The 288358-nt window shown below is 41.3% G+C and overlaps 1 protein-coding gene across 4 annotated transcripts; it reads left to right on the top strand.

The window, feature by feature from the left end:
- Window positions 1–50613: 50613 nt before the first annotated feature.
- Window positions 50614–263366, top strand: PTPRU (protein tyrosine phosphatase receptor type U). Of its 4 annotated transcripts, XM_089671889.1 has the most exons (32): window positions 50614–50851; window positions 161402–161521; window positions 167514–167785; window positions 180644–180725; window positions 181162–181277; window positions 188384–188558; window positions 191238–191531; window positions 191888–192181; window positions 192295–192404; window positions 195376–195577; window positions 202267–202369; window positions 205905–206178; window positions 206316–206352; window positions 206740–206878; window positions 207016–207045; window positions 207488–207639; window positions 207849–208039; window positions 208868–208937; window positions 209018–209094; window positions 223471–223488; window positions 224634–224670; window positions 225170–225267; window positions 228574–228690; window positions 232402–232556; window positions 232648–232783; window positions 232890–233039; window positions 237026–237202; window positions 238474–238614; window positions 244006–244131; window positions 257488–257639; window positions 257726–257861; window positions 262108–263366. In XM_089671889.1, the coding sequence occupies exons 1-32, from the start codon at window positions 50779–50781 to the stop codon at window positions 262168–262170; spliced, it is 4317 nt and encodes a 1438-aa protein (XP_089528015.1). In that variant the 5' UTR covers window positions 50614–50778; the 3' UTR covers window positions 262171–263366. The 4 variants fall into 4 exon arrangements, with proteins under 4 accessions (XP_089528015.1, XP_089528017.1, XP_089528016.1 ...); XM_089671891.1 differs by lacking the exon at window positions 207016–207045; XM_089671890.1 differs by lacking the exon at window positions 223471–223488 and having other exon boundaries at window positions 50615–50851.
- The last annotated feature ends 24992 nt before the right edge of the window (window positions 263367–288358 follow it).

Here is a 288358-nt window from a genome sequence, read left to right as displayed (position 1 = left end):
TGTGGAGTTCTATTAGTGAGGTCATTCATTCTTTGAAAAACAGGTGGCAATTTTTGCCCTTATTTAAGGAAGGAAGGCAGCAAATGTTGTACATGCTGGTTACAGTGCATTTCTCTCAGAAATTCTGAGGCCAAATGGGTTGTTCCAGACACTGTTCAGAAGAACAGCGTACCTTGATTAAAAAGTTGATTGGAGAGGGGAAAACATATAAAGAAGTGCAGAAAATGATAGGCTGCTCAGCTAAAATGATCGCAAATGCTTTAAAATGGCAACCAAAACCCAAAAGACGTGGAAGAAAGCGAAAAACTACCATTCAAATGGATAGAAGAATAGCCAAAATGGCAAGGACTCAGCCAACAATCAGCTCCAGGAAGATCAAAGAAGGTCTAAAGTTACCTGTGAGTACTGTTACAATTAGAAGATGCCTATGTGAAGCCAAGCTATCTGCAAGAAGCCCCCGCAAAGTCCCACTGTTGAAAAAAAGACATGTGCTGAAGAGGTTACAATTTGCCAAAGAGCACATTGACTGGCCGAAAGAGAAATGGCGCAACATTTTGTGGACTGATGAAAGTAAGATTGTTCTTTTTGGGTCTAGTGGCCGGAGACAGTTTGTCAGACGACCCCCAAACACTGAATTCAAGCCACAGTACACTGTGAAGACAGTGAAGCATAGTTGCGCAAGCATCATGATATGGGGATGTTTCTCATACTACGGTGTTGGGCCTATTTATCACATACCAGGGATCATGGATCAGTTTGAATACATCAGAATACTTGAAGAGGTCATGCTGCCTTATACTGAAGAAGAAATGCCCTTGAAATGGGTGTTCCAACAAGACAACGACCCCAAACACACCAGTAAACGTGCAACATCTTGGTTCCAGACCAAGATGTTGACGTTATGGAGTGGCCAGCCCAATCCCTGGATCTTAATCCAATAGAAAACTTGTGGGGTGACATCAAAAATGCAGTTTCTGAGGCAAAACCAAGAAATAGAGAAGAACTGGGGAATGTAGTCCAGTCATCCTGGGCTGGAATACTTGTTCACTGGTGCCAGAAGTTGTTTGACTCCATGCAACACAGATGTACAGCAGTTCTCAGAAACAGTGCTTATACAACTAAATATTAATTAAGTGATTCAAAGGAAAGCAAAATCTTCAAACGTTTTTCAGTTTATATAGTGAATGTTTGAGTTTGTAAAGAAGAATACAAACACTGCTATTTTTTTGAACAGTCTAATATTCACTTTTCTGCAATTTTTTTAGAGGAACAACACAAATTTGATATATTTTTCTTCATGTTTTGATTTGGAATAGAATGTGTAGTGTTCCCAATGCATTTGTGTGTATGGAAATAAAAGCTATTAGAAGGATTTTGAGCTTTATTCACATTTTTCAACACACTGCTATTATTTTGAAAACAACTGTATATATGTACATTGTATTTCAATGTATTTAATATGATGTGTAGGTAGCTGTTTGCAAGAAATGTGGGTAATTATATGCATTTGTAAGAGATAAGTATACAAGCTTATTGTAACTTCAGTTTATGTGATATTGTATTGCAGTTTTGCAGACCTATTCACAGAAGCAATTCCATAATTAAACACAGTGCTGATTCTTTCACCTTTGTTAGCTAGCTGTCGGCTAACCTTTAGTAGTAGAGCATACTGAGTTTACTGTAGCTCTAAACCTACATATGGTACACATGTGCTCAGTCTGCAGTCGTTGAAGTCACAACATGCTCCATAATTACTGAGCTGTGAATGAGAGCCATTACATAAACCTTTGACTGATCCTCTGATCAACAGTAAAGAAAAAATCCTGCCACATACAGTTGTGTTCAAAATAATAGCAGTGTGTTGAAAAAAGTGAATAAAGCTCAAAATCCTTCTAATAGCTTTTATTTCCATACACACAAAAGTGAACAGGTATTCTAGCCCAGGATGATTGGACTACCGTATTTGCCGGCGTATAAGACGACTTTTTGACCCTTGAAAATCTTCTCAAAAGTCGGGGGTCGTCTTATACGCCGGTACACTTGTTAGGGGGGCTGCGGCATTAAGTACAGGGGTTTGCAGGGGCTGATGTCTCTTACCTGGATCCAGTCCCACGACGATCCGGTCCAGGAAGTGCGGCGTCTCCTTCAGTTCGGCCACTGGATGTTCGTGCGGCTGCTCGGCTCCGCCTCCTCACCGGTGATTGGCCGCCAGAACTGTAGCTCAGGAAAGGCACACAGGCGGCCAATCACCGGCGAGGGGGCGGAGCCGAGCGGCCCCGCGAAAATTGAGTGCCGGAGCAGCAGGTAAGTGTTCTGTGTAGAGGTGCTGCTGCAACCACATATGCTGGCTGCAGCAGCACCATACGAGAACAGGGTCAGCAAGTCTCAGTGGGAGGAATAGTGCCCCATCATTGGTGTCACTGATACCAATGATGGGGCACTATTCCTCCCACTGATACCAACGATGGGGCACTATTCCTCCCACTGACACCAACGATGGGGCACTATTCCTCCCCCCCCACTGACACCAACGATGGGGCACTATTCCCCCCCCCACTGACACCAACGATGGGGCACTATTCCACCCCCCACTGACACCAATGATGGGGCACTATTCCACCCCTCACTGACACCAATGATGGGACACCATTCCTCCCACTGACATCAATGATGGGGCACTATTCCTCCCACTGACACCAATGATGGGGCACTATTCCTGCCACTGATACCAATGATGGGGCACCATTCCTGCCACTGATACCAATGATGGGGCACCTATTCCCCCCACTGATATCAATGATGGGGCACTATTCCTCCCACTGATACCAATGATGGGGCACTATTCCTGCCACTGATACCAATGATGGGGCACTATTCCTCCCACTGACACCAATGATGGAGCACTATTCCTCCACTGATACTAATGATAGGGCACTATTCCTGCCACTAATGCCAATGATGGGGCACTATTCCTGCCACTAATACCAATGATGGGGCACTATTCCTCCCACTGACATCAATGATGGGGCACTATTCCTCCCACTGATACCAATGATGGGGCACTATTCCTCCCACTGATACCAATGATGGGGCACTATTCCTTCCACTGATACCAATGATGGGGCACTATTCCTCCCACTGACACCAATGATGGGGCACTATTCCTCCCACTGATATCAATGATGGGGCACTATTTCTCCCACTGACACCAATGATGGGGCACTATTCCTCCCACTGGTGTGCATTGGAAAAGGGGTAGTCTTATACGGCGAGTATAGCCCAAACACTACATTTTAGCAGGAAAAGTAGGGGGGTCGTCTTATACGCCCAGTCGTCTTATACGCCGGCAAATACGGTACATTCCACAGTTCTTCTCTATTTCTTGGTTTTGCCTCAGAAACTGCATTTTTGATGTCACCCCACAAGTTTTCTATTGGATTAAGATCCGGGGATTGGGCTGGCCACTCCATAACGTCAATCTTGTTGGTCTGGAACCAAGATGCTGCACGTTTACTGGTGTGTTTGGGGTCGTTGTCTTGTTGGAACACCCATTTCAAGGGCATTTCCTCTTCAGCATAAGGCAGCATGACCTCTTCAAGTATTCTGATGTATTCAAACTGATCCATGATCCCTGGTATGCGACAAATAGGCCAAACACCGTAGTATGAGAAACATCCCCATATCATGATGCTTGCACAACCATGCTTCACTGTCTTCACAGTGTACTGTGGCTTGAATTCAGTGTTTGGGGGTCGTCTGACAAACTGTCTCCGGCCACTAGACCCAAAAAGAACAATCTTACTTTCATCAGTCCACAAAATGTTGCGCCATTTCTCTTTCGGCCAGTCAATGTGCTCTTTGGCAAATTGTAACCTCTTCAGCACGTCTTTTTTTCAACAGTGGGACTTTGCGGGGGCTTCTTACAGATAGCTTGGCTTTACATAGGCGTTTTCTAATTGTAACAGTGCTCACAGGTAACTTTAGACCTTCTTTGATCTTCCTGGAGCTGATTGTTGGCTGAGTCCTTGCCATTTTGGCTATTCTTCTATCCATTCCGATGGTAGTTTTTCGCTTTCTTCCACATCTTTCAGGTTTTGGTTGCCATTTTAAAGCATTTGCGATCATTTTAGCTGAGCAGCCTATCGTTTTCTGCACTTCTTTATATGTTTTCCCCTTTCCAATCAACTTTTTAATCAAGGTACGCTGTTCTTCTGAACAATGTCTGGAACGACCCATTTTCCTCAGAATTTCAGAGAGAAATGCACTGTAACCAGCATGTACAACATTTGCTGCCTTCCTTCCTTAAATAAGGGCAATAATTGCCACCTGTTTTTCAAAGAATGAATGACCTCACTAATAGAACTCCACACTGCTATTATTTTGAACATGCCCCTTTCAATTAGTGATTCAATTACACAGAATCAGCAGCACGCATGTCATGACTGTTGGGTCTGTTGGATTTCTATTACTCTACTACACCTGCTAGTAAATTATTTGCCATGTAGAAATATCATTTCTACCAAAAACAGTGATTGATCAGGTTAGTGATGTCTGACTGCTATTATTTTGAACACAACTGTATGTACACACAGATCAAGACTGACAGGGTACAGTGCATGTCCTGCTATGTGTGTATTGTACAGACTGATCCAGTGTGACAGAGTACAGTGTATGTCCTGCCACATGTATACACACAGATCCAGTCAGGGTCTGAGGAACACTGTTGCTAATAACAAATATTTGATGCAAAGTGTGTAAAGCTGTGCTCCATTCGCTCTTTGCTGTCCCTCTTTTTAGCCCTCTGATCAGGCTTGCAGAGACTGTAGTCCTGTTTCATTAAAAAAATTAATCAGTAGCTGTTCAGCAGTTTAGTAAGTATACTCCATCATTTTTGTTTTCAGTTCTGGAACTGCAGCCAATCAGCAAAAGGCTGCCACTGTCACATGACAGTATCAGAACCCACTGACTGGGTGCAGAAAGAGCCATACAGGGGTACAGTTCCAGTAACTGCCCCTCTGCTGCACCCATCACCCTCCCTGTGCACCATACATACCCCCATGTGCCCCCACACCCTGTAGTGTTGCTGGCTTCCCTGCTCTCTTTCCCTGCTGCAAACACATAATAAAATCCTTCACAGTGGAGAGTGGGAGAAGGGTCTAGTAAATATTTCGCATTTACCAGTCCCTTCCTTTCCTGAAAGAACACAAGGAGTGATTGGCACCTATCACTCACTGTGTTCATTCATAATTGATGCACAGTAAACTGTGTTTTTTTTGGGGGGGTGGAGGGTGTTGTCAGGTTGGCTGTATGGGGATCCGTGATTTGTAACAGCAGCCGTGATTACAATAGTCACATGATTGCTGATCCTTGCTGTCTCCTCTGGCATACAGGGATGCAGGGACTAGGCAGGATGGGGTTTTACAGTAGGAACAGCTAAAGTGCTAGTTTCCTGTTTATATTCTGGTGCAGAAAAGCATATGCATTAGAAAAATATTTTTTTTTTAAAAGTGATCTGTTGTGCTGAGGTTTATGATATTTAAAGTGGTATTAAACCCAAAGTAAAAAATGTAATATATTGCAGCTCCATAATCCAGGCGTTATCTTTATAAATTAAATGTTCAAAGGAGCAGATAACGTACAACATATTAATCATATTAAAAATCACAAAATACATTATGCTATGCAAGTCACTTACAGATATAAAATATATAACGTGTAGAAAATCTAACTTGAAGCATTGTTAAACCCTCAGCATTTTTTTTTTAGTTTATCACATTAAGAACAATAGAGCAAACATTCCCCAGTAAACTTTTTTGTTACAAAGGTTGAAAAAAGTCCACCCGGTTCAACCAAAAGAAAAAAATTTACAAAATAAATAAATGGAAATCTTTGTATACAGAGTCCTATACCCACAATTAATTCAGAAGAAAGCAAAATATTGAAAAAACAAAAAAACACTATGGAGCATGATTCAGTTTGCTCTAGCAGGGGAAGATAAGTGCCTTCCTGATCCCCACAAAGCAACCATTTATACATGGTGATTATATCCCCACTTACGTGCTTCTTCTCAAGAGCGAATAACTTCAGTTCAGGTAATCGTTCCTCATGAGGTCCTATGTTTGGTTTTGTTGCCTTTCTCTGAACGTTCTCCATTTCTCTGACATCCAGGGCTTTTTTTCAGTGGGAATGCGAGCACTGAATGTATATAATGGCAAGGGGTGCTGAGGTGTGCTGGAAGGTCTATTGATGCTGGCTGCTGGGGCATCTGTTGTCGCTGGAGGGGATCTATTTTTGAGTGGGGTCTATTGTTGCTGGGAGGGATCTACTGTTAAAGGAGGGGTCTAATGATGATGGTTGCTGGGAGATCTGTTGTTGCTGCTGGGGGTCTTCTGTTGCTGTGGTGGATCTATTGTTTTTAGGGTGGTATCTTGTTGTGGGGGGTACATTGTTGCTGGAGGGGTCTATTGTTGTAGAATGAATATATTGTTACTGAAATGTCTATTGTTGTGGGGGATCTATTTTTCTTGATGGGTCTATTGTTCCTGGCTGAAGGGGATATATTTCACCACTTTTCTTGTTAACAAATTACTTAGCACCACAAAATGATATTTGGTTTTGTATTCTCTAAAAAGGGTGGTACTGGGAGGTGGGTTAGGGGGTGGAACCAAGGGCCGGTGGGGTAGGGGGCAGAGACAAAGTGATTCAGAAAGGGGGAGTTCCTTCACCTATTTTCTGCGAAAAAAAACCCTGTTGATATCCTTTTTGTGGACTGATGCCCAAAACTGAACTGCCTGTTCCAGATGAAGTCTTAATAATGATTTGTACAGGGGGGAAATTATTTCCTTCTGTCTGGAGTCTGTATCTCTTTTAATGCAAGGAACTATTTTGCTTGATTTAGAAATTACAGCTTTGCATTACGTGCTATTTATATGTCTATGATCTACCAGAACACTCAGCTCCTTCTCCAATCAGCTTCTTCTCCTTGACTCCCCCAGTTTTACTCCCTATAGACTGTATAATGCGTACATGTTTTAGCCCTAAGTGCATAACTTTACACGTATCAACAGTAATCTTCATATGACACATAGATGCCCCATCAAACAATGCATAAAGGTCTGCTTGTAAATTGGAGATATCCTGTAGGGATATTATTCCACTGCATACCTTGATGTCATCTGCAAATTTAGAAATGCTACTTTTAATCCCAAACTTTATACCATTTAAAAATAGGTTAAAATGTAAGAGTCCCAACGCTGAACCTTGGGGTACACCAGTAACAACCTTAGATGATTCAGAGTGTGAATCATTAACCACTACTCTCTGAATTCTGACTTTTAGCCAGTTTTCTATCCATTTACAAACTGAATTTATTAGCCTGTAGACTTTAATTTACACATTATCCATGTGTGGGGATCTGTGTCAAATATTTTTCCAAAAGTCTAGTTATACTATATCAACAGTCACTTCCTAGTTTTTGTTTACTTTATAAAAATAAAGCAGATTTGTTTGACAACTTTGGTCTTTCAAGAATCCATGCTGCCTTTTACATAAAATATTATTTTCTAAAAAAAACTGTTTTATTTGGTATTTTATCAAACTCTCATGTTTATTCCCAACTATCAAAGTTAAACAAACCAATCTTTAGTTACTAAGTAAAGACTTAGATCCCTTTTGACATATAAGCACCACGTTGGCCTTGCACCAATCTATAACTCCTGTATAATAATAATCTAGTGGTACTGAACCTTTCATTAAGTCTATATAATTTAGAAACAATTGCTGTGAAATAACAGAGCTCGACTCTTTAAGGACCTGTGGGTGTAAGCCATCTAGTCTAGGTGTTTTCTTCACCTTTTTTTTGTCTAAATGTTTCTGGACCATGTCAGCTTTGATCCATTGAGATTCTTTTGGGGCTGGGTCATTACAATCCCCATTATGGCCTTAACTCCCTCATTTTCCTTTGTATACACAGAGCTGAAGAAGGAATTTATTGAATTTGCCTTCTCTTTGATTCCAATCACCAACTCTAAATTATCTTATAAAGGGCCTAAATGCTCAGAGCTGACTTTTTTACAATTAATATATTAGTAAAATTGTGGGGGGTTTGTCCTACTCTCTTTTGAGGTGATTGTAGCTGTATTAGTGCATTTGCAACATAAATAATTGAGTACTATCCGTGACACTTTCTTTATTTGCACTAACATACAATTTTTTAGGACAAGCTTTTGGGGCATGTCCCCTTCTTCAATGTCCAAGACATACTGCTTGGGACTTGAAGAAGGGGACATACCCTGAAGGCTTGTCCTGAAAAATTGTGTTAGTGCAAATAAAAAAGTATCAAGGACAGTACTCATTTTTTCCTAATCTCTTCTGAAAACTGTTATTTGTTTTGAATTTTTCTGGCCTTGATTTCCTCTTTATATAATCTGTTATATTCTTTGTAACTTTCAAATTATGATGGTGTTATATTATTTAAATGCCTATTAGATTGTAAGCTCCCAGGAGCAGGGCACTCTGATCCCTCTTGTATTGAATTGTATTGTTACTGTATTGTCTCCCTTATATTGCTGCACAGACTGGCACTATATAAAGACCAGGGGCGGACTGACAACTCATGGGGCGACCGGGCAATAAGAAATCATGGGGCCCCTGTGTCCTCGCCCACACTCAAACCACACCCAAAAAAGCCTATGAAAGGTACCAGGGACATCTCATGGGGCCCACTACTGACTCCGGGCCCTCGGGCAGTGCCCGAGTGCCTAAATGGTCAGTCCACCCCTGGCACAGACGAAACCAATAGAGTCATTAGATGAGTAAAAACTTACAGACCATGTTTTATTTATACAAAATGTTAAAATGAACATGAACACACAAGACATGGCGGTAATACATTACATAGCTTTTGCAATAAATGCATGGGTGAGAAAAACAAAGAACAATTCATGCAAGCACTTGATGCGTTTCGAGACAAAAGATAATCTCTTCTTCAGAAGTGCCTAAACAAGCATGATACCTGTAATGGATATATAATTATAATTGCATCTCCATATATCTCCAATGGGAGTTACAATCACAAGTATATGAATATCACTTCCATAGCCCAACATAGGAGCAGCGAAGATGAGAAAACCGCCAGCTGACTAAAACCAGAGATAACGTAGATGTGGCCAATATTTATAAGATCCTCCTAGACAGGTAAGGAGGGGAAAGAATAAAGAGCACTGCCTCACTTGCCTCCAAGAGAAACCACTTCACAGCCCCACCAGGGCGACAGATAGGAATTGTCAGGAATGGACTTGCCAATAACGGTGGGACTCACCTGCCTTGTGGGCTGCAGTACCAGGGCTGGCCAGCGGGTGCTCTCAGCAATCAGAGACTCACCCCTGCAGTCAGCCAAAACACCTGAAGCTGATTGCAGGGGTTGTATTTAAGGAATGGCCAGACTCACAGTCAGGGCCTTGGTGTGTGTTTTTCCATGGGCCCCTGTATCTTGTAACCTGCATTCCTGTTCCTGTTACTGTTTCTGCCTGACTTGTTGCCGACCCTGCCTGATCCTGACCTCTGCTGACTTCTCCTGTTTGATCCCTGGCTTGTGACCCTGACCATTCTCTCCGCCTGCTCCTCCTGTACCTACCTGCCCGATAGTTATCGACCCGGCCTGCCTGACTACGTTGTGCTCTATATGTGTATGTACCTGTGTATCTATATCAGTTTAGGTTTGGGTTTGTTTCACCTTGTTGTATGTATTTGTGTTAGCTTGGGGTTTGGTGCACTGCGTTTATATTTGTATTGTTAGTCTCAATAAATTATATTATTTACTATATCTGAAGCCTACGTTTCCCTGTGTCAGTCCACACACTTCTGGTCACAGCTGCATCACTGACAGGAATACCCAGTACAAAATGATGATTTCTATCAGGTAATCGGGACCCTGTGATCTTGTGATTACTATGCAATCATATGATCACAATGACAGCAAAGCTGTTATGAATCAATCTGATTCATAACAGCTTTTATTCTGTTCCTTGAGAGCTGTGATTGGCCCACAGCTCTCACATGGTACATGGGGTCAGTCACAGCACCCTGTACTATGTGACCAACGGAGCTAATCACAGATCATTGTATTTTGAATTGCCATTATCCTAACCCCTTCATGACAGTTCAAAGCAAACATTGCATGGCAGGAGCAATAATCTTTTAAAAATGTAAAAACATGCCTGATTCCCCCAAGTGTTGCTATGGTAAAATTGTACTATTCTGATGAAAGTATTAAAAAGAAAAGTAAAAAAAAGAAAAATAATGTTTAAAAAAAGAAAAATATTGAGATTTTTTTTAAGTACTTGCTGCCCACAGCTGCTCTGGGCAAAGTGACGTACCCTTATGTTGCTTTCTATTTCCAGGTGTGCTTGCTTATGCGTGCACTCCCCACTGCCCCCTATGCCATCCAAGGAGGGAAGAGAGAACATGGCACTGAGTGAAAACACTACATGTTAGATTAGCACATTTAACCCTTTGATCGGACTAACTCTTTGATTACCACGTCATCCAGCCAGTGCCATTAGTACAGTGTCAGTATATAGAATTTTTCACTGATCACTGCATTACTGCCACTAGCGACATCAGATAGCATCAGGGTTGGTAAATTCCTCTCCCAGCCAGGGTCAGCTAGTGTTAGATTGAAAGCACACTATCGCTCCCACGCTATAGGTCGCTGATCACCCATTACTAGTATAGTGTTTGTATGGATCAATATATTGATCACAAACAGAACTATACTAGTGCCTCCTTAGTATAGTGTTCCCAGAAATGCAGTGTTAGCATTATCAGCCCCGTTATCTGCCAGCACTAGCTTTTAGCCCCTCTGCTGTTTTTCACAGAAGATTTCTATCAATTGATTGTGGGCCAAAACAATTTATACACACAACATACATGTCCCCCAACCCAAATTCAGCTCTTGCCAGACAATTTGCATGAAAACCTATCAAGGTTTCTGAATGTAAAACTTTTTTGGGCCTAACCCTCAACATGGGCAGTACAATGAATTGAGGTCATATTGATGCACAGACCTGATTCATCATATGCCCATGTTCTCTGCTGTTATATATATATGCCCAACAAGGACCAGCAATGTATTGGTACGTCGAATACATTTTGGCCTAAATTTAAGACTAACATTGAATAACCGAAAGTAGAAAATATAGTTTGTTTTCAAAATGTTCAGTCTTTTTTCGTTTATATCACCAAAAATAAAAAATCCAGTGGTGATCAAATACCACAAAAAGAAAGCTCTTTTTTTGTGGAAAAAAGGACATAAATTTCATTTGGGTACAGCGCTGCATGACCGCGCAATTACCAGTTGAAATAGTGCAGTGCCGAATAGCAAAAAATAGCCTGGTCATTAAATTAGAAGTAAAGTAATTTTTTCATGTTTTGCTTACAGGTAAGCCTTTAGTAAGGCTTACCTGTAGGTACTGTAAATATCTCCTAAACATGCACCACTTAGGTGATGTCGTCAGCATGCTGTCCATTGAGAGAACCATGCTGCGGCCTGAGACTCCCACGAGCATGACGGCTGCAGCCCAGGAACCCAGTCAAACAGTTGCAACCTGGGAACCCGGAAGGAAGGTTGGATGAAGATGGAAACCTCGGGGAGCCGTGACAGTGCTTCATATTCAGATATGTCTTTCATAATGTGCTAGTATACAGTACAATGCATACTAGCACATTATGCTCTTATCTTGTAGGGAGATTTTTTTCGATTTTATTTTTTTGCGGTTTGCTACTGCTTTAAGGAGGTAAATCAAGGGCAAGTGGTTAAAGCCTACATTAAATAAAATCATGTTATGGACAATGCTATCCATTTGTTCTATGAACATTAATAATAAGCTAAGCATGGTTTGAGATTGATAGGTCCAGCAGAGCATCATTTCTAGTCTGGACTTCTATAAACTGTACCATAAAATTGTCATGTGTGGGTTGGTGCAACGTGGTGCAGCGGCAGTAAATACACTGAGTCCAGTTGCAGTTATGAAAGCTTGTATTGAAGAAACAGCTCAAAGACACAAACAGCCCAGTAGGAAGGCACCCCTCTGAGAACACCCACAGTTCTATGCAATGATGTAAAGGACAGAATACGGCCCGACCAGTTTGAGCCCAATGTGGAGGACTCCTAGGAAGGATAACGTGCCCCTACCCTGTCTCTACTTGTCCGGAACCTATCCCTACCCCTGCTAATTTTCCCTGACTGATGGGTGACCTTTCCCTATGCTGCCAATCACAAAATGCATGGCAAGCCCGGGAGCCAGGGTCTTAATAAATTCTGCCTGACCGAAGATGGCTGCCAGAGTCACATACATGGGACAGTGACATCCAACTGGATAGCTTCCCGGTGACCTGGGAAACCATTGATGAACAGGATATTTTTTTCCCTCTGCAATGCTGCTACAGTTGAAGCACCAACTGCACTGGATAAAAGAGACAGCACCTGCCTACAATAGGTCTATACATGTCTGCCCTTTTACTGTTCCAATAGTGCCATTGCTCCAGCCAATTTCAGTGTAGTTAAAATTTTCAGCTATTATCACTGTCCCAGCCCTTGTAGCCTTTCATATCAGTGCAAGAAGCTGAGTCTCCACCGCGTCATTAACACTGGAGGGGTAATGACTTGTAACAAAATCCAATAATTAACTTTGAAGTAAGCAAACCCATATGCAGCTCCACCCATAATGCCACAGTACCATCACATTCTCCAACTCCTGAAGATGTTGCTTAATGATGAAGAAACATGTTGGGCGGTCACTTCCAGTGCTAGCCATCTTGGATGAGGCAAAATATAGTTTTAAAGCTACACATTGCTGAAAGTATCCTAGAGATCTGTACTCAGAAGAAAACAGAGGGGAAAAATATCTGAAGAGAAGCAGAGTAGCACCTACACAGCAGTGGATGTTACAGAACGCTATACTGACTCACCCTATAGCAGAAATACAGATACAAGGCGGCACAGGTGCAGAAAATATACGTCTATATACGTGAGTTCGCATTTCCGGGTAGGGGGCACGTGCGCGCCCTACTCGCGTTGATATTCACGGCCTCGGCTGTCAATCAACGGGTCCCTGCCAGTGATTACTCGCCTGAATCCGGTGATCCCCGAGTATCTCCGACAGGGGAGAGACTTGTATGTAGACAATACAAATCTCTCCCCTGTAAGCTCCTACACACTGCTTTGTATGGCTCTACATAGCAGAGCCATACAAAACAGTGTTCTTACATTGAAGCACACACACAGCCCCTATAGTGAAACAGCACACAGTTAACCCTTTGAAGGGCCCACGTTAACCCCTTCCTGCCCAGTGGCATTAGTACAGTGTCAGTGCTTTTTATTAGCACTGATTATTGTATTGGTGACACTGGGGATGTCAGTGACACCAAGTCAGTTCCCCCCCAGTGGCAGAATGCCCGCCGCAGTCCTGAAGTCCTGCTATAATTCGCTGATTGCCGCCATTACTAGTAAAAAAAATATATATATACCGCCATTTGTGAACGCTATAACTTTCACGTAAACCAATTAATTTGCACATATTGGGTTTTTTTTTTTTAGCAAAGACATGTAGCAGAATACATTTTGGCCTAAATTTATGATGAATTTGATTTTTAATTTTTTTTTTACTGGACATGTTTAATAGCAAAAAGTCAAAAATATAGTTTTTTTCTCAAAATTTAGTCTTTTTTTAATTATAGCGCAAAAAATAAACGCACAGGCGATCAAATACCACCGAAAGAAATCTCCATTTGTGGGAAAAAAATTTAATTTAATTTGGGTGCAGCATTGCATGACTGCGCAATTGTCAGTTAAAGTAACGCACTGCCGCAACGCAAAAAATGGCCTGTTCAGGAAGGGGGGTAAAATTCTTTGCAGGGCAAGTGGTTAATTTGCAATACATTATTTTTCTTTATGTATATTATTGGTAAGCGATGTCCTCCCTAAGGGTTATTCTTTTATATGTTCTGTGGGGTGATTCATCATGTTTAGACAGCAGCTGCTATTGATATATCAATTAATTTTGTTTCAGTTTGGTTTGGATTGCTTACAACCAGTGCAGGTACAATTTGGGTTATAAGGTCTTCTTTTCCATTCATTTTGCGATCACTGCTCACATAGAGACAGACACGGCCACATTTTAGTTTTATCCTGTTTCTCGAAAGAGAGCATAGCAAGGAATATTAATAGCCCAATCATGTGAAGAATGGAGCCAAGGTTCAGTAATACCAATTAAATCATAGTTCTTCTCATGCACCAGCGCATATTTTTTTGTAGTACATATAGTAAGGTAATTTACAGTGGTTGTTTTGAAACATGGGTATCTGACCTATATGCCCCATTATATTCTAATTCTTCCTTCCCGCTCAATCCCAGTTTAAATAGTCCTCCAGCATTCCCATAACCCCCCCCAGCACAGCAGACTCCCCTTCGTATAAAACCATCTTTTGCATAAAGTTTTTAACCTAAGTAAAATGTCAGCCCAGTGCTCTAGAAACCCAAATTCCTTCCATGTATACCATATCTAAAGCCATGCATTCAGTTCTCTAAGCTCCGGCTGCCTTTTCTGTGTTGTGCCTATAAACTTTGAGGTCCATCCCATAAATTTGCAATCTAGTACTTTAAATTGATTTTTGAGGATCCTCCATCTTCCATGTGTTCTATTATTGGTCCCAACATGAACCAAGACAACTGGGCTATGCCCATCCCCTCCCAGTAATTTGTTTACACGGTCCCCCACAGGCCGAACCCTGCCACCAAGGAGACAGCAAACCATTTGGTTGAGGCGCTCCTGCCCACAAATCATTCTATCAGTCCTTCTGTTATCAACAATTGTCTAGGCCTTCCTGAATTACCCAATCCACACCCACTGGTTGGGCTTCTTTCCCTAATGTTAGAGTTAGCAATTACTTTTATAGATGCCACCTTTCAGTTTGCCACCCATACATCTTCAAACACATGACCATCCTTCCTTTTCTGTGAGCCCCTACTACTCCCTCTAACTACATTAACCCATATTCCTACCTGATAATCCTGACTTATCCCTACAACCTCCACATCAACCCTTTTAGGCACCTGCTTAGTTAGCAGGGGACTTCTTTCAAGGTTGTTCATTCCACTTAGTGATGAAGTTTGCTCTTCCAGACCTCTAATGTGAGCTTCGAGACGGGCAACTTGCTCACATCTGTCACAGTGGTATACATTTTGGAGTTTTTACTGCATTACTGTATATCTGTGTGCAATGAGCAAAACCTTCAACCTTGCTGCCACTCATTATCCCAGTTACAAAACCAATATAACCTGAAGGAAGTTTAAAATGGTATGTACTGTACAAGTTGAAGACTTTGTTTTTAACTCTACAAATTAATATAAAATGATAATGTTAAAATGCGTACCCCAACACTTGCAGTTTACAACTTTCAATGCTGCTGCCTGCTGCTTGGTGGCACCATCAAAGATGGTGGCACCCAGCAACAGTCTCATTGCCTTTGGATGTCTACACAATGTAGGCTTTTATGGGTAAATGATGTGCATATATATGTTAAATGCACATATAATCTTAAGGGCAGTTTTTTGTTGAAACTCTTAACTGCTATCATTTCTTTAATTATAATATATCAGGCATTTTATGTTTTGTTTCTTCAGGAAATCATCATTTTAATTTGCCTTAAAAAGAGATACCTAAAATCCTGAACATTACTTAAAGCGGTATTAAACCCAAAACCAAAAATGGTTTTAAAAAATTAAACCCAAAAGGAAACATTGATTGCAGATTACCAATCCTTGGATTTGGTGGCCGCATTTGTTTTCTTTTTTTTTAGGCTTTTTTCCTGTTTTTACCTGCTAATCTGGACAATAGCATGCCTCCTTAGAAAGCCCCCACTCTGGGTGAAGGAGCACATGGGCACAGCTGATAGTAGCATTTTTAATCTAGGGGGAGGGAAATGTTAGATGTATTAGCAGATTTAGATACACTAAGGAATTGAAACCAAACTCCACTTTACACTGCATTTACACAAGCAGTTACAGCAAACTTTTTTTCTTTTGGGATAAAGGTTTTACATGAATAAATAAAAACTGATCATTGTAAGTTGTACACAGCCCTGTCAGTTGTAAATGGTTTGTCTCAACACTCTACATTTGCAGGAGAGCTGTTGAAACAACAGACTTACTGGCCAAATCACCAGGTGGAAATAAATGAGGGAAAGTCTAAAAAAGAAAACTAATGCAGTCATCACATCTAAGAATTGGTAAGCTATCACATAATAGAAAAGCTCCATCCAAAGCCTTCAATTGTCCTTCAAATACATACAGATATCTGCAAATTACTACAATTGACAACTGTGGGATTTTTTACTAAAGTTGGAAAGTGCAAAATCAGACTCACTTCTGTATAGAAACCAATCAGCTTCTAACCTCAGCTTGTTCAATTAAGTTTTGGCAATAAAACCTGGAAGCTGATTGGTTTCTATGTAGAAGTGAGCTTGATTTTGCACTCTCCAGCTTTAGCAAATAAACCCCCTGGTATCCCCTAATTCCAGTGTTTCCTCCTGCTTCCCCCCATCACCACCACCTTTTTACTAGACACCAAGTGCAATATGTGACTTCTCTAGTCAACTTTGTGACCATATTTGATCTTGTTTTTGTTTGAATACTATAACATATTGGAATATGGAAATTCCAGGTTCCTATGGAAGTAACCTTTGGGGGCCTTCAAGTTTTACAACGTGCTTGTTCTAAGGACCTGGGTCACTCTATTAGGTAAAGTGAACCCACAGATTTACTTTAATGTTTTCTTCCTTGAGTCTGTAAAAAGGACATTATAATGATTAAAATAATGAGTTACTGCTTTCCAGCTTGTTTGACAAGGCAGTATAACAGCAGGAGTTTGATCCAAAGACATGTATTGGTTGGGTTTCTACCTAGAGAGACATTCAAAGCAACCACAGAATTCATCTATAAAAATGTACTTTCTACATTTTTTTTTCATTACCATAGTTGTCAGATAAACCAAATCTCACTGTTGTTACAAAGCCTGAAAGCAGCATGCTTGCTCCTGCTACAAATAACGCATCATGCACAACTATATAAAGAAGCATGCATGCATGGATTATCTCTGCATATTCAGCTAATTGGACGGAAGTTCAGTATTCTGCTCTTAGTTAACAGATTACAGTGCTTCAAAGGCAAAGACAAATATGGCCCTTTGGACCCTTGGATAACCTTTCCCTAACAAGCTGAGTATGCAAGATGTTATAGGAAGAAACTCTTCAAAGAACGGATAAATAATTCAAACTGGTAGCAGGCGGTCAGAGATCAGAGTGCGATACCGAGCTACAGAGCTAAGAGATCATTTATATTAATATTCAATATGCATTTTTACCCATCTCCTGTTTGTATATAACTTCAAAAACCTATGAATACAGAAATATAGCTAAATGTCGAAGGCCCACATCTCAAATGTCTATACTGAATGGTTTGTAGGAAAATGTGATAAAGATTTCAATAATTCATATGTCAATTATACGTCTGCCAATCAAACCTCCATCAGTTCAAAATCATTAGTAGTTAGCAATATAAACTGAGCAATGGAATTTGACTATTTACTTCAGCACTGCATCGCCATATTATATATAGAACATGCAGTAAACCCTGTCGATCTATCTTTTTCTACTGTCCTTGATATGTGACATATTAGGATTGAAAAATGGATTGTTTTGTAATTCATTTATGTTGGTAATTCAATTTTATATTTCCATTGAAGGCAAAGCCCAGGAAATAAAGAGATGGTAGCCCCACCCGTAGCCTTTCACATAAAAGGTTTCAGAGAAAAGTACAGGGAAAATTAAAGTGATACTAAAGGCTACATTTTTATTTAAATAAAAAAGAGGGGATACTTACCTTCTCTGTACAATGATATTGTACAGAAAAATAGCTTTTTTCCTTTTCTGGCAAGTCTCCTGCCAGCACTGTCAGCTTCTTCCTCCTCTGGGTGCCTCCTATAGTATGTCGGGTGCTAAGGAGACACCCATGCTATACCAGGTACATGATACTACCTTCAACTTTTTTTTAGTCAGAGATGCAGTTTTTATCAGCCTCTGTCTCATCAAATTCTTGTTAGTATACTACAATATATAGAGATACACCCAGGGGCGGACTGACCATTTGGAAACTCGGGCACTGTCAGTAGGGGGCCCCATAAGATGCCCCTGGTACCTTTTTCATAGGCTTTTTTGAGTTTGGGCAAGGACACAGGGGCCCCATGATCCCCTATTGCCTGGGGGTCCCATGAGTTGTTAGTCCGCCCCTGGATACACCTAAATATGCTTAAAAACTAGTTGTGGCTCTCCATAGTGACAAATATATTCTGTTACAGTTTTTCAGTCAGAGACACTATTTTCAGTAGTCTCTGTTACACCAAATTTTTTCTGGTATACTGTAGAAATTTGAAGTAAAGTTTAATGATGGGCAATTCTTAATATGTGGAAGCATACATACTTGATATGCATGGTTGTCCATTAGAGGACTGCATCAATGAGAGGAGCATCTAAGGTGTTTTGTAGGTTTTCTGGTCACTCAGGTGTGGTTGTCCATAGTAACAGATACACTATATTGTCAAAGGTTTTGGGACTCCTGCCTTTACACGCACATGAGCATCCTACTGTTGGTACGTAGGGTTCATTATTGAGTTGGCCCACCCTTTGCAGCTATAACAGGAACCAATGGACACACATGTTCCATCTTCCTTTTCTCAAGATGATTGTTTCAGGGTGGGGGTGCAGAGCATGCCTCACACCTCGCCAGTCTCCCATGTCTCCCCTTGGACACAAACGCTTGACCCATACTGTCACATTGTGTTAGAAATTATTTTAGCTAATAAAGCTCACACCTCAGGAAGCCAACACCAAGTCCCTAGGTTAACTTTGTGGTCCCAATATGAGTACTGCTCTGCAAGGTGAGGGACATCAAGCGCACCTTTCCTCCCACCAAACAGGGCTACTGTCTCCAGCCACAGTCACCTGCTTCGTCTTCAGACTGGCCACCATCACATGAGATTGTAACCCAACCTTGAAAGTTAAAATGTGTGTTCTGTAAATGTACTCAACCACAGGGGTTACCTGGCACAAATGTTTCCACAGCAACCCAAGGCTGCTTAATCTGTAGGGTAAATAGTTTTAACTTCCAATATAAGGTTCTTCAGATACACCAAGGTTACACTTATCCCATAGTAGACACTCTTGTTAGCCATAGACACTGGCAACTTATTTTTTTTAAATAAATTCCTTTTACTGAGGCTTTTAGGAAGTACAGATAGATTTCTCATCAATCTTCACATACATGTGCAGTCGGTTCACATAATTTGGCTGAGGCAGAATTGGCTCTGCTGCCGTAACATAACATGGTCCCTAGCAATTTTCTCAAAAGATAAGGTGCAGAAGACATAGTGCTCACCCCTCCTTTTTGTCTGTCAGGACCTATCTTAAATTGTTGGTGACGCATATGGTATACTCTGCCAAACTTTGCATTCAAGTATAGTGGGACACACCCTGAGCCCTGTCCAGGGGCGGACTGACCATTTGGAAACTCGGGCACTGCCCGAGGGCCCGGGGTCAGTAGGGGGCCCCATGAGATGCCTCTGGTACCTTTTTCATAGGCTTTTTTGAGTTTGGGCAAGGACACAGGGGCCCCATGATCCCCTATTGCCCAGGGGCCCCATGAGTTGTCAGTCCGCCCCTGGCCCTGTCCATGTCTGAATGGTTCATCTGCTTACATAAAATTGAAAAGATGGAAGAATTAATTCATATTGTACACAACTCTCCATCAACATTTTCAAACACCTGGGCTTGCTGGCTTCACTTCCAAACAACTGCACAATACAAGTACCTGATGGGACTCACTCCTTAATCTCCTATCTCATGCGATCAATGCCTGTGTTTAAATGCCTCTTTGACACAGGGGCCCATATCATCTAGACTCTCCTTTCTCCCAGGGAGGCTGGGCGGAGGGGGTTCACGTAGAGGGAATTCATCAATGTATTTAGAGTGCCATCTTGCTTTTTCTTATCTTGCACTTCCAAATAAAACAGACTATTTGGCCGGCAAGAGAACCTGCCGCCCTAAGCAAAAATAGGGGGCGCTCCTCTCCTTCATTTTTTCCTTACCACCACTCTCATTTCCCTCCATTATCCTCCCCCTACCTTTTTGTTTCTCTTTTTTTATGTTCCCCCTCTAGATTGCAATTACTTTTGTGATAGACCAGCCTTGTTTCCAAGAACCAACCACAATCTAGAGGGTTCCTCCCCCAATTAACTCCATACTACTGGAGACCCCCCAGAATTTCCACATTCTCCTTTTTAAAAGAATGAAGCTGCAGATACCTTACCACCGCACATCCGACTCACACATGAGTTTGGTAGCTATTAATTACAGCATATTTTCCCTTACGGCAGATTGGAACTATCACTTGCATATGACACACTGGGGTTTATTTACTAAAGCTGGAGAGTCCAAAATCAGACTCACTTCTGCATAGAAGCCAATCAGCTTCCAGGTTTCATTGCCAAAGCTTCATTGAGCAAGCTGAGGTTAGAAGCTGATTGGTTTCTATGCAGAAGGGAGTCTGATTTTGGACTCTCCAGCTTTAGTAAATAAACCCCACTGTCTATGCTACTGTTTGTATTAACTTCACGGTTTATAACGTATTGTATTCATAAAGCTGTAAGCTGGATATTTGACTTTCATAAAGTGTTTTTGAAACAAAAAAAAAACATAGTGTGACCGATGCCTGTAATGGATAATGTCCATAGTAATTAAAGCCTAGTAACTGGTGACATGACACCATAAATACAGTAAAATTGGTAAAATTCCCCACAATTAACAGAAATTAGCACCTGCTTACATATACATGCCTATTAGAACATTTTTATGATGCACCTTATCGGCCACGCATATACACCCTTTTTAAGTCCCCTCCTATCCCCCTGTGGAGCTGGATTTGGGCTGTGACCATTCAATAGTCACACACATTTTTTAGAAATAAACAAAACTACCATAGCTCCTGATGAAGCAAATCAATCTGGTATGAGATGTGCGTAGAGTTACCCCCCTACTCCATCTTTGATTCTTGGCTTTGAACACAGGACTCTAAGTTGCAAAGCAAGTGACCCACTGGCACAGATAAAAAAACATTTTAAAGTGGCAAGAGGAAAAGGAAATAACTTTTAATCAATATGACAAACTGTATCAATGACAGAAACAATGGTGTCATTTTGTGAGTAATTGCCATGGGACTACATGCACAGAAGACAGTACTGAGACCAGAAAGCTTGTCATAACAAAAGCTGCAAGAGCCTTCTTCTTAATGCCAAGCTCCAGCAAAAAACCTTTTCTTTAGTTTATAATACAATGGCATAAGTCAGTTGTTCTGTCAAGATTTTATTGTCGTCTGTGTCCTAACTGGGTGAATTTTCCCTTTTTCCTGTCTTGGTTGTCAGGGGTTGCTGGTAAAGAGAGCAATAAAAAAACAGATCTTTGAACTGCTCTCCACTATACTTAATAAATACGCTTTTGTAGCTGTCTATTACCCCATCTGAGAGTTAACTTATTGCTTGCTGTTCTTGTGACATCTTGTCACCAGGAAAGGAAATGGGGGTAAATATCATGCAATGGACAGAAACAGCAATAGAAACCTGGAATCTAGTCTAACCTTTTGCTACCATAAGGGAAAAAAATTTTGGACTCAAGTTGGGGTGTTAAATGAATCAGTAAATTTCCAGTGAATACCACATTTTTATTGTTAATTTAGTGTTTACCTTAAACTGGATTTTGAAGACTTTCACATTTTCAAATGTTTAATGCTGCAGTAGAAATACAGAACAACAAAGTATTATAAAGACAAAAAGATAAATGTAAAACCACTGTCAGTTTTTTTTGCAGTGTCCCAATTGGGGAGATTCACCCTGTATCGCCAATGTCATTGGGTATGGAAGTGAGTGCAAATCCGTTACAGGAATAGTGGAAAAATCTTCTAATGGGGACACTTATTCCTATGACTACTGTCTAAAAGGAGACATCCCTCGCATTGAAAAGATATTGTGTCACTTAATGAGTTTATAGGACAGGAAGGAAGGGAAACCTCCCTAACGAGAACACAGAAGATAAAAAATAAATAAATACAATTGACAATGGTTTTATTTTCCCATAGTTTATTCAAAATTTAAAAAAAAAGTTTAGTCCTTAGTTATACTTTAATATACAGATTTGTAGATTATATAACAACAACTAATATATAATGCAGTGCTTTCAGTCAGACATGATTGAGAATTTATCTGATAAGAATGGAAAGTAAAAACCATGGTGGACCAATACTATCTAGGCAGCAAATTAGAATATAAGAAAATACTACTACCTTACGTCCATATCACTTCAATTATACAAAAAAACAAATAAGCAAAAAAAAAAAAATTACCATGCATTGGTGAGAGTGAGACTGTTTACATTAAAATAAAGCACCCCTCCCCTTACCATTACTGTACACTGAGCAATCTGAATAAAATGAGACCTTCTCTGAAGGTAAATTCTTGCTATGTGCATCCTCTTACCTTCCACAGGATAGAAATTGTCCCCTCATGCACTGAACACTACATTGTGATGCAGTGATGAAATTACTAGAATTCTTAGCAGGGCTCCAGCAACAGTTGGAACAGCCAAAAGTAGGAATTACTTCTATGAATTTCCACCTTTAGTTTGAAATTAGTCTACAATCGCCTGCGCTCCTACCTCACTGAAAACAACCTTTTTGACCCTTTACAGTCTTTCTTTCGCTCACTACACTCCACTGAAACTGCCCTACTAAAACTCACTAATAATTTACTAACTGCTAAAACCAATGGCCACTACTCCATACTCTTACTACTTGACCTCTCTGCGGCTTTTGATACGGTTGACCATCTCCTCCTCCTCAAAAAACTCCACTCTCTTGGCCTCCGAGACTCTACTCTCTTCTGGTTCTCCGCCTAGCTATCTCAGCGCTCCTTCAGTGTTACCTATAACTATGTCTCCTCCTCTTCACTCCCTCTTTCTGTAGGGGTCCCTCAAGGTTCTGTTCTTGGAAACCCTTCTCTTCTCCATCTACACCTCCTCCCTTGGTCACTTGATAATCTCCCATGGCTTTAACCACTTCCATACCAGGCACTTTTACCCCCTTCCTGCCCAGGCCAATTTTCAGGTTTCAGCGCTCTCACACTTTGAATGACATTTGCGCGGTCGTACAACATTGTACCCAAACTAAAATTTTAGCATTTTCTTCACACAACTAGAGCTTTCCTTTGTTGGTATTTAATCAACACTGGGGTTTTAAATTTTTGCTAAATTAACAAAAAAAAAATGAAAATTTTGAACAAAAAACATGTTTTTCTTTGTTTCTGTTATAAAAGCTTGCAAATAAATAATTGTTCTTATTAAATTTAGGCCAACATGTATTCTGCTACATGTCTTTGGTGAAAATAATCCAAATTAGTATTTATTATTTAGTTTTAGGAAAGTTATAGAGTTCACATACTATGGTATACTGTATATCTGAAAATTGATCAATCCTGAAGTACTGATGGCCAATCTAATTTCTTGAATGTCAGAACAGTACAGATATCCCCCAAATGACCCCTTTTTGCAAAGCAGACATTGTATTTCATAAGAGGCATGGCGAGTTTTTTGAAGTTGTAATTTTTTTGTCATCATTTTTCAGAAATGAAGAAATAAAAAAATGATTTTCACTTTTTTTTTTTTACATACTGTCACCAGTGCAGTACAGCGTCATCATATAACTGGCATGGCGGTGATCAGGGACACTGACTGGTGATGGTTTGAAAAAAAAAATAATTTTTTTTTAATTTTAAATTTTTTTTTTATTACCTTTTTTCTCTTTTTTTAAATTTTTTTTTCATATTTCACTATGACCAAAGTAGTATAATGTTACCATAGTAACATTGTACTACTTTGGGGAAGTGATCTATATATATATATATATATATATATATATATATATATATATATATTTTTTTTTTTACACAATTTGCTTATAGCAAAGAATTACTGTGCTATAAGCAAGCATTTACCTGAATTAAATTGATTCATTCAGGATTTTTTTTTTCTTAACTGTGATTTGGCCACAGCTAATCACATGACACAGCTGGGCTGTGATTGGCCCAGCTTGTGCATGTGATCGCTGTGACCATTCACAGCTAGCCACACTTGTATACAATGGATGACATGATAGGAAGCCATCCATTGTTTACAACTGTCATGTGCCCTGCTGTGATTGGTCACAGCAGGTCACATGGTACTGGCAACGGGGCCGGTACACAGATCTGTCATCGACTGTGTCCGAGTTACACGGCCGGTGACAGATCGCGCTGCTGCGCGGCTCTGCTGGCATGCAAACTGCGCATGCCTGAAAGGACGCCATATTGCGTCCACCCGGAGGGACAAGGGTTTTTGCCGGCCGCCATTTGGCGATAGGCCGGACGGGAACTGGTTAAGTACCATCTCTATGCTGATGACACACAAATCTATCTTTCTACTCCTCACCTCACCTCTTCAGTCTCCTCTCGCATTACTAACCTACTAAGTGACATATCGGCATGGATGTCACTCCACTTCCTCAAATTAATCTTTCTACAACTGAGCTCATACTATTCCCCCCAGCCCGTGCCCCCTCCCCTGACTTCTCCATTAAGATCAATAATAAAACCATCAGTCCCTCCCCTAATCCAGGGTACTAGGATTAATCCTAGACTCCCATCTGTCCTTTCAGCTCCAAATCCAATCACTGTCCAAATCTTGCAGATTCACCTCAGCAACATCTCCAAGATACGCCCATTCTTAACCTCTGAAACCACTGAGCAACTTATTGACTCCTTTGTTATCTCTTGCCTTGACTATTGTAACTCCCTCCTTATTGGCCTACGTAATCGCAGGCTATCCCCTCTTCAGTCTATCATGAATGCTGCTGCCAGACACATCAACCTTACTAACCGTTCCGTATCTGCCATCCCTCTCTGCCAATCCCTCCATTGGCTTCCCATTGCCCAACAAATAAAATTCAAAACATTAACAATAACACATAAAGCCATTTATAACTCTGCCCCAAATTACATCACCAATCTTGTCTCCAAATTTCACCCAAACTGTCCTCTCTGCTCCTTCCACCGCCTTCTGCTCTGTAGCTCCCTTGTCTCCCCCTCCCATGCTTATCTCCAGGACTTCTCCAGAGCCTCCCCCATCCTCTGGAACTCTCTACCCCAATCTATCCGACTATCGCCTACTCTGCTCACTTTTAGTCGATCTCTGAAAACCTATCTCTTCCGGGAAGCCTATCCAGCCTTCAGCTAAAAACGAAATCTTCTATTCCTATCAGTTCACCCCCGACAGTTATTACCTTTTGTACCACCAGCCTCTCCCTCTTAGATTGTAAGCTCCAAGGAGCAGGGCCCTCCTGACCCTCTTGTATTGAACTGTATCATTGCTGTATTGTCTACCTTTATATTGTGAAGTGCTGAGCAAACTGTTGGTGCTATATAAATCATGTATAATAATAATAATGCATTGGTATTGGCTGGAGCTAAGGTTTTACAAGCCTGGAGGGTGTTGTGTCTCAGCAGTGCAGAATGTTAACAGGTCAGCATCTTTATTAATCCCCAAAACTTCCTGCTCCAACTTTTGCTTCCATAAATTTTCTTAAAATGACAAAATACGGAACTTAACAAATACACAAGGTCTCTTTCTCCTCGTTACACTTCAAAATATGATAATGTTATAAAGTACATAGTTAGTCAAGTAAATAAATGGTGTGTTCTGAACTCTACTCTCCAGTTAATGAGAACCATTTCATGGGCTTCCAGATGTTTGTGGCTGTGTGGTAGGCTGGATGCATCATACCACGTCAGCCATTTAGGAGTAGTGATCTGCCCAACCAAAGGATCTTGAACAGGTTCTCGCCTGCTCACATACCAAGTTGATCCATCCTCTACCGTATAGGTTACTGGTCCCAGTTAGCTATGGATTCACGCAGGATTAGACTGAGGTTAAACTTTAACTTGGTTATCCTCACTAACTGGCCAGGAATGAGGACAGTTGTCTTGGCATTTCTTTTGCCATCAGTGTAAGTTTTTGCTTTGACCTTGTACTTTAGGCCATTTTTAAATGTCTGGTTAAAACATTCTACACCTCCATGGCATGTGGATGGTGTTGTGGAGTTAGATGTGCTTTATTCCCTTTGATTTAAGTAAAGTGTCAAACTCTTTTGAAGTAAATTGTGGACCATCAGTAATGATTTCCAGTGGTTGTCCACACACTGAGGAACATCCCTCCACGGCAGTGATGAAAACTTTAGTGGTCATGATGACTTCTGTTGTACTCTCATCTGGCCATTTCCAGTACAAATCACAAGCTACCAAACCATATCTTTGATGTTTTGTGCTACTGTAATTTCTGCACTTGCATCAAATTGAATTATCTTCCATAGGCCTTTTGGGAAATGTCTAACTTGCAATGGAGCAGCTTTTTTCCACTGATTTTTGCCACTGAGGAAGCATGATTCACAATTGCCACCTAAAGTTTCTATTTAGTCGTCTACACAAGGCCACCATACATCTTCTCTGTAAATTTGTTTTGTCAGTACTGCACCTATATGACCTTCATGAGCCATTTTTAGAACTGATTGTCTCAGCGCAGCTGGGATTACTGCCCAGTGTCCTCCTTCAGGCTCCATTCACACATACGCAGTTTTGCTTTTTGTGCTTTTCACAGTTCGTTTTGCGTTTTTCTACACGTGCTTTTGATGCATGTTTGATGCATTTTTGACTCATTTTTACTGGGCAAAAGGGGATCATGGGGCCCCTGTGTCCTTGCCCAAACTCACAAAAGCCTATGAAAAAGGTATCAGGGGCATCTCATGGGGCCCCCTACTGACCCTGGGCCCTCGGGCAGTGCCCAAGTTTCCAAATGGTCAGTCCACCCCTGCCCTGGGCGGATAGGGGAAGGACCAATCTGGTGGGAAACCAGATTCACTACCTACTTGGAACTGTCCACTTTTAAAGTAACAGGCACCAGATCCCCTGTTCAGGGATACCTCCAGATTGCTGGGTGAAGAGAAGGAGTTCATCTAGGGTTTGGGGTGGTACCTTAAGGAGACGCTGGCTAGCTCTCTAATAAAAACTGTGTAGCAGAGAAGGCTTGTAAATAGTTCCAGGAACTTGTCCTCAGTTCATCAGTTCCCTTGGGCATCCTGTACACCCCTAACCCTATCCCAGTTCAAATCCCCTAAATAACACAACAAAACCAAAGCTCAAGGACTGATCTCTGACTCTGGATGCAAGTCTGTGAGAAAATGTGTCTTACCTGACTGTGCAGCGCTATAGGGGGACCCAAATCTTCAGCAACTCCCAAGGGGGTGGTGCTACATATGAATAGTAGTAGAGACAGTTCATTCAGAAAAGTGATCCTAATAAAAAACATGAATCTCAAAATGGGATTTTTGTTAGCACACAATTGCTAAAGGTAAACTCATTGAACATTCGTTTTGCTAAGCAACTATTTATTTGGTAAACCAACACCTGTGCTCCCTATAACTAGATTACTGGACAAAGCAATTACTTTTATAAGAAATAGTTGTGAATAGTAGTTAGAATTAGTTGTGTATTTGATAGGTCAATTTAGTTGTCACTCTGTAGTCAGAGTGGCCGTAATTATTTGTTAGGTAAAAGCATAGTTAGCTCAATGTACTTGGTGAACTGTGATCATTTAGTTGGGTCTGCTCTGTGTGTTCAGCTGATTCCAGTCAGCCTAGCTTGCCCATTATCCAACAAACTTGAGAAGTTTCTGGATGATAGGTGTGGAACTATGCAGATGGCACCATGAACATTGATACAGCATCAGCCTCTGGATCTTTCCTGTATAGGATTGTTCCAGCCTTGGAGAGGGCATGTTGCCCTCTCAGGCAACTACTGCTGTATGGCCTCAGGTGGGTGACCGGTGGGTCTGAATGCTGACCCCGATCCCACTATGCTGACTGAGAGGCTATCTACTGAAGATCTGGTCTGGTATCGCGGAGGAAGGCATCCAGTTACTTTTGGGCCTTGTGAGTACAGACATCTCTAAAGGATCTTAGAGACTAAGTGCTATTTAAACCCTCTGGTGCTGGGAAGTCAGCTGCGGGTCTAGTAAAGGGAACATCAGCTGGGGTTCCAAGGAGCTTTGTCCACCTGGCCTAATTTTAAAGGGGAGCTGCTCTGGAGCTCTAAAGAAGTTACTACCACTACTACTACTACCACTGTTACTACTACTACTTTTTACTACTGCCTTGAAGCTGAAGTACACTGTTTGATTCAAGTATAGACTATGAATGGCTTGTCCTGAAGATTAAATAAAGTCCTTAAGTGTACATGGTTCCTATTTTTGGAGTATCCCACTCATCTCCCTCAACCCTATTTAAGTTCTCAAAAAAACCCCCCAAAAAAACCTGAAAAACATGAAAACAACACCCCTAGGCTGGTTATTGGAGAAACATGTAAATGAGCCTTTGTGCCTGGCTATGGGGCAAAATATTTGGGGAAGACCTGGACAGTTTTCCTGGGTATAAACAGTAAATTGTTCTGGCAGGAGATGAGGCATTTTGCCTTGTCTTGCTGTGGGACTGCACCGATATTTATTTATTTCAGGTACTTATATAGCACTGCCAATTTACGCAGCGCTTTACATATGCAGTATATATTGTACATTCACATCAGTCCCTAACCCTCAAGGTACGTACAATCTAAGGTCCTTAATCTACATTCATACATACAGTACATATACTAGGGCCAATTTAGATAGGATCCAATTAACCTACCAGCATGTCTTTGGAGTGTGAGAGGAAACCGGAGTACCCAGAGGAAACCCATGCATACACAGGGAAAACATGCAAACTCCAGGCAGGTGTTGCCGATATAGATGTCCAGCACAGTCTCACAGCATCTGATGTGAACAAGCCCTTAGGGGTATATCTATAAACCAATAAATCACAAATTCACCATTCAATGCAGCTGTATCTCCCTGATGTGTGTTTTAAATGACAGTGATTGACTCACACCCAGTGAATGTTTGGTGAAAGTCAAATTTGCCAACCATTCTAAAGTAGAAGTAGATGTAAACCCAATAACTAAAATTGTATAAAGTTTTCAAAATGTTAAAAATGAACTTCACTCCACAAATGAAGTTTAGGCCCATGCCTCATCACCACCCCCACAATAACAGTTTTTTTCAGGGGGGACTCTTCTGGACTTATTTCTAGTGGCCCCACTTTTTTCCTATCCCCTCCCAATCTGCCATTCTGATCTAGATCCAGAGGTTGGCTCTGAGGAAGAGGTTGTGTCCTCGAAATGCGTTAGCCAGATGGTCATCCAAGGTTCCATTGTATGAACTCAGATGTTGTTTGGATCATACATCTTGTTCAGTTTGACATGCCTGTGTTATTATGTCCACTGTGAGTATGATACCTATTTTTGTTTCTTTAATAAATTGTTTTAAACGATAATGCACTAGGTCGGTGCGCCCTTTTTCTGTTTCTCCATTTGTAGCCATTCTGATCTAGCCCAGGATGACAAGTCCTGTTCTCACAGCCCTCTGGAAACCTCAGAAAACAGCAAAAGTCAATTCACAGAACGGCCAGAAGCAAAGGTGCCGCATGATTGGCAGCCAGGCTGCCTGAGCCCAGAAGAAGAAAGTGAAGAGAGTTAGAAGAGAGTGAAGTTACTCTTTCATGGAATTTCAAAAGCCATTTTCAATTTTTTCTTAAATCTACATCTTTACATCTACAATGATTTTTTCCTTTCCCCCAAGTTTGCTCCTGTTTTGTCACCCTGCTTTCAGTGGAGACTATGAGGAGCATGACATATTCCAGTATTGTCCCCATCAAGAAGCTAGTCCAGAGCAACTGCTGCCAGATGCAAGAATGTAGGAAGGAAGTGGCAGTAAAAGAGAGAGTAAAAGAAAATGTATAAACAGTACTTTCTAAAAGGTAAAAAAAAAGGATGGCAATTGTTTATGACACCCAGTAATTTAGAAAATTAAATGTCATCTACTTTATTTCTCAAATATATTGCTATATTGCTAACAGTTCTTCAGTTTTTTCATTGCTAATGCAAACTGCATACCTTGAATCTTCAGAGCCTGCACCAATGTTTTTGTTAATGGAAGCTCAAAGACTCCAATTTTAACAACATGCAAAATATCTGCAACCTATACACACTGAGCATTTCATTCCCAATATGGTTGTGAGTTAATTGGTGCTGGTGGAGAAATATTATTGCTTAGAAATGTGACCTCGTTTTAAATATGTTATTTTTTTTATATGTGCAAGGGCTGTTTTTTTAATAAGTTGACAAATCAATACATATTTAGTTACATACTTATAGTCATACGTTATTTATTGCATTCCTGTTTCCACTGTGCAATCTCATGATCTGGTTGATTGGTCGATTGATTAGATTCATGGCCAAAGCATCTCAGTGCTGTCAATAGCTGCAAAATAATTGATAATTTACTGCTCCGGTCAATTGACTCAATTTGATCTTTATTGTAAGGAAAGTTACGGCTATTTGATGTACCAATTGAACAAAATTATTAGACGATAAAGTCAAAATGTATGTGGCAACCATAAGAGTGGGCTAGTTTTGTGATCTAATCAGGCTTTAGTGTATTTTACATGTATTGATACTGAACATGCTAACAAGAGAAGAGAACAGAGTGATGACTCACTAGTGTGCTACTGGGTCCACAATGTTCATCCAGCAAATGTGTGTTTTTGACCAAGCTATGCTTCAGGGTTTTGTTACGTTGTATTTGGCGGGGGTACCAGCAGGGGCGGACTGACCAATTGGAAACTCGGGCACTGCACGAGGGCCCAGGGTCAGTAGGGGGCCCCATGAGATGCCCCTGATACCTTTTTCATAGGCTTTTTTGAGTTTGGGCAAGGACACAGGGGCCCCATGATCCCCTATTGCCTGGGGGCCCCGTGAGTTGTCAGTCCGCCCCTGGGTACCAGGATCACACAGCTGACTAAACATTATTACAGATCCTTTGGAAAGTAAACTGTATTTTTATGCTTTTCTGGAATTCAGTGTCCCCCCCTTTTGGGGAAAAGGGGGTATGAGAAATTATAAACAGGATACTGCGCTGAACCTGTTGGTAAATAAGAGAACCAGAGCCTTCACTAAGTGGAAGAGTGAGTTTGATAAATAAAGTTGGTTTGCCTCCAATCAGGACAGGGTCTCTGTAAACAGAGGGGCTTCCTTCTCTGTAATATTAAACCGGTAATCTAATCAAAGAAATTGGAAGCAGAGGAACTACTGCAACCAGCATATAACATCAACCATAATTATATAGATGCATACCAATATGGAAATAATACAGACTTTATATAAGAAAAGATAAATAATTGTACATACATCCAATGTACAGACAGGTATTATCGGCAAAGGGTCCAACAAGAGTCCTGATGGATTTGTGCACATACTGTATACCCCGGTATATATAGTTATTAATACAGATACCTCCAGATGAATGTCACAGCAAAGTTCAGTTGCAGAGGCCCCTAAGGATAATCATGATGTGTTGTCCATCTTTGTGCTGGAGACCTGAAGACAAGATCAACGGTGATGTGTTGCTCCCCAGACTGTTGCCATTGGATGCCTAACCTGGCTCTAGCCTATGCTGGCTATTCAGCCCAAGCTAAAACTAACTATAGAATCCCAGACCAGAAAAGGCAGGGTTAACAAAAAAAACAGGAGCTGCATATAAACTCTATTGCAATAAACAGATTCACCTACTAACATACTGGGGAGGTGACCACTACACACATACAGTAGCACAGACCTAGCTATCTGGCACTGTGCTTGTGAGATAAAAACAATAGGACAGTGACGTCTGTCACAAGGATTCAGAATCATACTCAAGAAGCTATGGACAGCTAAACTATTAGAACATATAAATACTTACCTAATAGTCTTTCCTTCTGGTCTGGGTGAAATACAACAGCAACAGCAGCTCCTGTGTGTGTAGGTCTTGAGGCTCAGTTCTGTATGTCTACTTCCTGGAAACTCCCCTTTATATAACATTACAGTCCTCCAGTTAGGGTTTCTGACCCAACTAGCAGGAACAGGAAGTACCTGTCTGTAACCACCTAACTCCCTGGTAATTATTGATCAAAAGCTATTTACAAATACAGACAGTAGAGGGCTGAATATCCCTACATCAGCTTTACTCAGTCTGCACTTTAACTGCTTGCCCGCCGCCCTATACCAGAAATACTGCTAGAAGGTGGTACAGCTGCGCAAAATCACATATATATACGTGATTTTGCATTTCCACGCTACCATTGGTGCAATTGGTGCAATTAGTGGCCGAGTATCACTGACGGGGGAGAGGTCTGTATATAAACAATACAGATCTCTCCCCTGTCAGCTCCAGCATGCTACCTTATATTGCTCTGCATAGCACAGCAGTACAAAGCAGCGTGCTTACACAATACAACACACACACAGCACACAGTTAACCCTTTGATTGGCCCAAATTATAACCCCTTCCTGTCCAGTGTCATTAGTACAGTTTCAGTGCTTTTTATTAGCATTGATCACTGATGTCAGTGACAGTTAGTCAGTTACCCCAGTGTCAGAATGCCTGCTGCAGTCCCGGTGATCACCGTCATTACTAGTATAAAAAAAATTTCCAGTATATATACCACCATTTGTAGATGCTATAACTTTCATGTAAACAAATTAATTTACACATATTGGGATTTTTTTTTAGCAAAGACGTGTAGCAAAATACATTGTGGCCTAAATTTATGAAGACATTTGATTTTTAAAATTTTTTACTGTTTAATAGCAAAGAGTAAAAAGTATTGTTTTTTTCCTCAAAATTGTAGCTATTTTTTTGATTATACCGCAAAAAATAAAAAAAGTAGAGGCGATCAAATTCCACCAAAAGAAAGCTCCATATGTGGGGAAAAAAGGACAAAAATTTCATTTGGGTGCAGTGTTGCGGAATTATCAGTTAAAGTAAAGCAGCACCGTATCACATGGATGGAGTGTTGATACTTCATAGCAGTAAGTGGTTGAATAAGCACTTTCATGGCAGTATCATCAGGTGTTATTCTAACCGCTGTCACGCCTCCCTATAGCAGAAATACTGCTACAGGGCGGCATGGTGTGCAAAATCACGTATATATATGGTATGGTAGGGGGCGCACGCGAGCCATGCACGCGTCCTACCCGCGCTGCTATTCACGGCTTTGACTGTCAATCACCAGATCCCGGCCGGTGATTACTCGCCGCCACCCGGTGGGCGCTCAGTATCACTGAAGGGGGGAGAGAACTGTACAGTTCTCTCCCCTGTCAGCTCCAGCACACTGCTTTGTATGGCTCTGCATAGCAGAGCCATACAAAGTAGTGTGCTTACAGTTGAAAACATAGACACGGCTTACTGTAAAACAGCACACAGTTAACCCATTGATCAACCCACATGTTAACCCCTTCCTGCCCAGTGCCATTAGTACAGTGTCAGTGCTTTTTATTAGCACTGAACAATGTATTAGTGTCACTGGGGATGTCAGTGACACCAAGTCAGTTCCCCCCAGTGTCAGAATGCCCGCCGCAGTCCTGCTATAAGTCGCTGATTACTAGTAAAAAAATTTATATATATATATTTATATATACCACCAATTGTAGACACTAACTTTCACGTAAACCAATTAATTTACACGTATTGGGATATTTTTAGCAAAGACAAGTAGCAGAATACATTTTGGCCTAAATTTATGCCTAAATTTGATTTTTAAAATTTTTTTACTCGACATGTTTAATAGCAAAAAGTCAACAATATAGTTGTTTTCTCAAAATTGACGGTCTGTTTTAATTTATAGCGCAAAAAATTAAAAACGCACAGGCGATCAAATACCACCAAAAGAAAGCTCTATTCGTGGGAAAAAAGGACATAAATATCATTTGGGTGCAGCGTTGCATGACCGCGCAATTGTCAGTTAAAGTAACGCAAAAAACGGCCTGGTCAGGAAGGGGGGGTAAACCCTTTGGAGTGCAAGTGGTTAATGAAACTGTAGATGTAAACAGATGTAAAGAAATTAAAAACAACACATTTTAAAGGCCAACTACTGACTGCTATAAATTTAACAATGTACTGCCCTACCCCACACCCACCAACCTTCTGCCACTGCATGGGATAAATGACTAGGGATTGGAAATAGTACAAATACTTACCTTATGCCTGGCTCCTGTAGACTTTTTTCATGTTGTATAATCAGCTCCCCAAATCTGCTTCTCTTCGTTGTTGCGTTAGTTGCAGGCTCTCCAACATCATCATGAACAATGCATCATATAAGGTCTTGTGTTATACTGTATGTGTGGTCTGTGAAGGCCCACCCATATCCCAGGGTGTGTTAAAGAGTGGAGAATAGAGTCAGCTGCATTGAAAGACATTTGCAGTGCTTCTCCTTTCTATAATTGATTTCAGGCTTGAAAGAGGAGTTCCTCCGAAATGCACTGCCCAACAACTCCAACTGTACCTTTTCAACTCAAAGAACCTCTTCTTTGCTCCACAAGAACCCGCCAGGATGTTACCACCCTTCTACCTCTGACAGTGTTAACAACACTGCATCTATCAGTCTACGACCTGTTATTATTTGATGTTTGGCAGCACTGAATCATGGCAGATGGTGTGCAGTGGAAGGATCATGTTAAGGGAGTGTAATAGAGATGCTGGGTGCAATAACTAAAAGCAAGACATATACACGCACACAATCAACATATAGTCATGCAGGGGCGGACTGACCATTTGGAAACTCTGGCACTGCCCGAAGGCCCGGGGTCAGTAGGGGGCCCCATGAGATGCCCTTGGTACCTTTTTTCATAGACTTTTTTGAGTTTGGGCAAGGACACAGGGGCCCCATGATCCCCTATTGCCCGGGGGCCCCATGAGTTGTCAGTCCCCCCTGCATGCAGGTACCTTTTAATCAGCATTTAAACCATTACATATACTATGCATGTGAAAGACCATCTACCAAATGAACACTTGCCCTGGCACATCATAGCATTCACCTAGCACTCCAAGAAATAACAGAATCCAACTGCAATATTTTTGCACTGTTAAAACCTCCACTTTTATTATCACACGACACACAGGAGAATATATCTTATAGTCATCACAATCTGCATAATAACACACACCAATAAGAGTGTGAGCATTACAGAATGAAATAGACACATCATTTGACAGCATCATATCATAGAATTAATACATTACCAAAGCTATGTTAGAAGCTGGGAGGAACAAATCCTATCGGAACCAAACTGCCCAGGGGGTCACGGGAAAGCCATAGGCGCGACCAGTCAATGAACCCATATAGCCTTGGCAAAATCCCAGCGTCAGAGCATCCCTGGCCACTAAGGAGGGGGGGGGGCTTTTACTGGTCTCGCCCAGACCTCCGCCTTATAAACCAATTTTCTGGAAGCTGTCCAATAGTGGGCAGCACCACACCCACCATAGGGGGAGCTAGCAGAAGGGTTCCGTGAGGATAACAGAGTCACGTTGAACCACCATATTCGTTATCTGAAAAGTCACACTTTTGCTTCTTATCTACCCCAAAACTTCTTCTCATTTACCCCAAACTTAAGGATTTCTAACTTAGACGTCTTTAAACAGGTTTTTATCTCCTAATGTGAGGTTACTAGATGTCATAAACACGTTTCATTCCATAAACAAGTTTTTATCTTGCTCTCAGCAGAATATCTTTTGACTCTTTTGACCTTTGACCTAGAGAAATGACACATCAGTCACCTCTCATGCCCCTGGCATTTAGGCAACAATGCTTTACTGTAAAAATTACCCAAGAAACAAAGGGTCCAAGGCCAACACATTTCATAGGCATTACAGGGAGTCAATGGACTATAGAACTACACTTCCCAAAGCAAGCTGGTATGAAGAGAGAGGCAGCTGTGTTTTCAGCGGCTGAATACTGAGGGATTTCCTCTTTGCTACAAAGAGTTTAAGGTGTGCACATCACTGCTCCTGTGTGTACATCCACCTGCTACAAGCCTGCAGCTGTGTGCTGAGGACCAGAGTCGCTGGAGGCAGATCCAGAAGTGAGCTGACATCTGAACATCGGGACCCCTGTTGCTGTATAGCTGGAACTGTTGAGAGGTCACTGCTGCCATTAACCTGTTGCTGCTAGCAGAGACTAAACACATAGGGACTGGCAATCTAACTAGCAGCATTATTTACTGCATGCAGACTTTACTGGGACTGTACTCATGTGCGCCGCTGTAAAAACGGGGCCCCGAAGCTAACCAGCTGAAGAGCTAGGGCTAAAGACTGCTGAGATAGCTGAGTCACAAGAACTTTGTCTGTTTTCTATAGTAAGAGGTACCTCTTTAGGTGGTCTAAAACTTCATTGCTGCCATTCATAGAGAGTGTAATCAAAAGTGGATGGAGCCTACTGTTTACAGAGGAGTTATCGCAATGTCAGGGCTCCGGGGTGTGACCAGAGGTATGTGACTGACGCAGGGAAACGCAGACTTCAGATAGGTTATAAACAATATAATTTATTAAAGACTAACAATACAAACATAAACGCAGTGCACCAAACCCCAAGCTAACACAAATACATACAAGGTGAAACAAACCCAAACCTAAACTGATACAGATACACAGGTACATACACATATAGAGCACAACGTGATCAGGCAGGCCGGGTCGATAACTATCGGGCAGGTAGGTACAGGAGGAGCAGGCGGAGAGAATGGTCAGGGTCACAAGCCAGGGATCAGAACAGGAGAAGTCAGCAGCGGTCAGGATCAAGCAGGGTCAGCAACAATACAGGAACAGGAACAGGAATGCAGGTTTACAAGATACAGGGCCCAGGAAAAACACACACACCAAGGCAAAGACTGCAGGTCTGGCCATCACTTAAATACACCTGCATAAGCAGTTTCAGGTGTTTGGCTGGCTGCAGGGTTGAGTCTCTGATTGCTGGGAGCACCCGCTGGCCAGCCCTGGTACTGCAGCCCACAAGACAGGTGAGTCCCACCATTACTGGCCAGTCCATTCCTGACAGTACCCCCCCCTCAAGGAGCGGCCTCAGGACGCTCCAAACAGTCCTAGCTGGGCAAAATGTTCCACCGTCCGGGTCTGGTAACTGGCGAGATATCAAAGACTGGCACATCGGGCAGGACTCCGGGCAGCGGCACATCGGGCAGAGGCACATCGGGCTGGACACCGGATCACCAGGCGGAGCAGCAGGCACCGGGCCCCCAGGCGGGGCGACGGGCATCGGGCCCCCAGGCGGGGCGGCGGGCGCCGGGCTCCCAGGCGGAGCGGCGGGCATCGGGCCCCCAGGCAGAGCGGCAGGTATCGGACCCCCAGGCGGAGCGGCAGGCATCGGGCCCCCAGGCAGAGCGGCAGGCATCGGGCCCCCAGGCGGGGTGACAGGCATCGGGCCCCCAGGCGGGGCGGCAGACGCCGGGCCCCCAGGCGGGGCAACAGGCATCGGGCCCCCAGGCGGGGCGACAGGCATCGGGCCCCCAGGCGGAGTGGCGGGCGCCGGACCCCTAGGCGGAGCGACAGGTCTCGGACCCCCAGACGGAGCGTCAGGTCTCGGGCCCCCAGGCGGAGCGGCGGGCGCCGGGCCCCCAGGCGGAGCGGTGGGCGCCGGGGCGACAGGCATCGGGCCCCCAGGCGGAGCGGTGGGCGCCGGGCCCCCAGGCGGGGCGACAGGCACCGGGCCCCCAGGCGGAGCGGCAGGCACCGGGCCATCAGGCATGACAGCAGGCATCGCGTCACCAGGCATCAGGTCATTTGGCTCGCCAGTGGGCACGGAGTCACCAGGCACGACAGTGGGCTCCGAGTCAACTGGCATGACCGCGGGCACTGGGTCGTCTGGCTGGACAGCGGGCATCGGGTCACCAGGCATCAGGTCATTTGGCTCGACAGCGGGCACCGGGTCACCAGGCATGACAGCGGGCACTGGGTCATCAGGCATTGGATTGTCTGGCTCGACAGCGGGCATCGGGTCACCAGGTAAGACAGTGGGCACTGGGTCACCAGGCATCAGGTCATTTGGCTCGCCAGTGGGCACCGCGTCATCTGGCAAGGCAGTGGGCACCGAGTCACCAGGCATGACCGCGGGCACTGGGTCAGACATTGGATCGTCTGGCTCGACAGCGGGCATCGGGTCACCAGGCATCAGGTAATTTGGCTCGCCAGCGGGCACTGCGTCATCTGGCAAGGCAGTGGGCACCGAGTCACCAGGCACAACAGTGGGCTCTGAGTCAATTGGCACGACAGCGGGCACCGGGTCATCAGGTACCAGATCGTTTGGCTCGACAGCAGGCACCGGGTTATCTGGCGCTGGATCGTCTGGCTCGACAGCGGGCATCGGGTCACCAGGCGTGACAGCGGGCACTGGGTCATCAGGCATTGGATCGTCTGGCTCGACAGCGGGCATCGGGTCATCAGGTACCGGATCATCTGGATCGACAGCGGGCACTGGGTCATCTGGCGTTGGATCGTCTGGCTCGGCAGCGGGCAGCGGGTCACCAGGCATGACAGCAGGCACTGGGTCATCAGGTACCGGATCGTCTGGATCGACAGCGGGCACCGGGTCATCTGGCGCTGGATCGTCTGGCTCGACAGCAGGCATCGGGTCACCAGGCATGACAGCGGGCACTGGGTCATCAGGCATTGGATCATCTGGCTCGACAGCGGGCATCGGGTCACCAGGTATGACAGCGGGCACTGGGTCATCAGGCGTTGGATCGTCTGGCTTGACAGCGGGCATCGGGTCACCAGGCATGACAGCGGGCACCGGGTCATCAGGTACCGGATCGTCTGGCTCGACAGCGGGCAACGGGTCACCAGGTATGACAGCGGGCACCGGGTCATCAGGCCTGATAGGATCATCAGGCTGGATCAGTTCATCAGGCTGGGTACAGACATCAGGCTGGGTACAGACATCAGGCTGAAGTGCGGGTGCCGAGGCACCAGGCTGAACCACGGAAGGCAGGTTCTCAGACGGCAGGCTCACCGGTTTGGATACTGGCAGGATGGTATTGGTTGGAAAGAATTTTCGCTTTTTTCTGGTTTTAACTACTGGAGCACTGCAAGTAAATGCAGGTCTGCAAACGAATGGAGCAGCTGGAGACAGAGAAGAGCTGGAGGATGGAACAGGGGAGGGAACAGTTGCTACAGAGGGCTTCTTTACAGGGTTAAAGGCAGGATAGGTGCAGCGAGTGGGAACAGAGGACTGATATGCGGTAGGTAGCAGGGTATACTGGGCTGTAACTGGAGGTGCTGTTGGGAATGCAGGAATAGAGCTTTGAAGAAATAGATTGGAAGCAGGACTGGGTTTTTGTAAGCTGACTGAGGCTGGGTGCAACAAATCTGTCCATGTCTGCAGTATGGGTTGAACAAAGCTCAGCTTACACAAAGCCTGTCTGGTCAAAGACTGCACTGCGTTTATACAATCCCTTAATACCTGTGGTGAACATGCAGCATAATGCTCCAAGAAGCAATCCACATCATCCTCTAATAACCATACCAGGGACTCTACCTGGTCTGCACTAAATGGTGGCAAAAAGTCATTCCTGCTTTCAGGGGTACCAGATGAAGCCAACTCTACACAAACCTGAATCAAAGGTTGCACCTCAGAGAACTCTGTGCCCTGATCTACTAGGACATGAGCGATCCGTATACATTCTAGCAGTTGATCCCGGGTATACTCCCTCAGAGCCTGATAAGCATATTCTCTGTCATCAAAAACCAGCAGCGACAAATACACAACCTCATCAAGATCCATCCTTCCCAGCAACAAGCCAAGATGGCTTCCCTGTGCAGCCACTTCTGGTCAGGATTGGCCTTGGTGTAATGTCAGGGCTCCGGGGTGTGACCAGAGGTATGTGACTGACGCAGGGAAACGCAGACTTCAGATAGGTTATAAACAATATAATTTATTAAAGACTAACAATACAAACATAAACGCAGTGCACCAAACCCCAAGCTAACACAAATACATACAAGGTGAAACAAACCCAAACCTAAACTGATACAGATACACAGGTACATACACATATAGAGCACAACGTGATCAGGCAGGCCGGGTCGATAACTATCGGGCAGGTAGGTACAGGAGGAGCAGGCGGAGAGAATGGTCAGGGTCACAAGCCAGGGATCAGAACAGGAGAAGTCAGCAGCGGTCAGGATCAAGCAGGGTCAGCAACAAGACAGGAACAGGAACAGGAACAGGAACGCAGGTTTACAAGATACAGGGCCCAGGAAAAACACACACACCAAGGCAAAGACTGCAGGTCTGGCCATCACTTAAATACACCTGCATAAGCAGTTTCAGGTGTTTGGCTGGCTGCAGGGTTGAGTCTCTGATTGCTGGGAGCACCCGCTGGCCAGCCCTGGTACTGCAGCCCACAAGGCAGGTGAGTCCCACCATTACTGGCCAGTCCATTCCTGACACGCAATATTGATGTTTGTTGTTTGTGTTTTTTGATACTGAACCTTAGTTGTGTGCAGGGTATCTATATTTGTGCTCCCAGTACCAGTGCAATATCCATTTGCTTAACCTGGTGTGTCAGTGGGACTGAGGTTGTTCTCAGAGTCGAGGCAGAAAAACAGAGAACCCAATCTCTTGGGGGAGGGGGGGGGAGGTTGTTCTGTCTTGTCTATTGGACCTTTCGAGTCCTTTTGTACATGTGGTTGCTGGACCTGCTGCATACATTTTAATACTATCTACCACTAGACACACAGAACAGGGCTGGCTACCCCACGCACCCTCCTTACTGGCTGTAATTGACAGCAGAGAAAGCCAATGGTTCTTGCTGCTGTCTCTGAGCCAATAAGGAGGCAGAAAGCTGGAACAGCAGCTGCTTGTGTGCATATTGCTGAATCGAGAGGGGGCTCTGGTAAGTATAGGGGGGACTGCAATGGGAGCTGCACCCAACGTTTTTTACCTTCATGCACTACTTTAAACCCTCATATTTTTTTAGCTTAATGTATTGAGCAAAATAAAATAAACATTCCTCAGTAATCTATTTGTTAGAATCCATACCCCAGCACATGCAATTTACAACGTTCAATGTTTCTGGCTCCTGCTCTCTCAGTGCTGCTTCCCTAATCTTCCAGAATTCACAGGAAAGCACTAAACAATAATTTCAGGAACTGAATTTTCTACATAGTTAACGCTGGTCCAGTTTGGACCAATGTAGCTATGCTAATACCATACCTATGGAATTCCTCTAGAAGCTAAAAATCACTGTAGTAGGCACTGCTGCTCCTGTGATCTGCACTACCTCCTGGGTCACGTACTGAGCAGCACCTCTTCTGCATTCTGAACACAGGAAGTCAGCCATTTGGCATGGGTGACATTTAGGGATTGCTTTGCCTTTTCCTAAAGTGTAACTAAAGGCAAAACTTTTTTTTAGGTTTGGATAGAGTGGAAAGGGATTAGAACCCCTTCCAGGTTACTATTGCTGTCTTAGGGAGACTCACCCTCTCTACAGTATTTGTCCTGGTAGCACTGTTGAGCAGTTCCAGTGGCTACCAGCGGGTGTCTCCCAGCAGCCAGCTTATCCGAGTAATTAGGATGCACCCGACGCTGGCTGCTGGGAGGTATTTAAGCCCTGGTTCACACTAGTGCAACTTGTCATGCAACTCGAGAGTTCAAAGTTGCATGACAAGTTGCACTCCATTAGTGGCAATGGAACTGTTCGAATTGGTGCGACTCAAGTCACAGCGAATTTGAAAAAAGTTCCTACACTATTTTTATGAGACTTCATTGCAACTTGCATTGACATCTGTTGCATAAAATTAAAAAAATAAGTTGCACAGAGTGTCAGCAAGCCACAATAAAGTCGCATTGAATAGTCAGCTTTGAAGGTGTGCAATTTCAAAGTCACACTGGTGTGAACCAATCCTGCCTTTAACCGGTGTTCAGTGCTTTAGTGTTTTTTCCATGAGCTGTGTCCTTTCCTGATCCTGTGCCTTGTTCCTGTACTGGATTGTGCGCCTTGTTCCTGTGATCTGCTCCCTGCATCCAGTACTCCATACCCTGCTCTGCTCCCATTGTTTCCTGTCTCAGTCCTGACCTTGCTTTGCTCATGTGTACTCCCTCCATTTGTACATAGTTAGGTTGTCGTGCTATCACGATTATTTTGTCACTTTTGTGACTGGTGTTATGTTAATCTACTTCATTTTACCTTATTCAGCCTGTTTCTTGATTTCTTAAGGTACAGCCCACTGATCTGGTCATCCTTCCTGGATACCTGCATTTGGTTTGACAGGAAATCTTCTAATGACGACACTAGTTCTGGTGACCTGGGGACCCCAAGGGATTCCATAAATTTGCAGGGATTTCCTCTCACTTCCTGTTTTAACTATGGGGCAGGAAGTGAAGGTAAATCTCCTCAATGGGACACAGATCGCAAAAAAAAAAACGGTCAGGTGTTATAATCCTTCCTTACACTGTCCAAAAAAAATTGCCTATAGTTCAACTTTAACAATGTGACTCATAGGATGCTGCAAGAGAAAGGAGTCACTTTAAAGCAGGAAACCTGGGGGGACTGCAGTCATGGCATCAGCCTGAACTGGAACAAAGGTGAGAATTACAAAAATTAGGCAGCCCCTCCCTTTCTCTTTCTCTCTTTTCTATTTCCTTTTTTTAATAAAAATTGGCTTTTATTCAGAAAGAAAAAGCAGAACATATGTTTTTTTTTTTCTACCCTCTCCTCCTCTCATCTTTTACTTTTTCTCTTTGTGCACCTAATAAAATACTGAAAATCTGGTGAACACTGGATTTGCACAAGTGACTGACGAAATATCCTTTTCGAGGGATATGGAATTGGCAACTTATGGTTCTTATACTATAGTGTTATGTATGCCAACTTTCTGTATGTATATTGTATGTATACATGTATGTTTATTTGTTTAACTGGAACTATGTACACCATTCTTTTCTATGATATACAATATTTTGTCAACATGTCAAATCCAGATCTAAGCTTATAAATAAAAAAAGATAAAGCAGCTGAATATTCAATAAGTGATTTAATAGTCTGCTGCTGAAAGTGCTTACAAAAACTGAGGGTTTCAATTCACTTTAAGTATAGTCCCTGAACACCTTAAGGGTTTACGAGAAGCCACCTAGTTCCTTGAAACTGATTTAATTTTTTTTTTCTGGATGTTTTTGATATATACAGTACATTGTAGGATAGATCGTAACTTAACATGGTATTAAACCCAAAAGCAAACATTTATTATATTGCACCTTATGACTTCCCATATAGAAGAAAAATATATTTGAAATATATTTTAAAAATATTCTTCCAAAATATATTGACATATAATTGAAATACTACAATTTTGGCCATATTCAATATATTTCAATATATATATATATATCTATAAAAAATAGTGCAGCGCTATAAATGTGGTGCAAATTAAAAGGCAAAGTGTAATCCAAATGACTAAACGTACAATAAAGCAGTTAATTAGCAAAGGATAGAAAAATATTGAAAAAACAAATGTTCCGTATTTTCCCTAGAGGATACTAAATAGTCTATATAGTGCTCTCCTTATAATCCGTGATGTTGTTCCAAGCAATATAGAGAGATTGTGCACTCACCAGATGCACAATGTAAATGTGCAATGAGTAAAATCCACAGAAGCCTCCTTTTGGATCTGGTCTGGGATAAGGGAAGATGTCTTCTCACTAGATGGTTGGTCTGGCCAGGAACACACGGAGATAATCCTCCCTCCAAGTGGGTAATGGTGGTGGAAACACACAGGATAGTAAATAGAAGATCCAGCTGGCCAGAGGTCACCTTAAGGCAGTGGTTCTTAACCTTTTTGGAGGTACTGAACCCCACCAGTTTCATATGCGCATTCACCGAACCCTTCTTAATTGGAAAAATAAAATATGATTTTTAAAATTCAAAACATAGGTATATATTTATACATAGGTGCACAAAATGAACAAAACCATTAAGAACAAAGAACAAAACCATTAAAACATGATTTTCACACAAAAACAAAATAATGAATATTTACCGCAAATCAGTGTGACTTCTGCTGTTGTCTTTCAGAGGCCAGTTCAGAAATGCGCGGCATTACCTTGGCAAGTGCCACTCTCATGTCATTTTCGCAACAAAGTCTGTTCCTTTTCTTCGTCTTTATGTCCAGCATCCTCGAAAAGGTTTGCTCGCAAAGATATGTTGTAACAAACGGTATGAAAATTCATCCCCCATATAGTAATTCATCCCCCATATAGTAATTCATCCCCCATAGTAATTCATCCCCCATATAGTAATTCATCCCTCATATAGTAATTCATCCCCCATAGTAATTCATCCCTCATAGTAATTCATCCCCCATATAGTAATTCATCCCCCATAGTAATTCATCCCCCATATAGTAATTCATCCCCCCTATAGTAATTCCTTCCCCATATAGTAATTCCTCCCCCATATAGTAATTCATCCCCCATATAGTAATTCATCCCCCATAGTAATACATCCCCCATATAGTAATTCATCCCTCATATAGTAATTCATGCCCCATAGTAATTCATCCCTCATAGTAATTCATCCCCCATATAGTAATTCATCCCCCATAGTAATTCATCCCCCATATAGTAATTCATCCCCCCTATAGTAATTCCTTCCCCATATAGTAATTCCTCCCCCATATAGTAATTCATCCCCCATAGTAATTCATCCCCCATATAGTAATTCATCCCCCATAGTAATACATCCCCCATATAGTAATTCATCCCCCATATAGTAATTCATCCCCCATATAGTAATACATCCCCCATATAGTAATTCATCCCCCATATAATAATTCATCCCCCATATAGTAATTCATCCCCCATAGTAATAATTCCCCCGTATAGTAATTCATCCCCCATATAGTAATACATCCCCCATATAGTAATACATCCCCCATATAGTAATTCATCCCCCATATAATAATTCATCCCCCATATAGTAATTCATCCCCCCTATAGTAATTCATTCCCCATATTAATTCATCCCCCATATTAAGTCCCCAAGTCCCCCCTGTGTCAATTCACTTACCTTTGCTCCGCGCGTTCCTCTCGCTGTATTCCCGCGCTGTTCCGGTCTTCAGGGCGGACTGTGAGAGGAGCCTAGCTCCTCTCATGTTCGTCACGCTGCCCCGCCTACACACATCCTGACAGCCAATCACTGGCTATCAGGATGTGAGTGGCAGCGAGACTGGCCAATCATTGCATTTGAGTCCCTGCCGCCCGAGAGGAGGGAGGGGAGCGGGCGCCCGGCACACAAGAGCCGCGGCTTGCCGACCACTGGGCATGTCATCACAAATCATATGAGTCGGGTGTGGGTCACCTCCGCCGAACCCCCGAGACTGACTCACCGAACCCCTGGGGTTCGATCGAACCCAGGTTAAGAACCACTGCCTTAAGGGATAGGTGGATGCGGGTTGCCTGGGTACAGGATCTCCCTTCACTGGAATCCTTGACGTTGCTTGTAGGATCTCCTGTGCCTGTCCTGGTGTGTGTGGTGTACCCTGGTGTCACAAAGCTTGGTGCTCAGCTAGTTCCTGCCTTGGCTAGCCTGGCTTGCCTGTGTCTCCCTCGCTGGTTGGCTGGGACTGTAGTGATTAGAAGCCGTTGTAGCAATGTCTGTGCTGCCTCTGCATTTCTCCCTAGAAATATATGGATATATGCCTAAATTCTTATATTTTTTCAGAACAATTCCGATCATCATTCCCCATTCCTACTTTCGTAAAGTGGATATTGCACTGAGAAAATATATCTGGAATGGGAGAAAACCTAGAATTCTGTTCTCCTCTCTCATTAAGCACAAATCTAAGGGGGGGGGGGGGTAGGTCTCCCTGTAATAGCCACCTATTACTTTGTGACATTATTGGATCAACTCCAGCATTGCTTGCTTCCCTCAGATAAGTTATAGGTTCAAATAGAGCGGAGTACAATCCCGGCTCAGGACCTCCAGGCATTATTATTTGCAAAAGTTATTTCTCCGGAGTTAATACGTAACTATCTTCCTTCGATCTCAACAACTTTGGATGCCTGGCTAATGGGTCTATCTAAATCTACTCCAGCTTTCCCTAAACTAAGGCGGGAATTATCATTGGCAACCTATGACCATATTATCCCCAATCTTAATACGAAGTCTATGAGAGATGCGGGTTTTCACACTATTTCGGATATCACTACTCTGCAGTCTAAGAGCAGCCTTTATCCATACTTTCAGATCCGAGCTTATCTTGGTGCCACTCCCAACGCATGGGTGGAGGTGGACTCAAAGATGTCGCAACCTCTGACGAATACATTAGGATTGAAGAGGGGCATATCGTGGTTCTACAACTTTTTGCAACATGATTCGGATCACTCTGTGTTAACGTGTGTGGGCAAATGGGAGAGAGATCTGCATAGATCGTTCTCTCCATAGGATTGGCAAGCGGCTTGGACCTGTAATATTAGTCTTTCTAAATGTATTGATCATTGGGACAGTTCCCTAAAAATTCTACATTGTAGCTATTTAACCCCATTTAGACTTTCAAAAATTTATCCCGATACATCTCCTTCATGTTGGAGGAATTGTGGTGGTATTGGCACTTTGCTACATGTGTTGTGGGAGTGCGGGTGTATTCGGAATTTCTGGAAAGATGTGTTTAAATTGATTTCTAGGGTGTCCGGGGTGTACACAACTTCAAAGTCCCATTTGACGCTGTTAAATCTTACGCTGAATGTATTCCCAATCCAGTCCTGAACAGTGGTAACTCACATTTTAATTGCAGCCCGACTAATTCTTACTAAAGCATGGAAATCCACTACATCTCCTCTAGTTTCAGAAGTTATCCATAGAGTACACTTTCAGTACCTGTATGAACAGTCCTATGGAATTTCAAATCATAATTTACAGGTCTTTAATACTGGATGGTTATGCTGGACTGTTGAGTTCCAGCTCTCTGACCTTTGATATTCTATGACAACCATTGATATTATAAATTGCATATAGCATATATGTGTACTCTGTCAGACCCTTTCCCTCTTTCTGTTTTTTTCATTTACTTTATGGACTGCAAGCTTCCTTGCCGCACCGTCCTTTCCTTTTTTTGGTCCAAGTTCCTCTGGATCTTTTCTCACTGTGTAATTTCTACCTTTTGTGTCTCATTTGTTTGTTTTGTTGGGCATTACACCGTGTATTGTTATGCTTCTTACCTGGGTATATTACCAAAATACTATTTTCTAAAGTTTTGTAATAATTGTGAACATGTCATTAATACCATTCACGATTGATTATCTGTATAAGTTGGTTGCCGTGTCCTATCGGCTCAATTTTGATGACTTTGACATGTTTGTACTTATTTCCACTATTGTCACGGTTGCTCACTTTATTGTTATTATTTCTTAAAAATTTTAATAAAAACGAATTGAAAGAAAAAATAATAATATAATAATAATAATAAATTTAATTCAATAATATAATCAAACCAAAAACACTGAAATTTGAAATAGAGCGCCAAGTTCGCACATCACTGAGCAAAGTCGCAAAATTGCTTTCAGTGTCTGATGACGAATTTCCCCACAAATCATTATCACTCAATTCTGTAAGTGGTTTAATTTACTATCGCTGTTGTCTAGCTGATCTAAAACCGCTTTTGACATAAAGGGACGCTTTTTGGACGCCATGGACATTTCTCAGTTTCCAGGCAGAAAGAACAGTAAAAATGCAGGCAGGGCACAGGACAAAGCACTCGGGACAAAATGTATGTGAAATGCTTTGATACAGTAATGTTATACTATGTGATTTTAGTGAATTTAGTGAAAGTCACTTTTAAAATTTTCAAATTTCCCGCCGTTCCGTCCCCGTACGTCCTGACGTCGCAGGGAACGGAACCCGGAAGACAGATGCCGGCATCGGCTGGAGGACATTGCTGGGGACACTGCAGGGGGGACATTGCGGGAGCGCAGGACAAGGTAAGTGCAGAAGAGACAACGGAGCAAGGCTGCAGGTTATTCCCGAGTGTAGCTCGGGGTTACCGCTTTTGGTACTGAAACTTTACCCCGAGCTACACTCGGGAATACCTCCAGGGAGGTTAAAGTGTACTAAACCTAGGACCCTGGATTCACAATATCTGGTCTCACAGAACATGGAAATGTAATTATTTTAGTAAATATAAACTGCTAAATAGTTTTTCTCATCAGCAGTTAGATCAGTCTTATGACTGCTATCAGTGTTCAGTACAGCACTGGTTAAAGAAGGAGGAGTATTCTTTCTGCTCTAGGAGGATGCAGAACCCCTGACCTTTGTCTGGAACAGTGCTAAATGTCCCTGTGCTGATCACATACACCCTCCCAAGAAAAAAACCAAAAACCTCTCTAGCAATACACACCAAACTGAACATGTGCAGTGTCTAAACAAGATATGTCTTATCAATAGCTAAGAGGGGGACATTGGAAGAAAGGGAGGATCAGAGAAGTCAAGATCAAACAGCATTTTTACACAATGCAGAGGATTAACCCCTTAGGTTCCACAGTGAGTATAACAAGCATGTTTTACTGCATATACAGACTGATTTTACTGTTGTGGGTTTAGTAACATTTTAATCAGAAATACTGCTACAGGATGGCATGTGTGCGCAAAATCACGTATATATATGTGATTTTGCATTCCTGGGTAGGGGACACGCGCCTTGTCCTGCGCTCCCACGATGTCCCCCCCTGCAGCGTCCCTGGCCATCTCCTCCGGCCGATGTCGGCATGTGTCTTCCGGGTTCTGTTCCCTGCGAGCATCGGGACGTACGGGGGACGGAACCGGCGGGAAATTCTAAAATTTTAAAATGTGACATTCACTCAATACACTAAAATCTCATAGTAAAACATTACTGTATCAAACCATTTCACATACATTTTGTCCCTAGTGCTTTGTCCTGCGCCCTGCCTGCATTTTTACTGTTCTTTCTGCCTGGAAACTGAGAAATGTCCATGGCATCCAAAAAGCATCCCTTTAGGTCAAAAGCGGTTTTAGACCAGCTAGAAAAGAGCGATAGTAAAATAGAACCACTTGCAGAATTGAGTGATAATGATTTGTGGGGAAATTCGTCATCAGACACTGAAAACGATTTTGCGACTTCGCTCAGTGATGTGCCAACTTGGCGCTATATTTCAAATTTCAGTGTTTTTGGTTTAATTACATTATTGAATTAAATTTATAATTATTATTTATGATTATTTATTATATTGTTATTTATGATTTTGTGTTTCCAATTTTATCATACCCGAGATGTTTACTAGACTCTTGTTCGGACAAATTTCAGTGAGTTATTCCTAAGAATTACAGGCCTACAATAATAAAACTACATATTTCCATGCAAAAAAATGTACCGCTTTGAGCACAGAAATACTGACATAATCACACCGCTAGGGAGGTTAATAGCATAAATACAAAAATATTGTCTTTTTCTCAAAATTGTCACTTTTTTTTTAATAGCACAAAACATAACAAACGCACAGGCGATCAAATATCACCAAAAGAAAGCTCAATTTGTGGGAAAAAATGACGTTAATTTCATTTGGGTGCAGCATTGCATGACCGCGCAATTGTCAAAGTAATGCAGCGCCGTAACGCAAAAAAATGGCCTGGTCGGGAAGGAGGGTAAATCCTCTGGAGGGTAAGTTGCACGAATTTCCTTCCTGTTTGGTTATAGGACAGGAAGTGAAGGGAAATCTCCACAATGGGACATGGATGGCAAATTTCCTTCCTGTTTGGTTATAGGACAGGAAGTGAAGGGAAATCTCCACAATGGGACATGGATGGCGAAAAAAAAAAAATCTGACGGGCTATAATCCTCCCATCCAAAATTAAAAAAAAATAGTTTTGCTTTTAGTTCTACCTAAAAAAAAAGCCAAGCAGTACACATCTCCTGCCTTCATGTATTTGTCCTGTGGGTGGCAGCAAAGAGCAACGTTGCCTGTGTTGTCCAGACGGCGCCCCGGTCAGAAGTAGACGAGTTGTGTCCGCAGAACGAATGAGCCCCTCACACGTGTTCCTACATGGACAAATAATAGCAGGTCGTGTGTCACTGCAATGGTGTCACAACAAAAGCATCAGTAATGGGTGAATTTACTATCGCTGACCCATAAGGAGAACTAAAAGCGGCTCTAATGTAAAATTCGGAGACAATGGTATTCATAACAATACTGTAAGTAAAGACTGAGTTGCTAGGGACGAAAACGAAGAGGCAGGTAACACTTTAAAGTGGGTTTCTACCAATAAAAGACGGAGTGGTGTCACTAGGCACATGCTTGGACCTGTGGTGCCTCTGGAGACGTGCAGGTTGTTCAGCAAACTGCAGTTCATCCCATAGCCCAGCAGATGGCACTATTGTACCGTGTCCCCTGTGTGTCCAGCAGGTGGCACTGGCGCTCATGGAACTGGCAGCACATGACGTCAGCTTCGGTAGACTGAGCTTAGTCTGACACTCTCTGCACTCTGCAACTTTCCCGTGCTGGAGCAGGCTGGAATGAAGAGGGGGAGAGAAGTATGTCGTGATCAAGGGGAGACATGTACCCGCCTGGCTACAGAGGGAAGGAGACCATAGTGATCTAAGGAACTATAGACCGGCAGCATGTACCCCCAACTGCTCCATCTGCTCTTGGTCGCCCCCCTGTGTTTCCCCCTGGAGACTGAGACTCCCACAGGTCAGTCCCTGGTCTTCTTTGTTCCTCCCCCTTCTCCTTCTCCTCACTCCCTCCTGCTCCCATCACTTACTACTCCTCCTCTCCGCTCTCATCACTTGTTAGCTACTTGGACCTCTGCTTTCTCTTCACTTTTCTGGGTTTTGTAGTTTCCTGATGACCTCCTTGTCCCCCAGTTCCCCTCTTGCCTTCTTCATCCTCTTCTTTGAAGACCCTCATCTCTTTCCTGAGCTTCTCATCTCCTCCAAGCTTTGTTGTACCTTCTGGTTTTGTTCTCCTTTCCCATTGACTGCCCCCTCCTGTCACCTTACCCCTCATCTCCTCTTTTGTCTGATAGGAAATGAAATAGGGGACCCCTCTTCACATATGATTGCCCTTGGCTACCTACAAATGATAATTTATTAGGGTCATCTCATTTTTACTATTATGTAGTTAATGGGGTTTTTGTTTTTTGCTGTTGTAGTGGTAACCATGCACATCCCTTGCCTCCAGCACCAGCAAGCCCCTTCCTATGTAGACTTCCCAGTTTAGTCTTTGGATTTCGGCAGTGGATGTGCTCCAGATTTCACACCTGTGCCTCCATTTTTGCACAGCAGATCCCTTCCTTGTGTCATATGCCCACTCAGAATTTTAACCCTTTAATTTACAGCCTCTTATCCCTTTATATAACTTGTATACTTTTTAGATGTTCTCATTGATTCCCTTCTGTTCTAGTTTTGGAGCTTGCTTTGTTATTGCATCCCAAATCCTTGACTGTAGTTTGTCAAATAATCATGGTAATAACATATGGTGAAACGCATCTAGGGGCTGTTGTTCTTAGCCAATCACAAATCACGTAAAAGTGTCAAAACAAAATATGTACAGTAATATGTATTTATTAAATGCACATATTGTTAAAGGTGAAGGCCAGGTATGGATTTTTTTGCATAGTTACATTGGTCCAGTGTGAAGCACTGTGAGTGTGCACATTTCATACCCGTGGGATCCTTGTGGAAGTAGAGAATTACTGTAGGAGTCTCCACTACAATAGTGATCATCAGGGTTTTCCATATCCTTTCCTGAGTGGGGCTGCCCTGCTGCATAGTGTGCATAAGGAATCGCTTGCTCTTCACTGACACCATTCACAGATCTCTTGTATTTTTCTCAGTGGATGTAAGAAAGTCTCTGAATGGATCAGCTGGAGAGGAAGGGCAGTGACATCACAATCTCTACCTCATCCAATCAGAGAATATTTTGTAGTCATTGAGAAAAATGCAAGGTGTTCTGTAAATGGTGACCATGCCAAGTGAGCGACCCCTTGTTGTTACTAGGCAGCAAGGCAACTGCTTAGATTGGGACCTGGAAGACGGCAGCAATCACTGTAATCGTGGTGACAGCAGTCCCACAGGTAAGGCATATGTATACTTGCATTTCTCCAGGCTGGGTCAGTGTAACTATGCAATAAAATCTATACCTGGAATTCAGCTTTATATTTGAACATAAGTGTACAAATTGCAGTATACCCGTCATTGGATGTGTTGTATGTATGTATTAGTTTTCTTTTTTTTCAGACTTTATTTGCCTTTATTATCACCTGGTGATCTTGCCAGTAACACACTTCCTGTCTTAAAGTGAAAACACTCACTGTACTGTATCTATGAAGGGGCAGTGTAGTCACCCTAGGCTGCTTTCCTCATTTGGACTACAAACGCCTCCCCATCTCTTCATCTCCATTACACAGGGGGAGCTGTTTTCTAATTCAAAGACAATAACTGGGAAGGCTGATAACTTTGTTTAAAGTGGAGTTCCACCCAAAAGTGGAAGCTCTGCTTTTCTGTCTCCCCCCCCCCCGCTGCCACATTTGGGGGGGGGGGAGCAAATACCTAGTTTTGACAGGTACCCACTCCCACTTCCGGCTCAGTTCGCTGCAACCGACACCACTGGATTTATGGGCAGCTATGTGCCCTAATACTGAAAGTCAGCAGCTACAGTATTTGTAGCTGCTGACTTTCAATTTTTCATGGGAGGTAGCGTGGGCTGGAACTACACTTTTAAGATTTTAGTTCAGTGCACAGGAGGTTACAAGGACGCAACATTTCTGGCAGGATCAGCAGATTTTTTTCTAAAGTGGCAAAAAATGTACTGGAAAAAACAAAACAAAAACCAAAGTTGGCCATAGACTGAGCGAATGTAATTTTGTGGGTGGCCCTTTTGCCTGACAACCTTAAATTGGAAAATCAGAGGAGCTGGGTGGAAAATTGTTGGCTGGTAGATTACTATAGTGAGCACTTCAGATTCAAGCATGGATGGAGGGATCTGTAAACTGGCTATACACAGTTAGTTTTTTTTTTTTTTCTATTTAAAAAAAAAAAAAAAAAATATATAGCAGATTAATCCATCCACACAAACAGATGGATGAATTCAATGGCTTGGACATTGTGTTTAGACAGTGACATCCTCTGCTGTCAGAATACAATGATCAGCAGCTGCAGCTGATGATCAATGGAAAATCCTCTAACATATCCCTGAAAGAAGTTTTTATTTATTTATTACAGGTACTTATAGAGCCCCTGCAATTTACATAGCATTTTACATGTATTTTTTACATTCACATCAGTCCCTGCCATCAAGGAGCTTACAGTCTAAGGTCCGTACATACACATACTAGGGCCAATTTACCTACCAGCATGTCTTTAGAATGCGGAAGGAAACCTGCATAAGGAGAACATGCAAACTCCAGGCAGGTAGTGCTGTGGTTGGTATTTGCACCGACGACCGTACTGCTGCTAGGCGGAGGTGCTAACCACTTAGTATTGATTAAACAATTGATTTTGGTCGAGTGAAGGAGCCAACACACAGATCGAGCCGGACAAATTTCGATCAGTATATGGCCAGCCTAATGCAACCACCACATTTAAGGACCAGTAGACTACAATAAACAGGATCAGGCGAGGGGTGGGCAGGAGGGGCGGCTGTCCTGGGTACGGTGGGGATTTAAGGGGTTGTGCTGGAAGGGGTGATTTAGAGGGGTGGGACTTATACTAGGAGAGTGGATTTCTGTTAGGAAGGGGAATTTGGGGGGGCGATTTGTGCTAGTAGGGATGATTGGGGGGATTTGTGCTAGGAGGGGGGATTTGTGCTTAGAGGGGAAATTTGGAGGAGAGGATTAGTGCTAGGAGAGGAGATTTGGGGGGTTGTGCTAGGAGGGGAGAATTAGCGTTAGGAGAGGGGATTTGGGGGTTTTGTGCTAGGAGAGGGGATTTGGGGGGATTTGTGCTAGGAGGGGAAATTTAGAGGGGAGGATTAGCGCTAGGGGAGGGGATTTTGGGGGATTTGTGCTAGGAGGGGAAATTTGAAGGGGAGGATTAGTGCTAGGAGAGGGGATTAGGGGGGGATTTATGCTAGGAGGGGAAATTTGGAGAGGAGGATTAGCGCTCAGAAAAGGGATTTGGGGGGATTTGTGCTAGGAGGGGAAATTTGAAGGAAAGGATTAGCGCTAGGAGAGGGGATTTGGGGGATTTGTGCTAGGAGGGGAAATTTGGAGAGGAGGATTAGTGCTAGGAGAGGGGATTTGGGGGGATTTGTGCTAAGAGGGGACATTTGGAGGGGAAGATTAGCGCTAGGAGGGGAAATTTGGAGGGGAGGATTAGCGCTAGGAGAGCGGATTTGGGGGGATTTGTGCTAGGAGGGGAAATTTGGAGGGGAGAATTTGCGCTAGGAGAGAGGATTTGGGGGGATTTGTGCTAGGAGGGGAAATTTGGAGGGGAGGATTAGCGCTAGGAGAGGGGATTTGGGGGGATTTGTGCTGGGAGAGGGGGATTTGGAGGGTGGAGAGGATTTATGCCCAAAGGGGAAATTTGAGGGGTAGAGTATTAGAGCGAGGAGGGAAGATTTGGGGAGGGAGAGGATTTGAGCTGGGAAGGGGGATTTGTACTGGGAGGAGAATTGTTGCTTGCAAAGGGGATTTATGCTGAGGGGGTAATTGTGAAGATAAATGCTCAAAATGTTTTTTCTTTTTTTGGGGGGGGGAGATTTTTGCTGACACATAATGTTCACACTTTTTTTTTGGTGGTGGGGGGTGCTGTTTGGCATTTTTGACCTGGGTACTAAATTACATATTTGAGATGTTTATATTCAGTAAATAGTGCAAAGAGCAAAGCACTTGGTGAAAAGTGCAGTAACCCATAGCAACCAGTAACCATTTGCTTTAATGAAGACACGATGGATTTGGTTTGAACTGTGCATGCTTGCTATTAAATCAGCTTCCTTGATGGATACAAGTACATTATTGGTATTTGCTTTGTTAGTAAACAAACTCCAGGATGTGGTTAGTAAATTTCTATTATGAAAACAACCCCAGCCAATTGTATCATCATTTCTTCTCTACTTCTTCTTCTTTGTAGTAGTTGTTATTGTGTCCGAAGATCCTTTATCTCTTTCCACCCATTTCCTCCCCACATCGCTTTTCTCTTTCACCACCTATGTTGCAGCCAACAACTTCCCATGATCCCTTTCACTTCACTTGTCTCATTCTCTTCCTTTTTTTTTGCTTTCCAAAACACCTTCCCCTCCTCCACACCTTTATTTCCATAATCTCTTTCCTCCTTGCTATTTACGGTTTAAAATACCTCTCTTTGATGTTTTCCTCTTTTTTTCTAAGTGGATACGGGAGGGGTATGTGTGGTGTATGTATACTAGGAGGCTTTTCCAGACGACCTGTAAAGTTTGAGTTAATGAGCGTTCCCAGTTAAAGGCTTGTGTTGTGTTTAAAAATGAGTTTGAATTCATTAATTATCTGCTGACTTATTAATAATTGATAGAACTTAGACTTGCTGACACAGGAATAAACACTAAAAACAGAGATCTGTGGAGACCGATGAAGGAGATTTTTCAAGGGATACAAGTATACCGCGTTATAGAGAGAGAGATGGGAGGAGTCACAGGGGACGCATATATGGAAAGGTAGAAGAGGTACTGTATATGGAGAGATAGAAGGACTTGCAAGGACCAGTTGTATGCAGAGATAGCTGGAATTATACCAGGGAAGGGTTATTTGTAGAGATGAGAGTTCTAAGGATGTGTTTATATGCAGAGGTAGCAGGAGGGATCATATGAAGAGGAAAGGATTTACAGGCTGTGAGTATAGGAAGAGATAGCAGGAGATATAGAATACAGTTATATGCAGAGATAGGAGGACTTATAGAGGACGATATATTAAAGGGAAAGGTACGGTTATAAGGAGAAGTAATATGATGGGAAAGGAGGCTTCGAGGTGTTATTAAACCCAGGATTCACTATAGCTAGTCTCCCACAGTATCAGGGGCGGACTGACCATTTGGAAACTCGGGCACTGCCCGAGGGCCCGGGGTCAGTAGGGGGCCCCATGAGATGCCCCTGGTACCTTTTTCATAGGCTTTTTTGAGTTTGGGCAAGGACACAGGGGCCCCATGATCCCCTATTGCCCAGGGGCCCCATAAGTTGTCAGTCCGCCCCTGCACAGTATACAGAACATGGAAATGAAACTATTTTAGTAAATATAAACTGCTAAATACTTTTTTTCATCAGTAGTTAGAGCAGTCTTGTGACTTCTATTAGTGTCCAGCCGAGCACATGTTAAAGCTTGTAGGATGAGTTTTCATTCTGCCCTAGGAGGATTCAGAACCCCTCACCCTCTGTTTGGACAGTGCTGATTGGCCCTGTGCTGATCACATGCTCTCTCCCAAGAAAAAAAAAAAAAAAAAAAAAACCTCTCTAGCAATACACACCAAACTGAGCATGTGCAGAGTGTCTCCACACGATATGTCTTATCAGGAGATAAGACGGGGACACTGGAAGAAGGGGAGGATCAGAGAAGTCAGGATCAAACAGCCCCTTTACACAATGCAGAGGATTAACCCCTTAGGTTCCACATTGCGTAATATAAGCACGCTTTACGGCACATACAGACTGATTTTACTGTTGTGGGTTTAGTAAGACTTTAAAGAGTAACTCCACTTTTGTTGAGCTAAAACATTTCCCTCTGGGTGGCATTGCAAGGATTTTTAACAAACTTTGTTGCAGATTCCTACCTTTTGTTATTCTAAAGAAATAGAGGTTTGTTTGTCTGTGTCCATGTGCAGAGTGAATCTGAATGGGAGTGGCTTTATAATTATTAATAAGCTGCTGCACTTGCAGGAAAGTGGCAAGGTCTGCATCCCTTTAGACATTATTTCCCTTTGGGAGTATCTCACCAAAAATGAAATTTTTGTTGCAGGGGATGTCTAAAATCTGACTTGTTTCTTGTGCAGATTTCTAAGAAAAATCAGTAAGCCAATCACTCAAGCAGGAACTGACATTTTCACGGTGCGTTCTGTGAACCATCCGTGTACAGAACACCTTCAATTAGCCATATTGCATTGCATTTTACAGAAAAAATCAGCGCTGCAGATTGAAAAGGAAATGTCATTTTTAATAAAATTCAATTACAATTTGACTTGAGTCGCAATTGTGTATGCAATATTATTTTTTTTATTTCCTTTTTTTTTCCTCATGAAAGTGGGGTTACCCTTTAAGTGTCAGTTAGAGGCTGAGATAAAAAGTAATAGGCATCAGTTATATAGAGGGATAGGGGCAGCTATATAGATAGGAGTAGTAATAAGGTTCTGTAATATGCAGAAATAGGAGGAGGTATAGGGATCTGTTGTATGTGAAGATCAGATGAGTTGTAGAAATAAGAAATATGCAGTGATAGGAGGAGTTATAACTGATCAACTCTTCTGATGTCTTCATAGAACTGATCCCTATATGCAGGGATGGGGCTAGAGGCATGAGTTGTAGGGATCAGAAATATGCAAAGATAGGAGAAGTTCTAGGGATCAATTTTATGTAGAGATTAGGTGAGTTATAGTGATTGGTTTTATGTAAAGATCAGATGAGTTATAGGATTTAGAAATTTGCAGAAGTTATAACTGATCAACTCATCCAGTCTCTACATAGAACTGATCCCTATAACTCGTCTTATCTCTGCACATTTCTGAGCCCTATAACTCCTCCTATCTCTGCCTATAGCAGCTGCCTCTAGCCTCTATCTCTGCATATATCCTTAGGCCACTTTATTAGGTACACCTGTTCAATTGCTTGGTAACACAAATTGCTAATCAGCCAATCATATGGCAGCAACTCAATGCATTTAGGCATGTATACGTGGTGGAGACGACTTGCTGAACTTTAAACCCAGCATTAGAATGGGGAAGAAAGGGGATTTAAGTGACTTTGAATGTGGCATGGTTGTTGGTGCCAGACAAGCTGGTCTGAGTATTTCAAAAACTGCTGATCTACTGGGATTTTGACGCACAACCATCTCTAGGGTTTACAGAGAATGGTCAGTAAAAGAGAAAATATCCAGTTGTGTGGACGAAAATGCCTTGATGTCAGAGGAGAATGGGCAGACTGGTTGCTGTGACATTCAGATGGTAGGGTTAGAATTTGGAGTAAACAACATGAAAGCATGGATCCATCCTGCCTTGTATCAATGGTTCAGGCTGGTTGTGGTTGTGTAATGGTGTGGGGGATATTTTCTTGGCACTGGCAAGGTGTACCTAATAAAGTAGACGGTGAGTGTATATCATATATGAGGAGTTTTAGAAATCAGTCATGTGAAGGTACAAGAGAAGTTATACAAATCTGTTATATGGAGAGGTAGGAGGTGTTTTAGGATCAAGTATCTGGAGAGATATAACTCAGTTATATGAAGATATAGAAGGAATTATATAGATCCGTTATACAGAAAGGTAGGAAGTGTTATGAGAATTAGTTTTATGGAGATATTTATATGAATCAGATATATGTTAAGATAGGAGTAGTATAGAAGAGATGATATATGTAATATGATGTATAGAAAGGTAGGAGGCGTTATGAGAATTAGTTATATGGAGATATGGAGAGATTTATATGAATCAGATATATGTTAAGATAGGAGTAGTATAGAAGAGATGATATATGTAATATGATGTGTAGAAAGGTAGGAGGCGTTATGAGAATTAGTTATATGGAGAGATTTATATGAATCAGATATATGTTAAGATAGGAGAAGTAGTATAGAAGAGATGATATATGTAATATGATGTGTAGAAAGGTAGGAGGCGTTATGAGAATTAGGTATATGGAGAGATTTATATGAATCAGATATATGTTAAGATAGAAGTAGTATAGAAGAGATGATATATGTAATATGATGTATAGAAAGGTAGGAGGCGTTATGAGAATTAGTTATATGGAGAGATTTATATGAATCAGATATATGTTAAGATAGAAGTAGTATAGAAGAGATGATATATGTAATATGATGTGTAGAAAGGTAGGAGGCGTTATGAGAATTAGTTAAATGGAGAGATTTATATGAATCAGATATATGTTAAGATAGGTCAAGTAGTATAGAAGAGATGATATATGTAATATGATGTGTAGAAAGGTAGGAGGCGTTATGAGAATTAAATGGAGAGATTTATATGAATCAGATATATGTTAAGATAGGAGAAGTAGTATAGAAGAGATGATATATGTAATATGATGTGTAGAAAGGTAGGTTAAGTTCTAGGCATCATTTTTATGGTGATTAGTAGTGATATTGAACTATAATATATAAGAAGCAGGAAAAATCACATTATTTTATTGGCAATGAATGTGTTTTGCTTGAACCTTGCATTTAGTCAGTATTTTCCTTATCGGTCAGTAATGATAACAAGAAACTAAAATTCACCTTTATGGATGGGGTTAATTTGATCAGAATGTGAAGTGAAGAGGTTAAATTTGACTTTATGGTCCTAACACCCCAGACTCATTATTTCTGGTAATTAACCTTCCTTTCCAAAGAGATCAAAGTCCTTTCTTTCTTTAGTGGAACCGTCCTTATGACTGCCTGATCTCCTCTCATCAGTGTTCTCATTATGTCTGGGCTAGAAGGTCTGTGACCTAAAGATTGCAATGTGTGAAATGCTTTAGTTGTGTAAGAGAGTGACTATGAGTTTTTGTATGACATATTTTTATCTCCATGCTGGTGATCACACCAGCGCAGTATTGAAGACGTGTAGATGGCAATACTGGTCATTGATCCTAACACACTGCCTGTTTCCACCTGTGTAGTTAAGTAGAAGCGCACTGAAAAGCCACTATGCATTGAAGATAGAATGGGCTGCACTGTTCTCGCTGTGTTAGAGGAGTTAATGGTACACTATCAATAACGTTTTATTGCAGTGACCTGTACGTAGCCTCACTGTATGTAAATTGAATACATTAGGTGAACAGCAGCTGAATTCTGTTGGTTAATAATTCTACCTGTTTCCATTGATTGGGATTCGTACTTGTAAGTTTTTGTTGTTATGGTAAGCCAGGGAATGTTTTACGTCCCTATTTAAAGGGACAATGCAGGCAAAGTATGCATTTCAAGAGTTCCTTGCACGCCTCTGAATCACCTCCTCTGAATCACCTCTGTGTTAATATAACCTTTTCATCACATCCTACTACTTCTGGTGCTAGTGCTAGGAGCAAAACGGTGTTGCGGATGCATAAGGGAGGCATAGAGGGTTACTTATAGACATTTCCGTGCAGAGAATTATGATGTAATGATGTTGATTGATGTAACGGTCAGCCAACTGAATGTGATTAGGAGGGCAGTGCACTAGTACCTGGTTATCTGCTGCCTGATCATTCTACATTCTGGTTTTCTATGACTTTATATACTGTATTAGCATTTTATAGCTTTAAAAAAAACATTTATTTTTTTATACCTCATGTATATACAATATTGACTTTTATATTGTTAATGCAGCAGTATGCACTAGATGAAAAAGCTGCTGTGTGTGTGTGTGTGTGTATTTTTTGTACGACTTGCCTGTGTTGATGTATTACAGTTAAATAATTATTTCTTATGAACAAATCAGCTTACCTCCACTGGGAACGGTATCTTAGTGGAGAGACATTCCCATTTTATTTAGTACTTCTGTACATATATAACATTGACTGATCATGGTATTAATAAAGCAAGCATAGGAGGAGCAAATTGTGCCACTTCTATACCCTCCTGAATCATCTAAGATTGGGCTGAATAAAAAGAAATGTATCCAATCTAAAATGTGTTTTATAAGCATTACATTTCCTTTCTTTCTGCCAGAATTCAGAATAGAATGGAATAGAAGGAAGCAGGAATGTGCATCCATTCTTTTTCCATATTGTTGGCATTCGGTGGCCTCTAGTGGGTCACAGACACCCTTTATGAGGAGCAGCCCAGTAGTAAAAGTTGCATTTTTAGAGAATTTCTGTAATCAGATACTGGTTAACTATGTCAGAACTATTTTAATGATGGCCTTTTACGAACAGAAGAATGTACAGTCATGGAAATGTGACAGTTCTGTGTTTTCATTAGTCTACCTATGATAGAGCATGTAGACTTTGATTATTTGCTGCCTTTTGGTCTGTTAAATATAACAAATGTGTTTTCATGATAGCAAAATTAGGGAGCCTACACCACATAGATCAACCACATCCGCTGGTAAGCTTACAGAGGCTTTAGCTACAGTCCCCAAATCTTGGCCTTGCCCCTGTAACGTGTTTCACCCTGATTTGGCTTAGTTGTAGAGGAAAAAATATGTTTTGTTATATCTGTTTGAGGAGTGCAAAAAATTCTTGTTGGGCCTACTAGAAATCTTGTAACTGGAAACTTAGGGGTATATGTATAAAAAGTTTGCTGAATGAATGTGGAAAACATTTACACAGCTCCAAGCAAACTTGCTGTATTCTGTATAATATAATTATGGCCTATGGGGTCTTCAAACTATTGCCCTCCAGGAACCGCAAGCCCCATGAGGCCATGCAAGACTCTGACAGCCACAGGCAAGACTCCCAGAGGCTGAGGCATGATGGGACTTGTAGTACTTCAACAGCTGGAGGGCCATAGTTTGGAGACCCCTATAATTTGTTAAAGAATTACTGCATTATGCTACTAGGTGGAGCTTACAATCAGAGGACATAAGTATATTTTACAGCATATGGCAAGTTTCATGGGAACTATACAGATGTCACAATTTGTTCAGCAAACTTTCTATACATAGACACTTAACTTAGGCCCCTTTCACAATATCAGTCCACGTTTTTCAGACAGAACCAGTCAAACCCTCCATTCTCCTCTATGGAGCGGCTCTATTCTACTAGTGGGGAGGGGGGAGGGGATCGGCAGACAGATCTTGATCAGCAAAGTGGAGTCTGCCCCTGTGAATGGGGCCTTATTGTGCATTCTGCCTCTGCTGCACTGACATCTTAATTAGCGTCATCAGCTCTGTCTTGTTCATGCTGTGAACTACAGTATGACTCCCTCCATGTTAGTGAGGGAGAAAGTGTTCTGTAACCCAAAGCAGCAGCAAACACTCAAAATTCAAGGGTTTAGCAGCGGTGCATATAGTGCAATAATAATTATTGGTACTCCTACCCCAGTATTTCATAGAACATACTCTTGAGGCAATAGCTGTAATTAAGAAGTTTCTGTAGCTCTGAATAAGGCCTCTGCACTTCTCAGTGGGCACTTTGTTGCACTCTTCCAAATCAAACTGCTTCCTTTATCTTAGGTATGATGGGTTCACTTACTGTCAGGGACTGCGGGTCTCGCCGCGGCGCACAGGTCTGTGCATGCGCAGATTGCCTAGGCGCACTAATGTGCAGGCACTGGGACCTGGGCAATTGCGGCCACTCATGTGCACTCGCGCACGCGGGCGTGCGTCTGGCACCAATGACGGTGCAGGGTGCACTATTTAAACTGGCCAGGCGGTGATCAGGTTGCCGCAAGGTCTAGTTTCTGTTCCTGTGTTTCTGAAGTACGTTCCTGTTGCCAGTCCTGCTTGTCCTGAATTGCGTTGACCTTCTCCTGCTCTGACCCCCGGCTCGTCATTGACTACTCTTCTGCCTGTTGCTATATTATTACTGGACCTCCCATTGCTAAACCTTGGCTCGTGACCCGGCTACACTCTGTCTTCTGCTTGGTACCTACCTGCCTCCACTGTTATCGACCTGGCTAGTCTGACTACGCTCAATCCTGACTGTCATCCATCCATCCCGCTCGGGACCTGGACTTGTCAGCCTCTTCACTTCAGGCTCACCCCTGGCACATACCCTCAGCAGGGACCCCTCTACCACAGTTGGGTGCACTCAGGGGTCGCGACCTGGTTTCAGTCTTGCACCAAGTCCATCCCCACCATCAGGGGCTCTGGTGAAAAGGCAGACTGGGACTTAGACTCCGCGTCCTGGGGAATCCCGTTCTGTGGAGCACTAGAGATCCCGCTCGGCGGTGTCTGACACTTACTGTGATTTTTTAAATTTTTTCATAAATGTTCTTTTGAATTCAGATTAGGACTTATAGCAGATCGCTTCAGAACAGTCCAATGTTTGCCTTTTAACCATTCTTGGATATGTGATTTTGGTCATTATCTTGCTGGAGGACCCATCATAACCAGCAAATGGTATAGGGTTTTCTAAAGCTGGCCACACACTAAGATTTCTGTTGATTCCCCTATCAACGTAAACAGCATGGATGGAGGAATACTTAAACGGTGCCTGTATCTGATTTGGCAACCAATACATTTCTGTCCAGTTCTCCCAATTTTTAGGATGGAGGATGTCCAGTGGGAAGGTGCTGATGCATCAAATTTCATCCAGTTCTTTAGGAACCATCCGAAAATCACTCCATGTATGGTCATCTTAACAGTGGACATTATGTTGCACTCCAGAATGCTTTGACAATCTTCAGATTTCATAATGTCCTGCATAAATGAGGCATCTGATGCTAGAGATAGCAAGGAAAACCCATGACATGATGGAGTCTCTTCCATGTTTTACAGTAGGGATAGTATTTTTTTAAAATAATTTTTTTCTGTAAGTTGCTATTACTTACCATAAGGGTCTAATTTTGTTTCATAGGTCCAAAAGGACATTTTACCAGATGGGCTGTGGCTTGTCAACATGAATTTTAGCAGACCCAAGTCTAGCCGCTTTCAGTCCACTTTGATATGACAGCGACAGATGTTGCTATTTGAAATTGTTGTACCTTGCTCTTGAAGGTCAGCAGGATCTGTTTTGAAGTTTTCCTTGTGTTCCTTTTAATTTTGTATACGTTTTCCTTTTTGTGGCAACATCCAGGGAGGTTGGCTATGGGGTCCCTTGGACCTTAAACATCTGGATAATATTTGCGACCATAGTTACAGGAGCATAAAAATCTTGGAGGTGGTTTTGGAGCCTTTACCTTTACCATGCTTGTTCTTTTTCCTTTTGATACCTCTGATTCTAATGGTTTGCTTGGAAAATCAATAAGATCCAATAATGCCTTTTAACTTCCAAGCAGGGAACTCATCCTCCCTCCACAGCCAGTCCGACAGTGCAGTTTGCAAGGAGATGGCTGCTTTGACAATTGGTACTTTGTTTCATCTTCATAGCTCTTGCCCATGCTGAGGATTTATGCATGTTCATGGATACCATTGTTTTCTTTTATCTGGGGCATTGCAGAGACCTTGAGCATCTTTGCACAGGCATGCAATAGCTCTCTGCTAGGTCTTTGGGAGATGGCAGAGGACACTGTAATATTTGTGCACATGTAGATCCCATGGCATGCATGTGATCCCATGGCACTGCCTCCTTGGAGTAACATGTCAATCCCAGGAGGCAGTGGGATGTCCTGACATAATTCAAGCCTAGGTGAAAAACCAGAAGTTCTGCAGTGCAATACAAAAAAAAAATTAAAATGAAATGAATAAATCAAAAAGATTTAAATATATTCCAATTCTGTAAGTAGGAGAGGAGAGGAACCAGAAAAGGAGAAGTCCTAGTAAAGGGTGAAGATCTACTTTAAGCCTGAATTGTTGTTGTACAGTTTTGTTTTTGACTTTCTTAGTGATATCTAAAATATTAAATGGAGCCTTAAGCAAGCCATACACATGTAGATTTTCGGATGAGAATATTCGTAAGAAAAGTTGTATGAAAATTCTTTGCACATTCGATGAATTGGCTTTTGCTTTTAACATTCGATTTTAAAATGAATGTAATTTCTGAACGATAAACACATACACTGTCCTAAAATTCATTTGATCAAGAAAAGCTTCCCTCCTGCCTCTTCGAATTTTCCCATCACTGCTGTCAAAAACCCACTAATGATTAGAAAATCAAATGAATATTCTTGAACAAAAATTCTCAAATTAAAATTTAGACGTGTATGGTCAGCTTTAGGCCTCATTCTCACTGCTGCTCCTGTGTTTAGCTTTTCTAAATGTATCAGAAGTTATCTGTCAAATATAAACAACTTTCAGGCTACGTTCAGATGTGGAAATTTGTGATGAATTACAGCAATTTTGCCCGTGATCCCAATGCGCTCTTCAAAAATGTCAAATGGTACCATGCGAGTTTGGGTGCCCTTATTTTTCAATGGCACCAAAACCTGGTGTGGTTTATCCGCGATTGTCGCATAAAATCCCGCTGCAATCGCTGCAAACTGTATTGTGCAAAGCTTGTCGCCCAAAAGAAGCTCCTACTCCTTTTGCGCGATGTGGTTTGTCACAATTGCAGAAAACAACTACAAAACTGATCCACGATTTGGTGCCATTCAAAATGAATGGCATCCGAACATGCGTGGTACGATTTGTCATTTTTGCAGAGTGCTGTGGGATCGCGAGCAGAATCTCTGCGATTCTGCCCAAGATCGCAAATGCCCAGATGTGAACAGGACCTTCGGCTTCCTGCAGTTGTCTCTGTAGGGTACAAAGCCTGCATAATCACTTGTCCAGGACTCAATGATACTGCATTTAGATGAGTTAGATGTGGCTGTATGCAGTTATGTGCCAGGGGTTGTGCAAAGCACCTGCACATGCACAGATGTGTGTTTTACTGTAAATGAATACTATATATGTTCAGAGCATATGTCTATGGGGTTGTTTTACGTGCCCCCTGTGCAAAACTGCGTATAGCCGCACCTTATAATTCATCTCAATGGGCAGCTGTATATGGTTGCCGAGCCCTGGGTGAGTGAATACACAGGCTCCGCACACTGTACAACCCCTTTAATTCCATGTTAATGAAGTCTTATGCTTCCCACAACATTTTTTATTGCGTTTAACAGCACCCTGCTATAGAGAATTTTTAGATGCGCTTAGGGAAAGCAGAATTCTGTGCATCCAGGATCTGATTACATGCATTTAGCCATAAGTTTCAAATCAGACACAATCATCAAATATGATTAAACAACCAAATGGACTGCACCTAAACACAGGTAAACACACAAAGTGAGTGGCACAATTGAAAAAATGCGTCAAACGTGTTTATATGCGTTTAGTTCTATCCTCTGATTTCAGGCACGCTCAGGATTGACAGTAGCAGTGTGAATGAGGCTTCAGAGAAGTTAGGTCCCATTCACAACATAACACACTGTACTTTAATGCATGCAGTGGGCTATGCATTCCTAACGCCAAAAACGTAGGTCTTCTAATATTTAAAGTGAAAAACAGAGTACTTTCATCTGTGCGTTGGGGTGCAATTAACAAAGATGGCAAGGCACCACAACATATATAGTGCTTTGCTGTGCGTTACCATAACACGTTATTATATATGCCCAACGCATTAAATTCAAAATACTAACACTGACATACAAAGCCATTCATAACGCTGCCTCAAACTACCTCACCGACCTGATACCCAAATACCACCCAACCCGTACTCTTCGCTCCTCACAAGACCTCCTACTTTCTAGCCCCCTGGTCTCCTTCTCCCACGCCCAACTGCAGGACTTCTCCAGGACTTCCCCCATCCTCTGGAACGCACTACCCCAATCCATCAGACTGTCACCTACCCTCCTCGCCTTTAGGCGCACCCTGAAAACCCATCTCTTCAGGGAAGCCTACCCCACCCTCACTTAACAGCCGATCTCCTCCACTCCTCCTACCACTCCATCCCCCACAGCCACTTCCTCCTGTACCACTACCCCCTCCCTCCTAGATTGTAAGCTCGAAAGAGCAGGGCCCTCGAACCCCTCGTGTATTGTATTGTTACTGTATTGTCTCATGTACTGTCTCCCACTATAATGTACAGTGCTGAGCAAACCTTTTGGCGCTATATAAATACTGTATAATAATAATAATATATATTATGATGTGCATTAAAAGATGTGTTGTGGTGTGAATAAGTTCTTAAAGGGTTTGTAAAACCAAAATTTCAAATTCCTGACATGTGCCATGTACTTGTATGAAAAAGTATCATGTTCTTTTTGTATCGCATCCTCTGTGTTTAATGCCTGATCACACAAGGCATAAGAGCACAGCATGGTCACTTTTATGGCTACGCTGAGAACTCAGATTGCTCTCCTCCAATGATCACACTTGTGCTGACACCCCTCCCCCTGCACAGCCATTAATTGGGAACACCAGTGCCCTGCTGTTTCTCCTCCCCCAGCTCTCTATGCGGTTGAGAACAGAGGGTATGGGAACTCTTTACAAAAAAAGAGGAAACTGGTATTTATAATATTTTTATATGTATAACCAACAGTTTTGCTTTTCATTTCTATTACAAACTAAATTTAGGTGAGGTTTGCATATACTTTAAATTATAGTTTGTATGTGTGTGTGTGTATAACTGATAACTAATATTTACATGTTCTCCTATATATTTGGCCCTATATGTACTTATTAATGGATCATATATTTGTTGACTTACTGAATTACTAATTTAAATGATTTTCGTCACCAATGGATCCAGGCTGTGCATCTAAACCGTTTAAAGCCATCATTTCTAAGGGGCATAACACTAATTGTCATGAGATTACAGTGAGAGATTACAGGGAATTCCACTCGTCCTCAGCACACAGCACGCTATTGTGGAGAATCTGTTAATAGCAAGCCTTTGCATCCTACAACTTGTTTAAACAGGCTTGGAGAGGCAGACAAAAGGAGGCTACAGTTTGCTGAGAAGGAAGCAGAAGTGCAGGGTGTAGTGGAAAATGAGACCACCAAGCAGAGTGTTAATAGAGGAACAATATGTCTGAAGTGAGGACAGCTGGGTAGAGCTCCAGGAAAAACAAGCTAGTTAAAGTAAATGATAGCATACAGTGGGATGAAATCCTGTTTTGGGTAGGGTTTCTGTGGGCCTGATTTCAATGAATAGAAAAGCTGGCCATACATAATTAGATATTCAAATGAATGTTTGTACCAAAGTTTGTACGAACATTCAGCTGAAAAATTTCAGTTCTTCAGATGACTTGATGATTTTCATTTAAAAGTACTTTAAAATGTCAGTTTCTTTTAATATTCAACTTTGGAACAAATGGACTCTCTCGAAGGAAGACCACATTCACTGTTAGAAATTGTTTAATTTGAGAAAACTTTTTCATCCTGCTTCTTCAAATTATCTCGTCCCTGTGGTAGAAAATGAACGTTGGTTTGACCCTGCTAACAATTTCAGTTCTTCAGATGACTTGATGATTTTCATTTAAAAGTACTTCAAAATGTCAGTTGCTTTTAATATTTGACTTTGGAACAAATGGACTCTCTCGAAGGAAGACCACATTCACTGTTAGAAATTGCTTAATTTGAGAAAACTTTTTCATCCTGCTTCTTCAAATTATCTCGTCCCTGTGGTAGAAAATGAACGTTGGTTTGACCCTGCTAACAATTAGAAACATTCTTAAAATGAAAATTTGGAACAAAATTTTACACAAGTATGGGCAGCTTAAAGGTTAAATTCACTTTTTAGACAAAAGTAACAAATGCACATTTTTTGCAGGAAAAAAAAATGTGCATTTATTATTTTTGTCTACAGTAGCCTGGAAAGCATTGCACCAGTGATCAGTAGATTTCTGATGCCATGCAGGTCTCCTGCTGTACGGGATGGAACATGTAACATGTTCCCAAAGGTGAACTTATCCTTTAAGGTATTTAGTAGAGGAAAATAAAAGGGGAATACAAGTGAGAGTCTAAGGCCCTGGTACCCAACCTGCAACCCAATGGGCCCTTTGGTATAAGATTTGTGGACTTTGGACCTCAGCATTCTGTAGTTTCAACATTCATAAGGGTAATGGCATTGATCTCTACTAACCTCATATAACATTTTCCCAGTTTCATATTGTCTTCTGCAGGAGATCCTTAGCCAAATATGCATCCTGTCCACACTCTCTGACCATCATTTCCTCTAATAATTCTGCAGTTTCTGACAGTCCTCTGAAGCATTACATATATTGAACATTATATGCTGCCCTTTGGTGATGTCACGGGCAACATTGGAGGCCCTCTTTAGCTCATAAGTTGACAACCATTGGTCTAAGGCCTCAGGCACACTGTAGTTTAAAAACTCTTGTACTAGCATTTGCGTTTTTATGCCTCTGTTTCTAAGCTCCCCTCCATGCTAGCCTATATGTCCAAGCACACATAGGCATTTAGAAACAGGGGTGTTTAGAGGCAAGAAAAGAACCTGTGTGTTCAGAGGAACATTTGAGCAGAAAAAACATGAATAATTGCACATAAAATCTCACGTTTATGTGCATTCGTGCGTGAATGTATTCTAATGGCCACAATAAATTAATATTCTGGCCAATAGAATGCATTAATGCAAAATGCGCAAGCCTGCATGAAAGCTTGTGATCAACACAGCTTTTATTGCGTTTTTAAGCTGCTTTTCTCCTGTAAGGAGAAAAGGCTTCCAAAGGAGTGCAGTGTACATGATGCCTAAAGGTGATGGTTTTTGGGTGTTCTATCTGAACAGTTTTAACTTTTGACCAAAGAGATGCTTTAATGCATTTTAACAGTGGAAAGATGCAGCAGTAACAAACATTTTGGGAGAAGCAAATTTTTGTTTTATATTAAACAATTGGAAACTGAGGGTTAAGTGAAACTGAGGATCATGTGTTATAGGTGCAGCAGAGCAGAGAGTTTTGTTTAATAAGAGGAGGCTTAGAAAATGTAGCAGAAAGAGAGCAGTACTAGATTTTTGCAGAATTCTTTCTCTGCCTTTAATTGATTAGTTAAGCTTTACCATACCATCACAGGTTATTTGGCTCCTACAATAACTGTCAACCAATGAATTCTTCGTCTACATCAGAGAGAAAGCATATGAAAGAAAGAGTGCGCTGTTTTTGTCATTAGAGGAAATAGAAGGGAAGAGGTTAACGTTCTCCGCTATCAGCGATCCCGCTGACTCTACAGCTAGATGGACCAGACGCTTCGGGAAACAATAGGGACTTGCCTAATCCCACAGACAGCATCCTAGTGAAATCCCCCCTATTGTGAGATCTGGGACACTGTCTGTGCTGTAGGTTGAGGGGGAAGGGGAAGATAGTTAAGTTGCTTAATTAGAAATATGCAAAAAAAAAAGTGTTTATCAATCACCGGAAATAATCTCTTGTAACTATTTGGCATCCTTGTTTTTATTTTCATACTGGGGGGAGAATAATAACAATTGAAATTGTTGAGTTGTTTTCAGTGGTCTATTCACAGTCTCCTGTGAAAAAAATAAAAGTGAGTAGCTACAAAAACTGTAGCTGGTGAATTTTAAAAAACAGCCACTCACCTGTCCCTTGATCCAGCGATGTGCTCACTGTAGCCGGCTGTCCTCTCTCCCCGGCACCGGCATCTTAAGTGTGGGCACCGGGCTGTGAGCTTGTGGGTTCACAGCTGGGTGCCTACTGCGATTGTGCAAGCAGCGCTGCACATTGTAAATGATCTACTGGGACCTGTCACATATCCCAGAAGACTGCAGGGGGAGGAGAAATTCTACTTCCGATCTCATAGGTGGTGGGAGTGGGTACTTTGTGGACTTGGCTAACTGACAAGGCAGTCTGATTTGTGACTAAAACCAGCCAAAGATTGAAATTCAGCCAGTTCTGCAGGGACTGGACAAATTTCAACCTATGTATGGGCAAGCTGGTTGTACTGAAGTCAATCCGTTAATTGACTTCAGTACAACCAGCCTGTCAGGTGATCATTGCATTCTAACAGCCTGAAAACCGCCCACTGTCAGAATATTAAAGCTCCATGGGAGGGATTCCCCCATCAACACTGAATTGTTGATGGGGGAATCAAGCAATTTTCTTTCCTGAAACACGTGATTCCTGGGGAGACTCTTTTTTTTTTTTACAGAGGCATACATTCTCATACTCTAATTCATTGTCGCAGTCCATTTTCCATGTCTGATGACTCTCGTCATTTTTCCCGATCTTTACTTGAAGGCTGCTAATTTTCTTTTCCTTCAGAAAAAAATGGAGCATTACTGTTCAATTGGTTGGATCACTAACTCTCTACTCCATACATTGTTAGACATGTATTACTTGTTCACGCCATTTTTCCTTTTCTGATTTTAAATGTTGCTGTCAGGTTCCTTCATCGGTTGTCCCATACTTAAAGTGGTTGTAGACCTCCACCTTGTAAAACAACCCATTCAGTTTAAAATAGAAATGAAAGGCAAAACATTTGTGTATAGATATCAAAAACATAAATACATTTTTTTACAAATTTTTTTTTTTTAACCACTAGCCTACAGGGCACTTATACCCCCTTCCTGCAAAGGCCAATTTCCAGCTCTCAGCGCTGTCACACTTTGATTGAATGAATATGACAATTGTGCGGTCATGCAACAGTGTACCCATATGAAATTTTTAGCATTTTTTTGAGACAGAGCTTTCTTTTCTTAATCACCTCTGGGATTTTTATTTTTTCTTAAACAAACCAAAAACCACAGAAAATTTTGAAAAAAAAGTTTTTTCTTAGTTTTTGTTATACAATTTTGTAAATAAGTGATTTTTCTCCTTCACTGATGTGCGCTAATGAGGCTGCAGTGATGGGCACTGATAGGCTGCACTGATACATGACACTGATACATGAGACTGATATATGGCACTGATAGGCGGCACTGACTGGCACTGATAGGCGGCACTGACTGGCACTGATAGGCGGCACTGACTGGCACTGATAGGCGGCACGGACTGGCACTGATGCGCACTGATAGGCGACACTGACTGGCACTGATAGGTGGCACTGATTGGCAGCACTGATAGGTAGCACTGATTGGCATTGATAGGTGGCACTGACTGGCACTGATGGGTGACATTGAAAGGCAGCTCAGATGGGCACTGATATGTGGCATTGATGTGCACTGGTATGCACTGATATGTGGCATTGATGTGGCACTGATGGGCAGTGGCACTGATGAGCACTGACAGGTGGCACTTCTGGGGCCACACTGATCATCAGGGCACACTGATCATCAGTGCCCTGATGATCAGTGTACATGTCCCCTCCGCGGAAAGCCGATTACCGGCTCTCCTCTCGAGCTGTCAGCGTGACAGCTCGAGAGGAGAGAAATGCCGATAACCGGCATTTCCGTGTTTACATGTGATCAGCTGTGATTGGACACAGCTGATCACATGACCGAGCCAACATCTTCGGCTCTTTCCGCGATCCGCTGTGTCCGAGGGACACAGCGCACCGGCGATTGCTGCGCTGCGCGCTCCCTGAGCCGCGCATGCGCAGTTAGAATGGTAGGACGTCATATGACGTCCTATCAGAACGAGAGAACCACCTTGCGCCTGTCATTGTACTATAGGGCGGGCGGAAGGTGGTTAAATAAGTGATCACATTTCCTCAGTTCACAGCTGCATAAAAGCTGGGGGAGGATAAACAGCAGTACACTGAACTTCCCAGTGAAAGGCTGTGCAGGAGGGGGTGTTAAGGCCAGGTTGATCAATAGAGGAGAGCACACTGAGTTCTCAGCACATCTAGTGGACTGACCACACTGTGTTATCTTCCTTAGAGGGCCTGGCTGGAATGGCACTGGCTGAGGCCATCCACATATTCATGCACTAGGTGGGTGGGTGAGTGGTGCTTCTTCCTTTCTCTGATCCTGCTTCTATACCCCTGAATGGTGCATAGGCGCCTGTTTCCTTTGCTGCAAACAGCAGAAAGAACCTCTCAGCTTAGAGCGCCACAGCAAGTTATACCTAAATCCTGCTTAGTGTGGTCAGTTTTTATTAGGAAAGCAGAGGAACTGGTAGGAACACCAGGGATTTCACACAAAGGAAGCAATACAGAGAGAACAGGATACTTTTTCATAAAAGTACTTGGTAAAGTAGGCAACATATCGGAATATGAAATGTTGAGTTTACATATTCTTTAATGCAGTGAAGGCAGTACACTCAAAATGTTTCTCTGTCTTTCTCACAAGGAAATATCCATCTTTTATTGGTCCTGTACTTACTGTTTGGTCTGCAGACAGGATTTCATGTTACCTGACTACAGAGTTTCCCTCTGTAGCATAGCAAAAGTCTGGAAATCTTTGAGGGACCTAATCCCTTTCATACTACCCCTCTATCAAAGCTAATTGTCTCAGGTAGCAGCACATTGATTTCCTCCTTGGGAAAAAATCCTTGAGCCCATTTTGCTCTTTCTCATGATTTCAACCCCCTTACATGCTCTTTCTCTCCTCTGATGCAGTAGTTCTGAGCTCAGGGTTTGAGAGCTTGTTCCTGTGATGGTGGAGGTGAACAGTAACAGCTGGGAATGTCTTAGCAATGTTCAAGCAACAAGGGCGTATGGGATGATGCGATCCCTGGGTGTAAGAAAAAGGCCTATACCTATAGCGAGGGCATTATTCAACTTTGTTCAAAGCTGCACAGTTTGTTTTTATCTAAAAGTGCCCCGTACCTGCATAGGCAATTTTGTTGGTGAAGGTATGTTTTTGGTAAACTATTAATCCTTTGGCTGTTTACTGGTTAATCTGTGTGTTTGGACATACATTGTCTATCAAGCAAAGCTAAAGGGAGTCGAGAGGGGCACCAAGGAACCGTATAGTGTAATAGGTTAGTTTTAGAATACAATAAAAACAATAATATTGCACTCACAAGTACATAGAAGATCTAGGCTCGTTACTGGGAAGCTGGTTCCTGGTAAGGGATGAATGGGGGCTCGACCGTAAAGGCAGGACCACTGGACCAGGAGGCAGCAACCACCGCAGAAGCCACTGGGAGCCTAGAGCTGAAATTTTATTGTTTTGACCATAAGATCTTTTAAAGCACACAGGCTTCTGGGATACACGTTTTATGAGCTAACATGCCCCCTTCCTCAGAGACTGAGGAAGGGGCATCTCAGCTCCTGAAACACATATCATAGAAGCTTGTGCATGTTAGCAGATCTTATGGTCAAAACAATAATAATGCACTCACAAGCACATAGAAGATCTAGGCTTGTCACAGGGAAGCTGGTTCCTGGTAAGGGATGGATGGGGGTTCAACCGTAAAGGCAGGACCACTGGACCAGGAGGCAGCAACCACCGCAGAAGCCACTGGGAGCCTACTGCTGAAACCACTGCTGTGATAACACCAGGACTCTGGCATACGATCTTTCAAAGCACACAGGCTTCTGGGATACACGTTTCAGGAGCTGACATGTCCCCTGCCTAAGATACTGAAGAAAGGGGTGTGCATATCCCAGAAGCCTGTATGCTTTCACAGATCTTATGGCTAATTCGTGGTGTTATCACAGCGGTGGTTTTAGCAGCTTCCTCTTCAGTTCCAGTGGTAGGCTCCAACTTTTACTGCAATGGTGGTTGCTGCCTCCTGGTCCATTGGTTTTCGCAGTGCTGGTTGCTTCCTCCTGGTCCAGCGGTCCTGCCCTTGCGATTGAGTCCCCAAGAACCAACCTCCCAGTGACAAGCCTAAATCTTCTATGTGCTTGTGAGTGCAATATTATTGTTTTTATGTTATTCTAATAAAAGGAACCTACTACACTATACGGCTGCTTGGAGCCCCTCTCCACTGTCTTTTGTTTTGCAGTTACCAGGTTCCCAGCCTGTATAGAGGAGGTAGCCTACCTTTAGCCAAATTAGTTTCTTTATGTCTACAGTAGAGTCAGCTATACCTCCGTGTTTTGTGCAAATATAATAATAAATTAAAGGTGCTTTCTCATTGCTCCGTTGCAAAAATGCATATGTGTTTTCACCACAAGGCTTTGTGTTTTAGATGCATTTTGATATTTTGATACAGGTTCTATTCATTTCAAAGGGCAAGTGCCTTTTTGGTGCGTTTTTTTTAAACTGAACAAACATGCCTCAAAAGTACAGCAAACAGGGTTTTTAAAAACGCAACTCAACCGCAACTGATCAGTGTGAAGAGTTTTAAAGGATTTAAAGGGATGAATTTTTCTTCCACTTATTTTAACTGAACAAAAACTGATCAGTGTGAAAGCAGCTTAATTTATTTATGTAATTATTTGGTGAACAAATTAATAATTCATCTATTTTTATTTATTCCAGTTTTTACCAGTTCAGATAAGGACTTATATAATTTAAGAGCTGAGGAATTGTTAACCTGCCATGTAGTGTTATTGAAACTTTAGACATAGCTCTTCTCTGTTGAGCCATATTATTGGCATACTGGGTTTTAGGAGTTTCTGAACAGGTTGAGCTCCACAGGCATTTCGTCTTTGGCTTTTCTTGGTACCTTATCAAGCTGTTCTACGTTTCTTTCCCTGGATATACCTTGTTTATCCAGCTGTCCTTTTCTTTCCCTGTGGTTAAGGGTATATCTGGCCATATATGTAAAGATTTCTCTCATTCAGCTCAGCAGACTGAAGGGTAGAAATGCATATACTCCCCCATTCATGCTAAACAGCATGAATGGATAAATCTGTCACTATTTTCTGACAGCCGACACCCATAGCTGAACAGTCACTGCAGCTGATTTGGTGACTTTTTTTCCAGTCAACTCCTTTGATTTCTTCATCGAAGATTGTCAAGACAATGGTGTAAACAAGGCCCCCTCCTCTTAGATTGTAAGCTCCAAGGAGCAGGGCCCTCCTAACACTCTTGTATTGAACTGTATCGTTGCTGTATTGTCTCCCTTTATTTTCTAAAGCACTGAGCAAACTTTTGGCGCTATATAAATCCTGTATAATAATAATAATACAGCTCAGATTTTGGATGATTCACAGGAATCAAATGAAAGTTGAAGCTGTGAATTGCCAGCCTAATGTATCCCAGGTTTTGGGATGCTTTCTTGTTGTTGACCTCTTTGTTGGCGTTCAATTTGTTCTCTTGTTTCTTGTTCAAGTATTTTATTGATAACTGAAGTGGACAAAGCTCACAGACTGTAAACTATATAACGTCAAATAGCAATCATCTCCTTGCAGGCAGCAATATCATGCATTGGGTAGATAAACGTACTAATAAACACATGAATTAACATACAAAAATTGTAATCCCAATGTGTGTTTCATGAGAAATGGTATAGCAAAGTACAGTGTCTTGAAAAAGTATTCATACCTCTCAAAATGTTTCACATTTTCTCATGTTACATACAAAATGTAAATGTATTTTATTGGGATTTTATGTAATAGACCAACACAAAGTGGCACATAATTGTGAAGTGGAAGGAAAATGATAAATGGTTATCAAAATTTTTTACAAATAAATATCTGAAAAGTGTGGCATGCATATGTATTTAGCCCACTTTTCTTTGATACCCCTAATTAAAATCTAGTGGGACCAATTGCCTTCAGAAGTCACCTAATTAGTAAATAGAGTCCACTTGTGTGTAATTTAATCTCAGTGTATATATACAGCTGTTCTGTGAAGGTTTGTTAGAGAACATTAGTGAACAAACATTATCATGAAGGCCAAGGAACACACCAGACAGGTCAGGGATAAAGTTGTGGATACGTTTAAAGCAGGGTTAGGTTATTTAAAATATCTCAAGCTTTGAACATCTCATAGAACAATGTTCAGTCTATCATCTGAAAATGGAAAGAGTATGGCACAACTGCAAACCTACCAAGACATGGCCGTCCACCTAAACTGACAGGCCGGGCAAGGAGAGAAATAATCAGAGAAACAGCCAAGAGGCTCATGGTAACTTTGGAGGAGCTGCAGAGATCTACAGCTCAGATAGGAGAATCTGTCCACAGGACAACCATTAGTCATGCACTCCACAAATCTGGCCTTTTATGGAAGAGTGGCAAGGAGAAAGCCAATGTTGAAAAAGCCATAAGGAGTCCCGTTAGCAGTTTGTGAGAAGTCATGAGGGGGACACAGCAAACATGTGGAAGGTGCTCTGGTCAGATGAGACCAAAATTGAACTTTTTGGCCTAAAAGTAAAATGCTATGTGTGGCGGAAAACTAACACTGCACATCACCCTGGACACCCCATCCACACTGTGAAACCTGGTGGTGGCAGCATCATGTTGTGGGGATGCTTTTCTTCAGGAGGAACAGGGAAGCTGGTCAGAGTTGATGAGAAGATGGATGCAGCCAAATACAGGGCAATCTTAGAAGAAAACATGTTAGTCTGCAAAAGACTTGAGACTGGGGCGGAGGTTCACCTTCCAGCAGGACAACGACCCTAAACATACATCCAGAGCTACAATGGAATAGTTTAGATCAAAGCATATTCATGTGTTAGAATGGCCAAGTCAAAGTCCAGACCTCAATCCAATTGAGAATCTGAGGCAAGATTTGAAAATTGCTGTTCACAGACTCTCCTCATCCAATCTGACAGAGCTGGAGCTATTTTGCAAAGAAGAATGGGCAAATTTCACTCTCTAGATGTGCAAAGCTGGTAAAGACATTCCCAAAAAGACTTGCAGTTGTAATTGCAGCGAAAGGAGGTTCTACAAAGTATTGACTCAGGGGGGCTGAATACAAATGCACGCCACAGTTTTCAGATATTTATTTGTAAAAAATTTTGAAAACCATTTATCATTTTCCTTCAACTTCACAATTCTGTGCCACTTTGTGTTGGTCTATCACATAAAATCCCAATAAAATACATTTACATTTTTGTTGTAACAGGACAAAATGTGGAAAATTTCAAGGGGTATGAATACTTTTTCAAGGCACTACCACATGAAGGTCAAATATTTAAACCAAAGAAATATTTATTATCATAAAGGAGGGTGCCAGTTGTCCTTTCCCAGCCATAGCTCAGGATGAATTTGTTCTCTTGTTTAACTGCTTGCTGCCCGCCCACCCTCAATGTACTGCGGGTGGCAGCTACAAGCAAAGCGACAAACGGGTACGTCGCTCTGGCTACACTAACACAGGGGTTTTTTTTTAACCACTTGTCAACCGCCTGCCCTCACTGTGCGGGTGAGCAGCAGCTCTGGGCAAAGTGACATAACCTTGTGTCACTTTCTATTTCGGATTGAATGCTCCTGCGCTCCCCGCTACCCCCCTGTTGGTCCAGGGACAGAAGAGAGAACACCGCACCGTGAGTAATAGCACTAGATTTTTCACGTGCAAGTTACATAGCACATTTAACCCTTTGATCACACCGTCACTCAGCCAGTGCCATTAGTACAGTGTCGGTATATAGAATTTTTCACTGATCACTGTATTACTGCCACTAGCGACATCAGATAACATCAAGCTCTGTAAGCTCCCCTTCCAGTTAGGGTCAGTTAGCATTAGATTGCCTGCACACTATCGCACTCACGCTACAGGTCGATGATCACCGCAATTTACTAGTATAGTATTTGTACGAATCAATATATTGATGATGAACAGAACTATACTAGTGCCTCCTTTGTATAGTGTCCCCAAAAACGTTAGTGTTAGCAGGATCAGCCCCGTTCGCTGCCAGCACTAGCGTTTAACCCCTCCACACAACAATACATCACCGCCCACCCAAATTCAGCTCTTGCCAGACAATTCACATGGAAACCTATCACGGTTTTTAAATTCAAAACTTTTTTGGGTCTAACCTTCAGCATGGGCATTACAAAAAAGAATGAATTTCGGTCATATTGATCCACAGACCCGATTCATCATATGCCCATGTTCTCTGCGGTTACATATATGCCCTACAAGAACCAGCAACATACTGGTAAGTCGCTGGACTTTGAGTAGTTATATCGGGATGATGCCTGTAGCTACAGGCATCATCCTAGTATAATTTTTTTCAGCTGGTGGTTGGCTTTTATGTAAAAGCAATCCTAGCGAATAATTAGCTGCTGGATCATTTTTACAAGCATCGGGAAGGGACGTCCACCCCTCCCTCCGCCTTCACGGCTTTCTTGGGCTCTTCCGTCTCACGGGGGAATCCAAGGCAGTTCCGCCGGCTGACCATAAAGCTGATTGGAGATCAAAATGGCTCCGACCATCTCTATGGTCTAAGAAACCGGAAGCTACTAGCATTTCATCATTTCTGTTTTGCCGGATATTAACAGAGCCATTTTTAAATTGGGAAAGCATCTGATCACACCGATCTTGGTGTGATCAGATGCTTTTAAGGGCAGAGGAGAGATCTAGAGTCTAATAGACCCCAGATTTCTCAGAAAAGAATACCTGTCATTGCCTATTGCTATCACAGGTGATATTTAGTCATCCAAAAAAAAAAGAAAAGAAAGTGACAGTGTAAAAATTTCTTTTAAAATTTGAATATTAAAAAAATAAATAAATCACCCTTGCCCTGCCCCCCTTCACATGCTCATGTGCAAAGGCGAATGCAAGCGTCGGTCACGTGTCTGTATGTACACAGAGATTGCATCATGCTTCTGAGGTTTCACTCAAGGGCAGTAATTCTGACCTGATGTGTAAATATAAAGTGGTGACCTGTAAAGGCTTTTAAAGTGTCGCCTATGGATATTAAAAATGTATGTAGTTTGTCGCTGTTGCACAGCAATTTTAAAGCATGTCATGTTTGGTATCTATTTATTCAGCGTAACATCATCTTTTATAGTTTATCAGACAATTGGGCAATATACTGTGTTTTATTGCATTAGCATTCAAAAACATGTATTTTTTCAAAAAAATTAGCATTTGAAAAATTGCTGCGCAAATACTGTGTGACATAAAAAAAAAGAAAAATGAAGAAAAAAAAACAAAAATGTATTTTTTCTTTTTCAAAACCCTGTGACAAAAATTATATCTGTAAATTACTCACCATTCCTCTTATCAAATTCCTTGGATTGTCTACTTTTCAAAAAGGAGTCATTTGGGGGAAGGGGGGGGGGTGTTTGTACTATCCTGGCATTTAACGGCCTCCGAAACTGTGATAGGTAGTGAGAAAGTCACATGAGGAAGCATGCCCTTTGAAAGCCTGAAAGTGATCATTGGATTTTGGGGGCCTGTATGTAGATAGGCTGCGAAAAAGTCTCTCAGATGTGGTATCCCCATACTCGAAGGAAGTAACATCTAGGGGCGATCAAAGAATTAACTGTGTGCCTAACAAGTGTAAAGTGTTTACTGTGTGCTGATTTTACTAAGGGATGTGCTGGTTTTTATCCCCTGAAACGAAAATCGGCACATCAATGTTTTCAGGACAGAGCTCTGCCTTGTATACAATCACAAAGCTCCCAGCTATAATCTGCTCCGCTGATCGGCGGGTCCTGGCCATAAATCATTGGCTGGGACTCACTGATCGTCTTGTGCTGTAGCAAATCATAGCACAACCGGGGTGGCGGGCATGTTCGCCTCCTATCTGGAAGAGCTGGATCATGTATCGGATATGTGGTCTAGTGCAGAGCAGGTCCCCTGCAGCAGTATATCTGAGTGGGGGTCCGCAACTAGTTAAATGACTGTTGCCCACCCCTCAATTGGACTGCTGCTGGGTGTCCCAAAAGTTAAACAATTAATATCCCGCAATGGAAAATAAAGAATATAAGATTTTTGTACTACTGTAAAATCATTTTCTTGTAGTTTTGAATAACACAGGTCCCACCCTCTTTGTCATGGCTGAATGTAGTGCTTATTCACAAAACATGTCATGAGGCAAGTCTTTAAAAGGAAACACCAGGCAAAAAAAATTTTTTGTATAATTAGCATTTTCTCTATTTCTGCTTTTGGATGGACTCTTTTTCAGTCTGAAACACTTAGAACACACACATTAAAATAACTTGCTTGTATGAGTTGTAGATACAGCTAACCATTACATAAGGTGAAATTGATTTATGAAAACTGGAGCAAAAAAATCAGTGTCCAATTGATTCTTTGTTTTATTTTCCCAGGGCATGTAAAAAAAACGGTGACGGTAGTGTTTGCTCCAGTTTGCAAAAATCAATCCCATGTAGGCTTATTTAATAAGGCAGCACTAAGGTCAAACTTGATATACAGATGGTGGTAACCTAAATCATCCAGTCAGTTTTCAGTTTAATCAAACTAGTTGAAGTGCAATTCCAGGCGGATAAAAAAGACACTTCAGTTTGTACTCATAAATAAGTAAGCAAATGTATTGTATGTACCTGAATTTGACTTGGTATCAGCCTATAGCTGTCCCTGTACAGCAGAGCTCAGAGTGGGTGAAGAATAAGCAGCACAAGGAGCCAATTATATCAGGTGCTGATAAGGGATTATACTGATAGAAGGAGAGATGATCTACCCACTGCTACTTCTCCTTAAATGTTTAGTCACGGTCAGGGGCAGGGTGGATGCTCATGAGAGCCTGAGCCCAGGGGAAGTGGGTTGAATGATTCTGGCTGCCATTAAACTTGGAAGACTGAAGACACCTAATAGCCAAAAAAAGACTGTGGGGACAGCTTCACGTTGAAGGTGATTTTTGCAGCAAATGATTTTTTTTTCCATTTTAACTTTAAAAGAGGCTTTTTTTTTTTTAGACAAAATATTGCTTTAAAATTTAGTCAAAAGTATGCCTTGAAATACATAGAGGATGGGAAACCTGCCTAGTCCTGCCTTAAATTGGTAAATGTGTGATTTTTAATGTTTCTGAAGTGTTTCCTCAGTTTGGTGAAAAGGTAGTACATTACATTTCGGGACAATTTGAAAAACAGTAGTGCTACCGCAAATTGTACTGTTCAATTACTAATATCCCAAGCTATAAAGATTTCTGATTGGTAGCTATGGAATATTTCATTTTACAAATTGTAATTGCATTTTCCATGACCATACTGAATAATCCCAAAAGAGCCTCATTTACAGTATATTAGAAAAAACTCCTGAAAAATAGCAAAGAACAAGGATTAATTATGTTGGAGAGATACAATACTGTGTAACATTTGGTGAGAATCCCCCAAACATCTGTAGCAAGATCTCTAAGCAACTCCAGTAAATATACAGTGCGCAGCTTAAATGAGTACACCTTTTTTGAAAAGTAAGATTTTAATCAATATCTCAATGAAAACAACAATTTAAAATTTTTTGACAAAACTGAGTTTTAGAGAACATTTGTTTAGCTCATTACATGAAAGTAAGGTTAATAATATAACTTGGATTACAAAATCTTCAGATTTGCTGAAATTAGTTGATGCAAAAATGAATACACCCCACAACAAAAACTACTACAGCTAGTATTTTGTATGACCTTCATGATTTGTAAGAACAGCACCAAGTCTTCTAGGTATGGAATGAACAATTTTGCAACATATTGCAACATCTATCTTTTTCCTTTCTTCAAAAATGACCTCTTTTAGAGCCTGGATGCTGGATGGGGAGTGATGCTCAACTTGTCTCTTCAGAATTCCCCATAGGTGTTTCATTGGGGCCAGATCAGGTGACATACTTGGCCACTGAATCACTTTCACCCTGTTCTTCTTCAGAGATGCAACAGTGGCCTTAGATGTGTGTTTTGGATCATTGTCATGTTGGAGAAGTGCACAGCGACTAAGGGCACGGAGTGACGTAGCATCTTCTCTTTCAATATAGTACATCTGTGAATTCATGGTACCATCAATGAAATGCAGCTCCCCGACACCATCAGCCCAACAGAAGAGCATTGGCACCATCATGTTTCACTGTAGGCACCATGCATTTTTCTTTGTACTCCTTACCTTTTGCAACACCATACAGTTTTTAAGCCTTCAGATCCAAAAACATTTATCTTGGTCTCATCACTTCAGAGTACAGAGTCCCAGTAGTCTTCTTTTTCAGCATGGGCCCTGGCAAATTCTAGGCGGGCTTTTTTGTGCATGGGCTTTAGTTGAGGCTTCCTTTGTGGACGTCACCCATGCATGCCAGTCATCTGCAGTGTACACTGTATTGTGTCCGGGAAACAGTCACTCCAGTTTGACTATCTACTTCTTTAGCAAACTGCAGCGAACTTGCAATGTGATTTTCTTCAACCTTTTTAATCAGAAGATGCTCATGTCGAGGTGTTAACTTCCGCGGACAGCATGGACATCTCTGTGAGATGGTCGTAGTTCCATCTTTGTTAAACTTTTGTATCACTTTTGCTATAGTATTCTGACTGATAAGTAAAGCTTTGTTGACATTCTTATAGCCTTCATCTTTTTTGTGTAAAGAAATTATTTTCTTTCTCAGGCCTTGTGACATTTCTCTTCTTTGTTAAGTAAAACCTTTCTATAATAAACTGTCTGCTGGATATCTGTTTTAATGAATAATTAGATTCACCTGTAGTTGGATTCTTGTTAATTAGGATTTTGTTGTCTAAAATTTAGCTTTGCTCCTAAGACTTTCATTGGGGTGTATTCATTTTTGCAACATAGTCTTGAATGAATTTCTTAGAAAAAATACTTTTTTGTGTGTGTTTGCAATAATGGCACACATATGTGGGAGTATTTTGTAGTATAGTGTCCCATAGAAAATGTTAATTCTGAAAGGAAAGTAAAGATTTTCTGACAAAACTGTTGGGGTGTACTCATTTATGCTAAGCACTGTATATTGTGATAGTGCAAGGCTCTGCCACTATGTAAATTTAAGTAGAAATGGCGCAGGATTCGCATTGAGGCTTAATGCGAAACTCCAGGGTGTTTGTTATAAGTGGAGAAAGCTGTGCTTTTTCTTCAGGTTTTGTAATCCCAGATCGGGGCCTGGAGCTTGAAGGTTTCAAAAAGTCTTGGGGTGGACGGAACCTTCAGTCCTGTGTCTGGGCTTTGCTGGGTGCCTACAACCTGTGTGAGTGCACAGGTGTGCAGGATTGTTATAAGCCAAATCTGAGCATAGCTCAGGGCAGTTATTGCCATTTGGAGATAGACCCCTGTCAGGAGACCTGGTTGTTGCTCCTATCAGAGACTGCATCCCTTCCGAGGGGGACTTCATGCCCAAAGGAGTGGACAATTCGGGACAGGTATGCAGGCCTGGGAGGCCAATAAAGCTGAGGTGGCTAGTGGGCCACAAGGTTTGGAGGAAGTCTGGAAGTCTCTAAGAAAGTGAGCAAATCCAGGGGGCTGGAGAACCCTGTTCAGAGGCCAGGAGTGAGATACTGCAACCAAGGTTGAGTGAGTCTTAAGAGCCAGGTGGCTTGGTATTTTTTCTGTTATTTGTGTTTGCTTGAGAAGAACCAGACCAGATGGCCAGGTAATGAACTTTCCTTTTTTCCTTTTTAAGGGCTACCAAGCCCTTAAAGTGGTTGTAAAGGCTTAAGGTTTTTTACCTTCATGGATTCTATGCATGAAGGTAAAAAACCTTCCCTGTGCAGCAGTCCCTCTAGCCCGCTAGTTCTCACTTAAGCCCCACCGTGATCTAGCTATGTGCACTGGAGTCTCATCTATCCCAGGACGTACTCTCTTCATTGGCTAAGATAGCAGTGGGAGCAATTGGCTTTCGCTGCTGTCAATCACAGCCAGTGAGAAGGGAGAGTGGGTGGGGCTGAGCTTCGGCTCAATCTGTGAATGGGCACCCGGAGCAGCGGCTGGGGAGTGTGCATCCTAGGGTGCCCCCATAGCAAGCTGCTTGCTGTGGGGGCACCCGATAGGAGGGAAGGGCCAGGAGCACCAGCGGGGGACCCGAGAAGAGGAGGATCGGTGGTTTTGCACAGAGCAGGTAAGTATAGACATGTTCGTAATTAAGAAAAAAAACTAAACTTGTAGAATCACTTTAAACACATTGACTTTACTAAGCAACGCATCTACCACTAAGCTATACATCCCCCAGATCACTATATATATGTATGTATGTATATATATATATACTCTTCCGGCCATTTTATTAGGCACATCTTGCTAGCATCAGGTTGGACCCCCTTTTGCCTTCAGAACTGCCTTAATTCTTCATGGCATAGATTCAACAAGGTGTTGGAAACATTCCCTAGAGATTTTGGTCCATATCAACATAATACTATCATGCAGTTGCTGCAGATTTGTCGCAGTTGCTGCAGATCCATGATGCGAATCTCCCGTTCTACCACATCCCAAAGGTGCTCTATTGGATTGAGATCTGGTGACTGGCAATGTTTTTCCAATCTTCTATTGTCCAATTTTAGTGAGCCTGTGTGAATTGTAGCCTCCATTTCCTGTTCTTAGCTGACAGGAGTGGTACTTGGTGTGGTCTTCTGCTGCTGTAACCCATCTGCTTCAAGGTTCCACGTGTTGTGTGTTCTGAGATGCTATTCTGCATACCTTGGTTGTAACTAGTGATTATTTGAGTTATTGTTGCCTTTCTATGATCTCAAACTAGTCTGCCTATTCTCCTCTGACCTATGACATCAAGAGGGCATTTTTGTCCACACAACTGCCGCTTACTGAATATTTTCTCTTTTTCGGACTATTTTCTGTAAACTATAGAGATGGTTGTGCATGCAAATCCCAGTAGATCAGCAGTTTTTTAAATACTCAGACCAGCCCATGTGGCAAAAACCATGCCATTTCTTGTATATCTTCATTAAACTAATTCCTAAAACTAGTTGTATCTCTCCATATAACAGATTTGTACAACTCCTTCTCTACCTTCATATTACTGATTTCTGAAACTCCTCATAGATGATATACACTCACCAACCACTTGATTAGGTACACCTTGCCAGTGCCAAGAAAATATCCCCCACACCATTACACCGCCACCACCACCACCAGCCTGAACCGTTGATACAAGGCTGGATGGATCCATGCTTTCATGTTTTTAACTCCAAATTCTGACACTACCATCTGAATGTTGCAGCAACCAGTCTGCCCATTCTCCTCTGACCTCTGACAAGGCATTTTCGTCCACACAACTGCCGTTCACTGGATATTTTCTCCTTTTCAGGACCATTCTCTGTAAATCCTAGAGATGATTGTGCGTGAAAATCCCAGTAGATCGGCAGTTTTTTAAATACTCAAACCAACCTGTCTGGCACCAACAACCATGCCACGTTCAAAGTCAATCCCCTGTCTTCTCCATTCTTGAACTTCAGCAAGTCATCTTCACCTCGTCTAGATGCCTAAATACATTAAGTTGCTGCCATGTGACTGGAATTAGCAATTTGTGTTACCAAGCAATTGAATAGGTGTACCTAATAAAGTGCCCTGGTGAGTGTGTATATATATATATATATATATATATATATATATACAAACACAAGCAGTATATACACTGCTCAAAAAAATTAAAGGAACACTTTTTAATTAGAGTATAGCATCAAGTCAGTTAAACTCCTGGGATATTGATCTGGCCAATTAGGTAGCAGAAGGGGTTGTTAATCAGTTTCAGCTGCTTTTGTGTTAATGAAATTAACAACAGGTGCACTAGACTGGCAACAATGAGACGATCCCCAAAACAGGAATGGTTTTACAGGTGGAGGCCACTGACATATTTTTACCTACTCATCTTTTCTGACTGTTTTTCACTAATTTTGCATTTGGCTAGGGTCAGTGTTACTGGTAGCATGAGGCAATACTTGGACCATACAGAGGTTTAACAGGCAGTCCAACTCCTACAGGATGGCACATCAATATGTGCCATTGCCAGAAGGTTTGCTGTGTCTCCAAGCAGAGTCTCAAGAGCATGGAGGAGATTCCAAGCAGTTACTCTAGGAGAGCTGGACAGGGCCGTAGAAGGTCCTTAACCCATCAGCAGCACCGGTATCTGCTCCTTTGTGCATGGAGGAACAGAATCAGCACTGCCAGCGCCCTACAATATGACATCCAGCAGGCCACTGGTGTGAATGTCTTTGACCAAACAATCAGAAACAGACTTCATGAGGGTGGCCTGAGGGCCCAACATCCTCTAGTGGGCCCTGTGCTCACTGCCCGGCAACATAGAGCTCGATTGGCTTTTGCCATTGAACACCAGAATTGGCATGTCCACCCTGTGCTTTTCACAGATGAGAGCAGGTTCACCTAAGCACATGTGACAGATGTGAAAAGGTCTGGAGAAGCTGTGGCGAACGTTATGTTGCCTGTAACTTGGTTCAGCATGACAATTTTGGCGGTGGGTCAGTGATGGTCTGGGGAGGCATATCCATGGAGGGACGCACAGCTGACTACAGGCTAGACAATGGCACCCTGACTGCCATTAGGTATCAGGATGAAACCCTTGGACCCATTGTCAGACCCTACACTGGTGCAGTGGGTCCTGGGTTCCTCCTGGTGGTGCATGACAAAGCCCGGCCTCATGTGGCGAGAGTATGGAGTAAGTTCCTGGAGGATAAAGGAATTGATACCATTGAATGGCTCCCATGCTTGCCTGACCTAAATCCAATAGAACACCTCTGGGGTATCATGTTTTGGTCCATCCGACACTGCCAGGCATCAGCTCTGGACTAGATCCATGAGGAAATACCCCAGGACACCATCCGTCATCTCTTTAGGAGCATGGCCTGATGTTGTCAGGCATGCATACAAGCACATTGGGGCCATACAAACTACTGAGTACCATTTTGAGTTGCTGCAATGAAATTTCAGCAAAGTGGACTAGCCTGCTGCATCATTCTTTCACTTTGATTTTTGGGGTGTCTTTGAATTCAGTCCTCTGTAGGTTGATAATTGTCATTTCCATCAAACTATGGGGCATCCTTATGTTCCTAGCACATTACCCAGTCCATATCAGTATAGATATCCAGCATGATATTTTTCCCCATTGAGATCTGATGTATTTTCAAAGTGGTCCTTTAATTTTTTTTGAGCAGTGTATATTGCCAACATTACTCAAATTTAGGTTTCTACATTTTTTTTTTGCCATTAGATTTATGGCAATCTATTTTTGGAAATCCATTTTAAATCTTTGTTTCTGTTAGATAAATGTAGAATACAAGCTCACCAAAAATATGTGAAAAGACTGATCCACCCAGCAGCAGTTCTGCATATGAGTTTCCAGTTCTCCACCTACTGCAGCCATGATAAGAGGGTTTCACTTTTTCCTCTGGATTTTCCATTCGTGCATCTACTGTAACAGGAAAAGCAGCCAAGACCTTTGGCAGATCTCTCTAATGGAATTTATTCAAAAAATAGTATAAGAAGCCATGAGTGGTTTAACTCATCAGTTCTATACCTAAAACTAAAATACCATTTTTGGTAATCTTTTTTAATTTAAAGGTTTTTTTCTTTATTTTGAAGAGAAATGCTGACAAATTAGATACATGACTTTTGTGTGAACCAAAAATGTACATACACTTAAAGTGGTTCTAAGCCCTGGTTCTCAATGTCACGACTTGTCATGCGATTTGATAGTGTAAAATCGCATGACAAGGCGCAACCTACCATCGGCAATGGAACTGGTCTAATCGGTGCAACTCCAGCGAAGTAAAAGTCACACTGATTAGACCAGTTCCATTGCCGATTGTAGGTTGCGCCTTGTCATGCGATTTTACACTATCAAATCGCATGACAAGTTCCTGCACTACTTTTGTCGATTTTTGGTATGACTTGCATTGACATCTGTGCATGACGTTGCACAGATGTCTGCCAAGTAACTGACATGCAACTTTGAAATTGTGTGACTTCATGTGAGATCCGGTGTGAATCCTAGCTAAAGGCTGTCGGTTTCTTACCTTCATTCATTTTATGCATGAAGGTAAAAAACCTTCAGTGTTCAACTCTCCCCCTCAGCCCCCCTTATATTTACCTGAGCGTGATCTTGATACAGCAATGTGCTCGAGAGCAGCGGCTCTCCCGGGTCTCTTTCTCTCATTGGCTGAGACACAGCAGTGGGAGCCAATTACAGCCAGTGAGGAGGGAGTGGGGGGACAGAGCCGAGACATGCTCTGTGTGCCTTTATAGATACACAGAGATGGCTTGGAAGTGAGCATGCACAAGTGCCCCCAGAGGAAGCTGCTTGCTCTGTGGGCACTTAACGGGGGAAGATCAAGAAGCGCTGGCAGGGGACCCAAGAAGAGGAGGATCAGATCTGTTGTGTGCAAAACTATTGCACAGAGCAGGTAAGTATGACATTTTTGTCATTTAAAAAGGAAAAAACATCGGATCCCTTAGTGTCACTTTATTAAGTGCAACTGCTGGGTGACAAAAACAAACACACAAACAAACAAACAAACAAACAAGCAAACAAGGAATTAAGTGGTTGCATCCCAGTACATAAAGCATGCAGATAGGGTTGGGAAGTTCAGTTTTTAACCAAACACTAGAATATGGAAGATGTATGATTTACTAGATTTTATCATGAAATGATTGTTGATGCCAGTGTGGCAAAAATTGCATCTCAGAAACAGTTGACTTTGTGAGATTTTCACATTCTACAATCGGAACAGATACAATGGTGTGACAAACAATATCCATTGACCCTTCCCCAGTGATGCAATTTCCATGTTCCTTCTCATTGCTTTCATCCTCATTGTCTTCTGGGTTTGGAATCTTCAGCGGTTGACATAACTTCCACACATGTGCACAGTATTCATCTTGCCCTGGCACCTTTGGCATGCCAAGATTGTATGCCGAGATATGCATACATGGCTCAATGTACTGTTTGAGAAAAAATGTTAGCAGGCAGGGAAGAAGCATGGTAGAGTTTCTTTGCTGTACAAAGCTACCTGTTAACATTTTTTAAAAACAATGTGACAAATAAATGTCACATAGCTGATGTTAAATTGAGCCAGTGGCCAGGCTATGGACTTTAAATTATTTACATGTTTATAACTTTCAATGGGCACACAACTCTTTGCCTTGTTTAGTGATCCACCTAACTGCTTCTGTTGAGAGCCTTTATCAAGCTAACTACCCCTCCCCCCTTTTAAAAAACTTAAAGATGATCTTTGCTGTTGGGCTGATTAATCCTGGTTTGGCAGAATCAACTTGATTGAAATTAAGTTTTTACCCGTTTGCTAAATTATTTTAGAACCTTACCGATACCAATTCCGAGACTAGAGTTGCAGCATTTACAAGCTGAGGTTCTCTGCTGAACCAGAAGACATTATATGCCTCAAAACCGAGAGGCGGGATTGGCCTTCCTAATCTTCAAGCATATTTCCAAGCTGTTCAAATGGCCCATCTGGCCTACACCACTGCTAAGGGACTTATTCCCTCTGGGTTTCTATTGAAGCTCTCTCCTGCTGTCCCTTAGCTGCTGGTTCTTTACTTTCGCTTCCTAATAGATCACGCCCTCCTATACTATGCCTCACTCTATCCCAGACTGTCAAAGAATAAGACAGAGTGTGCCATCGCAAATTGTCATAGCAAACTTCTCCACACCCACTCTTGGTGCCTGTTTTTTGTAACCCTGAATTTGTACCTGGTTTAGTACCTGCCCCATTTCAATGGTGGATTAATAAAGGATTACTGCAGATAGGAGACCACCTTAAGGGTGATCGAACTCACTCTTTGCAATACTTTAAAGATAAATTGCAAATGCCCTCTACCAAAATCTTTAGATACAATCAAATTGTCTCTTTTATCTGCTTGAAGCTCACTTTATTGGATGAACAACCCATACTTATCAATTTTGAACTTTCCTGCCAGAATAGGGATTTTGTCTCCACAGTGTATGCTGTCCGCACTGATCTGATTGGCAAGATATTGCCCTGGCATTATGTAAAGTTTCTATCAACACTATTCTAATTGAAGCAAACTACAAAATGTTACTACGTTGGTACTTGGTCCCTACTCAGACTGTGAGGATGCATCCATCTGCCTCACCGATGTGCTTCTGGCATTGCGGCCAGATGGGCTCTATGTATCACACTTGGTGGCAATGTCCAGTCGCAACCAAATTTTGGATCTGCATGTTTAATTTCATCTATACGATGATGGGGTGAATATTCGCAGATCCCCAGAGACAGCCCTCTTTCATAAATTCCCGGAGACCGGTCCCAGTAAATCCCTTAATCTGATAACCTATATGCTGTTGGCAGCGAGAATTACTATTGCTAGACATTGGAAGCAATTGGTCATCCTGATTGACTATGTTAAGAATAAACTGAATTGGATTATGATTAATGACAGACTCACCTGTATTATACACAACAATACTAGAAAATTTGATAAAACATGGGACTGGTGGATTCGATATGTTTCCGTGCCTTCATGTCTCCCGACCTGACCCTCTCTTTCTCTTTTTCTATTCCATTTTCTTTGTTCCTTATTATTCCCTTTTTCTGTCCTCTGGGGTTGGTTATGCTTAATCCCTATATGTTCTACAACATTTGTCAAGCCTCAAACAACACTTACTCTGTGTGTATTCCCAGGTCTACGAACAATGGCTCTTTCCCCTTTTCCTATGTTCCCTGACGCTCCCTTTCCGGCTTCCCTCCCTCCTCCCTTCTCCCATCACTGTTTCCGTCACCTATATATTGGGGATGCACCGACATTTTGGTGGCCAAAACATTTCGGCCGTTGACCGAAATGAAAAAAAAGCAGCTTTACAGGTGCTGAAAACCCCCTGTCCCTTGCCGCCCCTCGCCGCCAGCTGCTACCACCACCAGCCGCCGCTCGGTAGTTCTCAGCCTTACCTGAGAAACCATCGATCCCGGCGCTGGGCATAGAGATGAGTGAAGGAAATATGGGCGTTACTCTCTATGCTCTTGGAGGATTGCAGCGATATCACTTCCCGTTCCGGCCATTTTTTTTTTTAAAAACACTAGATCAATGCTTTTTTATTGAACCAATGCTTTACATTGCAGAGGAGAGATGTGGAGTATTATTGACCCCATATTTTTCCAAAAAGAGGACCTGTCACTAATTATTTCATGAATATATATTGCATGCATTCCTTGTGATAAGAATAAAAGTGATTACAATTGTTTTTTAAAGGAACAGTGCAAAAAAAAAATAAATAAAAAGTTTACACATGTGAGGCATCGCCACGAACGTCAGAACAAGAGCAATAATTCTAGCACTAGACCTCCTCTGTAACTTTACACTGCTAACCTGTAGAACTTTTTAATTCATCACCCATGGGGATTTTTAAGTACCTCAGTTTCACGCCATTCCACAAGCCTGCGCAATTTTAAAGCGTGACATGTTGGGTATCTATTTACTCGCCATCACATCCTCTTTCATATTTTACAAAAAAACTGGGGTATATATTGTTTTTCTTTTTGTTTTTTTTAATCGTATTTTTTCTCCAAAAAATATATATTCATTTTTAAACACTGCACATTTCGGTTTTGGTTTTCGGCCAAGTGCATTTTGAATTTTCAGTTTTGGCACCAGAATTTTCATTTCGGTGCACCACTGCTATATATGGTTGGATACATGATGTGGACTTTCTATTTGGATTATCCAATAGCTACTCTACAGAGTTTCTTGTTTCCTAGTGTTGTGACAAGCCTATTGTTTACTTGTTCTATTTGTTATTTGAAAATTATTCAATAAAAACTATTGGAATATCAAATATTTACATGTTCTTAACAAGTAGAAAAATAGCTTTAAAATTAGCCTTCTCTGATCTTGGTGGCTGTAGGCACTGTGAACACTCAGCTGGAGCATCTAGCGGGGAAAGAGAAATAGAATCTGTGCTAATAATAATAAAAAAAATAGGAATGTCTGTGCTGTGAATTTAAAAAATACATTTCTCTATAACGCCAATAGATACATAGATGAATGAAGGCCTGTTTGCAAGTGGCTTTTCTGCTTGTTCAGAATATGTAAATACTTTGGTGTGAATGATAAGGGCAGGACTTTACAGTAAAATGCACACACACATGTGCCTACATATGTGTTAAAACCACTCATAGACCCATGTGAAAATGCACACAGTAACACGCTCCATGAATGCATGCTATTCAATGTGCACAGGAATGAAGTATCTTTTATAGTGAAATCGTTGAAGGATGTCACTTTTAAGTCACCAATGGCATCTCCTATATTTTGCCATGACAGGTAGCTTTTAGTCTTGGAGAAGAAAGAAAAGAGTTTTCATTCCTTTATGCATGTATAAGGAAGTGTTAAAAAGAATAATCTAGCTCAGCATTCATCTCCAAAGACCTGTTCTCTGTGTATCTAAAAATTATACTTGCTGTTACCATTCTGTTATTATTATATTTTTTGCCTTTTATGGCACTGACTTGTACTGAATCTCTGTTCTGTTCAAGTGATAAGATAAGGGTGAAGATGAAAAAAGTTCCAGTTGGCTTATTTGGGAAATTTGTCTGGCTTCTGCTCTAGGGAAGCAATGTGTTGAGGCAGCGGAAGGCAACACTGGCAGGAGATCAGGGAATAGAGCAGGAGAGGTTAGTAATGTTTTCAGGGGTCAGTTATTCCCTCATACATCACCAGACACTGCATTTTTATTTTTTATTTGTCAGCTATTAAATTGGTATGAACACTCCACGAGCAAGATATAAAAAATAGAAGTAGTTTGGCAGTATTTGTACATAGCAGATAATAAAGCCCATACAAATGAAAGCATAACACTGAATATCTCTGTTGTAGCTTAGTAGTTGGAAATGCTTTATTTTTATGTGTCCAGCAATTTTTAAAGACTGTTTCCCAAATCCAAACTGTTGCAGGAAGCAGCCAATCAAATACCTTGTTTAATTTTTAAAATTGAAACTCGTTTGCATAGTAAGCAAAGCAGCTGAACTTTGGTACACTTTTCACAAACTAGACCAGGGATCACCAATTTTTCTAAACAAAGGACCAGTTTACTGTCCTGGGGCCAGAGTGGCCAGTGGGAGTAGAAAATGCCCCAGCGTCAGTGGGAGTAAAAAAATTGCATGGTGCCTGTAGTCAGTAGAAGCAGGAATAGTGCACTATGATTAGTATTAGTGGAAGCAATGGTGCCCCATGATTGGTAGTAGTGGGAAGAATAGTGCCCCTTCATGGGTATCAGTGGATGGAATTGTGCCCCATCATTGGTATCAGTGGGGGGAATAGTGCCTAATTTTTTATATCAGTGGGAAGAATTATGCCCCAGTTCTGGTGTCAGTGGGAGGAATAGTGCCCCATCACTGGTGTCAGTGGAAGTAAAATGCCCCATTGTTGGTGTCAGTGAGAGGAATGGTTCCCCACTGTTTGTGTCAGTGGTAGGAATGGTGCCTCCTTGTCAGTGTCAGTGGGAGGAAAAGTGCCCCAAGAACCAGATAAAGGCAAGCAAAGGGCTGCATTCAGCCAATGGGCCACAATTTGGAGACCACTGAACTAGACCATATGTTCTTTGTCTAAATATTAAATCTAAATATTGTCATACACTTGAAAATGTAAGACAGCTACTAGTCAATGATCTCACTATCAAATACACAGGGTTGCTACCCTAACTAACCCCCCCCCCCCCGAGTATAACGAAGCTAATTAAATTCACTAAATTGAAGATCTTATAATATCTGCAAAAAATAGATGAAAAATCTAGATTTACATGGTATCCTTGCTTGACCTTCCAAATCATGACATGACATTTAGGTAAACCCATTATTCTTCTCCAGTCATTCAGAGCCACGTGTTATTTTATTTATTTATTTCAGGTGCTTATATAGTGCCATCAATTTACGCATATATTGTGCATTCACATCAGTCCCTAACCCTCAAGGGGTGTACAGTCTAACTTACATTCATACATGCACATACTAGGGCCAATTTAGACAGGATCCAATTAACCTAGTAGCATGTCTTTGAAGTGTGGGAGGAAACTGGAGTACCCGGAGGAAACCCACGCAGGCACAGGGAGAACATGCAAACTCAAGGCAGGTAGTGCCGTGGCTGAGATTTGAACCAACAACCATAGCACTGCCAAGTATAAGTGCTAACCATTTAGCCACTGTGCTTGCCCACCTTAGTTATGGCACGACAAGAGATATTTGGGTCAGGGTGTTTCTGAGCTTTGGGTTTTCCTACCTGCTGAAGAGGACCTACCAATAATTCTCACCTTCTAACATGTCTTTCAGTTCCATAGGTCAGTGGCCCACCCCTCCCTCTTAGATTGTAAGCTCCAAGGAGCAGGGCCCTCCTGTATTGAACTGTATTGTCTCCTGTTATATTGTAAAGCGCTGAGCAAACTGTTGGCGCTATAAGAATCCTGTATAATAATAATAATAATAATAATTTGACATGAGTTATTCATGTTCTTTTTGAGGATTGACAGCACTAAATAGGAATGCATAAGGGCACATGCATACAGCCGTAAGGGGTCTGTACAGTACCCTAAGTCTTCATAAAAAAATTTTCTAGTACCCAATGCTGCTGTACACAGGTATGTGCAAGGGGTTGCACAAAGCATTCACATGCACAAGGATGTATGCTCTGAACACAGTTAGACTCTCATACTTTATTCAACCCAAAGCACATAATTGCATACAGCCTCATTTTCTAATTGTTGTTTATGGGCAGCAGTTTACAGCAGCTGTGGGTTCCAGGAAAGTGTTTTTGGAGGCTCTGGATACTGTATGGCCCCTTACAGCCATGTTCATTGACCCTAAAAGTTGATCACTTTTTGTTATAGATACAAAGTTACTTGTTCAGTTGTGCAATATTATGTATTGAAAACTACAGTACATCTTCTTTTCATGTTTGTAGAACAACAAATTACCTTCACCATTCAAATAAAAGGATTACATATTAATGAAAAAAATATTACACTGTACAGTATGTATATACAGTATTGGAATTAATACTGGTTATAAGGTTTCTCCCAGGGAAAAATAACACCTTTTAGTGTGTATTGGACATAAACTGTAGCCTACGTACTCGTGTACAGTAACAAAACATTCACTTACATATTGCAGAGTATCTCCTCTGAGTGTGGAGCCCAGATTGGTAAAATGAATCGGCCACTTTTATATCTATTATGCCAACAGTTTAGTGATAGATCTTCTACTATACCTGTGCTGGAGATATATATATATATATATATATATATATATATACACACACACACTATATTGCCAAACGTATTGGGGCACCCCTCCAAATATTTGGATTCAGGTGTTCCAATCACCTCCATGGCCACAGGTGTATAAAATCAAGCACCTAGGCATGCAGACTGCTTCTACAAACATTTGTGAAAGAATGTGTCGCTCTCAGGAGCTCAGTGAATTCAAGCGTGGTACCGTGATAGGTTGTCATCTGTGCAATAAATCCATCTGTGAAATTTCCTTGCTACTAAATATGCCACAGTCAACTGTTAGTGGTATTATACCGAAGTGGAAGCAATTGGGAACAACTGCAACTCAGCCACGAAGTGGTGGGCCACGTAAAATGACAGAGCAGGGTCAGCGCACAGTGCGCAGAAGTCGCCAACTGTCTGCAGAGTCAACAACTAAAGATCTCCAAACTTGGTGTGGCCTTCAGATTAGTACAACAACAGTGCATAGAGAGCTTCATGCAATGAGTTTCCATGGCCAAGCAGCATCATCCAAACTTTACATCACCAAGTGTAATGCAAAGTGTCAGATGCAGTGGTGTAAAGCATGCCGCCACTGGACTCTAGAGCAGTGGAGACGTGTGCTATGGAGTGACGAATCAGCTTCCCTGTCTGGCAATCCGATAGATGTGTCTAGGCTTGGCAGGATGCCTAGAGAACATAACTAGCCTGACTGCATTGTGCCAAGTGTAAAGTTTAGTGGAGGGGGGATTATGGTGTGGAGTTGTTTTTCAGGGGTTGGACTTCGCCCTTAAGTTCCAGTAAAGGGAACTCTTAAGGCATCAGCATACCAAGACATTTTGAACAATTTCATGCTCCCAACTTTGTGGGAAAAGTTTGGAGATGGCCCCTTCCTGTTCCAACATGACTGCGCACCAGTGCACAAAGTTCCATAAAGACATGGATGAGCGAGTTTGGGGTGGAGGAACTTGACTGGCCTGCATAGAGTCCTGACCTCAATCCAATAGAACACCTTTGGGATGAATTAGAGCGGAGACTGCAAACCAGGCCTTCTGTCCGACATCAGTGCCTGACCTCACAAATGCAGTTCTGGAAGAATGGTCAAACATTCCCATATACACACTCCTAAACGTTGCGGACAGCCTTCCCAGGAGAGTTAAAGGTGCAAAGGGTGGGTCAGATCAATATTGAACACAATGGACTAAAGCCCCTTTCACACGCGTGTTTACGGATGAAAAACGGACACCCATGTATTTATATGGATTAACAAATGTAAACGGATGATCATCTGTTTACATCCGTTAATGTCCGCATCCGTTAACATCGTTTTTTTTAATGGAAGAAAACCCTATTTTTCTTACATTAACAGCATTCCCGCCACCCTATAGCAGATATACTGTTACAGGGCGGCAGGGGTGCGCAAAATCGCATATATATGCGTGACTTTGCATTTACGGGTAGGGGCGTGTGTGTGCGCCCTACCCGCGCCGCCATTCGTGGCTGCTGCTGCCAATCACCGGGTTCCGGCCTGGGCTTACTCACAGGCACCCAGTGATTGCCGAACATCTCCGACTGGGGGGAGAACTGTTTGTAAACAAAACAGTTCTCCTCCCTGTCAGCTCGTGAAGCACAAACACACAGCCCCTAGTAAAACAGCACACAGTTAACCCTTTGATCGCCCCACGTTAACCCCTTCCTGCCCAATGTCATTATTACAGTGTCAGTGCTTTTTATTAGCACTGATCACTGTATTGGTGTCACTGGGGATGCCAGTGACACCAAGTCAGTTCCCCCCAGTGTCAGAATGCAGTCCCGAAGTCACTGATCGCTGCCATTACTAGTTAAAAAAAAAAAAATCCCAGTATATATACCGCCATTTGTAAACGCTATAACTTTCATGTTAACCAATTAATTTACACGTATTGGGATTTTTTTTTAGCAAAGACATGTAGCAGAATACATTTGGCCTAAATTTATGACAAAATTTGATTTGTAAATTTTTTTACTGAACATGTTTAATAGCAAAAAGTCCAAAATATTGCTTTTTTTTTCAAAATTGTTGGCCTTTTTTTTTTATAGCGCAAAAAATAAAGAATGCACAGGCGATCAAATACCACCAAAAGAAAGCTCTGTTTGTAGGAAAAAAAAGGATGTAAATTTCATTTGGGTGCAACGTTGCATGTCTGCGCAATTGTCAGTTAAAATAATACAGCGCCATAAGGCAAAAAATGGCCTGGTCAGGAAGGGGAGTAAATCCCCAGGAGGGCAAGTGGTTACAAAAAACGTAATTAACAAAAAAGGATGTAAACAGACAAAAACGGATGTAAACGTACAAAAACAGGCGAAAAATGGATGAAAAAACGGATGTGAACAGATGAAAAACTGATGTAAACTGATGAAAAACTGATGTGAACTGATCCGTTTTTTTCTTGGAAAAAATGTGACTGAACTGATGAAAAAAACAGAACGCCCATGTGAAAGGGGCCCAAGACTGGGATGCCATTAAAGTTCATGTGCGTGGCAGGCAAAGGCAGGCATCCCAATACTTTCTTCAATATAACGTGTGTGTGTGTGCGTATACAGTTGTCATATTTTCTCATTGCACTTGCCAGCTGTGATTTTTTTTTTAAACATTAATATGTACTTGTCATGAGACTGTACATGTACTGTGTCATCTTTGTAAAACCCATGCTTTCAATTACAACACTGTCCTCCTCCTTAACTACAGTTCAAACAAATAGTTAATTTAAACTGCAATAAGCATAAATAGTATACAGTATATTTAGACCTGTGAGATGATAATCGAGCAGCTGAATTCCCTGCTATATCTGCACCTAGAGAGGAGGGTAGAGTGATCTGCGCACATCATTTTCAAGGGTTTCACTCAACTACATGTCCCAAGACTCAGTGGGACACCAGTGACATTCATAGATGGTTCTGTAGGTGGCGATCAGGAGGTTTCTGTGTTTTTTCACCGCTGAGTGAAAAGAAACATAAGGTTGGATATAGATGATACTGGGCCAAGATGTAAAAAGCTGAGTGAATAGAGACATGGAAGAATAGGTTTACAGTTGTGTTCAAAATAATAGAAGTGTGTTGAAAAAAGTGAATAAAGCTCAAAATCCTTCTAATAGCTTTTATTTCCATAAACATAAATGCATTGGGAACACTACACATTCTATTCCAAATCAAAACATGAAGAAAAATATCAAATTTGTGTTGTTCCTCTAAAAAATTGAAGAAAAGTGAATATTAGACTGTTCAAAAAAATAGCAGTGTTTGTATTCTTCTTTACAAACTCAAACATTCACTATATAAACTGAAAAATGTTTGAAGATTTTGCTTTCCTTTGAATCACTTCATTAATATTTAGTTGTAGTCGCACTGTTTCTGAGAACTGCTGTACATCTGTGTTGCATGGAGTCAACCAACTTCTGGCACCTGTGAACAGGTATTCCAGCCCAGGATGATTGGACTACATTCCACAGTTCTTCTCTATTTCTTGGTTTTGCCTCAGAAACTGCATTTTTGATGTCACCTCACAAGTTTTCTATTGGATTAAGATCCGGGGATTGGGCTGGCCACTCCATAACGTCAATCTTGTTGGTCTGGAACCAAGATGTTGCACGTTTACTGGTGTGTTTGGGGTTGTTGTCTTGTTGGAACACCCATTTCAAGGGCATTTCTTCTTCAGCATAAGGCAGCATGACCTCTTCAAGTATTCTGATGTATTCAAACTGATCCATGATCCCTGGTATGCGATAAATAGGCCCAACACCATAGTATGAGAAACATCCCCATATCATGATGCTTGCACAACCATGCTTCACTGTCTTCACAGTGTACTGTGGCTTAAATTCAGTGTTTGGGGATCGTCTGACAAACTGTCTCTGGCCACTAGACCCAAAAAGAACTTTCATCAGTCCACAAAATGTTGCGCCATTTCTCTTTAGGCCAGTCAATGTGCTCTTTGGCAAATTGTAACCTCTTCAGCACGTCTTTTTTTCAACAGTGGGACTTTGCGGGGGCTTCTTGCAGATAGCTTGGCTTCACATAGGCGTCTTCTAATTGTAACAGTACTCACAGGTAACTTTAGACCTATTTTGATCTTCCTGGAGCTGATTGTTGGCTGAGTCCTTGCTATTTTGACTATTCTTCTATCCATTCGAATGATAGTTTTTTGCTTTTTTCCACGTCTTTCAGGTTTTGGTTACCATTTTAAAGCATTTGCGATCATTTTAGCTGAGCAGCCTATCATTTTCTGCACTTCTTTATATGTTTTCCCCTCTCCAATCAACTTTTTAATCAAGGTACGCTGTTCTTCTGAGCAATGTCTGGAACGACCCATTTTCCTCAGAATTTCTGAGAGAAATGCACTGTAACCAGCATGTACAACATTTGCTGCCTTCCTTCCTTAAATAAGGGCAATAATTGCCACCTGTTTTTCAAAGAATGAATGACCTCACTAATAGAACTCCACACTGCTATTATTTTGAACATGCCCCTTTCAATTAGTGATTCAATTACACAGAATCAGCAGCATGCATGTCATGACTGTTGGGTCTGTTGGATTTCTATTACTCTACTACACCTGCTAGTAAACTATTTGCCATGTAGAAATATCATTTCTACCAAAAACAGTGATTGATCAGGTTAGTGATGTCTGACTGCTATTATTTTGAACACAACTGTATATACTGGCACCACTTGGATGATTGCACAGAAAGCTGCTCGGAGCATTGAGGGGACCAATCCATGTGCTGTAAATAAAGCTAGAATAGGTGTCCGGTCCCCCAGACAGGGAATGCCGCCTAGATAGCCTGCCAGGAGTGACTTTGGAATATGATTACACTGCAGTGCTGATAAATATCTATCACGCAAGGACAAAAAAATAAAGGTACACCATTGTCAACATTCCTTGTAGAAATTCAGTTTTCTCTGGAGATGAACTTTAAGTACTCTGGGTCACATGTTTCTAAGCAAACCATTCCAATCTCAAGGCTGAATCAAAGGAATAAAAATATAGGGCTTTGCATAACATCTGCACAGAATTTTAATGGTAAAAAAGCATTTACACTCCTAATTTAAAAAAAACAAACAAAAATGAAATCCTTGTCTTGCATTGCATTCTGTGTAGGGGGAGTAGGCAGTAAATATTTCAATTAGCTAGACTTTAGCTTTAAAAACTATAGTTTCCCTTTAAATGAAATAAAAATCATGCTGCTAGCTTCCCTCCTTCCCTAGAAAATCTAAACCACAAGAATTTAACCCTTCCATCACTGTTCAGTTACTTTACGGGAGCAGTGCTGGATTAGAGCAGATGGCTACCATCCAAGATTGTTCTCTGTGGTCATTTGATCTGTGATGTGTAACATTAATGATGGAAGTTTAAAAGCACAGAATACATATTTTCTATATCAGGAAGATCTAAGGATTAAACTAAAGTTCAATAATTTGTGAATAATGCCTTAAAAACGTAATGTCATAATGATTTACATTCCAAATCCTTTAATTGTTACTTTTGCTATGTAAATTAAAGTGCATATTTATGGTCGAATTAAGCAGTGCTGTTAGAGTATTAAATGTCAAACAAATGACTTAGTGGGAGGTCTGAAAAACTTTGTTTTAATGATATTATTTTTAAGCTGTCAGGTTGCCAGCATCTCTGTGTGCTGGGCTTAAGTGATAGGAAAGGGCTTGGTAAAGGAGGGATGGAAACGAGCAGATTCATTCGGAGTAAATAGGGTTGGGCAATACTTACAATTCCTGTTTTGCTTAATTTTGACTGTGTTTCCTGACTTCTTAGCCTCGCTAAATTTTGATTTTAGATTTTCTCATGCAGCCATCCCTTTTTCCAGGGTAATGTTGGACAGGTTCCAAGGGCATTATACTTTTTTTGTAATTGGTAAATTCCCTGTGCTTAATCTTTTCTAAGAAGAGGTGGCGGAGAACGTGTTTTATATGTTGTTGAAATGTAGTAGTTATTTGCAGAAAATAAGTGTTCTTAACTTTTTGTAAAAAATAATCATATATGACTATTAAAGAGGATCTGTCACTTGTGAAATATTTTATTCAATGATACATTTGATGACTGTTTCTCATATACATTATTTACTAAATATGTCTATTTAGAAAGTTATAGTTTCCTTGAAAATAGCCTATTTTGTCTGGTTAAGACACCCATCATATCAGGCATAACCATCTCTCCTACTTGTTTATAAGCTTTAAAAAAAAAAAGAAAGGAAAACTTCTTAAGCTGGATTTACTCACTTAACTCTGCCACTATGTCCTTCACTGGTTCTATTTCAACTTAATGTGGGGATTAGTTATCCAGTGCTGTAGTTTGTGCCCACACCGACTTCACCATCTTGATGAGTCTGTGAGTACACCATAACTGGACAGCTAATAGAAGGTGTCTACTTCACCCAGGCAGTAAGATGAACACCCAAAGAACAACCCTCCCTCTCTGCTGTTGGAAGAGGAGAAAACTCTGGACCTGGCGTGTCCTGTGCACACAGATTCATATTGGTATTTTGGTCTTTTAGCTAGTATTTTTTTCTTTTTAAGCCATTTAGAAGGTCGCAAGGATCTGCCTTGAGAACAACTTTAAAGTTGATCGGTGGCTCAGTTATGTACATTTTAAGTATTTATATATTCTTAACATAAGGCCAATGTCCTGAAAAGAAAATCAATGAAATGTTATTTTTCCCTTCTGTGCTGTGCAGCTTATGTTGGGCACGTTCCTCTAAAGCAGCGGTTCTCAACCTGGGGGTCGCGACCCCTTTGGGGGTCGAACGACCATTTCCCAGGGGTCGCCTAAGACCATCGGAAAACACATATTTCCGATGGTCTTAGGAACCGAGACACCGCTGCTGTCTCCGGCGATGTGTGGGCGGGATGATACGCTGCTCCTGTCACCTGGCCACACCTCCGGGATCGCTCAGCAGCTCCGCCTCCTCGCCGCTGATTGGCCACCGGAACTGTAGCTCAGGAGAGGCACACAGGCGGCCAATCACCGGCGAGGAGGTGGAGCTTGGAGAGGAGGAGCCGAGCGGCAGCGCGCAAACATCAAAGAAGACCGAGGGAGCTGCCGGAGCGAGTGAAGAGGAGAGCGGCCAGAGAAGGAAGACAGCTGACAGGTAAGTGAGAGAGCGAGCCCAGGCTGGAGCAGGGGTCAGCAAAGTAAGTATCATTGGTGTCAGTGGGAGGAATAGTGCCTCATCATTTGTGTCACTAATACCAACGATGGGGCACTATTCCTCCCCCCACTGACACCAACGATGGGGCACTATTCCTCCCCCCACTGACACCAACAATGGGGCACTATTCCTCCCCCCACTGACACCAACGATGGGGCACTATTCCTCCCCCAACTGACACCAACGATGGGGCACTATTCCTCCCCCCACTGACACCAACGATGTGGCACTATTCCTCCCCCCACTGACACCAACGATGTGGCACTATTCCTCCCCCCACTGACACCAACGATGTGGCACTATTCCTCCCCCCACTGACACCAACGATGTGGCACTATTCCTCCCCCCACTGACACCAACGATGGGGCACTATTCCTCCCCCCACTGACACCAACGATGGGGCACTATTCCTCCCCCCACTGACACCAACGATGGGGCACTATTCCTCCCCCCACTGACACCAACGATGGGGCACTATTCCTCCCCCCACTGACACCAACGATGGGGCACTATTCCTCCCCCCACTGACACCAACGATGGGGCACTATTCCTCCCCCCACTGACACCAACGATGGGGCAGTATTCCTCCCCCCACTGACACCAACGATGGGGCAGTATTCCTCCCCCCACTGACACCAACGATGGGGCACTATTCCCCCCCCCCCTGACCCCAATGATGGGGCACTATTCTCCCCTCCACCACACTGACATCAATGATGGGGCACTATTCCTCCCACTGACACCAATGATGGGGCACTATTCCTCCCCCCACTGACACCAACGATGGGACACTATTTCCCCCCCCCCTGACCCCAATGATGGGGCACTATTCTCCCCTCCACCACACTGACATCAATGATGGGGCACTATTCCTCCCACTGACACCAATGATGGGGCACTATTCCTCCCACTGACACCAATGATGTGGCACTATTCCTCCCACTGACACCAGTGATGGGGCACTACTCCCACTGACACCAGTGATGGGGCACTACTCCCCCCACTGACACCAGTGATGGGGCACTATTCCTCCCACTGACACCAATGATGGGGCACTACTCCCCCCACTGACACCAATGATGGGGCACTACTCCCCCCACTGACACCAATGATGGGGCACTATTCCTCCCACTGACACCAATGATGTGGCACTATTCCTCCCACTGACACCAGTGATGGAGCACTACTCCTCCCACTGACACCAGTGATGGGGCACTACTCCCCCCACTGACACCAGTGATGGAGCACTACTCCCCCCACTGACACCAATGATGGGGCACTACTCCCCCCACTGACACCAATGATGGGGCACTACTCCCCCCACTGACACCAATGATGGGGCACTACTCCTCCCACTGACACCAATGATGGGGCACTACTCCTCCCACTGACACCAATGATGGGGCACTACTCCTCCCACTGACACCAATGATGGGGCACTATTCCTCCTACTGACACCAATGATGTGGCACTATTCCTCCCACTGACACCAGTGATGGAGCACTACTCCTCCCACTGACACCAGTGATGGGGCACTACTCCCCCCACTGACACCAGTGATGGAGCACTACTCCCCCCACTGACACCAATGATGGGGCACTACTCCCCCCACTGACACCAATGATGGGGCACTACTCCTCCCACTGACACCAATGATGGGGCACTATTCCTCCCACTGACACCAATGATGGGGCACTATTCCTCCCACTGACTCCAACGATGGGGCACTATTCCTCCCACTGACACCAACGATGGGGAGCTATTCCTCCCACTGATACCAACGATGGGGCGCTATTCCTCCCACTGATACCAACGATGGGGCACTATTCCTCCCACTGACACCAACGATGGGGCACTATTCCTCCCACTGACACCAACGATGGGGCACTATTCCTCCCACTGACACCAACGATGGGGCACTATTCCTCCCACTGACACCAACGATGGGGCACTATTCCTCCCACTGACACCAACGATGGGGCACTATTCCTCCCACTGACACCAACGATGGGGCACTATTCCTCCCACTGACACCAACGATGGGGCACTATTCCTCCCACTGACACCAACGATGGGGCACTATTCCTCCCACTGACACCAACGATGGGGCACTATTCCTCCCACTGACACCAACGATGGGGCACTATTCCTCCCACTGACACCAACGATGGGGCACTATTCCTCCCACTGACACCAACGATGGTGCACTATTCCTCCCACTGACACCAGTGATGGGGCACTATTCCTCCCACTGACACCAGTGATGGGGCACTATTCATCCCACTGACACCAGTGATGGGGCACTATTCATCCCACTGACATCAGTGATGGGGCACTATTCCTCCCACTGATACCAACGATGGGGCACTATGCATCCCACTGACATCAGTGATGGGGCACTATTCCTCCCACTGACACCAGTGATGGGGCACTATTCCTCCCACTGACACCAGTGATGGGGCACTATTCATCCCACTGACATCAGTGATGGGGCACTATTCCTCCCACTGATACCAACGATGGGGCACTATTCCTCCCACTGATACCAATGATGGGGCACTATTCATCCCACTGACATCAGTGATGGGGCACTATTCCTCCCACTGATACCAACAATGGGGCACTATTCATCCCACTGACATCAGTGATGGGGCACTATTCCTCCCACTGATACCAACAATGGGGCACTATTCATCCCACTGACATCAGTGATGGGGCACTACTCCTTCCACTGACACCAATGACATGGCACTACTCCTCCCACTGCAAAATTACAGTTATGAAGTAGCAATGAAAATAATTTTATGGTTGGGGGTCACCACAACATGAGGAACTGTATTAAGGGGTCGCGGCATTAGAAAGGTTGAGAACCACTGCTCTAAAGGGTTAACAACTTCCTTAGCATTCCAAGGTAAAAGGTATTGCAGCTCTTGTCAGTTCTTTCTGTTTTGGAGACAAAACAAAAAGAAGAAAGAGAGCTCAGTGATCATGCGCAATAAAAAAAAGGGCCAGGGCCAGCGCTATGCATCCAAGGCTCAGTTAGAAAAGTAAGCATTCTTTTACATAACTAGTGTGCTGCATGTTATTGTACTGAGGACGCTATAATGCTTGGGAATGATTATGACAAAAGTCAGAAAAGGTGTAGTAACCCTTTAATGTTCTTTGACCATGATTGTCAATGTTATCAAAAGTGTTAGCACCCATGGGAATGTAGTGAACTTCCTTTGATGTTGTTACAAGAGGGAAAATAGACCCCTGATTAAACAGAAGGATAATTTGAATGGTGAGGAAAGCACCAAGGTCAAATTCAAAACAGATCCTGATTGATCTCCAAGAACATTGATCAGTATGAATTCGCAATATCCATCTCTGCCTAAATGAAGGTGGCCAAGAATACTTGAGTTTGCTAAAATGTGTGTTGATAAGCAACAGTCCATGGAGAATGTAACTTCTAATACAAAATTCGAACTAGAAAAAAACAATGCTTAGGCCCCTTTCGCATAAGTAGCCCGGTCGGGTCCGCTTGTCCGTTTTTCAGGCAGACCCAATTGGACCCTCCATTCTCCTCTAAGGGCAGTTGGATGTAAATTGACTTGTGTCCATTTATACCTGGCTACCTCCAATCCGGCAGAAACAAACGTATGGGGAACCGTTCCCCTCCATCTGAATGGATAGGAGTGCAGTTGGGTGAAAACGGGCAGCCGGTCCGTTTACATTCAACTGCCCATAAACAGAGAAGACTGTGTCCGTGTCAGCTCTGCATAAATAGAGCAGGACACAGACCTGTGAACCCACCGTTTTGCTCAGCTCAGCTGGGGATCAGTGGACTGATCCTCTGTTAAACAAAATGGATCCTGTCCATGTGAAAGGGACCCTAAAGAAAAGAGCATCATTTTGACTGTGAAATGCTAAGGAAGCTTCATAATATTATTGGGTTGCTTGGGTGCCTTTGGCGCCAGACACCTTGAATTTGTACCTAAGTCATTAGAAAAATGTGAAGGCATTCTAGAGCAAAATATAATGCCAAGTGATAGAAAGCTGTGTCTTAGTTGTAGTTCATGAATCCTCCAGCAGGGCAAGGACCCCAAACAAACTGTATATCTAAAAGAAATCAAGAAGGGTTGAAAAACAATCATAGACTATTCTAAAGTGGTCTGCTATGACTGCTGTCTTGAGCTGAATCTAAAAACATTTTAGAGAAAGTTTAGTTGGGAAGGAGGCCATCAATCCTGAGACAACTGCAATGGTTTGCTCAAGAATAGTGGACAAAATACTATTTGAGAAGTGTAGAAAATTTATTCAGAGCTGCTGATTGATTGCAGTTATTGCCTTAAAAGTATGTGCTATAAAATATTAGATGAGGAATACCAATAATTTTGCTCATGCCATTTCATTTTTATTATTTGCAGGAATATGCAAAAGCAGGGACTATGGAATCAAATATGGTCGATGTCAACTTTTTTTGCCTTCAACATTTTTATTAAGGAAAGGGTTAGATAACTACCTACATCAGGCACTAGGACTGGTCATGCTGTATAAGAATTTATAGTATTTGATGCAAAAATATTGAACATTTTAGAAATGAGCCATATAGTGTACAATTTACAGCAGATTATTAAGCAGCAGTCAAGAACAAAAAATGCCACATTTAAATTTCAACTTTTTTCATGGTAAAAAGTAGAGAGGTATCAATACTTTTAGCCCTAACTAAGGCTAGGTTCACATCTCCGCATTCCTGCTCGCCGCGTTTTGCGGCCCGCAAATGGACTCCCGTATTCCAGGACACGCAGGGAAGAAGTCCCTGCACTTCTTCGGAAAATGCAGCCTGCACGGGAACCTCGGTTCCCAGTATGGTTGCGATTTCCAGTTCGGGCGGCGTGCCATTAGAATTAATGGCACCCAATCGCTTGCAGGTCTGCATTCCTATGTGCGGGTGGTGCGGCTGCACGGATTTTTGTGCAGATCTGCAGAGGCACCACCCGCACTGATGTGAACCAGGGGTGAATGTAACACGAGTGAACACAAATGTGTTTGATTACAGGGAAAACACCCACTTGAACAAGCTCTTCATTATGTATTTTACCTGCAATGTTCTTGTAATCTGCCTGTGTTTTTTGTTTTGTTTGTTTTTTTTATGTGCTGACCATATGCTACCCAGTTTTTTTCTACATGTGCTTGAATATTTGGGTTGTGCGCAGGTTTAAAAATGAAAGAGATACTAAAGGCTCCCTTTTTTAAAAATACCAAACATGTTACACTTCCCAGCTCTGTGCAGTGGTGTTGTACAGAGCAGCTCCCATCCTGTTCTTCTCGGGTCCCCCCTGTTGGCACTTCTGGCTCCTCCCCCTTTAAGTACCCCCCCCCAGCAAGCCACTTGCCGGGGAGGTACTTGTGCAGGCTCGCTCCTGAGCCCTGCTGGCTGCTTGCATAGACACAGACAGCAGGGCTTGGCCCGCCCCCCGATTCCACCTCCCTAGCTGTGATTGACAGCAGCAGGAGCCAATGGCTCCCATTGCTGTCCCCAAGCCATTGAGGAGCTGGGACAGCAGTTGCTCTCGTGCACATTGCTGGATTGCGATGTACTGCCTTGGAGCATGGCTGGTGAGTATCGAGAATCATAGCCTCTTCTGTTTTATGATTGGAATTAATTAGGCAAATGCTTTCTGGAGGGTACATAGAAACTTTTCTTATAGGGATATTGGGAGTGCCTACATCAAAACTAGTATATATGTTCATTTTGATTGGTCAATTTCGCATAACCTTTGGCTGTGTAATCTATCGTTTGAAGTCGGTAACATGTTAGTTATGTGAGTAGGGATTCTAATAAGGAAGTGTGGTATGAATTTCCAGATATTTACACTGCGTTTGGCTCACTAAAATGAAAAGGAGTGTCATTAAATGTGGGAGATTTATTGTAGTTAATTTTGAGGTTTGAAAGGTAGCCATCAATATTATATTTTCAAAGAAAGTTTAAAATAGAAACTAAAGTGACCCTGTCACCACAGGGTCACTTTTACAAAAAAAAGTCTACCCTCAGAAGAAGTGATAACTTACCATTCAAGCATCCTGTGCAAGGAAAGTCAACCACTTTTGTTTCCCAGCCACTAAAAGCATTTATTCATCTGGTGAGTTCAATGATTGCTCCCCCTGCTGGCCATTGTGGTTTTTCCAACTGGCATAGGAGTCTGCATTAAAAATTTGTTGACGCATCACTATTACAGCAACAGCATACCTTTTCAGAAAAAGCTCCACATTTTATCCATAAAAATCCATTCTTGATCTTCAGTGACTTTGCTTAACTTGCCATGATGTCAGCAGTCTGCTCCAGGCAGGACTATTTTCTTCAGACTTTCTCCCCAAGGTCCTCCCCTTTCCCCCTAGTGATCAGACAGCAATGTTATACGTTATAACGTTACTTTGTAACAAGGCACAAGTTGAGAGGCTGCAGCAGAGGCTGATTTGTGTCAGACAGTTGTGAACACATCCAAGAACTGTGCAGGTAGCGATATACAGGAGTATGTCATCTCAGTCCAAGAATTAAAAGCTGACCCTGGATGATGCTTGAACAGAGATGACACTATCCCTCTGGAGAGAAAAGCATATGAAGCGTTGGTAGGAGGAGTACTGTGATCTCAGGGAAGAGGTAATAAATACGTCTAGGTTTTACATATAACTTGGCATGTAAGCACTTAACCAGTATAATAAATATGATGCAAGGTCCACTTTAAAGTCTACTGTAGTATTGGGATACCCTTAACAAAAATGTAATGTTTAGTTACAATTTGTCAATATATGGAAGCTTAAAGAATATGTAAACCCAACATTTCATATTCCTGATATGTGCCTGCTGTACCGTGTACTTGTATGAAAAAGTATCCTGCTCTCTTTGTATTGCTTCCTTTGTGTGAAATCCCTGGTGTTCCTGCAAGTCTCCCTGCTTTCCTATTAAACCTTGACCACACTAGGCAGAAGAGCACAGCATGGTCAGTTTTCTGGTTGTGCCAGAGCTCTGCCTGCTCTCCCCCAATGATCAGGATTGTGCTGACACCCCCCTGCCCCTGCACAGCCATTCACTAGGAAGACCAGCATGCTGCTGTTTCTCTCACTTCTCTGTACAACTGAGAACAGAGGGAATATGATCACTTATAAAAAAGGGAAAAGGGGTATTTATAATATACAGTGGGGCAAAAAAGTATTTAGTCAGCCACCAATTGTGCAAGTTCTCCCACTTAAAAGATGAGAGAGGCCTGTAATTGGCATCATAGGTAGACCTCAACTATGAGAGACAAAGTGAGAAAAAAAATCCAGACAATCACATTGGCTGATTTGGAAAGAATTTATTTGCAAATTATGGTGGAAAATAAGTATTTGGTCAATATCAAAAGTTAATCTCAATACTTTGTTATATATCCTTTGTTGGCAATGACAGAGGTCAAACGTTTCCTGTAAGTCTTCACAAGGTTGGCACACACTGTTGCTGGTATGTTGGCCCATTCCTCCATGCAGATCTCCTCTAGAGCAGTGATATTTTGGGGCTGTCGCTGGGCAACACGGACTTTCAACTCCCTCCAAAGGTTTTCTATGGGGTTGAGATCTGGAGACTGGCTAGGCCACTCTAGCACATTGAAATGCTTCTAACAAAGCCACTCCTTCGTTGCCTGGGCAGTATGTTTGGGATCATTGTCATGTTGGAAGACCCAGCCACGTTTCATCTTCAATGCCCTTGCTGATGGAAGGAGGTTTGCACTCAAAATCTCACGATACATGGCCCCATTCATTCTGTCCTGTACATGGATCAGTCATCCTGGTCCCTTTTCAGAGAAACAGCCCCAAAGCATGATGTTGCCACCCCCATGCTTCACAGTAGGTATGGTGTTCTTTGGATGCAACTCAGCATTCTCTCTCCTCCAAGCACGACGAGTTGTGTTTCTACCAAACAGTTCTATTTTGGTTTCATCTGACCATATGACATTCTCCCAATCCTCTTCTGATCATCCAAATGCTCTCTAGCAAACTTCAGATGGGCCCGGACATGTACTGGCTTAAGCAGGGGGACACGTCTGGCACTGCAGGATCTGAGTCCCTGGTGGTGTAGTGTGTTACTGATGGTAGCCTTTGTTACGTTGTTCCCAGCTCTCTGCAGGTCATTCACTAGGTCCCCCCGTGTGGTCCTGGGATTTTTGCTCACCGTTCTTGTGATCATTTTGACCCCACGGGGTGAGATCTTGCGTGGAGCCCCAGATCGAGGGAGATTATCAGTGGTCTTGTATGTCTTCCATTTTCTAATTATTGCTCCCACAGTTGATTTGTTCACACCAAGCTGCTTGCCTATTGCAGATTCAGTCTTTCCAGCCTGGTGCAGGTCTACAATTTTGTTTCTGGTGTCCTTCGACAGCTCTTTGGTCTTCACCATAGTGGAGTTTGGAGTGTGACTGTTTGAGGTTGTGGACAGGTGTCCTTTATACTGATAACAAGTTCAAACAGGTGCCATTGATACAGATAATGAGTGCAGGACAGAGGAGCCTCTTAAAGAAGAAGGTACAGGTCTGTGAGAGCCAGAAATCTTGCTTGTTTGTAGGTGACCAAATACTTATTTTCCACCATAATTTGCAAATAAATTCTTTCCAAATCAGCCAATGTGATTGTCTGGATTTTTTTTCTCATTTTGTCTCTCATAGTTGAGGTCTACCTATGATGCCAATTACAGGCCTCTCTCATCTTTTTAAGTGGGAGAACTTGCACAATTGGTGGCTGACTAAATACTTTTTTTGCCCCACTGTATGTTTTATGTATACACAAATGTTTTGCCTTTTATTTCTATTTAATGGGTTGTTTTTCAATATGAAGGTTTACATGTGCTTTTACGTAAAAAAGCCCTGCGTACCATCAGTACCTTCACAACAACTGCTTCTTTGTGAAAGTGAATAATTGCAGATTGGTACTAAATTGTTTTTCACAATGCTACAAATCTGTGTAATCAACCCTGCCATCAGAATCTCTTATGGAAATTTTATGTTGGTAAAAAACCAGTTAAGGTCAGCCATTCACAGCTCAGATTTCAACATGAATGGTCCAAAATAAGAAATTTTTGGTGGCCTTTTTGGGACCACTTAATTTGACAAACTTCAATTGAAAAATCAGGGAAGTTAGGTGGGAAGACTGTCCTCTGAATGGTGATTGAATCTATTTAGATGCAGTCACTGGGTATTCTGACAGCCATGGGTGTTATCTGTTGACAGAATACTAAAGCTGGCAGGGGAGATTTCTCCATCCACACTTTTGAAGAATCTATTGATGTCTCTCTTTCAAGCTGTGGGCTGAACGGGAGAAATTAAAGCCTGTATGGCTAGCCTAATAGTGTAGGCTAATAAATATGTGAATGTTATGTGTTTGGGAGTTTTATTCTCCCGAGCAAACAGCTATTACATTTTCAGATAAATAATTTTGTTTGCAGTTGTTTATTGCCAGGTCAGATAGCATGATCAAGGTAAACACAACTTCACAAAGAAAGCAGCATTAGCAATTTATTCACAAAGGCAACAGAGGGAATACTGTATCACTGAATGGAGCTAATAGGACTGATTATGGCATTTTTATCACAAAAATAAATTCAACAAATTATTTGTCCAGCATATCACACAGTAAGCTTTGCACAGGTCTCTCTAATACAAATGATTTACAGATCCAGTCTGTTACTGGTGTTAAGGAAAACCTCTTGTTGAAGGGAGAAGTGAGTAGTGTGGTCCTTATCCTCTGCTTTGTAGTTTTCAATTCCAAAGGTTCAGTTTAAGGACTTATGGTCAGCCTTTGACTCTCTGGATATCAATGACATCCAAATAAATGTATTTATAAATGATGTTATATGTATGTATGTATAAATGTTTAAACACAGCTTTCAACAAAGAGTGGCAACATTTTATAACTGAATTCCAAAATGTGTGAACCCTGAGTGAAAGTAGTGTGAATTTTGTATGAAATTATATAGATTGTAAGCTCCAAGGAGCAGGTCCCTCCATTCCCTCTTGTATTGAACGGTATCATTGCTGTATTGTCTCCCATTATATTGTAAAGCGCTGAGCAAGCTGTTGGCGCTATATAAATCCTGTATAATAATTATATATATATATGTGTGTGTGTGTATGTATGTATGTGTGTGTGTGTGTGTGTGTATGTATATATGTATGTGTGTATGTGTGTATATATGTGTATATATATATATATATATATGTGTGTGTGTGTATGTATATGTGTGTGTATATATATATATATATATATATATATATATATATAAAATGTATATATATATATATATGTAAGTGTATACCCCCCATTAGTATGGGTTGCAGCAAAGTTACCAAAATCTTTAGATCTTTCCAAAAAACGTTTAGTTCTAGTCAGTTTTTTTTTTCCAGATATTATTCAGTTTGCTAATCATTTACTTCTCTCCTCAGCAGTCAAAGTAATACAGCTTGGACAAGACTGTGATTTGATAGAGAAGCAACAGCAACTGACTGCTGAGGACAACTTTGTGCTATCTCCCCCAATTTCCAAAGCTCGCCATACATGAATCAAAATTTAGCTTGTTCAACAGTAACCAGACGAATTTCAGTCCAAGTATTCCTATTCATTTGAAGTTGATCTATTGGTCAACTTTTCATGAAGGGACATATTGATATATTTTCTCTCAATCAGTGCATGCAGCTAGTTGACTGCAAGGTCGATCAGTGTATTCTGACAGCAGGGGAGTCCCGATGTCAGAATAAAATGGCACAGCGGAGAGGATTTTCCCATCCACCTTGAATGGGTGGATGGGGAAATCAGTTCAGATTTTTTTTGTTCAGCCAGCTGGCTAAACTAAAAAAACTGAGCAGTGTATGGCCAGCTGAAGTTACATTTGTTAGCTTCCCAGCATGGTGCGATACTATAAAACCCAGTTGAGTAACCGCACTGCCCCTTCCTTTCCATGTGTGGATGCGGCGTTACATAGATGCATAGGTTGAGAAAAAACACAAGTCTTTTAGTTCAACCATTACTAAAAAGGTAAACAGAATAAATACATAGAAAACCTTCATATGCATAATCATATGCCCCCCCCCAGTTTATTTAGAGGAAGATAAAAAATGTAAATGTAAAGCATTATCTAATTTGCTCCAACAGGTGAAAGATACATTCCTTCCTGATTCCCCAGAAGGGAATCAGATATTCCCTGGATCAACAATTCCTGCTGTCATTAACTAGTATTTAATATTCAGTTATATTTTGTGCATTGATCCAGCACTTTTTTTAAAAACAATCTAAGGAGGTGGCCAGAACTAGCTCCTGAGAGCATCTATTCAACGTTTTCACAGCTCTTACTGTGAAGAAGCCTTTTCATGTGTGGAGGTTAAATCTCTTTTCCTCCAGACATAAAGACTTGTTCTTTCTTCTCCGTAATGACCTGAATGTGAATAACTCTACACCAAGTTCACTATATGGACCACTTATGCATTTATACATGATGCACATAACCTCCCCTAATCTCCTTTTCTCAAGAGAGAATAAATTCAGTTCCTCTAATCTTTCCTCATAGCTGATCTCCTCCATGCCTCTTATCAGTTTGGTTGCCCTTCTCTGTACTTTCTCCAGTTCCCCAATATTCTTTTTATGAACTGGTGCCCAAAACTGAACTGCATATTCAAGATGAGGTCTTACTAATGATTTGTACAGGGGCAAAATTATGTCTACCACTGGAATCTACAGCTCTTTTAATAAAAGAAAGTATTTTGCTTGGTTTAGAAACTGCAGCTTAGCGTTGCATGCTTTTAATACAGTAGATATAAAAAGTCTACACACCCCTGTTAAAATATCAGGTTTCTGTGATGTAAAAAAAGAGACAAAGATAAATAATTTCAGAACTTTTTCTACCTTTAATGTAACCTATAAACTGTACAACTCAGTTGAACAACAAACTGAAATCATTTAGGAGGAGGGAAGTAGAAATACAAAACTAAAATAATATGGTTGCATAAGTGTGCACACCCTTAAACTAATACTTTGTTGAAGCACCTTTTGATTCTATTATAGCACTCAGTTTTTTTTGGGTATGAGTCTATCAGCATGGTCCATCTTGACTTGGCAATAATTGCCCACTTTTCCTTGCAAAAACACTCCAAATTTGTCAGATTGTGAGGGTATCTCCTGTGCACAGTCCTTTTTAGATAACCCCACAGATTTTTGATCGGATTCAGGTCTGGACTCTGGCTGGTCCATTCCAAAACTTTAATCTTCTTTTGGTCAAGCCATTCCTTTGTTGATTTGGATGTAGGGTTTGGGCCATTGTCATGCTGAATGATGAAGCAGAAGCCTGAAGGTTTTGTGCCAATATTGACTGGTATTTGGAACTGTTCATAATTCTCTCTACCTTGACTAAGGCCCCAGTATCAGCTGAAGAAAAACAGTCCCAAAGCATGATGCTGCCACCACCATTCTTCACTGTGGGTATAGTGTTCTTTTGGTGATGTGCAGTGTTGTTTTTGCACCAAACATATCTTTTGGAATTATGGCCAAAAAGTTCAACCTTGGTTTTACCAGACCATAACACATTTTCTCACATGCTTTTGGGAGACTTCATATGTGTTTTTGCAAAATTTAGGCGGGCTTGGATGTTTTTCTTTGTAAGAAAAGGCTTCCATCTTGCCACTCTACCCCAAAGCCCAGACATATGAAGAATACAGGAGATTGTTGTTACATGTACCACACAGTCAGTACTTGCCAAATATTCCTGCAGCTCCTTTAATGTTGATCCCTCTGATGCTTTGAAAGCTCTCTGCGGACCATGGCTTTTGCTGTAGGATGCGACTAAGAAAAGACCTACTGGAACAGCTGAACTTTATTTGGGGTTCATCAGAGGCACTTTAAATGATGGCAGGTGTGTACTGACTCCTATTTAACATTATTTTGAATGTGATTGCTTAATTCTGAACACAGTTCCATTCCCAGTTATAAGAGGATGTGCACACTTATGCAACCACAAACCAGATTACTTTAGTTTTTTATGTTTACTTCCCTCCCCCCTGCAGAAACCTGACATTTTAACAGGGGTATGTAGACTTTTTTTTATCCACTGTATGTCTGTGATCTACCAGAACACCCAGATCCTTCTTCATCATTGACTCTTACATTGTACTCCTAGACTGTAAGATGAATGCATGTTTTTTGTCCCCAAGTGCATAGCTTTACATTTATCAACAATAAATCTCATTTTCCACATAGTCACCCAATCATACAGTGCACTGAGGTTGGCTTGTAAAATGGAGACATCCTTTAAGAACGTTTTTCCACTTAATAGCTTGTTGTTATCTACAAGCACAGAAATTGTACTTTTAATCCCAAACTCTGTATCAATATATATGTTAAAAAGCAAGGGTCTCAACATTGAACCTTGAGATACATCACTAATACCCTTAGACCATTCAGAATATGGATTATTATTCACTCCTCTCTGAATACAGTCTTTTAGTAAGTTTTCTACCCATTTCTGAACTGAAAACTATGCGTATGCACACATAGTTTTTTTTGTTCAGCCGGCAGGCAAGCGAGGTGATTGGAGGAATCTTCTGACAGCAGGAATCCTCCCTTGTCAGAATACACTGATCAGTGCTGCAGAGGCTGTTTCAATGAAAGTTTTCCAGCAGTCCTATTTGATGGAAGCCGATCTACTTTTCGACTTTTGTCAGACAGAGAGGGCCACACAGAGTTTGAATTTCGTTCGGTCCTGCTGAACCGGTGGAATTTCGATTTGTGTGTACCCAACTATACACATTGGCTATGTGTGGGGAACTGTGTGAAACGTGTTATAACTTATTAAATCCACTTATTTCCTCCTAAAAATAAAGCAGATTTGTTTGACAACTTTGGTCTTGTATAAATCTATGGTGTCTATTTCTTAAAGTATTTTTTTTCTAACAAAAACACTTCTATGTGCTATTTTATCAAACTCTCAAGTATCTTCCCAACTGTAGAAGGTAAACTAACTGGTCTGTAGTTCCTGGGTAAATACTTTGATCCCTTTTTAAATATAGGCAACACATTGGCCTTGCACCAATTTAGCCATATCAAGTCAGTAGAGATCCTAAAATTAGAAACAAATGGCGGAATTATCTAAGCTTCCTGCATCAGAAAACTGGTGCAGGACTTTGTCTGGAGTGTTGTGTGCCACATTAACTAGTGGGGTTCTTTTGCTGCTGTGTCAATACTAATTTTATTATGGACTCGAGCCCCCCATTTTCCTTTGTATACACTTAGCTGAAGAAGGTATTTAATTGCCTTCTCTTTGTCCCCAGTCACCAACTCTTAATTATCCTGTAAAGGGCTTACATTCTCAGACCTGAATTTTATTTACTATTAATATATTTAAAGAATACTTTAGGGTTTGTCCTACTCTCTTTTGTCCATTTTAAATTGTTTTGGCTGTTTTACAGTTGTGGCCAAAATTATTCAACCCCCACTGAAATTGAGTGTTTTGGCCAGTTTGACATTGCTTTTGATCATTCAGTCATCTTGCTTACATTTACATTAAAGAGGCACTTGTAGGTCAGACAAATATAACATAACAGTTATAATGAAATAACCACAAATGTCTTTTCTGTGCTCACAGCATTATCAGTTTTATTCAACCCCCAAGTGACATTCAATCTTAGTACTTAGTACAGCATCCTTTTACAGTTATAACAGCTTTTAAACGTGAAGCATAGCTTGACACAAGTGTCTTGCAGCGATCTACGGGTATCTTCGCCCATTCTTCATGGGCAAAGGCCTCCAGTTCAGTCACATTCTTAGGCTTGCGCACTGCAACTGCTTTCTTTAAGTCCCACCAGAGGTTCTCAATCGGATTTAAGTCTGGTGACTGCGATGGCCACTCCAAAATGTTCCAGCCTTTCCTCTGCAACCATGCTCTAGTGGACTTGGAGGTATGCTTGGGATCATTGTCCTGTTGAAAGGTCCAACGTCTCCCAAGCCTCAGGTGTGTGACGGACTGCATCACGTTTCCATCCAATATCTCCTGGTACTGAAGAGAATTCATGGTACCTTGCACACGCTGAAGCTTCCCTGTACCTGCAGAAGCAAAACAGCCCCAAAGCATGATTGACCCTCCACCATGCTTCACAGTAGGCAAGGTGTTCTTTTCATCATAGGCCTTGTTCTTCCTCCTCCAAACATAGCGTTGATCCATGGGCCCAAACAGTTCTAATTTTGTTTCATCAGTCCACAGAACACTATCCCACAACTTTTGTGGTTTGTCCACATGGCTTTTGGCATACTGCAGTCGACTCTTCTTATTCTTTGGAGACAGCAAGGGGGTACGCCTGGGAGTTCTGGCACGGAGGCCTTCATTACGCAGTGTGCGTCTTATTGTCTGGGCTGAAACTTCTGTACCCACATCTGACAAATCTTTTCTCAGTTCCTCAGCAGTCACACGGGGACTTCTCTCCACTCTACGCTTCAGGTAGCGCACAGCAGTCGAAGTCAGCATCTTCTTTCTGCCACGACCAGGTAGCGTTTCAACAGTGCCCTTTGCCTTGAATTTGCGAATGATGCTTCCTAAGGTGTCTCTTGGTATGTTTAACATCTTTGCAATCTTCTTATAGCCATTGCCCTTCCTGTGAAGAGAAATCACCTCTTCTCTTGTCTTCCTGGACCATTCTCTTGCCTTCACCATGTTTGTAACCACACCAGTAAATGTCTAGAAGGAGCTGAGTATCACAGTCATTTTAAAGCTGCCTAATTGGTGCTTATTATGCTTGATTGCTGCTCGGTGACATCCACAGGTGTTTTCAATACCTGATGGAAAGCACCTGTATGAACCTCTGTTCTTCAGAGTGGTAGTCTTTAAGGGGTTGAATAATTGTGGCAATGAAGAAACCACATAAGAACCATTTACTACTGTATTACATAAACAATTGATGTCATTTTAGTTGCATTTGGGTAGTTACAACGTCCTTGTAGGATTTGATTCTGAATACAATTCCAAATGTACACTATAGTCCCTAAACCCCTTTACAGCATTGGGGGTTGAATAATTTTGGCCACAACTGTACATATTCTGTTAAGTTGTTAGTTTAGGAAGGCTGGGACTTCAATGTTAGTTTAGGTAAATGTGCATCTGTGCTTTTAGGCAGGGATAATAAATATGATGAAGTCAAAATACAGAGCTTCCACTATTGCTTGATCTACAAATATCTATATTTCATATGACAAGAAAAGTATTGTAGAGCATGATTGTAAAAATGCAAAAGTGACATCCATTAAGAATTGGTGGAGGCGTTAGCTGGATTCAAAGTTTTGACTACTTTTATTTTGTGGTTGCAAGGCATCTGTTACTCAGTTACAGTACTGTATACTGTAATACTGTGTTCATAGACCAGATACTATAAAAATACTAAATAAAATGTAACAATAACAAATGATATGGGACTATCACCTAGTAATGCTGCACTTCATGTTAGAAAACCTGCAAGCATGAGATAATGTACTAATTATCACACAGAACCAAACTTAGTTTTACTTTTAGCTTATCACATTATTGTTCTTTATTATGGCACTATTTGATGTTTCATTTGACGAACTGTCGTTCAGCAAATCTACTCATAAGATTAGCATAGAATGAAAGAAATACCGGTATACCAAATAAAATACTATGTGAAATAAACTGTTCTCAATGCCTCTCTACTCCTCTTTTCTTCTGTGCATGCTTAGCTCCACAAGCGCCATTTTTTTGCCATTGTTCATTACAACTTTGTTGTTTCATTACAAGCTACCTTGTCCCTCCTGTGACTTTTTTGTTTTTGTTTTTTACAACATATTGGTCTGATGCCTCAGACATTAAAGTATCATCAAGCATGCTATCCTGGTTTGTTTTCAGTGCTTTACGCATATACTTTATTGCCAAAAGTATTGGGATGCCTGCCTTTACATGCATATGAACTTTAATGACATCCCAGTGTTAGTCCATAGGGTTCAGTATTGAGTTAGCCCACCCTTTGCAGCTATAACAGCTTCAACTCTTCTGGGAAGGCTGTCCACAAGGTTTAGGAGTGTGTCTATCGGAATGTTTGACCATTCTTCTAGAAGCGCATTTGTGAGGTCAGGTACTGATGTTGGACGAAAAGGCTTGGCTCTCAGTCTCCACTCTAATTCATCCCAAAGGTGTTTTGTTGGGTTGAGGTCAGGATTCTGTGCAGGCCAGTCAAGTTCCTCCACCCCAAACTTGTTCATTCATGTCTTTATGGATCTTGCTTTGTGCACTGGTGGAACAGGAAGGGGCCATCCCCAAACTGTTTCCACAAAGTTGGGAGCATGAAATTGTCCAAAATGTCTTGGTGCTGACACCTTAAGAGTTCCCTTCACTGGAACTAAGGGGCCAAGCCCAACCCCTGAAAAACAACCCCACAACATAATCCCCCCTCCACCAAACTTTACACTTGGCACAATGCAATCAGACTAGTACTGTTCTTCTGGCAACTGCAAACCCCAGACACGTCTATCGGATTGCCAGAGAAGCGTGATTCATCACTCCAGAGAACACGTCTCCACTGCTCTAGAGTCCAGTGGTGGTGTGCTTTACACCACTGCGTTCGACACTTTGCATTGCACTTGGTGATGTAAGGCTTGGATGCAGCTGTTCAGCCATGGAACCCCATTCCATGAAACTTTCTGTGCACTCTTGGTGTACTAATCTTAAGGCCACATGAAATTTGGAAGTCTTTAGCTATTGGCTCTGCAGACAGTTGGCGACTTCTGCGCACTGTGCGCTTCAGCATGCGCTAATCCCGCTCTATCATTTTACGTGGCCTGCCAACTTCTGTTGTTCCCAGTTGCTTCCACTTTGTTATAATACCATTAACAGTTGACCATGGAATGTTTAGTAGCAAGGTTGGACTTATTGCACAGGTGGCAACCTATCACAGTACCACACTTGAATTCACCGATTTCCTGAGAGCGACCCATTCTTTCACAAATGTTTGTAGAAGCAGTCTGCATGCATAATTGTATATACCTGTGACCATGGAGGTGATTGGAACACCTGAATCCAGTGCTTTGGAGGGGTGTACCAATACTTTTGGCAATATAGTGTATTTTGCTGGTTTTATAGCTGATGACCTCTAACTTCTTTTATATTGTAATGGTTATCTAGGCACTGAGATGTCATCACTTGGGATGGTACTGGAGGAGGGGGTGTGGGGATTGGATGTTGGTTTAATTTTTTAGCTTTCCCTGAATATTTGTGTCTTGGTAAGGATGAGCTGCATCTCGACGATAAACAAAATAAGTAATTGTTTTGGGTCTTGAAGGTCTAAATTGTGTGTAATTGTAAGTGTACACATTCCCTTATTTGTTAAAATAGTTGTAGCCAACCTGTTTAGGGGGATTGGTGTCCTACCTTCTTCATTTTTTTCTGGTAGCTTGACTGCATTATGTGCCTAAAGCTGGCCATAGAGGATTCTTTTTTTTTTTTTTGTGAGTTTAATTAAAACAACAAACAGATTCCTCCATCCACACAAACGAGGTGCACCCCAACACCTACACTGGGATGCCTGTCTTCATTAGCATCACAAAAATTTTGTTTGCTTGTTCTTTTACCTACAAACTTTGTGCAAATAATCACAGTAAGCTTATGGCAGAAAAAATACCAAGCTTTTCATCAAGTCTGCCCTTTTTCCCTTTTTTACATTTTTGTCTGAGGATGTTTTATACAAAACATGTTTAATTCACTTACTGCTGATTAACCCACTACCTCTGCTGGATGTCTGTCCAATAATCTACTACTATTTCAGTAAAATAATACATTCCAAGGTTTATGTTGTTCTTACCTCCTGCTAGTTTAAGGCCCCTTTCACATTGACAGTTCAATCAGGTCTGCCTGTCAGTTTTTCAGTAGGACCCAAGCGAGCCATTCATAGCTCTCTATAGAGCAGCAGGTGTCAGCAGACATGTTTCCGCTGACACCCGCCTGCATCTGATCCAATCCTGTGCGCTAAAAACAGACGTTCCCCATTTGTCTGGTACATCGGATTGGATGACAGTTGGATAGAAACGAACAGGTGGTCTGTTTCCATCCGAATGCCCCATAGAAAACAGCGGACTGTGTCTGCTCTGCATCAGCAAAGTGGACACAGACCTGTCATTTGCTCCAATGTCCCTAATACATCAAATACAAAGTTACTTTATGGCCAGTTGGGTGGAAGTGGATTATTTTACCAGGATGGTGGGAGGATTCTGGAGCACCCGGAGGAAACACTCACAACTTTGTAAAAAATATACTCCATACAGGGCATCCAAGACAAAAGAACATCCTGGGAAAACTGGCTGGATTGTTTTTATATACACTAGTTTATTGTTCAGTACAAACTATTGGACTTTGTAAAAAAAAGATAAATACACTTATGGATATAACCAATCAGTTTGACATTTCAGGTAAAGCAACGAGGCATCTAGGGCTTGGCAGATAGATAAGCTGATAGCAGGGAAAAAAACTGAAAATTACTGCAAATGCCTTAGCTATATCATCTGAAAATTAATGAAGTACATTGGGAAACAGTTTTAAACACTGCAGACATTCCACAATTGCTACACTTAAATTGAACAGATGCAAGTCTTTACTTTGTTATCCCAAAGTGTGAAATTTCAGGTTGCCTATACAATTATCTTCATTAAATTGCACTGCAACAACATTTTGCTGCAGTAAAGGTATGCTTTTTCATTACATACAGATAAAACAAATTCATCCATCTGTTGTAAATTTTAATAGTAACTGTAATATTAAATGCCAGTTTTAGTTTATTTAATCTGTGCACATTCTGATCCCATTTAAAGATAAGCAGCATTTTATTAAATGTGTAAGCGGTTTATTAGTCACTTACGATGCTCCATTGTCCATTATCTTTGGAAAACGGTTCGGCATTTTATGAAAGTGGCATGTACTGACTGTAAGATGTGCTATTAGTCACTTAAATAGCATTTTATGGTGGGTGCAAATTTAACACATCAACTGCATTAAAACTATTCCATAGGGATGAGCACAAAATAGAGCAATGCAACTAATCGGAAACTACATTTTTAGAACTTTTATTTAAAAGGTAGTGAATTTTTTTATTTTTTTTACCAATGTGAAAAAAAATGTAAACTGTATATACTTGAACTCCATTTTGTATGCGTTGCTTATATTTTGCACACAGCGCTAAAAATTTTTTGCCCACGCCCAACCTATTCTATCACATACTCCTGAGACTCTGAAAAGACCCTGGCCTGCCTATGTACTACTTAATTTACTTCACCTTACCTTATGTATTTATTCACACATGTGTGGGTGCAAATTGAAGCTCCGTTTTCACAGATAATTGACAAAGTAGTTGTTCAGTGTTTCAGCTCAGGTTTAGATCTGGATCAGGTCAGGTTTACATCAGGATCAGGTCAGGATTTTATCCTGTTCACAAATAAATGACATTTGCGTTCCCATAGAAGTCAATAGGCCTGAATTCGCACCTGAGCCAGACTGCACTGCTCAGAAAACTGACAGAACTCTTTTCCAATTCACACTGAATCCGCACTCCCACTGAACCGGAGATATGTGAACAGGCACAATAGGAAAGCAATATTCTTTCACATGTGATGCGAATTGGATGCGGTTCAAAATGCATCCAATTCGCATATGTGTGAACCAGCTCTAAGGACCCATTCACATCATTTGCAGTTGGATGAATTTTTGACTGCATTCCAACTGCATAGACAGTCCAAAATGCAGGTTATCCTATGGGCACAGTTTACACCATTATAATGCAGTGAAAAAAATTACAGAAAGCTGCATTTGTCTGCACTGCAAACACATATAAACTAGCACAAATGCACCGTAACGCATCACAGTGCACACAAAATTCCAAAGAAAGAAGAAGGAATTGACCTCACAGGACAAACGCGGATGGTAAAATGTGTGTCAACTGCATGCAAATATGCATGAAATACACACAGCAGATGAACAGTTTCGGGTGTGAGTGAGCTCTAAAACCACAATTGAAAAATTAATGTGATACCTATGTAAGAAGTAACCCGTATTTTAATGTTTATGTAAACCTTTATAATGAATTCTCTTAACTGCCCCTTTTGGTTTTTTGAATACACCAAAAAATTTTTCTTATATCTGTGAATAATTAAATTCCTCTTGATCATACCAGAAATTATACGTGTTGATTGTTTTCCGTGCTATTTGCCCGTTATGCACTTTTATTGGTTAGCATTATTTCCATCATTTTGGACTACAGAACTCCTCCCCTGTACTATTGTGGAAGGGGGAATTTCTGTAGTCCTGTGCTAACATAACTATGATAAGTAGGTTATGAGAGCGTTGTCACATTAAGAGAGGAAGTGTGTTACTTGCAGGATCACCTAGTGAAAATAAAGAAGAAAAAAGCCTAAAAAGAAAAAAACAATGCAGCCACCACATTTACACATTGGTAAGCTGCAATATGTTACATATTTGTTCTTGGATTTGGATGCGATTCAACTATAGTATTTCCCATTGGCTCTTTAACCTCCTTCCAAAGAGCAATCCCTCTAGTAAGAAAAACTGTTCTAAAACTGAGATAAGAAATATAATCATTCATGTTTACGCAACATACTGTATGTGTAAAAAAGAATACAAAAGTGTGTGTGTGTATGTACAGTCAGGTCCATAAATATTGGGACATGGACACAATTTTAACATTTTTGGCTCTATATACCACCACAATGAATTTGAAATGAAACAAACAAGATGTGCTTTAACTGCAGACTGTCAGCTTTAATTTGAGGGTATTTACATCCAAATCAGGTGAACGGTGTAGGAATTACAACAGTTTGCATATGTGCCTCCCACTTATTAAGGAACCAAAAGTAATGGGACAGAATAATGATCATAAATCAAACTTTCACTTTTTAATACTTGGTTGCAAATCCTTTGCAGTCAATTACAGCCTGAAGTGTGGAACGCATAGACATCACCAGACGCTGGGTTTCATCCCTGGTGATGCTCTGCCAGGCCTCTACTGCAACTGTCTTCAGTTCCTGCTTGTTCTTGGGGCATTTTTCCTTCAGTTTTGTCTTCAGCAAGTGAAATGCATGCTCAATCGGATTCAGGTCAGGTGATTGACTTGGCCATTGCATAACATTCCACTTTTTTCCCTTAAAAAACTCTTTGGTTGCTTTTGCAGTATGCTTTGGGTCATTGTCCATCTGCACTGTGAAGCGGCGTCCAATGAGTTGTGAAGCATTTGGCTGAATATGAGCAGATAATATTGCCCGAAACACTTCAGAATTCATCCTACTGCTTTTGTCAGCAGTCACATCATCAATAAATACAAGAGAACCAGTTCCATTGGCAGCCATACATGCCAACGCCATGACACTACCACCACCATGCTTCACTGATGAGGTGGTATGCTTAGGATCATGAGCAGTTCCTTTCCTTCTCCATACTCTCTCTTCCCATCACTCTGGTACAAGTTGATCTCGGTCTCATCTGTCCATAGGATGTTGTTCCAGAACTGTGAAGGCTTTTTTACATGTCGTTTGGCAAACTCTAATCTGGCCTTCCTGTTTTTGAGGCTCACCAATGGTTTACATCTTGTGGTGAACCCTCTGTATTCACTCTGGTGAAGTCTTCTCTTGATTATTGACTTTGACACACATACACCTACCTCCTGGAGAGTGTTCTTGATCTGGCCAACTGTTGTGAAGGGTGTTTTCTTCACCAGGGAAAGAATTCTTTGGTCATCCACCACAGTTGTTTTCCGTGGTCTTCCGGGTCTTTTGGTGTTGCTGAGCTCACCGGTGCGTTCCTTCTTTTTAAGAATGTTCCAAACAGTTGTTTTGGCCACACCTAATGTTTTTGCTATCTCTCTGATGGGTTTGTTTTGTTTTTTCAGCCTAATGATGGCTTGCTTCACTGATAGTGACAGCTCTTTGGATCTCATCTTGAGAGTTGACAGCAACAGATTCCAAATGCAAATAGCACACTTGAAATGAACTCTGGACCTTTTATCTGCTCATTGTAATTGGGATAATGAGGAAATAACACACACCTGGCCATGGAACGGCTGAGAAGCCAATTGTCCCATTACTTTTGGTCCCTTAACAAGTGGGAGGCACATATGCAAACTGTTGTAATTCCTACACCGTTCACCTGATTTGGATGTAAATACCCTCAAATTAAAACTGACAGTCTCCAGTTAAAGCACATCTTGTTCGTTTCATTTCAAATCCATTGTGGTGGTGTATAGAGCCAAAAATGTTAGAATTGTGTCGATGTCCCAATATTTATGGATCTGACTGTATATATATATATACATATATACACACTGCTCAAAAAAATTAAAGGAACACTTTGAAAACACATCAGATCTCAATGGGGAAAAATATCATGCTGGATTTCTATACTGATATGGACTGGGTAATGTGATAGGAACGTAAGGATGCCCCATCATTTGGTGGAAATGAAAATTATCAACTTACAGAGGACTGAATTCAGAGACACCCTGAAAATCAAAGTGAAAAAATGAGTCAACGGGATTCCATTTTGTTGAAATTTCATTGCAGTAACTCAAAATGGTACTCAGTAGTTTGTTTGGCCACCCTTGTATGCATGCCTGAGAACATTGGGGCATGCTCCTAATGAGATGATGGATGGTGTCCTGGGGTGGTTTTTCCTCCCAGATCCAGACCAGGACATCACTGAGCTTCTGAACAGTCTGAGGTGCAACCTAGCGGCGCTGGATGGACTGAAACATGATATCCCGGAGGTGTTCTATTGGATTTAGGTCAGGCAAGCGTGGGGGCCATTCAATGGTATCAATTCCTTCATCCTCCAGGAATTGCCTGCATACACTCATCACATGAGGCCAGGCATTGTTGTGCACCATGAGGAACCCAGGACCCACTGCACCAGTGTAGGGTCTGACAATGGGTCCAAGGATTTCATCTCGATACCTAATGGCAGTCAGGGTGCCATTGTCTAGACTTTAGAGGTCTGTGCGTCCCTCCATGGATATGCCTCCCCACATCATCACTGACCCACCACCAAACGGTCATGCTGAACGATGTTACAGACAGCATAACGTTCTCCACGGCTTCTCCAGACCCTTTCGCGTGTGTCACATGTGCTCAGGGTGAACCTGCTCTCATCTGTAAAAAGCACAGGGCGCCAGTGGCGGACCTGCCAGTTTTGGTGTTCCATGGCAAATGCCAATCAAGCTCTGTGCTGCCAGGCAGTGAGCACAGGGCCCACTAGAGGATGTTGGGCCCTCAGGCCACCCTCATGAAGTCTGTAAATGATTGTTTGGTCAGACACATTCACACCAGTGACCAGCTAGCGGTCATTTTGTAGGACTCTGGCAGTGCTCATCTTGTACCTCCTTGCACAAAGGAGCAGATACCAGTCCTGCTGATGGGTTAGGGACCTTCTATGGCCCTGTTCAGCTCTCCTAGAGTAACTGCCTCTCTCCTGGAACCTCCTCCATGCGCTTGAGACTGTGCTGGGAGACACCGCAAAGATTCTGGCAATGGCACGTATTGATGTGCCATCCTGGAGGAGTTGCACTGCCTGTGCAACTTCTGTAGGATCCACCTCTGTAGGGTCCAGGTATTGCCTCATGCTACCAGTAGTGACACTGACCCTAACCAAATGCAAAACTAGTGAACAACAGTCACAAAAGATGAGTAGGGAAAAAAATTTCAGTGGCCTCCAACTGTAAAACCATTCCTGTTTTGGGAGTCGTCTCATTGTGGCCCATCTAGTGCACCTGTTAATTTCAGTAACACCAAAGCAGCTGAAACTGGTTAACAAGCCCCTCTGCTACTTAACTGACCAGATCCATATCCCATTTCATTGATTTGATGCTATACTCTGAAAAGTGTTCCTTTAATTTTTTTAAAGAGTGTGTGTGTATATTTTATTTATATATATATATATATATATATATATATATATATATATATATATATATATATATATATATATATTTATTTATCACGTTTTTGAACCTATTTATTTATTTAAGAGTTTCACTAAACAAGAAAAAGCAGTCAGTCATGTAACATACAGAAAGAATCAGAACAGACCAGATTCACAGCAGTACGTGAAAAGGTAAAAAGCAGCTATTATAGTTACATAGTCACAACTAAGTGGTATGTAAAATGGAAAGAAACAGCTGCATACTTTAACATGTGGTGTTTGGTGAAACCACTCACATTTGTTTCTTTTTTTAAAATATATAACTGGGGAAAACCCCATGGGCAAAAAATAAGAAAATAGGAATTAGGGTAAATAAAAAGAGGAGTAGCACCAACCTGAGGAATCATGAGAAACCAACGATGAAAAGACAAAGGCTTTAGAAAAGAGTAAAAGCAAGAACGGAACAGGCACAAAAAAGTGGAGAAACAAAAAGCCAAATCTGACGCATTCCACACATTCCAAAAAACAGTATTTTTTACTTTTTGCTATAAAACATATCCAGTAAAAAAAATTAAAAAATCTAATTTCATAAATTTAGGCCAAAATGTATTCAGCTACATGTGTTTGCTAAAAAAAATCCAGTACGTGAAAGTTATAGCGTCTACAAATGGAACTGTATATATATTGGAATTTTTTTTTTTTTTTTTTTTAAATACACTAGTAATGGAAGCGATCAGCAACTTATAGCTGGACTGCGGCAGGCATTCTGACACTGTGACTAACTGCCACTGACATCCCCAATGACACTAGTACAGTGATCAGTGCTAATAAAAAGCCCCCTACCCGCAAATGCAAAATCACGTATATATACAGTCAGGTCCATAAATATTGGGACATCGACACAATTCTAACATTTGCAAATCCAAATGCAAATAGCACACTTGAAATGAACTCTGGACCTTTTATCTGCTCATTGTAATTGGGATAATGAGGGAATAACACACACCTGGCCATGGAACAGCTGAGAAGCCAATTGTCCCATTACTTTTGGTCCCTCAACAATAGGTAGGCACATATGCAAACTTTTGTAATTCCTACATCGTTCACCTGATTTGGATGTAAATACCCTCAAATTAAAACTGACAGTCTGCAGTTAAAGCACATCTTGTTTGTTTCATTTCAAATCCATTGTGGTGGTGTATAGAGGCAAAAATGTTAGAATTGTGTCGATGTCCCAATTTTTATGGACCTGACTGTACGTGATTTTTCTCAGCCCTGCCGCCCTGTAGCAGTAGTTCTGCTATAGGGTTGTAGGGAAGCGGTTAAAGTGGAACTTTACACATAACGACCAGATAAAAAGTTATGTTCTTTTGCAAAGAACATATATTCCACATTAATAATTATGCTACCAAAATACATGTGTACTGTAAATTGCCTCCAGTATTGTTCCTGTTTTTTCTTGACAGGGAGTTGGCATTTTGCTGAAGCCCAGATCCTATGAACAGCAGTAAATATTTAGGCTGTCAGAAGATTAGTCTTTACATTTTTAGCACAGTGTCAAAAAGAGTAACTGAGCATGTGCAGAACAGGATGAGACAGTTTATTACTGTATTTTAAACAGTATAGCCACTTATTTTTTATGTTTTACATATCTATACCTGCAAAAGGAGCCATCCTGAAGTTTTAAAGGACTTAGTGTTACTAAACCAAGGACCCTGCATTCACTATATCTGGTCTCCCACAGTACACATAACATGGAAATGCAATTACCGTATTTTTCGCTCCATAAGACGCACCTGACCATAAGACGCACCTAGATTTTAGAGGAGGAAAACAAGAAAAAAATATTCTCAACCAATGGAGTGCAGACATAGTACAGGAAATGGACAGAGACTGCGGACATAGTACAGGAGATGGCCAGAGACTGCGGACATAGTACAAGAAGTGACCAGAGACTGCAGACATAGTACAGGAGATGGCCAGAGACTGCGGACATAGTACAAGAAGTGACCAGAGACTGCGGACATACTACAGGAGATGGCCAGAGACTGCGGACATAGAAAGGAGATGACCAGAGACTGCGGACATAGTACAGGAGATGACCATAGACTGCGGACATAGTACAGGAGATGACCAGAGACTGCGGACATAGTACAGGGGATGGCCAGAGACCGCGGACATAGTACAGGAGATGACCAGAGACTGCGGATATAGTACATGGGATAAAAACAATAATCAGTGCAGGTCACCACCTCAATAAGATTATACATAAAGTAATTGTGACAAAAAGTAATTGTGACCACCTCAATAAAATTATACATAAAGTAATTGTGACAAAAAAAAATATATTTTTTTTAAATCAATATGTGAATATTCTAAAACCATTAAATAATTATTGTGTTGCCCATAATAAAGTGTCCAAAAATATATGTAAAGTCCAAATAAAAAATATATGAAATCTTTACTCCCCAGTACCAGAGAAAATACTTCCACCATCCACCAGTGAAAAACTAACATCTACCGCACTCACCAGATGTTGGTGAGTGTTGCGCCTTTTAGGATTATTTTGGGCTCCTAGACCCCCTTTAAGACCTCCAGGATTCCTTTCCACCACAAAGTATAAGATATTCCTCCACTCGCTCCTGCCTTTTCCTCTCCCCAGCTCCACAGCAGTACAGGGAAAAGAAATAGCTAACATCATCAACTAATCTACTTAATTCTATGTAATAATCTTCCTTATTTAATACCACCTTACCTCCCCCCTTATCTGCTGGTCTTATTACAATGTTTTTATTTTCTTCTAATTTTTTAAGTCCCTTTATTAAATCCTGTTTCTTCCTCATCCATGGGATAGACAAGCTTTCCAAATCATGTTCCACCATCTTTTTAAATGTTTCAACACAACAATTATTTCCTATCTTGGGGTTAAATACTGATTTGTTCCTCAATTGGGTATGCAAGAAATTACCATTTTCTCCTTCTATCTCACCACTATTAATCGGATATCTTCCTCAAATTATCATGACCCACATATTCAATGTTTTTGCCACTTTTGTGACTCCAATATTTCTTTAAATGTACTTTCCTAATAAACTTATGCAAGTCAATATAAGTCTCTAGTTTGTTAAGCTTTTCATCCGATGCAAACTTCAACCTAATGATAAAACTTTCATTTCATCATCATTTAAAACACACTCAGATTGAAAATCCCTTGGCTTACATCGACCTTTTTCTTTTTCCTTTTCCCCCCTCTACATCCCCTCCTTCTACCTCTCGCCAATAGGGGTCTTGGTGAACCACAGGTGGTCTCCACCCTCCCCTCCCTCTCCTGAGGGGGTAATGGGATCCTCCTCTCCCCCTCATCTGAAATGATCCTCTTGTTCCTCCCCCTCTCCACGGGGGTCCTCCATACCCTCCTCTCGGAAAAACCTCACCGTCTGTGCGATAACCATGATCCCGGGGTGTAGGGGTACCCCAATTGTTAAGGGGTTCAAACCTATTAAATGTAGGTACCTTGTAGCTTGATGTAGCATGTCCCTTATAATCCCTATCTTTAGGGGATTTGTTGTTCCTATTTTGGAAAGAATTATTAGGTTTTGATTTGTTAATGGCTGAAGGTGATCTTTCCATTTCCCATCATTTCCTCTTTCTGGTGAAGAACGTCTGGTATCCCTAGTATCATCCTCTTGCCACTTGTAAACATTGTTAGATTTATAATCCCTGCAATACTTCTTAATTTTCTTTTTTTGTGTGTACTCATCTACCTTCTTTATATAATCTTAAATGTGCTTAACCTTTTCTTTGAATTCACTAGACTCACTGAAAGGTGCCATTTTATCTCTCAAACTGTGTATCTTACCTTCTAATAACTTTAATTTCCTTTTCCTCCTCTGAACAATCGATTCCATTAGTTTCTTTTCCACATGATTGAAGAAGGAAAACCATTCTTCATCCAATTCTTTACTTATTAAACCATCACTAGGACCCAGGTCCCACCTTAACCTCCTAGGTGTAATCCCCTGCTTTATATACTTCTCAAGTGTTAAAACATCCCACCACGCCCTAACTTGTTTGTCCAATGAATTTTTCAAGTGTTTAAAATCTTTTGTGAAATCTGTCTGTTCATGGTTTTGTGAGAAAATATCCTCTACATTAACCCTTTTCTGGGACACAAAATTGAATATGTCCATGGCAGCTAGGTCAAACGGTAATTATACCTCAAAATCAATATAAATCAATATAAAAACCCCAGCGCACAGGATCACCCCTTACAAAACAATAATAAACCAAGGTTGTGAATTGCTGCTGCACACAGGTCAGACAAACCAAAACAGAAAAAAAACAATAATCAGCGCAGATCACCACCTCAATAAGATTATACATAAAGTAATTGTGACAAAAAGTAATTGTGACCACCTCAATAAAATTATACATAAATTAATTGGGACAAAATTTATTTTTTTTTTAAATCAATATGTGAATATTCCAAAACAATTAAAAATTATTGTCTTGCCCATAATAAAGTGTTCAAAAATATATGTAAAGCCCAAATAAAAAATATATAAAATCTTTACTCCCCAGTGCCAGGAAAAATATTTCCACCATCCACCAGTGAAAAACCAACATCTACCGCACTCAGCAGATGTTGGTGATTGTTGCGCGTTTTAGGATTATTTTGGGCTCCTAGACCCCCTTTAAGACTTCCAGGATTCCTTTCCACCACAAAGTATAAGATATTCCTCCACTCGCTCCTGCCTTTTCCTCTCCCTAGCTCCACAGCAGTGCAGGGAAAAGAAATACCAATAGTGTAATACTGCTAATAAACTGTGTTATACCAAAAACCGTTTACCAGACCACTCACATTTCTCATGATCATAAACAGCGTTTATTGCTTTTGAGCTCCCACAGAATCACAGGTCCCACATTTGTTTAAAGCTGAAACCTCACAGCCTGATCCAACAGCAGGATGACAGGATACACCATTCAACAATGAACCAAGATGGCCTCTTGGAACACACCGCTCAGCGTGCGTTCCACTCACCGGAAATGACGCGGGATGTACGGATAGCCAACCGGAAGTGCATCAACGCGTTTCGCCCCACCCACAGGGCGTTCTCAAGACACACACTTCCTGTCATAGGCCGCTTAAATAACAATGGGAAGTCCCTCCCCTTCATCCCCATGGGAATTAGCCTCATTAGGCAAAATATGTACCTGTCATCCCTTGTAACCACCCCGTGAGGTCCCTTCACATAAGATACATGTAAATTACTCAACTCTCCATAGAAATAGCGGTAAATACCCTCAGCTCACCATAAAAACCAGTAAGTACCCCAAAAAAGGGGCTTACAATCCAAACATAGTACAGGAGATGACCAGAGACTGCAGACATAGTACAGGAGATGACCAGAGACTGCAAACATAGTACAGGAGATGAACAGAGACTGCGGACACAGTACAGGAGATGACCAGAGACTGCAAACATAGTACAGGAGATGTCCAGAGACTGCAGACATAGTAAAGGAGATGACCAGAGACTGCAGACATAGTACAGGAGATGACCAGAGACTGCAGACATAGTACAGAAGATGAACAGAGACTGCAGACCTTTGGGGAGCTGGGGGGGGTACCCAAATTTGACAGGTACCCAATCCCACTTCTGCGGAGTTGTCCGCCCCCCACCCTTTCTCCCTGTAGTCTTGTGGGACATGTGACAGGTCCCAGAAGACTACAGGTGGCCATTCACAAAGCGCAGCGCTTCTCATGCATGGACAGTGGGCACCCGGCTGTGAAGCTGCAAGCTGTCACAACCGATTGCCCACATTGAAGATACCGGCACCTGGAAGAGAAGATGGTCGGTGAAAGCAGGACACCGCTGGACCGAGGAATAGTTAGGACCGTGGACCAGGTTCTTCTGCACAGTATAGCTGAGTGGTCGGTCCGGTAGTCTAACATGGCGGCTGCGGGAATACCGGGCCGACCGCTCCATATTCGTTCCATAAGAGGCATAGACATTTTCTCCTATTTTTTTGGGGGAAAAAAGTGCGTCTTATGGAGCGAAAAATATGGTATATAAGTAAATATAAACTGCTAATTACCTTTTCCCATCAGCAGTTAGGGCAGTATTGTGACTATAGTATCCAGCTGAGCACTGGTTCATCTTACAGGAGGTGTTTTCATTCCCCTCTCACTGTCCTATGAGACTGCAGGACCCCTGACCCTTTGTCTGCACAGTGCTGATTGGCCCTGTGCTGATCACATGCGCTCTCCCAAGAAAAAAAAATCTCTAGCAATACACACCAAACTTAGCATGTGCAGCTTGCCTCCAAAGCTTTCTTCTATTAGGAGATGGATTAGGGACATTGGAAGAAGGGGAGGATCAGAGAAGTCAGCATTAAACATCCTTTTTACACAATGTAGAGAATTAACCAGTGAGTATAGCAAGCATAAACAAATGCAAAACGTGTTGCGCTCCACTAATAACCATGAAATATACTCAACAAACTTATTAGAAAACAATATAAATTTCAAAAAACCTTTTTCAAAAAATTTTTTTTTGGAAAAATTATATATATAACATATGTGAGTCCAATTTTAGTGTGCAGTCCTTCAAACACTGCGTGCTTATTTTAAGACACAATCCGTGCTCTTTTTACATGTTTTCCTCTAGTGAAACATAAAAAAAATCCACAAAAACTTTAACTTATGTGCTCCTTCACCAGTGTGCGCTCACCTGATTTATATGACTAAACCGTTAAGTGAGGTTATAAACAGCTTGTGTCCCTTTAATTGGACTTGGAAATATATGGATTTAAGTATCCCTATCCCAGATGGATGGATGGAGTATTTCCTTTTTCCAACAGGGGGTTTCGCTGTTTCCTATGAATCTTTCCTCCTGGAGTTGGATGTATGGATGGAGTTATCCCTCTCTCCTCTAGGGGGTCTCTTCACTTCTTTTTGGCTTGTTGCTCCATGAATGTAGATGTCATGCAATCAAAGAATATAATATAGTGCCTTATCTCCTTTAAAATATATTTATTTAAACGTATTATAGTGCACTCACATGTCAAACATGATAAAACAGCTTTTTGGTACAATTTTAACTGATCCTCTGTGTGTTATCCACACTGCTTATACTTGCTGTATCTTTTCCTTTAAGCGTCGAGACGTCAGAGCCCCTCCCCTGCGCGTTACGCCACCAGGTCCCATGGCTTCATCAGGGTGTATTGAATTAGTATGTGTATGGTGTAGGCGACCCACTTCAATTATTTAGTATATATATATATTTTTTTATGTTTGAAAACTTAATAGCACGCTATTTAAAGTGGTGTTTTTATTTGAAATATTAATTTTTCACACCAAAAAATACACCATAGTAGCTCACAAGAGCTTTATATGAGTATAGCAAGCATGCTTTACTGCATATACAGACTGATTTTACTGTTGGGGGTTTAGTAACACTTTAATTTTCTGACTAAATTCTACTTTGATGTTTCTATATCTCCTCCTGTCTCTGATATTTGACTCTACATGTGCATCCTGAGCACAGCACTGGTGATTGCAGGAACCTGTCCAGTTTCCAGAATGCAATAATAGCATGAATGTGTTATCACTCAGTATAATGAAGGGTGGGAATTTGAGCAAAGTTATAAAAGAGATAATTTAGGGCACAGAGTGTGTAGACTGGCTTTAGGCTTATGCTAATGGTACCAGTTTGACATTAGTTTGATACGCTTCTGAGATCATTCAGAATTAGCTGAAAAGGGCATTTGACCCACTGTTGATGACTTTCTGACTTGCATTTGGCCTGCTTAAAGCAGGGTTTATATTCCCATAGACGTTGATGGAATTGAAGTATACAAAAGCCCACTCTTCCCCTTCCTCTGTCGCTTATCATTTAAATTGTTTTTGCAAAGAAAATATTGTAACTTAGTATTTATTATTGGTTAATTATGCAGGGAAGTGCACATCACCTGTCACACATTGGCTCAACACGTATATAGATGTTGCTGGATACTTAAAGTTGTTGTAAAGCCTAAGGCTAGGTTCACACCTATGCAGGTTGCGTTTGACCCACTGCGTTTTTTGCACCTGCATTTTTGCTGCGTTTTTTATTCGTTTTGCATTTTTTTTTCATTTTTTAAAAATTTTTGTTGTTGCTAGGCAGATTTAAAACACATCAAAAATACGGCAAAAACGCACTACATGCCTTTCTGCAGCATTTCCATTGAAGTCTATAGAATCAAAAACATAACTTTTTGCGTTCAAAAAAGTGCCTGACCTTTTCCAAAAAATGCACCGGGTGAAAACACGGATATGTGAACATGTCCCATAGGAAATCATGTTAAATGGACTGTACTGCGTTTCTGCAAAATGCTTAGGTGTGAACCTAGGGTAAGTGGTTGTAAAGGCTGAAGATTTTTTACCTTCATCTATTCTATGCAGGAAGGTAAAAAACCTTCAATGTGCAGCAGCCCCCCCCTAATACTTACCTGAGCCTGATTTCGATACAGCGATGTGCATGAGAGCAGTGGCTCTCCCACCACAGTGGCAGAGGCTATTGGCTCTCACTGCTGTCAATAAAAGCCATTGAACCAATGAGGAGAGGAGGGATGTAGCCGGGCCTCGGCTCTATGTGTCTTATGGACACATAGAGTAGGGTTCAGGAGCAAGCACGCCTCAGTGCCCCACAGCAAGTGGCTTGCTATTGGGGGCACTGGTCAAGGGGGAGGAGCCAAGAGCTCTGGCGAGGGGACCTGAGAAGAAGAGGATTGGGGCTGCTCTGTGCAAAACTATTGCACAAAGCAGGTAAGTATGACATATTTGTTCTTAACAAATTGGAACGAGCGGAACTTGATATGACAACTTAATACTTGCCAGACGAAAATTAGTAGAAAAGCTGCTAGCATAAAAGGTATACCACGGCACCTCAGTAATGAAAATAAAAGTCTTAGTAATACAGCGCTTGAAATTAATGTTGTGGCAATAACCATATAGAACAAAACTTAAGATATGTTCATAAAGAGTGTTCATATGTGGTACACATAAGTCCGCACAACAGAAGGTATTCCAATACGGTAGAAATCACATGGTGCAAAAAAGTCCTGGATGCTCCGTGAAGAGATAGTACAATGATGCACTTACCAGAAGTACATACAAGCTGAGCGTTGTATGCAAATAATCCGTGAGGTCATCAAGGTCTGGTCACTGGTATGGCGTCATCTAGGGCTGTAGTGGATTCCCAGGAATGGTGTCACTCACGCTTGGGGGCCACATCAAACTCACCAGAGGGTCCAACGCCGTCCAGACTCCTGCAACTGCTCCACCTTAGATGGCTCGAAATATAACGAGCCCGGGAGGCAAAATAGTGCTAATAGTGTAGTAACGTTTATTAAGGATCCAAAAGACATCAATACACTGCAGGACACTCACATGTAACACAGCATTGGCTTAAGGTATATCCCCATGGAAAGCAATAGATCAGAAAAATGGCATCAAATTGAGGGATTCCCCTGACATGTTTCGTGCGAATTGCACGTTATCAAAGGGGTAACAAAGGGATGACATATTTGTTATACCTTATAACTTTAGAATCACTTGAATGCATTCCCTGCACTTTGATAAAAAATGTTTCTGTATATGTTTTGCCAGCTTCACCCCTCCCTTACTTGATTCAGTGTTGTACCCATCTGCAGCTGCTCTCTCCTCTTCTCCCCGGTCTCACAGACTTTGCTGTGATTTGATGTCAATCAAATCTTGTGCCGTCAGAGCTGGAGGCAGAGCTGAGCCCCACTACCTGTGTCTATAGACACAGGCAGCACAGCACGGAAGTGAGCCCGCAGATCTACCATTGTAGGAAGCATCTTCCTAACAGTAAATGTGGTTTTCTTCCATGAAAGTCCATTCATTTCATTAAATGTTAAAAACCAAATTTTTATGTACTTTTCAACCACTACCAAATGCACTGAGAATTTTCATACAAATGTTTTTTTTAATATCTGCTAGTCTATGGCTTGCTTTAATACACTATCAGAATGGAGTACGAGAAGTCTCCCTGCTCCATAATTCATGGGAAGGGGGGGAGGGATTCATAGTTTCAGTTGTAATATTCTTACATAGTTTTCTCATTGTCCAAACTCTTGGTGAGTTTCTTCTTGTGCTGCTGTTTAGAACTAGCAAGTGGTCTTAAAGGCAATTTTACTAGTTTACATATTGGGGAACACAATTATATTAGATTTAAAAGAATAATAGAAAACAGCCCAGGAATAATTAAAAAATTGTCAGCATGACTGTAGTGAAGCAGTAGGGAATCTCGGGGACCCTAATGCTATTTTGCATTTCCACTTTACTGCTTTGCATTCTTCCATTGAAAATAATTAACTTTGCCAGCATTAAAGTGGCAAAGTTAATTTTGCAGTGTTAGTATGAAAACAGGATTTGCAGCTTTGTAAATAAAATAGCATCATAAAACTGCTAGGCTCGGTGTTAAACGTGCAATGATTATTTTTGTGGTGTTATAAATGGGCACCATAATTTTTGAGAATGCCTTGCACTGCAGGTCATTTCAACTGCTCTTTCATCACAAGCAAAATGCTTAAAATGTGGATTCATTATATTCAGTGGTTTTAACATCCCCGAGAAGTACGGTACCCTGCTTTTCAACTGAAAAAAGGTGCTTTTTATGAGATATAAGGGATCCCAGTATTTAGGTATTGGCGAATGTTATTTTAACCACTTCCTGTCCGGACACTTTTACCCCCTTCCTGACCAGGGCAATTTTCAGCTTTCAGTGCTATCACACTTTGAATGACAATTGCGCGGTCATGCAATACTATACCCATATGAATTTTTTACCATTTTTTGAGACAGATAAAGCTTTTTTTTGGTGGCATTTATTCACCGCTGGGATTTTTATTTTTTTGCTATGTAAATGAAAACGTCCAAAAAATTTAAAAAAAAGTGTTTTTTATAAAATTTTGCAAATAAATAATATTTCATCATAAATCTTGGCCAAAATTTATTCCATTTTTTTTTTAGTAAAAAAAAAATCCAAATTAGATTATAACCAAAAATTAAACATTTTTTTTTACATTTTTATTTTATTTTTTTATATTATTATTATTATTTTTTTTTTTTTACATACTGTCACCCTAGCAGTACAGTGTCACCATGGTGACACTGTACTACTTGTGGGGGGTGATGAAGATTTTTTTTTTTTCTTTTACACTGATTGCTTTTACACCCATATAGGATATAAAAGCAATCATTTATCTTTCTCTCTGTCTGCATTCTTGCAGTCATTGAGAAGTACTGAGTGAGCTGTGATTGGTCACAGCTTGTCACATGGTACAAGGCTGTTGTGAATAGCCTTGTACCATGTGACCTCTGTGATCATTCACAGATTTCGCACGTAGTAAGCAATGCTGTCACAAGTGACATCTTGCTTACTACTTTGCATGTGATCACTGATTGGCCAGTCAGTGATCACATGATCGGCCAATCAGTGATCACATGATTGGGACCTCATACAGAGGTCCTGTCTGACGATCGGTGTTTCACTGTGTCCGTAGGACACAGCGGGCACCGGATCGCGGTGCTGCGTGCTCCCAGGGAGCGCGCACAGCTAGAAAAGGCGGGTGCCGTTTATGAACGGCAACCCGCCCCTGCACTGCCACCCCACTGCCGTTTATAAACAGCAGGCGGACAGCAAGTGGTTAAAGAAGAACTCCATAATAGACAAAAAAATCACCCATTAGTACACCCCCATACAAAAAACACTAAACAGTTATTACATTTGTGAAATTCCTTACCATTGAAGAGAAAAGTCTAATAAAAATCATCAGCCTATTTCAGAGCAAGTACTTAGTTAACAAGATGATGGATGACATATTTAGTGAGGGTAGGAGTTCAGCAACAAAGACATGCTAAAATGTTTTGCATGGAGTTCTGCTTTAAACATTTTAGATCTGGACATCTTGATTTAAACATTAATTATATAACATTTAGCTTGCTTTTTCAAGGCGGTTTTCCTGATAGTTATGACAGTGGAGCATGTCTATACAATGGGTGTTGAAAATGGCCAATTGTAGTTTCCATTGGAAGCCCATTAGGCAGGGTATCAATGCAGGAAAACAGTTGGGAGACAAACAGACGATTGTCACCCAACATGACAAGGACCTTCATGGCAGAATCCCCAGCCTTCCTCTAATTACAACTGCATATTTAAAAGAAGTGAAAATTACAATTGAAATTACAGTAGCAAGTTAAAGCTTATATGAGCTTTTTGTGACTGGGTTTACGTGTAGTTTAATGAAGCTAGGTTATAACAAATATAGGGCACCAAACAATAAAATGTATAAAAAGTATAACTACAGACACAACTTTAATTTCAGATCTGGATAGAGTGGTGATGGGATAAAACCACTGTCAGTTATTTCATTGCTGTCTGTGTCCCCATTAGGGAGATTCACTCTCTCTAATTGTCTTGATCATCATTGTCTTCAGGAATGAAAGTGAGGGTAAATCCAAAAATATGAGTGGCCACAAGAACAGGAAAAAAAGGGAAATCTTCCAATGGAGATACCGGTTCCTATGACCACTGTCTAAGAGGGGATTTCCTTCACATTGTAAAAATATTGTCTCACTTCCCATTGAGCTTACAGAACAAGAAGGGAAGGGAAATGTCCCTAATCACACATCTATGCCAAAATAAAGAAATAAATAAAAAGTAAAAATGTTATAATAAATTATTATTGCCTTTTGGTTACAGCATATTTAATTTTGCATCCTGTAGTTGCAGGCTACTTACTAGTTATGAGTAAAGACTGTTCTTCCATTTTAGGCTGCATTCAGATATTTGCGGTGTGTTATTGCGTACATGTTATCGTTTGTTATCGCACATTAACATGTGTTGTGGTAAGGCAGCTTATTTTATTTTGAATGGGTTGCTGATGTACCACAACGGATCTGCACCCAGGGGCGGACTGACCATTGGGAAACTCGGGCACTGCCCGAGGGCTCGGGGTCAGTAGGGGGCCCCATGAGATGTCCCTGGTTTGAGTGTAGGCGAGTACACAGGGGCCCCATGATCCCCTATTGCCCGGGGGCTCCATGAGTTGTCAGTCCGCCCCTGTCTGTGCCCTTTTTTTTTTTTTTTCAGCACACCACAATGCACAGATGTAAAACTCTGATCTGTAAGCTCTAATGAGCAGAGCCCTCTGATTCCTACTGTATTAACTTGTATTGTTTGCTCTTATTTTGTAAAGAGCTGCATAAACTGTTGGCACTATATAAATCCTGTATAATAATATTATTAATTTTGGTTCACTAAAATGCAGGTCCATTGGGGTGCCATTAGCACATTACCGTTGTTTACACACATTATTGCGGCATAAATATGTGAATCTGGCTTCACATAACGCCTAAATATGTCGGACCAAGTATCTGATACTCAGCCAGTTTGACAAATTTAGCTTTGTAAGTACAAGAGTGAAATAGAAAACCCTGTTGATGGAATTTGCTCTCTTTTGTTCCTTAATGCCAATGTAAACTAGTGACGTAACCCAAGTCCACTAAGTTTGCACCAGGAAGTACACCTAAAAGCTACAATTTATACAGAACATATGTCATGTTTGCAATAATGATTTACAAGGTGCGGTCCCAAAATGATAAAAAATGCTTCTTTTAGAGTTAACGTTTTAGCTCTACTTCACAGTATCAGCTTTGCTAGATGATCACAGTTGTTTACAATATTCTGCAATGGCAGTTGTGAACACATTAGCCTAAAAACATAGATCTCAACACTGTTTTTGGAGTGACAGTTCTTCTTTTGAACTTAAACCACATATATTGTTTTCCTCAATTGCCTTAGGTCACACGTACTGTTTAGTTCTGCATAGTACTACCTTGCTACAAAAATCTTTATATTTCTCTTGAAATTAATCTATAGTATTAGGTATGTGCCTCAACTAGGCAGCCGCCTAAGGCGCACTACTACCTAAGGGTGCTTGGGTGCAGCACAGGCTGGCACTCTCTGTGTGGGATGCCTCCACGTCATGAATGATCCTTCATTTGAGGGGAGGGGTGGCAGAGGGGGAGGAAGAAAGGACAATGGAAGATGCCGCGTGTCTGGGGCCAGTGTAGCAGCTGAGCTGCTGCTCCTTCCAGTGTTCCTCTCAGACTCCATCCCTTACTGCCATCCGGCTGGCGGCTGCTGATCACTGTGGAGTTCTACCCCTTCTCTTCCCATTCATCAGCGAAAGCGGAGCTGTGCCTTCGGAAGAAGGTATTGTCTGACTCTGATGTCTCCTGTCTCTATGAGTGTGACCAAGCTGGCCATCCATCACAATGTGTCAGTGAGTGATGACATCAAGATCCCACAGACTGTTCTTCTAGTGCCTTCTTATCTGTGTCAGTGTTGGTGGTAGTGTGTCGTGTCGGATCTGTCACTGTGTGGGATTGCTCAGTTTAGGTGTTTTCTGTGTGTATGTGTGTGTGTGTGTGTGTGTGTGGACTGGGCTACCTGCTGTCACAGCATTTCATCTCCCCCCATTGCCTGGGGAATTCCAGCCTGGGATCTGTCAGAGTGTGGATCCATCATCTTCCACTCACTGTAACTGTCACCCTGCTACTGCCAGACACAGATACAGTCTGTCGGTGACACTGATTATGTCTTTAATATTGGTGCTGGTGGCATCCTATGGCAATTATGTTTGCAAATTAAAGGAAATAAAAAAATTTAGCATTTCTATATTTTGCTGATTTAATATCTTCTACTGTTTTTAAAAAGTTTTTTTCGTGGGGGGCACAAGCAGCGGGTCTTGCCTAGAGTGCAAAATAGTCTAGCAATGGCCCTGGGTATGTATTATTTAATATATATTTGGTACTAAACATGTTTACTACTTGCAGCTAATGCTTGGTGCGCCTAAGGAAATAGGTACTAAACTAAAAATAAAGTTGTGCTAACTGAGTTAGGAAATGTTCTAAAGTAGAACTCCAGCTCCAGGCATGTGAGCATCACTCACATCAATCATTGGAATCTTGTGAGCCCAGGCTACGCGATGAGTTTCATGACACCATGGGATCACAGGAAGTGAGTCAAATGGGGCTGGCTGGGGTTCAGCCAATAATGAGATGGCATCTAAAGGCAGAGGAGGAATATTGCAGAGTTTAAAATAGAAGTAAAGGCTGACTATAAGACTTTGTTCACACAAGCCAAACTTGAAGCTCACACTATATAATCAGTTAAAGCAAACCGTTTGTTTCCTTTTGGGATAAATGTTTTACATGAAAAAATAAAAACTGATCATTTTAATCACCCCTGTTGGTGTTAAATGGTTTGTCTCATCCATGTAAACTGATACATTCTACTGGAAAGCTTGTGCTTTTGAAAAATAAACAGATTTGCTGGCTGGATCATCAAATGAATATAGAAGAAAGAATGCCTAAAAAAGGAAACTTAAAGCGGAGGTCCAGTCAAAATTAAAAAACAAAAAAATAAAAGTCAGCAGCTACGAAAACGGTAACTGCTGACCTTTACAAAACAAACACTCACCTGTCCTTTGATCCCATGGGTGTGCTCACACCAGCTGGTTTCACCAGCTGTCCTCTTTCCCCATCTCTGGCTTTTGCAGTGTAGGCACTTGGCTGTGAGAGCTTGTGACTTCACAGCCGGGTGCCCACTGCGCATGCGTGACTAACGCTGCACTTTGTGAATGGTCCCGTAGTCTTCTGGAACATGTCCCAGAACACTACAGGGAGGAGGAGAGGACAACTTCAGCTTCCGATCGCCTATGCCAGTGGTCTTTAAACTGTGGCCCCGGGCGGCCCTTTGTTTGCTTTTATATGGCCCTTGGGTCATTATTCCCCTCACTGTCAGTGGGGTATTGTTTCTGCCACTGACACCAATGATGGGGCACTATTCCTCCCTCTGACACCAATGATGATACATTATTCCTTCCACTGATTCCAATAATGGGACACTATTCCTCCCTCTGACACCAGCGATGGGACACTGTTTACTCCCACTTACACAAATACATTTTCTACTCCCACTGGTCACAGTCCAGCTTTCCTTGAAAGTTTGAAGGACAGTAAACTGGCCCTTTGTTTGGAAAGTTTGGAGACCCCTGGCCTGTGCGATCGCAGCAGAAGTCGGAGCAGGTATCTATCAAATTTGGGTACTTCCTATCCCCACTCCCCAAAGTTACCAATCCTTGGGGAGCGAGGGACAAAGCCTTAAAGCGGAACTTCCCTTTTTCGGGTGGAGCTCCACTTAAATGGAGCCATCACATCTAAGAATTAGCAAGCTGCAATGTAATAAATGTTTGCTTTTGGGTTTAATACTGCTTTAAGGTGGGTATTGTAGCAAAAGGTGTGTTTTTTATTCAAACAGAATCAGTACAAAGCATGTAAGCTCTGTATGTCATGGATAACATCCTATTCTGAATATATATTTAAAAACAATAAGAATAAACCTGTAATCATTGGAATTTGGTAATAGAATTGTCCAAAACCCATCATCCTTTTTCTAAATTGTTTCAGTTTTTCCTGCAGACACGCATAAGTAAAGGTGACAATATTGCTTGTATCTAATTGCCACAACGTTGTGTTGTGTCTTGGATTTACCATGATACATGATTTTTTTTTTTTTTATTTGGCCAGTGAAAAAAATGTTTTTAACCAATCATAATCACTACTAGTTTATTTAGTTGATTTGTGTTATTAGTATCTCTCTTTTCTGCTCCTGTGGATTGATTGTCTGCAGATACATGCAGAAACATGTCTTTTGTAAGTATTGATGCTCAGTATGTTTTTTCATGAAATGATGGAGCATATGACGAAGATGTGAAAATATGCACCTTTTATCTAAAAGGGTTGGCTTCTTTCCAAACACGCAGGATCTTTTAGATATTTGTCCATAGCTTTTCATTTAGTGATGGCCTAGCACAACTCCACTATCAGATTAAACAGGGTTTCCCATTCCTGGTGCATTGTAAGCGGAAAGACCAATTCATAGCTTTTGTTGCAAGTTGATGAATACTCCCTCATTTTGCTATCAGGGCCATGGATAGCAGTGCTGAACACTGTAATCAAAAATCGACTTTTCTTTGAAAGTCTTCAGAGCACTTGTGCTACTGTAACCTTAGCTCCCCATGGTCGTATGATTTGTAGCTCCTTCTGATTTCAACCTCTCACATGGCCGATCTGAAATTAATTCTAGAAATGACATATGTTCTGGGTACTGGGGAGAATGAGGGAATGACAGGTGACTTCCTCTGTCCCATATGCCGGGAATCATGGCAGCAACATAGACAACCAGGACACAATGGAGAGAGAACTGCATGCTTCCCAGGGGACCATTGAGTTGCTTTTACATAGCCATATGCATCTGTGGCTGAATTTTGTGTAGCTTGGGGGTTGGGAAGTATTGTTTTACAGTGTATCAATAGTCAAAACTTAAATTTTCTGCTAGATGAGTTCAGAGGGGTTAGAACCCCTGCCAGGTTGTGATTGCTGGCTGTGTCTTCAGTGGGGTGAAGCATCCTCTTTGACTTGACAACCATTTTCTGTAATATAGAGATAAAAAAAATTTTGTGGTTGTCATTTTAACAGGGGATAAAGAGAAATCTTCAAATGAGAGCATCTGTATTGACACGTGTCTAAGGCCTCGTTTACATTTGCATTGTGGTGGATTGCTCTTCAGAAGGCATTTGACAAACATTTTAACACTTAAAACCTGCAGCACTGCACTGCAATTGTGTGAAATGCACACAGCCATACTAACTTAAATGCGTTACGTTTGGCGGGTGGTACAGCCTGCTGAACACGATAGGGGGAATCATTTTTACTTTGCATTGTGATCATGGCATGTGTACATTTTCATCTGACTTCCCTTGCAACTTAGGGGAGGTTGGTTGGGGGGATGTAATACACAGCTCAACTGTCTGTTTTTACCACCCCCAACCAGAAGTGTAATAAAGGCCTAAAAGAAGGTTTCCCCTCGCTTTAGAAATATTTTCTCTCGCTTCTGGTTGTGTTTGCAGAACAGAACATAGACAGCAGACAAAAACTAACAGGGCTTTTAATCCAACCTATTCTATTAAAAAATGGCTTTGGATATTCCTAAACCACTTCAGTAAAAACCTATAATATCCCTTCATTACCAGGGTATTTTTCAGTTTTCATTCAACACTGTACCCAAATGAGTTTTATATCATTTTTTGTGACGGTTGGAGATATTTTTGAGTGATATTTTATAATCACTGGGTTTTTATTTTTATATTTATAAAAAAAGAGCAATATTTTTACAAAAAGACTGTTTCCCTTGGTAGAACAATAGGAACACTTCCGAAATGACCCCTTTTCAAAAAGTAGACACCCCAAGATATTGAGGTGATTAAAGAATAAGTTCACCTTTTTGACAAAAATAATATAACATTTTTTTGCAGGTAAAAAAATATACATTTATTATTTTTGTCTGCAGGAGCCTGGAAAGCATTGCACCAGTGATTAGTAGATCGCAGATGCCATGCAGGTCTCCTGCAGACCTGTCATTATATCTGCTTGCCATACCAGATGTACGGTCAAGCAGATATTCTGACTGGAAGCTACCACAGTGCTCTAAATTGGCATGGTAGTTCATTGAAAACTACAAGCTGACTTCCGCTAAGTCTGTGGGCTTGTAGGCACTCATTCACAGAACTCTATGAATGAATGACACGGCCATGTAGGCAGAGCTTCTCACGGCCATGCTGTTTTCAAATCTGACAGATAGCACGGGGAGAAGTTTCCCCATACTATCTGTCAGAGGGAGGGAGGGAGGGGGCGGCAGGCGTGGCTGCAGCTATGGGAACATGTTACATGTTCCACTCTAAAAATGAGTGGAACATGTAACATGGTCACAAAGCTGAACTTATCCTTTAAACACTGAACTTGGCAATGTTGCACTAGATACATTAAAGAACCTCAGACATGAAATATGGACAAAACATATCCCTCTATAGTATGTACTTGTCTCAATCCTTGGCTGGCCATACACGTGTAGATTTTCAGATGAGAATATTTGTAAGAAAAGTTGTATGAAAATTCGATGAATGGACGAATGCCATTTGAAAATTGTCTTTTGCTTTTAACATTTGACTGTAAAATGAATATAATTTATGAATGATAACCACATACACTGGCCGAAAATTAATTTGCTTGTGAAAAGTTTTCTTTCCTGCCCATTCAAATTTTCCCGTCACTGCTGTCGAAAATGAACATTAATTGGACCCCATTAATGATTAGAAAATCAAACGAATATTCTTGAAACGAAAATGTATACGTGTATTGCCAGCTTAACTGGTTGCCGACCAGCCACAGTACCTACACTGCGGCAGGGCGGCACCGCTGTGCAAAATCATGTATATATACGTGATTTTGCATTTCTGGGTAGGGGGCGTGCAACCGCTCTACCCGCATCGCCGATCGCAGCCGTGGGTGTCAATCACTGGGTCTTGGTCGGTAATTACCTGCTGGAGCCCGGTGATTACCGGCAAACACCGACAGGGAGGAGGGCTGCATTGTTTATAATGCAGCTCTCCTCCCTGTCAGTTTGGGCACACTGATCGGGATGGCTGAGCACAGCCATCCCGATCAGTGTGCTTACAGTGAAGCACACACCCCCCGCCCCCTAGTAAAACACTCCCATTACAGAGTTAACCCTTTGATTGCCTCCATATGTTAACCCCTTCCCCCCCAGTGCCATTAGTACAGTGTCAGTGCTTTTTTTTTTTGCATTGATCACTGTATTGGTGTCACTGGGGATGTCAGTGACCCCAATTCAGTTCTCCCCCAGTGTCAGAATGTCCGCAGCAGTCCCGCCATAAGTCGCTGATCGCTGCCATAAGTTGCTGATCGCCGCCATTATTCGTATGAAAAAAAAAATTTCAAGAATCTATACCACCATTTGTAGACACTATAACATTCACGTAAATTGGCTAAGATCAAGTGTAGTATCTGTTCTTATCAGTGTCCAGTGGGGGTGCTACCGACCATTCTAGTTTACGGGGATGGTTGTTGTACAGTACCCTCACTGGTATGATGGGGGTCCGGAAGGCTAGTACCGGAGGGACAGAAACCAGGGAGCGCCATGATTCGTTCTGGGGCCTTGGGAGTAATTCCTCTGGGGAGACCGGAAAGACCCAGTACCTCCTGATCTGAACGTGCTACCTTGGTCTGGCCTGGGGCTGGGGACGCAAAAAGTCCGCAAACTCAGTGCCCCCTGGGGAAGACGCTCTCAGGGGTGTCACTAGTAACACTTGGGTGTGGGACCCCACGGTGTGAAGATGACACATGGCCACTGTTTTTCACTTCTTTTTGCACAGCGCCCTAAGGACCAGGTCTTTTGGCTAAGTCCAGGGCAATTTTTGCTACAGGCCTCAGGGCCTGTTCTGTGCACTATTAGGCACGGTACCACTTTTTTATTTTATTCTATTTATTTAAACCACTCCCACGTTTTGTCACTTTTTCTGTTCTTATGTGTGTGTTTTTCACGGATGGAGGGTGTGGGTCCTCGGGCCTTACCTGAAGTCTAGGGGGAGGATGTGTGGCCATACGGTTCCTTCCTCCCCTGATCCCTAGGGGGTTTTCTCTTCGGGAGAACCCCCTTGCCTAGTACTGGATGTCCGGCTTCGGCTGGGCATAAGGAACGGTGGTCCACCAGGCCTTTTGGCCAGGAGGACCAAATGGGAACCTTGTCCCTGTCAGGAGCTTCGTGCCCCGGGGGATCGGGTGAACGGTCCAACCCTTTCGGGGGTAGGACAAACACACCCCTAAGTGCACGTTTTTCGTGTGTGTGTTCTTGCACTTGCACTTTTTTGCGGACACTTACGGGTTTTTACGTTATAGTTGCACGTTTGCGGACTTAAAAAAAAAAAAAAAAAAAAAAAAACATTCACGTAAATTAATTAATTTACATGTATTGCGATTTTTGTTTTAGCAAAGACATGTCGCAGAATACATTTTGGCCAAAATTTATGACGAAATTTGATTTTTACATTTTTTTACTGGATATATTTTATAGCAAAAAGTCCAAAATATTGTTTTTTTCTCAAAATTGTCGGTCCTTTTTTTTTATAGCGCACAGGCAATCAAATATCACCGAAAGAAAGCTCAATTCATGGGAAAAAAGGATGTAAATTTCATTATGGTTTCCAAATTAAATTTTTTTGGGGGCCTAACCCTCAACATGGGCATTACTAAAAAAAAATTAATTGCGGTTGCATTGGTCCACAGACACGATTCATCATATGCCTGTGTTCTCTGCTGCCATGGAAAGGCATAGATATGAGAGTATAATGTGTTTTATGCATTTCAACGACAACACACTCTGTCATCCTTGGGGTGACCCTGAATTTGACCGTCTCCACAAAATTCGGCTCCTCGTAAATCACCTTAACCAAAAATTTGCAGATGTATATACTCCCCAGCAAGGCGTTGATGTGTCCCTCATGAATTTTTGTTGCCGTCTTGCATTCAAGCAATTTCTCCCCAGCAAGCGTGCCAGATATGGGGTCAAGATGTATAAGACCTGTGAGAGGGCAACAGGCTATACATGTAAGTTTCGGATTTTCGAGGGAAAAGATAGTCACGTGGAGCCCCCCGGATGCCCAGACTACATGGGGAGCAGTGGCAAGATAGTTTGGGAGTTGGTGTCATCCTTTTTCCATATGGGGTGCCACTTATACGTGGACAATTTTTATTCAAGTGTGCCGCAATTTAGACATTTGTACAATCTTGTCTTGGAACTTGAAATCATGTGGCACCGTGCGACCTAATGTGGCCCACCATTAGAAGTGGGTGGATACAGGGTGGTATATCCTAATGGTGGGCATACCACACACGTTTTCTGGCAGAGATTTTTCTCTTTTTTTCATTCAGCCCGCAGGCTGTATACAAAAAAATAGAACATAACATATATACCCAACAAGGACCAGCGATGTACTGGTACATCACTGGACTTTGGTTATACCAGGATGATGCCTACAGCTGCATTTCATCTCTTCAGTTTCGCAGGATATAAACAGCGCCATTTGTAAATTGGGAAAGCATCTGATCACACCAATCTTGGTTTGATTAGATAACGTAAGGGCAGAAGTGAGATCTAGAGTCTGATAGACCCCAGATTTCTCAAAAAAGAATATATGACAATGCCCCTTGAAGTTATAAGGGATATTTGCATTCCGTGTGATAGCATTAAAAGTGATTAAAAAAAAATGAAAGGGAGAGTGTAAAAATAATTTTAAAAAAATCAAAATAACATTAAAAAAAAAACCTCGCCCCCCCCCCCACACGAGTGCACAAGTGCTGACCCTGTGTAATTAAAAAAAATCAAAATAAGTTTGATCATAAAAAAAAAAAGCACCCTCGCCCCCCTACGAGTGTTGACCCTGTTCCGGTATGTAAACAGCGGTTGCACCATGCATGTGAAGTATCGCCGCGAACATCAGATCAAGGGCAGTAATTCTAACACTAGAACTCCTCTGTAAATTTGAAATGGTATCTTGTAAAGGCTTGTAAAGGCTTTTAAAGCGTTGCCTATGGATATTAAAAATGTATGCAGGTTGTCGCCATTGCATGGGGAATGCGCAGTTTTAAAGCATGTCATGTTTGGTATCCATTTACTTGGGATACCATCATCTTTTATATGATACCAAATAATTGGCCAATATATTGTATTTTTGTGCATTAAAAGTAAAAAAAGTGTATTTTTTGCAAAAAATCTGCGTTTCAAAATGTGACATAAAAAATTGCAGCACCCACCATTTTATTCACTATGGTGTCTGCTTTAAAAAATTAATAATGTGTGGGGGTTCAAAGTAATTTCCTAGCAAAAAATGACTTTTTTCATGAAAACAAAAAGTGTCAGAAAAGGCTTGGTCTTCAGGTGGATAGAAGAGGGAATGAGGTGTGGCATAAACTTCATAAAATGCCCCCACCGCCCATAACGACCCTTTTTTGGAAAGTAGACACCCCAAACTATTTGCTGAGAGGCATGTTGAGTCAATAGAAGAATTTATTTTTTTACCACAAGATTTTGGAAAATGACTCACACATGCCATGGGTATATGTGGAATTACTCCCCAAAATACATTCTGCTACTTCTCCCAAGTATGGGGGTATCGCATGTGAGAGACGTTTTGGCAGTCTAGCCAAGTACAGGACCCCAAAATCCAATAAGCACCTTCAGACTTTTAAAGGGCTTTATTTCCTCATTACACTTCCTGACTACCTATCACAGTTTCGGAGGCCCTGAAATGCCAAGCACCAAACCCCCCAAATGACCCCTTTTTGGAAAGTAGACACCACAAGGAAATTGAGAAGAAGCATGGTGCGTATTTTGCAGATCCTGTTTGTTGCCACAACTTTTTGGAAAATGAAGAAAGAAAACAAAAACATATTTTTCTTTTTTTTTATATTTCAAAACCTTGTGAGAAAAAATTAGATCTGCAAAATCCTCTCCATGTCTCTTTAAATTCCTTGGGGTGTCTACTTTCCAAAAAGGGGTCATTTGTGGGGGTTTGGTGCTATCCTGGCATTTCAGGGCCTCCGAAACTGTGATGGATAGTGAGGAAGTAAAATGAGGAAGTTACACACCTTCCGGGTTTCAAAGTGGTCATTGGATTTCAGGCTCCTGTATGTGGCTAGGCTCCCAAAAAGTCTCACACATGTGGTATCCCCATACTCGGTAGAAGTAGCAGAATGTATTTTGGGGTGTAATTCCACATATACCCATGGCTTGTGTGAGAAATATATCATTTACAGTTGCAAGAAAAAGTATGTGAACCCCTTGGGATTACGTGGAGTTTTGCATGAATTGGGCATAAAATGTGCTCTGAACGTCATCTAAGTCACAACAATAGAAGAACACAGTCTGCTGAACATAATACTACACAAACATTAGATGTTGCCATGGTTTAATTGCACATAACATGTAAACATTCACAGTGCAGGGAGGAAAAAGTATGTGAACCTTTGGACTTAATAACTGGTTGACCCTCCTATGGCAGCAATAACCTCAACCAAACGTTTCCTGTAGTTGCAGATCAGACCTGCACAATGATCTGGAGTCATTTTGGACCACTCCTCTTCACAAAACTGTTTCAGTATAGCAATATTCTTGGGATGTCTGGTGTGAATCGCTCTCTTAAGGTCATGCCACAGCATTTCAATCGGGTTGATGTCAGGACTCTGACTGGGCCACTCCAGAAGGCGTATTCTGTGCTGTTGCAGCCATTGTTTTGTTGAATTACTTGTATGCTTTGGGTCATTGTCCTGTTGCATCACCCATCCTCTGCGGAGCTTCAGTTGGCGGACAGATGGTTGTACGTTTTCCTGCAAAATGCCTTGACAAACTCTGGAATTCATTTTCCCATCAATGACAACAATCCGTCCAGGCCCTGAGGCAGCAAAGCAGCCCCAAACCATGATGCTCCCTCCGCCATGTTTTACAGTGGGGATGAGGTTTTGATGTTGGTGTGCTGTGCCTTTTTTTCTCCACACATAGTGTTGTGTGTTCTTCCCAAACAACTCAATCTTGGTTTCATCTGTCCACAGTATATTTTGCCAGTAGTACTGTGGAACATCCATGTGCTCTTTTGCAAACTTCAAACGTGCTGCAATATTCTTTTTGGACAGCAATGGCTTCCTCCGTGGTGTCCTCCATTCTTGTTTAATGTTTTCCTTATTGTAGATGTGTCAACAAAAATGTTAGCATGTGCCAGAGATTTCTGTAGGTCTTTAGCTGACACTCTGGGATTCTTCTTTACCTCATGCAGCATTCTGCGCTGTGCTCTTGCAGTCATTTTTACAGGACGACCACGCCTAGGGAGAGTAGCAACAGTGTTAAACTTTCTCCATTTGTAGACAGTCTGTCTTACTGTGGACACATGAACATCAAGGCTTTTGGAGATACTTTTGTAACCTTTTCCAGCTTCATGCAAGTCAACAATTCTTGATCGTAGGTCTTCTGAGAGCTCTTTTCTGCGAGGCATGGTTCACATCAGACAGTGCTTCTCGAAACCAGTAAACCCAAAACAGGTGTGTGTTTTTTAAGGGCAGGACAGCTGTCAGCAACACATCCAATATCATCACACTGATTGGAGTCAAGGTTGGCTCACTCCTGGCTCCAATTAGCTCTGGGAGAAGTCATTAAGCTAGGGCCTCACATACTTCTTCCTCCCTGCACTGTGAATATTTACATGTTATGTGCAATTAAACCATGGCAACATCTAATGGTTGTGTAGTATTATGTTCAGCAGACTGTGTTCTTCTATTGTTGTGACTTAGATGACGTTCAGAGCACATTTTATGCCGAATTCATGCAAAACTCCATGTAATCCCAAGGGGTTCACATACTTTTTCTTGCAACTCTAAATTACAACTTTGTGTAAAAAAAAAAATGTTTTTGTCATTTTCCAAAACCTTGTGGAAAAAAAATTCATCTTCCATGGACTCAATATGCCTCTCAGCAGATAGCTTAGGGTGTCTACTTTCCGAAAAGGGGTCATTTGGGGGTGTTTGTACTGTCCTGGTATTTTAGCACCTCAAGAAATGTGATAAGCAGTCAGAAAGTAAAAGCTGTGTAAATTCCATTATCTATACCATAGTCTGTAGACGCTATAACTTTCTCACAAAGCAATCAATATACACTTATTGGGATTTTTAACCAAAAACATGTAGCAGAATACATTTTGACCAAAATATATGACGAAATTTGAGTTTTTTTGATATTTGTTATGACAGAAATGAGAAAATAGTTTAAAAAAAATTACCATATTGCATGACCGCAAAATTCTTAGTTAAACTAATGCAGCGCTGTATAAAAAAAATGGCGTAAATTGCAGAATCTATACCATAGTTTGTAGACACTATAACTTTCACACAAAGCAATCAATATACACTTGTTGGGATTTTTTTTTTCCAAAAACATGCAGCAGAATACATTTTGGCCTAAAGTTATGAATAACTTTCAGTTTACTATATATTTTTTATAGCTGAAATTAAAAAATATAATTTTCTTCAAAATTTTCTGTCTTTTTTTGTTTATAGTGCGAAAAATAAAAAGCGCACAGGTGATCAAATACCACCGAAAGAAAACTCTTATTTGTGTAAAAAAAAGGATGTAAATTTTGTTTGGGTACAGCATTGCATGACCGCGCAATTATTAGTTGAAATACTGCAGTGCCGAATAGCAAAAAGAGGCCTGGTCATTAAGGGGGGTAAATCCTCTGGAGGGCAAGTGTTTAAGTGTCATTTCTGTTTGCTGCCTTGTTCCTCTGCTATCAGCATAAGTCACCTCTGTCAAGTTTTCCTGACACTAAGAGAAATAATGGGGAAAGGGGAGGGCACAGCCTGTGATTGACAGCCTCAGCTCTGTTCCTGTCACCTCCCTCCTAAGAATGAAAGCCACCTCCCTCCAATCAGCTCTCAGAGCTCTTTTCAGTGAGTGTATATTCAGCTCCCCACCCCCTGCTTTTCAGAGCTTAAAGATCCTGTATAAATTCTGCACTTTTGAATGGATGTAGGGGAAAGATGGCTGTAGATAAACATGTAAAACTTATGTAGGCTGATTTGTTTCATCTCTGTGTATCACCGGAGGCCAGTCACTTCACTGGGTATACAACCGCTTTAAATGTGCAGGTCATACACAGAGGAGGAGGTGGACAGGTTACATACATGTACAGATCACATACAGTGGAAGGATGGAGGTGAGGGGGCAATTTACAGGCCACATAGACAGGATGGAGATGGAACGAATGAGGGGAGGTAAAAAGGTGAAAGAACGATCCTACAACCACAACTTCACTACCCTAAAATTGCTGCTTTTGCCTGTGAACTAGAGCTAACAAATGATTGTTCCCTCATTAGTCCATCCTTCCTCTGTTGTGAGAGGAAGGGGTGGACTCTCAAATGCAAACAATTGTACTGTTTACATTTGGGATCACTGTGAGTGGTCATCGCATTGATCACAAGGTACAGAGATGCTTGGATCCATTCTGCATGCTCTGCCTGCGATGTGAGCCATCAGGTGACAACTCAGATCACAGCAATTAATAGGTTTACTGGCCACCCAAAATGTATTTATGCAATGCACTGCATGAATAAACACCCATCACAATGCCTGTTCTACCTCGCAGCTCCTTGCTCCTCTACTGCCGGTACTTGGGTCAGTTGTGTTGATGACCCCGAGGAGTAGTGAAGTCACTTCACCTGTCATGTGAAAGTGCTTGGACCTAGTAATTGGCTTCTAGGCTTGGGCACAATCAAAAGGACTTGGGTCACATACTCCTCCATATCTGTAAGTGCTGGGTAATGATGCCAATTGTGAAAGAGCTAGAAGCTGTGAGCAAGCTCAGATGTGTGTATATGGAGGTCAATAGGACCCTTTCCAGACAAGTTGTTGTTTTATCCTGCATGGGCATGGTGACTGTGACTTTTTAAAAGTTCTTATGGGTTCTTATGAAAAATTGCAACTGTTGCGCAGATTACTGAGTCAGGAAATGAAAGATTGCAATTGTTTGTTTAACAGCATTTTTTACATCAGTGACCTGCTTCAAAAGAAACCCCTACCGTCTCTGCGTTTACTAAGTATTCAGTGTAATTGTAGGCTGATGTCATAAAGTACGTTGAATTTAATTTAATTGTAGTAACCTTTGAATAAACCAGAGATACTCCTGGGAACACTTGTACCACAGTTTGAGAAACCTCGGCTCAAAGCATGCATTATAATCCTTTGATACAGTGCAGCAAATACGTGAATGGATGTTTTTATTTGTAAACCCAGTGTGTGCCAAATACTTTGTAGAAGTGTTTTTAAATGTATTTAAGATTCTAGTGGGCATTGGAGCATTTTCCTGTAATCTTTTAATCCTTTCCAGAAATGTAAGCTACAGACATGTTCACCTAGTAGAAAGATGAAAAATAATTTCAACTGATGAACAAAAAGACCCATGGGAGAGGCTCTTCTAATGGCCAATATTGGCCACTTAAAGCTCTGGTTTATTTAGTTAGCTTAAACATTTGGACGTGTTTATAATTGCCAGATGACCCTGGAGAATACAGAGACACGGTTTCCAACTACAGGAAACTGTCTACTCCCATCCTTCCTTTTTCTTTCTCATTACTTTTTCTTTTTTTTGATCGGTGCACAAGCTGTTCTGTCCGGCAGCCCCCTCTGGTGTTATTGTTCTGAGCTCAGAGTCGACAAGTATGTTATTACATTGGGAGAGCTATATGCTTCCTGTTAATATAAGTAGGAAACCGTTACACCTTTTCATTTCTCAGATCATCTTTATTGTTACTACTTTGGATTGAAGTCACTTTGGATTGCAGTCACATAACACTATGGGGTTTATTTACTAAAGCTGGAGAGTGCAAAATCTTGTGTACTTCTGCATAGAAACCAATAAGCTTCCAGGTTTTATTGCCAAAGCTTACTTGAACAAGCTGAGGTTAGAAGCTGATTGGCTACCATACACAGGTGCAGCAGATTCTGAGTGAACCAGCTTTAGTAAACCTCCCCCTATGGCTTAATGCCTTTATTGTAGCAGACTTTATAATCTTAAAGCCCAATTACAGTTCAAACAGTCTGGGTATTGGCTAATATAGGGTTCCTCAAACTATTTAAACCGAAGGACAGTTCACTTGCATCAGACTGTTTGAGGGCCAGACTTTGGTCAGTAGCAGTCACAAAATCAATGGTAAGTAAGAGTAATAAACTGTGTTAGTATTTGCAATGAAAGCTTCCCCCAACCCCCATTGCTGTTGGTGGAAACCATAAAAGTCCCCTCAGCAATTGTGTCACTCGTAGTAAAAAAAATGTCCTTCACTGCTTTCCCAATGTGACGTCATAGCCAGGTCTATACAAGCACCATCGGGCAGGTGACCAATCCACCCAGCAGAGTCTGTGAAAGATTGCCAGGTACTAGAAAACACAGCCCCATGTCCTTCGCTGCTCTCCCAATGTGACGTCATAGCCAGGTCTATGCAAGCACCATCGAGCAGGTGACTGTTCCACCGAACAGTGTCTATGAAGGATTGCTGGGCTCTAGAAAGCTTGTTTCCTTTTGCACAACAATTTCATTAGGGGGGGGCAAAATGGATGGGATGGTGTCCTGCTGTTTTAAAGAGACACAAGCTATATATATGACCTCACTTAATGGTTTGGTCATATACTTGAGGTGAGAGCACATCTGGTGGTTGAGAACAATATAAAGAGTTATATTTTTTCATACAAGAAATCTATTTAGGAGCATGGGATATTATAAGTTTTTTAAGAAGCATATATATATGGATTTTGTTTCAATTCATCCTTGACATGTGTATGGACATTATTTTGGCACTGATTTTTTTGTATTCAAATATATCATATGCATATTGGTTTTGAAAATTGATATTGGTTTAAATATTTATTCTTTGTCACTTGGAATACACAGCAGCACCTGGTTGCACCTGTTGTTGTACATGCTGGTTACAGTGCATTTCTCTCTGAAATTCTGAGGAAAATGGGTCATTTCAGACATTGTTCAGAAGAACAGCGTACCTTGATTAAAAAGTTGATTGGAGAGGGGAAAACATATAAAGAAGTGCAGAAAATGATAGGCTGCTCAGCTAAAATGATCGCAAATGCTTTAAAATGACAACCAAAACCTGGAAGACGTGGAAGAAAGCAAAAAACTACCATTGGAATGGATAGAAGTATAGCCAAAATGGCAAGGACTCAGCCAACAATCAGCTCCAGGAAGATCAAAGAAGGTCTAAAGTTACCTGTGAGTACTGTTACAATTAGAAGATGCCTATGTGAAGCCAAGCTATCTGCAAGAAGTCCCCGCAAAGTCCCACTGTTGAAAAAAAGACGTGCTGAAGAGGTTACAATTTGCCAAAGAGCACATTGACTGGCCTAAAGAGAAATGGTGCAACATTTTGTGGACTGATGAAAGTAAGATTGTTCTTTTTGGGTCTAGTGGCCGGAGACAGATTTTCAGGTGACCCCCAAACACTGAATTCAAGCCACAGTACACTGTGAAGACAGTGAAGCATGGTTGCGCAAGCATCATGATATGGGGATGTTTCTCATACTACGGTGTTGGGCCTATTTATCGCATACCAGGGATCATGGATCAGTTTGAATACATCAGAATACTCGAAGAGGTTATGCTGCTTTATGCTGAAGAGGAAATGGCCTTGAAATGGGTGTTCCAACAAGACAACGACCCCAAACACACCAGTAAACGTGCAACATCTTGGTTCCAGACCAACAAGATTGACGTTATGGAGTGGCCAGCCCAATCCACGGATCTTTATCCAATAGAAAACTTGTGGGGTGACATCAAAAATGCAGTTTCTGAGGCAAAACTAAGAAATAGAGAAGAACTGTGGAATGTAGTCCAATCATCCTGGGCTGGAATACCTGTTCACAGGTGCCAGAAGTTGGTTGACTCCATGCAACACAGATGTACAGCAGTTCTCAGAAACAGTGCTTATACAACTAAATATTAATTAAGTGATTCAAAGGAAAGCAAAATCTTCAAACATTTTTCAGTTTATATAGTGAATGTTTGAGTTTGTAAAGAAGAATACAAACACTGCTATTTTTTTGAACAGTCTAATATTCACTTTTCTTCAATTTTTTTAGAGGAACAACACAAATGTGATATATTTTTCTTCATGTTTTGATTTGGAATAGAATGTGTAGTGTTCCCAATACATTTGTGTGTATGGAAATAAAATCTATTAGAAGGATTTTGAGCTTTATTCACTTTTTTCAACACACTGCTATTATTTTGAACACAACTGTATATATATATATATTTTTTTAGCAATTTTTAGTGAAGCGCGGCACATTTCAGTTAAATAGCAGTGGATGGCACACTAGTATGAGTATGTGTTAGGTGCAGGCGATTCACAATTAACAATTAAAATCAATTATCACTTTACGTAGCAGCTCACAAGCTTTCACTTTTTCAGTGACCTACAAACTACCTTTGTTCTAGGGAATGAGTTATTTAAAAAAAGCTGGTTCAAATGTGGCAAACTTAGTAATTTTGGTTAAGGTCAGAAGGTCAGAATTCATTCAAAACAAAATTTATAGCAGCACAGGTTCCTGGGCTGGATCACAAATTTAGTATCCTCACACAATCTTACTTGTCAATTCTATCAATTCTGAGCAGAGAGAACTTAACCACCCTACTGATTTTTATTAGAAGGTTGCAAAGTTACAGTCGAGGACCCTCAAACAAAAAACCATTAGAGCCTGGGTCAATGCACTTTTTGTTCATGTCCATAATACTACTTTTGTTCCCTGTACAGCGAGTTGGAATGCAAAAGCAGCTTAAAAAAGAATTCCAGGTATAGATATTTTTACATTTTTATATTGGTCCAGGTTGGAACAATGGAACTATGTAGATACCATACAGTGTTCTCCACCAGCTTCCGGATCCTTTGATCTCCATTTTTCACTGAATGTGAAGTATTCTCTGATTGGAGAAGGTGGAGAGGTGGGGCGGTGATGCTCTCCACTTCATCTAATCAAATAATGCTTTGACCTCCTGTGTTCATAATGCAGAAGGGCAGCCGTTCGGCACAGGACCCGAAGGCTGCTGGAGATCACTGTAGTAGTGGTGCCTACTACAGTAATTTCCAGCTTCCAGGGGGATTCCACAGGTATGGTATATGCATAGCTACATTTGTGCAAGTTAGACCAATGTAACTATATAAAAATATAATTATCGGTACCTGGAATTCTTCTTTAAAGTAGGTTGATGCAGCTTAAGCTCACTGTACAAACATTACCAAAACTATGCAATATTGGGACCTACTTAATAGCCAATCAGTCTGTATTCAATCTGTCAGTCTTGTTGGATCTAAACGAGATTGTATAGTCAAAACTGGAACCTGTAAAGGCTGACCAAGATCTCCTCTCTCCACTCTCCACTATGGTGACCAGAATGTGGCCATATTGCATCATTAAAATATATATGGTCTAGCTGTGGAAAATTTATAGCATTTTAGGATGAGGTCTTTCAGTTCATAGTCTCAATGAAATCCTTTGCCTCCACCCTCAGATCCTGTCCTTGCTCCTCTGGGAGTTGGGATTGGCCACTGGCCACATGAAACCTGAACCTTTCTCACCCATACATTGATTGCGGCCAGATTATCAATAGCAAGGCTATGGAGACAAAGTAAGCCCCACTTTAAACACAGTGATACTGATTCTTAATACTCATGCCCACTATGTATGGGTATTTGCTAATGCATAATGTAAAAGACCTGTTTTCCAGGAACACTGGTCCAGTTGGCTAACAGATAACAGATTTACAGTATCAACCTAGTTAATGACTTTTGACATCATATGATTATGGGTAAGCAAAGCAAGTTAGTAGTGGTTATGTGAAGGAACCATGAAGAGAGAATAGAAGCTGATTGGTTGCCAGGCACAGTTGCTTCATTGCTCCTGTTTTGAGAAATCCACTCTATGTTTCTGCATCCTCCTGTATTGGGTCCATAATTTAATTATGATTTTGTTTCAGATATCAGATGTGAGAGAAAAAGGTTGGGGGAAACCCCCAAAAAGGGCTAGGAGTAAGGAAAAGAGAGGTAAGGGATAACTTAACGTGAACCTCATTGGTCATGGCAACCTACGGTATGTCTGAGGTCTGGTACATGTACTTCAGAATGTAGCTAATTCACCATGTGATTATGGGTAAACAGAACAAGGTAGTAGAGCTTATGTAAAGGAACCATATAGATCTGTGTCTTCCATACAGGGTAATGTCCCTGTATTGTATGAAATGACACCAAGGCAAGCAAACACAGCAGACTGCTCAGACTAAGTGTAGTGGATATAATACAATTAAAATAAAAACAACGCTCCACTGCAAGGGTTGATTTTTTAAAATTTTTTTGGAGTTGCGGCTGAAATCAAATTTTGTTGAGCTAGGTGGTGCTTGCAGCATCTACAGCTCATATTTTAGCCAATGCACCAGGAATTTTCTAAAATTTGAGCCATTTATACCCAGTCTGTATTTCTGTAGTCCAGCAGGGGACAACTCAGGCAAGGCTGACAACACTGAGGGTTTTAGTGCAGCAGAGGCAGCATTGTCAACTAAGCTGGAAGATAGAAGCTTACTGTATTGCTAGCAGGATCATTACGTATATTTTTTCACATTAGTCTGTGAAATATTTTAGTCTAAATGTAATGTTTTAATTTTGAATAAGATGTTATCTAGTGGTGTGCACTCAAACAGATTTAAAAACATGACCTTACCTTATGCTGTATGTTGTAAAAGTGTCAGCAGGTTATTTATTTGTGTTGTTTGAATTCTACATTCATTTTGGCCACCTCAGGTTGTTGTATTTATTTAACAGGTCCCCTAACTTCTCTGTCTACCCCTATTATTAGTATGTTCTTTTGGTTTGTTCTGGCTCTATAAATAGAGTTGATTTTCCTGATGTCTAACACACTCGAAAGTATACCTTTATATCTGTATTTATGTTAATATATATATATATTTAATTTTTTTTTGCTTCCTTCTACAGCTGGCTGTACCTTTGAAACGCATAGCGACATTGGTCCCTGTGAGGTGACACAAGGCAAAGAGGATGATTTTGATTGGCACAGAGTGCAGGATCCTCATGGGAACCCTGATTTACCCCAAGGTGAGCAATCAAGTAGCCAATGCATATGTCTGCAAGTCCATTCTGTGTGTACCAAAAAATGAGCAACTGCCATTTTCAGCATGCCATTACCATTACAAGTACTGGATGAAGTCCTTTTATAATACTATGTGAGCAACCATATTATGTTGATCCATTGATTCAGTATCCTCCTGACAGTTTTTAAGAAACCGTTCCTTCCTTCTGATTGGTGTTTATGCATATTGGTTAAACTGTGTACCTGAAAAGATTCAGGTTAAGCAAGATGCTAGCTCTAGGTTGTTATGCACATCTAGCATGTAGGTAGGTGCAGACTGCTTTCTTCACTGTAGTTGGCACCCGACCGGAGCAGTTTCACAGGCTGAACTGGAAGTCAGGAGAAACTCTGTTTCCTGGTTACTGGAGGCATCGTTTCAGTTGGCTACGCTGTATCCAGGTGACCTCTTGGGTCAGCAGAGTCTTTATAGGTCTCTGCCCCAGCTTTTGGTGCGCATTTTGCGAAGTGGTTAGGATAGGGAAAGAGCACCCACTTGTCAGGGAAAGTGATAGCAGCAGGGTAAAGTTCCAGGCGAGTAGGGACAGGCTAGGGACTCGCAATCCTGTACTGTAGCCTCCCTTTTGAGACCGTACCAGCAAGGCTGCATTCCGCCCTTTGAAGACATGTTGTCAGTGCATCTTTACCCACTGTCTCTTTACAAAGAACTGAACAGTGACTGTTACCCTTAGCAGCATTCTTGTAGTTGACATTTTCTGCAATACAAGTTCTAGTTTATCCACAATTGGTCTCTGTGTCGTTACTACCACCGCATCCACCCACAAGCGCACATCAGAACTGCAGTACACTTCAAAAATGTCTAGAATATACTACTTTTCAGTTTGTATGCATTTTAGCATACAGTGGATATAAAAAGTCTACACACTCCTGTTAAAATGTCAGATTTCTGTGATGTAAAAAAATTAGACAAAGATAAATCATTTCAGAACTTTTTCCGCCTTTAATGTAACCTATAAACTGTATCACTCAGTTGAACAACAAATTGAAATCTTTTAGGTGGAGGGAAATAAAAAAACTAAAATAATATGGTTGCATAATTGTGCACACCCTTAAACTAATATTTTTTTTGGGTATGAGTCTATCAGGCACATCTTGACTTGGCAATGTTTGCCCACTCTTCCTTGCAAAAACACTCCAAATCTGTCAGATTGTGAGGGCATCTCCTGATCTTCAGATCACCCCACAGATTTTCGATCGGATTCAGGACTGGGCTCTGGCTGGGCCATTCCAAAACTTTAATCTTCTTCTGCTGAAGCCATTCCTTTGTTGATTTGGATGTATGTACTTCAAAAACAAGATTGACACAATTCGTAGGGACATCGACACTACACAGACATCCAGCCCACTTAGCATTCCTCATACTAAACCTCCCTCAACACTTTCCTCTTTTGACATCGCTACTACCGAAGAGGTCATCAAGGTTTTCTCAGAAGCCCGCCTCACCACTTGCCCCCTGGACCCTGTCCCCTCACAACTCCTTCGGTCACCCTCCTCTTCCATCCTATGCTCCCTCACTCACATCTTCAATCTTTCCCTCTCTACAGGTGCCTTCCCCTCCCCTCTAAAGCACACGCACATCACTCCCATACTTAAAAAATCCTCCCTGGACCCCACCGACCTGAACAACCTTAGACCCATCTCCCTGCTGCCATTTACCTCTAAACTCCTAGAACACTTAGTCTACAATCGCCTGAGCTCCCACCTCACCGACAACAATCTTCTCAACCCTTTACAGTCTTGCTTTCGCCCTCTACACTCCACTGAAACTGCCCTACTAAAACTCTTTAATGATCTACTAACTGCTAAAACCAACAGCCACTATTCAGTACTCCTACTACTCGACCTCTCCGCGGCTTTTGATACAGTTGACCATCCCCTTCTCCTCAAAAAAACTACACTCTCTTGGCCTCAGAGACTCCGCTCTCTCCTGGTTCTCCTCCTATCTATCGTAGCGCTCCTTCAGTGTTACCTATAATGCTGCCACCTCCTCTTCACTGCCTTTCTCTGTAGGGGTCCCTCAAGGTTATGTCTTTGGACCCCTTCTCTTCTCCATCTACACCTCCTCCCTTGGTCACTTGATAAACTCCCACGGCTTCAATCACCATCTCTATGCTGATGACACGCAAATCTATCTGTCTACCCCTCACCTCACCCCTTCAGTCTCCACTCGCATCACTAGCCTACTAAGTGACATATCGGCTTGGATGTCAGTCCACTTCCTCAAACTCAATCTTTCCAAAACTGAGCTCTTAGTATTCCCCCCAGCCTGTGCCACCTCCACTGACTTCACCATAAATATCGACAACACAATCATCAGTCAATCCCCTCATGCCAAGGTACTAGGTGTAATCCTAGACTCCCATCTGTCCTTCCAGCCCCAGATTCAATCGCTGACAAAATCATGTAGACTTCACCTCCGCAACATCTCCAAGATACGCCCGTTCTTAACCTCGGAAACTACTAAGCAACTTATTCACTCCCTTGTCATATCACGCCTCGACTATTGTAACTCCCTCTTCATTGGCCTACCTCATCACAGGCTATCCCCACTCCAGTCTATCATGAATGCTGCTGCCAGACTCATCCACCTTCTGTATCTGCCAATCCCTCCACTGGCTCCCAGTTGCCCAATGGATAAAATTCAAAACACTAACAATGACATAAAGCCATCCACAACACTGCCCCAAATTACATAACCGATCTTGTCTCTATATATCACCCAAACTGTACTCTCTGCTCCTCGCAAGACCTCCTACTTCCTAGCTCCCTTATCTCCTCCTCCCATGCTCATCTCCAGGACTTCTCCAGGGCATCCCCCATCCTCTGGAACTCCCTACCCCAATTTATCAGACTATCGCCTACTCTACTTACTTTTAGGCAATCACTGAAAACCTATCTCTTCAGGGAAGCCTATCCCGCTCTCTGCTAATACTGAAATCCTCTACTCTTCCAACCACTCCATCCCCCACAGTTATTACCCATTGTACCATTAACCCCTCCCTCCTAGACTGTAAGCTCCAAGGAGCAGGGCCCTCAAATCCCTACTGTATTGAACTGTATTGTTACTGTATTGTCTCCCACTATAATGTAAAGCGCTGAGCAAACCATTGGCGCTATATAAATCCTGTATAATAATAATAATGTATGCTTTGGGTCGTTGTCATGCTGAAAGATTAAGTTCCTCTTCATGTTTAGCTTTCTAGCAGAAGCCAGAAGGTTTTGTGCCAATATTGACTGGTATTAGGAACTGTTCATAATTCCCTCTACCTTGACTAAGGCCCCAGTTCCAGCTGAAGAAAGCAGCCCCAAAGCATGATGCTGCCACCACCATGCTTCAATGTGGGTATGGTGTTCTTTTGGTGATGTGCAGTGTTGTTTTTGTGCCAAATATATCTTTTGGAATTCTGGCCAAAAAGTTCAACCTTGGTTTCATCAGACCATAACACATTTTCCTACATGCTTTTGGGAGACTTCAGATGTGTTTTTGATGAAAAAAAATTTAGCTGGGCTTGGATGTTTTTCTTCTTAACCCCTTGACGCCGACGTAACACAAATATGCGGCCTCACGGACCTGGGCTTTTTTCCGTGGGGCCGCATATTTGCGTACCTGTCTTTGTGCTGGGAGCGCGCCGCTCGGCGCGCTCCCAGCACCAAGACCGTGGTGTCACTGAGAGCCCCGGGTCCCGTTCTAACGATCGGGACCCGGGACTCCCGATTCCGGGTCACGTGATCGCTGTGATAGCCTCTGATTGGCTATCACAGTGATCAATCACTGTGCAGCCCGGCCCCCTTGTTTTCTCTCTCTCTAAGAATGGAGAAGAGAGATACATTGTATCTCTCGAACTCCTGACATAGAGAGAGAAAAAAAAAGTTTGTAAAAAAAAAAAAAAAAAGATAAATAAATATTAAAAAATAAAGAAAAATACCTAGATCAAGGTTTGATCTAGTTCAGTACCAGGGTTAGTGTTTGGGTCAAGGTCAGGGTCAAGGGCAAAGGTCAGGGTCAAAGGTCAGGATTTAAAAAAAAAATTGGTATCAGTGTCAGTTAGTGTTAATGTCAATGTCAGTGACAGTGTGTTTTATGTAAAAAATAAAAAATAAAAAAAAAAGACAAAAACAAAATGCGCACTGTTGTTTCTGGGCTGTACTACGGGTACAAACAACAAATAACATACACATATATGGTATCGCTGCGATCGTCAAGAACTGGAGAATGTATTTTGGGTTGTTCTTTGGTGGTAGGTTATGGTTGTAACAAGAAACACACAGTTAAATATAAAAAAATGATTTTTTTTACTATTTTGGCCCAGTTTTCCTTTAATAATAAAAAAAAATTAGGAGCTATCCATGACCATTTACCACCAAATGAAAGCCCAATTTGTCCTGAAAAAAACAAGGTATAATCCACCTGGATGTACAAAGTAGTTGTGACGATATGTACGGTTTTACTAACATGTCAACGTTGCAGAATTGTGCTTAGGCATTTAGATTTGTTTTACCCTTAGGCGTGAAGGGGTTAAGAAAAGGCTTCTGTTGCCACTCTACCACATAGCCCAGACATATGAAGAATATGGAAGATTTTTGTCACATGTACCACACAGTCAGTACTTGCCAGATATTCCTGCAGCTCCTTTAATGTTGCTGTAGGCCTCTTGGCAGCCTCCCAGACCAGTTTTCTTCCCGTCTTTTCATTAATTTTGGAGGGACGTCCAGTTCTTGGTAATGTCACTGTTGCGCCATATTTTCTTCATTTGATAATGACTGTCTTCACTGTGTTCCATGGTATATCTAATGCCTTGGAAACTCTTGTGTACCCTTCTCCTGACTGATACCTTTTAACAATGAGATCCCTCTGATGCTTTGGAAGCTCTCTGCGGACCATGGCTTTTGCTGCAGGATGCGACTGAGAAAATGTCAGGAAAGACCTTCTAGAACAGCTGAACTTTATTTGGGGTTAATCAGAGGCACTTTAAATAATGGCATGTGTGTACTGACTCCTATTTAACATGATTGTGAATGTAATTGCTTAATTCTGAATACAGCTACATCCCCAGTTATAAGAGGATGTGCACACTTATGCAATCACATTATTTTAGTTTTATATGTTTACTTCCCCCCCCCTAAAAAAATTAAGTTTGTTATTCAATTGAGTTGTACAGTTTATAGGTCACATTAAAGGTGTACAAAGTTCTGAAATGATTTATCTTTGTCTCATTTTTTTACATCACAGAAACCTGACATTTTAACAGGGGTGTGTAGACGTTATATATATATACTGTATATATCAGGCCAGTGTTTTTATTCTTGGTTTGTTTTTGATTTTAGATTTTCTTAGAATCTCTGTCATGTTTCATTGCTGTCTGTGTTCCCACTAGAAGAGATTCTACCCATTTGTCTTGATGACCATTGTCACCTAAACATAAATGATGGTAAATCCAACATGTTATGGTTGTCATTAGAACAGTAATGGGGGAAACATATTCTAGTCATTTGTTCTGATGACAACCAGGAAGATATTTTTCTCACTATGGAGGAGATATTTCCCATCACATCCTGTTGTGTCTTTAGATCAGTAGGTGAAGGGTAATCACCCACACAAGAGACAGGCAGATACATAAAGCATGACGGGTATTTCAATATTCACTTCTCTTTAAAAAAAATAATTTGGGCTTTGCATACAGTTTTGTATATGTTCCCTCATGTTTGTATGTTTTTTGCAGTTTCGTGCTTTGTGTGCTTTTATTGTTGGTGTACTGCTTTGTTTAGTTTTGCGCTAGCTTGAAATTCCCAGCAAAAATGGCTTTCTATTCTCATTAGTATACTTGATGTCATGATTCTTAACAAGTCATCCCAATACTTCATGTCATTATACTGACCGTGTAATCTCTGTGCTTTGAATTGTAATTATTCTTTTCTCATTGATGTGGTTTCCCTATACAGGTTCTTACCTCCTGGCTAACTCGTCTGAACATGCTGCCGGGAAGCGGGCTCAGCTCCTCTTTCAACCTCTAAGTGAAAATGACACCCACTGCCTGCAGTTCAGCTATATTCTTCACAGCAGAGATGCCAGGGGTCCTGGCTCATTGCGAGCCTATGTGCGAGTGAATGGAGGTCCCCTAGGCACAGTTGTTTGGGAAGTTTCAGGACCACGTGGAAAACAGTGGCAACAATCAGAGCTTGCCGTAAGCACTTTCTGGCCTAGCGAATACCAGGTAACTATGCTGTACTTCTATAACAGATTAAACGATGCAGTTTTTGAAGGCATAAGCTGTATGATTATTATGTGACAGGATTGATTAGAAGCTACTCAATCACAGCTAATTATCTTAGAGTATCATTCTCTTATGTTACAGTAAGAATTTTGCCTTTAGTATGTTATAGTAGTATAGTCAGAGGCAAGAATTGTATCCTGCCCTCAGCGCTAAACAAAACCTACCATCTTTTCATTGTCATTTGAAAAGCTGGGTAGTATCTGTGTTTACTGCAAGGAGACCAGTGGGGTGTGTGGTCAGGTCTCCTATCAGGGGAAGAAAAGTAAGGGCCATAGAGGGACGAATACACCTAAATAAAAAAAGTTACTTCTATAAAAGGTTTCTGTATCGCTATAGAACCTTGGCACTCAGTTCCAAAAAATACTGTACAAACCCTTATCTGTAAAAATCAGAATTGAGAACGATTTAGCACAAGTATTCTAGTATGGTTTTGTACAGACTAAAGACCTAATTCGCAAAGCTAACATGCATGTTGAGCCCAGTGAGGTCTGACAATCACATGGCTAAAATAAAGATACTTTTCCATGTGTTACAGATTGATGAAATTAGCATTAATTATAGCAAGTATTAGAAGGTATTGACATTTAAATCCTGTCCTTAGGCTGCATTCACACGTTTTCTCTGTGGTAGCATGCAGCAACACATGTTTTGTGCGTTGCAGTGCAGTTCATGCTTAACCCCTTCACGCCTAAGGGTAAAACAAATCCAAATGCTTAAGCACAATTTTGCAATGTTGACATGTGTTAGTAAAACTGTAAATATCATCACAATTACTTTGTACATCCAGGTGAATTATACTGAGTTTTGTTTCAGGACAAATTGGGCTTTCATTTGGTGGTAAACGGTAATGGTTATCTCCTGAAGGAAAACTGGCCCAAATTAGATTAAAAAAAAATGTTTTTATTTAGCTGTGTGCTTCTTGTTACTACCATAACCTACCACAAAAAAACAACCCAAAATAAATTCTCTAGCTCTTGACGATCGCAGCGATACCATGTATGTGTATGTTTTTTGTTGTTTGTACCCGTAGTACAGCCCAGAAACAATAGTGCGCATTTTGTTTTTGTCTTTTTTTTACCTAAAACACACTGACACTGATACCATTTTTTTAAAAATCCTGACCTTTGACCCTGACCTTGACCCCAAACAATAACCCTGGCACTGAACTAGATCAAACCTTGATCTAGGTATTTTTTCTTTATTTTTTCTTTTTTAATATTTATTTACCTTTTTTTTTTTTTTTCTCTATTCAAACATTTATTTTTTCTCTCTATGCCAGGAGTTAGAGATACAATATATCTCTCTTCTCCATTCATAGAGAGAGAAAAAACAAGGGGGCTGGGCTGCACAGTGACTGATCACTGTGATAGCCAATCAGAGGCTATCACAGCGATCATGTGACCCGGAATTGGGACTCCTGGGTCCTGATCGTTAAAACGAGACCGGGGCTCTCAGTGACACCGCGGTCTTTGTGCTGGGAGCATGCAGTGTGGCGCGCTCCCAGCACAAAGACAGGTACGCAAATATGCGGCCACACGGAAAAAAAAACACATATTTGTGTGATGTCGACGTCAAGGGGTTAATGGCACCTTTTTGCAATTTGGCTATGGAAGCATGTTGCAGGGCCCCACAGGGCACAGTCCACAGTTTTCCATGCATAACTGCTCCAGATACTGGATGCTCCAGGTTTGGTAAATTCCTCACAGTGAAGATAAATTTTGGAATAGGCTGCTGGCATAATTAGAGATCCAGTGAGCGCCATGTACCCCACTTCCACAAAATACACATCTTTCCATTGGTGATGCAAGCCCGATGACAGTTTTTTTTCCCCACATCAAATTGATTTACTTAGTTTAGTTCATTCATCTGTCTATTTAATATACTGTATATATATATATATATATATATATATATGTGAATTGCAACTCCGGATAGGGGGCGCGCGTGCTCACGTGTGGCCGTACCCGCACCTCTATTGTCGGCTAGAGATGTCAATTACTGGGTTCCGGCCTGCACTCTGCGATCGTCAGGGAAAGCTGACAGGGGAGAGACCTGTGTTTAAACAACACAGGTCTCTCTCCTGTCAACATGGACATTCTGTTTTGTATCTCTCTGCACAGCTGAGAGATTCAGAACAGCATGCCTCCCTAGTAAAACACACACGACACACAGTTAACTCTTTGATCGCCCCAGATGGTAACCCCTTCCTGCCCAGTGTCATTAGTACAGTGTCAGTGTTTTTTATTAGCCCTCATTCAGGGGCGTATTTAACACAAGGCAAACAAGGCATTTACCTAGGGCGGCATTTTTCAAGGGGGCAGCTTGGGGAGCAGGTGGGATCTGAGAGAGGCTGCTGGCTGCTTGACCCGGGGGATGTCCAGAGCTGTGAATGTGAGTGTCTTTCTCTATTTCGCTGGGAGGGGAGTGGCCGGTGTATGGGGGAGATGGTAGTGGAAGGCTCTCTTGGGTGGGGGGGCAGGGGTGTTGTTGGTCAATGTCAGGCTCTCTCTGGGGACGGGGGGGGGGGGCAATTTTGTGTTTCCTACGGCAGCACAAAACCTAAATACACCACTGCACTGATCACTGTATTAGTGTCACTGGGGATCGCCGTGATTACTAGTATAAATAAAAATTCCAGTATATATACCGCCATTTGTAGACGCTATAACTTTCATGTAAACCAATTAATATACACTTATTGGGATTTGTTAGCAAAGACATGTAGCAGAATACATTTTGGCCTAAATTTATGAAGAAATTTGATTTTTTAAATATTTTTATTGGATGTGTTATATAGCAAAAAGTCAAAAATATTTTTTTTTTTTTTTTTAGAAATTGTCGGTCTTTTTTTGTTTATAGCGCAAAAAAGAAAAACCGCACAGGTGATCAAATACCACCAAAAGAAAGCTCTATTTGTGGGGGAAAAATTGCCTGGTCAGGAAGGGGGGTAAATCCTCTGGAGGGCAAGTGGTTAGGTTCCAGGAGAACTCTGGTCCTCTCACATGCAGTTCCTGGATGTGCTATGTTGTATCATCAAGGCTGATATATTGTTTAATGAATGAAGGGGACATTTTCACATTGTGTCTTCACAGATGTGATTCAGCTTTTATAGTGCTTATTTTACTAACCGTTAAAGTACTTTGTTCGCTTGCTGCCTCTTGTTCTGCTGAAAACAGAAATATTAACTGTCATTAATCAGCTACATAGTTAACAATCTGCTTGTAGTATTATGGCACTTTTATTGTAATATGCCAGGTTTTGGCTTTTAATGTTGTTATCTTACCAGACCTATTCTGAATATACTTGTAACACTCTGACTGTTAAATGTAGCTATCATTTCAATGAAAATCAAACCTTTGGAAGTCGATCGCATCAAATGATCATTTTGACTAATAAATTACTTTTAAAATTGAAAAAAAGATTAATTGATGCTGGTGGAAAAATCCAGTTGAATTTCAGCAAATTTATCTTTTCATTGAACAAATTTTTTTTTACCATGTATCTCAGCATTAGGCAACCTAGACACTGAAGAGAGCACATTGAAGATTCGTCCATTTTGATAGTTCATTGTTTAAAGATGACCATATGCAGTGCCTTGAAAAAATTTTCATGTTTCACATTTTGTCATGTTACAACCAAAAAACATAAATGTATTTTATTGGGATTTTTTGTGATAGACCAACACAAAGTGGAACATAATTGTGAAATGGAAGGAAAATGATAAATGATTTTCAAAATGTTTTTACAAATAAATATCTGAAAAGTGTGAAGTCCACCTGTGTATAATGTAATCTCAGTATAAATACAGCTGTTCTGTGAAGCCTTCAGAGGTTTGTTAAGAGAGCATCAGTGAACAAACAGTATCATAAAGGCCAAAGAACACACCAGACAAGTCAGGGATAAAATTGTGGAGAAGTTTAAACAGGGTTAGGTTATAAGAAAATATCCCAAGCTTTGAACATCTCACAGAGCACTGTTCAATCTATCATCTGAAAATGGAAAGAGTATGGCAAACCTACCAAGACATGGCCATCCACCTAAACTGACAGGCTGGGCAAGGAGAGCATTAATCAGAGAAGCAGCCAAGAGGCCTATGGTAACTCTTGAGGAGCTGCAGAAATCCACAGCTCAGGTGGCAGAATCTGTCCACAAGACAACTGTTAGTTGTGCACTCTACAAATCTGGCCTTTATGGAAGAGTGGCAAGAAGAAAGCCATTGTTGAAAAAAAGCCATAAGAAGTCCCATTTGCAGTTTGCGAGAAGCCATGTGGGGGACACAGCAAACATGGAAGAAGGTGCTCTGGTCAGATGAGACCAAAATTGAGCTTTTTGGCCTAAAAGCAAAACTCTATGTGTGACGCACACCACTGCACATCACCCTGAATTCACCATCCCCACCGTGAAACATGGTGGTGGCAGCATAATGTTGTGGGGATGCTTTACTTCAGCAGTGACAGGGAAGCTGGTCAGAGTTGATGGGAAGATGGATAGAGCCAAATACAGGGCAATCTTAGAAGAAAACCTGTTAGAGTCTGCAAAAGACTTGAGACTGTGGCGGAAGGTTCACCTTCCAGCAGGACAACGACCCTAAACATACAGCCAGAGCTACAATGGAATGGTCTAGATAGCAGCATATTCATGTGTTAGAATGGCCCAGTCAAAGTCCAGACCTCAATCCAATTGAGAATCTGTGGCAAGACTTGAAAATTGCTGTCAAACACACTCTCAATCCAATCTGACAGAGCTTGAGCTATTTTTCAAAGAAGAATGGGCAAAAATTTCACTCTCTAGATGTGCAAAGCTGGTAGAGATATCCCCAAAAAGACTTGCTGCTGTAATTGGAGTAAAAGGTGGTTCTACAAAGTATTGACTCAGGGGGGCTGAATACAAATGCACGCCACACTTTTCACATATTTATTTGTAAAAAATTTGAAAACCATTTACCATTTTCCTTCCACTTCACAATTATGTGTCACTTTGTGTTGGTCTATCACATAAAATTCCAATAAAATAGATTTACGTTTTTGGTTGTAACATGACAAAATGTGGAACATTTCCAGGGGTATGAATATTTTTTCAAGGCACTGTAAGTTACAATTAGCTTGTGCAATCTTCATTTAACAACAGCTATTTATTGCCGGGGCCTGCCTGATTGGATATAAATTAAATGGGTTGTTGAAGTAGGTCTTAAAGTGTTACTAAACCCAGAGCAGTAAAATCAGTCTGTATTTGCAGTAAAGCATGCTTGTTATACTCACTTTGGAACCTAAGGGGTTAATCCTCCACATTGTGTAAAAAGGCTGTTTGATCCTGTCTTCTCTTATCCTCCCTTTCTTCTACTGTCCCCAATCCATCTGCTGATAGTACAGAGCTCTAGGAGTCACTCTGCGCATGCATTGTGCATTGCTAGAGAGTTTTTTTTCCTTTGGGAGAGTGCATGTGATCAGCACATGGCCAATAGCACTGTTCAGACAGAGGGTCAGGGGTCATGCAGCCTCATAGAACAGTCAGAGGAGAATGAAAACTCCTCCTACAAGATTAACCAGTGCTCAGCTGGACACTGATAGAAGTCACAAGAATTGCTATATACTGCTGACGAGAAAAGGTATTTAGCAGTTTATGTTTACTACAATAATTGCACTTCCATGTAGTGTGTAGTTTGGGAGACCAGATATAGTGATTGCAGGGTTATTGATTTAGCAACAGTTTAATTGTTGAACACTAAAGAAGGTTCCATAAAAAGTGTATAGTCAGACTGTCAGCAGAATATTTAAAGTAGGATTTTTGGCCATATTCTTTTTGACAAATAATGTTTATGCATCTCGGTGTTTCCTTTTAAAGCTAAGAGATACTGTATAATGAACAGAATATGCATGTGCAGGGCCAGGAAACGAGGTAGGGGGCAGTTTTCCATCTTTGCCTTGGGCACTGTGCATGTGAATTCTCTGTACCTGGAGGCATCATCTCTACATGTAACCATCAAAGCAAATAAAATTGTTACTATTAATGGAAAGTTTGTTTGAAGGACCTTTTATTGAGTTTAGCAAGCGATGTCTCATGACTTTAACATGTTGTTACAATATATACAATTTTTTTTACAAATAAATATTTGATAGAGGGTTCCAGGAGTACTGTGGGTTATATAAAGAGACAACACAGTAGAGCAGCTTGCTTTGCAGATACAGACTGTCTGATGGAAACCTCCAAATCAGCCTTCAAATAAAAGATGAGGCACTGCTCTGATGGCTCATTGCAATTCTGTAAACAAGGGGCTTCATTAACAAAGCTGAAATGTGATCATGCTAATGATGTGAAGGGAGACCTGGAGTGCTATCTTCTGGATGCATAGAAGACTACACAAAAATGATATGCAATTTTTCAGTTACCTGACAAAAAAACATTTTTTAGTGCTGACAATAGGTAAGAAAGCAAATGTGTAAAAATACATACTTTTTAATGAGCAGTAGAGAAGGTACTGTAACCAATGACAGCCATAACAAATCGCATTTAGTTTGATGCAGCCATATCAGATGAGGGATGGTTGGTATGGGTTACTGTTCTATCTAGATTACAGTAACTCTTTTCACTGCCTATTACTCATCATGGTCCGTTTTATGATTTACTTAAGCTTTTATATCTCATTCCTTCCCTAGTTCAGTGACTAAATGATAGAAAACAGGTCAAGATCAGTCAAAAGCCCTGTTTTTTTTTTTTTTTTTTGCTTTTTTACTGTAAGTGAATATACATGTATATAAAACTTGAATCTTTAACGTGGAACTGCACTGCATCTGAGTACCACAAACCAAAAATGCTATATAATTCATTGTTAATATTCAAAATGAACCCCCTCCACCCATCCATGTTTCCATGCTTTAAATACGGTGTTACGCTATGAAAGTTTTCCTTTGAGAGTCATCTATGCAGTATACCTGTCCCGGTTAAAAGGAAAAGGCAGTATTTGACCTATGCAATTTGGGTCATAAAAGGAGGTGAGAGTATATACAATTGTGTTCAAAATAATAGCAGTCAGACATCACTAACCTGATCAATCACTGTTTTTGGTAGAAATGATATTTCTACATGGCAAATTATTTACTAGCAGGTGTAGTAGAGTAATAGAAATCCAACAGACCCAACAGTCATGACATGCATGCTGCTGATTCTGTGTAATTGAATCACTAATTGGAAGGGGCATGTTCAAAATAATAGCAGTGTGGAGTTCTATTAGTGAGGTCATTCATTCTTTGAAAAACAGGTGGCAATTATTGCCCTTATTTAAGGAAGGAAGGCAGCAAATGTTGTACATGCTGGTTACAGTGCATTTCTCTCAGAAATTCTGAGGAAAATGGGTCGTTCCAGACATTGTTCAGAAGAACAGCGTACCTTGATTAAAAAGTTGATTGGAGAGGGGAAAACATATAAAGAAGTGCAGAAAATGATAGGCTGCTCAGCTAAAATGATCGCAAATGCTTTAAAATGGCAACCAAAACCTGAAAGACGTGGAAGAAAGCGAAAAACTACCATTCGAATTGATAGAAGAATAGCCAAAATGGCAAGGACTCAGCCAACAATCAGCTCCAGGAAGATCAAAGAAGGTCTAAAGTTACCTGTGAGTACTGTTACAATTAGAAGACGCCTATGTGAAGCCAAGCTATCTGCAAGAAGCCCCCGCAAAGTCCCACTGTTGAAAAAAAGACGTGCTGAAGAGGTTACAATTTGCCAAAGAGCACATTGCCTGGCCTAAAGAGAAATGGCGTAACATTTTGTGGACTGATGAAAGTAAGATTGTTCTTTTTGGGTCTAGTGGCCGGAGACAGTTTGTCAGACGACCCCCAAACACTGAATTCAAGCCACAGTACACTGTGAAGACAGTGAAGCATGGTTGCACAAGCATCATGATATGGGGATGTTTCTCATACTACGGTGTTGGGCCTATTTATCGCATACCAGGGATCATGGATCAGTTTGAATACATCAGAATACTCGAAGAGGTCATGCTGCTTTATGCTGAAGAGGAAATGCCCTTGGAATGGGTGTTCCAACAAGACAACGATCCCAAACACACCAGTAAATGTGCAACATCTTGGTTCTAGACCAACAAGATTGATGTTATGGAGTGGCCAGCCCAATCCCCGGATCTTAATCCAACAGAAAACTTGTGGGGTGACATCAAAAAGTTTCTGAGGCAAAACCAAGAAATAGAGAAGAACTGTGGAATGTAGTCCAATCATCCTGGGCTGGAATACCTGTTCACAGGTGCCAGAAGTTGGTTGACTCCATGCAACACAGATGTACAGCAGTTCTCAGAAACAGTGCTTATACAACTAAATATTAAGTGATTCAAAGGAAAGCAAAATCTTCAAACATTTTTCAGTTTATATAGTGAATGTTTGAGTTTGTAAAGAAGAATACAAACACTGCTATTTTTTTGAACAGTCTAATATTCACTTTTCTTCAATTTTTTTAGAGGAACAACACAAATGTGATATATTTTTCTTCATGTTTTGATTTGGAATAGAATGTGTAGTGTTCCCAATGTATTTGTGTGTATGGAAATAAAAGCTATTAGAAGGATTTTGAGCTTTATTCACTTTTTTCAACACACCGCTATTATTTTGAACACAACTATATGTATGTCTCTGGGGGAGGAGCACCTATAGGAATATATGTGGATATAAGCTATAAAGAGCACCTATTTTGTGAAAAAATTATAAAGGCACAGATCAAGCACACATTAAGTTGTATTCAATGTATTCACTTTTGTTGCATAATCACATGGTTTGGATGTTTTAATTCATATATGAGGATATAGAGATATATGCATGGCACTATTTTATGACACACAGTTTATGGCATTGTATATGTGCTATTTTTAGCACTATTGTTGTTTAAGCACCTTGTATTTACTTATTGGTTTATTTAGGATTTAGTCACTGGGGAAGAGGCATATAATTGCCAGCCCACGGGGCATTATAGCACATGCGCATTTGCGGGGATTCTTTGTGTAGTAGGGAGTTCATTCATTTGTTTATTCATTATTTAAAGTAGTTTTTGGGAGAGGGCAGCGCAACACTTTTTATGTTTGCTGAGAAATCATTTTGAAAAACACCTGGCAGTTTTGGCAGTTGTCATCTTGAGTAAGGGCAGATGATTCATGTAGCAGTTACTTCCTGAAATCCATCTGTCCTTAGCTCAGGCATTGGCTGAGCTGAGAATCCTCCCTCCCCTCCTAAAGACTCCTGGGATGTATGACATCATTTACCTAGGGATGAAAACCAGGAGGTAAATGAAGGAATGCTAAAAAAGTTTAACACAATTAAATATATACTTTCCTATCTATTTATTAATGCTAGCAGCATAAGGGTTAGAATTAGCCCATATTGATTGAGAGTGAAGTTCTGCTTTAACTCAGCACTGGCTTAAAGTAATTGTGAAGTTAAAGTGGAAATTCAGCTAAAACCTATTGAATCAAAAGCTAAACCTACTTCCAGCCCCATTCTAAGCCTAATCTATCTAACCCTGTAAAGAAAAGATCGCTATACTTACCTATTCTGAAGCTGCTCTGGTCCTGTCTCCAGCGAAGGCTTCTGCATAGAGAGAAAAATTCGACAATGGCTGGGGAGTGAATAGGAGATTACATCACCCATAGACTTACTATGGGGCATCTGTTGTCAGCTGCCTCTGCTCTACACAGAAGCCGCCGCTGACAGTTCAGCCTGGAGCGGCTTCAGATTAGGTAAGTATAGCGTTGTTTCCTTCACAGGGTTTGATAGATTAGGTTTAGAATTGGGCTGTAATTTAATTTATTGGAGTTAACCAATCATTAGATGTGCTGCATTAGTTTTCTTATTTCAGGCGTTTTTCCTCTGTTTTCACTGAAGTGACCATGAGCTTATAGCAGAGGAGGAATGTAGGTCTGTAAGGCATACAGACCTGGCCTTCTGGATACAGTGGTGGCAGTGAAAGGGTTAAACTGAGAAATTATATGATTTTAAGAAAAAAAATAAGGTAATTCCGAAACTGAGGGCAGCAGCCATCTCAAAAAAGTTGGGACAAGGCCAGGGGCGGACTGACAACAACAATGGGGCCCCTGTGTCCTTGCCCAAACTCAAAAAAGCCTATGAAAAAGGTACCAGGGGCATCTCATGGGGCCCCCTACTGACCCCGGGCCCTCAGCCCTCTGCTGATCATGGAGACAATGCTCTACAGGCTTCTTAGCAAAAAAATAATAAGTGCACATTTTTTTAACCTGCTATAAAATGTGCATTTATTATTATTTTCAAAAGGTAAACTTAGCCTTTAACAACACTCTGTAAGGTGAGGAATCAGCCCAGAACTACAAGGGAGGAGCTGGTCAATAACATGAAGAGAGCTGGGACCACAGTTTCAAAGGTCACTGTTGGTAGAACACTACGCCGTCATGGTTTCAAATCATGCATTGCACGGAAGGTTCCCCTGCTCAAGTCATCACATGTCCAGGCCCGTCTGAAGTTTTCCAATGACCATCTGGATGATCCAGAGGAGGCATGGGAGAAAGTCATGTGGTCAGATGAGACCAAAGTAGAACTTTTTGGTCTAAACTTCACTTGTCGTGTTTGGAGGAAAAAGAAGGATGAGTTGCATCCCAAGAACACCATCCCTACTGTGAAGCATGGGGGTGGTAACATCATGCTTTTGGGGTGCTTTTCTGCGAAGGGGACAGGACAACTGCACTGTATTAAGGAGAGGATGAATGGGGCCATTTATTGTGAGATTTTGAGCAACAACCTCCTTCCCTCAGTCAGAGCATTGAAGATGGGTCTTCCAACATGACAACGACCCCAAGCACACAGCCAGGATAACCAAGGAGTGGCTCCGTAAGAAGCATATCAAGGTTCTGGAGTGGCCTAGCCAGTCTCCAGACCTAAATCCAATAGAACATCTTTGGAGTGAGCTGAAACTCCGTGTTGCTCAGCGACAGCCCTGGAACCTGACAGATCTAGAGGAGATCTGTGTGGAGGAGTGGGCCAAAATCCCTGTTGCAGTGTGTGCAAACCTGGTCAAGAACTACAGGAAATGATTGACCTCTGTAATTGCAAACAAAGGCTTCTGTACCAAATATTAACACTGATTTTCTCAGGTGTTCAAATACTTATGTTCAGCAGTGCAAGACAAATAAATTCTTTAAAAATCATACAATGTAATTTCCTGAATTTTTTTTTTAAATTCTGTCTCTCAGAGTGGGAATGTACCTACAATGTGAATTTCAGACCCCTCTATGATTTCTAAGTGGGAGAACTTGCAAAATCGTAGGGTGTTCAAATACTTCTGTTCCTCACTCTAGGTACAGTGTTGCATGACCGTGCAATTGTCATTCAAAGTGCAACAGCGCTGATAGCTGAAAATTGACCTGGGCAGGAAGGAGGTGAAAGTGCCCGGTAGGCAAGTGGTTAAAAGAAGAGGGAATGCTACACCATGGTAATCATGACCCTGTCCCAACTTTTTTGAGATGTGTTGCTGCCATCAATTTCAAAACTACCTTATTTCTTTCTTAAAATGGTACAGGTTCTCAGTTTAAACATTTGATATGTTTTCTATTTTCTATCGTGAATAAAATATGGGGTTTTGAGATTTGGAAATCATTGCATTCTATTTTTTTTATGTAGGTTTTACAAAGCATCCCAACTTTTTTGGAATTGGAGTTGTATTAGAGAAAGGGGAACAGATAGGATCAACTAGGTAATCAAGAAAGAAAAGCAGGCACTAATATAATAGTAATATTAAAAAATACATAAAAATAAAAAAGCATTGTTCTGTCTCTTTAATATATTTCTAAGGTTACAAACACTTTAAAGAGACCCTGTCACATAATAAAAACCTTTTCGCCAAGCAAATACCTTTAAAAAAAGAAATTGAAAACACACCTCTTCTGCCACTCACAGTGTGCAATGCTGGTCTGTTGCAGAGAACTGGTCCCCTGAAGTTTGCAGGGAAACCAATACTGCCAGGTGCCAGTCTTCATGGTCCTCTGCTGCTCTTACTAGTTCCTTCTACTTACCTCAATGTCAAGTCAGGAACAGGAACCAGTGAGAGCTGTTGGACTATGGAGATTTACACTCCATGAAGTATTGGTAAGTAATCAGTCTCTAATTTACAGAAATGTGCTTTGCTTATTATATGACACATCTCTTCAATGTAAGCATTTGGATTCAGTTGTATCTTTTAGATTGTAAGCTCTAACGAGCAGAACCCTCTGATTCCTCCTGTATTCATTTGTATTGTAACCAGGGGCGGACTGACCATTTGGAAACTCGGGCACTGCCCGAGGGCCCGGGGTCAATAGGGGGCCCCATGAGATGCCCCTGATACCTTTTTCATAGGCTTTTTTGAGTTTGGGCAAGGACACAGGAGCCCCATGATCCCCTATTGCCCGGGGGCCCCATGAGTTGTCAGTCCGCCCCTGGCCTTGTCCCAACTTTTTTGAGATGGCTGTTGCCCTCAGTTTCGGAATTACCTTTTTTTTTTTTCTTAAAATCATATCATTTCTCAGTTTAACCCTTTCACTGCCACCACTGCATCCAGAAGGCCAGGTCTGTATGCCTTATTGCCTGGGGGCCCCATGATTTGTCAGTCCACCCCTGATTGTAACCGTACTGTTTGCCCTCACATTGTAAAGCGCTTTGCAAACTGTTGGTGCTATATAAATCCTGTATATTAATAAATTAATTATTATAGCCATCTGATTAATGGCATAACTTCTAGCCATTCTATACAGTGTTTTTTTCCTGTCATATTCATGTCATTTTTTCTTTATCTTAGGTATTGTTTGAAGCAGAGGTGTCTGGAACTCCCCAAGGATTCATTGCATTGGATGATATTCTACTGCTAAGTTACCCCTGTGGTGAGTATATATTACCCGACAAGCATTTCAGACTTATTCAGCGAAGCATTGCCAATGGAAAAGATAAGGAGCAGTGTGCAATAACCCTTGGAAGCCAATCCGTTTTCAGCTTTCTGTAGCATGCAGGAAGAGAAAAGAAATGTATTGTGAAATTGACACCTTTCAGAGAACAACTAAAAATAAAAATAAAAAAATACAAGCTTTAAAATACTAGGCTCTATTTTGTGGAATAAAAGCCAAAATGTCGAATAGAAAAATGGATTTTACCTATATACAATGGCTTTTTTTTTTCCTCTGTTTTCTATATTCAGGTCTGATTACTTGGTATGGTTATGGCACTTTTCACATGGACACTGCCCTTTGTAATACTTATTGAACAGGCAGCTGTTGTAGCAATTTCCATGCTTTTGATCTTCTACCCTCCCTTTGTTTGCAGCCCAGGCCCCACACTTCTCCCGTCTGGGTGAGGTGGAAGTGAACGCTGGGCAGAATGCCACATTCCAGTGTCCTGCTGCTGGCAGGGCGAATGAAGGAGAGACCTTCTTATTGCAGGTATTTTCTGTCTTGTGAAGTCAGGGATGAATATAGTATGGAAAGGACAGGTATCTGAATTGGGCTGTATGGAGCCAGCTAGAGAGTGCTATGGTCAGACTGGCATATGCTTAGGGGTTGGCCTGAGTTATTGTATCAGTGACACAATTTCTCAGCATGACTACTTTATTGTGCTTATTCACTTGCAAGTTAGACTTTTCTGTGTGATGTAGATGAACACAAAGTACTGGAGATAAAGGTGGTATAGGGTTTCTATGACAACAATGTGAACAAATGATAGTGCGCACTGATAGTGTAACTTGGTGTAATTAGTGACTTGAATTCTCCCAGGAGATGAGCTGACTCTGTGTAGAAGCGTTCAGCACTTATTTAATTCATAAACCAAATATTCCTATTCATTCAAAAGTAATGTAATTATAACATTGTTGCAGTATGTACACGGTTGAATTAGTCTAATTCAGTCACAAATATGAAATATTTTAAGTAAACTACACTTCTATTGAAATTGATGGAACATATAATTGCTACACAAGCCATTGTGTAATTTAATGCTATTAAAAATGACTTTCCTATTTCAATCTGCAGACAGATATAATTTCTTTAAACTGGCAAGAAATAGAAATGTATCTATGTGTTTCAGTACTTAGTTTGTAGATGGAAATTTTGTCATGTTACAACCAAAAATGTAAATGTATGTTATTGGGATTTTATGTGATAGACCAAAACAAAGTGGCACATAATTGTGAAGTGGAAGGAAAATTATAATTTTTTTTACAAATAAATATGTGAAACGTGTGCCGTGCATTTGTAGTCACCCCCCCCCCCGTGTCAATACTTTGTAGAACCACCTTTCGCTGCAATTACAGCTGCAAGTCTTTCTGGGGATGTCTCTACCAGCTTTGCACATCTTGAGAGTGAAAGTTTTGCCCATTCTTCTTTGCAAAATAGCTCAAGCTCTGCCAGATTGGATTGAGGGCTTCTGTGAACAACAATTTTCAAGTCTTGCCACAGATTCCTAATTCGATTTAGGTCTGGACTTTGACTGGGTTATTCTAACACATGAATATGCTTTGATCTAAACCATTCCATTGTATCTCTAGTTGTATGTTTAGGGTCGTTGTCCTTCTGGAAGGTGAACCTCAGCCCTAGTCTCAAGTCTTTTGCAGGCTCTTAACAGGTTTTCTTCTAAGATTGCCCTGTATTTGGCTCCATCCATCTTCCCATGAGCTCTGACCAGCTTCCCTGTCTTTGCAGACAGACAGAAAAGCATCCCCACAACATGATGCTGCCACCACAATGTTTCATGGTGGGGATGGTGTGTTCAGGGTGATGTGCAGTGTTAGCTTTCCGCCACACATAGCGTTTCCCTTTTTGGCCAAATGGTTAAATTTTGGTCTCATCTGACCAGAGCACCTTCTTCCACTGGTTTGCTGTGTCCCCCACATGGCTTCTCACAAACTGCAAACGGGACTTCTTATGGCTTTCTTTCAGCAATGGCTTCCTTCTTGCTACTCTTCCATAAAGGCCAGATTTGTGGAGTGCACGACTAACAGTTGTCCTATGGACAGATTCTCCCACTTGAGTTGTGGATCTCTGCAGCTCCTCCAGAATTACCATGGGCTTGGCTGCTTCTCTGATTAATGCTTTCCTTGCCCGGCCTGTCAGTTTAGATGGACGGCCATGTCTTGGTAGGTTTGCAGTTGTGCCATACTCTTTCCATTTATGCATGAGAACAGTGCTCTGTGAGATGTTCAAAGCTTGGGATATTTTTTTATAACCTAAACCTGCTTTAAACTTCCCCACAACTTTATCCCTGACCTGTCTGGTGTGTTCCTTGGACTTCATGATGCAGTTTGTTCACTAATGATCTCTAACAAACCTCTGAGGGCTTCACAGAACAGCTGTATTTATACTGAGATTACATTATACACAGGTGGACTCTGTTTACTAATTAGGTGACTTCTGAAGGCCATTGGTTCCACTAGTTTTTACTTAGGGGTATCAGAGTAAAGGGGGCTGAAAACAAATGCACTCCACACTTTTCAGATATTTATTTGTAAAAACATTTTGAAAATCATTTATCATTTTCCTTCCACTTCACAATTATGTGCCACTTTATGTTGGTTTATCACATAAAATCCTAATAAAATACATTTACATTTTTGGTTGTAACATGACAAAATGTGGAAAATTTCAAGGGGTATGAATACTTTTTCAAGGCACTGTAATTGTCGGAAGACTTCTAGAAGTCTGCACATGGTTTAAGTAGAGATATTACCAGCAATGCCCCATGGTAAAATGAATCTGTTGAAGTGCAGGCAACTTGTGGTCCCCCTTGTGCCCCTTGAGTTCTAGGTTAGGTTTACTGTTAGGTCTGTTTCACATGTACTTCAAGTTGTTTAAGGGCAGTGTGAACAGCAAGCTTTGACAAAGCATTTGCAGAGCTTTCAGTAAGCTTTGTTGAAGCTTTTAAAGTACCATTCAGCTCCAGATTGTAAATATTAAACACAGATCCAAATGGGAGTGTTGATTGCTACTTTAAACAAGCTGCTAGCAGGCTTCAGCATGTCTTAAGCTCGTTTCACACTACCGCGACTTGGGATCCGATTTGTGAGACCCCAAGTGGCATGACATGTGAAATCCCAGGTTGGTCACTGAGAGCTGTCTTAACCAATTACTGTTTGGCACTGTGCTATTTCAGCTAGTAATTGTGCGGTAGTGCAGTGCTACACCCAAACAAAAGTTATGTCCTTTTTTCACACAAATAGAGCTTTCTTTTGGTGGTATTTGATCACCTCTGCGTTTTTTACTTTTTGCACTCTAAACAAAAAAAGACTGAAAATTTTGAAAACAAAATTATATTTCTCACTTTTGGTTATAAAAAATATCCAAATAAACTCAAAGTTAGTCATAAATTCAGGCCAAAATGTATTCTGCTACATGTCTTTGGTAGAAAAAAAACCCCAACACATGCATATTAATTGGTTTATGTGAAAGTTATAGCGTCTACAAACTAAGGCATATATATTGGAATTTCCACAGATTTTGTTTTCTGACTGCCTATCACAGTTCTTGAGGTGCTAAAATGCTAGGGCAGCACAACCCCCCCCCCAAATGACCCCTTTTTGGAAAGTAGACACCCCAACAATTTGCAGAGAGGCATGTTGAGTCTATGGAATATTTTATTTTTTACTACAAACTTTTTGAAAATGATACATTTTTTTTCTTCTTACACAAAGTTGTCAATTAAATGATATATTGCTCATGCATGCCATGGGTATATGTGGAATAACACCCCAAAACACATTCCCCTACTTCTCCTGAGTATGGGGATACCACATGTGAGAGGCTTTTTGGCAGCCTAGCTACATACAGGCCCCCAAAATCCAATGACCACCTCCAGGTTTTCAAATGGCATATTTCCTCATATCACTTCCCCACTACCTATCACAGTTCCAGAGGCCCTAAAATGCCAGGATAGGACAAACCCCCCCCCCCCCCCCCCAAATGACCCCTTTTTGGAAAGTAACACCCCAAGGAATTTGATAAGAGGCATGATGAGTATTTTACAGATAGTATTTTTGTCACATGGTTTTGAAAAAGAAAAGAAAAAATGCATTTTTGTTTTCTTACTTCGTTTTCCAAAAACACGTGGCAACGGTGGGTGTTGAAAGACTTTGAATGCACAAAAACACAATATATTGCCCAATTGTTTGATGAATTATAGAAGATGATGTTATGCTGAATAAATATATACCAAACATGACATGCTTTAAAATTGCACATGCCTGTGCAGTGGCGACAAAGTTCATACATTTTTAATATTGATAGGCGATGTTTTAAAAGCCTTTACAGGTCACCAATTTATATTTACACAGGAGGTCTAGTGCTAGAATTACTGCCCTCGAGCTGACGTTTGCGGCGATACCTCACATGCATGGTGCAACCGTTATTTACATACTAGCATGGGGTCAACGCTTGTGTACGCAGGTGCGTGCGCGCAGAGGGGCCAGGGTGCTTTTAAAAAAAAATTATTTAGATTTTTAAAATAATTTTTACACTGTCCCTTTCATTTTTTTTATCACTTTTATCGCTATCACAGGGAATGTAAATATCCTCTGTGACTGCAATAGGCATCGACAGGTATTCTTTTTTTGAGAAAGCTTGGGTCTATTAGACTCTAGATATCTCCTCTGCCCTTACATCATCTGATCTCACCAAGATCGGTGTGATCAGATGGTTTCCCAATTTACAAATGGCACCGTTAAAGTCTGGCAAAACAGAAATGTTCCCTTCCCGCTGCTTGCAAAAACGATTCAGCAGCCAATTGGCCACTAGGATTGGATTTACATGAAAGCCGACTGCCAACTGAAAAAAACGATACCAGGATGATGCCTGTAGCTGCAGGCATCATCCCAGTACAACCACTCAAAGTCCAGTGACGTACCAGTACATTGCTGATCCATGATGGGCATATATGCAACAGCAGAGAGCATGGGCATATCATGAATCAGGTCTGTGGAACAATTCATTCTTTTTTTTAATGACCATGTTGCGGGATAGGCCCCAAAAAGTTTTAAATTCAGAAACCTTTATAGGTTTCCATGTGAATTGTCTGACAGAGCTGAATTTGGGTTGGCGGCAATGTATTGTTCATCTTTTTAAATTGCCTTGGCCCACAATCAGTTGGTACAAATCTTTCGTGAAAAACAGCGGAGGGGCTGTACGCTAGTGCTGGCAGTGAACGGGGCTGATCCTGCTAACACTGCCTTTCTGGGGACACTATACAAAGCAGCACTAGTATAGTTCTGTTCTTGATCCGTACAAAGCTATACTAGTAATGGTGGTGATCAGTGACCTATAGCGTGAGTGCAATAGTGTGCGGGTAATCTAACACTAGCTGACCCTGTCTGGGAGGGGCGCTAACTGACCCTGACGCTATCTGATGTCGCTAGTGGCAGTAATACAGTGATCAGTGAAAAATTCTATATACTGACACTGTACTAATGGCACTGGCTGGGTGACGAGGTGATCAAAGTGTGAATAGGGGCGATCAAAGGGTTAAATGTGCTATCTAACGTGTTCATGTAAAACGTAGTGCTTTTACTCGGTGCCGTGTTCTCTCGTGTCTCCCTGGACCAAGCAAAATAGGAAGCGGTGTAAGACTACGTTGCTTTGCCCAGAGCTGCTGCTCACCCACAAAATACCCGCGGGTAAGTAATCGGCAAGTAAATTATTATTTTTTTTAATTCTCAGTTCTCAATATAGTATTTTTTAGTTTATTTTTTTAAAACATTTTTTTAATTTTAAAATACTTTTATCAGAATAGTACAACCTTACCATAGTAACATTGTACTACTAAGTCATTCATGAACTGTCATGAATGAGTTAGGTTTTTGACAGCTCAAGATAGTGATCTGGGATTGGATGGAGCTGGTCACATGGTACAGGCTGCTGTGATTGGCCCCATGTATCATGTGACAGCTGTTGGCCAATCACAGCTCACTAGGAAGAGAAGCAGAGCTGATATGATTGAGATTGATTCATAACAGCTTTGCTTACATTGTGATCACATGATCATCAGGTCCCGTTCACCGGTATTTTCATTCCGCTGTGTCCGCCAGACACAGCAGTTACCCCCCTGTGTTAGTATAGCCAGAGCGATGTACGGGTACGTTGCTTTGCCAGTATGTGCTGCCTGCCTGCAGTACATTGTGGACAGGTGGTCGGGAAGCGGTTAATTAACACTACTGAAGTCACTCCGATTTTAGAAAGGTCCCTGTACAACTTCACGGTGACGTCTATCTGACTTGGGCCCATAGACTTTAATGGAAGTCTCTTCCAAGTCGGATCCTCATTTATATTGATGTGATTTAGATCCGACATTACAGGAAGATTACCCAGGCATTCCCTGAAAGTTGCTTCAGTGTAGTACTCAAGTTGCCTTACAAAGTTACACTGTAAGTCGTGCAATTTTCAGGTCATAGTAGTGTGAACCGAGACTTAAAGCTTGCTGAAAACCTGCTAGCAGCTGGCTAAAAGTGGCAATCAACACCCCCACTAGGATCTGTTTTCAACATTTACAAAATGAAGTTGAATGGTACTTTAAAAGCTTCAACAAAGCTTGCAGAAAGCTCTGCAAATGCTTTGTCAAAGCTTGCTGTGCACACTGCTCTCATACAAGCTGAAGCCCGTGTAAAACAGGCCTAATAGTTTAAAGCTAAACTCCAGGCAGATATAAAAGACTTTTTTTAGTTACAGGAAAAGGAGAAGCAGCACAAAGAGACACTCAGTTGTGCTGCCATGCTCATGTGCTAACAAGACGAGGAGGGATCATAGTGACAGTGAGCTCATCAGTTTGCCACTTCTCCTTTCTCTGTCCAGTCACAGGCTGGGGAGCAATACCTGTAAAGCAGAACTCCACTCTCTCAGTCATCATTGACTATTTTTAATCCTAATGCTGTTATCATTAGTAAATAGATAGGAAAGTATATAATAAGTACTTGTTTTAAACTTTTTTTTTTTTTTACATTTCTTCAGTTATTTTCTGGTTTCCAGGCCTAGACAAATTATATCATACATCCCAGGATTCTTCAGACGGGGCTAGGCATAACCTCCGGCCTGCATGCTGGAGCTAAGGGCAGCTGGATTCCAGGAAGTAAATGCTACATGAATCGTCTGCCCTTGCTGGATGGGTGGTTGATCTTCCTTTGAATATTCAAAATTAATTAAAAAGTATTTTTGGCTTTACCGCTTTAAGTGCAGCAGAGAAAAATCTGGTCTTCTGCTTTTCCAGGCTGTGCTGTATGTCACAGCTGTGTAAATCTCAGAACAGGATGGATAGAAATGTAAACTCATTATGACACCGAGGCTGAATATTTGATTATAGTTGACAGACTTTTCTACTTAGGACTCACATTTATCAAATACACTGGAATTACATATCTCTAAAATAAAAGGTTGAGATGAGCAGGAATCTGCGCTAAACTTTTGAATGAGTACAGAATTTACCTGTGGGGATTTGTTTTTTTGTGTTTTTTCCAGAAAAATTTGGAGTTCACTTTAAACCTGTTTTTAAGTGGCTGCATTTATTGTTTGATTTATAGAGGCAAAATGGAGGCATTATCTCAGCAGGGATAATTCAGCACACCAGCCACTGGCGACTGCTGGCTTCCTTCCAGCTCTTTGAAGCTGGGCGTGAGGATCAGGACCTGTACCGCTGTGTGAGCCGCTCCATTTATGGGGCTGGAGTGTCCAACTTTGCTGAGCTCGTAGTTAAAGGTGAGAATTGTTGGGATCAGATTTGCATGTATGCTGCTTTGTACCTAACATACAGTCACTTTAAATGTAGTACACACAAGAATGGGCTTCATGTATCAAACTGCCTCTGCATGGAAACTGAGCAATTAAATGTGAGTAGATGCCTGTGAAAAATACGTATATGCTTGCCTCAGTTTTCCTTTTTTAAATGCTTCAATTAAAGTGTATATTAAGCCAAACATCTATTATTCGGTTTTGGATAGAGTGAGAAGCCCTCTTCATTTTTTCTTGCTGTCTGTTACATGAACTCACTGTCTCAATATGTCCTGGTGATCTTTGTCATTGAGCCTTAGGCAAGCCGTAGATGATGCAGTTTTCTTTTCTGCAACCATGGGGGAGGGAATGCCTCCCGCAGTGCTATTGTTTTCTCAGCGGGGAGCCTTCCCTGCAGGCAGAACACAATGATCACTGCTAACGGCTATGGCCGCCGGCAGTATTCACTTGCAAAAAATCCAATAGGCTTATTGTACTGTAGTTAATCAGTGGATCTACTTTAATAAAACCAGCCTGCCCATAGATGGATCTAATCTCGGCTAGTCCCTGCTGAACTGGCCAAAATTTCAATCCATCTGTGGCTGGCTATCTAATGTTTTAAGTTGTCACAGTACAGGAATATAAGGTTCTCCTTTAATGGGGGGTGGGCTTGTTGCAGTAACAGCTGTCTAAGAGAGGAATTGTCACTTTGCTGAGATTTCATCTCACTCGTATCTACAGAAAAGGAAATTGTGGGAAATTTCCCCAATGGGACACAGATGGCATTTCCTACTATATTCAAAATGAAAAAAAGATTTGGCCCAAAATACACTTTAGGATTTGTTTTCATTACTTGTATCAACCAACTACGGTTATTTTTTCAGTGAAGTAACTTCTTTCAATGTCAAAGGTATGTCAGCCAAAAGCCTCATATGTGTAATACAGAAATTAATAAACATAATTTTAAAAGTGACTAGAGCATAATGAGTGTTTCTGTGCTGAAGTATATACCATTTTCATTAATTTGGTTGTCATGTGGACCAAAAAGGTACCAGCAGACTCTACTGAATGTCTGCTTCTCTCTTAAGGCTAGTGTCAGAACAATTACACCATTTTGTATGATACCAACTATCTCGTTCTGTACAATCAGGGACCTCAATTGCATACAGTGCTTCCTGTAAGATATGGAAAATTTGGTGGGCCATTACAGTACAGCAAAGGTTAATAATGATAAAAATTAAAGGGAACATGTACTTTGCACATTTAGAGCAAAGTAACAGATTTGGTAGATAACCAACCCCCTCCATCCTGGATACTTACTTTTACTGCTCTCCCCCGCCACCTAGCCCTGTGAGAAATATGTACTTTAACATATGGGCAAAAACACCCTTCATTGCACAATACAGAGCTGTGTACCTGAATTCTAAATGCCAGTCCTGAGTGCTGACGTGAGTATGGGTTAGTGCTGTGTAAGCTCCAATCCAGACTAACTAGGAACTTACACAGGAATTCTAAAAGTAGCTCTGACCGGTAAATGGGCCGTCAGAGGTTTAAATGGTAAGTATCTGCAGCAGAGAAGACGCCTATCCATCTGCTATTTTGTCTTTAATTGGCAAATTAAGTTTCAAGAAAAGGAGTGTGCTGCAAATATGTTACATACAGAAAACATTCTAATGATAAACTTGATCTTTTTTTTGGGGAAGGATGAAGCTGGCAGTAGATGAAGTGATTTTTTTCCGCTTGATTTTACCATCAGCACAGTCAGTGTTGATGGGGGAATTCTTCCACAGAGCCATTGTGTTCTCCCATTGGGGTGGGTGCGGGGTAAACGGGGAGAGCCATCCTTGCCAGGAGAATAATAGCCGCTGGCAATAATCACATGTAAAATCTGACAGGCTGGTTGTACCCAAGTTGATCGATCAATCAAATTGGGCACATTCAGCTGGTCCATACATGGTTCAAATCTTGGCCAATCCCTACTGAACGAGCCGAGATTCGAACTGTTTATGGCCAGCTTTAGAATCTCTCCTAGTGGAGTCACAGACAATACAAAATGGAAGAGTTTCTAATCTTTCCACAATCTATTTAAAACAAAATATGTCTTGGCTGGAGTTAAGTTAAAAACACGTTCTTAAGCTGGCCATACTCTGGTCGGTTCAGCAGGGACTGGCTGGATTCCGATCATTGCGTGGTGGTCCCTGCTTGACAGAAATTAATCCTTGCATCAGTTTCTATCAAAGGGACATACTGGAAAACTTTGCTCGATCAGCAGCTGCATCTCCAGCGGTATATTCTAAAAGGAGCAGGTGCGGTTGTCAGATAACAATGTCCCGGTAGTGGGGATTACTCCTTCTACACAAGTAAGGTCTGTGTGGATGAAAGAATATACTAGTCTTTCATTTAGCCCGCCGGCTGAACAAAACAGCTAACAGTGTATGGCTAGGATTAGTTACCAACAAAGGCTTTATTGATACATGAGCTGTATAACTTTGTCTTCTCACTGTAGACACTAACAACTAATAAAAATGCATGTTATATGTATGAATAAATCATTATCCAAAGATTCACATGCACAGCAATGCATGCTGTTACCTCTTTGTGAACATTTGCATAATATGGAAGTACCTATTTCCACATGCTGATATATTGCTGCTGTATATTACACAGAGCCTCCCACTCCTATTGCTCCACCGCAACTTTTAAGAGCTGGTCCCACCTATCTGGTTGTACAGCTTAACACTCGTTCCATCACTGGTGATGGGCCCATTGTGCGCAGGGAGATTGAGTACCGAGTGAGTGGCGGAAGCTGGCGGGAAAGGCATGCTGTCACTGCACACACATACAAGCTGTGGCACTTGGACCCTGACTCACAGTATCACATTACTGTGCTACTTACTCGACCTGGGGAAGGAGGCACTGGGAGACCTGGACCAGCCCTCATCAGCCGGACAAAATGTGCAGGTAGGAATCTAGAACTATCATAAGTTATTGATATTTTAGGATGTGAATATTAATGAACTGGTCATTCTGTAACGCTATGGAAAGGTTATGAGCTATTTTAAAGGAATTACAAAGCATTCACTACACAGGGATGAGTGAGATGTGCAGAACTTCAGGGAGTTAAAAAAAAAATAAAAAAAGAACATCAGCGATCTTTTATGCTGTAAAGATGCTCCATGTCATAGCTGTTGGGTATTGTATCCCTGGGAAGCAGAATGGCACATATGAACAGCTGTAAACCACTGTTTATTTAACCAGTTAGGACACAAGCTCATGGCATTGCTTTCTCCTGACTGCATCTCTTGTTATCTTTTCAGAGCCCATGCGAGCACCTAAAGGCCTTTCATGCACAGCTGAGCAGCCACGCCAGCTGACTCTGCATTGGGAAGCAGTTGGTTTCAACATCACCCGTTGTCACACCTACTCTGTAACACTTTGCTACCACTATGAATCAAGCACACTGCAAGACTGTGTGACAATTGAGGGGGGATCTAGTCATTATACACTGCGAAGCCTACCACCTTATAGTGCCATTCATTGCCGCCTTGTGGTTTCCAACCCTGAGGGCCGGAAAGAGGGCAAAGAGGTCACCTGCTTTACACAGGAAGATGGTGTGTGAGACACCCCAGTTTAATGTTGTTATAGTTCTATGATGCAGATTTACTATTTCCATGCATGTAATTAGGACCATACTGAAACGTAGAACCCTTTTTTTGGTTTTCAGTTCCAGGGGCCATTGCCTCAGAGTCTCTTGCCCTCACCCCTGTAGATGATGCCCTTTTGCTGTCTTGGGATGAGCCTACTGAACCTAATGGAATCCTTACACAATATGAGGTGAATAGATTTATAGTGAATACTCTTATTGATCTTTATTGTTGTAGAAAATAATGGTTTTAAAACACATTGATATATGATGGACCTTTTTAAGTTATTGTTTATGCACATGCACATACAGTATTTGTAGTACTAATTATTGCAGTATAAATCAACTGCCTTTGTAAGAGTAATGAAAGGTAAGCTATTTAGAGGGTAATATCTTTGTACCAACAGATCATTTTGATTACGATTCTGCTTGTTAGATTTTTATACGCATACAACAAATATTAGTCAAGGTAACAGCTATTTCTGTTGACAGTGTGTAATTTTTTACATGCAAGGCCAGATTTTTGCCCAACATATACAGGGGCTGGACAAAAATATGGAAACACTACATGACAGTGACCACATGTTTCGTGTGGAAAGCAGAAGTGATGTAACATTTTTTGCTTCCGCTGTGTGATGCAACACCTAGCTAACAGGTGTGAAGCTTCACTTTTGTCATTCACTGCATGCACTGCTAGTAATACGGAGTCATGTCAGAGCTTACTGAGCTTTAAAGAAGGTAAATTGTTGGTGCCCGCTTAGCTGGTGTCGCTATGACTGAAGTTGCCAATTTATGTGCTGTGTCGTGAGGTACAGTATTAAAGGTTATGACGGCATATACAGTTTCCAGGAAAACGTCATCTGACAAGCATAAGTGCAATTGACATGGTCAACTGACCAAAAGAGACAAAAAGGACATTTCATAGGATTGTGACCAGGAATAAGAAAACAACTGCTGCAAAAGTGACTGCAGAGCTCAATCTCAGTCTTCCAAAGCACGTGTCCACAAAAAATATGCGGAGGGAGCTCCTTACGCAAAACATTTACAGGTGAGCTGCAATTGCCAAACCACTAGTGACCAATTATTAATGCTCAGAAGAGGAGGGAGTGGTGCAACGCCCATAAATCGTGGACTATCATTCAATGGAAGACTGTAATATGGTCCGATGAATCGAGCTTCACATTGTTCCCAACCACCTGATGTGTTTACATGTAGCGAACACCATCCCAAGCTTACAACCAGGACTGTCTTGTGCCAATGGTATAGCATGGTGGAACACAGTCATGGTTTGGGGAGCCATATTTTGGTATTCTGCAGGCCACATCATCACCTTGAAACCTTGAAAGGTAGAGTCACAGCCAGCACATGTGTACAAATTTTGGCCAACCATATGCACCCCATGGTGCAGACATTGTTTTCGAAGACAGCGCCATTTACCAAGATAATGCTCTGATTAACACTAGTTAATTAGTGTTGTCAAATTGTGGTTTGCGAGCATGCAGAGGAAGTCTCGCACCTTCCCTGGGTGCCTCAGTCTCTCAGACCTCAATATCGTAGAACAAATATGGTCAATTTTGGAGAACAAGGTTCAGGCTCGTTTTCTGCCTCTGGCATCTCTGTGAGAACTGAAGAAAGAGTGGTATCAGATTTCATTATCCACCATCCAAGAATTATACAATATATTGCCAAAAGTATTGGGACACCCCTCCAAATCATTGGATTCAGGTTTTCCAATCACCTCCATGGACACAGGTGCATAAAATCAAGCAACTAGGCATGCCACTTCTACAAACAATTTGTCAAAGAAAGGGTTGCTCTCAGGAGCTCAGTGAATTCACGCTCGGTACTGTGAAAGGTTGCCACTGGTGCAAAAAGTCTGTCCAAGAAATTTCCTTGCTACTAAATATTCCATGGTCAAATGTTAGTGGTATTATAACAAACTGGAAGCAACTGGTAACAACAGCAAGTCAACCATGAAGTGGTAGGCTACGTAAAATGACAGAGCAGGGTCAGCGCTGCTGAAGTGCACAGTGCGCAGAAGTTGCCAACTGTCTGCAGAGTCAATAGCTAAAGACCTCCAAACTTTGTTTGGTCTTCAGACTAGCACAACAACAGTGTGTAGAGAGCTTCATGGAATGGGTTTTCATGGCCGAGCAGCTGCATCCAAGCCTTACTTCACCAAGTGCAATGCGTAGCATCAGATGCAGTGGTGTAAAGCACGCCACCACTGGACTCTAGAGCAGTGGAGACGTGTTTTCTGGAGTGATGAATGACGCTTCTCTGTCTGGCTATCCGATGGACATATCTGGGTTTGGCGATTTACCAGGAGAACAGTACTTGCCTGACTACATTGTGCATTCCCATAGTTACTCTCCTAAACCATGTGGACAGCCTTCCCAGAAGAGTTGAAGCTGTTATAGCTGCAAAGGGTGGGCCAACTCAATATTGAACCCTATGGACTGGGATGCCAATTAAAGGTCATGTGCGTGTAAAGGCAGGCGTCCCAATACTTTTGGCAGTATAGTGTATTTGTCAATTCCCAGGAGAATTCAGGTCGTCTTGGATACCAAAGGCAGTCCAACCCTTGTATGGTGGCTTAGGGTGGCAGGGCAATGGCAAACAGCTACACACAGATTGTGTTCTTGACAGTAACACATTCCCATTTTTGTTAATAGTTTCTAGACTGTAGCCCTGCTTGCCAATGCAACCTGGATAGGTTGTCTCTATTTCTCTCCCTGCATAGTTTGTGTGTTTTAGTTGGTGGAATAATGTATGCAAGTGTCTTCTACTTTGGATCTGTACACTTAGAACCGAATAGCTAACAAAATAAGACAACAATTTGTGCCACTTTTCTAGTCAGTTCTAGCTGTAGTAAGGCATATTTAGCCTGTTTGATTTAGTCTCTCTGCTTCGAGCCTTAGCATGCCTTGCCTGTTAATGGGAAGCCATTTTTACTGTGATACCAAGACTAGGCAGATGACTTGCCTGGGGGGTGGGTGGGACACAACAGTTAGTTTAGTAGGGCAGGTTGCACCTGTGCCCATGGCTCTAGATTAGGGCCTGCATTTTTATTTTACTTGAGTCTAGGTCCAGTGTACAAGCACATCTTATTGCTGAAATGAGCCAACTATAGTCATCAAAATTTTCTTTCCCTTTCTGCAGCTCAGCTATCAAATTATTGAATCCTCAGATCCTGCTGTAACTGTGCCAGGACCACGCTCCACCATCTGCAAACCTCCCAATGAAACATCCCATCTTCTTACGAACTTACATCCAGGAACTACCTACCTACTTAGTGTACGAGCACGCAATAGCAAAGGCTATGGCCAAAGCGCTCTTACTGAGCTAACCACCAATATTTCAGGTACCTATTCTCCATCAGTCTGAAATGTTCTCATATACATGTATCAATTTCTTGAATATTCCTCAGATGTGTTTTTCAAAGAAATGTAACATATTGAATGCAGTTTTGTTTGCAATCTATGTACCATTTCGTGATTTCAGGCCACATAACAGGAGCTGCATACATTTACTAGATTATGTTTTTTTTAATATAGGTGGTATTGAAAAAAATATTGCTGTTACAATTATATCATTACACATTGAAACTACTCATTTCACAGCATCTCTGAATCTGTAGTTGGGACATTATCCTTAGAAGCTTTTTGTTAGAAGTTAAAGTGTATATCTAGCCTTTTTAATTCTGGATAGATAGAGTAGAGAATGGATGAAACCCTTATTGGGCTTGTATTGCTGTTTGTGTCCCATTGGAGGAGATTTCCACTCACCCAGTGCCTAAAATCCAATAGGACTTGCAAGGAAATCTTCCAAACTAAGGGGAATACACTCTTAGACAGTTGTCGCCAGAACAGGCTCCCTAAGCAACCACATCATTTTTTATTTCCAATCACTTTTCATCCTGGTGAAAATGTCACTAGAATAAATAGAGAAGATAAATCTCCCTTCTCTATCCAATAACTAAAAAAATATTTTTGCTATAGATATCTTTTAATACTAGTATATTTCTGTATACGGTACTTATAGTTTTTATAGATGTGTATGATTGGCTCTGCGTTGGCAAAAATTACTGTTTAAAAAAAATTAGCAAGAAGAATCTTTGTGTGTCTTTGCAATTAAGGCAGCTAATTATTGGTGTTCATAGTTATCAGCATCCATTTTTAACCTGATTAACATCTCTGGTTATACTTGGCTAGCACATATCCTATAATTATATCTCTACATTTACATTTTTACTTACACAGGAATGTAAATACTAAAAGGAACTAAGCTACCATATAAATATTAAAAGCAAATTGTTTTTCCTGTTGATGATATGTTTAAGATAAGTGTTTATAGTATGCTGGCAGCAAGGAATTCTAGTAACCATAGAAGAGAAGAGGTATTTAAAAGCATGTCAGAGCTTGCGATAACTTCTATAGGTGTTGGTTATATCTAGCTTTCTTCATTAAACATACAGTATATGCAGTGTTACCACTCATTCCAGACTTGAGAATGCAGGGGGCGTTAACAGGAGTTGTTAATTACATGATAAAAGCTCAGCATTCAATAAAACAAAATAAGCAATAGCTGTTGTCTTGAAGGTAGCCCATTATCAGTAGAGCTGCCAATATATATTCAGTTTCGTTTCCTAGAGACAACTCCTTGTTGCAGGTGGCCTGGTCTTATAGCAGTTTTGGCCATCTGCAGTTAAATAACAACCCATAGCTACCAATCAGGATTTATCCTTCTGATTGCAGTAAATTGAAATGACACCAGAGGAGAGACTAAACTGTACGTAGGTAAAGACATCTCTGTTTTCTAAGGAAAGCAAACATGAATGAACTATATTGATAGTTTGTCAGGTAGGCATTTTGGAAATAGTAATTTGCAGATGAGCAGATTTAGAGATGGTTATTTTTCCGAGGGCTATAAATGCCATTCATGCAAATTTTTACTTTAGTTTGTAATTGCTGTCCAACGGGTTGCACGCAATAGTGGAAGCTGGATATGTACTGTATTTATTGCTGCTTTTTTAAGGTATGATTATTCATTTTATTATTCATTTTATTATTTTTATACTGTTTATAGTACAGTGTCTTGAAAAGTATTCATACCCCTTGAAAGTTTCCACATTTTGTCATGTTACAACCAAAAAACGTAAATGTATTTTACTGGGATTTTGTGTGATAGACCAACACAAAGTAGCACATAATTGTGAAATGGAAGGAAAATGATAAATTATTTTTTTTACAAATAAATATCTGAAAAGTGTGGCATGCATTTGTATTCAGCCCCCTTTACTCTGATATCCCTAACTAAAATCAAGTGGAACCAATTGTCTTCAGAAGTCACCTAATTAGTAAATAGGGTCCACCTGTGTGTAATTTGTTCTCAGTATAAATACAGCTGTTCTGTGAAGGCCTCAGAGGTTTGTTAGAGAACATTAGTGAACAAACAGCATCATGAAGGCCAAGGAACACACCAGACAGGTCAGGGATAAAGTTGTGGAGAAGGTTAAAGCAGGGTTAGGTTATAAAAAAAAATCCCAAGCTTTGAACATCTCACAGAGCACTGTTAAATCTATCATCCTAAAATGGAAAGAGTATGTCACAACTGCAAACCTACTAAGACATGGCCATCCACCTAAACTGACAGGCCGGGCAAGAAGAGCAGTATCAGAAGCAGCCAAGAGGCCCATGGTAACTCTGGAGGAGCTGCAGAGATCCACAGCTCAGGTGGGAGAATCTGTCCACAGGACAACTATTAGTTGTGCACTCCACAAATCTGGCCTTTATGGAAGAGTGGCAAGAAGAAAGCCATTGTTGAAAGAAGGCCATAAGAAGTCCGTTTTACAGTTTGCGAGAAGCCATGTGAAGGACACAGCAAACATGTGGAAAAAGGTGTTCTGGTAGGATGAGACCAAAATTTTACTTTTTGGCCTAAAAGCAAAACGCTATGTGTTGCGGAAAACTAATACTTCACATCACCCTGAATACACCATCCCCACCATGAAACATGGAAACTACGAAATGCTTCAGCAAGTGATGTCAGACGTACACAGGAAGTTGCGTAGCGGCCATCTTGGATGAGGTCCAGAGAGAACAAACGCTGTGTGTGGATGAGGAGTATATGCTGATGTGCACTGCTTTGTTTGTAAGCCTTTTTTATTGGAATAAATCGTTGTTTTTAAAAACGTAATGCACTATGTATGCTTATCTATTTTGACCTGCATACCATTGAAAAGCTGTGAATACTGTTGATCAGGAAGAGCTGATTCTACTCTATGCTTTTTGGCTGACAAGTAAGGTGCATGGTGGAGTGATATATCACTTGTCACTGGTGGTCACAATTGATTAAAGAGTGGAGCACGAGAGGACACTTTATTGAGTTATTAATGGTATTACACTATATTATATAACATTCCCGGAGGGTATATCTCCTATGAAAGGGGAGGACGGAAAAAGGAAGCTGTGAAGTGAAAGAGTTCTGTCTGTGGAACCTGTTATAAGGCGTTTTTTTAACAAATAGAGGGTAAGAGTAAGAATTATAGACATATAGGAGTGAACACATAGTGGAGTGGATAAACACGGATTTTCTATACATTTTGTGAGTGTGATTCTTTCAAGATAGCTGTGAGCATATTGAGGATAATGCACTATGTGTGTCTATATATTTTTTGGGAGGGTATCAAGTTGAATAGGAAATAAGAATTAGGCATGGAAGGATATTGAATAAGAAGGAGGATAATTTTTCACATTATTATAGGGGTATTTCACCGTACGGACGGTGTGAGAGACTTTTTTATTTTGAATTTTCTGGGGAGAAAGTAATATCCTAGCGTCTAGGGATTGAACACATATTTAATTTTGTAGGGTTAGAGGCTCCAGGTTAAGAAATTTCAAGACTTGAAACTTGCTGTTCAGAGACGCTCTCCATCCAATCTGACAGAGCTTCATCTATTTTGCAAAGAAGAATGGGCAAAAATTTCACTCTCTAGATGTGCAAAGCTGGTAGAGACATCCCCAAAAAGACTTGCAGCTGTAATTGCAGCAAAATGAGGTTCTACAAACTATTGAGTTGGGGGGGCTGAATACAAATGTACACCACACTTTTCAGATATTTATTTGTAAAAGAGTTTGAAAACCATTTATTGTTTTTTTTCCACTTCAGTTATGTGCCACTTAGTGTTGGTCTATCACATAAAATCCCAATAAAACACATTTACATTTTTGGTTGTAACATGGCAAAATGTGGAAAATTTCAAGGAATATGAATACTTTTTCCAAGGCACTGTATGCATGTGTAATGCATTCTTCTCTCTGTGAGAGTGGCATGAAAAGTTTGTGGTATGCTTTTGTACAATGAAAAATAAAGTTCTTTATTAATAGCAACATTCAAAACCCTGAATTCAGATACTAGCTAGAGCCGTGAAAACTCAGTGCAATGTCACATGCATTGTGATGGTGCCAGGTCATAAACAATCCAGAGTAATAATAATGGAAATACCATGATAAGGGCAGAGCTTACACCTTAAAGTGTATGTAAGGTTCAAATAGAAAAAAAAACTCCTCATGACAATGGGCATTTTTCATTTGAACATTCACTATTTTGCCACTGGAATATGCCTTTTGATGTGCGGTTTGGGAGTTGTACACAACCACTGATATAGAATGCAAAAGAATCTGAGTCACACTCCACAACATACACTACCGTGTTTCCCCGAAAATAAGACACTGTCTTATATTCTTTTTGGCTCAAGAAAACACAGTAGGTCTTATTTTTGGAGTAGGTCTTATTTTTTAAATATCCAGGTGTGGACAGGGGGTGCAGAGGTGAGCTGCAGGCAGTTGTGGATGAGAGTTACTCTGGAGAGGGCCGGTTGATGACAGTTGTGAGCTGCAGTCAGGTGTTGCAGGGGTGACTTGACAGGTGAGTTTCAGACATGTAATGTAGAGGTGATCAGTGGCCAGTTGGTGCAGAGCTGAGCTGTGGCCAGGGGGGTGCAGAGCTGAGCTGTGGCCAGGGGGGTGCAGAGCTGAGCTGTGGCCAGGGGGTGCAGAGCTGAGCTGTGGCCCGGGGGGTGCAGAGCTGAGTTGTGGCTGGGGGGTGCAAAGGTGGGTTGCAACTCAGCTCACCTCTGCACCCCCCCCCCCCCCCCCAGCTGCAGCTCACCTATGCACACTGTCTGCAACTCGCCAAACTCAATTTACCTCTGCGACACCTGACTGCAGCTCACCTTTGCACATCCCCCCTCCCCCTCCACTGCCCTCATATGGTTAGTTAGCTTTGCAAAACACAGCTGTCAGCAGCCGGCCCCTCTCTATAGTAACTCCCGTTTTGGGTCCTATCTTCCCAAACAGTGCACCAAGTGCACTTACTCACCACTCCGCCTCTTCCCCACTGGCCAGTGATCACCCCTGGGGTATCGGCACCCTGCATTAGGCTGCCGGAGGAGATGCCCCACCCCTAAACACACTGCACCCGCAGATATCTTTTCCTTCCCTGTCCCACAGTGAGTACAGAGGTAGGGAGGTTCTGTGGGAGCGGATGATGCTTTCACTTCAGCAGCGCTTCTGTGTTTATAAGAGGCAGTAGATATGGGTGTGCGCAAGGCCAGCGCCGGAGGTGGCGGAATGGCGTTCCGCCATGTTCCGCCTGAAAAAAAGCCCTGATCACAACTAGGTCTTATTTTCGGGGTAGGTCTTATTTTAGGGGAAACGGTATATTGCCAAAAGTATTGGGACGCCTGCCTTTACATGCACATGAACTTTAATGCCATCCCAGTCTTAGTCCGTAGGGTTCAATATTGAATTGTCTCATGCCTTTTCAGCTATAACCGCTTCAGCTCATCTGGGAAGGCTATCCACAAGGTCTAAGAGTGTGTCTTTGGGAATGTTTGACCATTCTTCCAGAAGTGCATTTGTGAGGTCAGGCACTGATGTCAGAAGAGAAGGCCTGGTTTGCAGTCTCCACTCTAATTTATCCCAAAGGTTTCCGTGGGGTTGAGGTCAGGACTGTGTGCAGGCCAGTCAAGTTCCTCCACCCCAAACTCGCTCATCCATGTCTTTATGGACCTTGCTTTGTGCACTGGTGCGTAGTCATATTGGAACAGGAAGGGGCCAACCCCGAACTCTTCCCAAACAATTGGGAGCATTAAATAGTCCAAAATGTCTTGTTATGCTGATGCCTTTTGAGTTTCCTTCACTGGAACTAAGGGGCCAAGCCCAACCCTTGAAAAACAAACCCACACCATAGTCCCCCCCTCCACCAAACTTTACACTTGGCACACTGCAGTCAGGCAAGTACCGTTCTTCTGGTAACCGCCAAACCCAGACACGTCCATCGGATTGCCAGACAGAGAAACGTGATTTGTCACTCCAGAGAACACGTCTCCACTGCTCTAAAGTCCAGTGGCGGCGTGCTTTACAAAACTGCATCCGATGCTTTGCATTGCACTTGGTGAAGTAAGGCTTGGATGCAGCTGCTCGGCCATGGAAACCCATTCCATACACACTGTTGTGCTAATCTAAAATCCACATGAAGTTTGAAGGTCTCTAGCTATTGACTCTGCAGACAGTTGGCAACTTCTGCTCAGTGTGCATTTCAGCATGCACTGACCCCGCTCTGTCATGCTACATGGCCTACCACTTCATGGTTGAGTTGCTGTTGTTCCCCGTTGCTTCCACTTTGTTGTAATACCACTAACAGTTGACCGTGGAATATTTAGTAGCAAGGAAATTTCATGGATGAACTTGAATTCACTGAGCTCCTGACAGTGACCCATTCTTTCATTAATGTTTGTAGAAGCAGTCTGCATGCCTAGGTGCTTGATTTTATACACCCGTGGCCGTGGAGGTGATTGGAACACCTGAAGCCAATGATTTGGAGGGGTGTCCCAATTCTTTTGGCAATATAGTGTAGTTATTTAGATAGTGTTCTAAAGGCAATATTTTGCTGTACTTTACACATAGGTTAAATGCATTTGCATTCTACAAAATTCCAGTTATAGTCAGCAATAACTTTTATAACAGATAAGTTGTTCTCTCCCTCTAGCACCTACGTTTGATTACCGAGACCTACCTGCACCAATTGCTGAAACTGATCAAACCATTACGGTTCTTTTAAGGCCTGCACAAGGAAGAGGATCTCCTGTCAGGTAAATTTACCTGCCTTGGTTGGATATGTCTTTTCAACTGTTGGTACTATTTATTCCACAGCACTAACATATTCTTCTATATTTTACCTAGAACATAGAATCAATCACATCCCTCCTTATCTGGTTTCATTTTTAAAATATTCATAAAAAGGGTAAATTTTAAAAGTCATACTAGGCACACAATCAAGTCCTTTTTCTGTGGATGCAGCAAGGCTGTGGGTGCAGCAGACATGCAGTGGAGATCTTGGGTGCAGTGAGCACTAAGGCTGTAAAGATGAATATTGGCTTTGGCTAATTCTGAATACTAATATTGGCTTCAGTAGCTTAGAAGAGCATTCTGACTCATTGCTTGAGTGGAGACTGTATGACCTGCTTGAGCTTAAATGGTAGAGGTCTACATAATGCAGCCAAACACTCTGGGTAAAACCCGGAATTGCACACAGCTGTGCAGTATGGAGGAAGTGCTTGCATTGTATTATGGCTGGTAAATAACTGTGATGTTACCCCTTTCCCCTTTATGGGGTCTCCTTACTTGTTGAAGGCCTGATTTAAGATAGAAGAGGCAATGAAATTTCCGTACAAGGTCTGGAGCAAAAACATTTGATGCCGCGGTCCAGAAGTGTTCTTGCAGGCCAAAGGCTTTGCAGTCCAACAGGTAATACAGCTTGCCTCTGTAGATCTTGAATTCTAAGATTTGCTGAACTTCATATTCTTGGAGAAGTTATTTGAGGTGAAACAACTGGAATAAGTGAGAATGTGGTGATAACCAGTGGAAGAGAGGCAAGAAAGGAGTTGATGTGGAAAACAGTTTGAAAGACATGTGATTGATGTTGACCAAGATTTCAAAAGATTAAGTTTTCTCTAGAGCAAACCTAGCATTATATAATGCATTATGTCCACTGGTTTTCCATCACTGAATGGGATATACCTTGTCTCTATGAGGCGGTGTACACGGTTTTGAAACGCTGCAGGGTCGCTCTGCATGTATGAGGGAACATCATATCCATGGTCTCTGCAAAACTGAATGGGATAACTGATACAACTGGATATACCTATCCTTGAAGTCTTACACAATACCTATTGCGTAAATATGAGGAGGGTGTGTGACAAGATCTGGATATTTAGACATTCATTGCTATTAATTGCAGTGCCCTGGGGTGTGCCCTTGTGATTCTTGCCAGGGGGGTTCCACTATCTGGGTTCAGCTGGTTTTCCAGCCACATGAGGCGGTATTTTGAAGCACCATGTCTTTTAATGGAGTTTAGTAATTCAGCTATTTTTTCTGCATCTTCATATATTATGATGTCACCCATATGCAGAGTTCTTCTTTTTTCCCTGAGGAAGGAGTAAAGTCACTCCGAAACGCGTTGGATCATTTAGAATATTATCTCTGTAATCATGTATACAAACGTTGATATTACAATATATTTTCATGGCCAGTCAAATAGTCATACTGGGTAACTTTATCATGTAATTCATATTCTGATGTTGATGCTGTACTATGACTTTGGATGATGTATTGTATCATATGCCTATGTGCTAAAACAATTCTTTGACAAAATAAAACATTTGTACTTTTTTATAAAAAACTCTTTTGGTATATATTCAAGCCTTTAAAGTCCCAAGCCTTATAGGGGGTCCCTTTTTTCACCAAAGTTGGAAGACAGGGACTTTTCTGAATAGGTAGTCAGCAAATTTCATGTGTTGGGAGATGGAATTGAGAAGGCACCTTTTGTATCTGTGAACCAATTGTGTTGAAAGATGTTTGCATGGAGGCTAGGAGGCTAGGGCAGGTACATCAGCAACTATAGGGATAAGGGCTGGTGCCTGAGAGTGCTTACCATAGACTACAAAGAATGGTGGTTTTCTGGAGCTGGAACAAATTAGGTTATTTTGGGCATACTCTGCCCAAAGCAGAAGAAAGACCCATTCATCATGGTAGCAAAATATAAAAGAATAGAGGTAGTGCTCCAGTTTTGTTCTCTCTTTTTGCCCATTTGTTTAAGGGTGGTAAACAAACAAGAATTGCAGAGACCCTGCTGGGGATTTGCAAAGTTCTCTTCAAAATCTAGTTATGAACTGGACAGGGGCGGATGACCTTTCGAGCACTCGGGCACTGTGGGGTCAGTAGGGGCCCCATGAAATGCCCCTGGTACCTATTTTTATAGGCTTTTTTGAGTGTGGGCAAGGACACAGGGGCCCCATGATCCCCTATTGCCCGGGGGCCCCATGAGTTGTCAGTCCACCCCTGGAACTGGATTCCCTTGTCTGAAATGATATGAGAAGGCATGCCCTGCAGTGAAAATGTTTCTAGCTTGGGCTGCAGCACATGGAAGAGTGGGGAAAGGAATTAATTGTGCCATTTTAGAGAACCTGTTGACCACAACCCACCCAAATCACTGTATAACTGCCATTGATCCCAGTGTTATAGCTCTTTTTTGCTGGTGCAGTTTTTTAAAAAGGGAGGCACAGAGGAGCTTTTGGCTCAGATTGTCTGCAGAAGTACAGCACTGATGCCGCCTGTCCAAACATTGATTTCCAGATGGAATGACATATAAATATCTGGTCAGTGTAAAGCTGGTCCAGTTAAGAAAGTTGATTTCAGAGCATCAATAGCTTCAAAGGTTTCCGGAGGCTAGTTCTTAGGTTCAGTGACTTTACTAGTTAGGGCAATGATAGGTACTACTAGAAAGGATTAGTAACTGATAATAGTTTGTCAATTCTAGAAATCATTGGGTTGCATTCAGGCTGGCAGGGCATGGCCAATTTGTGACAGCTGACACCTTGTTGAGGTCCATTCAGAGGAAAAGCATTTCTTGCTGCTCAAAAAGGCACTTCTATGCCTTTGAGTAAAGCCCATTATTCTACAAGCGTTGTAAATTCCCCTGCATGTGTTGGCAATATTTGTGGTGGTTGGAGGAATAGACAAGAATATTGACAAGATATACCGCCAAACATCCATAGTGGAGGTCCGGAAATATTTCATTAACTAGGTTTTGGGAGACCGTGGGGGCATTACTAACTAAAACTGCATTATGAGATATTTGTGTTGAACTTCTGTTCACCTTCCTCCTTTATTTAGACCAAAGTATATGCCCCCCCTCAGGTCAAGTTTGGATAATCTGCACTCCATGAAGCAATTGAAACACTCAGAGAAAAGGGACAGCATATACAGTGGTGGCAGTGACAGCATTTTGTCCTGGTAGTGTATACAAAGTCTCCGGGTTCCATCTTTCCAGCCACTGGTGTAGATTTCCAGGTTAAGCCTTTTTTATAAACTTTTCTGATATACTGTATATTTACATATGACATGTATGTTGGGAATTGGCAGTGGCTAGGTTCTTCCTAACCCCCTAGACTAAATGAATTTAAAGTCCTACTACCTGGTTTGGCTGTCTAGAGTTCAGCTTTAAAGCAAACAGACAGTTGCTCTTTCTTGTTTATTAATTGACTAACTAGCCAAGATCTGAGATTTGTTTTTTTTTAACGACAGAAGAATGTTTTACTTTTCAACATAAATATTTGTTGTTTTCAGCTTTTATCAGGTGCTGGTTGAGGGTGAAAGCTCCGGGCGATCACGGCGTGAGCTTGCTGTTCCGGGCTGTTTTCCAGCGGCAGGTGGATATGAAGAAGCAGACATAGAAGGAGCCACTAGTTATGTAGGAGCAGAACTTCCACCCAGTGATTTGCCTCGGGACACTCCATTTATAGTTGGTGACAATCGCAGCTATGGAGGCTATTGGAACCCACCACTTGATCCTCGGAAAGGTTATCTCATCTACTTGCAGGCTGCCAGCCATCATCGTGGGGTAAGCCTTTCAGATAAATATGAGCTAAATAAAATTATTGTGATCCAGAAAGAAGGTCTCCTAATGCATAGGTACTTAGAATATCTCAAATAAATAGTCTTTTACGATTATCTACATGTTGCCTTTTTTCTTTATAGGAAACACGTCTAAACTGTGTTAGGATTGCCAGGAAAGGTGACAACCAAATTTATTGTTACAAATTGTTATGCATTTTTCCTTTACATCTCTTTTATTCCATTTATTCCACTATTGATTACTACACCACCTCCTGCAGTTTCACTTATTTACATATCCCTTCTGCTCTCTGTGATACTGTCATGCATTCTTTTGCCTTTCAAACCTTCTATTGATGTCTTGCTCAATTAAAATATCCTTTTCTTGTGCTATGTTTTATAGCCTCGCTCTCTTTTTTTAATTCTTTCTGTATTGACATTCTGCTTTTTGATCTCTTTTTATCTGCCTGATATCTTGCTTCATTGTCCTAATTCAATCTTTGTATTTCATTTTAGATATCTTCTGGTAGTACTTTCATATCTTATATGTTATTTTACTCTCTGGTAGCTCCCTGCAAGGACAGCCACCGCTTCTCTATGGCCCCACAGCATTCAGAAGAGATGGGACTTGTGCTTGGTATCTGTGCTGGTGGGTTGGTTGTATTCATCGTCCTGCTTGGTGCTGGCATTGTCATTGTACGGAAGGGGTACGTACTTTACTTTTCTTAACTGTATGTTGAGTGCCTCAGTATATTGTACAGTTATTGTTTTGTCAGTATGTAAAATAAAATTAGTACATTGCATTAAGTTCTCAAACTTTTCTTTTTATCTCTAATGCTACCAGAAGAACTCAGTTTTCTTATGCTTACTATCCGTAAGTATGACTGCAGAAGTCTGACAAAAACATATGAAAATTAGGGCTTGCCAAGTCAGAAAAAAGCTTGGGATTTACATAGTAAACTTTGTGAAAAGTCCTGAACAAGGTCTACCTGGGGATACCTAAGAATAGCAATATGGATAACTTACCTACTCTCCTGCTAATTTTGTTTACATCTAATAATTTTTGGCAGCTTTTGCACCCTTGCTAAAAAAACGTAATATCTGGCAACCTAAAGTCTCCTGGCCTACTTGGCTTTTCATTGGTAGATGGAGGGATATGGTTTAACTATCCAGTGTTGTTTTCCCAGTCATATTTATTTCAGGTAATATTAAAAATCCAGCACATTTTGTTGAGCCTAATTTATACTTGGTGACAGCAGTGATGAGAGAAATACAGCATGTTAATTAATTACTAAACTATTTCTTAATTTTGGCAGGAAGCCGTTGGGTTTGACAAAGTCTGCCTTGCCAGTGCGGCATGAGAATTCCTGTGCTGCAGCTCCTAGGGAACATGCCAAGATCACAGATCAGCCAAAGCTATTGCAGGAAGAGGCAGCGCTGACGTTTCTACATAACTATGGCTCTCGAGGTAAGTCCGCTTAGACAAATACAGTAGCAGTTGCAGATTTTACAGCTGTTTTTGATGCTGCATTAAGAGGTTAATTTTTGGTGCAGCTTTTACAGCTTATAAGAACCATGCATTATAAACCATTATTTTTTTCTTTTATATTGTGCTGTCTTGTGTTCACTGTGAGCACTGAAAAAAGCAGAAATGTATTTGCATTTTCATCTTTTCAGGGGAGCAACGTGTTGGCTCTGTGACAGAGTCAAGCAGCCTTCTAGGAGGGTCACCTCGGAGGAATGGAGGCAGGAAAGGCTCTCCATATCACACTGGGCAATTACACCCTGCTGTGCGTGTCGCAGATCTTCTCCAACACATAAACCAGATGAAAGTTGCAGAGGGTTATGGATTTAAACAAGAATATGAGGTATAGTCTCCAGAATAATCTCATCAACACTACAAAATGCCATTGATAGGTTACATCTGTCTTGTTAAAACATCTTTTACCCTGGCTGTTTCTGAAAAAGCTCATTCTCTAATGTGACTTCTATGCCCTGCAGACCACATTATAGTTTAGACAAAACAGGTTCTCTTTATGATCTTTTACATCAGGCAGAACATGCCCTCCAGTCCACTTTTTAGTACAGGAGAACATGCTTTCCAAAGCACTTTCTAATACATGCCCTCTAGAACATATTCTGATATAGTCAGAGCATGCCCTGCAGACTTTCTTTTAATACAGGCAGAAAATAGGTGTCACACCCCTGCCCTTTTGTTTCTATATGTAAATGGATACATTCTAAAATGGGCTTTGATCACTGCATTTTCCTAAAATGAAAATACCAATTCCGGTGTGAGGCTTTAGTTGGAGTAGGCTAGAAATAATTGAAAACCAGTGTGGAAAATAATAAAATGATTTGACCATAGATACACTTTTATTTGTGAAGCCAGAGTTCCTTTGCATCTGTAAAATGTACCCCATGGAGTTATATGTACAATATGTTAGTATGTTACACACTCCATCTAATATACAGCTTCTCAGTGTTGAAACAGCTTATTCAGGTTAGGAAAATGATGCCTTGTACTTTGAGTAATGAAATGTTAATTTTTAAAATTGTTGTTTCAGGGTGGAATTGCTCTTAATGTCTATTTATACTATGCTAATAAAACCAACTTTGTCAGCTCCTTTGCATGTCCTAAAGCTATCCTAATTATTTCACGCCTACTGGTCTAATCAATGTTCATTGTATTTCAGAGCTTTTTTGATTGGGATGTGACCAAGAAGAAGGATAAAGGGAAAGGAAGACAAGAACCTCCACCAAACTGTATGTGGTAAAGTCTGGGTATCTACTGTTTCTCTGCTGGTCTTAGAGTTGTTATTACAACTGGCAAGTTTTATTTTCAGATGAGAGACATCGTGTCCGGCTTCACCCTCTTCAGGCAGAATGCAGTTCAGAAGAGATAAATGCCAACTACATTGATGTAAGTATAATAAGTATGTAATATGTACAAGTTGTGTGAAGCACCATCTAGAAAACGTTTCTGTGTAGTACGATGTAACACACAGTGAGAATGAAAAGTAAAAGTGCTACTTCCAGCAAAAATTAGCTGTAGAAATTGGTTGCAATATGAGCATGTTTGGTAATTCAAAAGGTGGTGAATATTTCACTTAGATCACAAAAAATGTATTTAGGGGAGCAAGACAAATAACTGAGTGAGAATAATTTGAAAATATGAAAGTGCTGATGGGTTGGACAAATGTTAAAGGGTTTTTCTTGCACATAAAATGAGATCAGTAAATGGATTGGTGATGCGCTGTAAATAACACTATTCAACATAGACTGGCCAACTCTCATGATAGGTGCAGAGATGAGCAAATAGTCCAATTTTAGCCTGCCAGCTTTTTTCTCAGTCTGTAATATTGGTTACAGTACTTGTTAAAAGGGATTCAGTCAACTGAAAGAACTGATAACCAGCTGTAGCAAAGCAATACCCCAGAATTCAATACCCTAGCACAGGGGTCTCCAAACTCTCCAAGCAAAGGGCCAGTTTACTGTCCTTCAAGTTTTGGATGGGCCAGACTATGGTCAGTGGAAGCAAGCAATGCCCCATCATTGGTTTTAATGGGAGGAATCGTGCCCCTTGTTGGTATAAGTAGTATAGAATAGTTCCCCATTGGTGCTGTCAGTGTGTGGAATGGAGTCCCATCTTTGGTGTCAGCTGGAGGAGTAGTGCCCCAAGAGCCAGATAAAGGCAAGTAAAGGGCCACATCCGGCCCCTGGGCTGCAGTTTGGAGACCACTGTCCTAGCAAATGAACTGACATATTTGTATTCAGGTGCTAGATAATCATACATATTTTTTGTATAATAAAACTGACTGGTTTTAAAAGAAACCTTTACCATAAGAGATGTGTAGGTTTTAACTGTGGAACATTTTCTGAAAATACTAGTTGTAGTTGAGTCTTTGACCCAGAAATGAAGGTTCAGGAAGTAAAGAAAGACCACTTGCTGTGCATATTCTTTAGCAGTTTTCCAAAGACTTTAGATCTCCATCTGTGAAAGGTTTAGCAGGAAAGTGCTGAGGCATTGGCCCATGGACATTGGTACAAAAGTACCTCTTAAAACTTTGCATATCAGTTAAAGGGGGGTTTAGTGCAGTGCCTCAACAAAATCTACTGCACAAGTTCACTCCTTATCCATTATCACTGCTCATATTCCTAGCATGGAGATCTCTATAACCTGCTGTATACCTATGACATCCAGGCCCAGCTTTTTCAGCCAAGATACAGAATCCTAAATCATTTCCTCATACAGTCCTAGGGGGAATGCAACAGGGAACGCAAGGCACAGAAATAGTGTACCATTTGTTGTCAGTATTTCATAGGAATATTTAGATTACTCATTCAAAGGGAATTCATAATTTTTATAATAATTGTTTTAATTTTGTAGATTAGTAACACTTGTTTTTGTAAACTTGAAATATTAAATATGAATCTTTAATATTTATTATGTGCAGATGGGAGATAGCAGCTATTAACAAAAGCAGTAGCTTTCTGCAGCTCAATTTACAACTACGAACACACATGAATAGCAGGGAGATCAACTTAGATGCAGTGGTTAAAGAGTTAAAGTGGTTGTAAAGTCTAAAGGTTCTTTTGCCTTAACGCTTTCTCTGTTTTAAAGTGAAAAAGGTAACAAAAAACGTTTATGTTTTGCCCCCCCCAAATACCTGAGACCGATCTTGATCCAGCTGTGCCTGTGACCAGCAGAGCTGCTGTCTCTCTCTTATTTCAGTGGCTCAGAGACAGCAGTGGGAGCCATTAGCTCCTGCTTCTAATAACCGCTTCCCCTCCGCCCGATAGTAGAACTACTGCTACATGGCGGCAGGGCTACACACAATCACGTATATATACATGATTTGCATTTCCGAATAGGAAGCGCACAAGCTGCCCTACCTGCGCCACCATTGGCGGCTAGGCATGTCAATCACCGGGTCCGGGCTGGAGATTTTCCACCGGCACCCGACAATGGCCATGCAAAGCTGACAGGGGAGAGACCTGTGTGTAAACAACACAGGTCTCTCTCCTGCCAGCAAGGACATTGATGTTTTATATAGAGAAATACAAAACAGCATATTTCCAAGGTAAAACAGCACACAGCACACTTGGTAAACCACACACAGCACACAGTTAACCCTTGATCGCCCAAAAGTTAACCCCTTCCTGCCCATTGTCATTAGTACAGTGTCAGTTCTTTTTATTAGCACTGATTGTTGTATTTGTGTCACTGGGGATGTCAGTGACAGTTAGTCAGTTCACACCCAGTGTCAGAATGCCCGCCGCAGTCCCACTATATGTTGCTGATCGCCGCCATTACTAATATAAAAAAAATAAAAATTCCAGTATATATACCTCCATTTGTAGACGCTATAACTTTCACGTAGACCAATTGATATACACGTATTGGGATTTTTTTTTAGCACAGACATCTAGCAGAATACATTTTGGCTAAAAATTTATGAAGAAATTTAATTTTTTTAATTTTTTTATTGGACATGTTTAATAGCAAAAAGTCAAACAGATTGTTTTTTTTTTTTTCAAAATTGTCAGTCTTTTTTTGTTTATAGCGCAAAAAATAAAAACCGCAGAGTTGATCAAATACCACCTACAGAAAGCTCTATTTGTGAGAAAAAAACCTCATAAATTTCATTTCTGTACAGAGTTGTATGACTGCACAATCGTCAGTTAAAGTAAAGTGCTGTATCGCAAAAAATGGCCTTGTCAGGAAGGGGGGGGGGGGGTAAATCCTCTGGAGGGCAAATGGTTAATTGTAGCCTGTGAAGAGAGAGCAGGGGGCAGGGCCAAGCCTCTGTGTCTATAGACAGAGGCTGCAAGACAAGATTAAGGGCTCATGCACACTGCAGCTGATAAACGCACGTTTAGGTGAGGTTCAGCGTTTTTTTCAGCAGCCCCTGAACTCACCCTAATGTTTTCCTATGTGTCCTTGTACACATCTTCGTTTACAATCATTTACTGGCATTTGATTTTACAGTTGTTTTTTTGAATGCAGAAAACTTGCGTTCAGCAGTCGATTTTATCAGCGTTTCAAACACATAACGCTTGTAAACGCTGCTAAATGCGTCAAATCGTGTTTATAAGCATTTGCATTTGAAAAATGTTTTCAACTCTTTCCGTTCTGGATGCTGTCCAGAGCCTTTTTTCATGATGAAAAATGCATGCAAAGCGTTTTCAAGATACTCATATGGACAAAACACTGAACACAGGATGTTCCTACCAAGCTTTTCACACATTGTAATGACCCATTCACACCTCAGACCTCTCCCACCCTTGGAAACAAAAGATATGATAATGACCATTCACACCTCAAATTCTTCATGAAGACCCCCTGCCAGGTGGCCTTAATGACTCACTCCACCAGACACCTTCCCACCCTTGGAAACAAAAGATATGTTAATGACCATTCACACCTCAAATTCCTCATGAAGACCCCCTGCCAAGTGGCCTTAATGACTCACTCCACCAGACACCTTTCCCACCCTTGGAAACAAAAGAAATGTTAATGACCATTCACACCTCAATTTCCTCATGAAGACCCCCTGCCAGGTGGCCTTGATGACTCACTCCACCAGACACCTTTCCCACCCTTGGAAATGTTAATGAGCAACTCACACCTAAGCTAATCTCAACACATACTGCTGTATCTGCTCCACTCTCTGTATTTCTCTGAAATAGTTACTAATTTACCACTTTTCAGTGCATTCTGGGCATTTGGGAGGTTCTCCTGTGCTTATCCTTAAAAAACGCTTCTGAACGCAAACGCGCATAAACGCGTTATGCAAACGCAGCTAAACAGATGTTTTTTAACCTACTTTTTCCAGCAGTCAGTTTTCATTAATCAGAAGTGTCCCGTGTACATGGGGCCTAAGCCTGCAGGTGTGCCACAAAAGGAAGTAACTTCCTATGGTGGCACATCAAGAAGAGGAGGAGCTAAGAGCACTGGCAAGGGACCCGTAAAGAGGAGGATCAGGGTTTCTCTGTGCATACCCATTGCACAGAGCAGGTAAGTATAGACCTGTTTGTCATTATTTATAAAAACTAGCCTTCTCAATCACTTTAAGCATGCAGTGAAGATGTACCCCTCCCGCTCTTGCAACCATGATCAGATTATCAGGCTTAGTCAGGTATACTCAGCTTGCATCAAAACACACAGGGAGCATATGGCTTTTTTGTTAGAATATACCGTGTACTAAATATTTATTTTTTATAGACAAATAAAAATCACAGAAAAATTCTGTTCATACATATGTAGAAGTAAACAAATTGACCCAAAATGTGTTATTTTTTTCTTTTGATGACTTAAGTGGTTGACTAGAAAAGCCATGATCAGCCTGTACTGTGCTAGGGTTGAAGGAAATCAGACCCTGCCTCACTTTGCTAACAAAAGAAAATATTTCCTGTGGCATTTCACTTTCATGGCATCCCAGTTTTGTGCTTTACACTTCTGGCAGCTATATGACTCTGCACCATGGGTGAAGTAATTTAGAATAAAATAGGTTAGCTGCCACTCACTGGTAAAATGAAAATATAGACAATATTGTGTCTTTTTTTTCTGGGCCTCCTGAAGTATTTGGTGGTAACAAAAATGTGTTATATTTATGTTAATTATCAACAGAACAACCTATTCATAAAAATAAGCGTGTAGAGCTAAGGATAGGTAACTATGCACTGAGGATGCTGTGTACATACACTGAGAGTACAGCTGTGTTTTTCACTATTCTTTCTATCTGCACACCTTGATTGTATGGCACAATGGGCTTTTATGACACTCTTCCATCACAATTAACATGCTTGTTTGCCAAAGTACAATAGGTTGCAGCTGCTTTGTCCATACAGTGTGCCAGCACATTTAAGTTTATGTTCTATGTAACACTTTGGAATGCTGAACGTTGAGCACAAATGTAATGACTATTGTACTTAAATTGCCTGCATTTGAGCCAAACTGTTATCATCTATAATATCCACTAAAATACACTGGATGTGTCATGTACCATTTGGAATGAACACTGTTTTTGCATAGTAACTTCAATTTTCATTTAAAATGTGTTGTGAATTTTTTTTAGATAAAAGGCTGGCTCCTTGGTTAAGTACTGTGTGTGTGTGTTAAATGATAAAGCAGAGGCCCTTATCATGATTTGAAGTCTAGTGTCAGTTTATTATCATAGAAAATAAATCTCTTCTAAGCCTATAGCCAAAGCTTCAGATGCGAGCTTGTGGGGTACCTTAATGCTTATAGCATCCTGTTGGTACTAGACTGAAAGAATGAGACCGGAATAATGGGAAAACATTTTATAACAGTAAAAAATGGTGGCTGTTTGTATTGTTTATGGTGCTTATGTACTAGATTTATGATAACCAATATAAAAATCCTCCTCCTTTTATTTTAGTGTCATGTGATTTTTATTGCAAAAATAAACTTAGTAATGATTAAGATAAGCAACGTAAATATAGTCAACCAAAGGTTACCTCTGTGTATTTTACAGTCCACTTTTTAAATAAAGATAGTTCTGCTGTCTTCCTTGGCTGTAGTTGAGCATTTGATTTCTCTGACAGCAATAAGATAGAGGAAAACTAAACTGTCCTTCTTTCCAGGCTTTACCCATAACAACTCAATAAAAAATAATGTTCTTTAGCAAGAAACATACAGTACATTGCACATTAATAATTATGCCTCCAAAATTAGTGTGGTTTGTAAATTGCCTCCAGTATTGTTCCTGTTTCTTCTTGTTGGTGGCTGCCATTTTGTTGAAGCCCAAAGCCCCTGAGCAGCTGTAAATCTTTAGGCTATCAGCATTGGTCTCTAGTGGCTCTGATTTTTGGCACAATGCCAAAAACGGAAAGCAACTGAGCATGTGCAGAGCAAGGTGAGATGGTATATTACTGGATGATGAAAGAATGAAAGATGAACACCTAACACCTGCCCAGAGAGCTATATGCAGTGTGGTCCTGGGAATGGGGAGGGTGTAGGTTGTTTACTTTTCCATGTTTTCTGGAATGGTGAACTTACACTTTAAATGCATGTTTTGAAAATGAGCAGAAACTTCCATGCACGTCACAACTCCTTGATCTCAAAATGATATAAACTGCTTAGTGAATTTTCAATTTATGGCACTTGGCGTTACTTGTATTTTACCACCAAAACATTCTACTATTTGTCTACCTCAAAACTAGCTCTTTCATAGGTAATATCTTTATGAGAGAAAATCTTCTTTCTTAAAGTTGTTCTAAGGCCGAAACATTTTTTACCCTAATGCACTCCCTGCATTAAGGTAAAAAATGTTTACGTAGTAGTATCGTCCCCTCAACCCCCCCCCCTCGATCCAGCTCGATCCAACTCGATCCAGAGCTGTGCTAAAAAGCAGAAGCTCTCTCCGCTCTCTTCCCCCCCACAGGATAGAGAGGAAATAATGAGAGCCAGTGGCTCCTGCTGCTGTCAGTCAAATCCTGTGACAAGATAGCAGGGGGCTGGGCCGTGCCTTGTTGTTTATGGACATAGGCAGCACGGCTCAGGATCGAGCCCACAGGTGTGCCCCCATACAAATGGGTTGCTGTGGGGGCACACAAAAAAAGAGGAGGGGCCAGGAGCATCAGCGGGGGTCTCGAGAAGAGGAGGTTCCATGGCACAGAGCAAGTAAGTATAACATGTTTATTATTTGAAAAAAAAGGGAAGATGACTTTACAATCACTTTAAGCTGCTCATACATTCATTGAATGGTTCCTGATCAACCTGCCAAAATTTGCTTTGTGGATGGCCCTGTAGGCACCCTCTAGCTCAACATCCTTCTATTGAAAAATCAATGTAGCCGGGCAGAAAATTGGGGGATAAACAGCATGAGCATCCAATTACGTGCAGCTACTGTTACAGTATTTTAACAGCCACCAGCACTGGCTGAAAAAATACCATAGCTGCATTAGGAGATTTGTCTATCTAATCCATGTAGCCTGCATGGAGGAATCTGTTAGCCAACCTTAGTCGTACAGTAAATGACACAGGATTTTTAGCCCTTAACCATGGGTTATACGCAGCTACATTGAGGTGTTAGGACACTGGCAAAAAAAAGATGTGGGGACATCCCCTAAAATAGCATGATCTATTCCCATCTTGGCACAAATTGCTGCTCTTCTTTGTGGGTCATGAACATATACTCTCAACTGAGAAAAGCTTACCTCTTTTTTTGTGGAAGATTTTTCTAACAAGATTCCTAGATGCATAGCCACTGCAGCTCCTTTCTGTAGCTTCTGGATTGGTTGAAACCATTTTCCCCAAAGACAAGGAAACATGAATCCTGAGTGCCCTCTGGATGCAGGAGACATGGTCATTAGAGGAAGCCCTTCCCATCAACTTTTTGGAACTCAATTTCTTGGTCCCTTCTACACTGGACCCCTCAGTTGTGAGGTCACCCAACAAAAATCCAGTTGGACAATGGCATGACCCTGGCTTACATCAACTCTCAAAGAAGCAGCAGAAGTTGTGTAACTCAAAGGGAAGCAGACTGTATTCTCTCTTGGTAAGAACATACACAATCCTGCCCTGTCCACATCTCAGGCTTGGAAAATTGGCGGGCAGATTTTCTCAATTATCAGCATTTGAATCCAGGGGAATAGTCTTTTCATCCTCAGGTATTTCAAGCCCTTTGACGCAGGACGGGGATGCCATATACTGTATAGATTTTTTTGTCAAGATTAAACAATAAACTGGACAGGTGTGTCACCCAAGTCCAGGGATCCTCTGGCCTTAGCAGTGGAGACTTTGGTGACTCTGTGGGATTAGTTCCAACTCATCTATGCCTTTTAGCATCTCTAGCTTCTCCCTTGCCTGCTCCACATTTCAGTGATTTTCATTGTAGTTAACTAGCCCTGGCCAACATGGGGCTCAGGCATATTTACAGTCCTGGCAGGCTCTTCATGGGCCCTTCTAGATCATCCCAAGAGCCTGTTTTCTATTTTGCTTCTCTGACTGTGGTTTATTGGCATGGCCATTGAAGTCCAGGTCCTAAGAAACAGGGGTTTATTGGATTTAGTCTTCCCTACTTTTTTGAAGTCTAGGTTAACTTCTTGCAAAGTCTAATTATCATACCTGAAGAGCCTACTTTGCATGGTGCAGGGCCAGAAAATTTCATCCCTAGGAAATACTCCTTAGAACCAGTTTTGTCTTTCCTCCAGTCTGCTCTAGATCAGGCCTTGAGTACCATCAAGGGGAAAGTCTTGGCCTTGGTCATTCTGATTCGGAGACCATTGGCTTCTCATTCTTTAGACCTTTGTGCAGGGTGTTGCACACATTTATCCCCCTGTTCATATTCCCTTGTGACTCCATGGAAAATTAACCTAGTGCTTTCAGCCCCTCAGGGCCATTCAAACCTATTAGAGATATTGGCTTATCTGACCTTGCTTGCAAAGTGGCCTTTTTCATTGCTATTGTCTTTGCTCCTGTAAAGAGCCTTTCCTAATTGTACACAAGGACAAGGTATTTCCTCCCTAAGGTGGGTTCCTCCTTCAACACCAACCAGGATATTGTACTTCTCTCCTTATATCCTGCTCCAAAACATCCCAAGGAAAGTTCTTGCCAGTCTTGAAGTCTTGAAATGGTATGCTCTGTGAGCATCTACCTCTCGACTGCAAACTGTTTTCATCAATCAGATTGGACTACGTTAATTCATTCTTCATCCTTCCTAGGCCTGTTAGCATATGTTTTCTCTGTTGTCTATCGCTCAGTTGGATTAAATTTGGATGGTCCATGGTTAAAGACTTAAAGTGGAAGGCAAGTCAAAACCTAACTAAGTTTAAATCTACTCCCACCCCCATTCTAGACCTATTCTATCAACCCTGTAAGAGGAAATCTTATCTATTCTCAGGGCTATCTGGTCTGGTCACATGATTGGGTTCCAGCGCTGGCTTCAGTGTAAACTAGAGACAGCTGCCAGTGGATACCCCATAGTAAGCCTGTGGGTGAAATCATCACACAGGCACTGCAGTTGTTGTGGCGATCTCTCCTCTACACTGAAGCCAGCATTGGACTAGAGCAACTTCAGAATAAGTAAGTATTGACATCTTTCCTTTTACAGAGTAGATAGAATAGGCTCAGAATCGGGGTGGGAGTAGATTTAAGGTTAGCTAGGTTTTGACTTGCCTTCCACTTTAAGATCATGTATCCTGTACTCTGTGACTTACCAGTAAATTTGTTCTTGGATTTTAGGACATATGTCTCTACCCTGTGTTCTTTATGATCTCCCTATTGCTCGTTACAAAACTGTGGCTAGACGGGAGTGGAAAGGGTTATATAGGGGATGTCTGTGCAGAGCATTCTTTTTTGCCAATGTTCAGTCACCTAAAGGTAGCTGCATATAACTCATGGCTAAAAACTAAAGATCCTGTGTCCTGGATTCACATTGTTGCAGTGTATAATTATAGGCATTGCATTAAGGTAGCCCAGTTGTTTTGAAGGGGCTGTTAGTGCACCGCAGTGAAGGTTCTAACGTACCTTCTTATTAACGAAGCACAGATTATGTGTACATCTGTTCATTGCGTTGCACTAAAAAAAAAGTGCATTGTGGTGCACTCTTCCTTTTTTGGGGGGTTTCATTTAAAATGAATGACATTGCAGTGCAACAAGCAACCGGTGCATTGACATACTACCAAGTTTTCTACAGCCACAATTCCCAAAAAGTTGGGACACTGTGTAAAATCTACGTAAAATACAATGAATACAACAGAATACAATGATTTGCAAATCTAATAAACCCATATTTTATTCACAATAGAAAATAGAAAACATGTCTAATGTTTAAAATGAGAAAATGTACCATTTTAGGAAAAAAATAAGGTAATTTTGAAATTGATGGCAGCATCACATTGGTGTAGCATCCCTTCTTCATTTAACACTTTGTATATGTCTTGGAACTGAGGAGACCAGTTGCTGGAGTTTTCGGAGTGGAATGTTGTCCCATTCTTGCCTGATATAGGATTCTAACTGCTCAACAGTCTTGGGCCCTCTTTGTCGTATTTTTCACTTCACGATGTGCCAAATATTTTAAATTGGTGAAAGGTCTGGACTGCAGGCAGGCCAGTTAAGCACCTGGACTCTTCTACTATGAAGCCATGCTGTTGTCATAGATGCAGTATGCGGTTTAGCATTGCCCTGCTGAAATATGCAAGCCCTTCCCTGAAAAAGATGTCATCTAAATAGGAGCATGCACTGCTCTAATTTTTGGATATATCTTTCAGCATTGATGGTGCCTTTCCAGATGGGCAAGCTGCCCATTCCATATGCCCTAATACACCCCCATACCACTATTGATACAGACTTTTAAACTGAGCACTGATAACAGGTCGGAAGGTCCCTCTCCTCTTTAGTCTGGAGGATGCGGCACCCATGGTTGTCCAAAAAAAGAATGTAAAATTTTGATTCACGTGACCACAGAACAGATTTCCACTTTGCAACAGACCATTTTAAAGGAGCTTTGGCCCAGAGATGACATGTTCATATATGGCTTCTTATTTGTATGATATAGCTTTAACTTGCATATTTGGATGGTATCGTGAACTGCGTTCACAGACAGTGATTCTTGGAAGCATTCCTAAATCCATGCAGTAATGTCCATCCCAGAATTATGCCTGCTTTTAATGCAGTGTCCTCTGAGGGCCCGAAGACCACTTGTGCACAAAGATTTTTGCAGATTCTTGAAATCTTTGGATGATATTATGTACTGTAAATGATATATCTAAAGTCTTTGCAGTTTTATGTTGAGGAACATTATTCTGAAATTGAAGAAAGGAAGATTGCTGGCATCACTGACAAGTGCAACAAGACAACAACTTTAGTAAGCCATCGGTGTACACAGCACAAACAGTTGTTTGACTGTGTTGTGTACACTGATCTCTTAATAAAGCTGATGTCTTGCTGCACTTGACCGTGATGCTGGCAATCTTCCTTTTTTCAGTTCTTCAGCTGACCACAGTCTGTGCCTGAGCACCAGTCATCCAGCCGTGGGCATTTAACTAAGGAGGTAGAAGCGCTGCTTTCTGTTTTCAATATTCTGAAATTGTTTGACAATTTTTAGACGCAGCTTTTTTATCGATTGTGAACCTCTGCCCATCTTTATTTCTGAGACACTGTGACTCTCTAAGATGCTCTTTTTATACACAATCATGTTACTAACCTGTTGCCAATTAATCTAACTAGTTGCAAAATGTTCTTCCAGTTCTTCCTTGTTAGTACCACTTACTGTGCAAGCTTTTTGTTGCCCTGTCCCAATTTTTTTTTTAACCACTTGCCCTCCTGAGGATTTACCCCCCTTAATGACCAGGCCTCTTTTTGCTACTCTGCGCTGCACTAATTCAACTGATAATTGCGCGGTCATGCAATGCTGCAACCAAACGAAATTTACGTCCTTTTTTTCACACAAATAGAGCTTTCTTTTGGTGGTATTTGATCACCTGTGCGCTTTTTATTTTTTACGCTATAAACAAAAAAAGACCAAAAATTTTGAAGAAAAACAATATTTTTTACTTTCAGCTATAAAAAATATATAGTAAACTCAAAGTTAGTTATAAATTTAGGCCAAAATGTATTCTACTACATGTTTTTGGTAAAAAAAATCCCAATAAGTGTATATTGATTGCTTTGTGTGAAAGTTATAACGTCTACAAACTATGGTATGGATACTGCAATTTACGCCATTTTTTTGCTATACAGCGCTGCGCTAGTTTAACGGACAATTGCGCGGCCATGCAATACTGTACATAAATGACATTTATATCCTTTTTCCCACAAATTGAGCTTTCTTTCGGTGGTATTTGATTGCCTGTGCGGTTTTTATTTTTTGCGCTATAAAAAAAAAGGCTGACAATTTTGAGGAAAAAAACCAATATTTTGGACTTTTTGCTATAAAACATGTCCAGTAAAAAAAAAATGTAAAAATCAAATTTAGTCATAAATTTCTGCCAAAATGCATTCTGCAACGTCTTTAATAAAAAAAAAAACAATACGTGTAAATTAATTGGTTTACGTGAAAGTTATAGCATTTACAAATGGCGGAAAGGTACTGGGTTTTTTAATTATTTTTTATACTAATAATGGCGGTGACTGAGGAACTGCAGCGGACATTCTGCCACTGGGGGGGAACTGACTTGGGGTCACTGACATCCCCAGTGACACCAATACAGTGATCAGTGCAAAAAAAAAACCACTGACACTGTACTAATGGCACTGGGGAGGAAGGGGTTAACTTTATTATTAAGTGAAAGGGTTAACTGTGTGAGGGGAGTGTTTTACTAGGGGGTGGGGGTGTGTACTGCATGGGGGGGGGACAAGCTGATCCGGAGAGATAAACTCTTCTCTCCGGCTCAGCATGTCAGGAGCTGTCAGGGAACTGACAGAAAGCACAGCTACTACAGCTGTGCTCTCTGTCAGTGATTGCCGCTAATCGCCGGGACACAGCTGGTAACGACCGGTTGTGACCCGGCGACTGACATCCGCGGCCGTGATCGGTGGGACAGGTAGGGCGGTGGTGCGCCTCACGCACACCCCCTACCTGTTTTGAAAACACACGTTTTAAAACGTGGTTTTGCCCAGCCGTGCCGCCCTGCCGCCGTATTTCTACAGTGGCTGGGCGGCATGTGGTTAAATGTGTTGCTTCCATCAATTTCAAAATGATCTTATTTTTTTCCTAAAAGGGTACACTTTCATAATTTAAACATTTAATATGTTTTTCATTGTCTGTTGTGACTAATATACAGGTTTATTAGACTTGCAAATCATTGCATTCTGTTTTTATGTACATTTTACAGTGTTCCAACTTGTTTGGAATTAGGGTTGTATTTTATAATGTCCTGTGTCCTTTAAAGCACACAGTTGTCTTCTTGAATAGGAGGCAGAGTGTGAAGTTCAGGATACATATCTACATGAGTCTACTAAAGCTCATCATTCATCAGGAAGAATAGTTTTCTTAAAGTAGTGAACCCCTGAATATGTGGAAATATACGTCAAATTACTGGGGCGTCTTTCCAGAGGAGACCTGATCCCTTCTGTAGTGATTTAAATCTCATGAGGCGAACACTCTAAATCAATTTTAAACAGTGCCAAGATTTCTATCAAGCTATTTATACCACTATACTTAGGCTGCTAAGCAAACTGTACACTAGATATATCCCTTAATGGTCCTTTCTCTTACACAAAGGTCAAATAAATGCTTTAAAAGCCTTTCTGTTCCACATACAAAATGTAAGAACCCACTTCTTTTCAAAACTCCTGGGACTGATAGGCTACCCATCACATTTATTAATTACAGTGTAAGATATATTTACGTTTAAAGTGGTTTTAAAGTCTAAGAATTTTTTACTTTAATGTGTTTTCTGCTTAAAGGTAAAAAATGGTTCCACCACCTGTTCCTTAGCCCCCCCCCCCCCAAAATACTTACCTGAGTCCTCTCCCGATCCAGCACTGTGCACATCTACAGCAGCGCTGGTCTCTGTTACTCTTTCCACAGGACAGGCATCCAATCAGATGTATGTGTTGTTCGGGTATTTTGACAGCTGTTCGAGCAACAATTTTCCACTCGTCTCCTTTAACAAAAGTTAATTGAAAAATCAGTTTTTGATGAGTAGGGTGGTGCCCACAAGGCCCCCACTCCTCAAATTTCCTTCTACATCATCTGGAATTTGAGAAGTATATGACCAGCTCAAGGAATTGTTCCTTAGATGTGTGTTGTGAAAACTTGTGTGTTACCCTATGTATTTGTAAAATACTTCCCCCTATTTTACCTAAAACATGGTACAGGTATTCTTGTTTAATTATGTGCAGTAATGGCTGCACAAACTTACAGATCACATTTCACCAATTTTATTTCACTTGTATGCTTGTTCTTCCTAGTTTTTATCTGCTATGTTGTAAAGTGACTGGTGCCTTTAACTTCTTATACTGCCCCTTTCTTTTATTTCTGCTAATGCATCTTTATCCTTTCTTTTCTCTGCTGCCCTTCTGTCTGTCTTCTACATTTTGTATCCTTATCCTCGCCACTGTCTCCCATCTATTTGACATAACTGGTCTTATTATAATGACCGGTTATATAAATGTCTCTAACTTTCTCCATCTATCCTCTTCTCTCTCCACCATTTCTCCGCTGCCCTCATTATTTCTTTTCATTTCAATGTTGATGTTTATTTCTGCCCTCATTTTCTGTCTTCTTTCATCTGTCTTCCATTTTTCTTATTGCCCCTTTTCTCTGCTTTCCTTGACATCTATGGCCCTGCCATTCTGTTATTCTGTCTATGGGATCACCGGTAGATCCGGATTAACAGAGAAGTGAGTATCAAGCTTGTGATCCTGTTTCCCACCTTCCAAATCCAGGTGCATTAGTGCCTGGGATAATTGCTGGAGTTGTGCCATTTTATTATACTAAGACAACTAGTACCCTTTGATTAAAATACATAAATTCTAATTTATCAATAACTTCCAGCTTCTTCCCCCAAAACCCTGGTACTTCTGTCCTTATTTTCTTCTACATTCGCCCCTTTTTATTCTCTCTTTTTCCTTTCCTAAACCCCTCTGTACATGATCTATTTCATACTTTCTCTATTTACCTAATATTTCTCAGGAATCTCTACTCCTCACTTTCTTCCTCTAATAATGCTCCCTATTTCATCCATCCTCATTTTCCATACAAATACATCATTCAGTCAAAGGTTAGTAATCTGGTCCAGATTACAATTTCATAACCATGTTATAAATTCAAACTTGGTATGTCATATAGCTATGTTTTGCTTTTGATTTCAGCTTGAGCTTTTAGTTTGTCACTAACCATTACCTAAAACAATTTATTTTTGAAGGCATCTCTTAAGAATGGCTTCCTCTCCACTTGTCATTTCACCATTAAGCTTTCATTTTTATTCTCTTTTGTCTTTATTTTACGAGTAGAGTCACATGGCACTGTGTGGTCTCACTAATTAAAACTTAGAGTAAAGAAAAGTGTCTACATTGCCTGTAACAAGCAGTTAAGTGCTGTGTTAATTCTTTCTGCTGTAACACAGAAATATCTGAATACTGACTGGTTGCTACAAGCAACACACACTTTTTGTTGTCCATCCTTTTCACAAATCTTTCTGCCTGTAAACAGGATTAGCACTGATTATGTTTGGAATCTATGTGCTCTATGAACATTAAGTACATTGGACATGCTAATAAAACTCTAAGCACTAATTGCAGTATGCATCCATGTGACACTACCCCGAATCTTGTTTTTTTTTAGAATATGTTTGAGTCCTGTAAAGATTGTGGTGTAAGTGTTATTTGATGAGCACACACCATTTGTCTGTCCACCCCTGAGCCTATTACTCTACCTGTCTATTTGTGGGATCACAGTGCTTGCTGAAATGCATGGTGGGATTTTTGGACAGACTGGAAGATAGCACTGTAATGTTCATATTTACTTTTTTTTCTTTCATTTGTAGGGTTATCACAGATCAAATCACTTTATTGCTACACAAGGTAAGTGGTAATGGTAAAATCAGCACTACTCTTTCAATGGAAATAATGCTGGTAACAAAAATCCTGATTTCAAACTTTTTTGAGATACCTGGTGATGTATACAAAATAGCATAAATGATTATATAAAAAAACTGAATCCAATGAATATCATTTAATTGCTCTATTAATGTATTTTTTAACGTGAGCAGGTGTAACTATTCTCTGATGCTAATGTATGCATATGGAACCCCGTGGGCAAGCACAAAGCATGATTCAAGTTCCTGTTCAACTCTGAATTATCACATATTTTGTGCTTCTGTCTGTAGCAGCCCATAGTATATGGAGAATGTGGCATAGCTAATACAATTTGAAGGGAATATCAACTTTGCCCAGAGTTCAACCATAATCTGAGATTAATCAATGATGATAAACCAGTTTTTACATGTAATCATTTAAAAAAAATAATACATGTAATTATTTAAAACGGCATAATTACTGACTGATTACGGATCCACTGCAGGTCCCAAGCAAGACATGATCTATGATTTTTGGAGAATGGTTTGGCAAGAACACTGCTCAAGTATAGTGATGATCACCAAGCTGGTGGAAGTTGGAAGGGTATGTATTATTCTGATTACAATGTATGTTGTATGTTTGAAGAAAGTATATGATGAAAGTTATAATGATACATCTTTAGAGAGGCTAGCTGTTTGGGTTATATTAGCATGAATAGCTAAAGGTAATTTTTCTAGATAGTTTGTGCTCAAGAGAGCTCAAGATGCAATGTAAATATGACAGCCCATTTGTTGAACCTCTTCTATATTACTGGTAAAAATAAAGATGGGGCTTTACCCTATAAAGGGAAAGGCTTTCCTTATGTGCTACTTATTGCTATGTCTTTGAAGGTTCTCATTTATCTAGGTTACTGTATAGCTAGTACTAATTAGTCCCATTCAACTGGACTTGTTCTGTAATGTTGAAGACAGTTTGTAGCTTCTCTAATGCAGGCCATAGGCGGGTCGTTTATCGGCCGAATTTTTGTCTGCACGAAAAATCGGCCGATATTCACGCCGTTAGTGGGGCAATGCCGTCGGCCGTTTTTCGTGGATCTTCTCATTTCTTTTTATTGGTCATGCTGGAAAATCCACGAAAAACTGCCATTTTCTGTGGACATTGGTGGTAGCATTGGCAACGGCAACGGCCGATTTTTTTGTTTACCGGCCAACAGTTGGCCGATAAACGGCTCGTCTATGGCCTGCATTAGACACTTTACCTGTTCTACTGAGTGTCATGAAGATTCTCCGCATAGTCCCCCTGTCAGAACACAGTAGCTCAGCAGTGAGATCACTGTACTAACATTGGATAGTTAGTACAGTGAGCTCCGCCTGAGTCCTCTGGGTTGAACAAAAGAAAATAAGTGTGTGCTCAGCATAACCAGGGACAAGTTAGGAAGCTCAGAGAAAAGTCTTGCACTTGTTCCATATCAGTAACTCAAAGTATTGAAAGCAGAGATAGCATGACAGCCATGCAGCTAGCTTTTTCAGAAAGAGGGATCAGCAATGTTGCTGTCAATACGGGTTCACTGAAAAGTAGTGTTGTGAGCTTGAATTGCTGCTTTCCTGTTTTTACAGATATTAAAAGTTTGCCTGTGGCTAAGAAATAACTCAGCAGACTGACAGTTAACTCCTTTGATAGAGAAATCCACAGATCCATGTTTAATCTTTCCCAGCTGAGGGAGACTAGCAGTACATTGATTAAGCCTATTTCTTGAATGCATAATGTGTTGGCTCTGCAGCTATGGGAAGAAATGTGACATAAAGGTAGATTATGAATGGGATAATCATATATGGACAAAAAGGAGGAAAAACAGAACCAAGCAGATGTTTGATATTTCTCACAAATTTATATTCATAAGAATATGGCCTTTGTCACGTAGACATGAAGTTGTAAAGGAGAAATAGCAGTTGTTGCTGTGAACTTGGTGCTTCTTTGCATGGCTAATATGATTAGTATTGTCGCTGTGTTGCTCTGACGGGTAATTAAGAACAATGTTCTTTACATCAGATCATTTTTTAAATTGTGTTTTCTCGTAAATCTCCATTAACTGTAATGATTTTGTTTGGTCTCTGCTGGTCTAATTTTCCTTTCTCATTAGCAGTCTTCCTTCAGCGCCCTCCCAAACATTGCTGACGTGAAAGCGATGTAATTAGTTTACTCTCTTTATCACTGTGTGTCTTGTATTGCATCCATCACACAGTCGTAGGCTTAACACACTTCATGAACCATACTTCCCCTTCTGCTCGCCTGGATGGACTCCATGTGCCATCTAAGCATTTTTCTTATGCCTTTTTATCATCTTCCTGGAGAAAAATATGCTCCATTCAAAGTACATTATTTTTGTTGTTAGCGCTCTGAGAAGAGGCAATAAATTCATGTTAGCCTGCAGGGGGGTACAGACATTTTGTCCCTTCCTTCTATCTGTCTTTGTCATTGGGTCTTGCCTTGTTCTTCAGTTCTTCAGGCTCTGCATGTCTCACTGGTTCATAGTGTGGGCAGATTTTGTATCTATCCTAGTAAATTAAGTTCTCACACACTGAAAATGCAAATCAGGGCCTAGGCTTTTCAAGTTGCATTGTATTTACTATTCTTGGCTAACTTAAATTTTGCATATCAGATTGTAGCTCAATCACATCATGTTCACATGTACTTTTTAAAAGTGGATGCAGCATTGTTCTGGTGCTGCATCTGTTCCCCGCAGCCTCTAAGACTGAGAACTTAGCGATCAAAAGATAGCTCATCTCTAAGTCTTCAGCCTGCAGAGAGCCAGTGAATGCCAGTAGCTGGCTCTCTGTTCTGCCCCTCCAGCGCTCACTGGAGCTCAGGACTGGGGTCAGGGGAAGCGGTTGGCTCAGGCTATCAGTGGCATGCTGAGAGGCTGAGCCAGCTGTCAGTAAGGAATCTGGGTGGATCCTGACATTTAAAGTTGGGATCCATCCAGAGTCTAGAGCGGATGAGTGATGTCAGCTGACAGCGGACTTTAGCCTGCTGCCAGCTGAATTTGGATCATCGAAGTGCAGAACGAAGTGCACGCCTGTCACCTACAGTAGAAGTAGGGCCAAAAGAGCTTTGGACCTACTTCTCCTTTAATATATTAGGTGCACATTTTTTTGCCGCAGCAGTAAAGCTCTGTTCTTTGTCAATCAAATGGTGTCTTTAAAATGAACAAAGTTTCTCTGGTCTGGCATTAAAAAAAACTTAAGTGTAAAAGGAAACTATAATAAATTTCAGTCAATTTTATTTTATAAACTTTTTTTTTTCAGTCATTTATAAAATATTTTTATTTTTCAGAGAAACATTTAATACACATGCAGTAATGACACTGTATTCACAGAGCATTATGGGTTTCCTAAAGAGAGAGTACAGTAAAAGTTGCATGCTTTAGTGGATCGCTTTTCAGAGAGCATTTGACTGGAGGCTGTGAGTTGATATACCTCCTCACCGCCTGTTTGAACCTTGAAAAGTCTGCACCACTGTCCTGCAACAAAAGTTTGCATTACACACAGTTGCAGGGCTGTTGTGGCATAGTCTCTTATCCGGACAGGGGTTTAATTTGTGTCGTTGGTGTGGGGCTTGGAAATCCACCAGCTGGCTAGAAAGATTAAATATGTAAAATGCATATGCAATATTCCATATATACTTGACTCAAACAATGAAAAAATTTGTTTTAAACATTCTAAATAAAAAAGTTAATTATAAAACAGTATACATTTTAATAATCATTATAAGTATTCCACTTTCTTTGGTGGTTTTATATTTAGTTATGTATCAAGATTAGACCACAAACAAGGGCACTCAGACAAAGGATATTTGAATGAAAAACTAATTTTTTTGTCCACAAACCTTTACATTTTACATCCCATTCAGGTAAAGTGCAGCAAGTATTGGCCAGATACCACTGAAACATATGGAGATATTCGCATAACTTTGATTAACACAGAAACCTTGGCAGAATATACTGTGAGGACACTTGCTCTGGAACGGGTAAGAGACTAAATCAGAAGTCATCATTAGCTTTCTCTTTGCTTGTGTATTGAATTTATATCAAACGTTCACTTCGAGACTTGGAAATTACTCCAAATGTTAGCCAGCAAATTGGACCCTACAGTTATCAGCTTTAACTTCCAGTATATTTCCAGGTCGAAGATTATACCTTATATTCAGTGCAATTGATAAAATACCTGTGTTGCTCTGTTGTTAGCGTTAAGAATATGTCTTTATTGTAATACCGTGTTGAATTATTATATTGAATTTGCTGAATATGTAATGAAAAGATAGAGAGTATGGCACTTTTAGAAGCTTTCTCAGGCTTTTATTGTTGTCTGTTTTCCCACTAGGAAGATTTACCCTCTGTATTAGCCCTGGTGACCATTGCCAGTGGAACTAAAAGTGAGGGAAATAATTTTAATTTGTAACAAAGTGAAAGCTGTCTAAGAAGACATTTATCTTACTTTGGATAGATTTCCTGTTGTGTCTAAAGAATAGGAAGAAAAAGGGAAATCTCCTGAAATAGAACACAGATGGCTATAATATGAGAAAATGGTTTGGCTCCAATAAGAAAAACTGAGATTTTTTATTTTTTTTTATTTTGGATTTTTCATGTGTAGCTTTTAAACATCATGGGGTTGAAAGTATATTGTTGGACTGCATGTCCTTATTAGCGCTACACACGTATTTTGTTTTGAAGCAGTGTCTTCGAGCAACGGCGGCTCATAATGCATAAAACCTGAGAGCTGTATGTCACTCCCACCTTTACGATTCAGCCCTGTGGGAGAGGGAATACGTCAGAGGTGCGTGGCCTAAGAGAGGATAGGCTGAAGCTGCTTCTTTACTCATTAACTGGGTGTTTACGGTGTGCGGAGTCCTACCCTTGTCATCATATATCTCTTAAGAAATGTGTGGTTGTAAAGATTCAATGTATGTATTACTTCTAGGGATTACAGTTCTCCCCTGACAATACATTTACCTTTTTCTCTTCATCCGTACAGTAATATGTTGGTACTACTTTAACACTGATCCGTGGCAAAAACGCATATGCGTTTTTACCGCATTTTTTATGTGGTGCGTTTTTTTACAGGACATGTGACTCAATAACTACACCAAAACCGCAAAGCAGGTGCATTTTTGCTGCATTTTCCATTTATATAAATGGGAAGATGCATTTTTATTGCACTTTTTTTACCGCACCAAAATTGCACCAAAAATGCAGCAAACAGGACTTTGAAAAACACAGCTGAAATAATCAAAATAACTTTGGGAGCAAGCTAGCACTCTAAAGCTACTAGACCACTGATCCGTGGCAAAAACGCATATGCGTTTTTTCCACATTTTTTTGTGGTGTGTTTTGTTAAAGGACATGTGACTCAATAACTGCACCAAAACAGCAGCGCAGGTGCATTTTTGATGCGTGTTCCATTGATTTGAATGGGAAGATGCATTTTTGATGCTTTTTTTTTACCACACCAAAAATGCAGCAAGCAGGACTTTTAAAAACACACTGGGCCCGCAACAGATCAGTGTAGAGTTCCAAAGGAATACATGGTCACACATTTTTCTTTCGCTTTTTATAACGCAAAACATTTTATAACGCAAAAAGTGTGAAAGCAGCTTCACATCATGAACGCTGCTGCCAGACTCATAGATCTCACTAACTGTTCGGTATCTGCCTCCCCTCTCTGCCAATCCCTCCACTGGCTCCCAGTTGCCCAACGGATAAAATTCAAAACTCTAACAATGACATATAAAGCCATCCACAAAACTGCTCCAACTTACATAACCAATCTTATCTCTAAATATCACCCAAACCGTACTCTCCGCTCTTCGCAAGACCTCTTACTCTCTAGCTCCCTCATCTCATCCCATGCTCATCTCAAAGACTTCTCCAGGGCGTCACCCATCCTCTGGAACTCCCTACCCCAATCTATCAGATTATCACCTACTCTACTTGCCTTTCGGCGATCTCTGAAAACCTATCTCTTCAGGGAAGCCTATCCCGCCCTCTGCTAATTCTGGAATCCTTTACTCTTCCAACCACTCCATCCCCCACAGTGACTACCTACTGTACCATTCACCCCGCCCTCCTAGATTGTAAGCTCCAAGGAGCAGGGCCCTCAATCCCTCTTGTATCGAACTGTATTGTTACTGTATTGTCTCCCACATTAATGTAAAGCGCTCAGCAAACTGATGGCGCTATATAAATCCTGTATAATAATAATAATATAACCACAAATCATTTTAAACCAAAATGGAGGAATTGGGCAGTGCTCTCCTATCTTGCTAAATGAACAAACTTTCAAAAAATGTGTGAATAGACTTATTCCAAATGCACTTGAAGTGTTATTACCTATCATCAAAATGTTATAAACTCTTAAGTAAATCATAGTGTTCTACATTAAACATAATATCATTCCAGCCACAACAAAGATATCAAACGTGTTCTTGTACTAGTAACCAAATGATTAGTGTCCATATATTTGTCTTCATACTATAAAGCACCTCCACCACTTGCCTGAAATAGCCTCAACCTCTTGCTGAAATCACCGCATGAATAAATTATTATGCGCTCACCCTCAGTTGTTGACCTCTAGAGTACATGAGGTCTAACATGCCTGTGTAATGATGCTTTCTTCACCAGCCAACATTCATGTATCTCCAGCTTAGACCACTATCATCATATTCAAGGAAATTTATTACATGTATGTTCCTCAATATAAACAAACATGGATATCTAGTGCTGTCCGTTGCAGTAAATATTTATTATTATGCCATTAAAAATACACTCACTTTTTTTTTATCTTATGATAAAAACAGCACTTTGAATCACATCCAGTCTTCATGTAACATAGCGTTCCTTCAAAAATTACAATCCTACTGTCCTCCTGACGGGATCCCTGGCATTCCACCCACTAGTGTGATACAGAACTTACTGGACACGTTGCTTCCTCTACGAACTTCTTCAGAAGCTACATGCCAATCATTGCCATCACACTCTATAGGGACACTCTATAGGGACACTCCCCCCACTGGTGCTAAGATACTGATCGACATTCTCCCATGCATTTTCACATTGTTGGGTGTGTGCACTAAAGATATTTTATAGAGGTTTGTTGTTGGAGGTTTATATAGGAAGTGGCATGAAAGTTTTAATTCTCACAATTTTTTTTTAGGTGTGTGCACTAAAGGTATTATATAGAGGTATTTTGTTAGAGGTTTATATAGGAAGTTGCATGAAGGTCTGTTCACATTTGCACATTTAAGAAAATAGGAGAGTGCTGCACAATTTCTCCCTTTTTGTTTTAAAAAAGAATTGTAAAATTACTAATGGATTCTGTTGATGCTTTCTTAATGATATCTTGCTTCTTAGGCATCCCTATAGTAGATTTGAATGTTTTCATACATTGGATTGTGTCTCAAATGAGTCATTTTGGTAAAAAGGCAGCCTGAATATAATAGGTTTTTAGCTACAGGATAGGACTCTCACCTCTGCATTATATACCCACTCATAAATATGAGTGTAAAGTACTTGATTTGATATTGTGGAGAGAGAAAATAATCACACTGCATAATTGTTTTGTAGGCAGCTCCATTCTCACTTTAGTTATTGCTAATTTTGTCTGCAAATTAGATGTTCTATGTCAGGTACTAATTTTCCTGATAAATGTTGGAGACCAACACACCTGTTTTTCTTTTCTTTAGCGTGGTTATACTGCCAGACATGAAGTAAAGCAGTTCCACTTTCTCTCATGGCCAGAACATGGTGTACCATTTCATGCCACAGGGTTGCTTGCCTTCATCCGAAGAGTCAAGTCCTCCACACCCCCAGATGCTGGACCTGTTGTAGTACATTGCAGGTCAGTAATAGTGTGAGTGTGCACTGTTTGTCCAATGCATTTCATGTTTTTTCAATGTGTGGCTTCAACTTCTATCTGTTTTTACCTACAGTGCGGGAGCTGGAAGGACAGGCTGCTACATTGTCCTAGATGTAATGCTGGACATGGCAGAATGTGAAGGGGTTGTGGATATTTACAATTGTGTGAAAACACTATGCTCTCGACGAATAAACATGGTTCAAACACAGGTAATAATGCTTGTTAGGGGTCCATGTGTTAAGGGGATAAAGCGGATAGTGGAGAAAATTTACTGCAAGCAAAATGTTTGCCAATTGTCCATTTTGTTTGATCCAGGAGCAATACGTTTTTATCCATGATGCAATCCTGGAGGCATGCCTGTGTGGTGATACAGCGATACCAATTTGTGACTTTAAACAAACTTACAAGGAGATGCTACAAATAGATACACAGAGCAATTCAACACATCTGAGGGATGAATTCCAGGTACTGTACCATTCCCAACCAATGACAATTTTTCTTGCTATGATTGTACTTCCTTGCATTAAACAGCTCATTTTTCTGTATAATGGACAAGTGGTTGCCAATATTGGTATTCAAATGTTCAAATTTCAAAACCCTAAATCTTGCTTAATCCTGCAGTAAAGTGGAAATTTTCCACATAAGTAGAAAAATTACACCTATGTAGATATTATCTAGCCCTGCCCAAAAAATTCAGGTCAGGGTAGGGCAGATATAAATAAAGTTGCAAAGCATCATACATTCTGAAGAGATCAGCCATGTTTTCTGTTTCCTTCAGACCTAAGTAAGTCCATGCTAGCCTAAAGTAATAGGTTCGCTTTGCAAAAGGCACTGTATGCTGTCAGAGCTTACCTGTCACCGCCGCTACAATTTATTCCAGAGCTTTGCCTTACTAAAATCCTTATTCAGTGCCTGAGCATCTAGTTGGCAGGCTGTCATGTAGGAGTCAGGGGGGTGTGCACAGACTTGGTCATGTTTTACTTTCTCAGAAATTCCCAACTTACATAAATCTTTGGGTGCCCTGGTGGTTGATTTAAAGTGGTTGTAAACCCTTGCCGATACCCAGTGAATTGAATAGCCTCAGGTGATACACAAAGATGAAACAAATTCTCTTACATGAGTTTTTGGCCCCATGTACACGGGACACTTCTGAACAATGGAAACTAGAACAATGGAGTGCTGGAAAACGTAGGTTAAAAAAGTCTGTTTAGTCGCGATTGCATAGCACATTTATGTGTGTTTGCGTTTAGAAGCATTTTTTAAAGATAAGCACAGGAGAACCTCCCACATGCCCCGAATGCACTAAAAAGTGGTAATTTATTAACTATTTCAGACTGTTTCAGAGAAATACACAGAGTAGAAGCAGAGACAGCAGTATGTGTTGAGATAATTAGGTGTGAGTTGCTCATTAACATTTCTTTTGTTTCCAAGGGTGGGATAGATGTCTGGTGGAGTGAGTCATTAAGGTCACCTGGCAGGGGGTCTGCATGAGGAATCTGAGGTGTGAATGGGCATTAACATATCTTTTGTTTCCAAGGGTGGGAGAGGTCTGAGGTGTGAATTGGTCATTACAATGTGTGACTAGCTTGGTAGGAACATCCTGTGTTTTGTCCATCTGAGTACCTTGAAAACGCTTTGCATGCATTTTTCATGATGAAAAAAGGCTCTGGACAGCATTTGGAACTGGAAGAGTTGAAAAAAAGACGCGTTTACAAGCGGTTTGCGTTTGAAACGCTGATAAAATCGACTTCTGAACGCAAGTTTTCTGCGTTCAAAAAAAACGACTGTAAACTCAAATGCTTGTAAATGAGGATTTGTACATGGACACATAGGAAAACATTAGGGTGAGTTCATGGGCTGCTGAAAAAAACGCTGAACAGCTCCTAAACGTGTGTTTATCAGCTGCAGTGTACATGAGCCCTTACTTGTCTATCTGCAGTCTTTTTTTGTAAATCCTTTCAAAAGTGCTGATTTTAGATAAAACCCTTCTGCATGTGTCAGCATCACAGAGAAGGGGACAGAGAGCTGCAGTTAGAGCTCTGTGAGAGGTGATTGGAGGAAAGGGATGCATCCACCCCACACAGCATACAGAGGAGCTACAGTCAGGTCCATAAATATTGGGACATCGACACGATTCTAACATTTTTGGCTCTATACATCACCACAATGGATTTAAAATGAAATTAACAAGATGTGCTTCAACTGCAGACTGTCAGCTTTAATTTGAGGGTATTTACATCCAAATCAGGTGAACGTTGTAGGAATTACAACAGTTTGCATATGTGCCTCCCACTTGTTAAGGGGCCAAAAGTAATGGGACATTTGGCTTCTCAGCTGTTCCATGGCCAGGTGTGTGTTTTTTCCCTCATTATCCCAATTACAATGAGCAGATAAAAGGTCCAGAGTTCATTTCAAGTGTGCTATTTGCATTTGGAATCTGTTGCTGTCAACTCTTAAGATGAGATCCAAAGAGCTGTCACTATCAGTGAAGCAAGCCATCATTAGGCTGAAAAAAGAAACCCATCAGAGAGATAGCAAAAACATTAGGCGTGGCCAAAACAACTGTTTGGAACATTCTTAAAAAGAAGGAACACACCGGTGAGCTCAGCAACACCAAAAGACCCGGAAGACCACTGAAAACAACTGTGGTGGATGACCGAAGAATTCTTTCCCTGGTGAAGAAAACGCCCTTCACAACAGTTGGCCAGATGAAGAACACTCTCCAGGAGGTAGGTGTATGTGTGGCAAAGTCAACAATCAAGAGAAGACTTCACCAGAGTGAATACAGAGGGTTCACCACAAGATGTAAACCATTGGTGAGCCTCAAAAACAGGAAGGCCAGAGTTTGCCAAACGACATCTAAAAAAGCCTTCACAGTTCTGGAACAACATCCTATGGACAGATGAGACCAAGTTCAACTTGTACCAGAGTGATGGGAAGAGAAGAGTATGGAGAAGGAAAGGAACTGCTCATGATCCTAAGCATACCACCTCATCAGTGAAGCATGGTGGTGGTAGTGTCATGGCGTGGGCATGTATGGCTGCCAATGGAACTGGTTCTCTTGTATTTATTGATGATGTGACTGCTGACAAAAGCAGCAGGATGCATTCTGAAGTGTTTCGGGCAATATTATCTGCTCATATTCAGCCAAATGCTTCAGAACTCATTGGACGCCGCTTCACAGTGCAGATGGACAATGACCCAAAGCATACTGCAAAAGCAACCAAAGAGTTTTTTAAGGGAAAGAAGTGGAATGTTATGCAATGGCCAAGTCAATCACCTGACCTGAATCCGATTGAGCATGCATTTCACTTGCTGAAGACAAAACTGAAGGGAAAATACCCCAAGAACAAGCAGGAACTGAAGACAGTTGCAGTAGAGGCCTGGCAGAGCATCACCAGGGATGAAAGCCAGCGTCTGGTGATGTCTATGCGTTCCAGACTTCAGGCTGTAATTGACTGGAAAGGATTTGCAACCAAGTATTAAAAAGTGAAAGTTTGATTTCTGATTATTATTCTTTCCCATTACTTTTGGTCCCATAACAAGTGGGAGGCACATATGCAAACTGTTGTAATTCCTACACCGTTCACCTGATTTGGATGTAAATACCCTCAAATTAAAGCTGACAGTCTGCAGTTAAAACACATCTTGTTCGTTTCATTTCAAATCCATTGTGGTGGTGTATAGAGCCAAAAATGTTAGAATTGTGTCGATGTCCTAATATTTATGGACCTGACTGTATTCTGTGAATAGACAAGCTGTCTGCTGAGCTCCCCCTCTTTCCAAAACAAATGTATCTCATGTGTCCGAAAACTTGTCAGAAGTGAGTCATGCTGATAACAGGGGAATGAGCACCAGAGAGAAACCAAGAGCTTTGCAGAGAGACAAGTAAACACTACGGATATCTATGCTTTGTTCAGGTTCCATGATTGAGGTTTACAACCGCTTTAAGGAGGTGCGGGATGATAAACCACTTGCAATGCCTCCAGTAAATCAAATCTTAAAATGGGTTTTTGTTAACCTTAGTCCACATTTTTTAAAACTGATAAATTCTTGTAACAACCTATGTTCTATGCTATTATGCAACATACCAATACCTTTCTACAAAATGGTGGTCATCTCCATACAGACATTGACTCCCTGTTGCATAAATGTAATGAGATGGGCAAAAGATGGCTTCAGCCCCTGTTCTCCACCTGTAGAGTTCTGTACAGGTGGAGAACAGGAGTTGAAGCCATCTTTTACCCATCTCATTACTTTCATGCAACAGGTAGTCGTGTCAGTGCGCATATGGCCACCATTTTGTAGCCTACTGGAGCCTGACCGGCCCATTCTGTCTTGCACCAGTCTTTTCACATGCCAGTCCAACTGACATGTGTTTGGAAGGGTATTCGAATGATATTATTTTTTATTGTTTTGAGCTACATACCAATACCTGTCTTTTATTGTAGACCCTTAATTCAGTGACCGCACAACTTGGTGTTGAAGAATGTAGTGTTGCTTTGTTACCGCACAACAGAGATAAGAACCGCAGCATGGATGTGTTGCCACCAGATCGGTCTCTTCCCTTACTCTTGTCTGCTCATGGAGAGGACACCAGCAATTATATTAATGCTGCCCTTACTGATGTACGTATCTAACACTGGAGTACAAATTGGACAGAAATGTTCTGGCTCCATTTGGAGTCCTTTATTGTATTTTCTTCTCTACATCTAGTCTTTAAAAGGAGACTAGTGTGTTTTCAGCAAGCACACATTTTATATCATTATTGAAAAGCTTACCTGAAAGCAATTTTGGATGCGATTTTCACATTTTTTATTTCCTCACTAAGCTATATTTTCATGATGGCATTTTATATAGAGAAGTTGTAGATTCTCGCTCTTGCAGCAATCTGTAGGTCAGACAGTGCAAGTCAGCAACATTTCTGAACAACTGCTGTGAGAAAAAAAAATTCCATACAGAATAAGACACCTAGAGTGTATATTGTTTTCTCTGAATCATTTGGAGTCTAGACTGACTGAGAAACTGGACACAGAGAATGGTAGCACAGACTGCACTGCAGTACTATGCAGGGGGAACTTTGGACTACATCTCTAAGTCTAATTACATTAAAGCCACTACATTTACGTGTCTGCATAAAAACAAAATCACATGCCCTTTAAAGGGATCCATTTAGATGTATGCATTGCCACAACCTGTTTCAGCACATATGCCCTAGTGTGCTGCCATGCCATTCATTATTACTAAGCAGCAACAGTCTATTCAGACTCATGGAAATACATAATGAAAGTATGTTGCCAAAACAAGATGATGTGCATCTTTAGCTCATGCATGTTAATGCCACACAACAAGCCACTGGGCACAAAGGGTAGTCTTTTTAATGCTTTTAAAAATACATGGGAAAGAGAACTGCTTTATAATAGACATAATCGTAACCTATTAATGTACAGAAAACCTTCTTTCTGTGTAAATGTATTTATATATGTACATTGATTGAGCAATACTGGCTTATTATATATGTAAATGCCACCTCTGGCATAGTAGTGTTGCAAAGGTATACCTTGCTGATCATCTTATCTCTCTGAAAGTCTACCAGATAGTGTCTGCAGACTAGTACCATGATAAATAACCACAATGCTCCTTGTAACCATAGACTGTGTGATCTAGGTTTAGCAGGACTTAGGTCAAATAAACATAAGAGCAGCAAGAAAATACCTTTTTCCCTTTTTTTTTTTTTTATAACATGCCCTATTTATTTATTTGAATTGTGACTTTTAATAAACTGACTGTTATGTCCGTCTTCTTTGCTTTTTTGTGTTACATCCCTTTGTCTGGTTTTATAATATTCTTAATGTTTTATGCATAATTCTCTCACCATATATGCTTTGTTGTTTTCCAGAGTTACAAGAAAAGTTCACATGTCATTGTTACTGTGCATCCTCTGCAAAACACAATCACAGACTTCTGGAGGCTAGTCTATGACTATGGCTGTAGCAGCATTGTCATGTTAAACCAACTTAATCAATCTAACTCTGCATGGGTAAGTGGATGACTTACCTGATCATGCTATATTGCTACATTTAATCTAAATATTTTAAAGGGGAACCCTTGTTAGCTGATTTTATTGCAAATGAGGGGGAAACGTTTTGCCTGACAGGTTTTTAGTAATGGTCCCACAGAAGGGAACTATGGCAGGCCTTCATTTGCCTCCTGTTAGTATTGATGCTGTCACAAGCCTGTGAGTCTTACTATATTGAATAAACCCCACAGTATTGAACATTACTGGACCATGGAATATTTTGTTCTTTTCTTTGAGTGGCACATGAATGGCAGTGTAAATAGCCTTTGGAGCCATTGTGAGATCCATCTGGTTGGGGACCAGGTTGTGACAGCCATGGAGTTTGGTGATTACCTCTGTGACCGCGGAAAGTCTCTCTTCTCATACTACTTTTAACCTCTGATGGTCTGGAGGTTATTTACTTTTGGTAAGAAGCAAGCACTGGTGATGGCACTGGTGATGGTAGAGTCGCACTTGCAAGGTGTTTTGTGGCAATTGAAGTGGCGGTGACATATATATTGGAGCAAAGGATTAATCATTACTTCCACAGTTCATTGACTTTATGAACTTTTATGAACTGGTGTATTCATTATTTTTATTTGAATAGTTGGCACAGTGATTCTTTTAGGCATGAGAGCATTTTAGTCATTTATTATGTGATCCATATTTTTAATGTGATTATGTATATCAATTGTTTATTTTTTAATATTTATTTTTTATGTATTTTTGGATGTGCATTTATGAGATTGAATTAGTACAGTAATACCTCGGTTTACAAATTTTATTCATTCTGCAGGACCTTTCGTATAGCGAAAAATTTGTAAACCGAAAGGCTGTTTCCCATAAGAATGCATTGAAAACCAATGAATCCATACCGAAGGTCAGAAAAAAGCAAACACTACTAAAATACTGTACCGCATGAGTTATTTTATCAAGTCATGTGGTATTTTAGTAGTGACAGCCATGTGTTAATGTTTCAGCTGTCAGTGGGGTTCCCCACTGACAGCTGAATGTAAAAGAATTGCCGGCAAATAAAAAAATTATTTAAAAAAATGACATGGGGTCTCCCTTCCCATCTATACCAAGCCCTTTGGGTCTGGTATGGATTTTGAGGGGAACTCCCACGCCAAAATTTAAAAAAAAAATGGCGTGGGGGTCCCCCCAAAATCCATACCAGACCCTTATCCGATCTTGCAGCCCGGCAGATCGGATAGCCCCCCCCCCTCCTGAACCATACCAGGCCACATGCCCTCAACATGGGGGGGGGTGCTTTGGGGCAGGGGGGGCTCCCCCCCAAAGCACCTTGTCCCCATGTTGATGGGGACAAGGGCCTCTTCCCCACAACCCTGGCCGGTGGTTGTGGGGGTCTGCGGGCGGGGGGCTTATTGGAATCTAGAAGCTCTTTTAACAAGGGGGCCCCCAGATCCCGCCCCCCATCCTATGTGAATGAGTATGGGATACATGGTACACCTGCTCATTCACAAAAAACAAAAAGTGTAGTGTGAAAAAAGACAGGACACAGTCTTTGATAAGTCCTTTATTAAAAGAAAAAACTAAAAGAATGTCCCCCTGCAGTAGATCCAATGTCAATCACGATGCTCGCTGTCACTGCCTACCCAAAAAAAGAATTAAAAAAAAGTCTCCGCTTCCGACGATGGCTGCCAGCCCTTTGGCTCTGAGCTGGCTTGACAGTTCTTAAATATGTAAGGGGTGGGGCCACCCAGGGACATCATCTGAGTGACCCCGCCCCATGTGACATCATTGGTGTCACATGGGGTGGGGTCACATGCGTGATGTCCCCGGGTGGCCCTGCACCTTACATATTTAACCCCTTGACACCGACATCACACAAATATGCGACCTCACGGAACTGGGCTTTTTTCCGTGGGGCCGCATATTTGCGTACCTGTTTTTGTGTTGGGAGCGCGCCACACTGCATGCTCCCAGTACAAAGACCGTGGTGTCACTGAGTGCCCTGGGTCCCGTTCTAACGATAGGGAACTGGGACTCCCGATTCCAGGTCACATGATCGCTGTGATAGCCTCTGATTGGCTATCACAGTGATCAATCACTGTGCAGCCCGGGCCCCTTGTTTTTCTCTCTCTAACTCCTGGCATAGAGAGAAAAAAAATGTTTGTAAAAAAAAAAATAAATAAAGAAATATTAAAAAATAAAGAAAAAATACCTAGATCAAGGTCTGATCTTGTTCAGTACCAGAGTTATTGTTTGGGTCAAGGTCAGGGTCAAAGGTCAGGATTTAAAAAAAATAGATTGGAGTCAGTGTCAGTGTGTTTTAGGGGAAAAAAAAAAGACAAAAACAAAATGCGCACTATTGTTTCTGGGCTGTACTACGGGTACAAACAACGAATAACATACACATATATGGTATCCCTGCGATCGTCAAGAGCTGGAAAATTTATTTTGGGTTGTCCTTTGGTAGTAGGTTATGGTAGTAACAAGAAACACACAGCTAAATAAAAACAATTTTTGTTTTCTATTTTGGGCCAGTTTTCCTTTGATAATAAAAAAAAATCAGGAGATGTCCATTACCATTTACCACCAAATGAAAGCCTAATTTGTTCTGAAAAATACGCTGTATAATTCACCTGGATGTACAAAGTAATTGTTATGATACGTACGGTTTTACTAATACATGTCAATGTTGCAAAATTGTGCTTAGGCATGTAGATTTGTTTTACCCTAAGGCGTGAAGGGGTTAAGAACTGTCAAACCACCGGAGCAGGCAGACGGCTGGAAGCCATTGTCCTGAGTGGAACCTTTTTTTGGGTCGGCGGTGATGGCAGGCATCGTGTCAAAGACCGTGTCCTGTCTTTTTTCACACTACACTTTTTGTTTTTTGTGAATGAGTAGGGGTACCATGTACCCCATACTCATTCACATGGGGGGCCAGGATCTGGGGGCCCACTTATTAAAGGGGGCTTCCAGATTCTGATAAGCCCCCTGCCCAATAAGCCCCCTGCCCACAGACCCCCACAACCACCGGCCAGGGTTGTGGGGGGGACCCCCACGCCATTTTTTGTTTTAATTTTGGCGGAGTTCCCCAAAGGGCTTGGTATGGATGGGAGGGGGGACTCCACGCCGTTTTTTTATTTATTATGGTGCCTGTCTTTAAATGTAATTACCGGCTTTTTTTTTTTTCTTCACTATAGCTCAAAAATTCAGCTGTCACTTTCCCCCCAGCTAAAAGAAAGAAAGTTTTCTTTTAGTTTAGTTTATTTCCCCTAGTTAAGAGAAACAATGTTTCCTTATATTTTCTTAAAAGAAACAAAGTTTCAGTTAACTCTGGGAAAAGTGACAGCTAATTCTGTGAGCTATAGTGAAGAAAAAAAAAGCTGGCAATGGCATTTAAAAATCGGCACTGATATACACTTCATATTGCGAAAAAAATTCGTAAACCGAGGCATTATTTTCAATGTATTTTCATTCGTAAACCGAAAATCACGTTAACCAAGGCGTTTGTAAACCAAGGTGTTACTGTATTTTTATTTAATTGAGTTCTGATGCACTTTTTGAATTGCTAGTTAAAGAGACAGCGCACTTTTTTTGGGGGAAGACTCCTGTTAGTATTGACTCAATGACGATGAGGTTTATGGAGAGAAAGGCAATGAGCTGCTGTAAAATCAGAGGGCTAGTTTACATGGGAAACGTTTCTATGCATTTTGCAGAAAAGGCAAGCATGCTGCAAATGGCATGCTGCATTTTCCTACATCACTTGACATAGTCTCATTCAGGCTTCATTATAGAAAGAGATACTTGAACCCCAGGCATCTTAGTGTATGTCAAACAGCATGGCAAGATATATTTTATAGTGTGAATGGGCCCTGCGGTACAGTATAGTGGAAAAGTGAGTTATAAACTGTTTCCACCAGGATTTCTATGTATTGCCTTGACCCTGTCTTGCAATAAAAAGACCCTTATTTTCAGATACAATATTGTTGCTATATGTAGATAAACAATAGTGGTTTATATTCTTTAGTATTATATAGCTTAATTCTTACAAAAATAAAAAAATGTGTATGACTGTTTACAGTGCCTTGAAAAAGTATTCATACCCCTGAAAATTTTCCACATTTTGTCATGTTACAATCAAAAACGTAAATGTATTTTATTGGGATTTTATGTGATAGACCAACACAAAGTTGTCAAGTGGAAGGAAAATCATAAATGGTTTTCAAAATTGTTTACAAATAAATAACTGAAAAGTGTGGTGTGCTTTTGTATTCAGCCCCCTTTACTCTGATACTCCTAACTAAAATCTAGTGGTACCAATTGCCTTCAGAAGTCACCTAATTAGTAAATAGACTCCACCTTTGTGTTATTTAATCTCAGTATAAATACAGCTGTTCTGTGAAGCCCTCAGAGGTTTGTTAGAGAACATTAGTGAGCAAGCACATCATGAAGGCCAAGGAACACACCAGACAGGTCAGGGATAAACTTGTGGAGACGTTTATAGCAGGGTTAGGTTATAAAAAAAAATCCCATGCTTTGAACATCTCATGGAACACTGTTCAATCCATCATCCAAAAATTGAAAGAGTATGGCACAACTGCAAACCTACCCAGACTGGGGCGGAGGTTCACCTTCCAGCAGGACAACAACCCTAAACTTACAGCCAGAGCTACAATGGAATGGTTTAGGCCAAAGCATATTCATGAGTTAGAATGGCCCAGTCAAAGTCCAGATCTCAATCCAATTGAGAATATGTGGCAAGACTTAAAAATTGCTGTTCACAAATGCTCTGCTTCCAATTTGACAGAGCTTGAGCTATTTTGCAAAGAAGAATGGGCACAAATATCACTCTGGATGTGCAAAACTGGTAGAGACATACCCAAAAAGACTTGCAGCTGTAATTGCAGTGAAAGGTGGTTCCACAAAGTATTGACTGGGGGCTGAATACAAAATGCACGCCACACTTTTCACATATTTATTTGTAAAAACATTTTAAAACCATTTATCATTTTCCTTCCACTTCACAGTTATGTGCCACTTTGTGTTGGTCTATCACATAAAATCCCAATAAAATACATTTACGTTTTTGTTGTAACATGACAAAATGTGGAAAATTTCAAAGCTTATGACTACTTTTTCAAGGCACTGTATAGTGGTAGTTTTACTGTCTTCACGTTATTAGAATAAGTGAGGCATTCATCGCAAAATATATTTATTGTAGTGTTTTTATATTTATTTTTCCCAAAACAAAAATATTATAATTATATTTACCTGTACGTTTCAATTGTAAATATTTCCTGTATTCATTAATATATGTTTCCTCCACATTACCCTGCCTACCTTTATAAATCCCAAGGTTGTAATTTCAATGCTCTCCTAATTCTCCATTGTGATCACCACCAGCCATGCCTGCAGTACTGGCCAGACAGTGGAATCTCCAGATATGGACCAATGGAAGTTCAGTTTGTGTCTGGTTCTGTAGATGAAGATATTGTAACTCGTCTGTTCCGAGTGCAAAACATAACAAGGGTGAGTTGCCAGTATAGCTTTGTACATATACAGTAGATTCCAATTTAAACTGCTCAGTTTTAGTTTGTTCTGTCTAGTAAAAAGAAGTGTTTACTTTTTGCAATACCTTTTTACCCATAAATTGCTTAATTGCAAAATTAGGGGAGTAGAACTAGGATGGATAGGTACCTTTTAAAATCCGTTCGCTCAGATGTCAGGTTATTGGGTGGCTGCAACAGCAGGAGTAAGCCAGCCAGTTAAATATGCATGATATATACAATATCTCACAGAAGTGAGTACATCCTCACATTTTTGTAAATATTTTATTATATCTTTTCATGTGACAACACTGAAGAAATTACACTTTGCTACAATGTAAAGTAGTGAATGTACAGCTTGTATAACAGTGTAAATTTGCTGTGCCCTCAAAATAACTCAACACACATTCATTAATGTCTAAATCGCTGGCAACAAAAGTGAGTACACCCCTAAGTGAAAATGTCCAAACTGGGCACAATTAGCCATTTTCCCTTCCTGATGTCATGTGACTCGTTAGTGTTACAAGGTCTCAGGTGTGAATGGGGAGCAGGTGTTTTAAATTTGTTGTTATCGCTCTCACTCTCTACATAAAGATGGACTAGGCTATAAAAAGATTGCCAAGACCCTGAAACTGAGCTGCAGCACTGTGGCCAAGACCATACAGCGGTTTAACAGGACAGGTTCCACTCAGAACAGGCCTTGCCATGGTCGACTAAAGAAGTTGAGTGCACGTGTTCAGCGTCATATCCAGAGGTTGTCTGTGGGAAATAGACGTATGAGTGCTGCCAGCATTGCTGCAGAGGTTGAAGCGGTGGGGGGGTCAGCCTGTCAGTGCTCAGACCATACGCCGCACACTGCATCAAATTGGTCTGCATGGCTGTCTTCCCAGAAGGAAGCCTCTTCTAAAGATGATGCACAAGAAAGCCTGCAAACAGTTTGCTGAAGATAAGCAGACTAATGACTTGGATTACTGGAACCATGTCCTGTGGTCTGATGAGACCAAGATAAACTTATTTGGTTCAGATGGTGTTAAGCGTGTGTGGCGGCAACCAGGTGAGGAGTACAAAGACAAGTGTGTCTTGCCTACAGTCAAGCATGGTGGTGGGAGTGTCATGGTCTGGGGCTGCACAAGTGCTGCCGCCACTGGGGAGCTACAGTTCATTGAGGGAACCATGAATGCCAACATGTACTGTGACATACTGAAGCAGAGCACGATCCCCTCCCTTCGGAGACTGGGCCACAGGGTAGTATTCCAACATGATAACGAACCCAAACACACCTCCAAAACAACCACTGCCTTGCTAAAGAATCTGAGGGTAAAGGTGATGAACTGGCCAAGCATGTCTCCAGACCTAAACCCTATTGAGCATCTGTGGGGCATCCTCAAACGGAGAGTGGAGGAGCGCAAGGTCTCTAACACCCACCAGCTCCATGATGTCGTCATGGAGGAGTGGAATAGGACTCCAGTGGCAACCTGTGAAGCTCTGGTGAACTCCATACCAAGAGGGTTAAGGTAGTGCTGGAAAATAATGGTGGCCACACCAAATAATGACACTTTGGGCCCAATTTGGAAATTTTCACTTAGAGGTGTACTCACTTTTGTTGCCAGCGGTTTAGACAGTAATAGCTGTGTGTTGTTATTTTGAGGGGACAGAAAATTTACACTGTTATACAAGCTGTACACTCACTATGTCACATTGTAGCATAGTGTCATTTCTTCAGTGTTGTCACATGAAAAGATATAATAAAATATTTACAAAAATGTGAGTGTTGTACTCACTTCTGTGAGATACTGTACATGCCTTTCTGGCACCTACTTCCCATGGCCATTGCAACTGCTTAAAATGATACAGCATGGCACGCCTTTGGTGTGAAATGGGTATGTATGAACTTTTCAGAGACGGCATTTTAAAAATTTGAAAACATTGAGCAATGTTTGTGAAAGTTAATGGTGTTTAGGTGAGAAGTTCAATGTAAACTGCAGATAGTGCCTGGCATCATTTATAGAGGGATTAGCTACAGAAAAAATTGTCCAAAAGAACCCAGTTAACAACAGATCTTTCTTTTGGGTCAGTGGGTCATATAAACCATGAATGAAACCCCTTTCAAATATTTAAACTAGAGTTTAATTTTATATAATTCTCGAAATAAGTGGAATTAGCTAAATATGTTTTATGGACTCTTTTAGACAGTCTACAGATAACGAAATGTAAATTTTGTACTGGAAATTCCAAAAGAAAAATACATTTAAATATTCCAGTACTAAAAACCATCATCTTTTGAACTCTTGATAGGAATGTAAAGTATATTCTATTTATGAGTCACTGCCCTAGAATACATTAAATTGGAATTATTTGATAGACAATCTTTGCAAGTGTTTGCGTTGTGTAGTGCTTATCTGAAATTTGCATGCGGTCAGTGTAGCTGATGCTTCAGGTTTTCTCTGTATTTTCTCTGTATTTATCTGTCTTCTTGGCTGTTTGACATGTAGGTTCGATTTGTACATTGATTTTCTGTAGACCATGTCTGATTATTTTTTGATACATTTGCTTAGAAATGCAGCTGTTGTAAGAACTTAATAGACACTAATGGTTCAGTGATTTTATGTTTGTATGTGTGTGCATATATATATATATATATATATATATATATATACTGTTGGCGCTATATAAATCCTGTATAATAATAATGAGATATATATATATATATATATATATATATATATATACACACATACACACACTTTATTGCCAAAGGTATTGGGACACCCCTCCAAATCATTGGATTCAGGTGTTCCAATCACCTCCATGGCCACATGTGTATAAAATCAAGCACCTAGTCATGCAGACTGTTTCTACAAACATTTGTGAAAGACTGGGCCACTATCAGGAGCTCAGTGAATTCAAGCATGGGACCATGATACGTTGCCACCTGTGCAATAAGTCCATTCATGAAATTTCCTTGCTACTAAATATTCCACGGTCAACTGCTAGTGGTATTATAACAAAGTGAAAGCAACTGGGAACAACAGCAACTCAGCCGTGAAGTGGTAGGCCACATAAAATGACAGAAGGGGGTCAGCGCATGATGAAGCACACAGTGCGCAGAAGTCGGCAACTGTCTTCAGAGTCACTAAGTAAAGACCTTCAAACATTGTGTGGCCTTCAGATTATCACAACAACAGTGCATAATCAGCTTCACAGAATGGGTTTCTGTGGCCGAGCAGATGCATCCAAACCTTACATCACCAAGTGCAATGCAAAGTGTCAGATACAGTGGTGTAAAGCACACCGCCACTGGACTCTGGAGTGACAAATCACGCTTCTCTGTCTGGCAATCCGATGGACTTGTCTGGGTTTGGCAGTTGCCAGGAGAATGGTACTTGCTTGACTGCATTGTGCCAAGTGTGTTTTTTTTCCCTGCAGGAGCAAATTGGATCATGCTTTGCTGGGTTTTTTTTGTCTTCCTCTGGATCAACTGTGGGTATAGGATTATAACCTTTTTTTTTTTAATGGTTGAACTGGATGGACTTTTGTCTTTTTTCAGCCAGACTAACTATGTAACTATGTAAGTGTAAAGTTTGGTGCAGGGGGGATTATGGTGTGGGGTTGATTTTCAGGGGTTAGGCTTGGCCCCTTAGTTCCATTGAAGGGCGTTGGCATACCAAGACATTTTGGGGAAGTGCACCTTTGGGGAATCCTTTGGTAAATCTATCAAGGAAATAACTGGGAGAAAAGGTACTCTTTCCATAAGAAAAAGCCTAGGTTTTCCTACTCCTACAGCTACTACCTCTTACTGTTCTCTCCAAGCTTCAACCTCAAAACCAAGGCTTAACCAATCCTTGTTACAAGCCCTGGCCCACCAAACCTTCCAGAAGCCCTCCTCACAATGAAGGGGTACCCCTACTTCTCAGAGTGGTTGGGATGTTTGTTGGCAATTTCTCCAGTCTGGACCAAGAGGTCCTTGACCGCTGGTTCCAACCTGTCATTTTAGAGTGGCACAAATAGTATTTCTTTCTCTGTCCTCTCCTCACCTTTTTACCTTCAAATCTGCCAGGTTAATGCCAAAAAAAGGCAAATTTGATGATTGCCTTGCACCAACTTCAGCCACAAGGAGTGGCTGTACAAGTTCCTTCAGAAGAACAGTTACAATCCAGAACCAAACGGTGCCATCCACCCAATATTGGGCCTAAAACCCCTAAACAGATTTCTTTGTTTTCCAAAATTGAGAATGGAGTCTACTAGATCTGTCATTGGTTCCTCAGAGAGTTTCTTGCATCAGTAGATATACAAGATGCCTATCTCCATATTCCCATTTTCCCATCACACAAACGGTATCTACATTTTTCTGTGAGAGACCAGCACTTCCAGTTTGTGGCACTGCCTTTCAGGCTTTCCTCTGCACCTTGAGTGTTCACAAAGGTGCTTGCCCTGCTTCTGACTCTTCTATGAACACAGGGCATTCATGTCACAGGTTACCTGGATGAAGGACTCCTCATCCTCCTCATCTGCCAACGTCCAAAAGCCCATCCAGTTTCTGCAAACCATTGGCTGGATAATCAACTTTCCAAAGTCTGCTCTCCAGACCTCATATTGTCTGGAGTACCTTGGTCTAATCTTGGACACAGCCCAAGCCAGAACCTTCCTTCCTCAGGAGAAGATTGCCTCTCTAAGGTCCAGCTCTTGGACTTTTAGACCACAATGACATCCCTTAATTTGCTGCTGCCTTGAGATTCTGGGCCGCATGGTGGTCTTTTTTGAGGCAGTTCCCTTTGCTCATTTCATACCCCTTAAATCCAATATTCTTGAAACATGGAACAAGCTGATTCAATCCTTGGATAGCCCAATGCTTATGTCCAGTCAAACTGAGATCTCTGTGACGTGGTTGATATTTAACTCTGCTCTGGAACTGGGAAAGTCATTCCTTCACAGAACATGGAACATGGTATTGACAGATGTGAGTCTTGCAGGTTGGAGTGAAGTCAAAATTCTCCAATACTCTGGAACTTAGAACTATCAGATTGTCTCTACAACATTGGACAAGGTCACCCAATCAGAGAACAGTCAGACAATGCCACAGCAGTGGCCTACATAAATGACCAAGGGGGCAGCAGAAGCTTAGCAGCTCTAAAAGAAACAAGTCTAATACTCTAATTGGCAGAAACTTACATTCCAGCTTTCTCAGCCATCTACATACCTGGAGTTTACAATTGGTAGCTGAATTGCCCAAGTTTTCGATACCTAGACCTTGGAGAGTGGTATCTCCACCCCAAGATATTTCAAAAGCTCTGTCAAAGATGGGGAAAACCATATGTTGACATCCTGGTCACCAGATTAAACATCAAGTTGAACATCAATTTGAACAAGTTTGTGATTAAGACCAGGGATTCTCTAGCCTTTACGGTAGATGCTCTAGAAGAAGAGGAAAGGGTTCCAATGATTCTGATCACAGCAAATTGGCATAGAAAAACATGGAGCACAGACTTACTCAGACCTCTGGTGATTGAGTCTTCACCTTTTCCTCACCTTTTCCAATCAGACCAGACTTACTGGCCCAAGCCCCCTGCTCCATCCTGCTTCTCTGGCTGTCTTTAATGGCATGACTGTTGAAATCTAAGTCCCAAAGGACAGGTTTATCTCTGATTCAGTTATTCCCATATTACTTTGAGCAAGGAATTCCAACTTCCGCAAGATTTACCATAGCACATGGAAGGCTTACTTTGCATGGTGTGAGGACAGGAGACCTAATCATAACGAATAATTTATTGTATGTATTATGGCCTTTCCTCAGTCTCGCCTTAAGTGCCTGGCCATGAGTACCCTCAATAGACAGGTTTCTGCCTTATCCATCGTCTTCCAGACACTTCTTGCCTCACAATCTCTTATCTAGACTTTTCTACAGGGAGGTTCTCATATTATTCTTCTAATTTGACCTCTTGTGCCAACTTGGGATCTCAACTTGTGCTTTTCAGAGACCTCCCTTTTAACCAATTCAAGATATTCTGTTGGGTCTCATCACTTCTGTTGTGTGTTTCTGAGCTAGTAGCCTTTCCTTGTTTTGTGCATAGACAAGATGATTTTGTGACCAAAGGCTTCCTTTTTACCTAACAGAGTCTTCTCTTTCTACCTCAGTGTGGACATTGCCCACCCTTTCTCTGTCCTACCCCAAGATATGACTAGGAAATAGACCTACATTTCCTGGATGTGTTCAGGGTTGTTACGTTCTACCTAAAAGCTACAGCCTCTATTCTTGAGTCCCTCTTTGTCCCACTCATGGGCCCTCATAAAGGATCCGTGCTTCCCACTCCACCATTGATCAAACAACTCATTTGCTGGATCTACACCCTTAAGGAAAAGTTTCCTCCTGTCCGCATCATAGCCCAATCCTCCAGTTCTGTTGGTGTTTCTTGGTTTTTTCAGCATCAAGTAAATGTGTCAAGGTCGCCTTCTGGTCCTCCATTGACACATTTTCAAGTTTTACCAGGTGAACTTTTAGGCCTCCGAGGGAGTCAGCTTCAGCCACAAGGTACTTCAGGCTGTTATCTGAGTATTTTGTTCAAGTTCTGAAAACCCTTGTATATCATGTGAGTCTCTTAGCAGTTCTATGTTGCTATGTTTTTGACCACCAAGTTTTATTGCTTGTGTACATCTTTCCTGTATCCTGTACTGCAAAATTAAGATAAAAGGAATTTTGATTTACCTGTAAATTCGTTTTCTTGGAGTACTGTACAGGACATAGGTCCCTCTCCTTATTGCTTGCTAAAAATTTGGGGTCTCACAGAGTTGGCGGGCTTATATTGTCCACCCTGGGGTGGCCCTAGCAAAAATTATTGCCAGTGTCCAATCACCTGAAGGTAGCAGCATACAACCATTGGTCTATGAATACCGGTATGTACTGTATGCCAAATAAGGAATTTACAGGTAAGTCAAAATTCCTTTCTTATTATTTGGTACTACACTCTTTGTTCTGTGACTCCCCAGCGTGAATATTAAACTCCATGCTACATAGAAATAAAATTGTACCATTACTACCATAACATTGTATTGAATTCCTGGGATATTAGCAGCTTGTTAGTATTCCCTTGGGGAATTGATAAACACACATCTTCATTTGATATGCATGTCTCCCAATACCACAAGTGCAACACTTTAGTTGAAAGACTTAAATTGATACAAAACCCAAAGCATACTTGTAGGGCAATTAGGTCCCTACTGAAACTGACTTCACTGTTCCCTTAAGAACACAGGCTGTGATCTAGGGCAGACAAGCTGGTGGTACACAGCCTCACACATTGTGTTTGCTGTCTGGTTGCATAACACTTGCACCCAATGTAATGCTGCATTGGCATAAAAAGTCTAGTTATCATTTCTAGGTGTAATGATACATAGTGGGCATATTGTCCTCCCAGCCTCACCACCTCCAACTGCGACGTGCTGGGTGCTGCTTATGTCCATCCAGTCACTGCAGTAAGAGGTGGGTACAACTCAGTAGGCCCAAAGCGAAAAGAAGTATAAAACTGACCCTGCATGAGAATAGAGAGGAGGAGGAAGCTAGCAATATCATCTGAGGTGGGAGATGAGGTACGAACATTTATTTGCCATGTCGCGAGGTAAAAGTGCCTGCAGAGCTCAATCTCAGTCTTCACGGGACTAAGATCAAGCTCTGCAGTCACTTTTGCAGCAGTTATTTTCTCATTCCTGTGCAATGTCCTTTTGCCTGTTTTGGTCAGTTGACTGATCTTATGCTTATCAGACTACGTTTTCCCAGCAACTGCATATGCCGTCATAACCTTTGATCCTGTACCTCGTGACACAGAGGCACCAGCTAAGCAGGCACCAAAAATTTGACCTTTTTGAAGCTCACTAAGCTCCGTATTACTAGCAGTGCACACAGTGAGTCACACAAGTGAGGTACAGGGAGAATATGCAAACTCCAAGTAGGTAGTATTATGGATGTGTGTATAACAGTTTCCTTGTTGCCTTCACCAGGCGAATGTACCATTTCCTAGCATTTGACCATAAGAGTTAACATTCACCAATAGAAAAAGCAACCTAACACAATAAGTTAAGAACATTCAACCAGCAGAAGAAATATTGCAGGAGATTTCTGAACTGTTTACAGTCTATGGAGAATTCTGTGTGATTGTTCAAACTTATGGGTGTTCAGCCAAGCAAACCTCCAGCTGCAGTGTGAAGCAAAACATTTGGCAGTGGTATGAGTAAATGTAACATGTTACCATGTGCTATGGTAAATGTAATAGTTTCATCCTGGTTGTTAGCGAGCGGGCACCTACCAGCTCCCTAGCAACCAGTGACACACGCCCGCCTGGCACATTCAGCTGGGCATGCTTGACTGATAGGTGAATGTAAACAAACAGAGGGAATAGTGTAAGAAAAAAAAATAAAACAAAACAGTTTCCCCTAAAATTCATATCTGGCCCTTTAGATCTGGTATGGGTTTTAAGGGGCCCCAGGAAAAATAAGACAAACAAGAGCAGTAAAATCCATACAAGACGCTGGGGAAGTGGGGGGGATGACAAGCATACGACTGCCCCCTTCCTTGAACCAAACCAGGCCACATGCCTTCAACCTGGTCCAGTGGTTTTAGGGATCTTTGGGTGGAGGGCTTGTTGGAATTTGGAAGCCCTCTTCAAATATAAGGGGACCACAGATACCACCTCCTATGTGAATGAGTAAGGGGTGCACAGTAGCCCTATTTATTCACCAAAAAGTCAATGGTGAATAAACACACAAAACTCCCACAATGTAAATCTCCCAAATCCCACTCCCAGAAAAAAGAAAACACCACCCACCAACACATCAAAGCCCATCACTTGACTCCTGCCGAATGTCATCTCTTGGTCCCTGTAGCCGCAATATAAGCAAAAAGCCAAGGTTTTCAGGTGACCATATAGACATGGCCATATTTGTACAATGATGTCACTAGGATTCCCCTTTCGTATCTTGCATTGGGCATTGCTGGACAAGGTGATTGATGATGGATTTTTAATTTAAAGGGCTTTTCAAAACATACCTCCTATTTATTCACATGGGGGGTGAATGGTGTCTGGGGGTCCCCTTATTTTTAATTTTAATCGGGATTCTGATAAGCCCCCCCTGCAGCCCCCCCACAACCATCGACTTAAGGTTGTAGCTTATCGACATGGGGACAAGGGTCCTCGCTGGCAAGGTACACCCTCATGTTAAAGGCATGTGGCCTGTTATAGTTTGGGGGGCTGCTCTTTCCTGGCCACCCAGGCTGCATGCTCAGATAAGGGTCTGGTATGGTTTTCAGGGAGGGAGCATCACACTTTTTTGTTCTGCTTGTTTTTTAAGTGAGTTTTCCACTTACAATCCACCTGAAAAAGACATTTTGAGAATTTGGAGTAGACTCCATGCTAGTTTTTCTTTTCCTGGAGTCCCCCTTAAAATCTATACCTATACCAGACCTACAAGGCCTGGTATGAATTTAGGGGGGGACCTCACACTGTTTTTTTTCAACTATCTCTTAATAGTTTGGAATCCCTGGCTGACAGCTTGTTGGGTGGGGATGAGTCACTGGTTGTTAGAATGCTGGTGGGTGTCAGCTCCCTAACAACCAGGTATAAGTCGTCACATTTACCTGTAGAAATATTACTACTGCTAAATAGCTTCAAAATGCAGTTGCGGTTTTGATCGACCAACACCCGTTAATTCATCTGTTTGCACAGGAATATCCATAGACTGTACACGGTGCAGAAGCCTCCCTCACTGTTTCCTGTCAGTGCTGGTCGAATGTATTTTCTCTGTTGGTGAATGTTAACTCTCATGGTTGAATGCTGATATAGCTACTTTTTTTCTTAGGATTAACTGCTAGGGAATGTCAAAGGGATTGTTGGAAAAAAGCAAAATGGAAAACATTACACAAATAATAAAGAATTACGGATATTATTCTTTGCACAAATGTTGAGACATTTGCAAAGCACATTTTTTATAAATACCCCAATGCATTTATACTTGCTTTTGCTATTATAGTCGGGACTATAAAGTAAAAACAAGAATCATTTTTGTCAAATAATTATTTATCTGAAAATGTCATGCTTCCATATTTGCATTCAGCTAGTTTAACCTCTGCTGTGCTCTCTCTTTAGAAAACTCATGATGTTCTGTGGCATCATGTTATGGGAGTACCCTATACTTTTTTTGTAGAATAAAGGTTTTATATTTGTAGTACAACAGGGAGATAAAACAGTTTAAACATTTACACCTAAAAAGCCCCAGGACCATTTAGTTTTGCTAAATTGCTATCTTTTTGCTGACTGCTGTCATTTTAGATTAACATCAATAAAGCCATATACAGTATATGTAAAAAAAAAAAAAGAAGAAAACAAACTACCTACCCTCTCCAGCTGATTAATAAATGTTTCTGTCAATTTATATGTATCGAAGTCTAAAAGTAGCTGTATGTACAAGCATTACAATAGAGCACTTAGTGCTTATTCCTCATGGCTGCTCAGTACCTCACAATGTGGAACTCGACAGTATGTGTTGAGTCAAATGGATTAAAGCACACACGCATTTGACGGAGTTATTTCTGCGTTGCATTGCTCCTTGGCATAGTAAGCATGAATTGCAGCATATAGCCACATTGACCTTTTAGTTCTGTTCATTTTGATATTCCTCCAAGGCAGTTCCACCTGCCAGGAAATCATTTGGCTCTGGATGGGGAAGACCAGAAGCCATAGACACTTGATGTTTTAAAAAATAAGATCTGTGCACCCTTACAGAAATAAGAATAGTCTTATTGAATACAGAGAATAATTTATCCTATGTTCACTGATAAATACAGCCTGTAGACCAAACAGAACCAGTGGGTTATATTGCCCTCTAATCTACAGGAGTAAGACCCTAGGTGAAAAAAGTGACCAATGGCATAGTAGCTCTTGGAGTTTTTTTTTTTTTCAGGTAATTTTCTTTTCTGCTATCAAGCAGCTGACTGACACAGGCTGGATTTTGATTCTCATAGTCTCTCCATTTGTAAGGAAGAGAAATCCACTTGCTGTCATGATGGATGTCTTGGTAGAACTGCATGATAGATTCAGTCTAATCTATGCATGCCTACCAGTACATCTACCCAGACTACTTTGTAAAATCGAATTTGAAAAGATGACTTTTGTGGCCTCACACTGGCCCTGATCAGGCTTGTCTCCTGGCAAGCAATCCCTGATGTCTGCTAGATCAGCCAGACCTTCTATCTCGAGATCCAGTCTTCCATTTAGCTTCTCAGTTGCTGGCTCTTACTCCATGGCTGTTGAATATTAGGTGCTGAAGGATGAGATTGCTGTAGTCTGCAGTTCCTACCAAGTTAAAGACTTGCAAGTCCACTTTGCAAAGGATTTATCACTGTGCTTGAAAATTATACTTCCATGGTGTAGGTCTTCAGGGCTGTTCCTTCCCAAGTCTTTTTGTTTCAATAGAAATGTATTTTGCAACAAAGTGTTGATCGGCATCTGGTGGATGTTATGATTAACGTATACTTGTAGCCTGGGCTGTTCTATTTCATCGCCTTTTGGCTAGTTATTCCTTTGTTTGCACTTTTATACAGGGGGGGGTAACTTGTTTGGGTTCTGAGGACAGAAATGCTCTGGCATTGTGCAATCTTAATTTGGCTCTTTCAGTTCCATAGCATCTTCCGTTTGAGAATATTAGAGAAATCTCTTTGCTGACATTGTCCCAAAGGGTGGCCTTTTTGATTGCCATAGCTTCGGCCAGACAAGTGTCTTGAGAACATCACTTCTAAATAGGGAAAAAGTCATCTTAAGGCCTCAGCTTGCTTTTCTACCAGAAGTAGTCTTCTTTTTTCATCTTAATGAAAATATTTTGGTTTCTTCTGTGTCCAGCTCCTAGTCACCCTAAGGCGCTGGCCTTGCATACCTTGGATGTGGTCAGAGCTATAGGAGTCTACCTAAAGTCCACTTTTTCCTTTCTTCAAGTGTCACTAAAGGCAAAACTTTTTTTCTTTCATTTTGATAGCGTAAGGGAGGGTTATAACCAGGTTTTTATTGTCATCTGTGTCCCATTAGGGAGATTTCCTTTCACTCCCTGTCCCATAGCTAAAACAAAAAAGTGAGAGGAAATCCCTCCAAAGGGAATCCCAGGGTGTCACTAGAACTAGTGTCCCCAAGGGAAGATTTTCCCTCTATTCTTGTTCCGATGTCAACCCAAAATTTGGAATTTTCTGTTACTTTCACTTTCGATGATAATGGTAAATAGGCCAAATAGAGAGGGTGATTCTCCCAAATGGGGGCACAAGCAGCAATAAAAACTGACTCCTGTCCAAAACTAAAAAAAAATGTTTGCGTTTAGTGACACGTTGGGATGCATTCTTTGTTGTTGTTGATGGTCTGTCAAAAGGACGGCCAGCATCTTCTACAACCATCTGCACCATACATCAATAAACAGATTATCTGTTAATCTTATGCCATACAACATATGGAACCACCTTTTCCTGTCACTACTCAATCTACTAGGGCAGTTAGTACCTCTTGGGCCTTCCCTCATCAGGCCTCAGTTCTACAAATCTGTAAAGCCTGGTCTTCAGTTCAAAATGTTACAGGGTAAAAGTAGTAGTATCAGCACATGATAGTTTTGGCTGCAAGGTCTTCCAGCCTGTAGTGTAATTATGGTTGGGGGTAAGGGCTTCCCATATTCTTCCCGGTTTTCTATCACTGGTGTTTTTGGCAACCACTTTTGTTGGGAACTGCTTGTGGCTGTCCCACTGGTTCTTTCTTTTGCCTACAATCAAAGGCTGTGTCTCTCAGTGAATGAAATAAAATCCCACCGCATGAGTAAATTTGACAACAACCAACTGAAATTGATTTACGAGTTGTTGTGACCTTTGAGGATCTTTAAATATTAACAACCTCACAATACAAGCAGCAACAGAGATCAAGAATAGCTTGTATTAAAACTTTTTTTACTGCTGGTTAAGAAAGCTGAAATAATTTCATGTCCATGGTCTGGGCACAGATGAGCTTTAATTATACAATATACTATATTTTCAAATACTGTTGCTGTCTGGATGTAGCTATACAATCTGGGCCCCATAGTCACACGATTTGTTATTGCTTGTTTTATGTAAGAATATTCAGTTAAGTTATTCAGTAAGTATTTGATTTTCTGATGCAAGAAAGTGCAAAATCAAATTAGCCAAAGGAAGGTGCAACATTTTCACATGCCTCTGTATCTTGTATCATTCAAAAATGGTCCCTTCCGTAACTTTCCGTAATTAAATGATGTTTTATATTCTATGCAGTTGCATCATCACTAGCATTAACTTTTACTGCATTTACTGTTTTAGGATGAACATCTGCTGGTTAAACATTTCCAGTATCTACGCTGGTCCCCTTACAGAGATACTCCAGACACTAAAAGATCTTTCTTACAATTACTTTCTATGGTAGAGCAATGGCAGGAACAGAACAGAGAACATAGACTACTTGTACATTGCTTGTAAGTAAAGTGAAATGTCCTGCATTGCTCAAGCAATTTGTTTTTGTGCCAGAACTGCTCATTTTGATCTCTTGTATTCACTGCAGAAACGGTGGAGGTCGAAGTGGAACGTTTTGTGCCAATGCCATGCTCTGTGAGATGATTCGATGCCACAGTGTGGTTGATGTCTTCTACGCAGTGAAAAGTTTGAGAAATGTTAAACCAAATATGGTAGAATCTTTGGTAAGGCAAAGAAAATAGAGTTTTTAATTTTTATCACAAATATATACGGATAGATGCAAAAGTATTAAAGCAGCAAAAAACCTAAAAACAAAAACTCTATTATATTGCATCTGACTGTTCCTTAGATGCAGCTGCATTTATTTTTTGGGCTTTTTTTTCTTTATTTTCACCTGGGGACCTGGCCAGTAAGTCTGTTATTTTTCATCTTCCTTTAACAGACCAGGCTGTTCAGCAAAAGTGTCTGTTAGAGGGTTGATGAGTGCTTACAATGGTCAGCTTTTATTCTTTTATGTAAAACCTTTATCCCACAAGGAATAAAAGCCATAACTGCTTAAAAATGTTAGAGGGAGTTCATCTTTAATTTGTCAAGTCCATCTTAACTTGCTGGTACAATACTACTGTCCAAAGTTGTCTCCTTTGCTCCTTCTTCCAGAGTGGAGATATCCTAAGACAGGAAGTGTTACTGGCTGGAACAATAGGTTAAATCAAAAAAGCTTAAACAAAACCAAATCACCACATTGTATGGGTTGGGAAGCTGCAATAGATTACATTTTTGGGAGGTTTAATACTTCTTTGACGCACACGTCATTCATTTTAAATGTTTAAAACTAAAGTTCTGTGCTCCTTGTAATACTCAATATGCAATACTTTGCTAACAACAGTAACAATTATCAGGGATTGTACATAAATATATTAAAAACATATGCTATAGAGAATAGTAACACTTAACCATGGCAATATACTGTATATACAGTAGGCTCCAATAACCAACGTTTAGGGATTCAGAGGGACATCTTTTCAAGGTACACTTCTTTGTTGGCAGCACTTGGTTCTGACATTATCAAAGTAAGGTCCTTGTTGGCAAAGCAAAACTAGCTTCAGAGAGGCAGACAAAGAAAGGTTTACTGACTCAAACAGTTATGAAGGGCTGTGGTATTTACTCTAAAGTAGCATATACACACACCGTTTTTTTCCATTAAACCAGCGGGATTTCTGGATTGAACAAAAAAAACTGTGCTGTTGTATTATAACCCCCCCCATTAGAATGCATGGCTCCATGCTCTTAATGAATGCTGGTGTTCCAGCAGGACCATTTAACAGAAGACCAGCTTCTGTTGAAGAAAGAGGGGAGGGTTACACACAGATTGAATTACATGTGTACCCACCTTTAGGCAGGATTTTGACTTAAATATTTAAAATGGCTGACTTGTTTACTATAAATAACACTTTGTTTACTTCATAAGGTTTTGTGTGTGTAATTTGTACAAGATATACAAGAATTAAATATAAGTGTAATAACGACATACCTAAAAGTCCACATGTTCCATAAGGCTGATAATATCTCTAAAAATAAAACTTTATTTTGACTGGATAAGGGGTTTTATTCTTGTCAATAGGAACGCATGTTCAAAGTAACATAAGGTGCCCACAAATCTTTTTTTTCTTTATTGTTCATTAAGGCTTTGATAACAAATGCAGTTAGGGAGTGGTAAAGCCACTGTTCTACCGCCCGCCTGAAGTTGTGGATGATTACCGCCAAAGAAAACCAACATAAGTCTATGGTGTGCTTCAGTTTTTTGCTAGTGTCCATAGAGGATAGACGTCTTTTCTCTACGGAGAAAAGTTTACTTTTATAAAGCTCATATAGACATTTTTACTTTTATCAAGATTCTGCCAGACCAAACATTTCTGAGCTTAGCCTGTAATTTGACCCTAGGGCACTGAGCTGTTCTTGCAGTGCCTACTCAACACCTTGGAGTATACTTTAAAAAAAAATGTTGTGCAGCTGTCTCAAGTGTTAGCTCAGTTGTCACAAAAAATCATTGCCTAATAAATTTATTTCCTGTGAGCTTCTGCTCCATCTAGTGGCTATAATGCGGTATTTTCTATTTTTATGATTGAGACATTTCAGAAAAATACCACATTATAGCCACCAGATGTAGCTGATGATCATAGGAAAATAATGTATTTGGTAAGATACATGATTATTTATGAGAGCTGAGCAATTGTTCGAGATATTTGTACAGTGAACTTTTTTTTTATAAATAGACCCCTTGTGTGCTAGTTTGTTGAATGCACTGCCTTTTGTAGGCACTGCCTTTTGGCCAATCCTCTGATCTCAGAGTATTCACAAAGGTCTTAGTACCTCATCTTGCTCTATTAAGAATTTAGGACATCCAGGTCTCAGATTATCTGGACAATTGTCTCCTAAAGGACTCAGCTCCCTTCCAGCTATCTGCCAACATCCACAGAAAAATTCAGATTCTCCAGGCGTTCAGTTGGTTGATCAACTTTAAAAAATCTGCTCAGCAGCCTCAGGACTCAAAGTTCAAAACACATCCCTTAGTTAGATACTCCATGGAAGTGCTAAGTCTCATGGTATCCTCCTCTGAAGCTGTTCCAATTCCATTTAAGGTTGCTCCAGCACTATGTCTTATTGACCTGGAACAAGCAATGTTCATTTTCTCAACTTCTCCTGCCCAAGTAAAGAAAACTCTATTCTATTGGACTGCCTATGGAAATCCAATTATCACTGGTTTACATCTGATCTTGTGTACCTTAATGAACAATAAAGCAGAATTTTTGTGATTTCCTTAAAATACATTTCTTGGAGTTAATTAAGGGACACAGGTCCCACCCCTTTGTGTCTGTGATCTACTCCTGTTTTACAAAACCAAAGAACGATTGAAGTGGGAGGGGTTATACTGGATTGGCTAACAGCATTTTTACTTTCCTGTTCTTCACTAAAGCAGCAGTATAATCCTATGTCTCTGATTTATCTGGTCCTGTCCCATAATGAACTCCAAAAAAAGATTTTATTTTCACGTAAAAACCATTTTTGTGCATTTGAGGACACCCTATGCAAATACTGTGTTGGTAATCAGGGTGCATTGACTGGTTTGCCCCATCCTATAATGTAGAGTTCCTCAGGGACCTATAATAGGCTTTGCATTGTGGAAAGCAGTGGTAGCAGTGTATATGAGTGTCTTTGGGATTGACTCCATGTCAGTCTTTTCGAACCACATGATCCAGTTTGTCACCTGGGTTCATACAAATTCTTTTTGCAAGAAAAGAGAATTATACACAGTGAAGCACTTTGCTGGATTTGTTTGAAGCACCTTGAATCTTCTGTGGCTAGAGAAAGCAAGTGATCCCTTTCCCATGAGGCCTGGCCAATCATGTAGCAGAGCGTGAACAGAAGTTTGATTTCTGGGGTATGGATATCCTTGTTCCTGCACTACTTTGAATTGAAGTGAAAATATTTGTGTCATCTCTTTCTTCTTAATGGCTTTAGGTGAAAATCAAAAGCAACCCAGATTATGCCTGTTTTGACTCCATAGTCAAAACATTAAACACACTGGTTCTTAACATGCCTAGGGTTGAACTGAGCCAGATCAACAATCAGGCTGATTAACATCACGTATAACTTATCAATATCACTTATCTACCAGAATTGCTGGTACCTTTTTTTTCTATTTCTTTTAATTAAAATTGAAAGTGCCCCCCCAAGTAATACCAGTCCAGCATATCAGATATAGATGCTGATGCTGCTATGGGGAGATCTACAACTGTGTGAGCAGCATTTTGTTAGCAACCCTTTAAAAATGGGACTTCTTTCAAAACACCACCTAGTTGCTGAAGGACTTTGGGCACTTTGTTCAGCAGAACCCCAGTGAAGATGGTGTGGAAAAATGGGTGTTGGAGATTATGTGTTTTGGCCGCATTCCACAAGCAGGGTTATTTAGTCAAATAATAGCTTTATTTTATGTACATTTTAACTATGTTAATAAGAAAGATTTGTACACCCAAAGGCAAGTATGCAAGTATCTGCTGTCTTGATAATGTCCTTTTATGTTGGTTCAGCCGTTCCTAAGAAGGAAGGAAATACAGTATGTTTTCCTCCTGTTTCTCTTATCCCTGATTGTTGCAGTAATGCTGGTTTATTAACAGTGCTAGTGACCAAGAGGAGATTGGATATTCTTATTCACTAGTAAGGAGGGAGTAGGGTTAAATAATGGGAGGTAGTGTCTCTCACAAACCTATACTATTGCCAACCGAGATATTATTTTCAATTTGTTTATGTGATGAGTGCCGATGATGCTGCATCAGTGTAAATCCTCTTTTTATGTAATGTTTTAAGCACTGTAAGCATATCAAAAAGTAACATAAATTTAATATAGGCGACGGCTAAAATTAAGTTGTAGCTACAACACCACTAATTATGAAACCCTTTCTTTCTCTTCAGGACCAATATCGCTTCTGCTATGAAATCGCCCTGGAATACTTGGAATCATGTGATGCCAGATAGCATCCATTATGTGGCTGGCAACCACTCAGCCTTTGCCCTGTGGAAGAGGAATGTGCCAATTGGATATGTTTATTTTTGGGGCCAAAATCAAACTCAGTTCAGTCACCTTTCATAATGCAGTCTAAAAAGGGCTTCTCTTAATTATCCCAAGAGGACAAGGATGGGGTTTATAAGTTGCCTGTACATATTTATGGCTGTACATATAACTGTGATTATGGAAGGCATAGCTCTGGTTCTCACTTTGTGAGACTGGGAGCTCTTAAGCTATTTGTAGTGGTTATTATTAAAGGGTTACTCCATGTTGTTAAGTGGCTGAGGGTACAGTACTGCATTACTATGAAAATATGTGAAAGATCTGACACCAAGAAGGTTCAGGTAATAGGGACATGAAGTTTTAATATAGAAATCAAGATGCCTCTTTACTGACAACTGCACCGTTTAACAGAGGTATCCTTTAAAGTAAACCTATCATACATGCTGTGTAAACTGGTAATATAAATGAAATTCAGACACACAGAAGTGCCTGCACATATCTGCAAAATTCTTCCTTAGCCTCTTGGAAGACCTTAAACTTGGGAAGACTATTTATGCAAATCTTTTCTTGAACTGTGAAAGCAGGCTTTGGATTTCCCTTCTTCTTCCTGTGTTTCACGATTCAGCCAACAGTATGATTGATGCCCTCCCATACCAATAGAGGCCTTGGGTTTTGGAGCTCCTGGATCACGTAATAAGAAATCTGTTTGTACGTACAGGTATGACTACGTCGCATTTCATTTATACTATTCGTTTAGTAAGAATAGACTAATGACAGGTTTACTTTAAGATGAGATTTATATATGCAAATAAAAGATAATACCAGTACAGGTCAAATAGGTTTGCCAATGTCAGTGGTATACAAGGACCCTGAATTGTGTATAAGCTTTCGCTTTCATCTCTCCATTTGTGAACTTATCATAAGGCGGGAGGGGAAAGTATCGGGGTCAAATTGCATCGCCCAAAAAGACAAGCAGGTTAACGTGTCTTATTTATATGTGTAATGGATGTCCCCAGCTAATCTTCTATGCCACTATACAGTATACACTGAGTTTGCAATCATGATCACTATTTGTATATAATGCTCAACCATGTATAAACCCCACAAGTTATGAAGGGGTTTTCCAATGCTTTATTGTATTCAAATAAACTGCTTGTTTTTATTTGTCCTGTATTGTGATTAAGATGCACAAGGTCATGAAAAGCAGGCATGATTTCCAATTCTCAAACATTAGTATGAAATGCCTTCGGTGACTTTGTAATAGGTCAGTGTGGGTGAGTGTACATACATCTAATTCATGGTTATTGAAGGCATGAAGCTCTTGACACTGATGTTTTCACATTAAGAGGAGCTGAGAGGTGTGTGCTGATGTGTCTGTTTGTAAGTATTATTTATCTCTCCCTGATGACAGTTTATTAGGAGGAGATGAAAAGTCTGTGTCTGCATATTAGATGGAGATGACACGTCGGAGTTCTTCATCTCCAGAGACAAGACATAGGTTCCTGAGCTGGTTGTCTGTGTGGAAGAGATTATAGAAGATATGGTTGCTGCCTTTTCAGTATTATGGATCATGTGCCAATGCTGCAAGCAAGGAGTCAGCCAGCTGCTGTCTTGTTCTGCAGTGGATTTTATTTTCTACCTTGCAGGGGTTATTAAAAATAATTTGGCAGATAGGCATTTGGTCATTTGTCTTTGTGTGAGGGGGCAGGGCAGCTTCCCTCTGCAATGCATTAAGTTCTTTGCACAGATTTCTGTATGATTCCTTGCTCCTGGATAGGGCCAGAGGTCAGCAGCCTGTTAACTCTGTAGAATCTATCACAAATAAAACCATGCCTGCTCATTACCTTTCTCAGCAGCAGTAACCAAGACGTGGAAATGCTCTTTTAGAAAACTTAATGTACTTAATAGTTCATCAGATCCTGCACAGACCTATTTCTTCTTTGACTTCATGTTATTATAAATATTTCAGGTTGTTCCATATTGTTTGGGACCACCTTGTTCTTTTTTTTCTTTTTTGGAATTCTGCACTTATTTTGGATTATACTAGAAATTTATTACTGTCATAAGCCATAATATAGCTTGATATGTCACATTTGCACAACCTAAAGATGAGCTTCAGTCCAGTCTGAAAAAATTAAAAGTCAGCAGCTGCAAAAACTGTAGCTGCTGATTTTTAATAAAAGGACTGTAACCTGTCCAGGGATCTAGTGCCCTCCTCACTAGGGCCGGTTCTTCCCCAGTCTTGGGTTTCCTGACGCTGGCATGTGATTGTGAGTAACCGGCTGTGCTTTATGAATGGTCACGCAATCTGTTGGGACCTGTGATGTTTCCCAGAACATTGCAGGCTGGGGGTGGACGGGACTTCACGTAGAATCGCTGCGAAATGGGAGAAAGTACCTGTCAAAACCAGGTACCCGTTCCCCCCAGCAAAAAATGTATTACAAATATAGCAAGGGGGGGGGGGAGAGCAAAATTTCCCCTTTTGGATGAAGTTCCACTTGAAAAGACACCTGAACTGAGAGACAAAGGGACACAAGAGGGTGCTATATAGTGCAGAAAATTCTCATTTTATTGATAAAAATCAAATTGGCCACTCACATGTAACAGGATAAAAAAATGCATGTAATATGCTCTGGGGCTGTCATTGATGGAATAGGAGCCCAATCCAGATGAAAGCACATCACTCAGTACCCAGGCACTGTAATACAGAGAAACCGAACTGGCAGCATGAGAACAGAGTTTGTAGCGTCATACGCCATCAGGAGTGGAGGGGCATGGCTACGTATTTCAAGACAGTGATGCCTCTTTTTCAAGCCTTGAGAAAGAGGCATCACTGATCAGGATTCCATCAATGACAACCTCAGAGCATTCTACATGCACTTTTTATCCTGTTACATGTGAGGGACCATTGTGCTTTTTATCAATAAAATAGCATATTTTCTGTACCTAGATCGCACCTTTTTGTGTCTCTTTTTTGTTACTACAGATATTTGTTCTGTCTGCTGAGGAGCTGCACTAAAGTAATTCAAAGCTAACTGCATTAACCCCCTGATGGACCCTATGTGGGCATGATGAACTTTTCAGCTAAGACTTGGACATTATAGAGTTCAATGGCTGCTCTTTGCTCTATAAGTCCCGGTTCATGCTGGATCCGACTGTGAAATCACTTGAAGTTGCACAATTTCAAAGTCGGATGACAGTGCGACTTCATTCACAAATGTCTATGCGAGTTGCACCCGAAATTGACAAAATTAGTTCAGGAGTCGCACCAATTTGAACAGTTCCATTGCAGATTAATGGATGCGCTTTGAACAGTCAAATCGCATGAAAATCGTATGACAATTCACATCTGTGTGAATCAGGGCTGTTTTGTTATTTACCAGGACTGAGAGAGACTTAGAGGTTGCAATTCCAAATTAGTGACTTAGGAAGGGCTGAAACCAGTGACAGCAAGGTAAACAGCACTTTCAAACAGAGATTAGTCAATATTGGCTGCATGCATACTTCTCGTTTTTAAATGTTGCAGTTTGATGAATCCAGCCATTTGTTGGAACACAGCATAAAATATCTGGCCTTCCCCTTTTCACTATAAAAGTGACATGATGATGCAGGGTGAAATGAAGTATTGTGCATCATTTCTCTCAAGCGCCATGGCATCAAAGTTTAAGGACTATAATACTAATGGATGTTCCATTTTACAGACCTTATCCAATCCTCAGTTGATGATTTCTCCCCTCTATTTGTTCTGCACAATAGTGGGCTTGCAGCTGGAGCATGACCAAGTAGAGATAATGACTAGACTGTTCTGTCTTTTACTGGTCTGTTGTCTTTCACAGACCTGTAACAAATAGTGGAGGTGACTTTACAAGTTTTGATTTACTGTATATACACATAGCACTTTTGTAACCCACAATGTCATATTCGGCTATGTTTCAACTACCTTCACCCCCTTTTATAAGTCAATGCATTTATTTAAGCTGCTGATACGTAATTTCCATTACATTTTTTTCTTACTAGGCCTTTGGATGTCAGGTCTACAAAATGTCAGTTATCTTCAATTATTGCCCTGCATTGCGCTTTATAATAACTTAATTTAGTTAAAAATGCTGATTTTCAACTTTATTCAGTACATTATTGTACACTAGTACTAGAAGTAGTTTAGCACAGAGTGGTGTAGTAGTTTACCATTCTATGAAATGATATCTGTAACAAACATGCTTTCTCCCTGTTTTATCTAGCTGGCTGCAAGTTAGTTGGCTTAGATTCTGACTGTTCTTTGACATAGTCATGATATTCTAGTATAATTGTTTATTGTGGCTTAACACAGTCCTTTCCTTTTGAGTATTTATAGCCTTGTGTCTTGATTAAACGTCTGTGGATATTGCCCATCTGTCTAAAACTCATTCTCAGTGCTTTCTAAAATTTCAGATGTCCGAGCTTCATGGCCAGAAATTTTGTTTGATGCCTTTACTTACATTCCTCATTATCACATACTATGCCAACTGCTAGATATGTCGCATGCCCAAGATATCCTGTATGTTTTCCCTTTTGATGTATTGCTTCCTCATAAAAGCCATAGGAAGCACCACGGTTTACTCAGGCACAGCTTCACTAAAAAATACTCAGTTTTAGAAGGCCACTTCTAGTAGAGGTTGTGAATCCCTTGTCAATTTACAGGCTCCTTGCCAGTTTGTAAGCTGTCACTGAATTCTTACTTTGTAAATCTTCCAAATATCAGTTGGTGTTGTTCTTAAAGGATAAGTTCACCTTTATACAAAAAATAATAAATGCACATTTGTTTGCAGGTAGAAAAATGTGCATTTATATTTTTTGTTGCAGGAGCCTCTAAAGCATTGCACCAGAGATCAGCAGATTGCCGGTGCCATGTAGGTCTCCTGTAGACTGTCAGCATATCTGCTTGCCCATACAGGATGTACGGGCAAGCAGATATACTGACAGAATCAATGAACTACCACGGCGCTCCACAGCACCGTGGTAGTTCATTGAGAACTACAACCCGACAGCTGGTAAGGCTATCAGAACTTGTAGTTTCTCATTCACAGAATACCGTGAATGAGTGATGTGGCCTGGCGAGTGGAGCCCCGCAAGGCCTCAATTTTATTTAATTTGACAACTAGCAGGGGAGAGAAGATTCCCCCCCCTCATTTTAAAACATTTTCTTTTCATACCAAGAAAATGTAATATTTAAACATTTGTTGGAATCCTTATGACTCTTCCATTATATTGTTTTAGAACAAAGAGCATAATATTTTATAGGGTGGACAGTAACATATTTGTAAAGTAATATGAATAAAAGTGCAGCGCTAATTAATAAATCTAAAATTGTCCACTGTAAGTCCAGTTCATATAAATGTGCCAGGTGACAGATGAAAATCCACAATGGTGATCCGTGAGGAAGTAGCAGAATTGCGCACTCACCAGAAGGCGGATATATATAAGCATTATATATCAAAAGCTCATGGATCCTAGGTCAAGAAGAGATAGTTCTGGTCACTGTGGGTTGGCCTTTCCTTTCTTCAAGGGTGCAGAGCAAAATTCTTCCTCCTCTGAGGTGGGTGCTTGAATTCCTAATAAGGACTCTGCAAAGAGGTACTCCTCCAAGGGAGTCAGGAAAGGACGCCCATAATGTAGTATGTTTAAAACAGCTTTATTAAAGACAGTGATGCCAGATTCAAACAGCAAGTGTCATTCAGATGCTATGATAAAACTAACCCTAATAGTTAGAATGATGGCCGCCGGGCCTCCACGTGGCTCCGGCGGCGTAGCGTATCGACGTCCAGGCTCCTCCTTACGCGTTACGTGCGCACGCACATCTTCAGAGGGGTGATCAAAGGGTCAACTGTGTGCTGTTTTACCTTTGTCTGTGCCCGTGTGCTTCACTGTAAGCACACTGCTTTGTATAAAGGGCTTGGTATGGCTTTTAAGGGGAACCCCACACACTTTAAAAAACATTTTTTTTTACTGTGGGGTCCCCCCTAACTCCTAACCTTCCTACCAGACCTAAAGCGTCTGGTATGGATTGGGGAGGGGGGACCCCATGCTGTTTTTGTGTTGTTTTTTTTTTTTAAACACTTTTTTTTTTTTTTTTTTAAATGTGAGTCCTGCTGCAGCAGGTTTTATACATTGTACAGATGTGAAACTTTGCAGGTAGTTTAAGGGGATCCCCCAGGCATGATATTTAAAGGAATTTGGGGACAATTCACTAAGCGGTATCTTACCGCATCTGAGTATGCGGTAAGATTCCGCACAGCATTTAAAAAAAAAAAACATTGGCATTCACTAAAAAAACACTGCTAAAATACCCGCATGAGTTATTTTATTAAGTCATGTGGTATTTTATTATTGAAAACATGCGTAAATGTTTCAGCTTTCAGCGGGGTTCCACACTGACAGCTGAATATAAAAAGTATTGCCAGCAATTAAAAATTTTGCAAAAAAATGGTGTGGGGGGGGGGGGGGGGGACACCCATCTATACCAAGCCCTTCAGGTCTGGTATGGATTTTGAGGGTAACCCCCCCCCCCAAAAAAAATATGGCATGGAGTCCTCCAAAATCCATACCAGACCCTTATCTGAGCATGCAGCCTGGCAGGTCAGAAAAGGGGATGGGGGACGAGTGAGCACCCCCTTCCTGAACCATACCAAGCCACGTGCCCTCAACATGGGTGGGTGCTCTGGGGCAGGGGGGCTCCCCCCCACAAAGCACCTTGTCACCATGTTGATGAGGACAAGAGCCTCTTCCCCACAACCCTGGCCTGTGGTTTTGGGGTCTGCGGGCGGTGGATTATTGGAATCTGGAAGCCCCCAGCATGCCCCAGTCAATAACATCACAAGGGGGCGGGGTCACCCAGTTGACGTCACCGGGTGGCCCTGCCCCTTAGATATTTAAGAACCGTCAGGCCAGCTGAACTGTCAGACAGCAGCAGCCAGCGTCGAGAGTGGAACCATTTTGTTTCCCCTTTTTAGGGTCGGCGGTGGCAGCGGGCATCATGATTGATGGTGGATCTACTTTCGGAGACTTTTTTAAATTTTTGTTGTTTTAATAAAGAACTTGTTAGACTGTCATTTTTTACACTACACTTTTTTTGTGTGTGTGAATGAATAACGGTACCATATACCCCATACTCATTCACATGGAAGGGGGGCTAGGATCTGGGGATTGTTAAATGGGGGCCCCCTGCCTGCAGACCCCCAGAACCACAGGCCATAGTTGTGGGGAAAGCCCCTTGTCCCCATGCGGACATGTGGACAAGGTGCTTTAGTGGGAGATCCCTCTGTCACAAAGCACCCCCCATTGTTGAGGGCATGTGGCCTGGTATGGTACAGGAGGGAGGGAGGGGCACTCACTCACCCCCCCCCCTTTCATGACCTGCCGGACTGCATGTTCAGATAATGTTCTGGGTGCGTATTTTTAAAAATGTTGGTGTGGGAGTTCCCTTCAAAATCCATACCAGACCAAAAGGGCTTGGTATGGATGAGTGGGGACTCCACACCATTTTTTTGCTAAATTGTTAATTGACAGCAATTCTTTTTACCCCCACTGACAGCTGAAACATTACTGCATGTTTTCACTACTAAAATACCACATGACTTATAAAATAACTCATGCAGTATTTTAGTAGCATTTTTTAATGTAATCTCTTTTTGGAAAAATGCTGTGCGGTATCTTACCGCATACTCGGATGCGGTAAGATAACGCTTAGTGAATTGTCCCCCGGGTTCAAAGTTCACAGTCGAGTTTTCATTAGGTTTAAATGTTCGACCGTGAACCAAATATGGAGGCCTGTCACTAATTAGAAATATGACAAAATTAGTGAATAAGTCCTCTCCCTTCAATGAGTAAATAAATCAATACTTGCGCAATGACACTCTGTGCTCCAATAGAATAATGTGCCAAAAATCACCCCCATCAGATGTCTGCTCACCTCCACAATATGACCTCACATAAATATGCTTGGTCAATAAACACTTTTTGTTCCTTTAATGGACGCTGTAGATCTCCTATGTGGACTCGGAAAAGCCTTCTCAGCTTCCATGGAACGCCTTCCAATATAGCACTCATACAAATAAATGAATCATAGTGCCTTATCCTTGTAAAACTTTTATTTCAACCTTAAAACATAGAAAATGTGCACTCACATGTATTAGGTGCTTGATCGCACAGATATACCAACATTTGATAACAAGAAAGAGAAATCAGTGGTCTTGTGCAATGCTGCATTCACTGCCCATTTGGTGGCCGCACTTGCTACCCAGTAGAGCGTTGTGACGTCATCCAAGGCCCCGCCCCAATGCATTTCGTCGCCGGAAACATGACATCCTCAGGGAGATCGTGATTGGACTATGTGACGCTCTCACACCATATAAAGCCTAACAGCACCATTTTGCCACAGTTCGACATATGCAATTCATCAGACGCCATGATTTAGCGCGTGATTGCAGAATACCCATACGACGTGCTTGGCCATATAGTTTTTAAGGCGACATGATATTGTAGCCCTTAATTGCGGAGTACACATGCAACTTACTACAATAGTAATCTCTAATATAAAATCTATATAATCGCCGATTCTCTCCTTTACAATTAATTCAACCATAAAATGATTCCCAATCATTCAAATACAAGAGAAAAATTTGTATCCATACAATATATATTAAATTACTGTAAAAAATGTACATAATATATACATAATCATACCCATTCAAAAATCTTTATATTAAAGGGTCGTAAAAACAAAAAATATATATTATAAATCAAAAATTATTAATAATACAAATACAAGAAAAGTAAAAAATAAAATATAATTAAATAAATGTGAATAAAAATACAAACAATATTAAATACAATACTTACTAATTCATTTGCTCTATTAATGTATACAAATATAAAATATTAAACGTTCATTCCTAGCCCTAGAGCTAAAAGCTACAACCCCGAAACTGAGCTAGTAGTAGGAATGAATCTCATAAAGAACCTAGAGGAAAATCCCCCCTATCTTAAAGAGACTCATAGGTTACCCAAAAAACAATTCAAATCAAAATCCTTATTTAATCCTCTTATGTTCTGAGTTCCAAAAGGATTCCCACTTGCTAAGTTATCTGATCTTATTACTCCCACTCCAATTTCTTTTATACACTTCTATTCCCCAAAATTGGAGGCCTGAGTAATCTTTATTGTGTACAAGAAAATGTCTAGATAAAAATGTTTATGGTACCCCACACTAATATTTTTCCATTCTTTCAATGCCCTTTTTGTCTGTCCTACGTATTGAAAGGGCAAGACAAAACATTAAACCACCTCCTCTGTATAACAGGAAATTAAATCTTTTGTTATGTACTGCCTGCCTGTAATATGAAAGAGATCCTTTTCCTGCAATTGTTCCTCACTCTGCAGCAGCTCTAACACCAACCACAAGCAAAAAATCCCTTTCTACTAAAAAAAAAAAAATCCCGGTTCTCGGGGTGGATCTATCACATTGTGAACCAATTTATCCTTAAGCATTTTGCTTTTCTAAAAATAAACCTAGGGGTGTCCAGGAGGATTGTTCTCAGATGTTTGTCTTGTTTCAAAATTAGCCAATATTTCCTAATAACACGTTCTACCCTTTTATATTGAGTGTTATAATCCAATATTACCCCTCTTTCCATTCCATTATCTTCCACAACCTTATCCTTCAAAACTCCTTTCTATTTAAACCCCTTGCTTTCTCCTCTTCTTTCTCTATAAATTCTTCCCAATAACCTTTCTCCTTAAACCTCTGGGCTATTATACCTGATTGTTGTTCATAATCACTCTCATTATGACAATTACTTTTTATTCTCATAAACTGACCTATGGGAACACTTACAAGCCGTGGTTTATAATGGCAGCTCCCAGATATGAGTTTCTATTGGTATTTTTAAAGAAAGTCCTTGTTCTTAAACCATCCTCACATTTAATTAGCTCTAAATCCAGAAAATCTATATGGCTTTTGCTATATTCCGACATACGTTTTATATTTCTGTCAGTACTATTAATTTCTCTTAATAAATCCTCCAAACCTTGATGGCTACCCTCCCACAGGATGATCAAAAATCAGTAAATCTGTGATACAGCTTCAAATGTGGGACATTCATTTTGAATATAACCTCTTGCTGCCCTTTTTGCCATATAGATATTGGCTATACTGGGCACAAATTTAGAACCCATTGCCACTCCAGATGTTTGTAAATAACTATTTTGCTACCACAATTAATTGTGTTTCAAGCAAAAGTCAAGACATTTGACCACTTGATGAACAGGCTATAGCCGAACCACGTCTCCCGCGTGCCCCCCTGGGGCGTGCACCAAGCGAGCACTGTGATCACTGAGCCCTTTGGACACAGCTGATCATATATCATGGTAAAGGGACAATCACAGCGCCCTTTTACAATGTGATCAGCTGTGTCCAATGACACAGCTGATCACAATGTAAATACACTTGCCAGTTATTGGCTGCACTTTCCTCACACTGTCACAGCATGAGGAGAGAGGAGAGCCTGTAATCGTCACCTGTATGTACATATCAGAGGACATCAGTACAACCCCAACAATGTCCATCAGTGCAGTCCTCGATGTGTCCATCAGTGCAATCTCAACAGTGTTCATCAGTGCCACCAGTGCTGCCAGACAGTGCCGTCTATAAGTGATCTTCATTGCAGCCTAATCAGTGCCTGCTCATCAATGCCCATCAATGCAGCCTCATCAGTTCCGCCTCATCGGTACCCATCAGTGCAACCTCATCAGCGCACATCAGTGAAAGAGAAAAATTGTACATATGGTGCAGCGCTAAATTAAATACACATAATGAGATGATATCATATTAAATAAATATATATAAATATAAAACTATAAATCCCAAAAAAAGGGAATCTAGGATAAAGTGCAACAATACATAAAGTACAATTTAGTGAATTTCTAAAGATGGGTCACAAATACAGACCCTATATGCTGTGAAAAACAAAAAACCCAAATCCCAAATTGGGATGATGCACACCAATGTGTCAGCAAGGTGGATCCCTTAAAATGGGATAATCTTAAAGTGACAAGTGCCAAATCACAAAAAAGTGTATACACTATACACACACAGTGAAAATGCAAAACCAATAAATATGTGTAGTGAACCAAACAAACATTAGATATGCAGTGAAAAAACTGAGCATAACAAAGCAGCAAAATGTCCTTTTTGAGTCCAATAATAGCGCTGTGGGAATCCTCCACACTAAAAAGACAGTGCTCCACTTTCAACAGGGAACTGGTGCCATGTGGTATGCACTCCAAAGGAATCCCACAATGGCTGAAATGCCTGCTCACCTTCAATAAGTGACCCTATGGGTCATCATGCTTTTGGATCATATCCGGATCCTACGGTATAAATCTTCTTTTTGGCCGACCTCCACATACACAGGGTTCCAATGTGCCAAGTATATAATCCCCTTCCTGGATCGATAGGCAGGTGACCTTTAACTAACTCCAGCCCACTTACAGAAACTCTGCCCAGCTCTCAGTGAAAACATGCCCATAAAAAAAGAAAAAATACTTCCATAGTGCAATATTGTTTAATATAGGTAATCAGACCAAAAAACGCCAGTAGATACACTCACATCTGCGTAGTATTAATAAGGCATTCCACCTCATATCATGGGTGTATCCACATGTATCCTGGGTGCACCAAGATGGCTGCCGGTGTAATGACGTCACCACGTAGCGTAATGACGCGTTGCGTCACGTGGCACATTTTATCCTGATGAAATCACGTGTGACACGTGATGCAACGCGTTGATACGCTACGTGGTGACGTCATTACATTACGCCGGCAGCCATCTTGGTGCACCCAGGATACATGTGGATATACATGTGGTTGCACTTTATCTTAGATTCCCTTTTTTTGGGATTTACAGTTTTATATTTATATATATTTATTTAATATGCTATCATCTCATTATGTGTATTTAATTTAGCGCTGCACCATATGTACATTATCTGTGATTTTTAATCTTTTTGAGGTAAAGGGTTGGGGTGCTAGCATCTTTGTTTAGGTTGAGTTCATCTAGGGCAGGGGGAACCACTACACTTATGAAAGAGAAAAATTACCTGCTTGCAAAATTTTATAACAGAAACTAGGAAAAAACATTTTTTTTTCAAAATGTTTGGTCTTTTTTTGCTTGTTTAGCAAAAAATAAAAAACCCAGTTGTGATTAACTTGTTGCTGACTGCAGATAGCCGAATGACGGCTGCACTGCGGCCGGCCAGTTCTGAGTGGACGTCATATGATGTCCCCCCAGAACGCGCTCTCCTACGGACACAGCTGATCACGTGATGTGGTAAAAGGCCAATCACAGCGGCCTTTTACCACCTGATCAGCGGTGTCCAATGACACGCTGATCAGAGGGAAATGCAAGTGCCGGTTCTCGGCTGCACTTTCCTCACGCTGTCAGATCGTGAGGAAAGTACTGCCGAGAACCGGCAGTTGTCAGAGCGGGGATCGGCACCAATCATCAGGGCACTGATGATCAGTGCCCTGATGATCGGTGCCCAGCAGTGCCACCCGCAAGTTCCGCCCACCTGTGCCCAGCAGTGCGCCCACTAGCTCCGCCCACCTGTGCCCAGCAGATCACCCACCTGTGCCCAGCAGTGCGCCCAGCAGTGCACCCACATGTGCCACTCTGCAATGTCACACACCTGTGCCCAGAAGTGCCACCTACCTGTGCCCAGCAGTGCCACCCACCTGTGCCCACCCACCTGTGCCCACCAGTGCCACCCACCTGTGCCCACCCACCAGTGCTGCCCACCAGTGCCACCCACCAGTGCAGTCCAGCAGTGCTGCCAGTCAGTGCCACCAGTCAGTGCCCAGCGGTTGTGCCAGTCAGTGCCGCCAGTCAGTGCAGTCTATCAGTACCCATCATCAGTGTCACCTATCAGTGCCGCCTATCAGTGCTGCATATTAGTGCCGCCTATCCGTGACACCTCATTAGTGCTGTCTATCAGTGCCGCCTATCCGTGCCACCTCATTAGTACTGCCTATCAGTGCCCTTTAGTGCTGCCTATCAGTGCCCATCAGTGCCGCCTATCAGTGCCCATCAGTGCTGCCTCATCAACGCACATCAGTGAAGGAGAAAAATTACCTGTTTAAAAAATTTTATAATAGAAACAAAGAAATTTTTTTTTTTTTTCGAATTTTTGGCAATTTTTTATTTATAGCGCAAAAAGTAAAGCGCCCAGCGGCAATTAAATACCACCAAAAGAAAGCTCTATTTGTGAGAAAAAAATGATCAACATTTCATATGGGTACAATGTTGCATGACCGCGTAATTGTCAATCAAAATGCGGCAGCGCTGAAAGCTGAAAATTGGCCTGGTAAATAAGGGGGTATAAGTGCCTGGTAGGCAAGTGGTTAAATACCACCAAAAGAAAGACCTATATGTCTCAAAAAAAGATAAAAATTTCATCTGGGTACAGTGTTGTATGACTGTGCAATAGTCATTCAAAATGCGACAGTACCGAAAGCTGAAAATTGACATGGGCAGGAAGGGAGTAAAGTGCTCAGTAGGCTAGTGGTTAAGGAGAATTTTTTTAATTTCCTAGTGAGGTTATCACTTTTATTTAACGCCCATTCAGCTGTTTTCACGGCGCCCTCATGATTTATATTTGTATAAAGCAATGCCACATCAGCAGTTGCCAGTATAGTGTCGGCCGTTATGCTGCTGCTCTGAAGTGATCGAAGGACATGTTTGGTGTCCTTCAGATATCCTGTAGTTTGTTTTACTAGTAGTTGTAAAAAAAGATCCACATACTCCTTAAATCTGGCAGTCAGTGAATCTATTCCATTTCTTGTAGGGTGCCCTAGCAGGTTTTTGCTATCCTTCTGAATCTTTGGAATACAAAATATTACTGATAATCTACAAGTAGAGGGGATAAGGTACTTCTCCTCTCTTCCTTTTAAAATACCTTTTTTTTAGCTCCATATTTTATCAGCTTTTCGAATTGCTTTTTGTAATTATTAGTAAGGTTACCAGGCAGATTTTTATAAGTATTTGGGTATTCTAATAATTTACCCATTTCCCTCAAATACTGTTGCTTAGACCAGACAATTCCTCCACCCTTGTCTGCTAGGCAGGTAACCAATTCCTTCCTGTTCTCAAGCGATTTAATGCCATTTCTGACCTCCTGTACATCATATATATATGCTTTTAATAGGGAGTTTCTGTAAATCCTCAATGACTAGTTTTTTAAACATATTTATGTATCTATTACCATTAATTTTAAGATTAAATAAGGACCTATTTCTCAGATGTGTGTATGACCCTTCCACTGATTGGTATCCTATTTGGCTTGGGTTTATAGCATAAAATTTCTTGATATTAAGATTACGCACCACTTTTTGTACACTAATATATGTATAAAAAGCTGCCTGGTAACCCTACTAATATTTTCAAAAAGGATTTAGAAAGGCTTATAAAATATGGAGCTAAAAAAGGTATTTTAAATAGAAGAGAGGAGAAGTACCTTATCCCCTCTACATGTAGATTACCAGTAATATATTGTAATCCAAAGATTCATAAGGACAGCAAAAACCTGCCAGGGTGTCCTATGATATATGGAATAGATCCACTTACTGCCAGACTTAGGGAGTATGTGGATCTTTTTTTAACAACTAGTTAAACTACAGCATATCTGAAGGACACCAAACATGTCCTTCAGTCACTTCAGAGCAGCAGTATGCCGGCCAACACTATACTGGCAACTGCTGATATGGCGTCACTTTATACAAATATAAATCATGAAGGCACCATGAAAGCAGTTGAATGGGTATGTCTTGACTTTTGCTTGAAACACAATTATATTTGGTACCAAAATAGTTATTATTTACAATCATCTGGAGTGGCGATGGGCGCTAAATTTGCGCCAAGTATACCTAATATGTATATGGCCCAATTGGAGGAAGAGATTGTATTCAAAATGAATGTCCCACATCTGAAGATGTATCACAGATTTACTTATTTTTTGATCATCCTGTGGAAGGGTAGCCATCAAGGTTTGGAGGATGTATTAAGAGAAATTAATAATAATGACAGGAATATAAAATTTACGTGGGAATATAGCAAAAGTCATATACTTTTTTTTGGGATTTGGAGCTAATTAAATGTGAGGATGGTTTAAGAACAAGAACTTTCTTTAAAAATACCAATAGAAACTAATTTATACCCTCTTGGAGCTGCCATTAGAAACCATGGCTTGTAAATGTTCCCATAGGTCAGTTTATGAGAATGAAAGGTAATTGTAATAATGAGAGTGAATATGAGCAACAATCAGGTATAATAGTCCAGAGGTGTAAGGAGAGAGGTTATAGGGAAGATTTTATAGAAAAAGAGGGGGAGAAAGCAAGGGTTGTAAATAGAGAGGAGCTTTTGAAGGATAAGGTTGTGGAATAGAAAGAGGAGTATTGGTAATATTGGATTATAACACTCAATATGAAAGGGTAGAACATGTTATTAGGAAATATTGGCCAATTTTAAGACAAGACAAACATCTGAGAACAATCATCTTAGACACCCCTAGGTTTATTTATAGAAAAGCTCCAGCACTTAGGGATAAATTGGTACACAATGTGGTAGATCCACCCTGAGAACTGGGATTTTCTTTTTTTAGTAGAAAGGGATTTTTTGCTTGTGGTTGGTGTTATAGCTGCTGCAGAGTGAAGAACAATTGCAGGAAAAGGCTCTCTTTCAAAAGTCATATTACGGGCATGCAGTACACAATAAAAGATTTAATTTCCTGTGATACAGAGGGGGTGGTTTAATGCTTTGTCTTGCCTTTGCGGTTCTCAATACGTAGGACAGACAAAAACGGCACTGAAAGAACAGATAAAAGAACACACTTCTAATATTAGTGTGGAGTATCCTAAACATTTTTATCTAGACATTTTCTTGAAGTACACAATAAAGATTACCCATGTCTCCAATTTTGGGGGATAGAAGCATATAAAAGAAATTGTTGAGGGAGTAATAAGCTCAGGCAATTTAGCAAGCAGGAATACTATTGGATTCATGAACTCAGAACCTTGAAACCAAGAGGATTAAATAAGGATTTTGATTTTAATTGTTTTTGAGTAATCTATGAGTCTCTTCAAGATATTTTCCTCTAGGATCTTTATGAGATTCATTCCTACTGCTAGCTCAGTTAAGGGGTTGTAGCGTTTAGCTCTAGGGCTTGGAATTTACATTTATTATTTTATATTTTTATACATTAATAAAACAATTTAATTACTAAGTATTGTATTTTATATTTCTTATATTTGTATTCAGATTTATTTCATTTTATTATTAATCATTTATTTATTATATATTTTTTTTGTTTTTGTGACCCTTTAATGTATGGATTTTTGATTGGGTATGATTATGTATGTATTACGTCAGATTTAACATTAATATATACAGTTGCAAGAAAAAGTATGTGAACCCCCTGGGATTACGTGGAGTTTTGCATGAATTGGGCATAAAATGTGCTCTGAACGTCATCTAAGTCACAACAATAGAAGAACACAGTCTGCTGAACATAATACTACACAAACATTAGATGTTGCCATGTCACATGTGTGGTACCCAAACGCATTAGGACAGGGCCTCGGATGACGTCACAACACTCTACTGGGTAGCAAGTGCGGCCACCAAATGAACAGTGGATGTGGCATTGCACAGGACCGCTGATTTCTCTCTCTGATTATTGCTTGTTGCGATTGAGCACCTAATACATGTGAGTGCAAATTTTAATGTTTTAAGGTTGAAATAAAAGTTTTACAAGGATAAAGCACTATGATTAGTTTATTTGTATGAGGTAGAGTGCTATATTGGAAGGAATTTCATGAAAGCTGAGAAGGCTTTTCCAAGTCCACATAGGAGATCTACAGCGTCCATTAAAGGAACAAAAAGCGCTTATTGACCAAGCATATTTATGTGAGGTCAAATTGTGGAGGTGAGAAGACATCTGGTGGTGGTGACTTTTGGCATATTATTCTATTGGAGCACAAGGTGTCACTGCACAAGGATTTACTTATTTACGCATTGAAGGGAAAGGACTTATTTACTAATTTTGTCATATTTATAATGCACCATTATTGATTTGGATATTTATGTATATGTAGCACTGCACTATTAGACAGGAAGCTGCTGAAATAGTCTGTAGGAGGTCAGCAATACTGAGATGCAAAACAGGATGAAACAAAAATGAAAACTGAATATTTTATTCGTACAGTACAGGTCACAAGCAAAGTATTTCTATGTGAGGTCATATTGTATTTCTAGACCTTGGGTTATAGGCACATACCTTCAGGTGATTGGACACTGGCAAGCTTTTGAGAATATGCCCACTGGGTGCCTCCCATATAACCCTACCCCACTCTGTGAATCTTCAGTTTTGTGTTGGTGTCTTTTAGATGATGAACCTCTTCTCCTTCATGGAGAATTCAATTTTAGTTTAACTCGTTTTTTTATTTTTCTTTACTATTTCATCTTCAAATTCTTCAATCAACATCATCCTGTATTCTATTGCCACAAATAGAAGCAGTGCATCTGGACCTGGACTTTGGGAGTCATACCAAGACCCCATACTGTTTTGATGGCCTGTAATGTTGCTCCAGTCACTGGATCCTGCATGGGCACCCACCTTAGCACTTAGTGCAATGCGTGTAGTCAGCCACAGGGTGCTATACAGGTCTGGGACTGTGGTCCATCCCTATGGTACCCAGTTCCTGAAACCCTTTGGGGGTATGCCCACAGAGATGGGCGAAGCCTGCGCTTTATATACAGTCCAATGTCATGGACAGATAAGACAGTGTCACCCTGTATGTTTCTGACTGTTACAGTAAAAGATCAGAGATACAGTGGGGATCGAAAGTTTGGGCACCCCAGCTAAAAATTTGTATTAATGTGCATAAAGAAGCCAAGGAAAGATGGAAAAATCTCCAAAAGGCATCAAATTACAGATTAGACATTCCTATAATATGTCAACAAAAGTTAGATTTTATTTCCATCATTTACACTTTCAAAATGACAGAAAACAAAAAATGGCATCTGCAAAAGTTTGGGCACCCTGCAGAGTTAATATCTTGTACTGCCCCCTTTGGCAAGTATCACAGCTTGTAAACGCTTTTTGTAGCCAGCCAAGAGTCTTTCAATTCTTGTTTGAGGTATCTTTGGCCATTCTTCCTTACAAAAGTCTTCCAGTTCTTTGAGATTTCTGGGCTGTCTGTCACGCACTGCTCTTTTAAGGTCTATCCATAGATTTTCAATTATGTTGAGGACAGGAGATTGTGAAGGCCATGGCAAAACCTTCAGTTTACGCCTCTTGATGTAATCCCCCGTGGATTTCGAGGTGTGTTTAGGATCATTATCCATTTGTAGAAGCCAACCTCTCTTTAACTTCAGCTTTTTCACAGATGGCATCAAGTTACCATCCAAAATTTGATGAAATTTTATTGAATCCATTTTTCCTTCTACTCGTGAGATGTTCCCTGTGCCACTGGCTGCAACACAACCCCAAAGCATGATTGATCCAACCCCATGCTTAACAGTTATACAGAGGTTCTTTTCATCAAATTCTGTGCCCCTTCTTCTCCAAACGTACCGTTGCTCATTCCAGCCAAAAAGTTCAATTTTAACCTCATCGGTCCACAGAACTTGTTTCCAAAATGCATCAGGCTTGTCTATATGTTCATTTGCAAAGTTCAAATGATGAATTTTGTGGTGAGGACGTAGAAGAGGTTTTCTTCTGATGACTCTTCCATGAAGACCATATTTGTACAAGTATCTCTTTATAGTGGAATAGTGTACCACAACTCCAGTGTCTGCCAGATCTTTCTGGAGGGATCGTGCAGTCAAACGTGGGTTTTGAATTGTTTTTCTCACAATCCTGCGAGCTGTTCTGTCTGATATTTTTCTTGGTCTTCCAGATCTTGCTTTAACTTCCACTGTTCCTGATGACTGCCATTTCTTAATTACATTCCGAACAGAGGATATTGACATCTGAAAACGCTTTGCTATCTTCTTATAGCCTTCTCCAGCTTTGTGAGTGTCAACTATTTTCAGTTTCAGTTTTCTAGACAACTGCTTAGAAGAACCCATGGTGCTGATTGTTGGGGCAAGGTCAGATGAGTCTGGGCATTTAAAACCTTTGAGATTGACATCACCTGGTCTTCCTAGACCATGATTAAGAACAATCCATGACACTGGCAGGTCTCAGCTTTGCAAAGGGGGCAGTGCATGCTATAAATTCTGCAGGGTGCCCAAACTTTTGCAGATGCCATTTTTTTGTTTTCTGTTATTTTGAAAGTGTAAATGACGGAAATAAAATCTAACTTTTGTTGACATATTATAAGAATGTCTAATCTGTAATTTGATGCCTTTTGGAGATTTTTCCATCTTTCCTTGGCTTCTTTATGCACATTAATACAAATTTTTAGCTGGGGTGCCCAAACTTTCGATCCCCACTGTATGTTCAAATTGCATTCACTACAATGTAAACTTGAAATTTGTCTCTAAAACTCAACCACTTAGAGCTTAGTCTCAGGTGGATGACCTAGTGTTATCACACCGCAGGTCACACATTTTCCCACCACTCCTACCTAGAGTTCTTAGATGGGACTCCTCCTGCTCTTTCATAATGGGGATTCACTACCGCATGGTCTACATCCAAGTTGCTGCGTTCTCCTTCTGAACACAGTTGCTCTATATATTCTGCTTCTTTATCCATGAGTACCCCATAGGGCGGGGGTCAGCAACCCGTCGATTGCGGTCTACATGTCAGCCGCGGTCAGTGACAGGTAAACTGTGAACAGGTACCTGCGCTGTCAACCCCCGCCTTTTAGGTGCAGGTCCCTCTCCCTACTTTCCCCCAGCCTCCTCCGCTGCTGCTGTCATCCTCAGCGGAAAGTGGAAGGCAGCACAACTCAAGACGGAAGATGGGAGGAGGAGCTGGCCAAATGAACTTTTCATATTAACCCACAGGTCGGTCCTAGCAACCTATTACCAACTTGTTAATATGAAAAGTTCATTTGGCCAGCTTCTCCTCCTGCCCTCTGTCCTGAGCTGTGCTGCCTTCCGCTCTCCTCTGTGCACTGAGAATGACAGCCGCAGCAGAGAAGGCTGGGGAAAAATGGGGAGCAGAGGACACCACTGGGGGGGGGGGATGGGCAGAGGATACTGCTATGGGCAGAGCCACCCCCATAGCAGTGTACTCTACCGCCCTTCATATCACCCCCCCCTTCCCTCCCATGGACAAGTATTTTAAAAATCTGAACTCCCAGCAAGTGGCTGGGGATTGGCATTTTTCTGCCTCCTCCCTACCCTGGTGCCCTAAGGCAAACGTATGCTGGCACCCAGCAAACAGCTGCTTGCGCAGCCGCTTTAGGGCACCAGGGTAGCTGGGGGGCAGAAAAATCCCAATCTCCAGCCATTTGCAGGGAGTTGAGATTTTTAAAATACCTGCCTTCCCATGATCCCCTTTATTGTCCTCCTGGAGCAGCTGAAAGCTAACATCTCCTCCTCACCCTCCCAACAGCGTACAGCTGCTACAGGAGAAAAATCCAGAGGGTCGGTTATAGTGCACGCCTCCCCCGCTACCCCTCTCATCCTTGTTCCTCCTTTTTTCTGCAGCCTTGCCCCTTCCCAAGTGCTCCCCTTTCAACAGGGCTCCTAAAAAAAATTGTGAAAAATAATAAAAAATAAAATTGTAAAAATAAAAACTTCTGACGCCATCCAGTGCCCTACTGAGAGTAACCTCTGCCCTACTGACACCAACCTCTGCCCTGCTGACTGACATCATCCTCTGCTCTACTGACACCATCCACTGCTCTACTGACTGACAACAACCTCTGCCCTACTTACACCGTCTACTGACCTACTGACTGATACTGTCCATTTTTAAGGTAGGCTAAGTTTGTATTTTTACAGTGACATTTGTTTTATTATATTTGTTTACTTCTTCCTTATTATTTAATTAGGCCTTGCTAGTTAATTTCTCCTTTTTTTTTTTAAAATGGCTCTGAACCCCGGTGATCTTTGATCCCTTTTATGTTTTTTGGGTAGATCTCCACCTCTCAAAGGTTGTCTGCCCCTGCCATAGAGGAATACCCTCACATTTAGCTAGGTTGGAGACCAGGCAAAATTAGCTATGGCAAAACAAGTGAACAGTCGTTCTGCCAAAGACCCACACAACACTCATATTCAGCTCCTGTGTATGGAGCACATTATCTTTCTGAGACTAACACTGATGTCTGCATTCAATTCTAGCTCTATTATTGACACACAAGTGGCCTAGCAGACATAAGCAGAATTTTCTGTATCTATGTCACATTTGGACAAGTAATAGCTTTAATACGGCCATCTTGGCTTAGGGCTCAAAATGCCACATTTCGTCTCCTACTTCCTATTCTCTACCTGAGTTATTCCTGCCCTAGATGAAGCAGGAACAGAAGTGACTAAAGAGGACATTAAGGCACCACTGGCGCAAGCTGCAGAAGATTTATTTTCCCCAGGTAGCCACATTTTTGAAGAGGGAGCGTCATGCAATATGCTTGCTAATGTGGAAAAGCTCCCTGCTGCCCTACACAAAAGCCTTAGCATTGTCCAACTATGACAATTGGATCACTTCAGAAAGGATTTTCTCTCCTCTCAAAATCTGAACTTTTATCTAGTGGAAAAAATGTTCACTAAACAGTGGTCTAATCCTGTAGTTGATAGTATCTCATTGTATCAATTGAAGATGTTTATCCTTTCAAGGATTCTGTAGATGGAAAGTCTGAAATGCTCTTAAAGGCTATTTTTATTTTGACAGGTTCAGACCTGCAACTGCAGCTATGTGGACTAGGGCAGTGAACAACCATGACCCTGTTTTCCCAGGTTGTGCTTTAACAGAGCAATTACAGCAAACACCTTCTGCTCTTTTGTGCGGCTGCCCTAGAACATGTCATAAGACAAATTTCCCTAATCTTCATTCACATGTGCAGAATCTTATAGGTAACAGCCTGGACAGCTGAAACCACCTGTAACTGACTCCTCACACATACGCCTTTTCAAGAAAGAGGTGTTTGGTAAGCGCTTGACCAGTTCATCAAAGATGTTACAGGAGGGAAGCTTTTACTCCCACAGAAGAAGATCCCAAAATTCCTATCCACAGGAGCCTCTACCTCTGCAAAACATAAAGCACCTAATCTGTCAGGGATCCCCTCGATCCCCGCCGCGTTGGTCCCGGCGCAGGCGCAGTATGCCGCCCGGCGCAGGGACTCGAGCACTGGGTCCGGGCCGGCCGCGGCGTTCGAGTTCGCGCATGCGCAGTAGAAGCCGCGGCCGCCCGCTGGGCACCAATGGCAGCGCAGGGCGGGATATTTAAACGACCCTGAGCTGTCATTCAGTGCCTTCTGGTCTTTCCTGCATCCTGTATCCTGTGAACCTGTACCCTGTAAGTTATTGACCCAGATTATACCTGACCTTGCTGTTTTCTCCTATTCTGACCCTTGCTTTGCCTGACCTCTCTCCTGAATGCCCCCTATTGGATTTGACCTGCTGTTGCTGACCTGGCGTGTGACCCGACCATTCTATGCCCGCTGCCTTGTACCTTGCCGCCCTCTCTGTTACCGACCCGGCCTGTCTGACCTTGCTCATCCATCCATCCATCCCGTGCAGTGGGGTCTTCTGACCTCCTCACATCAGACTCTTCCCCGTGGGAGCCCCTTGCGCATACTACTACCACTGACGGGCGCACCCAGTAGCCACGACCTGGTCTCAGGGAGCTCCAAGTCCATCCCCACCATCAGGGGCCCTGGTGAACAAGCACCCTGGGACTTAGACTCCGTGCGCTGGGGACGCCTATTCAGTGGAGTGCTAGTAGTACCGCCGGGCGGTCCCTTACAGTACCAGAAGGCCATGACTGAGTCTAGAGGAGGTCCCTCGCCGCTGGAGGAGATCTGCAGGCACCTGTCCAATTTGACACAGACCGTATCGGCCCTGCAGGATAGATGTCAGCGGATTGAAACTCAATTCCAGGCCTGCACTATATCCGCTCCCACCCCACAGGCCGCGGTCCCCACATCTCCAGCTGTAGCAGCCCCTGTGCTGGTGTCTGGGGCATCCGCACCACTCCCGGCGGCCGACCTCCGAGTACCCTTACCGGAACGTTTCCACGGGGACCGCACACGTTTTAGATCATTCCGCGAGTCCTGCCTCCTCTATTTTGAGCTACAACCCCGAACCTTCGTGACTGAATCCGTGAAGGTGGGGTTCGTCATCTCCCTCCTGCAGGGTGAACCCCAAGACTGGGCCCATCGATTACGGGGAAAAAACGACCCTCACCTCAGTTCGGTTGACAGTTTTTTTGATGCTATGGCCATCCTTTATGATGACCCACAGCGGGCAGCTTCTGCTGAAGCTACTCTGTACACGCTCCGGCAAGGCCGCCGAGCGGCGGAGGAGTACGCAGCTGAATTTAGGCGATGGATGGGGGATACTCGCTGGAACGAGTTCGCACTCCTGCATCAGTTCCGTATTGGCCTATCAGATGGCCTGAAAGACGAGCTCGCCCGGGTGGAGGTACCTGAGACTTTAGAGGACTTAATAGCACTGACCATTAAAATTGACCGTAGACTGCGGGAACGCAGGTTTGAGAGGTCCGGCCAGGGTCATGGAAATCCCTGGGGATCATTTCAGGGTCCCAGTCAAACACCTAGGCCAGTCGTCCAAAACCGGCCACCTGGAGATAACCCCGAACCCATGCAGCTCGGCCTGGCACGGCCTAAACTATCCCCAGAGGAACATCTGCGCAGACGATCCCAGAACCTGTGCCTCTATTGTGGCGAAGCTGGTCATATGGCACGTTCCTGCCCGCAGAAAATGAGTAAGTGCACCTCTTCTTCCTTATCCATTGGCAATGTTGGTCCATCCCAATACTTAGTGGTACCCCTTTCCTTTCAGCTTCCAGAAAGGACCGTGGAAGTATCGGCCATAATTGACTCTGGGGCATGCAGCTGCTTCGTGGATATTAATTTTGCTCACCAGCAGGGTATTCCCCTTCAATTGAAACAGAAGGGGTTCAATATTTATTTGGCCGACGGTTCCCGAATAAAATCGGGGGTAGTGAACCAGGAAACCCCCTCCATCACCACTGTCATTGCCGGCCAGCACCAGGAATTCCTCCGCCTGGATGCTATAGCTTCACCCCTCTTCCCAGTCATTCTGGGGCTCCCATGGTTACGGGCCCATAACCCCCAGATTGACTGGGAGACCGGAGTAATCACGTTCCCTTCCCCATACTGTCGGATATACTGCCGCACTTCGGGCCCGGGGGCCCCCCAAATCCTCCTGTGCTCTGAGGGGGAAGCTGAATTAAAACAAGTAATCCCTGCGGTCTACCATGGGTTTTTAGATGTGTTCAGCAAACGGGGAGCTGATACTCTACCCCCCCACCGCCCTTATGACTGCCCCATTGACCTGTTACCCGGCTCAGAAATTCCTTTTGGGCGAATCTTCCCCCTTTCAGAGCCCGAATTGGGGGCCCTAAAGGAATATATCGAGGACAGCCTCCAGAAGGGGTTCATCCGCCACTCCACCTCACCGGCGGGGGCGGGAATCTTCTTTGTTGAAAAGAAGGACAAAACCTTAAGGCCATGTATCGATTACAGGGAATTGAACAGGGTCACGATAAAAAACCGTTACCCACTACCATTAGTACCTGAGCTGTTCCAAAGTTTAAAGTCAGCAGTGGTTTTTACCAAGCTGGATCTGAGGGGGGCGTACAACTTGATTCGCATAAGGGAGGGGGACGAGTGGAAGACGGCCTTCCGCACCCGCTTCGGTCATTTTGAATATCTGGTCATGCCGTTCGGGTTGTGCAATGCTCCGGCCACTTTTCAACACTTTGTGAATGATATTTTTAGGGACTTTCTGGATGTCTTCGTGATCGTTTATTTAGACGACATTCTGATTTTCTCCCCGTCTTTGGGGGAACACAGAATACATGTAGCAAAAGTATTGGGGCGGTTGCGGCAGCATGGGTTGTACGCCAAGGCAGAAAAATGTTTTGAACAATCCAGCATTGTCTTCTTGGGCCTGATTATCTCCACCGCGGGGGTCGCGATGGATCCCCAGAAGGTCACTGCAATACTGGATTGGCCTGAACCCACAGATAGGAAAGGCGTCCAACGATTCATCGGCTTTGCAAATTTTTACCGGAAGTTCATCAAGAACTTCTCGGGTCTGGTCTCCCCCATTACTCAGCTAACCAAGCTGGGAACCCGATTCAGATGGACACCAGAAGCGCAGGGAGCTTTCGAAGTCTTAAAGAAGCTGTTCACTTCGGCACCCATTTTGGGTCACCCAGACGCCGCTCTGCCCTATATCTTGGAGGTAGATGCATCGGAGAATGCGGTAGGCTCCATCCTCTCCCAACGAAAAGGCACCAAGGAACTGCTCCACCCTGTAGCGTTCTTCTCACGGAAGCTGACCCCAGCGGAGAGGAACTATGATATCGGTGATCGAGAGCTACTAGCGATCAAAACGGCGTTAGAGGAATGGAGGTACCTGCTGGAAGGTGCGGTGCACCCCATCTTAATATTTACTGACCACAAGAACCTAGAGTATCTGAGAACCGCCAAGCGTCTACGCCCGCGACAGGCGAGATGGGCACTATTCTTTTCGAGATTCAACTTCCACATTACGTACCGGCCGGGATCAAAGAACACTAAGCCGGATGCGTTATCACGGATGTACGAAGACGCCAAGGAGACCCCAGTACCTGACACCATCCTGTCCTCGGGTAACTTCTTGGCCCTTCAGTCGGATCTTTGTTCCAGGCTAATGGAGGCATCCACAAACTTCTCTACCCCAGGCGGAGGGCCACTCCGGAACAAGGGGGGACTCCTATGGAGGGAAGACCGAATTGTGGTGCCGGAAGAAACCCGAACCTTGGTCTTGGGGCATTGCCACGACCACCCAATGGCGGGGCACTTTGGCCCAGAAAAGACCCTGGAACTTCTCCGACGCTCATTCTGGTGGCCAGACATGGCTAAGGATTGTAAGGGCTATGTCAGGTCCTGTGTCACCTGCCAGAAGAACAAGCTAGCAAGAAACA

Source organism: Staurois parvus, unplaced genomic scaffold (genome assembly GCF_062004578.1).
Source record: "Staurois parvus isolate SC_StPar_1 unplaced genomic scaffold, SC_StPar_1.0 ptg000115l, whole genome shotgun sequence".
Classification (NCBI taxonomy): domain Eukaryota; kingdom Metazoa; phylum Chordata; class Amphibia; order Anura; family Ranidae; genus Staurois; species Staurois parvus.
The sequence above is the reverse complement of the archived record's forward strand: the minus strand, read 5'-3'. Positions and strand labels throughout refer to the sequence as shown.

Excerpts from the sequence above, each read along its gene's own strand:
- PTPRU (XM_089671889.1), top strand. The coding sequence starts at position 50,779 with ATGTACCCCCAACTGCTCCATCTGCTCTTGGTCGCCCCCCTGTGTTTC. Across the intron at positions 191,532-191,887 it reads CAGCCGGACAAAATGTGCAG|AGCCCATGCGAGCACCTAAA; the intron begins GTAGGAATCTAG and ends TTATCTTTTCAG. Across the intron at positions 228,691-232,401 it reads GGACACTTGCTCTGGAACGG|CGTGGTTATACTGCCAGACA; the intron begins GTAAGAGACTAA and ends TCTTTTCTTTAG.